This window comes from Giraffa tippelskirchi, chromosome 4, assembly GCF_054371585.1.
Source record: "Giraffa tippelskirchi isolate mGirTip1 chromosome 4, T2T-mGirTip1v1.2.pri, whole genome shotgun sequence".
In the NCBI taxonomy this organism is placed as follows: domain Eukaryota; kingdom Metazoa; phylum Chordata; class Mammalia; order Artiodactyla; family Giraffidae; genus Giraffa; species Giraffa tippelskirchi.
Window position 1 is genome coordinate 36,319,529 of NC_137278.1, and position 263,709 is coordinate 36,583,237.

Genomic DNA, 263,709 nt, shown 5'->3' on the forward strand with positions numbered 1-263,709 from the left:
ACCTGCTTGAGGAGCCCTGCATTATATGCCAAGGCTTCGCACCAGACCCCCTGGCTAATAACTCGGCTACTGCCTTGTACCAAAGACATGGCCCACATCATTGATACCCCTTTTCCAGTACCTGAGAACCTGCCTTGGTCTCTGCCTGGCGCCATGGTTATTCCAACTTCATTTTGTTGTTCAGTTGCTCAGTCGTGTCTGACTCTTTGAGACTCCATGGACTGCGGCATGCCAGGCTTCCCGGTCCATCACCAACTCTCGGAGCTTTCTCAAACTCATGTCCATCGAGTCAGTGATGCCATCCAATCATCTCATCCTGTTGCCCTCTTCTCCTCCTGCTTTCAATCTTTTCCAGCATCAGGATCTTTTTCAATGAGTCAGCTCTTCGCATCAGGTGGCCAAAGTGTTGGAGCTTCAGCTTCAGTATCGATCCTTCCAATGAATATTCAGGGTTGATTTCCTTTAGGATTGACTGGTTTGATCTCCTTGCAGTCCAAGGGACTCTCAAGATCCTTACTTATTCTTTTTTATTTGAGCTTAAGTTTATATGACATAAAATTCACCATTTCAAAGTGAGATGTTCCGCAGCATTGTTCATCCATGCATTCATAATGTTGTGCAACCACTACTCTGTTGTTCCAAAACATTTTCATCACTCCAGAAGAACAAAAACAAAACCCCGTACCCATGAAGCAGTTACATTTCATTTCCTTCTCCCCGCAGTCCCTGGAAACCACCAAATGTCTGTCTCTATGGATTTACTTATTCTTGATATTTCACATACATGGAATCACACAATATGGGACCTTCTGTTTCTGGCTTCTTTCACTTAACACAATATTTTCGAGGTTCATCCACATTGTAGCATGCATCAGTACTTCATTCCTTTTTATGTTGAAATAATATCCCATTGTATGTATACACCACAATTTGTTTATCCATTTGACAGTTGGCGAACATTTGTATTGTTTCCACTTTTGGCTATGGTGAATAGTGCTGCTATGAATATGCATATGCATGTATTTGTTTGAGTAGCTGTTTTCATTTCTTTTGGGTATATATTTAGGAGTAAAATGGCTGGTTCATGTGATTAAACTCTGTGCTTAACTTTCTCAGGAACCACCAACCTGTTTTTCAGGTGGCTGAACCATTTACATTTCCCATGTGTTATATAACACAGTGTACAAGTGGTCAGTTTCTCCACATCCTTGTCAACACTTGTTTTCCGGGTGTTTTTTCTTTGGTATTATTCTTCTTATTTTAGCCTGCCTAGTGGGTATTAAGTGGTATCTCATTGTGGTTTTGATTTGCATTTTTCTAATGACTAATGATGTTGAGTGTCTTTTCATGTGCTATTGGCCATTTGTGTTTCCTTTGGAGAAATGTCTACTTTATTCCTTCACCTATTTTTTAGTTAGGCTGTTTGTCCTTTTATTGTTGAGTTGTGAGAGTTCTTTATATATTCTGGATGTGTGTGAGCTAAGTCACTTCAGTCGTGTCTGACTCTTTGTGATCCCATGGACTGTAGTTTACCAGGCTCCTCTGTTCATGGGATTCTCCGGGCAAGAATACTGGAGTGAGTTGTCATGCCCTCCTCCAGGCGATCTTTCTGACCCATACTACACCCTTATTAGATATATGATTTTCAAATATTTTCTCCCATTCTATAGGCGATCTTTTCACTTGCTTGATAACGTCCTTTGATCCACAAAACTTTTTAATTCTGGTGAATTATTATTTATCTACTTTTTTCTTGTGTTGCCTGTGCTTTTGGAGTCACAGTCAAGAAATCACTGTCAAATCTAAGGTCATGAATATTTACCCCTGTGGCTCCTTTAAGAGTTTTATGGTTTCAGCTCTTATATTTAGGTCATCATTTCATTTTCAGTTACTTTTTGTATATTATGTGGGATAGGTATTCCTAACTGTTAACCCCGGCTCCCGAGCCCACTTCATCTTGGGATGCAGTCTGGGTCCCCTAGCCTGCTGGCAGCTTTCCTTGATGCCTGCCCTGCTACATGTTTCTTGCCCTGAATTATCTGTTGGTCTGGGACACTCCTTCAGCCTATGTCAGCTTCCATGACAAGCATTGCTTGTCTGGACTGTTACTTCTTGGATTGGATTCCATTAGATAGGACCTCCTCTCAGCCAACAGCTAGGTTTGTTCCTGCAGGCCATCCCTGTCATAGGTCTAACCCAGGCCCTCTCTCTTCCCTGAGACTGAGCTAACCTGAGATTGCATCATGCCACTCTAGCAGTTTTTTGCAACAAAGTCAAGTTCATCAATAAGGTGCAACTGCTAAGAGCATGGACTCTGGAACTGGAAATCAAATCCAAGCCCTGCCACTTACTACATGGGTGATTACAGAGAGTTATTTACCCTTTTGTGTGCCTCAGTTTCATCATCTGCAAAATGGCTGAAATTATTACATCTATCTCACCGGGCTGATGTGGCAGTTGAGTGAGTTAATACATAAGAAGTGTTAAAAAAAAAAAGTGCCCAGGAATGGACAAAGAAGATGTGGTACATATATACACAATGGAATATTACTCAGCCATAAAAAGGAACAAATTTGGGCCATTTGTGGAGATGTGGATGGACATAGAGACTGTCATACAGAGTGAAATAAGTCATAAAAAGCAAATATGGTATAGTAATGCATATTTGTGGAACCTAGAAAATGGTATAGATGATCTTATTTGCAAAGCAGAAACAGAGACAGTTGTAGAGAACACGGATACCAAGGGGGAAACAAAGGATGGGATGAATTGGGACATTGAGATTGACACATATATGCTATTGATAATATGTATAAAATAGATAGGGCTTCCCAGGTGGTGCTAGTGAACCCACCTGCCAGTGCTAGTAGAGGTAACAGACTTGGGCTCGATCCCTGGGTCAGGAAAATCCCCTGGAGGAGGACATGGCAACCACTCCAGTATTTTTGTCTGGAGAATTCCATGAACAGAGGATCCTGGCAGGCTATAGTCCGTAGGGTCGCAAAGAGTCAGATACAACTGAAGCGACTTAGCACACACACATGCATAAAATTGGTAACTAAGGAGAACCTACTGTATAACACAGAGAATGGTGGTGACCTAAATGGGAAGGAAACCTAAAAAAGAGGAGACATATGTATATATATAGCTGATTCACTTTGCTGTATAATAGAAACAACTCTGTAAAGCAACTATATGCCAATAAAAATTAATTTAAAAAAAGAGTGCCTGGTGCATGGTAAATCCTCCATGAGTGTCTGCTCTTCTTAAGAATGTCTGAAAAGACCACTGGTCACCAGGAAGGGTCTTACCACTGACCAGAACAACATTTTAGTTTGAATGAGCTCATCGTTTTCCTAGGTATAAGGTTAGGAGGGGTTACCTACCAGACCAAGGAGGACAATAAACCTACTCATGCCAAAGGCCAGGGAGAGCAACCGGAAACAAGGAGGGAAGGAAAAGAGAAGGAAGTGCAGGGCCCCAAATCAATCTTGCTGGCTGCAAAATTCTGTCGGTATCTCCAGGTTAGATAAAACCACAGCATATTCAATGCACGATACCTGTGATCAAATAAAAGCGGCGGGAACTGATTCTGCTGAGTTGTCCTAGGCTGTTCTATGTTTTTTTCTTCCTCCCTGATTTGTCTGCTATTGAGCTCTGGGGTAATCTTGTTACATCCGATGTAATCACCACAGGCAGGTTTGTGTCCCGGGGCCAGAGTCACGAAGTTCCCCCAGAGCCACCTGTAAAGAGCCTGGGAGGAGGCCCCCTCCCTGTGGCCACCCCTGTGGCCGTGTCCTTTGCAGAGTTTTGGATGATTCATCCTCAGGAGGGAGGTTAGCCACCAGATTTATTGACTGTCTGAACAGGCTATGTGCAGCGTGACCAAAATGAAAGGGAAAAAATGAGCGTTGTCTCAGCAAAATCTGCTGAATCAGAATTAACAAGAATATCTTGTAACTAATGATCAGAGATTAAAATGTACTCAGGAGCTGCGGTGTTTAAGTGAACAGCAGGGCTGCAGGGTGAGAATGTGCAGGATAATGGGACTTGGAATGGCTCCTGTTCTGCAGTGGGAGCCTGTTCACAAGCTAATCAAACTGGGGAGGGGGGCTGGTTCCCCAACAACCTGGGGTACCATCCCTGGACAAGATGGCCTTTTCCCCTCATCCCAGCTCTCTCCTTCTATCAAAGGGGCCTCCCCTTTCTAAATATGCCTCGGTTTACAGTCTATGGCCCATTGGATTCTCACGACAACCTCAAGGGACAGGTGAAATGGCATAATCTGACATCTTGCCATTGTACAGAGATGAATACTGAGGTGCAGAGAGGTTATGCCAGGAAGTGGCAGGGCCTGACATAGACTCAGGTTTTCAAATTACTGCAATTCCTGCACAAAGGCATCCTGGTAAACACATAAATAATCTCCTCTAGTTTAACTTTTCTGCAAATCTAGATTTTCATGGATTGTGCACTTATAGGGCCACGCATGCTGGCAAATATTGGTGTCTGAAGTGCAAAAGTGGGATTTTTTCCCATATTTTAAATGATAAAAATTGCTTTCATTAGAAAAAAAGTCAAATCTTTTCTTGCTTGCCTAACTCTCAAAGCACTTAGCAAGTTTCACAAAGTCATTCAGATCTGGGGCTGCATCGAACCATGAATGTTTTTAGTCTCCGGGTAAATGTCTCAGAAAGCTACAGGGAATGAAAAAGGGTGTAGAGTGAACCGGGCTTTCAGACAAATCTCAGGGCCACCAAATTACCAAGATCACCATTAGCCACAGTTCACCTACCAGAATAATGGACGCCCTCGAGGGAGGAGCCTGCCTGCAGGTCTACATGCTGGGGGGGTGGCGGGCAGGGGGAGACACAGTGTGACTTGATTTGAGTTTTATTTGCAAACGTGTCCCTGCGAAGACAGAGAGGAGGCTGCTGCTCCCAGAGGGGAGAGCTGCTTTCTTTAATTACAGGGAAGCAGCAGGAACAAACTGCAAGGAGAAAAGAAATCAGTCAGCAGACTGGGCTGCCAGTCTTCCTCTTAGCACTTGGTATTCTTGAGGTCTGGAAGAACAATTCTCCTCTGTGCCTCATTTCCTACATTTCTAAAATGGGGATGGGGTCTTCCCTGGTGATCCAGGGGCTAAGACTCCACGTTCCCAACGCAGAGGGGTCAGATGCGATCTCTGGTTGGGAAACTAAATCCCACTTGGGGCAACTAAGACCCAGCACAGCCCAGCCAAATAAATAAATAAATGAAAACATTAAAAATAAAAAAGTAAAATAGGGACAACCACACCTCCCTTGTAGGGTTGTCAAAAGTCTCAAGTAATATATATAAATGATACATACATATACACATACACACATATGCAGAGCTTATCATAGAGATTCATGGATAATATATATGATTATCAGCAGGAATAGTGGTAGTAGTAGTAGTACTTGTAATAGCAGGAGGGCATTTGACAAGAATTTCCTAGACTTGACTTCACCTTCCTCTATGAATATGCAGAAATATTCTTCCACTAAAGGTCCAGCTGAAATCCCATTTCAGTGTGGTACCTCCTTGAGATGCCAGCCTAAGGTCATCACTTCCTCTTCAGTGCTCTTCGTCTGCAGTGTTCTTTAGACCAAATGGCATAATACCCAGTAGCATCCTTTCTAGTTACAGGACCCAGAGCTCAGGCAGATCCAGGTGGGCCAGGGCAGAGTGAGCAAGATATCGGACTTGGGTGCACAGAGAGTGGTGGTGGATGGATGACAGGGAAGGGAGGAAATGAGTTCTGGAAACGGCAAATCAGCTCTCCTGAGTCCAGGAGGCCAGTGTGAGGATGGAGAACAGCCAGGTGGGAGGACCACAGCTGAGGGGGAATGCAGAGTTTAAGGTCTGGGGTTTAGGCCCTGGCCAGCCAGGGCAGTGGGTTGGTAGAGGTTGGAATGGGCAGGCAGTTTGACTTAGGGACATGAGGCCCAGGACCTCACAGCTCGAAATTCAGGCATTCCTTGCATAGGGCAAGGGTGTGCAGACCCCGTCAACTAGGAGGGCCCCAGAATCACTTTGGGGGTTTTCTCAAAATACAGATTTTCAGGTTCCAGAGCCGGGGAGATTCTGATGGAGTAAATCAGACACACTTTCGGAAGAGATGATGGGCCTTCTGCTCTGTGAGTGCGTGAGCTTACCCCGTGATGGCTAAATAAGCCCTCCTCACAGCAATGACCTTGAAACTCAAACGCTTGATGAAGGTTTACCAAGAGGCAGGAGGACTTCAAGGCATGTGGACCAGATGCTCAGAAAGTAGGCGTGATGAGCTTACAAATACTTAGTGAAGAAAATTTTAAAAAAAGAAGGGTTCCAAGAAACCAGGGTAAATTTACATAAAGAGAAAAAGGAAAACAGTCATTTCCTGAAGAAAGCTCTATGAGGAAATACCACCACCAGGATCCCAGGTTCTCTCTTCAGGACAGTACATCAGACATCCCCCTTCAAAAAGACCCATAAAGAATGACAATGTTTGTATGAGAGCACAGTATGAATCAGGAAGTACTGAATCGTATATCCTGTTGGTTGGATCCATTTCCAGGCATTATAATTTCCTCCATGTGAGAAGAGGAGTCTCAGGCTCTAAGCTAAGGCCTGGCCCCTCAGAGGCTGGGGATGAGGGCAGGACCACCGTGAGGACAATAGGGTCAAGGTGCATCGGTTAACCAAACATATTTATTTCTTTTCCTTCATAAACATGCTCTCTGAAATGTGGCAGCTCTATTCCCTTGCCTTACTTCCAGAAAGCCAAGCCTCGCATAAATCTCCCAGGTAGGAAACCAATAGACTATTTTCTAGAGAAACTATCAAGAGCCAAGAGCAAACACCTACTGATTTTGACAACTGGGAACCCCGCCCCCCAATGAAAAGGCCAAATCACCCTTGATTACCCTGTGGTTCAGCCCAGCAGGTGGCATGCCCTGGCCATAGATAGAATTACCAGGTGTTTTAGTCTTTCATTCTTAAAGATACTGTTACATCTATAGACCACTGGAAACTTGAAAATCCTCCAACCTGAATGACAAGGCAAATAAATCCAAAGAAAAATAGAGAATTCCATGTGGGGGTACAAAGGAGAAGGAGACCATCTAATAATCAAAGGGATAGTATAGAGAAATCTCTAGAAAAGTAGGATATAACAGTCTCCAAGCTGATGTTTGAAATTTTAGAAGATGATCCAAGGGCTTTCAAGGGTGAAACAAACTACAGACAATGGCTGCGTGGATGTCAGTGGATGCTCAGGAGCAGTGGGGGAAGCTGGGAGGCAAGGAGACACTTTGCCATGTGTCTCTCGCCTTTCCGAGTGTCTGATGAGAGAGGCCCCAGCTGCCCTCTGTTTTGGATGCACTACCTTTCCAAGCATATTTGAAGAGTGAACAGCTTTGGAAGATATAGTGTTTCTGTCCAGAGCAAAAGGGAGGCACACCCATTATAAAAGATTTGGATTCCCTAAGCTCAGGGCTCCTCTCTTGTAACACAACCATTGCCTGTGTATGCAGGTGTCTTTCGGTCCTCTTTGTGCCCTCTATGAGAACTGGGGTTAGGAGAATAGGTGCAAAAATTGCTGATATTCTGGCTTCTCCCACTGCTGTGAGTAATATGCTGTCCTGGTGAAACGGACAGCCAGCTGCTACCTTCCAATGAGTGTAAAACTTGACCCTTCACAGTTCTGGACAGTGATGCCTTCAAAATTCAGAAGGGAAATAACTTCCATCTTAGGTTTGCATACAAAACCAAAGTAAAAAACAATTGTGAAGTAGAATAAAGACTTTTTACAACTATAAAAGTATGCCTGTACAAATTCAAAACAAAAAAATACAATGCACCCATTCTTAGGAATGTACTCTATGATGCTGTCCAGTCAAAAAAAATAAAATGGAGAAAATTAAGAAATAAGAAGATATAGGACTTAGGAAAGAGGGGAACCAAAATTAAAGGCTGGAGAAAAAAGTTCCCAGCATGTCTGCTAAGCAGCATGCAATGAAATCAATGTTGGAACATTTGAACAGAGGGCTTCTAAGTGAAGACTCTTAAGGAAAACAAAGCAAAAGAAAACAAGGAAATGAGGATTTGTTTGAATTTATGGAAAGTATTATTATGACATATAGAAAAAATTGAGGAAAGGGTGAAATATTCACAGGAAACCAGGTAAATTGACAACAAATGAGGCAATTATTAATTCTAGGCAAACGAGAGTTTGTATGAGAAAGGAGTTTGGTTGCATTTCAGCATTTGGCTCAGTGTGTCAGGGCTGATTATTTATCTTTGCCAAAAATTATTTTATAAAATATGTCACAGGGATAAAAGGAGAGAAATGTGGGCAGCAGTGTGGAAAAATGAAATCCTTATCTACCATGGCCCAAAGTCAATAGATAATGTCTGAAACTGGTATTTCAAGAAGTAGCAGGATAATTTCAAATGACAGAGGTAAATGCCAGGGGGAAGCCATGGAAATGTGAGGGATGGGAGTGTGTGTAGAATGGGGGATTTCTGTATGTAAACATTACTTGAAGTATTACTTTGATAAAAATTAATTAACAAATATAAATTTGAGTTTTACAAAATGACATAGACAGCTGGCCCAGCCTTTCAGTGGGCTGGATCTTTTTTCAGCCAAACTAGTCATCACATCTTAGCTTTCCTCATCATGAACAAAAAAGACAATTTTTAAAATATGCTATATTTTGAACTCCTTAGTGACACTATATACAATATCATGTTGTGTCCAACTCTTTGCGACCCCATGAACTGTACAGCCCATGGAATTCTCCAGGGCAGAATACTGGGGTGGGTAACCTTTCCCTTCTCCAAGGGATCTTCCCAACCCAGGGATCGAACCCAGGTCTCCTGCATTGCAGGCAGATTCTTTACCAGCTGAGTCACAAGGGAAACCCATATACAATATCAGTTTCATGTTTTTCTTGATTAGATTTTTAAAGTCAGACTTTCTTGAAAAAAAAAAGGAAAGAGAACAGGGGCCTGGGATCTGGAGTTGAAAGAGGTGGGTCCAGCCTTGCCTGTCCACCCCCACCCTCCTTACTTGCTGTGTGTCCTTGGAGAAGGTACTGCACTGCTCTGAAACATAGTTTCCTGCTCTGCAAACAGAGGCAAACGCCACCTTCCTCACAAGGTGGTTACAGGCGTGCCTACGTAAGTGCTAAGTCACTTCAGTTGTGTCCAATCTGTGCGACCCTATGGACCATAGCCCCTCAGGCTACCCTGTCCATGGGGATTCTCCAGGCAAGAATACTGCAGTGGGTGGCCATGCTCTCCTCCAGGGGATCTTCCCGACCCAGGGATCGAACCTGCGTCTCATGTCTCCTGCACTGGCTGGTGGGTTCTTTACCACTAGCGCCACCTGGGAAGCCTGGTTACAGGTGGGGAAGGGCATTTCACTTCACCCTAGCCTCAGCAAACTCTGACTTCTTGCACAAAGTAGGCACCACTGAGTATTGATTTGATTTGAGCAAATTAAGAGTGATTTCTGAAGGCATTTAAAAATAGAAACAAATGGCTGCTATGATTTGGGGACAGGCCTGCCAAGAAGCTGGAGTTGGATTAGAAATGCTCTTTCAAAGTTCTTTTGTGCTCACTATGCTAGATTTTTCTTTCCTTCTGTCATGAGAATACACAATCCAAGGCAATGCAGTTGGGCTGTTGCGATTCGACTGGGTAGAGAAGAGGCACCAGTAATCGCACCTATTCCCCTAGAAGTGACTTTGTTTCATACTGGAGAATTCAGGTTCGGCCTCGCCAATTCCCAGCCGATGCTTCCACATGGGAGCTTCTGGTTCTAGAATCTGAACTATGTCCTGTGGTTGGAACACGACTGCTGGTGCCAACCTTGGCCTTCCTACACCCTTCGCAGGCATCACTTCACAGTCGGCCGTTACCCTGAAGCTGAGTCAGTCTGGATGTCCCAAAGCCACTTGCATGGGGGAGGGAGGTCAGTGGTCACCCCTCTGGGCTCTTGGCCCACTGCCCTGCCATTCTAGAAGGGCCAGTCCTGCTCAAGGTGGCTGAATGGTCCTCGAAGACCTTGGAGCTCCTCGAGGCAGTTCGGAGTGTTCCGAAGCCCCTGCTGAGTCTGTATTGTCAGTCCCCAGGGCCTCAGGGCAGAGGCCCCTGACTATCCCTCAGAGGTTTTCATCTGCCTCATGATCCAACTACAGCCTGTCGGTGCTGCTGATGTTGCAAGGGGCAGTTCTGGACAGAAACATGTCTATGATGCTGGCCTGGCTGGTGGGATATGGGACTAAACCAGGGAGCAGCTTCACCTGGAAGGTCTAGTTTGGTCCATGCAGGTGGTTCAATTCAACACGTACCCTGAGAGGAGCATCCAAACAAATGAGGCTGAGGGGCCAGGTACCCGTGCAGACCACGGAGTAAGTGCTGCATTAGCTGTGCCGCGGGTGCTGTTCCCACACCAGGGCCTGGAGACACAGAGCCTTCTATGGGGACAAAAGGTATCATGGGGATGCAGAGGGGATACCTAGTCTCCCCGAGTCCTTCCTGCTGAAGGGCCCAGAAAGCGGTTCCTAGGAGATGCCTCAGCCTTCCTTCCATCCCATGTTGTCTTCCAACTTCTCAATGAAGTTCATAAGGATAATGCCCCCCCTTCCATGACTGCTAGGGCTGAGCCAGGGGCTCCGAGACAGTGCGGAGATGCAAATTTGGATTCCTGGGTCTGTAATCCCACCTTCTCTTCCTCTAGTCCCATTGGCCTCACAACTCAGCCATCCCAGCCTCTGCCAAGCCTTCCCATCCCTTCCTCTGTGCTCCTTGCCTTCAAGGGATCTCTTACAGCCATGGTCACACTGAGTCGTACACCTTTCCTGACCCTCCCCCCTACTCTCTACCCCTGCATCCTCCACTCTCTCTGAAATAAAACTCTGTTCTGTCCTTCATTTGTTGTCCTTGAGGGCAAGGTCAGTGGCCAGCTCCTGGCATAGCACCTGTCTTATGACAGGTGTCCAGTAAATATTTATTGCTTAGTGATTATGAAAGTGAAAGTGGAGAGTGAAAACATTGGCTTAAAGTTCAACATTCAGAAAACTAAGATCATGGCATCCAGTCCCATCACTTCATGGCAAATAGATGGGGAAACAATGAAAATAGTGACAGACTTTATTTTGGGGGGTTCTAAAATCACTGCAGATGGTGACTGCAGCCATGATATTAAAAGATGTTTGCTCCTTGGAAGAAAAGCTATGACCAACCTAGACAGCATATTAAAAAGCAGAGACATTACTTTGCCAGCAAAGGTCCATATAGTCAAAGCTATGGTTTTTCCAGTAGTCATGTATGGATGTGAGAGTTGGACGGTGAAGAAAGCTGAGCGCCGAAGAATTGATGCTTTTGAACTGTGGTGTTGGAGAAGACTCTTGAGAGTCCCTTGGACTGCAAGGAGATCCAACCAGTCCATTCTAAAGGAGATCAGTCCTGGATGGTCATTGGAAGGACTGATGTTGAAGCTGCAGCTCCAATACTTTGGCCACCTGATGTGAAGAGCTGACTCATTGAAAAAAACTCTGATGTTGGGAAAGATTGAGGGCAGGAGGAGAAGGGGGACGACAGAGGATGAGATGGCTGGATAGCATCAGCCACTCGATGGACATGGGTTTGGGTAGACTCAGGGAGTTGGTGATGGCCAGGAAGGCCTGGCATGCTGCAGTTTATGGGGTTGCAAACAGTTGGACATGACTGAGCAATTGAACTGAACTGAACTGAGTGATTATCATTGCATTTGGGGGCTGAATCGCTGTGCTTTGAAGGCAGCATGGTCACTGAGAAGAGGCAGACAGCTCTGCCACATAACAGTTGGGCAACCTTGACTGGTTATTTCATTTCTGAGACTCAAGTTCCCCATATGTAAAATCGAAGGATAACCTACCTCATGGGATGCTGTCAGCATTCCACAAAACAGTGACTGCAGAGCCCAAACCATATAGTTGGCACATAACTATAGCTTCTTAGGGACTTCCCTGGTAGTCAGTAGCTAAGACTCTGTGCTCTCAATTCAGGGGCCCCAGGTTTGATCCTTGGTCGGAGAGCTAGATCCCACATGCCACAACAAAGATAAAAAATCCTGCATGCTGTAACTCAGACCTAGGGTAGTCAAATAAATAAATAAAAATAATTATAACTCCCTTAACACTAATTCCCTTCACCCACCCTATCTCACAGAGGATGACTGATGGATGCATGAATCCGAGGGTCAACGTGGCTCACCAGGTGTTAAAGATGTAGAACTACTTAGTTGAAAAAAAGTGAGCCCACTAGGGAGTTGTGCACGAGGGACTTCCGTGCATTTGTAGCCCGTTCTTTCTGATGAGGACAGGCATGTCTGCTATTCTGTCCCTCTAGTGAGAAGCAGCACAGTCCTGTGGTTGGAATCCCAAAACCCTGGAGTGTATTTCTTGGACTTGAATCTCACTTCCACTGCTTATTAACCTTCTTGGCTCTCAAGTCACTCTCTTGAAAGACGGAGATAGTAATAGCTGTTATTATATTATGTCACTACTATTATCAGGAGGATTAACTAAGTTAAATTCTTTAAAGCTCTTAGAACAATGCCAAGCACAGAGGAATCACTGTGTAAGCAGTTGCTATGCTACCAGTCTTCTTTTGTATCTGCAATGTTTTATAATTAAATAATTAAGCCTGGTTATCCAATACTCAATTAAACGTGGGCCCACGAAGGCACTTGCTCAGCAGGCAGAGCAGAATCCATCTGACATGAAGGCCTTTCTCCCGCCTTGCTCCATCTCCTCTTCCTTCTTCTCCTCCCCTCCCGCGTCCACTGCTAGAATCTCCCATAACTGTTGTCTGTTTTCCTCTCTGACTGATAGCGACATAGCTCAGGCCTCATCCTCTCCCTAGGCTACTTCTGGAATCTCCATTAGGCCCCTCTTCACAGAATCTCATCCCCAAACCATCTTAGCCCCAGCTCTGCCATCCGGCTTCCTCCTCTTCCACCCTGGCCAATGTCACTTCCTTGCTCCAGCACCTTCAGTAGCTCACAAGTACTTACTCAGTTAAGTTTAGCATCTTCTGCCTGGCATTGGAAGCCCCCTCTCTGGCCTTAACCGACGCCCCCCTCCCCCAGCTCTCTGCTCTCTTCCACGTCTTCTATACCAGCAGCTGACCTGCTCCATATTCTCTGAAAAAGGCCCATCCTTTCCTGCTTCTGCGCTTTGTTCAGGCTATTCTTACCACCCAGCACACGTCCCTGGGTCCACCATTTTGAAGTCTCAGGTATGTTTCAAGTTCATATCACGTGGGCTCTTTTCTTCCTTTGAACCTCATAGCTCTTTACTGGAACCTTTTTTCAGATGCGACATTCTGTCTGAATTGTTTTGGGCCCTTAGCATCCTACCCCCTTGCTCAGAACTGAGTGTCCCATGAAGCCCGTGTGGTGAGATAGATCAGACCCCACTCCTGGAGCAGGGGACCCCACCAGAAGGCAGGCAGAAGCCCGGGGGGCACTGAGCACTGGCAGCCACGCTGGACACAGTGTCCAACAGCGTCTGGGGTGACACTAAAACCAAAGGGCATGCCAGGGCCAGGCTGACAAGGGAACAGGGGCAGAGTTCAGGCATGAGAGCTGAACTCTTAGGTTAGAATGAAGATTCAAACAGAGGGTTGGAAGCCAAGCTGGAGACGTTCCTGGGTGTTGGGGGTGTGGCATGACCACACCGTGAGGGTGGAGGGGGCTTCAGGGGGTGTGGGACCAGGCTGGACTTCTTTGCCAGGTCTGACTCACATGCCTGTCTCCCGTCCTTGCCTGTGACACTACGGGCGCTGTGCAACCATGTGTGCACAAGCCATGGCACACATGGGGCCTAGCACATGGGTGACAAGTTGTCAGTGTGCATGCGTGAACAGTGAACACACAGGGTGAGGCAGCACCAGGAAAGGCAAATGGTGAACTGCAGGCAACGAAGGGCCAAGACCAGCGAGGGTGGGGGAAGCGGCGGGGGGACTGCCACTCCCTCACTGTCCTGGCTGCTCCTCTCGGCTTCCTCCCCTCCTGGCCCATCACCAATTCGGAACCAAAGAGCAAAGTTGTCAAAGGGTTCTCCTGACAACCCCATAGCGGGTCTCAGGCCCCCGTTTGACTTCTAAGTAACCTCTCGAGGAGTGAGGGTCAGCCCTCCCCACTCCCAGGCCCTGCTCTGGAAACTGGTTCTCACAATTAGGCCTATGACGACAACCGACACCTTTTGATATAACATGTGCCTGACACTGTGCTGAGAGCATCGCACGAGTCACTTCATTTAATCTCACAATAAACATGTACGATAGACACAACTATTAGGCCCATGTAGAGAGGAGAAAAATTGAATTCAGAGAAGTTAAGTCATTTGCCCCTAGTCACACAGCTGGGAACTGGAAGAACCAGGATCTGAACCCAAGTCTGTGGTACCAGCTACTGTGTTTTAGAGGAGCATGCTGGACGAAGAGAAAGGGGGGACCAGGCTCAAGGGAAGACTTTTTTCTTTATGTCAGGGTAGGAGAAACCAGGACACTATTCAGTGAATGGGGAGGGGGTGGCAGAGGTGAAGTCTTCATTGTAGGAGCGAGAAGAGAGGAGGGTCAAGGCACAAGGAGGGGTCGACAAAGACGAGGGGGAGGAGAAGCAAGGGGAGGCGGTGAGTCCTGGGGGAAAGAGGGGGACCTCAAACCCCTCCACTAGCTGAGGAGAAAGTTATGAAAATAACTGAAAAGTACAAGGCAGGGCAGGAACTTGGCTCTGGATGGATGGCATTCAGTCTCTTGGCTGCGGGGACAGGTACCGCCTCAAGCCCGGGACAGGTCTGCAGAATGGAATAAAAGGCCCAGCTGAGCCAGCTGCCTCCCCTACTCTTACACCTCAAGTGTGGTAAATGAGAACAGCTTTGGCAAGAGCTTGGTCTCTCCAGCGATGCCTGTTTAGCCCTTGGCTTTCAGCTCATAGGGGGAAGGGACCTAGTCTTTCCTCCATACTGGGGATGAATGAAGCCCCATTGGTGCTGCCACTTTCTCTTCCAGAGGGCAGGGAGGTGCAGGGCATGCCAATGCCTCAACACCTTGCCTGGCCATCACCAGCAGCAGCCCTTCACCCCAGCACTGTGGCTGGCCCAGGAGGGCTGCGCTCTTGGAGGCTGGAATTTCTCAGGCCACCGAGCGAGCCTTTTGCAAGGGTGCTCCGGGCTCCTCGCTGCGCTGGGCAGTGACTTATTGCAGCCTGTTATCTTCAGCAGCAGGTGGAACATCCTGGGCTGCACTCCTTCCTGTGAGCGAAGCCAGGTACTATCTACTGCCTCCAATGAATAAGGTAGCCAGCCCTTTCATAGCACAAAGGATGCAGCTCTCACCCAAGGTTTTTTTTTTTTTTCTTTCTCCTTTCTTTCTTCATTATGTTTGTAATTTTGTTTTATTATTTCCCATTGGAAAGCTGTGAAATGAAAATGATGCAATCTACTGCTGTGAAATAATGTCGTGCTCGAGTCCTTTTCCAATAAGCCCTGAGGTTTGCTCTGTGACGGCTTCATTAAATTAGTCGGCTCCATGGCAAATGGAAAAGCGCTCGGAGCTGGGGATTTTGCTAATCTGAGCTGGGCTGCCTGAGACCTTAGACCACCGGGGAGCTCAGGAGGTTGGCTGTGTGCTTGGGGGTGGAGGCTCCCACCCACTGAGGGAGACGTCCCAGAGGCCACCACGTGTGCGAGGCTGCCAGACCTCTCAAGCGACACTTCGCTGTGCTCCTCTGTGTGCCAGATGCTGCCCAGGGGCCATCACGTGCCAAGGGAACAGAGAGGTCAGGGCACTGTCTCCAGGAGCAATGTAGGGGGTGGGGAAAGGGAGGAGGCTTATCTCCCATGCAGGTAGACTAGGGTGGAGTGCAGGTAAAAGGTGAGCCTCTCCTTGAAGGCCAGCGGGACCCAGGTTACCAGATGCCAGGTGAATATACCTGAGATGCTTGCAGGGGAGACATGAGTGCACCCCGCTTACCCTCCCACCACCATCCCCCAGAGTTTATGAGAACAGAGTCTCTCATGCCAGGCTCCACTGCAGTATTAAAGATTTCCATTACTGATAGTTCTTTCCAGTTAAGACTTTCAGTATTAAACTCTGTCATTATGAAGTAAAATATGCACGATCCCTAAATCTATGTGTATTATAACAAGATTTCATTGTTATAAATTTGTCTTCTCAGTCCTCCGTTTCTGCCTTTGCTGTCTTTTGAAAACTCTAATGTCTGGTAGCTATAGCCAGGAGGTAATTAGGAAGTGGTACTAAAGAATCACTGGCTTATTCTTTCACTCACTCGCAGAAATTTATGGAGTGTCTACACTAAGATATGGTCCCAGAGCCAGTGGGAAAGACAGTGTTGACGGCTAATTACAGCACTCAGGAATTTTGGTCTGAGCTGACACAGGAAGCTCCCTGCCACAAACACATATAAATATTGGATAAAATACAATAAAACAATTTGAAATCACAGCTGCATTTGAGAGGAAGAAAGGAGAAATTCCAGATTCTGAAAATGAGTGGGAATTCAAAGTCAGCATGGTGAATGAGAGTTAAAAGGGAATTGAAGCCAGATATCTATTATAACCAGGGCTGTGGTTTCAACACCCAAGTGGAGGCGCATATGAAGCTTCATGAGCAGCTGGGGCCAGAGTTGAGACCCTACACTTAGGTGCGTGCTTTAGAAAGTAAAAGTGTTAGTCACTTAGTCATGTTTGACTCTTTACGACCCCATGGACTGTAGCCTGCCAGGCTCCTGGGTCCATGGGATTTCCCAGGCAAGAATGCTGGAGTGGGTTGCCATTTCCTTCTGCAAGGGATCTTCCCAACCCAGGGATCGAAGCCAGGTCTCCTGCATTGCAGGCAGATTCTTCACCATCCTGAGCCGCCAGGGAAGCTTCAGAAGAGCTAAATAAACCCCACCTACCTACCAGTTGGCAGAGAAGCAGGACAATTGAGGTAAAGAAAAGATAATCTGCAAAGGATCAAAATCCAAGCTTGTGCCAAACTCAGATGTGGGGTTCCACATCTTCAGTGGAAACCACAATAGGAAAAATCAGTGTACAAACTGGTTTGAATTCAATGGAAACCAACAGAGGCAAACTTGACCCTTCCCCGAGGCATACTTCCACAGCCCAGAGAAAATGACGCCCGCTGAGATGGGCTCACACAGAGAAGTCACATAGCACATAAGAAAAGAAGCTGCCAAGAGAGTGAGCCTCAGATTCAATATGGCACCCGGCTTGGCCACCTATGCTGACCCCAGAACTACTGAAAAACTCCCATTTCTGCCCATCTACTCAACACCATCATCCCTCCAACTCTAATCCAGGTACTAGAGAGTGCCTGAAGCCCCTGCTTCTCTCAAGTGCATAAATGTGTAAAATGTATGCATGAATTTCATTTAATTCACACACCACACCATTTACTTAGGAGCGCATATTGCTCACATCTGTCTGCATTAGCCAGATGTGATCCCTGGTGAGGGGTTTCTGCCACACCCAGTCACCTCCTCACCTGGCAGCGTAATGAGACTGCTCCAGAGTGGTGACTCTTCAATCTCAGTTTCAGGTCTCAATCTTCCAAGCCTGGAAAATGTGAAGAGTAGGGGTCTCTTTTGTTTTCATACACTTGTATCTTTAACAAATGTTCACTTACAACCACCAGGGGCCCACAAAGTGAACTCTCCAAGTTCCTGAAATCTGACATTCAAGCTCAATAATCAGGTTGACTGAGGCCTCTAACTCAGCACCCACCCAAAGGCCTGGCCTCGGGGCAAAGCTTGGCCACACATGCTCTGCTGTATAACTGCAGGATGCAGCCATCTCAGACTGGGGCAGGTTGCTGTCCTATTCGGGTTTCATCAGCTTTGTCTTGAATTGGTGGAGCTTTGGAACTGCTGCTATTCTTGCTTTTAAATCACAAATTACTCTTACTTTGGCTTCATCAGTATCAACTTAGTGAAGAGAGGCTGTTTGGATAACCCTACACAGTAACAGTGATATAGCTATTTATAAGCAGCTATTTGCATCAGTTTTTAAATTCTGCTTTCCACTAAGGAGGCCTTATGATGCACACCCTGCAGCTCAAATGTGAACCTTTGGTATTTCCATTAGCAGATTACTCCCCAGATCCTCTACAGAGTCTTTGTTATCATCCTGGAGACTTTCACTAGGAAGAGGAAGGTAACCCAGAGACTAAGCTTTTCTGCTACATCAAGCAGCTGAGATTTTAAAAAAATGTTTGCTCAGTTCAGTTCAGTCACTCAGTCGTGTCTTACTCTTTGTGACCCCATGGACTGCAGCACACCAGGCTTCCCTGTCCATCACCAATTCCTGGAGCTTACTCAAACTCATGTCCATTGAGTCAGTGATGCCATCCAACCATCTCATCCTCTGTCATCCCCGTCTCCTTCCACCTTCAATCTTTTCCAGCATCAGGATCTTTTCCAATGAGTCAGCTCTTCGCATCAGGTGGCCAAAGTATTGGAGCTGCAGCTCCAGCATCAGTCCTTTCAATGAATATTCAGGACTGATTTCCTTTAGGATGGACTGGTTGGATCTCTTTGCAGTTCAAGGGACTCTCAAGAGTCTTCTCCAACACCATAGTTCAAAAGCATCAATTCTTCAGTGCTCAGCTTTCTTTATAATCCAACTCTCATATCCATACATGACCACTGGAAAAACCATAGCTTTGACTAGATGGACCTTTGTCGGCAAAGTAATGTCTCTGCTTTTTAATATGCTGTCTAGGTTGGTCATAGCTTTTCTTCCAAGGAGCAAGCGTCTTTTAATTTCATGGCTGCAGTCACCATCTGCAGTGATTTTGGAGCCCCCAAAAATAAAGTCTGTCCCTGTTTCCATTGTTTCCCCATCTATTTGCTGTGAAGTGATGGGACCAGATGCCATGAACTTAGTTTACTGAATGTTGAGTTTTAAGCCGACTTTTTCACTCTCCTCTTTCACTTTCATCAAGAGGCTCTTTAGTTCTTCAGTTTCTGCCATAAGTGTGGTGTCATCTGCATATCTGAGGTTATTGATATTTCTCCCAGCAATCTTGATTCCAGCTTGTGCTTCATCCAGCCCAGCATTTCTCATGATGTACTATGCATAGAAGTTAAATAAGCAGGGTGACAATATACAGCCTTAATGTACTCCTTTCCCGATTTCAAACCAGTCTGTTGTTCCATGTCCAGTTCTAACTGTTGCTTCTTGACCTGCATACAGATTTCTCAGGAGGCAGGTCAGGTGGTCTGGTATTCCCACCTCTTGAAGAATTTTCCACAGGTTTTTGTGATCTACACAGTCAAAGGCTTTGGCATAGTCAATAAAGCAGATGTTTTTCTGGAACTCTCTTGCTTTTTTGATGATCCATTGGATGTTGGCAATCCTCTGGGATAGAGGGCTTCATTTCTGTTTCCCTATGTCCTTGGGTGTTTGAGAGAGACCTATGGTCACCTACACTGTGACTTTACAGGGCGAGTAAAAAAGTAATGGCACTTGATCTTGGACAAGAAATAATGTTTCCAATCACCATTTAGGAAGACATTCACAGAGAGCGTGATGTGTCTGGCCCAGTGCTGGAGCGGAAGCAAGGCACGAGTCAGTTTTCCTGCTGCCAGGGAAGTCCCAGATAGGCACAGATATGGAGGGGGACAAGGACTCAGACGAGGACAGCACCAGCTCCTTTAGCTATTCTAGTGTAGAATCTGCTCCCTTGACTTAAGGGAGAGGGCGCTGGTGAAACTATCTGTTCTTTCTTCTCTGCAAGCCTGGTTTAAACCCCACGGACTCGTAGCTTAAAGAGCCAATAGAACACCTTCTTCTATAAATGTCTTTACTGTGGCCTCATCTCCTTTCCACAGTGGGAAGTGACACAGCCCCATAAAAGAGCCAAACTGTAACTAAACATGGCAATAGGAGACAAAGCATAAACAAATCCAGTCACCAGTGGAGATGCTGGGTGTGTACTTTCAGCCCTTCACTTTCCACAGGAACAAATTTTATAATGAGGAGCTTGAAACAGCATTGCTGAAGGCTTTCTGGATGAAGGGGAGACAGACACCTGTTTAGCGTGTAAGATGGAAGATGGATTCTAAAACAGATCCCAGTGACCCCCACCTCCTGGCACCAGCTCTCTTGTGAAGTCCTCTCACCTTGAGTGTGGCTGGGCCGATGACTTGCTTCTCTCAAACAGAATGTGGCACAAGTGATGGAAAGTAACTTGTGAAATGAGGCTGGAAAGGGCGGTCACTTCCGTCTTGCCGGCACCCTTGCCTTCCTGGCTTGCTTGGCTCCGTTGCTGGGCTGGAAAGGCCTATATGGAAGGGAACTGAGGGCAGCTTTGGGCCAACAATGAGGAACCAACAACCACTGCAACCCCTTGATTGCAACCTTTGAAGTCAGCTTGAAGCAGAGGACCCAGTGAGACTGCGCCCCATAGAAACTGATCAGAGATGTGCTTTGCTTTAAGCTGCTAAGTTTTGGGGTCATTTTTACTTGGCGATAGACAGCTAAGACCATTACTAATTGGCATGCAGTGAACTTACCTTGGCTGAGAATGTACAGGCATATTCTGGGAACTTTGAAACAATATGGGTCTGTTCTTTTCTTAAACCCCTAGTTACTAAGAATGGACGACCACAGAACCAATTCCCAAACCACACTGGGGATTTGTTAGCAGAAGAAACCCCTGAACCAATAGCCACAGACTATAAAGTCATAAGGGCGGGCCCACAGAGATGCCTAGGGCAGTGATTCCAGCCAGGGAGGAGCCTGGATCCTGCCCTGGATCCACGGCAGCAGGGTCTCCACAGGCAGAGCCTGGGGTTCCTAAATAGATGCAGCATCCCTGGGTAAGAGAGACTATGCCTCCCCCGGGAGGAAACGCTGCAACCCCACTACTTGACGTCCTAGGAAATGAAGGATCAGAGAAGTTACATCTCTTTTCAAGGCTGCATAGCCTGTCGGTGGTGTAGGTCTCCATCTCCCTGTCCTCCTCTTCATCCACGAGTCCCCATCAGCCCCACGCCCCAATTCGAAGGAGAACTTAACCTAGCTCTGAGCTAACGTAAGTGGAAACAAAGGAAGAGACACACAGACAAAACGTCTAAGGTTCTTTTATTTGTTTTGAAAACAACCTCCACTCTTCATCTTTCACTGGAGTCCTGGCCTAGTGACAAGGAAGGCTGTTCTTCTCTGGCCTCTTTTGTAAGACAGGGGACAAACATCAACACTTTCCATCAGATCTCTGTCTCCAGACACCATTCCGGGGCACACCCGGCCAGGACTGGAACTTAACGGCATTGAGAACACGGGGATCTGTCTCCGAGTTCCTCTTGGCTTGCATCTTTGCCTGCATCCTCCCTGAGACAACCATTCGCATCCTGGGGGGCGGTGTGGGGGGGAGCTCTGCGTCCATCTCCCCATTCAGGGCTTCTGCTAAGCATACGGCCACGTGCCGCCTGGTTTCCAGTCTGCATCTCACCCAGGGAAGTGCCGCCCCATGGCCCCTGCTCCTTCCGAGCGCTTCGTCAAGAGCTCACCAGGTCCCAGTGCTGGCTCATGAGTGAGGACTCACATGGATTGACGACGACTTCCCTGCTAGTCTCAGTGCCGTCACCAAACATGTCTGTGTCCAGGCAGAGGTGGGACGCCATGTGCTCGATGCGGGAGCCAGTCTTGGTCCATTGCTGGAGAGACGGAGAGGGGAGAGGATTAAGCGGGATTCTCCGACTAAGGCCCTGGGTCCTAGCAACAGTATCAGGAGTTCCAGTGTAATCAGAAATGTTGACACCAGAGGGCTAGGGTCATTCAGAGACTTGACTTCATGGTCTCAAGGAGGAAGAAAGCTGCAACTAATTGCCTTACCAGGTATTGTTGCTGGCTTTTTTAAAAATCGGATTAGAAAAAGTAAAAGCAAAATCAATATGTTTGCTAAGAAAACTCATTAGAAGGCAATAACTTTCGAAGCACTAGGCCAGAAAATGTGAAGCAAGTTAGTCACAGAAGCAACTAAAGAAATGATCCACACTCGGGATCCGCACGGTCATGAAGAAGAGAGCGAGAGTGGCTAGGGGAAGGGGGGCAAGTGGTGAAGCAGGAGGGGTGGAAGAGCAGCTCCCTGTGCCTGAATCTCTGCTCCTCCAAAGAGCTTCAGCACACAAGGGCCCAAGCAGAGAGCGGGTCTTGTGTGGCTGCATCCCACACCTCACCACACACGACAAGGATAGAGGGGATGGACAGGTACGGGGGAACTACCGCTGACCAGGTGTCATGGATGGATGACTCAGTGAACTGCTTTAAACAGCAGCCCTGTATGATGTACATCACCAGCCTCATTGCACGGAGGAGGAAACTGAGGCTCAGAGAGGTCCACTAACCTGCCAAGGGTCATATAGCTAGTGAGCCATAAAAATGGGCATTCCCACCAAAAAAGACCCAGTTGGCAGGAAACTGGGTGAAGCCAACAACTTTGCCCCCACAGGCACATCATGCATCCAGAGTGCTATGAACTTTGTGGGACGTCTTGCCAGAGCCCAAGCAAGGCCCCTGAAGGCAGAGGTTCGAGTCTTGCTTATCCTAGTGGCCCTGCAGCTTCTGTCCCAGCATGCTCTGGGATCCTGGGTGGGCGTTTGAGGAAGACTGGGCAGTACAGGACACACGTGCAAGCAGAGGTCCGACGCGGTCAACAGGCTTTCACATGGCAGCTGATGGCTGCCTGGGCACCACAGATGGTACCAGAGTTCCCTTCCTCTTTCTTAGCCAGAAGGATGTCTTCTTTATCAACTCTCCCTCCTCACTAGCCTCTCTCTTTCCTGCATACAGACTCAGACCTCCACAGGAGGCTACCTCCCAGGGCGGACACACTGAGTACTTACCTGTCTTTTATCTCCATTCTTACAAAGGACAAGAACCACCGGGGCGCCAGGGAACAAGGTGATAACTGATAGGCACAGCTCCTCCTGCAGGATCTGCTGGGTGTAGGTGAAGGCCCAGATCTGGAGAGAAGAGGCCAGGCAGGGTCACCTCAGGGTGCTTGGAAGCCACCCTGCTGGGACACTACTGTGCCCACGTGTGACAATAAGCACAGCTTGGTATGAAGCACTGGGGTGGGGGTCCTAGGAGGACCCCATTGTCAACAGGTCACCTGGGAAAATGCCACTCAAGAGTCAGAGACTCTCAGGTCACACCTCCAGTGAAGTCCTTGCCCCCACGTCAATGAAGGGGACCAACCTGGGGCACGCAGGTCACCTCTGGGAGGCAAGGAACAATTCTGGGCTTGGGCAGGAGACTGAACAACACCCCAGCTAAGCATCACGGCCTCCAGTTTCTCTGTTTCGATGCGTGTCTCTTCCCCACACTTGACATTTAAAGCAGCCACCTGGCAGGTGACCAGGGATTCCCCCATCCCCTGCAGCTGTCTTTAGAACATCTCTTCTTTGAAAAGATGTCCAAATCGGTGCCCTGAGAACATGAGAGCTCTGACAACAGGCAGACAGAGGGACAAAGGGAACGAGGAGGTGTTCTGATGGAGGAGTGGAAGAAGAGCAGGATGGAAAGAAGGAAATCACAAGAAATAAAACTGTTCCAAGAGCGTGCACGCACACCAGTGCTCCAGGAGAACCCAGCGCTCGGCCCTGGGGCTCCTGCAGCTGGAGGATCTGAGGAACTGGAAGGATGAGCAAAGAGAAAGGGGCATTCAGTGAGGCTCATTATGAGAAATGAGTTCCAAGTGCCACAGACCAGAGAGCAAACAACAGCTGAAGCAGCCTGGGCCACTGCCCAGCTCTTAGATCAGGGGCAGGAATGCTGGCATAATAATTGTCAAACTCGACCCTTCAAGAAGTTTTTCCCCAGGTTGTAAAACAGGGATAGCATCTGTTCTTTGCCTTCATCATGGGATAGAGAAGATTTGTGAATTGGATGCCCCGAGGGGAGCTGCAGAGAGGATCCCAGTAAGCGCTGTACCCCTCCTCTTCCATGACACCTGCACTGTCCAGCTGACGCTCTGTTGCCATAGCAGGCCACCGGTGCCAGGAAAAGACCTAGACCAGAAAGTACTCCTGGGGAGTAGGATGGACATAGAGATGAACAAAGACTGGCTGTGAACTGAAAATTCCTGAAGCCTAGGATGGGTCCACGGGGGTTCTTCATACTCCTCCAACGAGTTCTACATCTATTCAAAACTGTTTTATAATAAAAACATTAGGAAATACATAATACTCCTCTGGCCTTGTGAACAGCACCATCTTATGCGTACCATTTGCCTTCCTCCAGGGTTAGGTGAAAGGGGAAGACACCCACATGCACGGAGGTGACACCAGAACCATGACGATACGGCTAACACCAGCTCACATTTCTTGAGCACTTACTGTGTACCAGGCACTGTTCTGGGAGCTTTACACACATTAACTTAATATGCGACTCCAATTAGATAGGTACTGTTATCATCCCCCTTTTATAGATGAGGAAGGTAAAGTCAGAGAGATCACCCTAAGTCAGTTACAGGAAGTGGCCCCTGCACCTACTCTCCCTAGCATCTCTGCTGTTGTTGCCGCTGCTGCTGGAATCATGTCTGGTTCCAAGGCTCTTTTATTCAACTTAATCTTTGGAGAAGATGCCTGTCTCTGAGAGTCCCTCCTCCAGGTTGTAAATATTAAAACTATAGATCAGTTCCTCCTTGACAAGAGACAGCTGGCAGCAGGTTCTTCCTCTTGGCCAGCTTCCAACAGCGGCCCCTGTGAGAAGGGAAACCGAGGTCACACCCCAGGTTGGGTGGGGGGGAGGGGGTGACCTGACATCGATGGGAACTGAGCAAGAATATGAGTGGAGGCCTCCTTTCTGCAGACCCCACAACAGACCAGGGAACCTACGTGGCTCTGGCCCCCAGCCTGGGCTGCCCACTTTTACTTCCCACCTTGCCTCTGTCCCCACCGTGAACTCACAGCCTGCACCTCCCCGCACGGTCACTCCCCTCTAAGGGGTCCCCTCGGGTCTGGGTGTGGGTGTGGGTACTAAGGACATAGTCCATCCTCTGCAATGGACCCAGGGAGAGAGATCCACGCGGGGCCTGAATCAGGCTCAGCGGTGAGTTCTAGGGTCCGAAACATTTGGGGAGAGTAATGAAGAAAGTGGACACAGGTCCTGGGTGTGAGCCCAGACAATCCCTTGGCCAGTGGAGAGGGGAGAGAAGGGCCAGTGTTTGTGGGCAGGGCTGCCCGGGGGCCATTGGCCTAGGCCCACAGTACAACTGGTCTCAATGTTAGACTCCCGCATTGTTTGGAAATGAGGCTAAACACACAGCGACATGGAAAAAAGATGAGGCTCATCGCTCTGTCCTATTACCCGATCACACAGCTTGCAGTGAACCATGATTTAGCATTTTAAAAATAAACCCTGTAATTATCTTATGATCACTATAATACACTGGCTTTGTGTTTTTTATGTTAAAAAAAGTTAATGGATTAAACATAAAACTTAACATATACCACAATTTCTGGAAACCCATTTTGGCATTTCTTTTTAAGTATCTTAGGGGCTTCAAAACCCAGAAATGCTGGGGATGGCAGGCGGGAGGGTGGGGAGAGGTGGTCCTTGTGCCCCGAGACACCCCCCACCCACAGATACCTTTAGGGGAGGAACACACATGGTACACTGAGGGGCTGGGGGCTGCGCCGACCACCTGCCAGGGAGGTCAGACAGGGATCGAAGCCCTCACATCACGTAGACTTTCCATTAGTTGGTGCTTTACTGGCATCAGAATAATCCAGTCTCACATTTCCCCAGAGGAGCGCAGAGGAGAGGAGAGAGGAGAGAGCTTAACGGGAAGCACGACACAGGAGCAGGCAGGGCAGGAAGTGAGAAGAGGGTTTCTGATTCCCATTCTGTGGCCTGCCTGGCTTCCCAGAATGGCCGGTGATGAATGGGCTTATTAAATGAATCTCAGAGGCAGAAATGAATTCAAGAAGGCAGCACTGGTGGCTCAGCCCGGCCTGGCCTTGATCGCCAAGCACTGACAGCTCTATCTGGGGGACTGGAGAAGTCCTAGCCCCCACCCCAGTGCACACAGACAGCCGTATCCATGGGAAGACCCCAGAGGCCATCCTGGAGGCAGTGTGGGCCGCCTTGCCCCGCTCCGGGACAGATGTTGAGGGGCTGAGGAGGACAGCATCTCCTCCTGGCCCTTGAACTGCTTTGCTCCTGCCCTGAAAGATGGGGACTGATGATGGGAAGGGTATGGTCCAGGCTGGACCACCTGCAGGCCTTCCATGCTCAGAGAAAGCCTCTGGAGCTGCCAGTGTGAGTGGAGATGGTAGTGCCTGTCAGTGGGGAGCAGACCTCTCTCTAGTAAATGCCCATCTGGCCACGGCACACAGCCTGGGGCTCACCATCCTGCATTGGATGGAGAAGCAAAGAGGAAAGAAGTTCTCAAGAGGAGATACTTGAAGAAGCAAAGTTCTGAAGGAAGCAGGCAGGAAGCTAAGTCAGGGGCTCAGCACAGGGTTTGACCCTAGAATGGTCCAGAGTTACCTCTAGCAGGTAAGAAGCAATATGTCTAGGGTAGTATTTCTCAGCTCAGGTGCTTTTGCCCCCAGCTACCTACCCAGGAAACATTAGGCAGTGCCTGAAGGCATTTTTTGACTACCATGACTAGGTTGGGGATATTACTGGCTAGTAGGTGGGCCCAGGGATGCTGTTAAATATTCTACGATGCACAGACAGTCCCTACAATGATGAATCATCTAATACCAATGCCAATAGTGCTGTGGTTGAGAAACCCTAGCCTAGTCTAAGAGCTTGGTCTCTGGAGGCAGGTGGCCCATGTCTGAACCCTGCTTTGGCAAGACTCTCATACGACCTGGGTAGCCTTGATGAATCTATCTAAGCCTTGCTTACACCATCTGTGAAATGGGGGTATGGACATGGTTCCTGCGATTGCTGTGCAGGTGAAATGAGAAGATGCACGTGGAACACCCAGCTACCCAGGGCCTGGCCCCTGGAGCAGAGTCCCCGTGAACAATATTTTCCTGACACATGGGAAGAGTAGTTGGGTGAGGACAGAGAAACATTCCCAAGTTGACAGAAGTTAGGGGGCTGTGTTTTTGTTTAGGCAGAAGTGCATCTCATTTTCTGCTGGTAGTAAGTTTCCATTTCAAAAATTCCCCCATGTGGGGAAGAATAAACAACGGAGAAGAAACAGAGGATGGGAGCCAGCCCTGCTGGCCGTCCTGTGATTAGGCAGCCACAATTAAGTCAATGCCAAGTGGTGCTCCTGTCCTAGATCTTTCACTTTCATTGTCTACGTGACCCTCACAGCCACTCTGGGAAGTAGGTACGATTTGATGGGAGGAAGACTGAGGTCAACGGTTGCTCTGGTCAACGCCAGGAGCAGAGCCCAGGGTTGACTGTGAGTGTGGGACCCCCTCGGTGAGATGGCATCCGAACCTAGCACACCCAGGGCCATGGGCTGGCCTTGAACCTCTTAGGCCACACCGGGCATCACACTGGTCCATCAGACATGCCCTGGAAGCCCACTTCAGACAAGATGTTGGGCATGAACGGGTGGATTCAAGTGAACATTCAGTTTAGCTGACCTCTTGATGCACCTGCATAGCTGCGGGATCCCCCGGATGCACTGATCAGCTGTGCTTGGGGGGCTTCACCACCCACAAGGACAGCTCAGCCATGCCCAGGTTGGGGCCCTCTGACCAGGGGAGGGTCTGGGACACACTCCCCTTCTTTAGTTGGGATCTTCACTAGACTCACTCTGGAGTCTTTGTTTCCAGTCCATCCTGTCCTTTCCTCCCACGCTGTGAGAATACACTCAGTACATACTGTGTGCATGTCCTGGAGTGACTGCCAGGGCAAGGATCCTAGCTTGCCTGTTTATTAACCCCCAAACCTGGATGAGCTACTTAACTCTGCACCTTAGTTTCCTCATCTGTGAAATGAAGGTAACAGCAACCCCTTACGTGGAGGGTGATGCGCAGACATGTCCAGACGGTGCTGACCACAGACCAAGAGTTCAGTTACCGCCTGTTGGTTGTGATGGTGCAGGATGCCAACAGGAGAGACGGCCCTGGAGGTCTCCCTTTGGAAAACTGCCTTTGCTTTACCTCCCAGGAGAGACATCTGAGAGGCAGTGGTGCTGAGATAGCTGAGGAGGAAGGGTGGTGCCAGGTGGGGAAGGTGACTGCTGGCAGCCTGTCCCATGTGTAGACTCATGGAGAGGTGCCAGTGTGAGTGTGGGTTTGGGGGGAAGGGCTTTGATCTTCATCTCAAGGCCACCCAGCTGCCTGCCTGAATCCTTCACAAGCCGGTAGCCTGAACTGTTGGGCTTCCAGGTAGGAGGGCACATTGAAAAGTTTTATGTTTTTCCCATTTCTTTAAATTGGGATATGGCTAGATTGGTACATCTGTCTTCTTTCTATCCTTCACAAATATTTTTCTAGAGAATCCAATAAAATTGACAGGAAACTTATTACCCAAGAGGCTCCTGGGGCTTCACATATTTACAAACTGATGGTGTATTTCTCTCACTTTCTACCCAAGGTACCAGGCTACCACCATCTTGAATACACACTCAGGTTAGCTATTTTGTTCCCAAGGTTGACAAACAAGCGAAGAAAGGAAGGTAAGGCAGGGTGAGGGATGGATGGGGTTGGGGGTAGAGCAGGGTGGCAAGCTAGTGTTGGAGCCAGAAAACAGCTATGGTCATATGGACTCCTCTCAACATCGTGGACACCCATGTGCCCGGGGACATGCCACCTGGGGAGTGAGGGGCCAGCTAGAAGCAGAGTTCAAGGCCCCAGACCCCCATGCTCTGCTCACAAGTCAAGGACCCCAGAACCCATCACCCAAATGACCAGAGCCTAATTCAGGACCTGCATGGATCTCTCTCCCTGGGTATATTCCAGAGGATAGACTGAGTCCCTAGTACCCACACCCAGGCCCTAAGGAGACTGTTTGGAGGGGAGTGACCACATGATGAAATGCAGGCTGGAAGTTCACAGTGGGGGCAGAGGTGAGATGGGAAGAAAAGGGGGCGGCCCAGGCTGGAAGGCAGAGCCATGTGTGTCCCCTGGCCTGGTGTGGAGTCTGCGGAGAGGGGGCCTCCGTTCACATTCTTGCTTAGTTCCCATCAAAGTCAGGTCTGCCCCCTCCCAGGTCCCTGACGTGGGGTGTGACCTTGGTTTCCTTCTCTTAGGGGCTGCCATTGGAAACAAGCCAAGAGAACCTCATGCCAGCTATCTCCTGTCAAGGAGGAGCTGATCTCTAGTTTTAATATTTACAACCTGGAGGAGGGGCCTCAGAGACGGACATCTTCTCCTGAGATTCAATAGATAAAAAGAGCCCTGGAACCAGTTATGACTTGAGTGGCGGCAGCAGCAACAGCAGATGTAGTGTGGCGGCCAGATTTTCAAATCCTGCCTTCCTCACTTCCTAGCGTCTGACCTAGGATCACCTCTCCAGACCTCAGTCTCATTATCCGTAAAAGGAGGATAATATCTACTTAATTGGGTTTTTATATCACTTCCTTGACATGGCCTCTGAGAGACAGAGAGGTGGGGGCAGGAGAGAAGGTGAGAGAGTCTGGGGCCTGAGGGGGCAATGTGACATCTCTGAACGGGCCAAGGGGTAGGAGAAGCCAGAGATGTGGGAAGGGAGAGGAGGAAAGGAGGGTGAGTGCATTAGCAGGGGGGGTCGGGAAACAGGAGGACAGATCAGGTAGTTTATGCAGGAGGGAGGAGCAGACACTGAAAGGAAGAGAAGGGTAACCTAAGTCAGTCCCACAAGGTTGTACATTCCATGCACACACGGGCTTGAACACGCACACACTCAGAAACACTTGCATGCACCCCCAGGCACACACCTGGGGGACCGGTCTGGCTGAAATAAGTATGTGGATTTCTCTCCATGGGTTCAACACCTTCAGAATACTTGGACAGGCACCCCACGCCTGCTGTTGGCTGTGGGCCCCGCTAGGAGAGAGCTGTGTCTAACCCGGCTTAGTCCCACCCTGTACCCCAGCATGCAGCCTGGTGCCCAGGGCACCACGCACACTCAGTAGGTGTCATCTGTTGATGAAAACTGAACATCTTCCTAACTCTTGTGTTCTTTCCATATCCCGAATTCGAACTGCTGCCACACACACCCAACTGTTCTCTCTGAAGCAGAGAGGAGTGACAGCTTGGCAAGATCTTCTAGAAAAGAACTCTTTGCTCACTTGAAGACTGTTTCCATGATAAGCCGTAGTTTCTAACAGTGACAGCTCTTTCCTCTCCCCTTTCTCACTCCACCAGAATGTCAGCAAGAAGAGGGACCCTTCCCTTCCAGTCAAATGAAGGCCTGGCAGCATCTTCCTTGGCCAGGTTATAGGGGTGGGGGGCTCCTTGCTGAGACCCAGAGAGCCTGTGGCTACCCGCTGCCAGTTTTTATGCAACCAAAGATAGTAAGTACCAGAAGAACCCTTACTCTGCTACAAATGGACAAGGCAAACTTCTGTTCCAGGGAAAGGGGGACAATGACATTCTGGCTGTTTGCAATCCCCCATGAGCAGGGCCCACCCACAGAATCGGAAGAGAGGGATGTGCATTATCTCCTCACACATTTTATAAAATGCCACCGACAAGTGGTATCATTCTCAGCCATGCTGCTACACTTCAGGCACAGTTGACACCTCTGTCTCCGTCCCCCTTTCCTGTCTGACTCAGGCAGCCCCCTCCCATGTCCTGCTGGAGCAGAGATGATTTTTTGAAAAATCTCAGCAATCTGGAGGCTGGGGGTGTGATGTCTCAAGTGCCAGGCTGAGGCCATGGGTTTTCGTGGCAGACACTGCAGAGCCATTGAAGGCTGCTTGGGGATGGGGAACTATGGTCTGGTGACCACAAGTTACTTGAGGCAGCAGCCATAATCTAACACGGCGGTTCCCAAGCAGAGTGGTCTTGTCCCCCAGGAGCCTTTGGTAAAGCCTGAAGACAGCTTTGATTGCCATGACTGGTGTGTGCGGGGGGGATGCTACTGACATCCAGTGCGCAGGGACCAGAGGAGCCGCTAGACAGCCTACAGCACACAGGATGGTCCCCACCACAGAGTGACCCAGCTCCAGCTGTCAATAGAGCCTGAAGGCTGCTGATCTGGCATGAAGAAGTGAATGCCTGGGCCAAGAACAGCTATTCTGAGGGGAGGAGGGCTGGGCCTTGCAGGAATGGGGGATGCGGAAGAAACAGGAGCCACGGGAGATGATGGACAGGACTGGAAACTCAGAGCCTGGGAAAGGTGACCACTCAGAGAGAATTAGTGGGATGGTGCAATGGCTGGGGAGCCTGATAGGCGCTTGGAGCCATCTGTTGGCTTGGGTTTCAGAGGGGTTTGTCACAGCTGTGGACTGGCTCGATCGCCCGGTGTTTGAGAGGGAGAGTCTGGGAGGGTCAGCTAAGTGTAAACCCGCCAGCCTTCATTCATCTCCTGGGCTCGCACAGCTCCTACTCCTGCAGATAAAACTCAACCTCTTCAGCTGGAAAAAGAGGCTGTGACGTGTCTCTTCCTTCCTCTCCAGCCTCACTTTCACAGCTCCCTCAGATTCCACCCGTCTGACCACGTCTTGAAAGGCACCCTGCCTCCCAGGCCCAGGGCGTAGTACATGCTGGACTTCCCCGCCTGCCCTTTCTCCCCTTCCTGACCCACATGTTTCTACTCATCTCCGAGGATACCACTCCTGCTCAGGTCCTCTGGGAAGACTTCCCAACTCTCATGCAGAGGTTGGACACCCTCACTCTGCACTTCTACAGCATCATGGACCAAACTCTCTACAGGGCAGAGATTAGATCACAGTGGCTGCTGACTTGTTCCTTTCTGCATTAGATCCCTCGAGGGGCCACCGACGCCTGCAATGTGGCCTTCTGTCTGTGCATCTCCACAGTCAGCAGAGAATGTACATGTTTGTTGAGTGAATAAATGAATGAGTGAATTCACGGATGGGTAAAGGCACTGAATTTGTGAATCAATAAAACAGAGGGGGTTACTAAAGCTGAAAGCATGAATAAAATTTCCAAGAAACCACTCACAGAGAAAAGAACAATGAACTGAGAACCTTGGTGAATATTCACCATAAGGGTATGAGAGCTGCAGAGAGGAGCCAGCAGTAAAAACAAGAGGTGGAAAGAACAGAAATGCAGGACAATCAGGATCATGCAGTGTCCCCAGAGCCAGGAGGGAAGTCACGAGATGGACAAGCTCTAATGCATCCAGCAGGCCAAGCGTTACAGAGGTTGAGACAGGCTGTGAATGTGCCGGTGACTTTTAAAAGGGTTCGATTCTCAGAGGGCAGAACACTGACCCACAGAGTGTTGATGAATCAGCTACACAAGGAAACCTTTCTGAGATGGGGCGACCGAGGTCCCTCCGGATCTGGGGGAAGCAGGAGAGAGCAGAGGTGGAGCCATAGGCCTGTGGCGGGCAAAAGAGCGATGATCAAGGGACCTGCCCAGAGACCAGAATGGTGGAGGATGGGGAAGGCCACCACCTCTGATGTGACTGCCTGGAAGACGGGGTTAGATCAGCAGGGAGACTCATTGAGCAAGCATTTCATCCTGAAGGCAGTGGCTTTTCAGGTTGCATCTCATACTTTTGAGGTGGCCCTGCTGCCCACCCTGCCTGATCCAGCCCACATTTACCACCAGCAGCTTGGACATCCTCGTTCAACTCCTGTTAATTTAATGGTTAACTCCTAGAGGTGCTAAGTTGCCTGGGAAGGCATCTTTAAGAGAAAGCCCATGCATTTGGAAACCTAGCGGAGTAAACCCAGTCCCAGAGTGAGGGGCACTGTGTTTCTCCTGTTCTGCTGTAGAGCTCCAGGTATAACTAGACACCTGGTTCATGCAAAAGCAGGAAGCAGAGGCCAAGCACATTCATATGTTCAAGTATCCCCAGCTGTTCAAGTAGTCCCAGGTTATTTTACCTGGGACTTGGCATCCTTGCCTTCGGTCTTGACACAGGGGCTTAACTTTAGGTTGGAGATCTCTTGGTCTTTCTGCTTCTGAGCCTCCAGGCACTTCTGCCTCTGTCGGATACTGCCCTTCTGGATGGAAGAGTCCTTGGGCACCCTAGAGGAAGGCCACAGAAGGGATGAGAATCCACAGTTCTTAGGATTAACAGTAACACCAGCTGTCGGAGAGGTTGGGCAGTGTCTGGAAAATGGCAGGGGCACATCGCCCTGGCTATGTTACAATGACTTGTACTACTCAGGGCCTGAGGATGGGAGAGGTGCCACTAGGAATGAGGTAGCAAGGAATGACTCAGGAGTCTGGAGCCTGGAATCAGTGAGTCCACGCCCTGAGGTCACACTCCAGAGTTCAAACCCCAGCAGCTGAGAAATACTGCTAGAAGCCAACCTCAATCCCTCATGCCACCAATGAATAAAATTCTCTCTCTGTTTTCTGGGATAAGCGGAGCCAACTGGTCTTTTCAGACCTCCACCTAGTTAAAAACCCTCATACAGATGGCCATGGGCAGTCCCTTCTCCAAACCAAGTTAGCAGAGGGTCTCTTTCTGCAGGCAGCAAAGGCTCAAAGCACAGGGCGGATACCTGAGTTCTGGGTAGACATTCTCCAGGTACCACTTGAAGCTCTGGCATTGCAGGTTCTTCCTCAGGTTCAGTCTGCTCTCAATGCTGGGGGCGGCAGAGGCGGGAAGACACGGAGACAAAACACAGCTGGTTGGAGACAGGTACCAGCCACACAGGTCCAGGGGCACCCACCCTCCAGGCTGGGAGGTGCCCCATGCAGCCCGTGCCCACTCTCTGCACCCACGAATCTTTGGAGGGTGCTGGAGAAATTAACTGAGGGAGATTTTGAGAGCCCCAGAGAGAGCTATGGAAACACTTGGCAATACCTCACAGTGGAGCGGTGATGACACCAAAGATTTGTGCTTTTACTTGGAAATAGAATTTGGGGGTGTTTTTACTTTTTATTAAAAACAAAGCTACAAACATTTGGCGTGTTGTTAATAATTCACTGCCAGGGCTCTCGGTCTACTTACTCACAAATCCCTCTTTGGATTCTGCTCTTAAAATACCACTCTTACTTCCCCCACCCGCTACCCCCATCCCAGCCAAGCCAGCCTCAAAGAATTCTTTTTTTTAGCTGGTTCTGGGCTTTGGCCATCACATATTTACTGAGTACCTAGTATGTGCCAGGCATTGTGCCCAAGAGGGCCCTGATGGTGAGCTTTCAAGCAAGAGAGACAGGTAATGAACCAGGTGCTCAGAGCCCAGGGTGGATGTGGGGTGGGTGTGCAGGGCCTGTGGGAGCACCTCAGGGGTGGCCCCTTGCTTGTCGGGTTGCTGGTGCTTGGGTGACATGGAAGCTGGAAGGAAAGTGAACATTGTCTAGACAAACCAGAAAGAACGTAAAGTGGGGGCCCCCGGTAGTGGCAGGGGAACAGCAAAGAGAGATCAGTGCACGTGAAGAGGGAAGGGGTCTATTGGCGGTAGCAGTGGTACATGTTAGAATGTGGCGGGGGGAGTGGGGAGAGGGGAGGTGAGTGTTAGGAGAGTTGAACGTGCAGTCATAAAGGTCCTGTGAAACACAAAGGAGGATCTTGGCCTTTATTTTCAGGGCAATGGGCTGCCACGGATGGGTTTGAAACAGAGTACAATGTGGCAGCATTATTACTTTATGAGCATCTACTAATGGTGCCAAAGAATTGATGTTTTCGAACTGTAGTGCTGAAAAAGACTCTTGAGAGTCCCTTGGACTGCAAGGAGACCAAACCAGCCAATCCTAAAGGAAATCAGCCCCGAATATTCATTGGAAGGACTGATGATAGAGCTGAAGCTCTAATACTTTGGGCACCTGATGTGAAGAAATGACTCACTGAAAACACCCTGGTGCTGGGAAAGACTGAGGGCAGGAGGAGAAGGAGACGACAGGATGAGATGGTTAGATGGTATCACCAACTCAACAGACATGAGTTTGAGTGAACTCGGGGAGACAGTGAAGAATAGGGAATCCGGGTGTGCTACAGTCCATGGGGTCTTAAAGAGTTGGACATGACTGAGCGACTGAACAACAATAGCAACTGAAGGTAAGTGAGTTTGGTGCTCAAAGCTGGGAGAGCAGTTAGGAGATCACTGTCGAAACCCGGTGCTGACCGTGCTTTCTGGCAGGGGAGTAGGGTGGGATGGGAGAGAAGGGACAGGTTTCATTCTCTCTACTCTTCCACCAGTACACCTGATTTCCACATACACCCTGTTCTTCCTGGGCAAGCACACAGAATCAGCCCTGCTTTCTCAAGCCTCGCCTCCTTCCACCCCAAAGACTGAACAGGGCGCCCTCATGATACTGGAACTTCTTATACAGCATTAACCGCATCTTCTCACCAGACACTAAGCAACATGAGGACAGGAATGGCATCATTTGAAAAAAGCTAAATGTTCAGTATTTGCAAGAATCCAGACGATCAGTGTATGAGTGAGGCAGGATCTCTGGGACCTGGTGACTGTTTCGGTGTGGGAGGACGGGGAGGGAGAAGTCAAGGCTGACACTCAAGATTTCTGGTTTGACAACAGGATGCATGGAAGAGCTAAGGTGGGGAATATGGGGAAAGGAGCAAGTTTAGGAGCAAACAGGAAGAGTTCAGTTAGAACTTGTTGAGTCAGAGGAGCCTGGGAGGCATCCAGGCAGAGATGTCCAGTTGGTATTCGGACATAAGGACTGGAGCTCAGGAGAGGTGCAGGATGTGTTTAATCGCTCAGTTGTGTCCAACTCTGCGACTTCATGGAATGTAGCCCACCAGGATCCTCTGTCCATGGGATTTTTTTAGGCAAGAATACTGGTTGGGTTGCCATTTCCTTCTCTAAGGGCTGGAGCTCAGAGGAGAGCTGCAGGAGAGGGATGGAAACGTGCTTATCGGCAGCACAGAGGTGGCTGATGGCAGGGAAAACCTGGAGTAAGAAAAGGGTTTATGACAGGTCCTCGGGGAAGACCAACATACAAGGGTGGGCAGAGGAACCTGAGCCTGCAGAGTGGGCAGAGAGGGTGCAGCTTGCATCTCAGGATGAGAGCCAAGACTTCAGTTCTAGAAACCAAGATCAGCGGGGTGCCTGAAGGGGTTTGGGTGGGAGAAGACTCGTATCAATGGAGTAATTGAGGAAGGTAAGGGTCCCAAGGGGCCATGGCTGGGCCAGGTGGGAGTGATTGTAGGGGATGGAGGCCATGGCCTCAGCTCACAGTCAGAAGAAGGGAAATGGGGAGCCACAGACAGCAATGTGGGCAGCTTTTTCATGAAGCTTGGCTCTGAAGGAGTAGAAGAATGGGTATAGGTGATGAGCAACGTTGGATTGAGGGAGAGTTCTTATAGTTTGTTTTCTTTCCTTCTCTCTTTTTTTAAAACATATGTACGATACAGAATAAATTTAAATACTAACGGGAACGATGCAATAGAGAAGAAAGTTGGGTGATCAGGGAGCGTGAAGGCACAGGGCGGGCCAAGTCCCCTGGAACAGGGGCTCCCACACTGTCTGCAGGTTAGAGTCACCTAGTTGGTTGGGGGGGGGGCGGGGGGTGCGTCTTTTACATTCTACAGCCCAGGACAAAGCCCAGGCTCAATCTACTCTCTGGGGCTAGAATAGAGGCAGCAGCAGTTTTTGAAGCTCCTCAGGTGACTGAGATGTGCAGAGAGTCTGGAAACTATCACCCTGGAATTCTCCTTGAGTTGAGGTCCTCAGACCAGCAGCACAGCACCAGCTGGGGCTCACACCTACCGAACCAACATCCACACTGTAACAAGATCCCCAGGAGACCTGAGTGCACATTAAAGTTTGAGAAGCTGAGAGGCAGGAGGAGATGAATCCAGGCAGTGGGAAATTGATCAGTGCTGATTTATGAATGAATGCAGGAGAGAAGAGTGCATCTGGGGAACAGGTAGAGGGCTGGCCTGCCACAGCGGGAGGCACCCCTTATCCTTCCAGATAAAAGAGACAGGAGGATAGTACAGGTACAAGGTGGTCGGGCTCAGGAAGCTGGTGCTGTCTATTTCATCTATAAAACAGAGGTGTCACGTGCTGTGAATGAAAGCAGGGCAGACTCTGCAGCTGGGGAAAATGGAAAAGGTACAAATGGAGATGGAGGGAGAATGCAGGCCAGGCAAGGGGGCAGGATTAAGAGGCCAGCTGAGGGCCTCCCTGAGCCGGATGGCCACAGAGGCTTAGCAGCACCGGCTGATACTTCCAGAGCTGTTCAGCAGCCTGCCCACAGGGAGGAAAAGGCACAAAGTCAGGTTCACCCAAGGTCAAGACGGAGGCCTGAGAGGGTGGGTAGATGCCCAACATGGCAAGAGATTTAAGGACAACATCTTTTAAGCACTCTGCTTAAGCAAGAAAGTGGAACCCAAGCTGGAGAGGGGAAGGTAGTGAAGAAAGGAGGGATGGACGGACATGGCCAATGAACCGGAAGTTAGCTGAGGACTCACAATAAACACTGTGGGAGGCTCTAAGGAGAATTGGGGACCAGCGTGGGTTTTCAGTTTCAGAAATGCAAACACTTTGGCAGGCTCGTGATTTAATCCACCTGCGAGTGATGGGCTCGATCGATAGAGTGTAGGCTGCAAACATGCCATCTGCTCCACAGCCTTAGCACGACTGAGGGACATCAGATGACAAAAGCCACCAGTTGTCCCCTCTCAAAAAAGATGAATATAACATCAATCAAGCTGCCATTTTTCTCTACTCAAATCAGCCCTGGGTTGGGGAATGCAACATCACAAAGTCGGGGCATCAGACAGGTGTGATTTGAGCTTCTCCTCCTACAATGGTGGGATCCATGGCAAGTACCTGAAGCTGTAGAAGCCTCAGGCTCCTCATCTGTAAAACTGGGGTAATTATACCCATTTCTCAGTTTGCAGAGGACTAATGAGGCATCTCATGAAATGTCATCTGGCCTTTAACTCCTCTCCCTGTCCTCTTCCACCCCCATGAAGCTGGAGCCCTGCTCTAGAAGAGATCTACACAGTACTGTTCCTCCTAAAAAGAGAAGGATTTAGGGTTCAGTAGCTGAGAAGGAGGAGGAGGGAACTCTAATCTAGAGGGAGCAGGGCTGCTTAGCCCAGCATCCCACCTTTCTGTAAAAAGCTGGAAACACCAGTCCATTGTACAGGGCATGGCTCTACCCACTGGCTCTACCCACTGATGGTCCAGGCTGCCAGGGTCTCCCACAGGCGTGGCCCAGGGCCCTGTACCCAGGACTAGGCAGGAGCAAGCAGGCACAGGAAATAACAGGCCAAGCTCCGGCCCTGGAGGGGCCTGGCGGCCTGGGAGACCCTCTTGCCTCAGGCCAGTGATCTGGGGCTCTGGGCTGTCTGCACAAACTAACCAGGGGCGACACTTACTTGCCAAAGGGCCTCTCCAGGGCGAATGGCCGGGAAGCATAATAATACTGCTTGTATTCATCCATCCACACTTCAGCTGTCCGCTTGGTATTCCTGGGGAGACAGGGGGTGTCAGGGACGGGCTGTCTGAGAGGACTCGGGACGTATCCAGGTAAAATACACACATGTGACAAGTGGGCAGGGTCACCCCCATGGGGGCCACCACGGTCCAGTAACTTTATTCTCCCCAGGGTGCTGAGCCCACCAATCTCCAAAGGGGCCTCTCCCCCAAGACACAGGATTTCAGTGGTCATGACATACCCTCTTTCCAAAAGGCACAGACCAGAGAAATTATACCAGAAATTGAACTTCCCACGGCTCTCAGAAAAAAGAGAAAAAAGCCAGGAGAATCTGGCGTGTCCCTTTGGTGCCAGTACAAGAGGGGAGAGTGTTGACCATCTCACTCTGGCCATCCGTGGGCTCCTGTTCTAGAACTCTCCCCATCAGCAAAGGGCGCAGCTCCAAGGGGGAAGCCAGTCACACACGAGATTTGCACAGGCCATGTGATTAGCTTGGCGCAGGTGTAAAGAATGAAGTAACCAAGCCATCTTGGTCAAATGTTTGCCAGGACTCTGAAGTTTTTTAAAAAACCATTAGCTATCTGCTGTGAGTCTGACCCCCAAAGGTCACAGAAAAAGAGACAGACATGGAGGATGTTGTCACTCAGTTGTCCGGGACACCAGGGTACCAGGAAGAGAAGACACGGGAAAACAATCAGAAGCCTGAGCAGCACGTCCCAAGGCCTGAGTGTGTGGACTCGGGGGTGTCACCAAGAGGGCATGGCCTGCCCTTCAAGCCCAGGGACCTGAAGGGGTTTTGCACATGCGGTCCAGCTCTTGGTGTACTGAAGACAGCTCCTTGCTGGCTCCCTCCACCGGCCTAACCATCAGCCCACTGGACACGGCCAAGACCACACTGCCCCAAGTTTCCCCTCAACTCCACTGGTGGCATCCAGGGCCCAGTCTCAAATGCAAGGAACTTTCTAGAGCCCAAGGCTCTGCCCCCCTCTCCCCAGCTGGCCCCCGCTCCACATCATAGCCCCTTGACTTTCACGCACCAGGCATCCCAGCTCACCTTTCCCTGTCAAGACCCCAAGCAGCCCTGCCTTTGTTCCAGTCCCTGCTAAGGGGGTTCTCATGACCCTAACCTGCCCAGCATGAGGTCAGCTTTCTCACTGGTCAAGCCTACAGCTCCCCTACACCTGTCCACACCCACACCTGTCCACATGTGTGAGTAACCAAGGATGAGAGAACCCAGAAGAAAACACAGCAGGGGAAGAAAAATACTCAAAGAGGTGTTCTGTTCCTCCCTCCCCAAGATGGACCAAATGAGAGAAAAAAAAAAGGGCAAAGGAGGAATAAATTGGGGATGAAGTTGTCAAGTGACAAGAGGATTAGAGAGAGGGGGAGAAGAAGCTGGAGGTACAGAATTATTTTTCAAGGAGAGGAAAAAGGTTGAAGGAGAAGAAATCATGAAAAGGAGACGGGTGTATGGAGAGAGCGAGGAAGCAAGAACAGGCAAGTGGGCATCGCTGGGTCACTGAGATCTGGGTCACTGAGATCTCACGATCTCCGTCCTGTCCCTGAGCAGGAAGTGATGAGCCCCAGGAAAGGAGCCCAGGGCCTCAGGAGCTATGGCAGCCTGGCCGTTTCTGTGCACCCGCAAGGCCCTGGAGCAGTCACCTGGGCTGTACCTACTTATGCCCCCCCATTTCCGAATCTTCCGCAAGGGCCTTTCCCCTGGTGACCCAGCCTGAAGGTGATCCCTGCAGATCCCTGCAGGGGATCTTCTAGAAGTCAGGGTCAAAAATGGCTGCCCTCCCCCTGCCCCAAACAACACAAAATACCCAGAGCCCTGAGCCCTGCGGGAGGGTGCTGCCTAGTGACTCGAAGCCTCTAAGGCCACAGGCAGGGCTTTGCCAAGCCTGGGAGAAGTCAAGGGTGGAGAACGGCCTCAAGGCCTCCAGCCTGGACCTGGATGGGCAGGCCTGACCTCTCTTGCCCAGGCTGTGGCCCAGCAAGCATAACACACAGCCCCTGTCCATTCGCGACACTCAGGCAGCCGAACCTACCAGAGAAGCCGGGACAGCCACAGCCCATCACCAGAAAAGCCCGTGGCCACTGTCACCCCCGGGAAACCCGAACCCCCACAACATATACTTACTTTATATACGTGTTGGCGTTGCCATCTGGGAAAATATACGGGTGCTTCTTCCGGAAGACATGGCCCACTCGGCTGCAGGGGACGATCTCCAGGCTGCCCCCACACATCCATACCCTGAAGGAGATTTCTGCAAGACAGTGACGGCCCCATCACTGCTCTGCCTCCTAGACTGAGCGGCACAGGACGGCAGCACTGAGACACCAGGTCCCAGGGCGAGGGGAGGGCTGCCAGCAGCCTGCCTAGGGCGCCGACTCCACAGCCAGACTGTGTGCTCCATGGGCCTGCTACCTCGGTTTCCCTGCCCACCACGAGGATGCTAATAACTCACACCTGGGAGGGTGGTTTGCCTTAACAAGGAAACTGGCAGACACAGGAGAACACATGGAGGGCTGTGCTAGCGCCTTTGGAACACGCTCAGGGGCCAGCAGGGTGGGGGGGCCTCTGTGTGATGCTTTGGCCTGGAACAGAGGAGCCCGGGGACTATGAGAGAGCTGCTTTTGAGCATATGGAAGGTTTCAGGGTGGAAGATGGATTAGACTAGCTCCTATGACCCTAGAAGGTCAGAACCAGGACCAAGGAGAAAGACTTTTCCATTAGAGACTATGGGAGAATTTTCTGCTGGTCAAGGTCCAGATAGAAGGGGTTGTCATGCAGTTAGTGCATTTCCCACTCTGACAGGCTGGCAAGCCATGTGGCCAGGATGGGACAAACAAGACCAGTTCCCAGGAGGCGCCTGGACAAGGTGTCAATGCCAAGAGGCCATTCTATCTCCTACAGGGCATCTGAATTATAGCCCAGAGAAGGAAGTCTGAGCCATAGCCAAGAGCTGCGAACAACCACAGAAAGTGCTGGAAGCCTCAAAGCTGTTGCTGGGGTGCTCGCCTGGGTAGGGATTTACACACAAACCCATTTTCCCCGGTTGGCTGCTGTAGCAGGGGCCTCAGGGAGGGGGGTGAGGTAGAGTCAGCAGAGGTGGGTGGGCTGAGACCATGCTGGCCGGTGCCCTTCTCCCTCGAAGCTGCTTCCCGCAGGCTTGGAGTGGTGGTCCTGCCCGAGAAGGAAGCGGTGCTATACCAGGGTGGTGGGGGAGGACCATTGTTTGGAACTGCTGAATGCTGTGAGGGTGTTTCATTACTGCCTTTAACTTTTCTACAGAGGGTGCACCCCTTTACTGACTACACCCAGTGCAGTTGCCCCCCTGCATCCGACTGGATGTGCCACCAGTGGGAAGAGCTAGTTGTGCATCTGGAATACCCGCCTGGGCCATGTTTCTATAGTCAAGCTGAATTTGCTTCAGGAAACACTCAGGCTGGTGGGCGACTACCCCCGGAAGCAGACTGGTGTCCACGAGCAGGGACCGAGGATGTGGGTATTCTACCTCTGCCCAGCACATCTGATGTGCCCCGCCCCTCTGCACCTTGGGCCCCACCTTCCTGGGTTTCCTTACCATGGGGTCGTCTCTCTCAGCCTCTGTCCCTCCCACATCCTGCTGTCTTTCTCCCTTCTTTTCCACCCTGCAAGCAAGTGCTTGGACACAAATTCTTCATCCTAATCCTCACTTGCTCTCTCACCCTCTCCCTGTCCCCTCCTGACTCCTGCCCTGTGTCCCTGGGAAAGTTGCAGGCCAAGCTTCCTCGATACCTGTCTCTACCTGCCCAGGTGCTCTCCCCAACAGGATAGAGCTCATTCCCAGCTTGCTCAGATTTCCCTCAGAGCAAGGGCAATGTGGACACTAGGGTGAGGAAGGGAATTCTCAAGATTGCTGCCAAACAATGGTGAGAACATATGGCGGGGAGAGATTGGAGGCTTTGGGGTCAGTGGCCCTGAGTCTGCAGTAACCCACTAGCCCCGTCCCTGGTGAAACCTACTTGACCTAGTTGAGGCTGGGCTTCTTCATCTGTCAAATGAAGATCATAAAAGTACACCACAGGATTGCTGTTGGCATCATTGAAGTGGAACTTTGAGAGAAAATGTGAAAACTCTTAAGTGTGATGGAAAGCTCAGTGACACAAAACACTCCTCTGAAGCCAGGCTCTTTAAGACATGGATGCCAATGACATCACCCCCCTGTGCCCACTTTCAACTTCCTAGACAGTTCACAGCTTCCTGCTTCTGCCACAGGGGGTGCTTGAAATCTGTGGACCTAACACTGGAGATTTTGACTCCCCACAAAAATCAATGATATATGGTAACCTGGTGTTTGGCTGGGGCACTGGTGGAATCGTGGGCCCCAACCTCGTGTTTGTGGGAGGCAATGAGTGAGCTTAGCTGATGGCCAACATCCAGCTCTCCACCTTGTAGTGATGCTCAGAGGGGCGGGAGGGCTGAGTGCAGGGAACTGTGATGGTATGTGTGTGAATTTAGTCCCCAGGGCTAAGATCTACTGGACTCCAGTCAACTGCTCTCCAGGATCTCAAAACAGGGTTCAGTCTAGCTCCCAGAAAGGAAAACCCTCACGACCCTCAAAAGTTGAGACGGAGGCCTTACTTACTGGATATAACCTGTGAATTTTGTGCAAGCTTTCTTACAAAAATATGCATATGTTTCTGTGGTCTCTTCCTTACATGCATTCAAATGAGACATATGTCCTTCCTCATTTGCAAAATGAATCCCTCCAACCTGTGCAGTCTCCACACCCCCAGCTCCCACTAAACCTGTTTCCCTGTGCTTCCTTCACCCACCATTTTGCTTTGCTCTGAATCTATTGCCATCCCCTTCTCCTCTGCCACCATCATGCAGAGATCCCCATCTCAGAAAGTACTGACCCCTTACCCTGGTCCTTCTCTACCTTCCGTCTAGGCTCCTGGCATTCTCCAGCCCAAGGCTCCGGGTCTGAGGACCTTGCTGTCCCTGCTTCCTCATCTGGCCCAACCTTCACTTGATGCTAAGGACTCATTCCCATTCTGCCAGCCCAGCTCTCCTCTGGCCTCCAGGACCAACTCCCATGGCTGCCTGTGGCTCTGTCCAGATGCACTGGATGCCTTCAGATGCAGTACATCTTCTACCCATCAGCTTCCTCTCATAGCCCCCTGCAGCCTGTCTCCTCTCCTCCACCTCTAAAACCATCGTCCCTGCTTGTTTTCCTGTGTCTGTGCTTGAAAACGTCTCAGTTCTGCAGACACAAGCCATGGGAGGAAAGGACCCCTTCATTTACTCCTGGGCTGGGCTTTGCTGGGTCCTCTCTCAGGCAGTAACTTATGAGTTGTCCCAACAAGCCCACTCGTGGTTGTGGATGTTATTTTTCAACGGAGAAGCAGTCCTGAAGGGACTGCAGGCGGCTAGCATTCAAAGCGCATCTCCCCAGGTCCAAAACTCCTGCCCCTGCCCTGATCCCACCTCCCTCAGTGTGAATACCCACCATCAGCCAATGCCGCTGCAGGCACAAAGATACTGCCTTCAGGGCACTCACAGACAAACAACAGAGGCCAATCTATAACCAACTGTCCCATTTCTACCTCATCTACTCCTTCATCCACTCCTGACAGCTGCCTGTCTCAGCTCTCCTTCTGGTTAACTGATGCCCCCAGAGCCTGCAGCATGAGATGCAGTAAGAGCGTCTCTGCTTTGGAGTCCAGACTGTCGTAACCAAGATGACCTGAGCAGCGTGCCTTGCTGTACTGTGGCCAGAGTCAAGGCAGTCTGAGTGAGGAAGTTTGAAGTGTTCAGAGCGGTGTAAGGATGTTTGGGTACCACAATGAGGAGAATTTAACACCTAGGACATCCCTCTAGTTATCCTACACCTATCTACACCACGACTGCAGGATAATGCTGCATGCATCCTCCCAGGACAGGGAGCCAGGCCCGGTGACTCACAGGTTTATGCTGAAGCCTCTGGGAAACCCTTGTGATCCCAAAGCCCCAGGCAGTGGGGGCCATAGACAGAGGCATAAAGCAGCGGGCTCTCCAGGTGCAGCCCTGATCCTCCACTTGTCAGCAGCTCCTGCAAAGTCATCACTTTCTCGTGTGAAGGAGCAAAAAGACAATGTAGGGAGTTTGGGGGAGGGGGTGGTTCTTGCTGAATCAGCACCTGCATAAACTCCCCGATGACAAATGTCATGCAGACCTAAATCCGCTCTGAATTCCAGGCAGGGAGATGTGTAATTATTCCATCCACACTGGGGGTGCTGTTACCTTATTTTCTTTAAACTTCAGATTAATATTTGGGAAGAAACTGCCCTCCTTGCCCTCTGTTCTCAGCTCTTCCGTTCTATCTCCACACCAACCGATCAGTAGCTTTACCAGTGCTCATAAAACCCCAACCCTTCGCCAGAACCAACGTCCACCTGACAAGCCGTGATAGTGGACAGGAGTTCAGGCGAGAGGAGACAGCTCCCTCCCCCAGAATCACACCAACTCCTCTGCCACTTCTCAGCCATACAGGTCAAGGCTGGAATTTCCTTTGATAGCTTGGTTTCTGGACAAAGGCAAAGGGAGCATTAGACCTGGCTCTACTTAAGGCAGTAAGCCTGTATTAAGTGGAACCACACGGTCTGTACACAGATATCTTTTATCTAACAGCATCAGCCACTTACCACTGGACAAGGTGAAATCTTGTGCGGACCAAGGATTGGAGTGCACAGTGATGGGCAGAAAGAGACAGTCGCTCATAAGTCCACAGAGACAAATGCAATGACAAAGATTTTCCTTTCAAAAAATCTTTACGTTCTTTGGGCCACTTGGCCAGAAACCTCTGTTTTTGTTTTTTAATGAGTCCACAGACTCAAGTAGAGGCAATCTTACTGAGCCACAAAGGACAGGCTTGAACCTGTGAGCAAAACTGTGCTTCACATCACTGGGGACAGTCAGGGCTACATCCAGGCTCTCGACTTCTGAGGTGTAAGCACAGGCTCACCACGGTCACCACGGGCAGCCCAGCGAATGTCATGGCACACACCCTTTACCTCTCCGCCATGCTTCTGGAAATGGGTGGTCTTAAGGGACCGCACCTGGGCCTGGGGCTTAGCAAGCCACCCCACCCGGGGGGAAAGATGACTTTCCATCAGACCTGGATGCTCTTCTCAGATGAGGCCACTTCTCTTCTCTTGAGCCCCTGAACCTGGAAAGGGTGAGGCTGAAGAGAAAGCGGGAGGGATCTGCTGTCGCTGCGGGTCTGACAGGGCGCTCCTCTGACAAGCCTGCTCACAAGCCAGCCCAGAGAGGTGGCGGGCGGCCCTGGGAGCTTAACGGTTTCCACTGCTGCCCTAACAAATTACCACACCAGCCTGGGGTCGGGGGTTGGTCGGGCCCTCTACCGAGGGTCTCCCAAGACCAAATCAGCAGGATTGGGCTCCTGTCTGGGGGCTCCAAGGCTCTCCAGTTCACTCAGCTTGTTTGCAGAACCCAGCTGCTCACAGTCGTGGGACTGAGGTCTTCTCTTCCTCGCTGGCTATAGATCAGGAGCCCCCTTCCTTCTTCCACACGGTCCCTTCCTCGTCACACCTGGACGATCCTTCCCAGGCTGTGAATCTCTCAACTGCTTCTGCTCCATCTCCTCTCTCTCCAGGCAAAGAAAGTTCTCTGTGTTAAACGGCCCACCTGGTTAGACTGGGCGTCACCAGATAATCCAGGCTGCTGTCCTAGCTTAGGATGCAGTAGCCATCTGCAAACTCAGTGAGGGAAAGTAACTTTTCCAGGGACACACAGCCAGGGACGACCACAGGATTCACACACAGACCTGTCTGACCCCACAGCCCATGTTGACACACACGTGACCCTCCAAGCCTGACACAGCCTAACGTCCCTGACTACATTCTGGGGATGGGGGAGGTGGTGGTGGCGGCTCCTCTCTGGGACCCACTTCATCTCTCTTTCTTCAGTACTGTCTGTTGTATCTGCTATGCTTTGGAAACCACCTGCCTCCATTTTAAATCCAGAAATCCCATATTCTCCCTTCATATATGTACCAAGGCCTCCACTTTGGAAATGTATACCTCTTCCCACCATGCACACACACACATATACACATATACACAGAGACACACACATACACACATGCATGTGCATACACACACACACATACACACACACACACACACACTTCTACTGAGCAATAGGTTCCTTTCATCTCTAAAGACCAAAAGCTAAAGTGAGTAGATGTATTAGATATTTTTCATGTATCCTGTGTTATGCAAATTGGAGTTGAAACATCCAATATTAATGCAAAACAACTTCTGGGGGAAAAAAAGGCTAAAAGCCACATTTCCCTAAAGCCTGCTTTTATGCTGAACTGCAGATGTAATTATCAACACTCTTCAGTTCCTCTTAGAAACGCTTTGTGGGAATAATGGCACCAGGGTTGAGCTGCTTGAGTGCATAGCAGGGTTTGCATTCAAGTGGCTGCTGAGGTCGCTCCCAAAAGATGAAAGTGAGATGGGCGGGTGAGGCAGCACGCCACTGAGGATGGTCCCAGTCACCCTGGCCAGAGCCTTGTCCAGTGAACTCATGGGCTTTTGTGCTATGAAATCTAATCAATGCAACAAAAGCAACCACATCTGGAACACACAGAAATTTCATGTCTTGGGAAAGAACAGATATCTCCTCCTGCTGTTATGCCCCACAAAAAGAGATATGTGGATCAAAGGAACAGAATTGAGAGCCCAGAAATAAACCCACACACCTATGGTCAATTAATCCTCAACAAAGGAGGCAAGAATATACAATGGAGAAAAGACAGTTTCTTCAGTAAGTGGTGTTGGGAAAGCTGGATAGCTGCATGCAGATCAATGAAGTTAGAACACATCATATACAAAAATAAACTCAAAATGGCTTAAGGACTTAAGTATAAGACATATCACCATAAAACTCCTAGAAGAGAACATAGGCAAAACATTCTCTGCTATAAATAGTATCAATGTTTTCTTAGGTTAGTCTCCCAAGGCAAAAGAAGTAAAAGCAAATATAAACAAATAGAACCTAAGCAAATTTATAAGCTTTTCCACAGCAAAGGAAATCACAAACAAAATGAAGACACAACCTGTGAACTGGGAGAAAATATTTGCAAACAATGTAACCAACAAGGGCTTAAATTCCAAACTATACAAAAAGCTCATATAACTTGATATATTAAAAAAAAACTCAATCAAAAAAGGGGAAGAAGACCTAAACAGACATTTCTCTAAAGAAGGCATACAGATGGCCAACAGGCACATGAAAAGATGCTCAATATCACTAATAATTAGAGAAATGCAAATCAAAACTACAATGAGGTACCACCTCACACTGGTCAGAAAAGTTATCATCAAAAAGTCTATAAATAATAAATGCTGAAGAAGGTGTGGGGAAAAGGAAACCTTCCTACACTGCTGGTAGGATTGTAAGTAGGTGCCACTACTATGGAGAACAGTATGGAGACTTCTTAAAAACTAATAATAGAGCAATCTGACTTCTGGACATATATCCAGAAAAGATGACAACTCTAAGTTGAAACGATCCATGCACTCCAATGTTCACAGTAGCACTATTCACAATATTCAAGACATGAAAACAAATTAAATGCCATCAATAGATAAATGGATAAAGAAGATGTGGTACATATATGTATATGTATCTATACATGTGTACAGATATGTATATATATATATATATATATATATATACACACACACACACACACATAATGGAATATTACTAAGCCATAAAAATAGAATGAAATAATGCCACTTGCAGCAGCATGAATGGATCTACCGATTAACATACTAAATAAAATGACAGACAGAGAAAGACAAATATCATATGATCACATATCATAGGTGTGGAATCTAAGAAAATTACACAAATGAACTTATTTACAAAATAGAAATTGATTCACAAACATACAAAACAAACTTATGGTTAACAAAGGGGAAAGTGGAGGGTGGGGGAAGGATAAATTAAGAATTTGAGATTAATATCTATACATGACCATATATGAAATAGATAGCCAACAAGGACCTACCATATAGCACAGGGAACTATATTCAATATCTTATAATAAGCTATAATGGAAAAGAATCTGAAAGAATATATAGGTATATGTATAACTGAACCACTTTGCTGTATACCTAAAACTAACACAGTATTGTAAATGAACTATACTTCAATTTTTCTTAAAAAAAAAAAAAAAAAGCATTGCTTCTTCTGGCATGTAAAATGCTATAAAAAAAAAATGCCCAGAAATGACTTTTAAAGTGCTAGGAGCTGGCTCTAACAAATGGAATGTTGGAATTGGAGAAAACAGTATTTCCTGTGATAGCTGTCTGCAGGGTTTTTTCTTTTTTTTGTAGTTTAAAACATTTTGTGATGATTATAAAATGTCTCTCCCACACCTCCCCTGAAGTCTCTCTCTACTTTCCTGTTCCAATCAGCACTTGTTAATGCCAGACCACTGGGAAGCCAACTAGAAGCGATCACCCTGGATGTGAGCAGATGTGTGTCAACATTGCTATAAAGAGATGGTATTGGTAGGCTGGGGCTTCCCAGGTGGCACTAGTAGTAAAGAATCTGCCTGCCAGTGCAGGAGACATAGGGGATGCGGGTTCGATCCCTGGGTTGGGAAGATCTCCTGGAGGAGGGCATGGCAATCCACTCCAGTATTCTTGCCTGGAGATTCCCATGGACAGAAGAGTCTGGTGGGCTACAGTCCATAGCGTCACACAGAGTCAGACATGGCTGAAGTGACTTAGCACAGACGCACTGGTAGGTTGGACCGGAATGTGACATCATTGAAAATAACATGCTGCCTGCATCTACACATGGCTGCCGTGGTAAGGAAGGATCACACGCATTTTGTGAGGGTCCACAGGGCAGAACAAGGCCCAACAGATGGAAGCTGGGCTTTGGTTTCACTTAGAAGATTTTCTAAGAATTCAACACAAACATTCTCAATGACAGAACTTGCCCGATTGTGAAGCAGCAAACACATCATCATCAATAGCATTCGAGCAGACACTGGATGACTGCTATCTATCAAGAGCTGTAGAAAGGATTCTATGAATGGGAAGAAAGGCTAGAGCATGCCACGAAGAATCATGAGAGGTACTGTGAACATCAGGACATCTGATGGGCTCTGTTCAGAGAGAGAGAGATCTCGTCCCCATTGAGAACACCAAGGGCATACCTGTCCAAGTTCTCCTGGGCTGGTGCAGGGAGATCCCACCTCAAACTCCACTCCAAAGACCCTCATGGGATCTCAGGACTGAGTCCCAGGCAGGATATTTGGTTTGTAGGAGCTGGGGTTTTCTGCTTTGTTTGCGGAGTTTCCAATCTGGCCCCCATATGGCAGGAGACGGATTTTTCTGATGGATTTCTCTACCCGGCCTGGTTTGGGAGAACAGATGCCGTTGGTCAAGCCAACAGCCATAAATTTCCGGGAAATAATTCTTGGTGACTGAAGAAGAAAGCCATAAAGCAGCCTGGAGGCAGGGACAGGAGAAAACAATGGCAGAGGACAATGCATGGCATTACCACTGAATGCCAGGACGAACCCCATGGATCATTCTCTTGGCTCGCACCACTGCCCGGGGGGTGACTGTGCCAAACACGGTCCCCGGTGTCCAGAGAGGGGGAAGGGGTCCTGACATCCCAGACTCTTCCTCTTCCTCTCCTCTGGTTTATTCATCAAATAGTTACTGAATCCTCCTTCAGGGAAGGCACCACACGGAGCTCGCCAAGAACAAACAGACCAAGTCCCTGCCTTGTACAGCTTACATACTGGTCATCTCTTAGGTCTCACCTGCTGGAGGGAAGGAATGGTAACTAACACGGACTGTGTCCATATGGTGCCTGGAGCTTTTACAGACTTACCTGCGTGGATTTCCACAACAACCCCCAAGCATCCGTTTGTTACACTTCTAACACATGAGGAAACTGAAGGGTCAGTCAGTGTCATCAGCAAGACAGAATGGGTCTCTGACTACTTTCCCCTGTATCTGTACATGGCAGCCCTATGCCACTGTGGCCACAACTGGCCATCTGTTTGCACAGTTCTAGAGCCTGGAACTCAGCCCTTCCATCCCCTTCACTTCGCATCACTTTGCAAGAAAAGGTAAGGGCAAATTGCCTCCAGAGCTTCTGTAGCAGTCACGCAGTTGTTCTTGTTGTTCAGTTGCTCAGTCCTGTCTGACTCTTTGCGACCTCATGGACCGCAGCACGTCAGGCTTCCCTGTCCTTCACTATCCCCTGGAGCTTGCTCAAACTCATGTCCATTGAGTAAGTGATGCCAACCATCTCATCCTCTGTTGCCCCCTTCTCTCACCCTCAATCTTTCCCAGCATCAGGGTCTTCTCCAATGTGTTGGCTCTTCACATCAGATGGCCAAAGTATTGGAGCTTCAGCTTCAGCATCAGTCCTTCCAATGACTATTCAGACCCTCCTCCTTAACCCAGGCTATTCCCCTAGAGCAGCCAACAGATGTGATCCAGAAGTTAGTGGCGGTGCTTTAGATCTTCCTCATACTTTTATCCCCAGTCTCCTTCCAACTCTAAATTTCCAAGTTCAGCACTCCTAGCTCAGGTCTGCCCCCAGCCCGCCCTCAGACTTGGCGCTCTTCCTTGGTCTTTCTGGCTTTTGCATCTCACCTTCTCCCTAAGGGTCCCCTGGGCATGTTTCCCTGGTCCTCAGCATCCACGTGGCCCCATGGAGAAACAATCTCCTTTCCTTCCCACTTCCAGCAGCCACTCCTCTGATGCCCCACATTGTGTTCCCCCAAAGGAGTGATCTGCTGCCCATTTCCCTGGCTCTCATCACAGGCCCAGGTGGTCCAAGGACACGGAGACCCCTGGCCAGGCCCCAAGACACAGAGCCAGCGACTCACCGAAGTTCTCCCCGCCCCAGATGTCCATGTCCATGTCGTATTTCCCCAGGTAGTCGAACCAGGATTTGTCCATTACAAAGAGCCCTCCAGCTATGATGGGAGTCCTGTGCAATTGGAAGGAAAAGAGAGAGGGTCAGTTAAGGGAGGGGGACCACTGTCATGTCCTTCTGCCCTTTCGGTCCTGACGTTGAGGCCATATTCTTCCCGTTTCTGCTCCTCTTCAGAAAGACCCACACATGGTCCACTTACCCCAAACAGGAACACGCTCTGGGACTTTTCCTATTGACTGTAAATCTACTGACCCTGCAGACAGGCTAATTCGCTCATCTGCACACCTCCTATGGGGGGTTTCTGAATTCGCTCAGAAGTCCAGCCTTCCCTGCCTCTCTCACAGGCCCGGCCCAGCAGGGCTCTCCTGGGAGCCCCACAACAGAGGGCAGGGACTGTGGGCCACTGACCGGGCACAGAAGAGGGGCTGGGGCAGCACTGTGAACAGCATATCTGGTTCTTGAGGCTGGTCTCTCTCCCCTCCCACCCCTTCCCCTCTCTGCTACAGATTGAATTATATGCCCTGAAAATGTGTTGGGGTCTTAACCCCCAGTGGGCTTCTCAGGTAGCGAAAGTGGTAAAGAACTCGCCTGCCAATGCAGGAGATGCAGGTTCAATCCCTGGGTCAGGAAGATCCCCCTGGACCCCTGGAGGAAGGCATGGCAACCCACTCCAGTATTCTTGCCTGGAGAATCCCATGGACAGAGGAACCTGGTGGGCTATACAGTCCATGGGGTCGCAAAGAGTCGGACACGACTGGAGCGACTTGGCATGGACGCAACCCCCAATACCTCAGAATGTGACCTTATTTGGAGAAAAGGTCTTCACAGAAGTGATAAAGCTAAAATGAGGTCATGGGGCTGGTCCCAATCCAATAGGCCTGGTGTCCTTATAAAAGGAGATACTCAGTCGCAGAGACAGACATGCACAGAAAGAAGATGAGGTGAGGAGACACAGAGAGAAAGTGGCCCTCTGCAAGCCCAGGATGGGGTCCGGCACGGCCCTCAGGAGGAAGTCACCCTGCTGACACCTCGAACTTGGACTTCCGGTCTCCAGAACTCAAGAGAGCACATTTCTATGGTTTAAGCCACGCAGCCTGTGGCGCTCTACTGCAGTAGCCTTCACCTTCATCCTCTCTCCTTGGGGGCTCCTCCCCACCTCCCCTCTCCTTGACTGCTGAGAGAGATTCCAAAGAAGCTACTTGGAAAGGAAAGGGCTGCAGAATCCAGTCAAACAATCCAATGAGCACAAGGATGGGTATCTGGGGTGGGAGTGGAGGGCGAGCCCCTGGGACTAGGCCCCTCATTCAGCAGGTCCAGACAGAGAAGGGAGCTTCATGTCAAACAGTCAATTGATACGGAGCAGTTCAGAAGCTCAGTCTCCCGATGCCATGACATCCTACTGTCCTCTGACAACTGGCTCAATCCTGGGAAACACTTGTCCTCTGATGAGCAGAGATATTCCCACAGGAAGAGAACCAGCCCTGAGAACCCCACCCTTGGGACAGGGAAGGGAAACCATAGGCACCCTGTCCTCGCCTCGGCCTACTGCTGCATCAGGTGACTCTGGGAGTGTGGCGAGTAACCGAGGCACTGCTGTGCTGCATGGCCCTCAGGATGATCAGAAGGTTCTGCTCTCTCTTGAGGAACAAGGGCAGTATCTGGTGTGCCACGTAGCTCCCATCTCCCTCTCAGCATCACTCCAGATTGTGAAGGCTGGAGGAGGGAGGAGGGGCCGGCTGGTCCATGCGACAGAGGTTCCACTGCAGGGTTCTCCCAATCTCCACTGTCTGTCTGTCACCACTCAGTTCTTCACAGCTCTTTAGGTCTCTATTTGACTTAAGTTAGTTCAGTGAAAGGGCTTCCCTGGTGGCTCAGATGGTAAAGAATCCGCCTGCAATGTGGATGACCCAGGTTCAATCCCTGGGTTGGAAAGATCCCCTGGAGAAGAGAATGACAACCCATCCAGTATTCTTGTCTGGAGAATTCCCTGGACAGAGAAGCCTAGCAGGCTACAGTCCACGGGGTGGCAAAGAGTCAGACATGACTAAGCAACTTATGCACACACAATTCAATGAGAATGATCAGACATTTACTCTATGCAGGCCCTGAGATGCAGAGGTGCCCCCAAGGAGCCCAGGGCATCTCTGCATTCCCCAGAAGGAGCAATTCTAGTTCCCTGGTCTTCTTGCCACATCCTCAAGCACTTGCTGGCCTCCTGAGGCTCCACCGGAGACAGGTAAGTTTTCGCTTGGAGGTTCCCAACAGGCCTGGGACACGCGTGCTCTCCAGTCTTAGGGATATCAAGGCCACACACATGATGCTGAGACTACTACATGGACGACCAAGCACTCAGATGGGCCCTAACCCCAGGCATCCATCTGGCCACTGTGCTATGGGTCACAGTGGGGGCTGGAGGTGAGAATGTAGATCAGGACAAAGCCATCTACAGCACCACACAAGCAGCCCAGAGCTGATGCCCCTGTGGTGTTCTCACACGGGACACAGCAGTCATGTGTGTGAACACGTAGCAGTGGCCATGCCTTGACAGCAGCCTCCACCCATAGCAATGGCTGACAACCCTCCTGGGCTGAATCCTGACATCCAGGACCTGGAGGCTAAGGAACTTTCTTTCCCCTTGTCAGAGGCTCAAATGGGACCATGTGGAACCCTCCAACATTTAGCAGGAAGTGTAAGTACATCAAGGCTTCCCAGGTGGAGCTAGTGGTAAAGAACCCACCTTAGGAGTTCATAAGAGACATAAGAAACACAGGTTTGATCCCTGGGTTGGGAAGATCCCCTGCAGGAGTGCATGGTAACCCACTCCAGTATTCTTGCCTGGGGAATCCCATAGACAGAGGAGTCTGGCAGGTTATGGTCCACAGTGTTGCAAAGAGTCTGACACGACTGAAGCAACTTAGCACACATGCACAAAAGTACATCATGGCCAATGTGAACGAGGCTGAGCCAGTCCTCAGCACAGGTCTCCACCAGCCCCATCCCTCCAGCAGAAATCTCCATGAGGACAGAAACCTCCTAAAATAAGGGCAAAGGTGGCGCTGGCCTGGCAAAAGGTCCTTTTGGTTTCTGGCCAATCTTTTGAGCCTCTCCTGTGGACTGCTTCCCTATAGCACATGACAGAGGGAAGGGCCAAGTGGTCATGAATCTTCCCACTCCTCCCTTGCCCTGACTCACCTAATGGGCTCAGTGGGGTCCAGGCGTCGAGCCTTCTGCTCTGGTGTGAGCTGCTCCCATTGGAAGTGGAGGCTCCAGTCAAACCCTGAAACACAGCATCCACGTGCTTGACTCAGCCTCCCTGATGTACCTGCAGAGCTTGCTCATTCTGGCTCATGAACATATCGAGTTTCCCAGGTGGTCCTGGGGTAAGAGGTCTCACCCAGGCTGGTTGGCAACAGAGCTGCCCGATTTCCCTTCCACTGCTTCTTCTCTTTCTCCAGCCCCTCCTGCCTCTCTGAGCCTTCTCTGCTAGGTGGACTTAGGGAAGAAGGGCAGAGGATACAGAGTGGGAGTTGAGAGACCCCAAGAGTGGTACCCAAGGGGGACATGATGGACAATTCCAGAGTATGGCCCTTGGCCATGAGTCTTGGGAGTGAGGGGTGTAAGCAGGAGGTCTGTGAGGGGTTGAATCACCCCCAATCGGTCTTAGGGAGTCAGCGCTCAGCCCTGGGCACAACTGTGGTGGGCCTCAAGGAGAGAGAAGCACCCAGTGCTGAGGTGTCAGAACAATGCAGGCCCCACAGGGCGGGGCAGGGGGGCCCTGCTTCCCTCCCATCCTCAGGCCCTGGGGTGACCTGCCCCCTCTCCGATCTTTCCATGCACAGTCCCCGTGGTCAGGGCCACCCTGCAGCTACTGACATTACAGGATGCAGGGCTGGAGGTTCCAGAAAAACCATTAGGAGACTTTTCCTCTCTCTCCCTTGGCAGCAATGACTAGGAGAAAAAAGTCCTTCTGGGCAAGGGCATCGGCCCCACTCACCCCCTCTGAGCTCCGTGGCTGACTCAATGTAGTTGAAAGTGTCCAGATGAATGATATCAATCACAGGGCACACCACCCGCGTGTAGTCCTGGAAAACGGAAGGCCCGCACTCAGATGGCGGCATCAGGGAGGCAGGCTTGGGATGGGGGGCAGGGAGTGTGGGGGGGAGGGCCGGAGACTGGTTTCAGGGCCTTGACCAAGCACTCCCCTCTCTGCATGTCAACATTTCTCATGTATAAAGTGGGCCATCAGACACTGTGACCTCTCCACAATGCTAAGAGCCTTTCCTTTACTGCTGGGTGCCTTCTCGTGGCCATCTAGGCATGGTGGGGACATGGGGAGGCTGGCTGGAGTGTGCTGCTCACTGAGGAAAGGGACATCAGGAAGAAGGGGGCCCAGGAAGTCCTTCAGTGTCACGGGGCTCTCAGGAGGCAGTGGATACAGTCAGCTGGGAAGGTGACCTCAACAGCTCCCCTTACAGTGGGAATTTCCCAGTACTTCAACTTCTATGGCACCCCACTCCAGTACTCTTGCCTGGAAAATCCCATGAACGGAGGAGCCTGGCGGGCTGCAGTCCATGGGGTCACTGAGTCGGGCACGACTGAGCGACTCCACTTTCACTTTTCACTTTCATGCCCTGGAGAAGGAAATGGCAACCCACTCCAGTACTCTTGCCTGGAGAATCCCAGGGACGGGGGAGCCTGGTGGGCTGCCGTCTATGGGGTCGCATAGAGTCGGACACGACTGACGCAACTTAGCAGCAGCAGCAGCAAACTTCTATGCCTACGGTTCATGGGCAAGTTGAGAAAAGCATCTCCAGAGATTCCTAACTTCACTTGTCACCTGTGATACTCGAATCTGTAACTTCAGCCCCAAACTTTTGCTCCTCACTTTCCAACTCAAGCAGATCCAGTAGACCACCCGCCCCTCCGGCAAGCAGATCCAGTAGACCACCCGCCCCTCCGGCAAGCAGATCCAGTAGACCACCCGCCCCTCCATGCGGATTCACCAAGCACTGCAGTGGTGCCCTCACCAGCCTCCCCGCACACGTTCCTTCCCTTGGTTCTCTACTTCTGTCAACATGTCCCCCTTACTCTTCAGCACTAACTTAAGAAGCCCCACCTCTGCCCATCAACTGGATCAACCCTGCTGACTGTAAGTCTAAAACCACTCTTCTGAATGGAACCTCTCTCTTATCCCCTCACCCCTGGAGTACAAGGCAATGGCAATGAACTCCTGGCCCTCCCCCTTCACACCCCTTTCCCTGTCATTCTACAGGTGGCTGATGCAGTTGACTTCCAAATCTCACTCTGCAGCTCAACAGCTAAAAACCTGAACTGCCTTGATATTAGGTTCAAACTCCTTAGCCCAGCATCCAAGACCATCAATAACAGGCCTGTATCTAGTTTCTGCTGGGTTTCCCAGGTAGCTCAGTGGTAAAGAATCCACCTGCCACACTGTAGGAGATGCTGGTTCAATCTCTGGGTCTGGAAGATCCCCTGGAGAAGGAAATGGCAATGCACTCCAGTATTCTTGCCTAGGAAATCCCTTGGACAGAGGAGCCTGGCGGGCTACAGTCCACCGGGTTACAAAAGAGTCAAACACAACTTAGCAACTAAACAATCTAGCTCATCACTTGCTCTTTCCCCCAGGCTACCCTGCTGATAAGCATCAAAGTCATCAAGGGGATAGTTTCAAAGTCTGCAAGACAAATCTATCGGTTCTCAGGAGCCATCAAGGCATTACATATATTTTTCCTTACTGCTGGCTGAACACTCCTATACTGATGTGGAGGAGGGGAAACTGGGCCCCAAGAGCAGGATGAATGAGAGTCCAGGAGCTGGGAAGAGCCAACAGGCCTGGACCAGCCAGGCAGGACCACTTTTCCAGTCCTCTGCCCCTCCCTGTCCTAGCAGCATGGGCAGGCACTTCTGTTTCTCTTGCAGCAATTTAATTTCCTGGTTCAATCTCTCCCCTAAATGAGGCTGTCTTCTTATTTTAAGCTCAGAATCACTGAGTACCTGCCTTGATGTTCACAGACTTAATCTGGCCTCAGTCTCCATACAGGACTCATTCTAACAGTGACAAGGTGTCTTTGAAGCCACTGGCTCCCGTGGAAGGAAATGCTCATTTTCAGTGCATCGCTTCCCCCTCTAGGATGTGCACAGATGCTTCCAGCACAGTTAATGCCATACCTAACTGGCTGCCACAGTGCTCTGCGGCCATTGCCATCATGTGTCCAGGTGTGTATACACACTGCGTGCACACACAGCCACCCCCACCCACACCACTATCTACACAAAGCACACCCCACTCCTGACTTGAAATCTGAAATGTTCTCAGAAGTTCAGAGACTGACTTTCTTCTGTGGGTCTGACAAAGTCCTCTTTTTGCCTTTGTCTGCTGAGTTTGGCCTCTGCAGCTTCACCGAATCCTTAGGTAGGTCCTTGTGCAGCAAAGGACTGACCTAAAGATATGCTTAGCCCTTGCCCAACCCCTGAGAGGTATCTTCTAAGCCCTTGACTTGTTCTGCTTATAAAAGTGTCTCTGTTTACCTGGGAGCCCTGGGCTATATTAGACTCTGCTGACAAGGAGATTTGCAGTGAGAGCCTTGGGCCATGTGGTACCAACTCAGTTTAACCACTGGAGGGGCATGGAGACTGTGGCAGTGATCAGTCATGTCTACATGGCTGACCTCCAATAAAAACCCTGGACACCAAGGCTGAGGTGGGCTTCTCTGTTTGGCAGTTCTCCATACATGTTGACACATGTCCTGGTGGCAGGAAGCAAGTGCTGCCCACACACCAGCTCTAGGATGATCATGCCTGGAACTCTCCCTATGCACCTTTTCCTGCTGCTGATTTTAATCCATATCCTTTTGCCATAATAACATAGAAACCATGTGTATCTAGTGAATTATTGAACATGAGGGTGGTCTTAGAAACCCCAAACTGAAATCTTGCTTGCTTGTTTTTTTAAACTTTCTCCTCAATATTTGGAAAGTGAAATGCAAAATAAAATGCTGGTTGCTTACCTTAGCCACAGACTTCCCCAGAAGCCACCCATGGGCACAGCCTCGAGGGCTACGACAGGCTCTTGGGTACTCTTCTATGAGTTCTGAGGGTTTCTGCATGCATGCATGCTAAGTCACTTCAGTCATGTCCAACTCTTTGTGACCCTATGAACTGTAACCTGTCAGGTTCCTCTGTCCACGGTGTTCTCCAGGCAAGAAGACTGGAGAATCTTCCCAACCCAGGGATCAAATTTGCATCTCTTACATCTCCTGCATTGGCAGGCAGGTTCTTTACCACTAGCACTACCTGAGAAGCTCTCTCGGAGCATTTCTATCCTTCTATTATTCCCATCACAACTTAGCTGTGGCAACTTCTTGGTTCAGACACAATGGAGGGCCAATTAGGCAGAGGGGGATGTTTGGGGCTAAGTGATGTGTGGAGCCAAGACCTTAAGAGGGGGCTGCAGGGGGTGTTAGACATGACCTCTTAAAGCCAGGACACAAGCTTCTTGAATGACCCTGGGGGTCTCATCTGCTCCATTTTTGCATTCCCCAGCAGCTCCTGCCCACCCCCCAGTCCAGAGCCTGCTGGGCAGCAGGTGTTCAGTTGGCACTGGGTGAAAGAGGGCAGCTATGAACTCCCTCTGAGGACACTGTCGGTGGCTGGAGACAGAGCAGGTGGGCCAATAATGGCTGAGCAACATGGCCTCGCCTTCTGTAGGCTCAGAGATGGATGTACTCTCCATAAAGATGCCCAGATCCCCGCAGGCTCCCGCCTGTGTGCCCAGGTGGCTGTATCTTCAAGGCTAGGTCCACAGGTAAGCTCCAGCAGCATCTGGTGGAATGCCTGACAGATCCACAACAAGGCCCTGCCCTCTCCCCCAACACAAATCCAAGCCCACCCCCCACCCCCACTGAGAGCCGATGGCCATCAATCACCCCTCCAGTTATGTCTCTTCTTTCTCCACCATAATTAAAACCATGTTGTGAATGGGCAGTCAAGAAACTTCCAGAGATGGCCGTTCACTCATTGCATCCACCAGCATTACTGGAGCACCAACTGTGGGTTAGGGACTGTGGTTGGCACAAAGATGATTAAGACCTTGCTGTCTGGGGAAGGTGGTGCGCAGGAGAGCAGAGGATGACAGTGTGGGGGTCTCTGTTAACCTGGAGGGAGGGACGGGGGAGCAGGAGCAGGGCCAGAGACCTGGGTTCCTATTCTGGTTCTGCCATGCAGAATACATCTGACCTTAAAGCAAAGCAGCATACTCTGAGGCGCTCTGCTTCTTCATCTATGAAGCAAAAACAATCTATAATTTGCAAAACTATCCTGCCTTCCTCACAGGGCTTTTGGAAGAAACAAGAGAGGAAAGCATGGGAAAGGGCTTTGAAGCTTATGTAAGCCATTATTTATATCAACTTGCCAAATGCTATTGGGATGGAAATTTCTTAAAATCTTTTTTTTCCTACTAAAGGAATATGTAGATAAGGAGAAGAGGGAAGAAGACTCTGTTTCAAGAAACCCAACAACGTGGTGCTTGCTTCAAGTATCATCAAGTAATTGAAGGGAAGGAAGGGAAATCAAGGAGATTTTCCATGTGGAAAACACCAGCTGAGGACAGCTTCTGACAGCTCAAGCCCAGCCTCTTCCTTCTCTCTATTTTCGAAAATCCCAAACTCCAATTACAGCTGAAAATTTCCACTTGCACTCACAAGATCAAATCATGTCTTCCTCTGAGATGAGACACATCCAAAGACATGGAAACAGAGGCTGACACACACCCACACTCCCCATCTGGAAAGGGATGTCTCAGCAGAACCGTTTCATCATCAAGAGTCGGGGTCTGTAGGGGCAGGGCGGGACCACAGTCAGGGTTTGTCTGAGCAATCCTCCACTATGAAAGCGTGAGGTCAGACAGTGATGGGGACCGGGAGCTTGGCCCTGGGAGCTGAGCTCACTCTGGGGGCTGTATGACTTCTACAGGAGGACTGCTGTACAGGTGAAGCTGGCCAGGGATGCATAAGAGTGCATTTTTCAAAGAGGGCTTCTGAGGTGGACTCAGAGCCACAGGGAAGGGAAGGGCCTCCAGGTTCATTAAGGCTGCCTGAGGATGGCATCCTGCAGGGAGGGACACATCAGCTTGGAGGTCCCTACAGATCCCACGCTGAATCACCACCAACCCAGGAATTCCACTCCTTGGTGTGTCCCCCAGAGAACTGAAAGCAGGTATTCAGGGGAAAACTTGCATATGAATGTTTGCAGCAGCATTATTCACAATAGTGAGAAGGCAGAAACAACCCAAATGTCAATTAGTAGATAAGTGGATAAATAAAATGCAATATACACTGTGCTGTGATATAATAAGAAATATATCTGGTCTTTGTTCCTCTTAAAACTCTTGGAAGTTCCTGACTAATTGGGGTGACAGGAGGGGCTTCCCTGGTGGCTCAGAAGCGAAAGAATCTGCCTGCAGGAGACCTGGATTTGATCCTTGGGTTGGGAGTATCCCCTGGAGAAGGGAATGGCAACCCTCTCAGTATTCTTGCCTGAGGAATTCCAGCAAGCTACAGAAATCCAGACAGAAGCTAGAGTCGGACATGACTGAACAGCTAACACTTTCACTTTCACTGGGGGTGACAGGAACATCTTTTCTTCTCCTAATGAGCCTCTTTCATTATATCTAAGTTTATACTAATGAGGTGAGTCTCTGAAGACGGGGGGGAGGGGGGGGCGGGGGGGGGCGGGGGCGCAGCTTCTGGAGGAATCAACCCTGTGATTAAAGGGCTGGAAACTTCAGCCCCACCCCCAGCCCTCTCACATTTCCTTCCCCATTGACCTCCCCTCTTTGCACCCCCAAGGAGAGGAGAGACAGAGCTCAACTACATAAAGGAATCTCCATAACAGCCCTAAACAACATGGTTTGAAGAGCTTCTGGATTGGGGAACTTAAGCAGGATGTGGATTCCTTTTACGTGGTCCATCCCCAGTTCTTCCTCAAAACCCTGCCCAAAACAAGTGTTCAATAAACAATTTACAGTCGGGAAGCAAGCACATTTTCCTCCTATTACAAGTGTATCACTTCCCACTGCATCTAGTTTCTTATTGTCATTCCAAACACTGAGCCCCTTACTCTAGGATCACCAGGGGGTGACTGGTGCCCTCTTTGGGTTTGCAATCTGTTAGAAGAGACAGAGAGCTAAACCCAGAAAAGGAAATTATGGGGCCAAGTGGACAATTCTTTCTGGGAGTGATCCTAGCTGGCCACGCAGTCAGGACAGGCTTCCTGGAGGAGATGAGGCCCTGGAGAGCAAGGGGCTGTGAAGAGGAAGGGAAGGGCATCCAGGGCCAGGAAGGGCTGGGAATGTCAGGGCGCAGTCAGCGAGAACAGCCTAACTTTGTAAGAGTATTAGACCCGGGAGGCTGGCTGCATTTACAGACAGAGCACAAGGGAGGGTGAGCTCGGAAGGGCCTCCAGCGCCTGGTGAGGCCCCTCAATAGACTGGTCTGCTCATAACCTACCATGTCTCCATCCAGACCTCTTCACCATCACACACGTATACGAGCCCTCCCAACTTTAGGGAAAGTGGCCACGGGATGGATTGTAACATCCAGGCTCATATGTGAGAACTCTCTACATCCAGCTAGGTATCGGATGAACAAAGTTGGAAAGGATTTCTTAGTATTCTGAGCAGTTCACGTGTCTCAATTCTTCCATTGCCTGATACTGTCATTTTGCAGGTAGGAGTCAAGGAGTCACCTCGAAGAGCGAGACGGAAATAACCACAGCACAAAGCACAAAGGAGATGCTGTTGAGGTGACACTGAAGGTCTCAGGGCTGGTGGTACCAGCTAGGGAATATCAGTCCAAGTTATAGCATTGTCCCTGAAGCCGTACCCTCATCTGTGAAATGGCTATGTTAAAAAATACGTGGCCTCCCACTTCACAGAGCAGCTGCAGAGTCAGTAACTCGGGGGGAAAATGAGCAGCATGAATGCCAGTCACAGACACTGGCATCTAAATATGCAGGGCCTTCTGTAGATAGGGGTGGAGGGTGGATAGATTTCGGGGGATATAAAATATTGATGGGAGAATTAAAAAAAATTTTTTTCACTTTCAAGAGGAATAAGAGACACAGAGAGAGGAAGCAGACAGAATTCTAGAATAACATAAGGGCAGACAGAGGCAAGGAATTCAGGTCTCTTGGCATCCAGCCCCCTGCATCTTGGTCTTCGGGCGAAAGTGACATGGCTAGAGGTACAACGGAGGCCTCAGGAACTGGGTAACGAGGCCCTGTTAATTCTTCTGCCTCCTTTTCACAAATGGCACTCATCAGGGCTCCCTTTCTGGAACCTTCTAACATCTGGGAAAAATTGATCCGTGCCGTTCTCTTGCCCAGGAAGCTGTGTGCGTCATGTCCCAGCTGTAGGTGCCCCACCTGCAGGCCTGCTGTAGGTGACACTGTGAGGCAAAGAAGGCGTCCTGGGCTTTGTTCCACCACTGTCTGCTGCGTGACCCCAGGCAGGCCGCTCTCCCTCAGTCTCTTCATCTGTAAAATGGGCACTGCAATCTGTCCCCCGCTCCATTTCCCAAGGGGTTGTGGGTACATATGAAGTGCCGAGCTGGAGAAAGTGGGGGACACAGAACACGCCTCACTCACCTCTTTGACCCTGTGCAGCAGGGGCTGGAGCCAGTCCCTGTTCACCTCACAGTGGCTGTCGAGGAAAGTCAGGGTGGTGCCCTGGGCGATGTCAGCACCCCGGATCCGGGACCGCACCAAACCTGCAGGAGGGACAGTTGGCCAAGGGAGTGCCCCCGTCGCTCTATCATCCAAGGAGACCACACGAACACATACCCAAACATGTCCCCACTCCCTGCCCCGGGCCCACTCAACAGCACAGACCTACCTTGCCGCTCATTATTGCGTAAGCACTTCACCTTGGGCAGTTTGATGAGCTGTTTGCAGTCCTCCGCTACAAAGACAAGAGGTCACGTGACTGAGCGCCCAGGGCTGGAGGTGAACCAGCAGAGTAGGTGAGGCACCCTGCCTCTCGTCCCCACCCCCAACCACACTGCCCTGTCCTGACTCCAGGGTGCTGTGGGCTTTGGAAGGTGCTGACTGACCATGCATAGAAGGCAATGGCACCCCACTCCAGTACTCTTGCCTGGAAAATCCTCTGGACAGAGGAGCCTGGTAGGCTGCAGTCCATGGGGTCGCTGAGTCGGACACGACTGAGCGACTTCACTTTCACTTTTCACTCTCATGCATTGGAGAAGGAAATGGCAACCCACTCCAGTGTTCTTGCCTGGAGAATCCCAGGAACGGTGGAGCCTGGTGGGCTGCCGTCTATGGGGTCGCACAGAGTCAGACACGACTGAAGCGACTTAGCAGCAGCAGCAGCAGCCACATACAGTATGGCTCAGTCTCTACAAAGTGGCTGTAAGGGGGCCTCTGGAGAAGGTAGTCACACATTGGCACTTGCGTACTTGCTAGAACACTACCAGATGGTCACCTGGGGACATTTCTCCTTTTCTATAGCTTATTTGAAGCATGAGGTAGGAGTCTTGTTCACTTTGGTAGGGTTTAGGGAAAAGATGCTGAGAGGCCAGAGAATGCATGAGACAAACTATGGAGTTTCCTTTCATCTCACGGACTCAATACAGGAGACCCTATTTATCAGGGTATCTCTCCAGTATATCCCATCACGCAGAGCTGGTTCAACTCTTCACATAGGGGAAATGTGTGGGGCTGAGCAAGAGACCCATCCTAGGCACTCAGCCTGGGTTGTCCTGGCTTGCCTGACTTCCCCAGCACTCTTTTGGCTCACCAATTCTTGGCTCTGAACTCCATTATAAGTTGTGGTTTTGCTTCACTGGTTTTACCAAACTTTAGCTTCTCTGCTTGGTCCTGGACTCTACAGAGTGACCACAAAGACTTACAGGGGCTTACTCAGAGCCAGGTACTGCTCTAAGCACTTAAATGTATCAACACATTTATATCCTTATATAAACCATATATAGGTTATTGTTATCTCCATTTTATAAGTAAGGAAACTGATGCGTGTAGAGGCTAATAAGTTGCCCAAGGAACATAGCTAGTAAGTGAGCCAGTGACGGGTCTAGAATTTGAAGCCAGGCAGTTGGCTCCAGAGGTGATGCTCTAACCACTGAAGCTGTTCTGCTTCTAAGTAAATTCAGCAGTGTTCCTAATCTCCAGCCTAAGTACCAGCTACCTCCCGACACAATGAGTGGCTGCCTGCCTCCAACTCCTTCCACACTGGGGAAGGGAGATCAGATCACCGAGTTTCAGAACTCAAGTCCGATCTGACCACCCTGAATCTGGTACACAACCCACTTGTGCATAAATCCCAACCTCCTAAGGCTATGTTAGGTGTGTGGGTTTCCAGCTCTCCTACAGTAGACCTTGGTGTGGTAGTGGCTCCTATGTCAAGCTTTCAGCATCAGGACTAGTGAGGAAAGACTCCACTCCCTTGGGACTCAGAGCTGTCCCCAGAGGCCATCACCTGCTTCCCCTGGTTCATCACTAAGAGGCGGTTCTGCCTGGATGTGGCTGACTGCCTGCAGCAGCACCCAGGCTGTGATGACAGCTCTTGGACAGGAATCAGCACCACCTGATTCCTACATACCTGAACACTACATACCTGAAGCGTAACAACACTTCTGCAATGATTGTACCTGTCAAACTGAACACACAGGTATCTGAAAACTCCCACGTGCTTTTCTCGGGGAAAGTGGACTTGGACTGTGAACTTGGGTGGGACCCAGGTTCTTGGGCAGGATAGCTAGGAGATGGGTAATGACCAGTGGTTGGAAAGTTGGAAGGCAGCTGCTCACTGTGTCACGACCAAATGATGGGATATCCCAAAGACAGAGACCTCTCTTCCCCAACAAGTCCTGCCATGGGAATGAGAGGAAGAGGGTAGGTGACCTTGGCTCATGCTGGTGGATTATCAGAGCACAGGAGTCGGGAATCTCTATTCATGGGTATTGCTTCAGGGCTTGGGTCTCTATGAAGGTGCAGGGTCTCTTCAAGTCCAGGCATGCATCAACAGGTTGGGGGCAGTGACACATATGCATACACATACCAACCCCGTTGCATGTGTGTATAAGTCACTTCAGTCGTGTCTGACTCTTTGCGATCGTATGAACTGTAGCCCACCAAGCTCCCCTGTCCATGGGATTCTCCAGGCAAGAATACTGGAGTGGATTGCCATGTCTTCCTCCAGGGGATCTTCCCAACCCAGGGATGGAACACGCATCTTTTATGTCTCCTGCAGTTGGCAGGCGGGTTCTTTATCACTAGCGCCACCTGGGAAGCCCACCAACCCCATTAAGAACCTACAATTCAGATCTAGTTAGGCCCTCAAAGACTCATAGCAGAGGACTTGAGACACTGTTTCCCAAATGTAAGGTTCATTTACTTCTTGACCCACAAGGACACTCAATGTCCTCCATACCTACTACAAACCCAGGCTTTCCTCCATCCCCAGGGAACTAGCAGGTTCACCTTTGCCCATGACACAGAGGCTGGGAACAGACACTTGTGTCCATAGTACAGGACAACAATGGTACTTACGGTCATTGCTGAAGTCATCCACTAATATGATTTCCTGGATGAGATTCATAGGGGTGCGGTTTAATATGCTGTGAGATGGAAAGAGGAAAGATCACTGTGACTTCTAGAGTCAAATCTACGTAGACGCCATTGTATCTGAAGAATAAAGACTCCAAGCAACCTAAAAACTTGTCCAGTCACATGCTCACCTTTGAGCCACTGGGATATAACTCTGAGTTGTCTTGGTGAATATCACCAGCACCCACCTAGCACCCAGAGCTCCAGAGCCACCCTCAACAACCCTCCCTCTCCCCGAAATCCTAAATCACACCAGCGACTAAGAATGTGCTGGTTCTCCTTGAAAATATTACTCAGATTACCTTCACCTCTTAGGCCTCCATTCTGGTTCAACCTCTTTTGCCTGGTTTTTTAAACGCATATATTTTTTTTTTAATTTATTGATTGATTTTTGGCTGTGCTGGGTCTCCTTTGCTGCAGGCAGGCATTCTCTAGTTGAGACGATCGGGGGCTCCTCTTTGTTGTGGTGCACAAGCTTCACATTATGGTGGCTTCTCTTGTGGAACATGAGCTCTAGAGTGCAGCAGGTTCAATAGTTGCAACACATGGGCTTAGTTGCTCAGTGGCATGTGGGATTCTCCTGGACCAGGGATTCGAACCCATGTCTCCTGCACGGGCAGTCAGATTCTTAACCACTGGACCACCAGGGAACAGACCACTGCCTGTTTATTTTGCAGTAGCCTGATCTGCTGCCAGGCCATCCTCCTGTGACCTCTAGAGTGAGCTGTCTGAAGCACAGATCTGATCTTCAATCGTGCAACTTCCCCTCACTAATGCAAATAGAGAAGTTGATAAAAAGGCTCCCCATGGTCTACACCCCAAACCCTCAGCATGCTCTTCAAGGCCTTTCCCAGTCTGGATCCAGCCCCCATTCCAGCCTCCTCACGCCCAGTGCCTTTGTCTGGAGACATCCTGCTTCTTACAACTGAGGCCCGTTCCCCTACTGGTGTCACAGCGTGAGATGCCCCTCGTCTGTCACAAGGACCCATTCAATTGTCACTTCCTCTCTAACAGCTTTCCAATCCACTTAGTGAGAATGAATTGCTTCCTCCTCCGGGATCCCTCAGCCGTTTGTATCTGAAGCTTCCTGCATCTCTCACGAAGGCCTGACTCTGAGGGCTGGTTTCCTGGCCCATCCAGATGGTCACCTCCCAGGGGCAGTGGCCTCGTCAAGCTACTCTCTGTATTGCCAGAGTGCAGCTGCACCTTAGCCCATGACCGTTCCCTCCAATGATGTTTAGCACACACCTACTATGTGCTAGGCACTGCGTACGTGATATGGTTCAAGGGAGACGTGAACCTGGCCCTCAGCAGCTGTGGTCTAGGAGCTACTTACTACAAGCTGTGTGAACTTGGCCAGGTTACTTTCCTGCTCTGTGCAGTAAAGTATTCCCGTTTGTAAAACGGGGATAATAAGAGTAGTACCATCATTCATAGGGCTGTAGGGAGAATTAAAGGGGAACGTTTCTAAAGCATTCAGCACAGCGTCTGCTGATAACAGTGATAAAAAGCTGTAACAGTTATTACTGTTTTCTGGATCAGCGGTGATTTTTTAACTGACTTCATCTCCCTTCCTGTGCTGGGAATCTGTTGCCTCCAGGCAAGACTAGGTTTCCGTGTTTATTCTGAGTCTCAGTCCTGACTGAGATGGCTGCACCCTGCTTCTCTAAACACACCAAGCCGTGTGGTTCCTCGGAAACACTCCTGGGCCATGCCACCTGCCACAGGACACCCAGAGCCCCACATGTACCGGGGAGGGGTTCAGATAGGCCTGGCAGAGGTGCTCACCGAGCCCTGTTTCTGGTGAGCTGCCCTTTCTAAGCAAGATGCAGAGACTTCCCAGGAGGAGAACTTCCCCTGGAGCTACCTTTATTTATGAAGCCTTAATTCTCACCATGGCAACTACAGTGAGGTGGAGAGAGGAACCCCAACCCCAGCCCCTGAGCCCACTGCTGTTGGGAGGTGAACACCCGGAGAGCAGGAGGTGGTGCGAGGGGAACCTTGCCACCACCATCCAAAAGCAAACACACCAAACTCAACAACCAGCCCTCCAATCAGAGGGTGAGGGGAGAGGGAGGCAGAGAAAGAAGGAAAACTTACTGGAAGAATACCCTCTAATGAGGTTTGATTACAGCTGTAGCTTCTCACGCGATCTGCGCACCCCCCTCCCCCCGAATCCCTGCCCGCTCTTTGAAATTCAAGAGTTCTCTTCTGTGAACATCAAAAGGTAAATCGCGTGCAGCTCTGCGCTGGTTGAACTGAGAGATGATTAGCGAATAAAAAATGTCCAGAGTGTAAAAAAGGGAAAAAAAAAAAGAATGAAATCGTCAGCAGTAAGTGCTAATTAGACTATTTCCTGGTAACACCTGGCTGGTTTTTGCTCCTCTAAACAGAGCAATTGGAGTGATGGGGGGATGCCAAAAAAGTGGCTCGGGGCTGGGAGGAACTGAGATGGGTAGGGGCTTTGGGTGCCTGAGGTGGCTGGAGAAGGAGAAAGGTCAAGTCTAGCCCCGGGGACCTGGCTTGGGTCCCCAGATGTTCCCCTGGGTCCTCTCTTCTGTACATCCTAACCTCATCCCTGCCACCCAGACCCTGGGGGCTTTCACCTCCCTCCCTCCTTTGGTCTCACCAGTTCTCTGCCAGGACACCTCACCAGCCCCTCTGCAGCCAAGCCAGCCCTCCCTTCCCTCCAGGGCCCGGTTTTTCCCTTGCTTCCACCCCACTGTGGCTGTTCTGTGCCCCTTCCTTTCACAGTCTCACAGGGGAGTGGGTGCTCGTCTCTCGGGCACATACCGGGCACGCTGGAGCCTGGAAATTATCCAGGAAATGAGTTTCCTATCCACAGCTCACTCTCTGCCAGAAGGTAGCTGTCCACAGGGTCTACACCTTCTGCCCACTGCACCCTAACGACAGCTCCCCAACTCCAGCCCCCCAAGAGGCAGCTGGTTACGGCAGCGTGGGAGGCCAGGAGGCCTCCACCATCTACGACTGTGCAATCCTGAGCGGGACGCCAGGCAGCTCCCAGCCTTCATTTCTATCTGTAATTACATTTTCCTTGTAAAGGCAGGCGATATTAATACTTGACCTACTTCACAGGCTTTTGTGTATATGAAATGAGGAAATGTATTTGAAATTGCTTTCTGAACTGCACGGGGCTCTATGCAAGCAGCGTTTATCAGACGCTCCATAAATGCCAGCTGAATGAAGACCTGAGGCTGGTTGACAGTTGAGTTTAGTTATTCTGGAGTCAGGCCGTCTTGGGTTCAAGTGCTGTGTCTGGGTTCAAGTGCTGTGTCTGTGTATCCGCCATTCACTAGCTGGAGACCTTCAAGAAGTATGGAACCACCAGCACAACCGTCTCAGCTGCAGGAAACAAGCTTAGCACCCTGCCTGGCGTGCAACAGCTGCTCTTGGAATCTGGGGCTTGATAATTGTGATGACACTGGCTCCCTGGTGGCTCAGATGGTAAAGAATCTGCCTGCAGTGCAGGAGATCCAAGTCCAATCCCTGGGTAAGGAAGAGCCCCTGGAGTAGGAAATAGCAACCCACCCCAGTATTCTTGTCTGGAGAATCCCATGGACAGAGGAGCCTGGTGGGCTACAGTTCGTGGGGTCACAAAGAGCCAGACACAACTGAGCGACCAAAACTTCACATTTAATTTCTGGGATCAACGTGTGATCCTGGAGCTAGCACAGCCTCCGTGTCACCTGGGGACTTGTCAGAAACGCAAATTCTTGGGCCCTACTCTAGATGTATTCAGTTGGAATATCTGGGGGTGGGGCCCAGGAAACTGTGTTTTGACAAGCCCTCCAGGGCATTCTGATGTCCTCTCAAGCTTGGGGGCCATGGCATTAGAACCCTGCTGTCTCCCTGGGCTGGAGGCACCTCAGGGCATGTGCTGTCGCCTGTCCAGGCGCACTCTGTGCCAGGCATTGTTCCAAGGCCTTTAACCTGAACTCCTTCACTCCTCGCCACAATCATCTGGGGCTGTTATTAACAGTATTCCTGTTGTGCAGAAAAGGAAACTGAGGCAGAGATGTGAAGAGGTACCCAGATGTCACACAGCTGGTAAGGACAGAGTGGGAATATCTGGTCCTAGCATCCAATTTCTTCACCACCTTAATCTGAGAGACTGCTCCTCTAAATCTAGATTATTATGAAAAGCCACAGCAAGGAGAATCAAGATATAAACTGGCCATGCTCCAGAGCCCCCATGAGAGGCAGGGGGCAGGAGGGTGCTCCAAAAGGAAAGAGGAGGCCCTAAGTCTCATACATACACAAGGACTTGTGGCAGCAGCAGTCAAGAGAAATCACTGTTCAGGGCTTTTCTCTGTCCTTAAGTGAGAAAAGTGCCCTAACTCATCAAGACTGTGACTCTCTCCCTCCCCCCATCGCCCACCCCACCGTGCCCCTGCCTGGCTCTGAGTGCCCCCATGTGCACCTTCCCAGCCCCCTCCCCTGGCTAATGCAGGAACTCGGGCAGGGATGGGCAGAGGGACCAAGGCCTGGCCAGGTGCTGGGTGGGAGGAACCAGAGCGCAACTCAGTCCTCCCCAGTTCCTCAAGCATCTTTCCCTTGCCAGAGCCTGGCAACAAAACCATCCAAATTCTAGAGAACCAAAGATGAAAAATGGGCTTCCCTGGTGGCTCAGATGGTAAAGAATCTGCCTGCAATGCGGGAGACCCAGGTTCGATCCCTGGGATTGGGAAGATCTCCTGGAGAAGGGACTGCATACCTACACCAGTGTTCTTGTCTGGAGAATTCCAGAGACAGAGGAACCTGGTGGGCTACAGTCCACGGGGTCACATGACTGAGCAACTCACTCACTCATACATGAAAAACACCTTAGAAAAGATCCTTCCATCAGTGACAAAAGTGAGACAGGAAGTGCTCTTCATTCAATTCCCTCCCAGTGGCTAGTGATTTATTTGTGCGACAGAACAGGGAATACAAGGGAATTACGGATTCCCAAGGCAAGTGACACCTGGCCGTGGAAGTTCCCAGAAGTAATCTTCCTCGCCTCCACCCCTAAAAGTCACTTCCACTCTGCCCACTGATGATGTTAAGCCCATCTGTTCACACCTGGCTCTTGGGCCCCTATTCTGCAGTTTTCATGGACCACAGGGTCTCAGCGGGGAGGCTGGCTCACAGTGAAGTTCCGGAGAGGCAGAAAAGAGGTCCTGGGCTCAGCCAGCAAGGCACCTAGCAGAGTGTGGTGTAGCGTCTGGCACTTCATGGGGCCTCCTGAAAAGTATGGTGTTGATGGGCCCCCTGTTCCCCCTCCAGAGTGCAGGACACCAGGGCCTCCGGGGAGGCCCTCCTTCAGGCTGGTGGACAGAGACACTGGGGCAGACCCCTACTGCCCCGGATTCCCCCCAGGAAGCCAGAAACCCGAGTCCTGGCTCTTGCACTTCCCAGCTCTGTGGCCTTGGCCTCCATTCACAATGTGCACCCTGACTTCACAGACCCTGATGGGGCTCCAAATGAAGTGAGAGAAGGAATGTGTTCTGTGGACCATAAAACTCAGCATTAATATTAATATTAGCATATTAATATTATTATCATAAAGTATATTATTACTATTATAAAGAGCTGGAGGAACAGCAGGAAGAGAAAGAGAAATACGTCTTAGAGCTGAAACGGATGAGTCTGGGGGCAGTATCTGAAATGTCCCCGAGAACATAAATACAGTGTAAGGAAACATGGGGGGTCGGGGTCCTCACATTATAACAGCCCCCAAATGTCCCAGGGTAATGTCTTTTTGTGGGAAATGTGCTAGAACTTGAAACATGAATGATATTTTTATCATCATCAATACCAATGTGGCTAACAACATGCCCAAGGTCACAGAGCTAGGAAATGGTAGGGTGGGGACTGGACACAGGTCTTCAGATCCCAGGTGTGGTGCCCCTTTAAAAGTGCTCCAGAGCCATACAGACCCAGGAATGGCTGCTCTAGGCCAGCACAGTTCTCAGTCTTTTACCTGAATTAATCAGAGCAGCTCTAAGCTGTAGGACTGATCCATATGCCAAAGGGAGGGTAGGTAAGACATGAAGAGGATACAGGCCTTCACCAACAGTTCACTGAGGATTATGTCTGGGAAAATGCATTAAGTACAAGAGTTGAGATGTGCAAAGAAGGAGCCCAGAAGAGGTCCCTGAGGGAGTGTGAGTGTGTGTGTGTGTGTGTTTATGTGTGTGTATGTATTGAGCGGGATGGAGGTGCATGGCCAGCCTGGAAGGCAGGGAGCCTCTCTCGGATGCTCTGGTGTCCTCAAGGAAACATCTGGCAGACATGCTCAGATGCGACCTTGCATGGCGGGGCAGGCTACGGTCTGGCACTGTGGAATTGCTTCCCTCTGCTCCCCATGGACCTGCTTTGCCTGCAAGGTTCAGAAACTCCATTCTCCCTTCAGCAGAAGAGACCCAGGTAAATCATCAATTGAACCACCGCTGAGCCCTATGCCCCCACACAACTGCACCAGCTCACATATCACAAAGGCAGTTTATTAATCTACGTCGAGACTCACGGTGACACCTGACAGTGACTTGGAACATTTTCTTGTCAAGAGCTGAAGCCTTGTTGGGAAATCAAATTCAAATCAGGCAGTGGCTTGTGGGGTGAATGCAGAAACCAGGGCAAATGGGACAAGCAGCTGGCAGGAGGAACCAGTCAGTCTGTGGCCAAGGATAGCTGGGCACGGGTAGCTGCTCCCAGAGATGTGGGAAGCGCCAGGTTGAAGACAGCACATTTGGGCTGTGCCCTCTTGAGTTTCCAAGAGACACCGTGACCCTGCATAGTGGACATGCATTATGAGTGGCAGGTGGCACTTCAGACACCACCCACCATCAGAGTCAGCCTATTCCCGACACCCTCCCAACATCTGGACCGCCCCGCCTGCCCACAGCCATGCCCGTATGGGAAGGAGAGGGGAAGGTGTGGCTTGGTGATGGAAATGGCAAGAGGTTTGGCTGTGCTTGATCATACTCTTGGCCCACATTTAATCTCACCTCCTTCTCTGTGGGATCAGCTGACCATGTGATGGGCTAGCAGATCAGGACAGGCTGTAAGGGGCTGTGTCCCAGGGACGTGGGGCAGTTTACCCCGAGGTCAGCCCCTTGTTCTGCTGGAAGTGTAAGTGGGGGCATCCCGGTCCCAACCCCTCCCTCAGAGAAGCTGAATGCCACCTCTGGGACTAGCCTTGCCCTGTCAGGCTGCTGAGAACTCTGAGGTCAGAGTGCAAGGGTTGAAACTCTGCCTCACTGTTGTCAGCTGAGCAACAGTGGGCCTTAATTTAGTATCTCCAAGTCTCAGTTTCCTCCGCTGTGAAGTGGGCACAGCAGTGGCCAGTCTCTGAGAGCATGAGCTCAGGCACGTCCATCCTCCAGGGGACTCAGTGACAGTGGTACCACCTAAGGGGCCAGTGATGCTGAGGACCTGAGTGAGGGGGGCTGGGCCAGATGATGCTAGAGGAAGGGCGGCCATGGGAGGGGCTCCAGAGGAGGAAGGGGTGCAGCATGGGGAAGCGGAGCTGACACAACCCAGGTCTTTTGAGAAGCGGAGGGCGCGGCTTTCCTGGCCAAGTCTCCAGGGCCCCGACTGTGTTCTAAGGGGAGTTCTGCTGAGGGCGGGCGCTGCATATTGAAAATCCACGCAGGCCACACACAGCGAGAAAACACCGATCAGAGCAAGGGCCTGGCCCTGACTGGGAGCCGAGGGTAGACAGAGAGGCCTGAGGGGGACTGGGGCTGGAATACAAGGTGATGGGCGAGAAAGCGGACATCAGCCATTCCCTTTGGGCTGATCTGACCTGCACCACGGTCCCTGGTGGGGGTGCGGGAGGCAATTGGAGGGGCAGGTGCTGGGATGGGCACACCTGGCAGACCAGAGTTCTAACCCCAGCTAAATGCTGGGGGTGGAGGATGTACTCAGCCTCTCGGGGCCCCAGCTCCCTCGTGGGCTGTGAAAATGTGAACTCCTGTCCTAGAGACAACCTGCGCAGTGGTTAAGGGCAAGTGCCCTAGGGTCAAGTCCTCTGTGACTCTCAGTGACCTTCCATAAGTAGCCTAATGCCTCGGCCTCTGTCTTTCCTCCTATATAACAGGATAAAAGCCACCCTCATAGGAGTGTGAGGAGTGACTACCCTAGTGGACGCACGTGGAGTGAGCTGAGCAGCGCCTGGTGGGTGCTTAGAAACCCTTGAACCAGTCCCCAAGGAGCAGGCACACCCTTACCGAGTGCCGGCCCGGAGGCTGACAGACAGGAAGGCGCTTACCTGCGGATGGTTCTGAGCAGAGTGGAGCGGGCCTCATTGTGGAAGGTGATGATGATGCTGGTGGGAGGGAGGTCTGCGCAGTACACCAGCAGGGTGCATCTGGAGAAGGAAAGATAGCAGGACAGGAAGGACTTTAGAGACAGAGCAGACATAAAGGGCTGGAACCGTGCGCATCACTGGAGTGGACAGATGCCTGGTGTCTGGTGGGGCTACCACAGCTGCACAGCACCATGTAAGACCCCAGAGCCTCACTTGGTCCTACTACATGGAAGCGAAGCTCTGAGAATGATTACAGCTGAATCTCCTACCAACCTCGGGGAACTTGGGCTTAGAGTTGAATTAAGTGGATATACAGGCCGTTTTGGGGCTTCCCTGGTGGCTCAGATGGTAAAGAATCCGCCTGCAATGCAGGAAATCCGGGTTCGATCCTTGAGTTGGGAAGATCCTCTGGAGAAGGGAATGGCTACCCACTCCAGTATTCTTGCCTGAAGAATTCCATGGACCGAGGAGCCTGGTGGACTATATTCAATGGGAATGCAAAGAGTCAGAGACGACTGAGCGACTAATACACAGACCCTAAAGAAGGCTGAGCACAGAAGAATTGATGCTTTCCAACTGTGGTGCTGGAGAAGACTCTTGAGAGTTCCCTTGGACAGCAAGGAGATCAAACCAGTCAATCCTAAAGGAAATCAATCCTGAATATTCACTGGAAGGACTGATGCTGAAGCTGAAGTTCCAATACTTTGGCCACCTGATGCAAACAGCTGACTCCGTGGAAAAGAATGGGGGGAAAGATTGAGAGCAGGAGGAGAAGCGGGTGACAGAGGATGAGATGGATGGATGGCCGAATCAATGGACATGGGTTTGAGCAAACTCCAGGAGATACTGAAGGACAGGGAAGTCTGGCATGCTGCAGCCCATGGGGTCACAAACAGTCAGACACGACTGAGCAACTGAACAACAACAACAAAAGAACATCAGTGTGGGACTTCCCGCATCCCTGAGGCATTGCACGGTGGTTCCCGGCAGCCGCACAAGCCCATGCTCAAACTTGGGCTCCGCAGCCTAGTCTGTGCCAATCTCGGCCTGCCAAGGTCTCACCATGTTCTGGGCAAGCAGCTCCAGCCCACCACACCGTGCTGATTCCCGACCTCCTGCTGCCCCAATACATACACCAAAATCTGGCATGTTTAAAGAGGCTGAGCCCTAAAACTCGGCATATGCAATAAACCCATGTCTTGAAAAGACATTCACTTCCCAGTGTCCAGGATCGTTTTGTATGACAATTACATCTAGGGTAATTTCAATTTAATACCTCACTGCAAGTGAAAATTGTACCCTGTAGCCTGAAAATTACTATAATAATGGAAATAAACCCACCTAGTGAGGCCGGTGCCACCAGGGGCAATCCCTGGGTAATGCCCCCTCCCTTTTCTCACTGTTTTAGGGATAGTAAATGAGGATGTAAATAAGAGATATTTGATGAGTCAAACATGTCCTCTGCCTATTTTTCAATTTCTTTCCAAGTGTGGGGCTTTTGGGGTCCAGAGACCCAAAGATGGACTTCAAGGGGACTGTGAGCCCTCTGAAATCATCTGCAAACTTGTATATGAATATGTGTTTGTTTTTTTCCTGGGAAGATGGTTCATAGCATTCAGTAGATTCTCAAAGAAGCCTGTGGACTGAAACACTTAACCTCAATCCTAGGCCAATGGGCCTGACACCCATTTGGCCTCCCTGATAATTCTGAACACTTTTTCCTGTAAGAGCAAACCCTGAACACAGAGGACCTGAGCAAGGCTGGACGGGCCCCTTTTCCTACCTTGGAGGCAACCAGCTGGGAGATAGGGTGTGGCCCCACAGGTGCTAGGGGAGCAGAGGGAGGGGGCCTCCGAATGGGGAGTAAAGAAGTCTTCATGGAGGAGGAGGTGCTGGGTCTCAGGGTGACTTAGGGATGGATGGAGAGATATGGGGTACAGCATCCCCGTCACAGCACAGTTTTTGGACCTGCATGCCCGATGCCCAGGGAAGTAGCTCACAGAATACTGGCCCCAGGGGTCTGGATACCACTGAGCAGCTGTGAGATGGTGGGTCAACCACTCACCTCTCCAGGCTGCTGTCTGCTCATCTGTAAAACAGGGCTTGGGCCCACAGCTCTCCTGCTCAAGTTTCTCCAAGCATCAGTAATAAGAAGCTTTGATTGTAGCTGACATTCAATAAGTGTGGTTGATTCGAACGAAATGCTGCAAAAACTATTCTGCAGCTGAGGCTCCACTGTGTGGCTGGACATCCACATTTATTAATACTTTTCTAAGACTCACCTGGAAAGTGGAGATAATTTTTAAGTTGTAGATTTTCCCCCCTAGATTGTGACAATGTTAGGTAATTAGCTCAACAAATAATAACTATCATGACGTTGAACATCACATTGAAGCCTGCAGTCTCCTCCTCCCATCAGGTGGAGCCAAATCTTACATGGGCTGGAAAGGCACCTTCGGTGAGTGGCTCTGCTCTGTCCCACAGTGGGTGAGGGGCACTGGGAGGCAAGAGGGGGAGAAGAGAGCAAAGAACGTGGTATCCATGTTAAAGAAAGAAACCTGGGCTGTGACACTGATGTGAATCCTAGACCTGCTGAAAACTGGCTATGTGCTCTTGGACATGTCTTTTCCCTTCTCTGACCTTCAATGTTATCACCCTTGAGACGAGGTGAAGACTGCAGAGCATGCAGGCAAGACACGTGGTGTTTCACAGCTGCTGAGTAAATGGTGGTGAGAATTATTACTGTTACGACTACACAGTGGCTGAACTGTCCCTCCAGGCTACGTTCAATGCTTATGGACTAGAACTGCAAACTCAAGAGTTCAGCCAAGGAAGGGGCTTGGAGACAATCCAGTCCAGCCTCCTAAACTGGGCTGAACTTGGTAGCGTAACAGGCCTCCGTGGGCACCTGTGCTGCTGTGCTCCCAGGCCTCAGCCCCCTCCAGCCTCCTGCGCCTGCAGGATAAAGGACAGAGGCTCTTCCTGGAGGCAAGACAGAAGCCCCATGAGTGCCTCCTGTGTGCACAGGCCCAGGGAAGGTGAGCTGTAGAAGGGAGGTGCCTCACAGCTCCTGGAACAGGGCAGTATCTTCCCCCCACCCCTGCTCACAGCTCAAGTGCCTGGACTCATCCTTTGTCTCCTCTGACCCTCACAACAGCCTCTGAGAACCTCTACTCCACAGAGGACAACTGAGGCTCAGGATCTTGCTCAAAGTCCCACGTCTGGTGAGTGGCCAAGATGGGCTGCGTCCAGGTTCCGTGACTTCTAACATGGTATCTGTCCCTAGCATCCCTCTGTGACCTCATCCAGATAAAGGCGCAGGAGCCCGAGGAGCTGATGCTGGACAGGGCCCCCCTTCCCAAGCCCTGTGCACAAGCCACCGGCCTGCCCTTCAAGGTCCAGCGGGGCTGCAGAATCACTTAGGGATGAGACCCAGGCACTGGCAGCAAGAAGGCCGAGGTGCCTGGAAAAGTCCTTAAAACTGGTTGCTGTGAGGAGAGTCAGACGGTATCTGGGCTTTCTGTGAGAGGATCTAAAAGATTAATCAAACAGCGAGATCTATTAGGGGCACCAGGGGAATGGAGACGGCTGCCAACACTGAGATCTGGCGCCGGCAGACGGACGAGAAAGCATGTTTATAATTTATTAAAGATTCAGGGGTTTTACTGGAGAGAAGAGCTGTGAGCAGAAAAGATTGGGGGTGGGGTGGAATCGGGAGGAAGGGCAGGACCACCACTGTGTGTGCAGACAGATGCCAGCCCGGAGCTGCTGTCCTGACTGCCACAGCAGCTCCTGAATAATGCACGCTCCTCTGAGCTGATTTTCCATGGGTATTTTTTTTTTTTAAGAGTCAACTGACTTCATTTCTGCACGTTCAGGTGAGTCTCACAGTGCATCCTAACCATCCATTTCTTGAGTGTTCACCATCAGTTATCCACCAAGGATGCTTCCAGAGAGGTGCTCTGAGATGCTAACCCCTGGCACGGGGTCAGAGCTTCTTCTTCCACCAGCCAATCACTGCTCTGCTGCCTACCCCGCCTCATCTCTGCACCTGAACAGGTGCCAAAGTGGGGATGTTAGAAACACACCAAGCGAGGATGGCTGTCAGTTATCCCAGAAATGTAATGCGTGCACACGCCTTTTATTTTATCACATAAGCTCATTAAACTGACAGTGGCCCGTAAACAGTGTGTTCTGATGATCTACATCCCCATTTTATCATCAGGCAGGAGGGCTCCTGCCGGGCCTGCCCACGGTATGCCTGCCTGGGCTACGACCGTGGTCCTCTGCCTGTTGGACACACGGTCTTCCCCTGCAGGATGCCACCCTTACAGAAGAAAAGAAGTGGTCATCAATTATAAACATTCAGGATTTTATTCTCGATTGTAAAAACAGGAGGGACTGATGTAGAGGCAGACTCAGTAACTCTGAAGCAGAGAGGACAGCGTAATTATTGTTACTAATATGTCCAGAACTGACAATCCTCTGTGTTCAGAAGGCAAAATCTTGAAGGGAGGCTCTAGTGTCCCAGAGGGGAGGCTGAGAGCAGTTAGAGAAAGGGGAAAGGTCACGCAAAGATGCAGCGTGACACAGTGGAAATCAAACAGGCCTGAGGTGGACACACTGGGCCAAGCCCTCATCACTTGGGAGCTGGAAAGCGACTGCTGTAATGAAATGATCCGCCTCAGGGCAGGTTTTTAAATGACCATTTAGTGATCCCTGCTCAGGCACTGTCCTGAGCACCTGCATATTTAATGCTCACAACAGCCCTACAAGGGTAGGGGTGGAGGGTGGAGAGGCACTGTATGGATTCGCTCAGGAGGAGACTGAGACGCAGAGAGATTAGGTAACTCACTGCAGCTAGTGAGCCCAGGCCTGCCGCACGTCCATGTCACCAAGCCACCATCTCTCTGTGCCACTGGCCGCCAGCTGTCCCTGCGGTGTACTCTGTGCTCTGCACACCACGTGGACCGCTGGGCTCACACGCCATCACCACCCCAAAGCGCACTTTCTACCGAGCTCTAGAACCCCATAGGGAGGGCCAGGTTGCCTGCCGTTTCTGGGTAGCCACAGGAAGACCGGGACACTGCCCACTGAGCCGCCACAGGAACATCCTAACAGAGGCTCCCTAACACCCAGATGGAGCCTGAAAAGGCAGGTGCAGGGTGACTTCAATGAGGCCCTGGGCGGCATGTGAACCTGTTTTTAAACAGAAAGCCATGGTTTGTCCCTCCAGTTTCTGAAGATCAGCACTCACTCCAGAGGCCAGATCAGGCATAGAAAACAACTGGGTTCTCATCTCCACATGGGCCACTTGCCTGAACTCTAAGGTCACAAAGGCCAAGGGAAGCAGGCATAAGATGGAAAGTGGGGGTGGGGCTAGTTTCCGGCAGAACACGGTCCCCAAGGGAGCAATGATCTAGATTCCCATGCAGCTGGTTGGGGCACAGCCTTCCCTTGCTCCCCACTTTCATCTCTGTCCCCCGTGTCCTCCACACGAGTCCAGAAGAGGCCCCACGGGGACCACATCTCCTCCCCATTCCCTTGCCTCCAACACTTCCCCAAAACTGATGCATGTGACAAAGCAAGGACAAAAGGGGAACAGCTTTTGGCCCAATGACTCTTCCAGAATGTCAGCTTCCTCTGCACTGGGACCAAGAATACCTACTCCATCCCCAGCTCAGTTTTATGCAGGAAAGTGCACTCTTAGCTAGGAGGAAAAGGAAGATGACCTAAAACTATGAAATGCCAAATCTGTGACTGGCCTCTAGGTTCAAACTTGACTCTTCCAAAGAGAAAAACACAAGCAGTCTAAAAAGTACGACAGCTGTAAAACCAGAAATTCCTTTTAATCTCATTTCATGGGCAACACTGATACACTGTAAGGCATGAAATTTTTATTTCATGTCAATTTCACTGGGATTTCACATGCAGATTAATTTGTTCATCCACATAAACATATACTGCTCTGACTTCTTGCCTCTGCAGCCACCCTCACTTAGTATTATAGAAATCCTGCATCTCATAAAAGACACTTAAGATAACAGTGAGATCTGCTATTCCCTGACCCTGCCATGTTTTGAATTGCTGAGTGCATAATTAAATTCTAGTGTCCTGGGAGGAGAAGGCAATGGCAACCCACTCCAGTACTCTTGCCTGGAAAATCCCATGGACAGAGGAGCCTGGTAGGCTGCAGTCCATGGGGTTGCTAAGAGTCGGATGCGACTGAGCGACTTCACTTTCACTTTTCACTTTCATGCATTGGAGAAAGAAATGGCAACCCACTCCAGTGTTCTTGCCTGGAGAATCCCAGGGACGGGGGAGCCTGGTGGGCTGCTGTCTATGGGGTTGCACAGAGTCAGACACGACTGAAGTGATGCAGCAGCAGCAGCAGCAGTGTCCTGGGAAGGAGGTAAATGGGCCAGGGCAGGAAGTGAGCTGCTTAGGAACTCGGCTGGGCTCTGGGCGGGGCAGCTGAAGGCCCCCAGCCCCTACCTCCTTGTGGACGGAAACTGGTGTCTTGCTTCTAAGGGACAGACTACAGTTAAAGTGATGGGATGTCACTTTTGTGATTAGGTCACAAAAGATGGTGACTTCCCTCTTTTGGGCTAGTATGCTTTGCTGAAGCATGCTGCCATAATGGGGAGCCTCACATGGCAAGGAACTGAGAGTGGACTTCTGGTCCATAGCTGTGATGGACCGAATTCTGCCAACAACCATGTCAGTGAACTTGGAACAGGGCCCCCCACCCAAAACGTGCCCCAAGATGTGTTTTGAGATACCTGCAGCCCCAGATGACACCTTGAACACTGCCTGTGAGAGACCCTAAAGGAAAGGACACACCTTGGCCATGCCTGAATTCCTGAGCCACAGAAATTCTGAGATGATAAGCATTATTATTATTTTTTTGGCTGCACTTTGCAGCATGTGGGATCTTAGTTTCCTGACCAGGGATCGAACCCACGTCCCCTACAGTGGAAGTGCAGAGTCTTAACCACTGGACCACCAGGGAAATCCCAATAAACATTATTTTAAGGCACTAAATTTTGTGGTAATTTGTTACATAGCAACAGACAATGAATACAGGTACCCTTAGCTCCTGAAAAACCAACTTCACCAGGGTTTCTCACTCCCTGAGGAGTCAAAGGTGAATCCCCTGGGGTACTTAGTGGAAGAGCTATGCAAAGGCATCACAATTCTCCCAGAATGGAACTCCAGAACCTCCACTGGACCCTTCATTCATGCTCTGCTGGCATCGAGATGTTGTTAGGTATGGGATTCCTAGGGCCCCAATATAGAGAGGGAAGTTCTTAAGCAGTACCTTTGGGGGTTGTTCCAATATTCATAGTTCAGCTCTTTTGTTGTTGTTCAGTCGCTCAGTCATGTCTGACTCTTTGCGACCCCATGCACTGAAGCACGTCAGGCTTCCCTGTCCTTTACCATCTCCTGGAACTTGCTCAAACTGATGTCTATTGAGTCAGTGATGCCATCTAACCATCTCATCCTCTGTCGTCCCCTTCTCCTTCTGCCTTCAATCTTTCCCAGCATCAGGGTCTTTTCTAATGAGTCGGTTCTTGGTATCAGTTGGCCAATGTATTGCAGCTTTAGCATCAGCCCTCCCAATGAATTTTCAGGATTGATTTTCTTTAGGATTGACTGGTTTGATCTCCTTGCAGACCAAAGGACTCTCAAGAGTCTTCTCCAGCACCACAATTCAAAAGCATCGATTCTTCAATGCTCAGCTTTCTTTGTGGTCCAACTCTCACATCCATACATGCTATTGGAAAAACCATAGCTTTGACTATACAGACCTTTGTCAGCAAAGTAATGTCTCTGCTTTTAAATACACTCTCTAGGTTTGCTTTTAAATACACTCTCATAGCTTTTCTTCCAAGGAGCAAGCATCTTTTAATTTCATGGCTGCAGTCTAATTTCAGCTCTTGAGGACTTCTTAATATGAATCACAATCCGTGGAAAAATTGTTGCAGTGTCTCTCTTCTCACTTCTCCCATGGATGGTGCATAACTAGTAAGCACCCTTACATGCACAGAGGAGAAGTTAATGCAGTTCCTACAATGATGTCAGAGGGCTTTAAGGCCTGATTCACTTGCAGAAGTTCAGTTAAGAAAGATTGACCTAGATGGCATCACAGACATCTCTCCATTCCATGAACACAAGGCCATTTGGCAGAGCACTTGTTCTCAGTGTGGGCCTATTTAGGCCAATAAAAACATTCCCTTGTACCAACCATCACCTTGTTCTTGGTTGAATCTATCTGTCAGGCCAGCTCAAGGTCTGTAGTTCACTTCCCACCCCTCAGAGGACCCTCTAGATTTCTTAGCCACCTACTTCCATTAGCATCAGGTTTATAAGAAAAACCTACGTCTTGACAATTCTAGAGCACTTCCACTATCATTATTAATTGCAGGCTGTAGATCAGAATGGTGATCTCCTAAGTCAATTCTGCATTTTCCTGGTGATGTACTATAAGAATGCCCCAAAGGGTCTTTGCTGACAAACTGGGAAGCTAACTGGGGCAGGGAGTCACCAGGATGTAAAGGACCACGTTGTCTGGAGGCCCCCAAAGGCTCAGTCTCTGCCTCTATTTTGCAGCCCAGAGTAGATGGAAGATCTTTCCCTCTTTGGCTCCATACAAACTTCTGGACCGCTGCCATACTGGATAGGAAAGGATCACAGAGCTCCTTTGGTGATCAGTTCCTACACTGTGAGCTGCCAGACTGTATTTCCAAGAGAAGTCTATGCATGCTCTGTGAATAAAGTCTATAAGAGTTGGGATTTCTCTGGTGGTCCAGTGGTTAAGAATCTGTCTTCCACGCAGAGGAGGCAGGTTCTATCCCTGGTCAGGGAACCAAGATCCCACATGTCTTTGGGCAACTAAGCCCACAAGCCACAGCTACTGAACCTGTGCACTCTGGAACTCACACTCCGCAAATAAAACCTGACACAACCAAATAAATAAATAAATATATTTTAGAAAGTCTAAAAGAGTCAGATAAGTTTGGCACATGAGAAATACTGGAAAACTATTAATTACTGTTTGGGTGAGTCATCCTTGCACACGGAGACTTCCGCTAGCCCCTGTTTACCAAGCTTTGACCTTGCCCTGTAATCCTTCACATATAATGGGGACTCCATATTTAAAGGATATACTGAACCACCTAACATCCTACCACACAGAATTTTGTAGGACACAGATTTTAAAAAACACTGCTTCCAGCTCCCCTTTTTTTTAAGATGTGTAAACTGAGGCCCAGAACAGTGAGTGAATTGACCCACCAAGGTCACGCTACTAGGTAGTGGCCAAGCTAAGATCTCCTAATTCTTGGCTATTGAACTTACTGTTTCCTTAAAGCACGTAGGCTTGGTTGGGGGTGGGGGCTGGGGGGTCGGAGTACTTTTAGATGCTTTACAGCAGCCCCAGTCCATACAGGGTTACTGGCCACTGCTTTCCAGTGTTTTTATCAGCCTCTCGACCCTCAAAACATTCCCACCAAACTCCCTATTATTTCTCTATGTCACTCAATCTACACTTGATCTTAGCCAAAAGGCCAAGAAGCGATCTATGTTGCTAAATCTAACAGAAACTTTTCAGTCTTTATCTTGCTTGTCAATTCTGTAGTAGTTAATATTGAAGGTCACACATATCATTAAATGTTTGGTTCTTTGCCCTTGGCTTTGGTGAAATCACCCTAGCATGGCTCTCCTCTTCCTAAGCTATTTCTTGGTTTGGTTTTCCTTTTCTTTCTCCCCTCTGAAATTCTGGTGTTCCCCTCCAAAATTCTCTCCTAAGCCATCCTCTTCTCAATCTTCCTTTTCTTTAGATTATTTTACTTGTTTCTAAACCTTCAATTGCCCATCTATTTGCTAATGATCCCAACTCTAACCTTAACCTGATGAACATCTTCTTTTGAATGTCCCCATGCGATGACCTTTTCAGCTGCCGTCTGCCTCTCTCACCTTGTCCAAGTCCACTGACACTTCCATGTTTCCCAACTCACCACCTACCATGTGCCCAAACCCAAGAGATATTCTCAAATCCTGCCTCCACCTCCCCGACATCCAATCTCACTAAACCTAGTCCTGTCAATCCTTCTTACTTATCTCTTGACCTGGTTGTTTCTCTCTATTCCCATCATGTCTTTGCTGGATTATTGTAGCCACTTCCTAGCTGACTTTATCCCTATCCAACTCTCCCGCATGCTGCAGCTAGAATGATCATTCCAAACTGTAAATCTTTAACATGTTTCAACACTGCCCAAGTGCTCACAAAATAAAGTTGAAGCTCCAAATCACCGCTTACCATCCTTGGTGACCTGACACCACCTCTGACTCCTCCCATCACATCCTCCAATTTTCAGCCACATTCTGCCTGACCTGCTCTTTCTCCCTCTGGATCTCTGCAGGTGCTGCCCTCCCTCCCATGTGTCTGGAATGCACTCTTCCCTATTCCTAGGCCTGGCTATTTTCTCCTCTTCTAATCCTGGCTTGGAAGGTACTTCCCCCGGAAGCCTTTCTTGACATTTAAGGCTTTTCTAATGTGCTCCCCTAGGACTCTGCACTCCCCCATCAGTGCAGTTTATGATCAGGCATTGGCAACTACTCTCTGTCTCCTCTACTGATTGTTAGCTGCAGCGAAACCCAGGGCTCGTTTGTAGTTCTAACTTCAGTACCTGGCATGGTGACTAAACACGGTAGACATATACAACAAGCGCCTGAATAATGAGTGGGTGGGTGAGTGGGGGAGGAAGCAGGTGAAGCTTTCATGGGGTCAAAGCCAGAGGAAAAAATGTCCCTTGCCAAGTGACAGGTGACACCAGCTCAAGAAAGTTGCAGAACTGCAAGCTGGGTGAGGTGCCAAGGTGAGTCATACAGGAGACCAAACAAGTCACCAAAACTGAGAATGGTACCATGTGGGGAAAACAGGGAGCCTCTGGCTCAGGCTGTCCAGGGAGACATCTGGGACAGTCATCTTGTGTCTGTGGAGGCTCTGAGGCATTCTCTGTTGCAGTGAAAATACTCAGCTGTGTTTAAAACACTGGGATGTTCCCCTTGTTCAATGAGTCCTGGGGATGAACAATGCTTCCTTATATGGGAGGGAAGAGACTGAATCCTCTCCAGTAGGGCTGCCAGACTATAGCTTGGATGCTCTCTTCTCCCAGACCTGCACTGCCCAATATGGTAGCCACCAGCCACATGTGGCTACTGAGCACTTGAGATAAATCAGAATGGAGATACACTGTAAGTGTGCAATACACACAAGATTTCCAACACTGATACAGAACATAAGGTATCTCATCAGTAATTTTTTTACATTGATTTTTTGTCAAAATGATACCCATGGATGGTGGTAGTGCTGGTGGTTTAGTTGCTAAGTCCTATCCGACTCTTTGCGACCTCATGGACTGTAGACCTTCAGGCTCCTCTGTCCATGGGATTTTCCAGGCAAGAACACTGGAGAGGGTTGCCATGTTCTTCTCCAGGTGATCAGGTTAAAATAATATATATTATTAAAACTAATTTCACTTAAAATTTTACTTTTTAAAATGTGACTATTAGAAAATTTTAAATTACCTACATGGCTTACATCTATTTCTACTAGAACACCATTGTCCTAGGTCATTACTAAAGCTTGTATATAATGCAAATTAAAATTTCAACATTAGTGTCAGACAATCGTTTCTAGATACTGGGTTCTTTCATGTGAGCAAAATAAAATTTTTAAAAATTATCAAGGCCATTATTAGGCTTGCACCATTTTCTTTTGCAGCAAAAATATATTTTAAAACTCTCATCATCTAGCATCATTGTTATTTCATCAAAGAAAGGGTTTTGAAATACCCAAAAGCCCACAACCTCAGAATAATTAAAAGCACTATAAATTATAAAATTAAGTTTTGAGAAAATCTCCCTCAGCATCTCTCCTTTCCCCAACTCTACAGATCAGATCTGCACAGATATATCAAATGGCATCTGAAAGTATAGTTCAAGCATTTGTCCCACTAAATAACAATGCACCTATGTCCACCCTCCACAGACAGTGTGGACACTAAACACAGGAGACACGACATCACCACACTTTGCTCTGGAACCAACATCCCCAGCTCTGTTCTTAGCGCTGCTGATATGAATGAGTTGGTATGGTTTTTCCAATCTCTAGCCCAAGTTTGGGCTTCCCTGGTAGCTCAGCTGGTAAAGAATCGGCCTGCAATGCAGGAAACCTCAGTTCAATTCTTGAGTCCAGAAGATCCCTTGGAGAAGGGATAGCCTACACACTCCAGTATTCTTGGGCTTCCCTGATAGTTCAGATGGTAAAGAATCCACCTGCAATGCAGGAGACCTGGGTTCAATCCCTGGGTCAGGAAGATTCCCTGGAGGAGGGCATGGTAACCCACTCCAGTATTCTTGCCTGGAGAATCCCCAAGGACAAAAGAGCCTGGTTGGCTACAGTCCATGGGGTTGCAAAGAGTGGGACATGACTAAACAACTGAGCAGCACAGCACAGCCCCAATTTATCTCCTCAGGCACTGCTGCCACCCAAGCAATCACGTGCTATCTGGGCTCAAGACACACACCTGACCTGCAGAATGCAGACACCTCTGGTCGCATTTAGACCTCCTAGAGATGACCACGGCTCCACTCTACACCACTGTGTTTTCCTAGGCAACTAATTTCGGTCTTTTGTTGAGCAGCCCCTTTGAAGAGAGTGGAATGCTGAGGTCTGGTGGAAACCACGGGGAAGTAGCAGCTCCTTTACTCCAAGAAGATCAGCTGTTCTCAGGAAGCTGCAAAGAGGCTTCTCTTGGGATGCTGCCAGGCCCCATGTCAGTTGGTACCAAGCATCACCCAGATGGTAACCGGGTGCCCGCGTGTGTGCGCAGGGGAGAATGTTCTCAAAAGATAAATGCAGAGTCTAGCCAGGACCCGGAAGTGTGGAGGTGGGCCAAAGCTTTATTTTTGAAATGTTTCCTGAAAAAGATTCCTCAGTGTCTGAGACTAGGGCTTCTCCAAGTCTTATTTTAGTCCTGCTTGAATCACAATACACAGTAGTAATAATAGATAACAGTGACAGAACCCTATATCTCAGGTACTCTTCCAAGAGCTTTAAATCTGCACAATCATTACCTAAGGAAAGTGCTCTGAGACCATCGTGGAGAAGACTGTGATGTCACAGTCAGTAAGCAGCCACATCTCGATGTCACACCAGATGGTCTGGCTTCCAACTCTGAGCTCTCATGCTCCACTAGAATGCCCCTTGATGGTCAGCCAGGTCACTCACTTGAAAACCTTTGGTTCATATTGACCTTTCTCACTGTCTTTGCTCTTGAAGTCTGCACGCTGGAAAGTACTGGAAAGATGGAAAATCACAAGTCTAGCTGTCCAGAAGGAAGAATGTCTCCCCTTGATTTTCTCTGAGCTATTTCCTGGTATTTCTCAGACTTTCCAGCTAAAGGATCAGAGAAGAGTCATTCCTTCCCTTTACCTAAGGGGGAAATGTTCCTCTAACTGAAGCAGCTGAGGTAAGATAGCCTAGTGACTCCAGGGATGTGGTCAGACCCAGCACACTGAGATCTGGAATGATGTGCTTGAAGGCCAAGCATCCAACATCTCTTATTATCCAAGGAACTCACTGCAGTGGCCTCATGGAAGGTCTGAACTGAGGAGGTTAAAAGCCAAGACTTCTCATGCCTGCCTGCACCCTTCTAGACGGTTGGTCCATCCCCAAGTTAGTCATGCACCAAATTCTACCTCCATCCCTTTATTCTCACTTCCATCTGCCCAAGCCTGGCCCACCCCCATGGTCTGTGGGACTGCAATGGCCTTCTGACTGTACCTCATCTCATTCCTTCCCCCCAACCTTCCACATTAATCTTACTAACATCCTGCTTCACATATCTAGGTCTCCCTACCTTTAGTAGTTACCTAAGCTAAACCTTGGCTGCATCCCAAAGCACCCACCACTGTGTTAGTCCTGCACCACAGTTCTCCCACCTGAGCCTTCTAGCCCTACTAACCTAGTCCCCTCCTCCTTGGTCATAACTGCACCATGATCTCCACATGCCTCCCCATCCAGCTGTCATCCTTTCTACAGCTGCCTCAGTATAACATTTGTGCAATGCTCAGCCTAGGTCAGTGCCTCCATTGCACTTTCACGGGCTCCCTGGCCCCCCTCCCACTTCTGCACAGCTGTGCCATCTTCTCCATGGGCAGTGGCCACGTTTCTACTGCTTGATGTTCCCACAGGCCAGGGAGTCAACTGACTGCAGTCACTTTCCTCCTCTCTAAACCACGGATCATAGCAAAGTTGTTGTGAGGCTTAACTGAAAGAACATATATAAGGTGCCTACCACGTGTCAGGGGAATAGTTTGATCAATAAATGTTGGCTGATTATGGTCCTGGATTTATGTGCTAACACAGAGAATTCTTTGTTGAGTGAAGGTGGTTTTAAATTTCCCATGATTTGATTTTCTCCCTCTGCTCTGAGGATTCATTCCCACGCCTGCACTTGCAAACCCTGATGTTTTCAGATCGTTTGAGAATGAATCCAGTGGGGTGTTCTTTGAATCCATCAGTCATCAGTTGAGACTGATGAAGCATCTGAGTGCCAGGTACTCTGTGGGGCTCTGGAGGGGGGTGCAAAGATAAGCCAGCATGCCTGCCCAGGTCGTTCAAGGAGGGGAGAGGGAGAGCTTGAAACTGGGGTAACAGGTGCTGCTCAGGGGTGAGCACAGGAGTGGGAGGTGCTGCCCTACCTAGCCTGAGGGGGCATAATGTCTCCCTGGAGTGGGGACCCCATCCACCCGGGTTCCTGAAAGGTGAGAGAGCATTCTGAGCAGAGAGGGCTGTGAAGATGAGAAGGTGAGAAGGCATGAACCTCTGTGCACAGTCAAGCAGCTGCAAGCCTGGGCCTGGCTGGGGTGGGCATGGCTTCAGGGGCGGGGTGAGCTGGCAGCAGGGCAGGGTTTTGAATGAAGCTTGATGCATCCACCTTTGGGACGCTGTCCGTGGAGGAGGCATGGAGGGTGGACAGGTGTGGGACCACAGCCCAGTGGGATGGCAGCTGGGGGCTGCTGCTGTCACCCAGGTAGAGGGGGCAGCAGTGAGCAGGGAGCAAAGTCAGAAGCCAAGAGCTATCCAGGAGGCAGACTCAACAAAGCAAGGGTGGACGAGGAGGGGAGACACCAAAGGATTTGGCTTGAGTCACAGGGTGGGCAGTGGGCTTGCCCTGAGATGGAGACATGAGAGCAGACCGGGTACTTGATGTCTTGAGAGGCAGGCTCAGCAAGGCTTGCGGCAAGGAAAAAAGGGAAGTGTCTACATAACGAATCAAGGAGGGACAGGGAGAAGAGGGAAAACCAGAGAACAGAGGTAATGATGCCTGATGGGGCTGGCTTCAGGGTCACTGAGAAGGTGAGGTGAGCGCAGGAGGTGAGAGCTGTTGGATATAATCCGCTTCAGTCCAACGTAAAGTGGCTCCTCTTACTGCATCCAGGACACCCAGGACTCCTCTGCTGACTGTGCCCCTCGCCAGCCCAGATGGAAGCCCGGCTGCTACATGATTCCACAGGTCCCCCAGCAGAGCCCTTCTTCCATCACATCGCACATTCCTCAGTGAGTTTTCCTGGCACCCTGGGGCCCGGGGCTCATGTCACTTCATCCCACCGTCTGTCACCAGGACCACACGGGTGGCCTCCTTCCCACGGCTTCTCCCACCCACAGCTGTCATCTCCTCTCTGCTCTTTTCAGCTCTTGTCAAACACATTTTGTACTTCCTGGCCCCCAGCCCTGAAATCACTCCCTCTGCTGGCCTTGGCATCTATCCCTAGGATCTGAAAAGTGCAAATTTTACCAGACGTGGCATTGTGATTGCCTCATGGCTTGTTTCACGTTCTCATTTTCAAAGTAAGTCTGACATTCAGGCAAGTGAAGCATTGGGTGCTGAGAGCCAAGGCTGAGGCAGGACACTCTCTGCACAACTTCCCTGCCCCTGTCCCCTCTACCCCTGCCAACGTAGCTCTCGTAGCTCTCGGAGAACACCGTGGGGGGCAGGTGCCAAGCCAGGACCTCTCCAAACTTAACCATGTTGCCCCTTTCTCCTGGTTTCAATCACCCTCTCTACACCCACCTCCTGGGCCTGCTTTTACCCACAGCTGCGAAGCAGTGAAAAGACCCCAGGGTCTGAGTGCCAATGCTGGTCGTGTGACCACAGCTAACAGTCACAGCATGCTTACGAGGGGTTAAAGACCAGGCTCTGGATTTGATATGGATGGATTTGCTTATCCCCACAGCAACCCTGGGTACCATTATTATTCCCATGTTAAAGATGAGCAAACTGAGGCTTAGGAGTTGAGTAACTCACATCAGGATCAGCTGGTAAGTGGCAAAGATGCTCTCTCTCCAAGCTCACATGGTGAGGAAACCTACCTGCCACTTAGCCAACCAGTAGCCTTGCCTGGGCCTCTGTTTCATCCACTGAGAAGTGACAATGGCCCCTTCACCCAGAGGGTGCTGAGGACATCAAGGGCAGGAGATGTGAGAGGGCTTAGGAAAGTCTCCTATAAATATAAGATGTGATTATCCTTATCTGAGGGACTCACCACAAGGTTCAGCCTTTCACTTAGAAATTGCGGCAGGTGTCCTGAGATCCCCTGGGCCTCATTGAGCCAGTCCTGCCAGCCTTGTTTCTCTCTGCATTAGGGGCATCACGCCACAAGTGTTCTTCAAAGTGTTAGTGGGTAATGGTAACTGAACATGCCAGCATCCTGGGTCTTACAGGGAAAGAAGCCACATGGTCCAACTTCCTATACTTAGACTGAAAAACATGTCAACTCCAGGGGCAAACAGTTTTGTTGTCATTGTGTTTAAGAGATCCTGAGATGTTCAGATAAGTGCAAAGACGGTGTTAAACCAGCTTACGTTTGGATCTTCAGATGGGAGGGAGTCTGGTCACATCCACTAGGGGGAAGGCACGAGAGGGAGGAGGAGGCCGTGCAAGGAAATGGCCATGGCAGCAAATAAAAAGGATGTTTCTACGGGTTCTGTGGGACCCTTGCCTCCTGTGTGTGAGAAGTAGGATTAATCCAGGGCCTTGAGGAGCAAGGAGGTGCTGCTGAGTCAGTGGGCACCCTGCATCTGGAAATTGCCTCCAACCTGAGCCACTTTCTAAGTCACACTTCTGGCATGTACTGGCAGAGTATCTTCCACCAGCAGCAGAGCTAGAAGTAACTTTATTCACAATCTCTGAGCTACTTCTCACTTCGTGTGTGTGTGTGTGTGTGTGTGTGTGTGTGTGTGTGTTTGCACTCAGTTGTTCAGTCGTGTCCAACTCTTTGCAACCCCATGGACTATAGCCCGCCAGGCTCCTATGTCCATGGGATTTCTCAGGCAAGAATACTGAAGTGGGTTGCCATTTCCTTCTCCAGGGGATCTTCTTGATCCAGGGATCAAACCCATGTCTCCTGCATCAACAGGCAGATTCATACTGCATCACCTCGGAAGTTCTCTTACTTCTTACAGGTGAAGAAACAGATACCCAGAGAGCTGAGGAGTTGGGAAGTAACTTAAATGAAACTCAGCTCTTCTCATGCTCAGGCCAGCTGTTTCCCCCATTTTATCACGCTGCCCAGATTCAGGACAAAATGCTAGAAACTAATCAGAAGAGGAGCAGATTACTGAGGACGGACTAAGAGCCAGGCTTCGTGTTTGGTTCCTGGGCAAAGAGCATAGCAAGATGAATAGGGGAGGGGCAAGACCCTTGATCAAGTATGTAAGTAGCTAATATGCTTAGGAAAAGGTACTCCACTTCACTGACTAGCAGGGAAAGGCAGACTTAAACCACAATGATATACCACTGCTGAGGCTCTAGGAAGGCTAACATGAAAGAGACAGATGATAGCAAACGAGTAGCAACAAAGCTGTGGAGCCGCTGGAATTCTTGCATTGCCGGTGGGGTGGAAATGGTATGACCACTTCCTTAGATGTTTGACAATATCTAGAAAAGCTGCCAGGGACACACCCTACAGAAACCTATATGCCTGTTCGCCAGGAGATAAATACAAGGTTACTCTAAATAAGCATTAACAGTAGACTAGATATACAAATTGTAACACGTTCCTCCAAAGGAATACTATACAGCAATGAGAATGAACAAACTGTCTTGCAAAATGTGACTGGAATCGACACATCTCTCCCACCTCACCTCCGAGTAAACTCCTGGGTCTAAGACCCAACACCTTACCCTGAGGATGTCAGAGCCTCAGAGCCAAGATCCCACACTGCACTCCACCTTCTTGGACAGGCTCCCAATTCAGACTGAGCTTGGTTCCCCCACCAGCAGGGAATATTGTGCTGCCCAGGGATGTGTTGCCTAGGGCATCTCTCAGGGTTGCTACGATGATAAGGTAAGGCCAGTGTGAAAGTGAAAGCGGTCCAATGTTTACTGAATTAACTGTAAGGGAAATTTGTCTGAAACTCACAGAGCAGGATGGGGGGCGGGGGAGAAGAGCTTGCAGGGGCAGCAGGCGAGACATGGGACCAGAGTGGAAGGAATCCTGCCCCAGAGGCGCCTGCTGTCTCAGCCTCTGTAGTCTTTCTTCCCCCGGAACCTGGCGAGAACCCCTTCCCGGCCCTGTAGGTGGTCCTCAGGGAAGCAGACACAGTTCTCTTGCTGAGATTCCAGGCTGTTGGGAAACTCCTCCCACTATTCCCTTCAAAGCTCTTCAAAACTCTGAAGTGCTCTGGAGTGAAGCGCTCTCAGAACTACTGTCATCAGGCTCACAAACTCCTGTGCTGAAAAATGGCGCACAGGAGCAACCAGAATGCAGCTGATGGGCGAGCCTGTTTGCAAAGCTAAGTGTCTGTGATGGGTTTCCCCTCCCCCCCCCCCACATTGATGTGGAATCACCAACTCTGTGCTGAGCTAGTGGAATCGCCTTGACTCTGAGGGAATATGAACATTTTTTATGCTTAGCCATTCCAACCATAAAGATTTTTATCCTATTACCGCTAAGTGACGAGTATAAGGAGAGAAATGATGATCATCTTCGACAACCATTCCAACTGAGTAAATGTAAGGAGGGAGAAATGCAATCCTAGACGGGGCCACAGCCCCTTCATTTCCCAGGATGGAAAAGAGCAAAGGAAAAATGTCTTCCCGGTGAGATGTATCGAAGTGTGGAATTTTCCCTCCAGGCAAGTGATGGGCATCCCACTGTTCGAACCATTTAGCACCGCACTGGACAGAGCCCAGGAGGATATGCCGAGGGGAACACTCAGACCCAACCTGGCCAAGGGGAGGTGAACTAACGAGGCTTCCCAGCTCTCACCAACACCCCCACCCCACCAGCCCATAGCTTATGGCCATATCCACCCTGCCACCTGCTCCCCTGCAATCAAAGCAACCCCATAATAAGCACTGTCAGGCAACAGCAAAAATATACATGTGCTTTATCAAAATATTCCCCCCTTCTCAAGGGGTGTGCCTTCACTTAATGGCTTCCTGTCTGCCAGACATTTTAAGTGCTACTTGGATGATGGCAAATCCAGCTGTTGTCACCAGAATGTGCTGACAGGTGGGGGCAGCAGGCCTGGGAAACGGGGGCTATTTGCTGGACCAGTTAATGCTTTATAAATAGCGGAACTCCCCTGGGAAATCTTCTCATACTCACCCCAGCTACACACTGTCTCTTCCTCATGTTGAAACAGTTATTTATGGCACTCCACCCCCACCCCACCCCCAACACAGGCAGCCACATCTATTCATCCTTGTGACCACTAGAAATTAAGGCTCTCATCCACATTAACAGAACTATGGGCCTTAGGGGAAAATTCAGATGCTCTGATGAAGCGCCCGTGTAGTCTTCACATGAGACCAAGGCGGGTGGGAGAGCAGAGTGTATGTATGTATTTATAGCTGAAAAAGAGAAGGTCAACCATGGAAGAACAAACCCATCACAATTGTGCAGCACTCAGGGAGTGAGAAAGCTTCAAGGTTACCTAGTCCAAGCATAGATGAGAAGACAAACCTAAGACAGGGACAGGGATGGGTGGAAGGCCATTGCTGGTCACCTTGCTCAACTCCTCTCACTGGGCTTGAATCGGGGATGGAGAGATGGAGCAGTAGCAAAGACATGACTGAAGACCCAAGACAGCGGCTTTCTGTCTCAAGATTGTGAAAATGTCAAGTGTTACATAAGGAGTGGGGTAGGCAGGGAAAGGTTGATGACCTCATAGGGTGAATGAATAGATTCACTGGAAACTGTAGTCACTCCTTTCTAAACTATCCTCACCACCTACCCCATGGACCCTAAGACTCCCATAAACCCTGGAATGGGGAGTTCAAAACCTGCCCCAGTCTTATCTCTTACTCTTCAACTCAGTCATTCCAGGCTACAGGTAAACCCCACTGCCTCCCACAAAATACCATGGACTCCATGGGAAAAAGGACCAAGAGAAAGATGGTGATTCTGTTCAGTTTCACACAGAGGATCAAGCCCCCCGCCCCTCCGAGGCTTCTAGCACATGATGCCCCAATATGACTAGTTTGTCAGGGGTTCCATGCCCCCAGTGCACTGGCTGTTCAACCAGCAGAGCGGGCTGTTGGTGAAACCCTCACAGCCTTCCTCCTGTCTCCCCTCCTCACTCCACCTGTGCACCTGTGGATTCCTAAGCCATGCCCCCCCAGCGCCCGCCCTCTCCGCAGCACCTGCTGTAATGCTCAGCTAATAGTTCTGGGTCTCAGAACTGGGGCTTATGGGCTTATGTCCTAATGCATCCTATAACTCACAATGCAATTACTGTGGTAGGGAAATTGGAAGTAAATTTAATAAGCTCAGCCCTCTCCCACATGCCGTTTCTTCACTCTTCTCTTTTCAGTAATGAGAATTCTTTAAGGGAAAAGGCCTTTTCCCCTTTAACGGAGGCTATTCTCCTAATTCCTTATCTGAAGCCCATGAGGATGGGAGGATATGGAGGAGGGGACTCCCTCTAGCTCCTTTTGTCCTGTTTACTCATAAGGCAGATGGGAAGAGAGCAGTCAGTTGTCTTTCCAGGCTTAGTCTCCCTTTCATCTGCTCAGCTAACATTTACTCAATTCCTATCACACATCACAGATTTCTCCCCCTAGAGGGCAACTGGTGTCATAACTAGTTGAACCTTAGCTGCAAGGCATGATGGGAAAAGGGACAGGTTCAACTGTGTCTATGGAGTCAGGTCCCCAAGGTGGGCCAGGAGCTACAGTAGGAGCTTCTTGGTAAAGGTGATGCCCGTTGCCAACAGGATGGCAGCATATTGACCCTTGTGGTTGAAGAAACTGAGACGAGGGGGCAGGAAGGAACTAGAGAAGCCAGAGATCCCAAAGGAACTGAGACAGAGCCTGCCTCCTGGACAGAGGCAGAGGGCTGCAGTGTGTAGGCAGGTAGGCACCTTTATTCCAAGGCCTACTGTCTACTCAAACACAGGGCCTCTAAGCTGGACCCACCCACCAACCATGGACTTTATCTGATCCACAAAAGGAAGCCGCAGCACCAGCTGATGCTCTGTGGTTTGCAAATTTGAGCAGGCATCAGAATCACTGGTGGTGTGTGTTGAGACACAGGTCACCAGGCCCCGCCCCAGAGCACCTCACACAGTAGTTCTGGGGGGGAAGCTTAGAATCTGCAGTTCTAACTGGTGATGCCGATGCTGGTCTCCTGGTCTGGGAAACCACACTTTGAGAACTATCGTTCTAAGCCTTTGCTATTTGATGTGAGCCCTGGACCATCCATCAGCAGAACCTGGGCGTTTGACAGGAATGCAGATTCTCAGGCCCCACCACAGACCTGCTGAATCAGTGTGACAAGAACCTCAGATGATTTAAGTTCAAGAAACACTTACCTGCGCTGGTGGTTCTCAATCCTGGCTGCTCGATAGAATCACTTGGGGAGCTCAGAAAAGAGAGAAAGAGACACTTCAGCTGGTTGGAGGCTGGCACCAGCATTTTTTTAACAGTTCCCCAAGTAATTCTTCGGAGATGCCTGGATGGAGAACCGCTGGGACTCCCACTCATGACTAACACTCCACACACATTTTTCCAGCACTGAACTTACCCCTCATAACTGTGGGGAGGGGTCGGGAGGAAGTACCTGAAAAGGCGAGTGTCTGGGACCACCCGGTTGCTGGCGATCCGCTCGCTCTCTCGCTGGTTGAAAGCATACAGCTTATAGGGATCATCGCCGACACGCCACTTCTTGGCATTCAGATACCGCCGCTCATCAAACTGGTCCCATAAGTCATCCCAGTCACCATCCGAAATCTATGGGACATGAAGGGGAAGTCGGTGAGGATGGCTCCGGGCCCTCTCAGCTCCCTCTGTCTGTCAGTGCCCAGAGACCAAGCATGTGCCAGCAAGGTTCAGTGCAAAGATGGGGGCAGACCTATGACATTAATAAAACCATCAGCAGTAATAATAAACGATGATGACGACAATGGCAGCTACCATTTAATGAGTGCTGTACTCATATACCAGGCACTGGGTTAGGACCTATACACACTTATCTCATGTAATTCTCATAATTTTAGGAAGTGGATGTTGCTCATATCCCCACTACACGGACAAGGAAGCCGTCTCAACAGCCCAAGCACCTTGCTCAAGATACCACAATTAGGAAGCAACAGGGCTGGGACTTGGATTCTAGAATACTAACCCTAGAGGCCACCTCTCTGGGGTAATTTGAGACACGTGATGGAAAGTGCCGGCACAATGGCTGACACATAGTAGGTACACAATGACTGCCAGTCCCTGCTCTGCTGAAGGAGTGCAGCAATGGAAAGCAAGCAATCCATCTATAATGGGGGTGCTACCTGCTGGACAGACACCTTGTGTGTTCCTTCCTTCCTCCAACCCAGGAATCTACGGTTATTTTTAAGAAGCCTCCAAGGGGGAGAAAGTAACAACCCTCATCATATGAGGAGACAGCACTTTAGAGTGTGTAAAGCGATTTCTGCATTCATCATCTCAATTCATTCTCACCAAGACCCTCTGCAGAGTAGGGAAGACAAAGTTTCAGAAAGGTTACTGGCTTGTCTGAGGTCCCCAGGTGGATGGTGGCAGAGCCCAAGCAGAGCTCTGTCTCTTGGACCCTCCAGTGCAGAGAAGGCAAGGGGATTCACACAGGGAGAGGCCGGTTCCTGCCCAGACCAGGGGCTGCCACCTCTGCCCTGCCCACTCAGCTCTGCAGCCAGCAGATTCCTCACAGCCAGTATGGGGTGTGGGCTTCAGGGCCTCGGCAAGCTGGGTGCTTCCCTTGATAGTCACTGCCCAGTGGATGCTAGCACTGCCCCCGCGAGGGGAGAGGCAGTCTCTATCAGCAAAGCTCAGACCTTTTAGGTTCATCAAAGCCAAAAGAACACTGCATCTGGAAAAACCTATTGACCAGGCTCTGACCTGGACCATGAGGGCTGGAGCCCTGGGGCTGGCATCGTCACCAAGAATGAGATGTTCATTCATGTGTTACTGACCCTTGGCCCTGTGCGAGTATCTGAAGCTGCCTGGGTACTACCCATCCCATCACTACCAGGATGCCCTTCTGTCCTCCAGGCACCTAACAGGAGAGCCCAGGGCAGGCACCGCAGACAGCAAGGCAGGCGCTCAGCCCACACCTGGCAGGTAAGGGGGGCCACTCGTGCCCACGTGCACATTCATCTCAGGCACCCCTCCAGCTTATCAGGTAATTGATCTCTCCCTTTCACACTCTCTCTCTCTGTTATCTTCTTTTGAAACAGCATTCTCCTGCTAATAGCACAAAATGAAGCATTGGAAACCAGTGATTTTTATCCAATAATTGATTTTATTAATGTCCTGTGATATTGCTGCTACATAGGGATACTGGGGGTGGGGGTTGAAACCCCAGCCTGGGCTGTGCCATGCCATAGCCTGACAGCTGTCACCTGTGCTTGGAACATGACCTCAGGGCTACCCTGACATCCCACTCTTGCAGGAAGGGCCATGTAGCTGGCTCATGCCCAACTGAATTTACTGCAAATCTCGAAATAATTTGTGAGCCCCTACAGTGCAGTGTGCCAGGGAGGAGGGGATGCAGAGACAGCAGTCCCCTGCCCTCCAGCAGGTTGCAACGTTGCATGAAGATGTCTATAACAGAGAAGGGACAGGAATAGGAAGAGCCTCCCAGAAGAAACATCAAATGAGTTAGGGCTTGAAGGATGAGCTGAGATTTTGCTTTGCTGAAGGGGAGATGGGAAGGGAAGTGTATGAAGTGAAAATCCAGATAAGAGACACGACGGCTTAGAGCCATCAGGGAATGGCTAGCTTAGGATTGGGGAAGCCAGAGCTGGGACTGCAAAGAGAGCATGAGTGAAAGAACATTCTAGAACGTAGACGGTCCTATATGAAGCAGGTCAGGGGAAAGTGGCTACATGTGTAGGAGGGAGGGAAGAGAGCTCCGCAAGGAGACCAGCTGGAAGGTGACCTTAGTCCTTGAGCCTGGTGTGAAGGGAAGCCTGCTGGGGTCCAGGTGGATGGTTCTACCCATTGGCTGGAGAAGCCGGTGGTGGGGCAGGCCCTGTGGGGAGGCACGGGGGCTGGAGAGATGACACTCGACCTGCAGAGACAGCACTCGACCAACCTTGGCTTCATCCCCACCCCCACTCTCTACTCACACCAGACCAGGCTCAAGGCCAAGAGGGCACAAGGCCAGGGGTGTTGCTCAGCCTGGCAATCGCCACCCTAGGGCAGCTAAGCACCCTTGGCATCCTTGCAGATGGCGCCATGAGAACTTAGTTGGCTTCCAGAAATCCTAGAACCAGAGCAGCAGCCAGGCTGGCAAGAGAAACTGTCTGAACAGTCAATCAAGGTGTCCTTGCAGGGGACCAAGGGGACCACTCCTTCAGATGGTCACGGGCGTGAAGCGGGTTCACACTTCCCTGCACTGGATCCACTGTGGGGATCTCCCTGTACTGGGAGTTTGGTATTCCTATAATGAAGTCTGGATGCATTAAGTAATGGTGAGGCTGTGTTTAAGACAATGCTACCAGTTGAGTAGCAATTTCTGTTTTACAAAGTACCTTGCAGGTGCATGGCAGAATCCCCCATGTGGATGAGGAGAGGTCGGCTTAGAGAGGTAAGGTGGCTCGTCCATGCTTGACAGCTGGTAAGTGAAGACCCCCATCAGAGTCTCCCCAGAGCATCCCAGCACCATGGACAGAACAAAGGTTGTCCTCTCTGCTGAGGGTGAGTGAGCAGAGAAAGACCCCCTCTGAGGAGTGGGGTGGAGGACATGCCCAGAGGAAGGACCCCAGCCCCTCTTGCCCTACTTGTCCCTGGAATATAGTGACCACAGTCCTCCAAGGACTTCTGAAGGGGCAGTGACTTCACAGGCCTGTTTTGGAGCTCATTTCCAAGCTCTTCAATCCACGAGTGGCACATTTGGTGTCTAAGGGCCCAGAGCATGTACATTGTACCCATGCATTGGGCTCCTTGCTTCCTGGGCTCATGTGAATGCCCAGAAAGCTTCCAAATGGGCATTTTCACCTTAACAAGCCTTCCTAGCCCAGGAAGTAGAATGCTGCTTCTCCAAACAAGAACACAGGAGCCCCCAGAGGGCCCACCCCAGAACTGCACCCACTCCCACGTGGCTCCCCCCAAGCTGCCCTCACTCGACTTTCTGACCAAATTTATTCAATCTAGAGTGGGCGCGTTTCCAAAGAGGGGTATAAAGGCCCAAACAGAAACAAAGATCATCTTTTAAGCAGAAAATTTCTGACTAAGCCAGCCAACCCCCTGGCCAAGACCAGTGCTTAAATAACTTGGCACGAAAATCAAAAGCTCAAAAGCACATCTGTTAAGCTGCTTCATGTCTTTCCTCCCACCAGGCTTCTGTGAGAAATCTGGAACCCCTTCCTGCCACCCTTCCCTGGCCTATTTTCTCTCGCTCTGTTTTCCAGCTGATTATCTGGCTCAGGAATCACGGGGGTAGCCTTCCCTTCTGTTAGGTTCTGAGGCTGCCTCTATGTTCCACAAATGGTTTTGTCTCCCTCCCTTCTTTCTCCAGCTTGGCACTGCTAGTTTTCTCCTATTGCTCTAATTCTCTTCTTCAAATGAGAAAATCTCTAGCCCTTGCTAAGGCTTCCATCTTACTCTGAACCGCGCCTGATCCTCAAGGAACATCTCAGAGTCACCCTGTAACAGCTAACACCTTGGGAGGCACCCACCACGTGTCCTAAACATTTACATTTAATCCTCACAATGACGTGCGCATTGCTTTAGTCCTGTCCGACTCTGCGACCCTATGGACTATAGCCCGCCAGGCTCCTCTGTCCATGGGATTGTCCAGGCAAGAATACTGGAGTGGGTTGCCATGCCCTCCTCCAGGGATATTCCTGACCCAGCGATTGAATCCATGTCTCTTAAGTCTCCTGCACTGGCAGGCAGGTTCTTTACCACTAACACTACCTGGGAAGTCCACAATCCTTACTATAATGGCTATCAATAGGACTGTCCCCATCTTGTAACTGGGGAAACTGAGGCACAGAGAGATTGAGTAACTTACCCAATGTCACACAGATAGGAAGTGTTAGAGCCAGGATTTGAACCCCGGGGTAGCCTAGCTTCAGCTCCATGTGTTCAACCATCAGGTGACTGCCTGGCTTCATCTTCACTGCCATTTTCTTGGGTCTTCAAAGACTGTCTATGTGTTTTCCCACCATTTTTCTAGGTCCAGTTCTTTCTTTTCTTAGATATCTTCCTCCATGCAAAGATGTCTGTACCCCCCTTTTCACATCCCCCCACCTGCTCTTCACTCCTCCTTCTGGGCAGCTGTTCTCCTCCCAACAGTGGTCTTGATCCTGACAGCCCAGGGCAAGAAAAGGCAGAGCTCTGCAGGCAGATTCTTGCAGGAAGATGGGAATGTGATAAGAGTAGCACAGAGAAGGTCATCATTGAAAAAAAAAGATAGAACAGATCATTTAAAGACAGTATAGGGACTCCCCTGGTGGTCCAGTGGTTAGGGGTTCATTTTCCAGTCAAGGGGTGTGGGTTGGTCCCTGGTCCAGAACCTAAGATCCCATATGCCTCATGGCCAAAAATCCAAACCATAAAACAGAAGCAAAAGTGTAACAAATTCAATAAAGGCTTTAAAAATGGTCCACATCAAAAAAAAAAAAAAATCTTAAAAAAAAAAGACGATATAATTCATCTATCCAACAAAAGTGTGAAACTCCAGTGTAACATTCCGCTGGATCCAATGCATATCCCTCCAGTTAGGAACACAGAGGCCCCAAGATGCCCACTCCAAGCTTCAAAGGACTATATATAACTTCTAGAAGTTTTCTTCTAATTTTGAACCAGAATTTGTCTCCTTGTAATATCTCCCTTTGGGAGCTGGCTTTTATCCCCAGGGAGATTTGATGCAAATCTGACCTTCCTTTCTCAATATCTTCCTTGAGATATTTAATGACAACTATTGTGTCCTCCAGGTCTTCCAGCCCCCCATTACATGACTTGTATCTCAGAAAAAATGACCCAGAGGAGTGCAAAGATCTACCAAAGGATCAAGAGAACGCAACTAAGTGAAGTCAGGTGGGATTCATCAAGGAATTCAAATACCCTGGAAAGCCTTCCATACGTGTGGAACAAGGAGAGAGGCATTGCTCACGACAGAGTCTAACTTTCATATGCAGATGGAAGCTGCTCTGTGAAAGTGCTGTTACTCTGATAATGCCCGCTACTTACTGGGCACATAAAACTACATATCCCAGCTCCCCTGTCAGAACCCTAGAGGGAGGGGTCCCCCAAATGATGTCTAACCCTTACAAGCCCAATATTCAACAGAAAATTGTATCCCCAGTCTCCCAGTGAGGAAACAGGCATGGGGAGGATGAATAAGTTGCCCAAGTTCACACAACTGAGAAGTGTGTCTCAAAACCCACAGACCCAGTTTCTCGGCCAGCCATGCAGTCTGGAGTTCCCGTACCTCCCTGTAGCCAGGCTACCTCCAGAACCGCAGCCTCTGCTTCCCAGCACCACCCCAGGCACTGCCCCTGTCTTCCACCCACTGGAGCCATCTGCTTCCAGCACCATGGCAGACCAGATGCCAGGACTTCCATGCTAAACTACAGCCACATCTTGCATAAGTAAAAACAAATGTGGTTTTTTAATGCTTTGCTGGGCTTTCTAGAAGGAAAATTTTCACCATGAGATGAGGGATGCGGCCAGGGATAATATAGGGTGGTGAAGCCAGAGGTGGGATAGATAATAGTAAGTAAAGATAACATGTGAGGATGCCCCACGGGTAATGGCCATTGAGAAAGTAAAGCCCACCTCCTAAAAGATGGAGACACTGAACATGAGTCTTCCATAATTAAAGCTAAGTCGTCCAGTCATGTCTGATTCTGTGATCCCATGGACTGGACTACTCTGTCTGTGGAATTTTAGGCAAGAATACTGGGCGGGTTGCCATTTCCTCTTCTAGGGGATTGTCCTGACCCAGGGATCAAACCCGCATCTCCTGTGTCTCCTGCATTGTGGGCAGATTCTCTACCTGCTGAGCCATCAGGGAAGCCCAGTTAAGGACAAGAACAGGGACTAAATGGTCCCAGATCTGCCGTGAGCTGGCTTGCAGCAAAGGCAAACATAAACCTTATCTGGAGGAAAGCAGTTCCAAGGCAGGCCCCCAGGATTCCCACGTAGCTCACTAAAAGATGAATTCACAATAAAAAATGATCAGACACACAAGGGAACAAGTCGCTATAAAGGAGAGTCAGTGGAAACTATAAAGAACATATTCTGATCCTCCAAGAAATTCAGACACAGAAATTACAGTTACAGAATAAAGCATATGCACCTTGAAATGTGGAATGAAAAACTAGCAAAAAACAAAAGTTCTTTGAAAAAGAATCAAACAGACTTTCTAGAAACAAAATATATATATATATATATATATATATTAATGATTGAAAGTCAAAAAAATGCTTATAATCTTCATAGCATTTTCACAAGAATATCTCATTTATATTATCCCTACTTAGTCAGCAGGCAAGTTAGGTTGTTCCCATTTTGCAGATTGGAAAACTGAGGCTCACAATAACAAAAGAACTTTCTTGAGACCACATAGATAGAGAGCTCACAACTGAGACTCTAACCCAAGACTTCTGATCTCAAAACCGGTATTCCTTCCCCATCACCAGATGTGTCCCTCATTCACGGGGCCACTTTGCTCCCCCTGCTAGGCAGTCACAAGAACACAGGAGAATCTGCCCATCTCTGTACTATTCTACTGTCAACCCATCTAGGGAGTGACCTTATTTTTCCAGAGGGCCAGTCAAGAGAGGATAGCATGATCTCACATCAGACCAACACTGCTAGGTAGCAAGGGTGGTCTGTGAGAGGAGTGACTGCCAGTAACAGACTCCCTACAGTGTGCAGGATCAGCTCAAACAAAGAGGGAGGGACAAGCCAGCCCTTCGTTCACCCCACCTGGGTTCACGACACAGGGAAGAGCTGCAAAATCCTACCCCCTCATCTGGGGACAGCACATCAATTATGGATTATTAGATAAGATCTCCATTTTAATATTTCCACCATGTATTATCACCTCTCCCTCTCACTGGAATTCTGTCTGGGGAGTTATTTAACTGATGTGCAGAAATCTAAATTTAATTTATTATGATCTAACTCACTTTAGAAGCCAAATTACCCTGCACTGGAGAAGGATCAAGTCAATATCCCACTTGGCTTTCTATTTATCTTCTGCACGGTTTTCTCTTCTCTTTAGAATTCATTTTATCTCGGATGCTGGTAATAAATTTAAATTTTCCTCAGAATTAGGCAATTGCTCCTTCAATGTTGTAGTTTAATGGTTAGTATTAATTATATGAAAGTCACTCTTAGAGAATTTGGTAGATGGAATGGACATATAACAGAGGAGGAGAGGGCAATTTCTCAGATCAAATGAGGTAGCAGATCATTCAGTAGGGTGAGTTTACTTTTCTATTCTACCTCCTTCTGTCTCTTCTCCCCACTTTCTTTCTCATCCCCACTCCCTCAAGAGCCAGGTGCCAAGGAATGGGGTCTGATGTGGCTTTTCTGAGCTTGCTGGGAGGTCTGATGGCCTGGCCCCACATCAAGACCCCTTTCTATTGCTAGATTCAGTCTTGTTTGGTCTCTGACCAGAGACACCATCGCCTAGATCTCTCCTCCCCACCACTGCCCCAAAATACACATTCACCACATCACAGCTTTGGGAGGTGCTATGAGCCTTCTGGAAGAAGACAAGTTCTGATAATTATTATAATTGCCTGAAAACTCCAACTGTGAAACATAATGTGATTAACAGAATGGACAGAAGCCCAACTTTTGTTTCTGGAATAGGAAGAAAAAAAAAAAGAATCTCATGCAATTTGAGCCTTATATGGAGATTAATTTGCTTGCTAATTAGCATGAGAGGGAGGTGCCAAGGAAGTATAAATCAGCGTGACTGGGCAAGAAGGTCTGGTCCCACTGCACGTGCCAGGGTGGGTGAGCTCTAATGCTACGTGTCTGCTTCCTACCCCACGCCTTGTACATCTACCACCAAAGACCAAACCCAGAGCTCCTTTATGGAGATGGGCATCTCAGGTCACTTGCTGTTTGCTTGAAGAACACCTCCCATTTGCTGATGGGCAGGAAGACAGAGAGAGAGAGCCGGTCTTAACCGCAGCATTGATTCCTGCATCTTCTTTGAGTTCAAAGGTGGAACAGTAAACAGACACGGGAACACAAGAAGCCTCGGTCCCTTCCAGCTCTGGAACCCAGGGAGCAAGAGATCAAGTGCAGAGGTATCCAAGTAACCACCCAGGGCTCGGGAGGAAGAGGATTTGGTGGACTGCATGGTGGCATAAAGAGGGTGGTTGTGCCCCATCACCAGGAAGCTGGCACTGGAGGACAGCAGCCACAAAGAGACGGAACCAGTGTTCACGAGGGACCAAGGAGAGGGCCTACACCTGGGAGAGGGAACCGGAAGTAGGCTCAGGAAGGGAGGCCCCCAGCGGAACAGAACCCGACACTGAAACTCATTGTCTCTGGAGTGGACAGCTGAGCCATCTTGGGATCTCAAAAGACTGAGGTCTGACCGGTGACTGACACTGCAGCCATGTCCCAGGGCACGGATGCGAGGGAAGAGGCAGCCACTTCTCCTAGGGTGGCCCAACAGCGTGGCCATAGCAGGACAAAGATGGAGCCTCACGGTCACTGCTGCTGCTAGGTCGCTTCAGTTGTGTCTGACTCTGTGCGACCCCATGCAGCCCACCAGGCTCCTCCGTCCATGGGATTCTCCAGGCAAGAGCACTGGAGTGGGGCGCCACTGCAGGAAAAAAATCAAAATGCTAAAAACAAGATGTGGATTTCCCAGTGACAGAAGAGGTCTCCCTCTTCTCCTGTACGGGGCCGGGAAATATCTTGAGGCAGCATCAGAAGTCTCATTAGACTCAAGGAGTAGCTTCGGAAGCAGCAGTTTTCAAGGGGCCGGACTGAACCACAGTGGGTGGCAGAGGTCACATGTGAACATGCCTTCAGGGACACAGGAAACAGAAATGTGAGCAAAGACTTTCCAGGAGTCACACAACACCTGCCTAGTAATGCTGCCTTAAATCTCCCCTTTGGGTGAAACAGGGCTTCCCTGGTGGCTCAGACGGTAGAATCTATCTGTAATGAGGGAGACCCAAGTTCGATCCCTGAGTCAGGAAGATCCCCTGGAGAAGGAAATGGCAACCCACTCCAATATTCTTGCTTGGAAAATCCCATGGATGGAGGAGCCATCCTCCATTGTTGGTGACAATATATGCCCATGGGTTGCGTTTGCAGGCTACCAAATTGTGACCCAGGGACAATCATGGAATAAAAGGAAGGGGATAAAGAAAGATAAAGGAGGGAAGAATGAAATAAAGGGAAATGTGCTCACTCTACATGTTAGGCTTTTGTGACGTCTCTCTCCTGCAAGGGGTCCCTTGTACATTTTAACCAAATTTCGCCCAGACAGAAATGCAGCAGAGAGTTCTGAGGTGTGGGAAGGTGAAGGTGGGCAAAGAAAGGGATGCACAGCACCAGAGAAGATCCTGCAATTCCCCTTGATGGTCCCCTAGATGTCATAAGAGAACAGGACTCTGGTGAGCTGGCCCTGAGCCTGGCTCTGCTAGCATGCCCCTTCAACCTCTTGTGGTCGGTTTCTCCCTCCACCCCAGGGGCAAGATGAACCTTTACCCCACACGATTTTACAGGTCTGAGTTAAGTCTCAGAAATAAGACAGGAAAAATTGCTGGGCAAAACATAAGGCGAAAGTAACCCATTATTATTGTCAGCATTGCTGTGGTTACTATTATTCCTTTTGGGGACAGAATGCTAATGAGGAGAAAATTTACGATTTTACAATTTACACTCAGCTAATTTACGTTCAGCTTCTTCCTTCCCTGTGGCAGAAATGGGATCTCTGACTGCACCTCCTTCCTGTCTGCTTGTGATGAAAGAGACAGGTTGCTGATGTTGCCTGGTGCTTGGGAGGGCTCATCCACCCAAAAGCCCCATCTCAGATATGGGTGTGAACACAGAGCCATGCAAACGACACAGCCAGGAAACTACTTTTCATCAGGTCATCGCCAGCTTGGAAGGCTAGAAATCTAGCTTTGCGAGGCCTCTGTGCAAACTCCCTTTACTACGTGGCTGGAGGTGGGACCTGAGGCAGGCACAGAAGCCATGCTGGGCGATTCTGGGTGGAGATCCCGGGATCTTAGAGGTGAGGTCAGAAATCAGAACCTGCTTGAGATGCCGAGGCTCCCATCAGGCCAAGGAGCCTGGGCGTCAGGGCTCCCTGCTCGACCGCTGGTCCCTCTCCCTCTCTGATGCAGCAGCCCTGGAGGTTCTCCCTGGTGCCTCCTGGGACTTGGCTTCCAAGAGCTGGAATCGCCAGTCCTCCAGTCACCCTCACAAGGAGTGTGTTCACCAGGGTTTGCAGCTTCCCCAAATTTCCCTCCGGGTTCTTCTCAGGCCAAGGTGACCTTGGGGGAGCCAAGATGGAGAAGGCTGTGGGAAGCCAGGGAAAGGGACCAACTTGAAGAAATGAACAATTCGCACACCAGACAGAGCAGCTCAGAACAGCAGCCACAGCTAACAGTTGTGTAGCATTTACCGTGTCAGGCTCTGTCCTAAAAATGTCACTCACTGAGTACTCAGAGCAAACCTGAAGCAGGTGATACTACCAACCTATTTTAACTGAAGGTGAAACTGAGGTTCGAGGAACTAAAGGGACTCAGTCAAGGTGACTTAAACCAGGGCAGGTAGGCTCTGTCGTGTCCTTTACCAGGACCTACAATGGCAATGGGTCGTTCGTGGAATGAGGCTTTGAAACCCAGCTCTGTCTAGAGAAGGATGGAGGAAGAACAGGGGAGGAGGCGCCCACCAGAAGCCTGTCATACACTTTCGACCAAGGCTGTCCTACAAACACCTCCCCTAATGAACAGGTCAAAAGGTGCTAAACTGGATTTTCTGGCTAGAAAGTTTCAGAGTTGCGTCCCTTAAGCCCTGTCATTCATTCCCCAAAGGTGACATTAGCAAGAACTCTCTAGCGCTTGGCGGAGAAGAATTTGTTCCTCTCTCTTCTCTGCCTCCGAGGTGCTGGCTAGATCTCCCCAGATACCGTGTGCAGGCAGGACCCAGAGCTTAGCGCATTTTCTATCCGCTCTGTAAATAAGGTGACACCCAGATACCCTCCAGCTCTCTCAAAACTAGGTCAGCTGCTGAATATGTAGGTATGGGGTTGGAGTGAATAACTTTGAAAGGACTTTTATCTCCCAGGACTCCATGGGGGCTGCTGGCTGACTTTCAATGAAAGAGGCTCTTTTATGTCAAAAGCAGACCCAGATTACCGGACGTCATGGCCACTGAACCGGGTGGGGGCAGGATGCCCGCCTCCGCCAAGGGCAAATTTAGTGCTGCAGGCGACGCAGGGAGTGATAATGGCGGTGGGTTGAAAAACTGGGAGAAATCCTTACAAGCCTGACCTAAATACTGACCATCTTTACGGCCTGGCAGGAATCTCGTCTATTATGATATCTTACATGAACTATAAACAAGGGGTTTATAAAGCACTTGCTTATGTAAATAAGACCCACAGGGGCATTTCTCTCACCCCAGGAAGCACCAATAATCACTCTCTCAATGACATGCTTGTCACTGACCATTCTTGTCCATTCATTAAAGCACCTGTGGCACGATCCTTTCTGCAGGTTAATCCTGACCCGAGAGGGATGTCAAGTGCCACAGTGACATTTAAAACATCTTCTATCCTCACGTGACATATTTTAGATTCCACATATAAGTGATGTCATATGTTATGTCTTTCTCTTTCTGATTGACTTCACTCAGTAGGATAATCTCTAGTTGCATCCATGTTGCTGCAAGTGGCATGATTGCATTCCTTTTTTGTGGCTGAGTAGTGTTCCATTGTATATATGTACCACATCTTCTTTATCAATTCCTCTATCAGTGGACATTTAGGTTGTTTCCATGTGTTGGCTATTGTAAACAGTGCTGCCATGAACACTGGGGTGCACGTATCTTTTGGAATTATAGTTGTGACACAAATGAATCTTATCAAGGAAACAGAAACAGACTAACAGACACAAAAAACAGACTGGGGTTGCCAAGGGGGATGGGGTTGGGGGAGGGATGGAGTGGGAGGTTAGGGTTAGCATATATAAGCTTTTATAGATAGAACGGATAAACAAGGTCCTTCTGTACAGCACAGAGAACTATATTCAATATCACATGATAAACTATAAAGGAAAAGAATATATATATTTTAAAAGCATAGGTATACCTATGCATAACTGAATCACTTTGCTGCACAGCAGTAATTAACACAACACTATAAATCAACTATACTTCAATAAAAATAAAACACCTCCTATCCTCTAACTCAAATTTTTAAACCCAGAGTGGTCTGTTCTTCAGAATAAAGCTTACTGTGACTTTAACTACAAATGGGACTCTCTGGGAATCCAGATTTGCAATTCAGATACATCAGGAAGAGATTAATCACTTGGCCAGAGCTGCTTCGGTTTATGTTTTACTGCGTAAGAGCACTCACTACAAGATTCCTTTAGGTAATCCATTTCCTTGGTGCATGAAAACTAGACTCCAGTGACAAAAGTCAGTATCTCAACTTCTCCAGAGCACTATTCTGGGAATGAGGTAAAAACCATCAAAGCCCTATTGCCCTGTGCCTCTCCACTCCCTTGCATTCTCAGCTTGGACTCACTCTGGCCCAAGGCCCTGGGCAGGACGCTTTCCTCCTACATGCCTTTCGCTAAGTCTCATTCAATCTCTTCCCAAAAGGAAGGCATCAAAGCCAATGGCACAAATCTGACTCTCATGTCTTTCAACACCATCCTCTTTCTTCAGTTTTCCAGGGACCAGATTCTCTCCACAGTGGCTCAGCAGTAAAGAATCCGCCTGCAATGCAGGAGCCACAGGAGACACGAGTTCAATCCCTGGGTCAGGAAGATCCGCTGGGGGAGGGCATGGCAACCCACTCCAGTATTCTTGCCTGGAGACTCCCATGGACAAAGCAGCCTGGCGGTCTACAGCCCATGGGGTCACAAAGAGTCCGACATGACTGAAGCGACTTAGCACAGCACACAGATCCTCTCATTGGGTTCTTCCATCATCAGGATCTTACATGGTGGGGGAGGGGGGCGGGGTTGGTGGGGAAGGTGAGGGAGTGGGGTTGGGTGTTGGGATCCTCTTATCTTACTTGCTAAGCGGCTCAACGCCAGGTACCCCTTGGCCTGCCATCTTTGGATCCATCGAAGAGCCTCTCCAAGCACATTAAACATTAAGGCTTACCAGGCAGCAGACACGACTGTACCTTCTGGTCTGCCTCCGAAAGTGAGGCTGGGGAAAGCGGCAGCTGAGTCGGGGTGGCAGGAGAGCGGGGTATGTAGAGAAAGTAGGTCATTAGTGGTAAAGACTACAATTTTCAAGTAGTTGTTAATGCTTTGTTTATATGGATTTCTCCAAATGTGACATTTTAATGGCATCATAATTGTGTGATTACAGTGCAGTTGACACTGCTCAGGGAGGAAAGGCAACCAGGACTCCGGCAACCTGCTGGGGGAGACGGCTCCCTGCGCCCGCAGCCAGGGGGACTGTCTCGGTCCTGCTCAGGCCAGGATGCCTGATGAGCATGGCAAGTGGCTCCCTGGAGGGTCCTCTGCTGGACAGGAGCCATCAGTATCTAGGAGACTTGCACTCAGCGTCACCCTTGGACAAAATCGATGCCCAGGGATGCAGGAGAGGAGACGAGGGGAGTTACGCCTCACCCCAGGGACGACCCACCTCACTGCCCTTGTCATTCACTTCTTCATTCATTTAGTCATTATTTCTTGGGCTCTTACTGTCCTCTGAGGGAAAAGGCAATAGATATTCAGACATATAAAAACCAATCAAGACAGAGAGAGGGGTAAGGAAAAGAAGCCCATGTCAATCGGGTACCCACTGGGTGCCCACCATGGAGCCAGAATTTGGCTCCTTCCTCTTCCTTGAATCCTAGCTGCATCTGCCCCAACCAAAGGCATCCCCTTCTGGTGCTATTATCTCTTGGCTCCCAGGAGCCGTTTCTCTTGGGCTTTTCCTCATCCTCTGCCCTCTTCCCCATCTTCTTTGTTCCTTCTCCTTATCCCTGGTTTCTAAACATTGGAACTGCCTGTGGATTTAATCCTGCTCCCCCCCTCCCACCTTCATTATATGCCCCGCACAGGTGACTTCTTCCATTCCTATGTCTTCCAAGCCTTCTACAGATGGATAATTCTCACTACATCTTTCCAGCTCAGATCTCTTCTGAGCTCACATCTAGATTAAACAGATGCCTCCTTGCCATGCCCACTCGGTGTATCACAAGCGTCTCACCCTGAGTTTAGGTCCCATATGGAACTCCTGCTTTTCCCATCACAACCGGCGCCTCCTCCAGTCTGTCCCCACTGAGGAAAGGGCACCACCATCTGTAAAACTGCTCAGCCAGGAATCTGAGTCACCCTCCACACCCCTCTCTCAACATCATCTTTACTCTGATCACTTGTTCCCCCTCCCCAACACAGAGCTCACCCATCACCACGTCCTATGGATCCTACCTTCACCATCCTTCCCCTCACCATCTCCATCAGTGCCCACCACCACTGACTCCTCTGTGAAATACTGACTGCAATAGGCCCTAACTCCGTATTCTACTTCCAGCTCTGACAATTCATTCTTCGGAGTCACCTTCGTAAAATGACACCCGATCCTCTCTCTCCCATTCTGGCTCAAAATCCCTCCAGGGGCTCCAGCTACACTCGGAACACCATCTGCACTCTGTACCATGGCTCTCCAAGCTGTTCCTGATCTGGCCCTGCAAATTCTTCAGCCTCACCCACTTCTCCCTTCCCCTCTTTATTATGCTCCAATCACACTGGCCTGTCTTCAGCTTGTAAAACAAGTCAAGCTCTTCCCCATCTGAATTCTGGCTCTCCCAGATTCATCTGTTGAAGTCTCCAATACCTCAGAGTGTAACTATGTTTGGAGACAAACCTAGACAGCATATTAAAAAGCAGAGACATTACTTTACTGACAAAGGTCTGTCTAGTCAAAGCTATGGTTTTTCCAGTAGTCATGTATGGATGTGAGAATTGGACCATAAAGAAGGTTGAGCACTGAAGAATTGATGCTTTCAAACTGTGGTGCTGGAGAAGACTTTTGAGAGTCCCTTGGACAGCAAGGAGATCAAACTGGTCCATCCTAAAGGAAATCAATCCTGAATATTCACTGGAAGGACTGATGCTGAATCTGAAGCTCCAATATTTTGGCCACCTGATGCAAAGAGTGACTCATTGAAAAAGACCCTTATGCTGGGAAAGATTGAAGGCAAAAGCAGAAGAGGGGAGCAGAAGATGAGATGGTTAGATAGCATCACCGACTCAATAGACATGAATTTGAGGAAACTCCAGGAGATGGTGAAGGACAGGGAAGCCTGGCATGCTGCAGTCCATGGGGTTGCAAAGGGTCAGACAAGACTGAGCAACTGAACACACACACAGGGCCTTTAGAGGTAATTATGGTTAAATGAGGTTATTTGGGTGTGCTCTGTTCCATGTGACTGCATTTGGAGATAGGTCCTTCAAAGAGATGATTAGGTTATAAGAGGCCATCAGAATGGAGCCCTAATCCCATATGACTTGTGCCTGTATAAAAAGAGGTAGAGGGAATCCTTGGTGGTCCAATGGTTAAGCATCTGCCTTGCAGCGCAGGGGACACTGGTTTGATCACTGGTCCAGAAAGATCACACATGCTATGGAGCAATTGAGCCTGTGAGCCGCAGCTACTGAAGCCTGTGTGCCCTGGAGCCTGTGCTCCATATCAAGGGAAGCCACGGCAATGAGAAGCCTGTGCACCATCACAAAGAGAACCCGTCCCCAGCTGCAACTAGAGAAAGCCCATGTGCAACAATGAAGACCCACCACAGCCAAAAAATTAAATAAAAAATAAATCTTAAAAAAAAAAAAAAGAGGTAAAGATACCAGGTAAATCTGCCTTCCTACAGAGAGAAAAGACCACAATGAAAAGGCAGCCATCTACAAGCCAAGGAGAGAGGCCTCAGGAAAAGACAGCATTGTCAACCCCTTGATCTTAGAACTCAGGCCTCCAGAAGTCTGAGAAAACAAACTTCTGCAATTTAAGCCTCCCAGTCTTATGCAGTCTGCCTCCCAATTTGTTATGGCAGTTCTTGCAAAAAATACATCATCTCAGACCTCCATATCTGCCATGTTCTCTGCCTGGGATATTCTTCATCTGATCAATTCCTCTTCATCCATCGGCTCTCAAACCAAGTGTGATATTTTTAAAGAGGGCTTCTATGAATCTTGAGGTTGAAAAAAAGTCCCTCCTATACTCTCCTAGAACCTTATACATCTCTTTCATAGAACTCAGAAGTCATAGCCTATATTTGGCAAAATTGCCTCATTATAATATATACCTCACGCCTGCCTCTCCGACTTGGGCACACCCTTCTTGAGAGCAGGAACTGTTTCTGTTTTGCTCACCACTGTTGGCACAGTGCATGGTACATGATGCACATGTGTGTTCAGTCCTGTCTGCCTCTGTGACCCCATGGACTGTAGCCCACCAAGCTCCTCTGTCCATGGAATGTTCCAGGCAAGAATACTGGAGTGGGTTGCCATTTCTTCTTCCAGGGGGTCTTCCCGACCCAGGGATTGAACCCACAGCTCTTGCATCTCCTGCATTGGCAGGCAGATTCTTTACCACTGCGCCACCTGGGAAGTCCGATACATGGTAGGTTCTCCAATATTTGTTGAATAAATGACTCAATGGATGTTGATTATCTCATTTAATCCTCTTAAAATCCTCAAGATTTAGATATTACTATTCCCATGTCACACACAAGCAGAGCTAGGAGAGAAGTAAATATGCCCAAGGGCAGTCATCAAGGAAGAAGCAGGACTGAGAGCTGAACCAAAATCATTTACCTACGAAGAACTTGCAGTGGTTCTGTCTTCCCAGAGACAGAAAGACCAGCAAGTGCTGGGCCCATCAGAAAACGCTGCACAGAGCAGGAAGCCCTGGTTTGGGCCCAGAGAGAAAGAGCAGACTGAGACAGGAGTCCAAAGAGAGGGGAGTTGGGGATGGGTAGAATGGATGCCCCAAAGAGTTGAGTGTGCTATCTCTGTCCTCCAGGTACTGTCTCTGACCTTGGGCAAGCAACTAACTTTTCCCTCTCCACTGGGAGAGCCTTGGCTCCCTATTCTGCAAAATCATGATTCTGTTTTGTGAATAAATAGGCTAAGTAAAGCACTGGGTACTGCTCTGTGCACACATGAGCACTCAGTAAATGGAAGCTACAACTTCATTTGTTAGTAAAGTGAAGACAACGTGGTGACCTGTGGGGCAGGAAGTGATTGACCAGAGAGGCATTGAGAACTCCCAGAAGGAGCCAGGAGATCTGACGTTTAGATCTGCCTTGGCCACTCCCTTGCCTCCTTATGTAAACTGCTTCTACTCGTTGGGTCTCTGGTGAGTTTTCCTCACCTGTCAAGTGTAGGAGTTAGATAGAGCAGGCATTCCTAACTATTCTGAGGATAGACAGCCCCCTTTTCAATGTGATGGAAGCCCTTTTCCCCAGAGAAATGTCTTTGCAGACAGATACAAACTTCTGCTTATAGTATCAAGGACTCAGGGCCACCCTGGAGCCCCAGGAGGCTGCTGGCTCTCAAGACTGGTACAGAGGTGTGAGTACCTCCCTGAAGACATGAGCTCACATGGGCAGACCTGCGTGGCAGAGAAGGAATCAATGATTTTCTCCTCCCCCCACCAACCCTGCTAAGTTACCCTTCAGGCGGCCAAAGCCGGTTCCCCAGCTCTGCCCGCCTCTGCCCATCCATGCTGAGCACAGTAATGAGACCTGCTGTGCAGAGGGACCCCGTAATTGGTCCCTGCTCTGTTTGTGCTGGGAAAACACAACAACCTTGAGATCTGTTATCCAGATGTGTAGCCCCTGGCCCTGGCTGCCATCTGGACGGCTCTAGAAACCATTTCCAGAAGTCCGTGAGGGAACAGCAGTGGGAGGAGAAGCTGGGCATTCTTCAGCTTCCTCAGAAGCTGAGGGTGTGTGCAGTTGGGGCAGGGATAAGGAAGGGGAGGGGTTGTCAGCCTGTTTCAGAAACCACTCTACTGCATGGTCCCCCAGCTCCGAGTACAAAAGATATTCCCCTGGCCTCTCTGCTACAGTTCATGGGGTCACAAAGAGTCAGACACGACTTAGCAACTAAACAACAACATGGCCTCTTTGCAGAGCTGACCAACAGATATGCTTTGGAGATGTGTGTTTAATTTTCACACTACTGCCGGAGTGATTTTTCTAAAATATAGTTGGATCCTACTGACAGAATGGGGCTTCCCAGGTGGCGATAGTGGTAGAGAACCTACCTGCCAATGCAGGAGATATAAGAGATATGGATTCACTCTCTGGGTGGGGAAGATCCCCTGGAGGAGGACATGGCAACCCACTCCAGTATTCTTGCCTGGAGAGTCCTGTGAAGAGAGGAGCCTGGCAGGCTACAGTCCACAGGGTCGCAAAGAGTCAAACACGAATGAAGCAACTTAGCACACACACATCGACAGAATAAAAGCCAAGTTCCTTATTGTGGCCTGCAAGTCCCTCAGGCCTCACCTGGCTTAATTCCAGTCCCGACAAAACCGGTATCCTTACATCAAACTGCCACCATCAGCACGGAAAGTCAGTTGAGAAAATCTGGTCCCTGCCATCTGAAAGTGTCTTGTGATGATAATTACCTGTTTATTGGGCCTTCTTCTCCCACACTGAGTTTGTCTTAGAGGAAGGAGCAAGGGTTTTCTCCTTGCTCCAGCAAGGGTTTTCTCTGACTCCCGGCATCTGGGAGAGAGGCTGGGGGTCATGATGAAGACCACTACCAGTCTCAGGCCAGTTCTCCATCTCTACCTTTGTCCCCACCAAGTCTCTAAGTCAGAAAAAAAGTGGAACACAGAACCCTAGCCCTCAAACTACGCCTAGTGGAGAAAATGAAGAGGCTCAGACATGCTGGAAAAGGGGTCAAGATTTGAGTTGCCCTAAAGCAGGGTCACGGAGAAGGCAATGGCAACCCACTCCAGTACTCTTGCCTGGAGAATCCCAGGGACAGGGAAGCCTGGTGGGCTGCTGTCTATGGGGTCGCACAGAGTCTGACATGACTGAAGCAACTTAGCAGCAGCAGCAGCAAATCAGGGTCAGTAGGAAAAAAGCAAATTGGAAACATACTGCATGGCAATGATGTAAATGTAAGTGGGGGGGGGCAGAGGAACAAAAACAAACAGAGAAATGGAGCACAGCATGAGAGAAAAATGAAAACCCCCACCACACATACACATAAACCAAAAATCCTAATCTGAAAGAAAACATACCCTAAGGAAGAGAAAGATATTACCCAAACACGCTTCGTGTTAGAGAACAACTTAAGATCACGAATTTAATAAAACAAGAGCTAGAAGATCAGATGATAAAACAATGAGACAAAATGAAGGATTGTAATATCGACAACCACCAAATGCTTTTGCAGAACCAATAGATAAATGTGGAAATTCCAAGAGGCAGACAAAGCAGAAGATCTAATTGCCGACACCAACTAAAGGGTTCCATTCCCATCTGCCACCCAGCAGCAGTGGGTCCTTTGAGTGAGTCACAGAGCACCTGGGAGGAGCGCTCAAGTTACTGAAGCAACTAGAAGAGAGAAAATAAATCACGCTGAAACAGCTAAGGTGACCCAACATCAGAAAATCAGCAAACCTGAACCCGGGGGGAACACACAAAAAGGTATTCATTCTTGTTTTTTTTTTTTAAGCCCCTGATAAGAATAAAGAACGGAATGTGGACAACCAACGAGTACGCCATGTTCCACAAAAAACTGATGCGGAACAACTGCCCCAGAGATGCTTCCTGGTTTCGGTATTGAGCATGGTCGATGGAGGCAGAAATCATCAAGCACCCAGGCAGAACTAAGTCATCTTCTCATCTACAAAAGGGAAAGCACTTGCTGACCTCAAACCTCCCCAGAGCAACATTCATCGTCAGATGACAGTGAAGGAATAGACACAAAGGCTGACTCCAGGTGTGACCCGAGAGCATCTTCACCTGTTCAAGCACGGAAGGCAAGAGACTGACATTCCCACCATCCAGGACCTCAGGGATCACAGCACCTCCGACCCCATTTTGCACAATCTACTAAATCAGGGTTCCCCAATCCTGGACTGGTAATGGCCTTGGGCTGTTGGGAGCTGGGCTGCACTGCAGGAGGTGAGCGGCAGGAAAAACCTAAGCCATCCTCCCTCACCACCACCACCCCCCAACCCAGGTCCATAGAAAGATTGTCTTCCATAAAAACGGCCCCTGGTGCCCAAAAGGCTGGGGACCACTGTACTAAATGATAACACCCAGCCAATGGAGAGATAGTTCAGAGTGAAAAGCCCAGGAATGGTGCATAAGAACCAGGAGCACATTGAATCTATTTAACAATGAAATTAAAAAGAAACAGCTATGGGAATGGTCATATTAAACTGTGAAAATGTTACAGACTCTGACAATCTGAAAATAATAATAATGTGGATAATGGCTTTAGGCTTCTATCTCTGTAAGTGATCATAAAAACTGCTAATAAGGAACAAAAACAGATCTACATTTTCTCAAGACCTGGGCTCTGATGCCAGTTCAAACACCCACTATCTGTGCAGTTTGGAGGAAGCTGCTTAATCTACTTGAGCCTCAGTTCCTTCACCTGCCAAATGGGGACACTCATGCCTATATCACAGAATTTAAGGATTCAGTGAAAATGCATATAAAAAGCAGTGACTTGCACATAATAACTGTTCCCTAAGAGGTGAAGGAGACCAAAGATGAGGTCAAAACTGGGAATGAAGGTGAGCACCCCCACCCCAACCCAGTCCTCAAGAGGCAAGAGGAGGAACCACCACTCTTGGTCTGGATACTGGCGGGAGACTCTGGGTTTTCTGTCTGGTGCTCCAAGACACAGCAGAGAGAAGCCTTCCCCACAGCCAGACGTGGGGCCCCTAGTTTACAGCCAGGCAGAGACAGCAGTCCCCTTTCTCAGGACTGAGGAAGAGAAGCCAGGACAGGAAGCCAGACTCCCCCACAGGTGAGGAGCAGGGTAAGAGGTGAAGAGGTTCCGGGTTGCCAGTCAGCAGGTACCTCCTCCTGATCTCTGCAGGATCAGCCCCAAGGGAAGGGGCACCCTGGGGAATAGATAGCATGGAGGTCAGGAAGCCCAGTTCTAGACCCAGCTGTGGCATTCACTTATTCCTCTCCACACCTCTCTGTGTCTTTCCTCACCCGTGAAGGATGAGGGTGGGAATCGGTGATCTCGACGTTCTCAGGTTTACTGTAAGTGTAGTCTGCAGAGTTCTGAGCGGACTGCAAGCCCCACAGGGAGTCTTTGTGGCCACAATTGATTCAACAAGCAAACCAAAGGGAGGGGGAAAGGCCAGGAAACACGGGGACTGAAGCATAAATGAGCAGGGGAGGGGATGAGGAAAGGAAGCAGAAAAGGCTAATAATGTTCCTGTGACAGAACCAACCAGACTAACAGTCAGAAAGGGGTGTCAGCTGGCTGCCTGCAGGGAGGACGGGAGGCACTGCCTTCAACCTGCACAGAGCCCCCTAAATTCCACTCCTGATCAGAGAACTGCTGAAAGAAGTCAACTCCACCTTATTAAAAGAATCCAGGAAATGGCATAAAAACTGCATCCTTCTATCCTAAAACTAGAGTCAAATCAGGATATTTGACTCTCTCTCTCTCTATATATATATATATACACTGAAAGTATATCCCTTTAAGATTTTTATTAATTACAAAAGGGGAAAATGATTAATTTCACAATGGAGAAAATGGGCAGGTACCACCTTAGCCAAGGGGACAAGGTTAACACCACCCTAATAAGACATATCGACAGCAGGTACCCCTGAGATGATGTGCCAACAGTGGCCTCTGTAGCATCCTCGCCCAAAGCACAGAACCTCAATCCAGTCAGGAGAAAACATCAGACAAACTCAATTGAGACATTCTACAAAATTACTGACTGGTACCCTTCAAAGCTGTCACGGGCACTGGAGACAGAGTAAGAGAGAAACTGTCACAGACTGGAGGAGACCAAGGAGAGAGAACAATCAGAGGCAAAGTAGGATCCGGAATCTGATCCCAGAAGAGACAAAGAACATTGGTGGAAGAACTTGGGAAGCTTTTAAACTGCAGCCTAGTTTATACTAGGTCTGTAGCTTGTTTAACTGTATTATACGAGTGTTAATTCCCTGGTTTTGATAATTATACTATGGTTATATAAGATGCTAATATTAGGAGAAGCTGAGTGAAAGGTATTGGAGGATTCTTTTACTATTTTGCAACTTTTCTATAAATCTAAAATCATTTCAAAATAAAAAGTTGTTTTTTAAAAAGGCTTCATCTGTTCAAATTCACAGGCCACTGAACTCTCTAAAATTAATAGTCCTCCTACCTCGTTACTTAAATCCACTCTACTAATGCCAGACACTCCTGCCCCTGCCATGCCCAGAGTGTGTGTGTGTGAAATGCAGGCCTTGGTCTGGCAGCCTGGAAAGCAGTGAAGCATGACCACGATGTACATAGTCCCAAATTCAAAGAATGTAGGGTGTGGGTTCAAAGCCCAGCCTGGACACTTACTTGCTGAAATACTACCCAATCTCTTTGTGCCCCAGTTTCCTCACTGTTAAAATGAGATAAGAACAGCAGGTCCATAGAGAGGATCCCAGGTGCCTTTAGATGCATTAGTGTCCCACCCTGAGCCTCTTCCTGGGCTCAGGATGCTCGTCCCTCAGCTGGTTCTTGGTTGCTGATAGCCTAATGACTCAAAGCTGTCTCCTTCTCCATATAATTCACCCCACTGAGCAGGAGTCCTGCAGGGTCCTTTTCTGGGAGGAACCCAGAAGTCAGTGACCGACTGGCACAGGGCACCCCAGGCCAGTCCTCTTGCATGAAAGCGGGACCAACTCTGAAGCAACTCCTAATCCAGAGCTCCCTGTGGGACCAGGCCAAAGTGAGGTTTCCGAGGAGTACATCCCTGCCCTGTCCTGCTTCCCAGAGATCCCTCCCCCGGGAAGCCCATCCCAAGTACATCACTTTCACAAGAGCCCCTGTCTCAGGCTCTGCTTCCAGGGTCAGACTCTAAGGAGATGGGTAACATACTGGCTAAATAGCAATAGGACCCCAACACTGACTGCAGATGGAAGAAACTGTGTTATTTCTAACATCTGTGTGGTGGACCAGATAGGATACAGGTGAAAAGGTATGTCCCAGCAGGTGGAATCAGGTGGCTGCAGGGGAATTAGGTGGAGAAAAAAAGTTATTCCTCTTTCAACAAGGTAACCATAGCCAGGTTTTTGAGGACTATAAATTTCGGGGTCTAATTGTTACTGATACCTTGTGACCCAAAGTGCCATCACAGTCCCTCTGCTGGACTAGGGGCAGAGAGGGGTCAGCTAAGAAATGGAGGCCTGGCCCAATCCACAGGCCTACCTGGTGGTCGTTTCTCTGGTTCTTCAATATAAAACTGGAAAGGACATATGTACAATAGATAGCAGAAATACCACATTGCTTCTCTGACCTATAGTATAAGAGCCACTGTGATAGGAAGGGACAAGTGGAAGACCCCAAAATCCTGTTTCCCCTGGGGAATAAGCACTACTCACAAAGCTTTAAAAATGACAAGGCAGTGATGCTTATCAAGGCTTATTTAAATCACCATCTTACCCTGGCCAAGGCAAAAACCAGATGGATTATGGCAGATGATAATAAACAACCACAGATCTAACCAAATGGTGGGCACAAGAGAAGTAGCTATGCCAGATGTGGTATCTTCACTGGAACAGACTGACACAGCCTTGGGTCACGGCTACTGACCTGGTGATGCTTTTATTCACACCCTTCAAGAAGGACTTCCCTGGTGGCTCAGATGGGAAAGCATCTGCCTAAAATGTGGGAGACCTGGGTTCTATCCCTGGGTCGGGAGGATCCCCTGGAGAAGGAAATGGTAACCCACTCCAGTACTCTTGCCTGGAAAATCCCATGGACCGAGGAGCCTGGTAGGCTACAGTCCATGGGGTCACAAAGAGTCTAGTACATGACTGAGCAACTTCACTTTCACTTTTCAAGAAGGAAGACCAGTTTATTTTCATATGGAAAGGACAACAACCATACATTCACAGGCTAGCTCCAGGGCTATGTTAATTCTCTGTCACAATATCATCCAAAGGACCCCAGACTATCCGGACATACCTCAGAACATCACATTGGTCCATTACACTGATGGCATCATGTTAATCAAGCTAGACGAGGAGAATTAGCAAGGATCTTGGAAGTCTTGGTGAGACACATGTGCTGCACAATGTGGGAGATACACCCTACGAAGATGTAAGGCCTTGATCAATGGCTAAGGTTCTAGGGATCCCAGGACCTGGGGACTGTCAGGACATCCCCTCCAAAGTGAAAGATACAGGCTCACACTTTGCATCTTCCCACTGAAACAGAAGCACAGCACTTGCTAGGTGTCTACAGGTTTGCAATCAGCGTATTCCATACTTGGGAATACTGTTCCTGCACATTTATTGGGTAACTTCAAAGTTTGCTGGTTTTAAAAAAGACCCAGAACAAAAACGGGCTCCACAGAAGATCAAAGCTACATGTCAAGCAGTTCTGACACACAGGGCATATAACCTGGAAGAGCCCATGGTACTAGAGGTATCCTGGTAGAGAAAAACACTGCATTAGCTTCTGGAAGGAACCAAAAGGGGAGTTGCAACATAGAACCGTAGGACTTTGTAGCAATGTTACATACACCATTGAGGCATGGAGCTATATGCTGCTGCTGCTGCTGCTGCTGCTGCTAAGTCGCTTCAGTCATGTCCGACTCTGTGCGACCCCATAGACGGCAGCCCACCAGGCTCCACCGTCTCTGGGATTCTCCAGGCAAGAACACTGGAGTGGGTTGCCATTTCCTTCTCCAATGCATGAAAGTGAAAAGTGAAAGTGAAGTCGCTCAGTCGTCCAACTCTCAGCGACCCCATGGACTGCAGCCTACCAGGCTCCCCCGTCCGTGGGATTTTCCAGGCAAGAGTAGTGGAGTGGGGTGCCATTGCCCAGGAGACAATTCTGGGCTCTAGTAGAAACAGAATATCAAAACACACACACACACACACCCCTAACCCTGAGACAAGCATAGAAAAATCTAACCATGAGACATGAAGCAACCACAGAGCCCAAACTACTCACAGTGAACTGGAGAGTGTGGGACCTAGCAAGTGATAAAGTTGAGTAGGCCTTGGGGAGGGAGGTGGGTGGGGGGTCCAGGAAGGGGAACACATGTAAACCCATGGCTGATTCATGTCAATGTATGGCAAAAACTATTACAATATTGTAAAGTAATTAGCCCCCAACTAAAATAAATAAATTTATAAAAAAAAAAAAAAAAAGTTGAGTAGGCCCTAGAGAAGCCATCACAAAATGGAGCTGGAACACCCAGAACTAGGCTAAAGCACATCCAGAAAGAAGACTGCACAAACAAGTGGTCTAGACTCCTCCTCCTTGTCATCACTTACAATGACTCCACCCACATTGCTCACTCAGCTCACCAATCTGGCCTCATGGGGAAAGGGTTGGAGTTTCCCACAGATAAAAGGGAAAGTTTGAGTTTTGTTCACAGGTTAGTTGGATCCATAGATGGATGCAAACCACAAACAGATTGTGGTTGCATTAGCCACACCCTGATGTGGCCTTGGAATGGTGCCAAGGGAAATCCTCCCAGTGGGTAAAGCTTCAGACGAGGCGCCCAGTCCTGCACCTTGTGGGGAGTGGCCCAAGGAAAGGACATCCATGGCCTGATGAGCAGTGGTGAATGGCTGAGCTCGTTGGTCAAGGGCCTGGAAGGAGCAAGATTACAAGACTGGAGACAAGGAGGTCTGGGGTAGAAGCACGTGATGGCCTTATGGATGCTGGCATGTGTGAGGAACTCTCACATGCTCATGCCTACCAAGAACATCCATGGCAGAACATCCATGGCAGAACAGGCAGTGGCCGCGACAGCTCCTCAGAAGCCAGCCAGCCTCTGTCCTCAGCCACCCTAGTGCATTCCCAACTGGCTCAGGAATGAAGCAGTAGTTATGGGGGCAAAGATAGAGGGTCTCTGTGGGTTTAGCAGCTTGGGCTCTCTCTCACCAAGTCTGAGCCAGCCACGGCCAGAGCCACATGGTCAACCTGCTGACAACGGGGGCCCAACACTGAGCCCAGTATAGCACCATCCATTTGCTGCTGGAGACCAACCAGCCACCGGGTGCAAGCTAATTATAGTTGATCCTTAAACAATGTGTGTTTGAACTTCAGAGGTCCATTCATACATGGGTATTTTTCAATAGTAAATAAAACAGTACTACATGATCTGTGGGTGGGATCTTGGGATGCAGAGGAACTATGGATATGGAGGGCTAACCATAAGTTATATTTGGATTATCCCATGTTGTTCAAGGGTGTACACTGCACCCTTCCACAATGGAAAAGGCAGCCAGAGATTCATCCTTCCCGGATGAACACACATTCCAGGTATATGCTTGAATCTCCTGTCCACAGAGCCTCGACTAGTACCACTGCTGAGGCTCACAGAAAGTCTGACCTACCAGCAGAGGATTCCCCACAATGATATCATCCTATACCAAGGGACTTGCTTTATGTCAAAGGGGAAAAACAATGCATACACGACTATAGATCCACTGATCCTAAAACATACTATGCCATCTAAAAGTCACGAGCCTATGAGAGCATAGCTGAGGCACCAGCATGGACTTGGTGCCCTGAGAGGACAGAACGCCAGTCCTCAGGGTGCTGCTGGGCACCTATGGCCAGAATACAGCTATATAGCCAACACTTAGAATTCACGGATGGATCTGGGAACCGAGGAGTAGGAGTGGGCCCATATGTGCATCACTCTGTACAGTTATGGCCAAGCACTTGTGTGCCAATGAATGCTTCCACCCTTCAGTCCCACCTAAGGAGACAGAGCTCCTTATACTTAAAGCTATGGCTGCCACCCCTTCAGGTTTCATTCCTCTTATCAAGAGACCAGCAGGCACAGAAAGCTGTTAAATAATCTGACCAGAAGGGTCACTGAGGTAAGGTGAGGGGATGGAGCTGCTACATAGCAGGGGAGGGGAGGAATAGGCTTGGCACGCAGGTTGACTCCCTGGAGCATCTCCTGGCATCCAGGTGCTCAGCCATAACTGTACAGAGTACAACCACTGACTGACAGGGTCCTAACAACACAAACATGCCTGTTTCTATTACATCTTTGCTTAGTCGCTCAGTCGTGTCCAACCCTTTGCAACCTCATGGCTATAGCCTACCAGGCTCCTCTGTCTATGGAATTTTCCAGGCAAGAATACTGGAGTGGGTAACCATTCCCTTCTCCAGGGGGTCTTCCCAACCCAGGGATCGAACCCAGGTCTCCCGCTTTGCAGGCAGATTCTTTCCCATCTCAACCACCAAGGAAGCCCGTTACATCTTTAATAACATTCGAGCTTACTGTAAGTTTTATATATATATATATGTATATACACATACACACACATATATGGGGCTTCCCAGGTGGCACTAGTAGTAAAGAACCTGCCTGCCAATGAAGGAGACATAAGAGACAGATTCCATTCCTGGGTCGGGAAGATCCCCTGGAGGAGGGCACAGCAACCCATTCCAGTATTCTTGCCTGGAGAATCTCATGGACAGAGGAGCCTGGCGGGCTACAGTCCTTAGGGTTGCAAAGAGTCAGAGATGACTGAAGCAACTTGGCACACACACATATACATACATATATATATACTGTCCATTTTTATGACTACCTAAATTTCCTCCTAAAAAAACACAAGATTTTTAACTTTTACCTACAGGGGATCCAGGTTCTTAGACAGACTGATGCAGCAAAAGGTCTAAAGACTGGAATCATCTGCCTCAGGTACTGAGTCAGATATGAGTGAGAGGAGAGTAAAGCCCATAACCTTTTCACGGTGCCCAGTTTTCACGGGGACCATTCTGCAGGGAGAGGGAGCCAGCTAGCCTCTGCCCCATGGCCTTGCAGTCCACAGAGCCCACTGGGGGAAAACCCAGAAAGCCCAGCAGCCCCTCTCACCTAGGAACATGGCAGCCCTGCTGCACCGGTGATGGAACGGTTGAGAGAGAGGGCACTTGATGAAATTAAAAGGCAACCAATTTAAAAGAGATTAAGCAGGGAAAGGGGGATTTAATGATCAGCTTTTGCCACTGTGAACTAACTGAACCCACTGGCACGGAGACTAATGGTTTAATATGTTGTTAAACAAGGGTGAGACGTGTGTGAGTAATAAGGGCGTCTGTAGTTATAGCGACAAGGGTGAAATTACCCTCCCGCAGGCCCTGGACCCTGGGAGCGGCTCCCTGCTTGTGTTCTGACTCAGGTCAGGACCAACAATTCAGCGGCCTCCCAGCTCCGGGAGAAGCAATTTTCCTAAGAAAGGGGCCTGGGGATGTGTGAAAGGGAGAAACTCTCGAAGAGCAGCAGGGCGGGCCAGCACTCTGGGGCTTCACTCCAGCAGGGCAGCAAGGCCTCCGGGCCGGTCTGGATGATGGAAGGAGGTCACCCATCTCAGACACCCGGTGGCATCAGCTTTGAAGGGCTTTGGAGGAATAATCGCCGCTTATCATTCATTTCTGCTGAACAGTCTAGAGGAGTGGACTATTTTCCTTCTTCCCTTTTTTTTTTTTTTTTAAGGTATTGCAGACAAATGATCTCCAATATTGGGCTTCCCTTGTGGTATTGGGAAGGTATTGGGCTTCCCTTGTGGCTCAGCTGGTAAAGAATCAGCCTGCAATACGGGAGACCTGGGTTCGATCCCTGGGTTGGGAAGATCCCCTGGAGAAGGGAAAGGCTACCCACTCCAGTATTCTGGCCTGGAGAATTCCATGGACTGTATAGTCCATGGGGTCACAAAGAGTTGGACATGACTCAGCGACTTTCACTTTCACTTTTCACTTTCATTGGAGACAAATGATATTTGGAACAGTGAAGACTTTCGGGAAGGAACAGAGTGAGAAGTAAGGAAATGTGTGCAGGTTCTTGGGGATGTGAGAGCATGAGGTCAGGGGTGGTGATGATAAAACACACAATTTCACTCAGCGTGTCACCCTCAGGCCTGCATGGCCTTTCACTGTGGCCTCCAGGCTCATGGTTGTGTGGTGGACCCCCTCGGCCGTCTGCCTGGGCCTGGCCTGGCAGGGCAGATGGATTCTAAACAACTGGTCATTAAATGGGTGAATGAGCAGTGACCCTGGGCCCCACAAATAATCATGTGACAGGACTGGTGATGGATGAGCTAGGCGTCTGCAGGCACGACATTTAGTGCTTTCTCGGACATCATCTTATATCATCCTCAGAATGATGCCATCAGGTAGGAAAGATTAAGTCACGTCCCGGAGGCCACAAGCTGGTAGAGGGCAGTCAGACATTCTAAATCACCATCCCATCTGCCTCCAGGGTGGGAGGGATGGAAGCCCCAAGGACAGGACCTTCTCAGAAAGGGTGGCGGCTGCCATGCCTCCACTGGGCCCTCCAACTAAAACTCTCTTGTTGTTGTTGTTCAGTCTGCTACGTCGTGTCTGACTCTTTTCGACCCCATGGACTGTAGCACTCCAGGCTCCTCTGTCCTCCACGATCTCCCGGCTAGTGGAGTTTGCTCAAATTCATGTTCACTGAGTCAGTGATGCTATCTAACCATCTCACCCTCTGCCATCTCCTTCTCCTTTCTCCAATCTTTCCCAGCATCAGGGTAAGGTAATATGCACCTGTTGGCATCAGGTGAACAAAGTATTGGAGCTTCAGCTTCAGCATCAGTCCTTCCAATGACTATTTAGGATTGATTTTCTTTAGGATTGACTAATTGATCTCCTTGTAGTCCAGGGGACTTTCAACAGTCTTCTTCAGCAGCACAATTCAAAAGCATCAATTCTTCAGCGCTCAACTTTCTTTATAGTCCAACTCTCACATCCACATATGACCAGTGGAAAAAACATAGCTTTGACTAGACAGACCTTTGTCGGCAAAGTAATGTCTCTGCTTTTTAATAGGCTGTCTAGGTTTGTCATAGCATTCTTTCCTAGGAGCAAGCATCTTTTAATTTCTCAGCTGCAGAAACTCTAGGTCAACACGAATCAGTGCAGACTTAATTTAGAATCAGACAGGTTGAGAATTTGTTGACATCAGAGCTTACTTTGAGTGGGTGTTGCTTTAATTTTCATTTGTAAAGAACTCTTTCTTCTGGAATTATAGAGCCCAGTGTTTGACACCTGATGTGTCACTTAGGAAGGGCCCAGGGTCACTTGTCCATTCACCCATTTAATGACCACTCATTGAGAATCTGTCTGTGCCCTGCTGGGCCTGGGCTAGGCAGCAGGCCACACACACACAAACACACCATCTGAGTCAGGAGACAGTAGGCCGCACAAAAGGTCGTGAAGGTTATGACAGGCCCGGCCTGGCAGATGCAAGCATTTCTCCTCGTTATTAACCAGCTTTGTCCCTTCCCAGAGGCCAGCACTTGGTCCCTGTGTGACCTCAAAAGTCCAAGCTTGGAGCCTCCATTAGCCCTTCTGTAAGATGGAAATTATGATACCGGAGCTACCTAAGTCACAGGGTTACTGTGGGAATAAAGTAAAAAGGTACATATTAAAGTGCCTTGACAACCTAAGAGCTCTCTACAAGGGTAAGAGAGTATTATCGTGCCAGATTCTAAGCTTAGAATTGTACTAGAATACAAGCGAGAGGTCCTCAAACTGTCTACCCTACAAACAGCATCCCTGCTGGACGGTGCTGATTGATCAGGGACTGGGAAACAAACAAGCTAGACAGACATGTTTCATTGCTATAACACGCAAAGCAGTGCAGGATCATTATGCGGGACGTGAACACAGATCCATGCTATAGATGTTACATTTTAATTGTGTTCATTAAAGGGGGATTGAACTAAAGACAACTACAGTGAAAGCTGGTTTTTGTAAAAACAGTTTCATAAAAAAAAAAAAAAAATGGCTGCAGTTGTTAGTACCTTCATGTGGGTCAGTGACACCCAGAAAACAGAGAGGCTTAGAGAGAAGCAGGGGACCTCCTGCATCCCTTGCCCTCCCCAACATCAAATATTGTCAGAGATCCACCCCTGGGCAGCATATAGAATTCCCACCTTTGTCTGGAGTTCAAGGTGGCCTTGGGGGTCATGCAAAGATGGTCTATTTTACAGACCTCCAAGGGACCCAACACCCTCAGAAAGCTACTTAACTCTCTTCTCCTCAACAGTCATGCTGGATCTAGGAATGGTCCTCCCAGACCCACTTCTCCTGCCGCTTGTTGGGGGGATGTTGCTGCTATGAACAACTTACCTTCTGTCTTTTCCTAACCTGCCTCTTGGCTCCCAAGCATCATACAGCCTACATGATGAGGACAAGGTAGCCCCCACCTGCCGACCCAGAATTCATCTAGCTCATCCCCCCTCTGGGTGAGCCAGCCTCGGCCACTCAGAAGAGAACATGGTGTGGGACAGAGACAGGCTTTTCCAGTAGCCTGCATGATTCTGAAAAGCCAATTACATGCTTATTACTCCTCTCCAGGAACAAAACCCTCGTCCCACGTGGCCGGCCCCCTTCCCCAGCACATGCTCGCTTATCTCAGCCACGCGGTCCCTCCTGCCAGCCACTGCTGTCAGAAATGTAGAGCTGGGCTCTTAATCACCTGCCAATGGGCCTAGAGGGAAGGCAGGAGTGGAAATGCCCATACTGGAGCTAAGAGAGATGCACACGGGAGCTGGAAAAGCCAGCAGGCGCTGCAGGCATGGGCCCATTTGTAGACAAGGAAGGAATCCCGCAAGGGCCTTGTGAAGCTGGGGTCACATAAGGGTGTGAAGGGAGGAGACATTTTGGAGGAGGTCTGGGTTCCTCTCTCTCTGCCCTTTGGACCAAATCCAGCCGCCACCTCCACTGATAAAGTTTTATGGAAACCCAGTCACACCCACTCATTTATACCCTGTGCTGCCTTCTCACTACAGCAGCAGAGCTGAGGCCATATGGCCTGCAAAGCTTAAAATATCTATTATCTGGGCCTTTATAGGAAACGTTGTCCGACCCCTCGTGTGGTAGAAAGAGCACTGGCCTGGATCCTGGGAACCAGGAGACTGGAGGTTAACATATGCTCTGTCCTGTTCTGGCTGAGTGCCCTGCATAGGTTTCTTCACTTCTCTATGGATCAGTTTTTCTCGTCTATAGAATAGGGATGTAACATCCACTTTAAAGGGCATTGTCCTAATTCGTAAAAAGGGGATAATCTGTGTGCACAGTAAAGCCTGGAAGGCAGACGCATCAATAGAAGAGATGAACCTTTCTTCCCCTGTGGCTCTGAAATATACCTTTGCAGACTATTCTCTGTGGGCTAGAATATTTTCAGAGACCCTGACTGTGTTTTGTGAATATGTGTATGGATGGATGAGAGGTGTGGGTCAGAAAGGAGAGGAAGGGAAGGGAGAAAGGAGAGCTGTTCTTTGACATCCACTTGATTTTCTCAGGAGAAATGTGGATGAGCACTCTAATCAAAGCCCTTTTCCTCGTTTAATGTGGACACTGGCACACTCAAAATATGGCCACATAGCCCCCAGGGGGTCTCCTTGGAGGCAGATGCTGGGATGTGGGGTCCATCATAACACCTGGCTTTGGTCAGCCTCCCCTTCGGCTGAGTCTATGGATCATGACCCCAGTCTCACCCCTGTAGTCCTGCTCTCAAGTTCTGCAATATGACCATTCGTCATCACCACCCTACCCTTCTCAAAGTCAGAATACCATCCCACACGGGGTTTCCAGTTGCCTTGTTAACACTTCCGCTAAACAGTGTTTTCACACCGAGCAAATGTATCTTTAGGAGCTAAGGAGATGCCTCAGGGGCCCCAAGACAGGTGGGCTGCAATGCATCCTCAAGGCAATGCCTCTTAAGGGAGGAAGGAGGTGCGAGGGTGATCTGATGAGGATCTTTAGGGGTCCTAAGGCAAGAAGAAATCGTGACTCCTCCCATATATAATTCTAAATAAACACAACATGCCACAGTAAAGCTTACAAGTATATTGGAATGAACAGTAGCTTTGTGGCTCTTCCAATACCAAAATGCTGAAGTTGATGGGAGCTGAATTCCCTCCCTCACTCCCCACTCACGGTGGTCCTGCTATGCTGTTGCCCTCAGCATGAACTTCATCTGTTTAGTGAAGTCAGCACTGATGATAAAAGTGCTTGGAAATCCCAGGAAGAGAGCACAGATGGCCAAGAGGGACCATTTCCGGGACAGGTCTTGTGGGAATGCTATTTGCCTGCCCTCTTGCCTCCTCAAGGAGTTCCTTCCTGTAATTGCATCCTCTCAGTCTTACATCCGGAGAAGGCAATGGCAACCCACTCCAGTACTCCTGCCTGGAAAATCCCATGGACGAAGGAGCCTGGTAGGCTGCAGTCCATGGGGTTGCTAAGAGTCGGACACGGCTGAGTGACTTCACTTTCACTTTTCCCTTTCATGCACTGGAGAAGGAAATGGCAACCCACTCCAGTGTTCTTGCCTGGAGAATCCCAGGGATGGGGGAGCCTGGTGGGATGCCGTCTATGGGGTCGCACAGAGTCGGACATGACTGAAGTGACTTAGCAGCAGCAGCAGTCTTACATCATCACAGTTTCTCTCTCCCCTGGATCAGCTCACTAGCACACACACCTAGTAACATATTTGCCATTTTAAAAACACTTCCTTGACCCCTAGATCGCTCTCCAGCAATAATCCCCTTGTATGAAGAAAGATCCCATATTTACGGTCTCCTTCCCTTTTCTCTTGAGCCCCAACTCATCAGGCTCTCAGCCCTACTCTCTACTGAAATGGCCCTTATGGAGGTCAGCTATGATTTATGAGTGGCCCATGTGGAGGTCATCCTTCCACAGAGGTTAAATCCTATAGAAAAGTCCTAATTCTCAGCATGCTTCATTCAACAGCATCACTGCACAGCAGCTCCAGCCCTCCCACTGGGGTGCCTTCCTCCTTCACCTCTGCGACCCCACTCTCTCCAGGTTCCCTCCCACCTCTCTGCCCACCCCTTCTCAGCCTCTCCCTCCCAGCTAAGCACTGAAGTGCCCAGTCATCCTCTCTTCTGCATCCACACACACTCCCCGCACGATCTCATCAAGTCCCAGGATTTCAATACAGAAATGACTCCTGTGTGTATATCTTTACCTCCAACCTCTCTCCCTCTTAATTTCCAACTGCTTACTCAGCATCTCCACTCTAAGGTCTAAAATATATCCTGAACATATGTCCCCAGCCCAAGACCTGATTTCCTCTCCAAACCTTCTCCTCTAAGCCTTCCCCATCTCAGTATGAGGTAAATCCATCCTCCTCGTTTCTCCAGCCTTAAATGTATGTCTCACTCTTGACTCCCCTCACTGTCAGGAAACTTGAAGTACATCTCAGGTGACCTCTCAGCACCCCCACCACTATCGCCAGAGCCCGAGCCAAAGTCACCCCTCATCTGAACTCTTAACTGGCCTCCCTGTTTCTCCCCTTTCTCTCTTGAGGTTATTCTCCACACATAAGTCATCAGTAGTTATCCTTTGAACATGTAAGTCAAGTCATGACACACTTCTTCGCCAAACCATCTCCTGGCTGAACAGCTCTCTCAGGAACAAAAACCTTACAGTGGCTCAAAGACCCCACACATTCTCATCTCCTGCTCCTCCTCCTCAGTCACCCCATTCCAATCATACTGGGGTCCTGGTTATTCCTCCACCACCCCTGCCAAGCACCCACCACAGGGCCTTTGCATGTGCTATTACTTCCACCTGAAAGTCTTTCCCTGAGATAGCTGCATGTCTCACCTCCTCCTGCTTACATCTCACCTTACCTTTCCAGAGGACTTCTCTGGGCTACCCTTCCCCTTATTCTGTTCTATTTCTCTTCATGGCATTCATTAGCCCCATGGAGATTTTCATACATCTATTTGCCTTCTCTCTCCTCTCACTAGCATATAACCCCCATGAGGACAGGAACTCCATTGGGTATCCTTAACACCCAGTCCAAGGCTTAGCATATAATCCTACTCAACAAATATTTGCCGAATAAGTGTCAGGTCCCAAAGTATGGATTTTATTTGGAGAAGCAATGGGGAGCCACTGAAAACTTTGGAGGAGCAATTCCACACAGCTGGCTCCAGGACAGCCTTCCCGGCAGTGATGGTGAGCTGTTGGAACAGGAGAGAAACAGCCCACAACTGGAGGTAAGAACATCTGACAGGTGTCTCTGCTACACCACAGACTCTTCAGCAGGCCAGTCACTTCATCCCCATTTGGGTCAATTTTTTTTTTCTGTGATAACAATGAAACTAACATTGATCTGAGTATTTATATTGGGTTAAACACTTCAAGTGGCTCACCTAACTTAATCCTTCTTATAACACCAAGATGTAGGTATTACTATTGTACCTACTTCAGAGATGGAGAAACTGAGACAAAAAGATTTATGGTACTGTGAGGAAGTTGACAAGCCTGGATCCCAATGCAGGAGGTCTGATTCCAGAACCAATGAGCTGGATCTCACGATCGGCAAGCCACCCTCCCACCACCAATAGTCTCTGATATGGAGAGGTGGGGAAGGAGAGCACGAGACAGCTACAGAGGCTACCTCAGCCGTCCTGACGTGAGAGGCTAAACAGGACCAACGAGAGAAGATGAGTCAGGACTGGATGTGAGACGGGCAGTACCAAATGACAGTCCCACAGCAGTGGGAAAACCACCACAGGCTTGTGGGCCCACTGGATGTGGGTGGAGAGAAGAGGAGGCCAGAAACGAGGTCAGCTCTGAGAGCTCTAACCTGGGTGGGGAGGAGGGTGCAGGGACCTGGGACAGGAGAAGACCTGGCGATGAGCCAGGGAAAGTATTCATCACGCTTCTCCAGAGAAACAGATCCAACCGGAGAGAGGGAGAGATGTTAAGCAATTGGCTCCAGCAAGAGTGGATGCTCAAGTCCAAAGCCTGGAAAGTCCCCCAGGCTTTCTATGATAGTGCCTAGAGGAGAATTCCTTCTTCTTCAGGAAACCTCACTTGAAGTTTTCAAATGATTGGATGTGGCCCACCCACACTCCAAAGGGTCACCGGCTTGACTCCAAGTCTACTGATTTAAATGCTTATCATACATCTATAATACCTTCACAGCAATATCTAGACCGGTTGCTTCCAAACAACTGGGGCCCATAGCCTTGCCCAGCTGACACCTGGCATTTAACCATGGCAGTGGGCTCGTCCTCAGATGTGCCAAGGGTACAGAGCCGGCCGGAGACCAAGGGCACCTCCAGGAGGTCATTTCTCTCCAGTGAGGGGCTGGGCCACTGGCTTTTCTCCAGGTTTGCAAAGGTCAGAGTGTCCATCTTGATTCCCTCTCTCCTCTTCTTAGTTCACCAGGTCCCTGAGGCCTTGTAGAAGCTTCTTCCTTTCCACTATTATGGCTGCTGTTATTATCCTTCTTAATCTTGGCACGAGGATGCCCTGGCTGGCTTCCAAGAAGGAAAATTACTTCTGTCTCTCTTACACTCTCCTGTTGCTTTTAATTGGATGCAGAATATCTTGTCTTCTCTCCCCAGACAGATGCTGGAGTGTGGACTGTAATGGTGTAAGAGGCCGCCCTGCCTTGGCTCAGAGATGAATGAGGCCGAGGATGGGGTGACTCAGGGTTATCCTGGCCATTCCATGGAGACGTTTGCTTCTAAGAAGATTCCTAATGCCCTTGTGTCTATGGCTACTCAGAAGGGGGGCTAGGCAAGGATCACAAAGGGTTCCAGTCCTGCCTTGGTCACTAATGTGTCAGATGACGGTGGACCAGCCTTTCCCAATCTCTGGCCTTGAGTTTCCACCTGTGGTACGTGCTAAGTTGCTTCAGTTGTGTCCGACTCTGTGTGACCCTATGGACTGTAGCCCACCAGGCTCCTCTGTCCATGGGATTCTCCAGGCAGGAATACTGGAGTGGGTTACCATGCCCTCTTCCCAACCCAAGGATTGAACCCGCATCTTTTATGTCTCCTTCATTGGCAGGAGGGTTTTTTAATACTAGCACCACCTGTTTCCACGCAGACCTGGCTTATTTCTAAGCTGTCTTATGGCTGGACTATTCCACCATGCCACTGTGACCAGTAATTTCTATCATGCTCATGTATAGACAGGGGACTGGCCTGAGTCAGGGTGTGTGAACATGTGCAAAAGGACTCACGGGCACACCTGGGAACCAAATCCAGGACCTTCACCTCCAAGTTCAGAGCCCCTTCTTCTCCAGCCATCCCAAAACTGCCCACCTGCTGAGTGCAACTCCAGGTAAGGAATACACGACACACTGCGGCCAGTTCACCCACACAACACACACACCTGCAAGCACAGCAAAGGCTAACATCTTATGAATGAAACTCTCCCTTTCTGCTTGTGCTGCTTTCTCATTCAATCCTCCATGCATTTAAAAAAAATACAGTTCAGGGATGCATCAAAATCCATGTTAAACAAACTCTCTGGGCCACCTCCCACTAAACAGGACACCCACATGCTCTCACCAAGAGCTAGAGACAAGCTCTGCTCTCAGCATTCTCCTACACTGAGGTATCACAGGGCCCAGTCAAGAGAGCAAACCTGAAAACTTGGTGGTCCTAGGCCAGTGCACAGGGAGTCTAGACAAAAGGGGTCCTGGGTGAGATCAGCCGACCTTAGCCGACTTAAGGAAGAAACCTGGTACGTGGATAACAGTGGCTTAACAGTGTGTCCCCAGCCGTCCTTTCGGGACTGGTATAGAGTATCTATTGCCCATTACCTGTGTGTCTCTTTCTCACCACAACTTCATGTGTCCACGCTTTGTGGTTAAAATAGGAACCAAAATGAAATTCACACCCACCATCGCATACCTGTGTACACTGCACACCTCCATAAATAATAGTGTTTGCCTCTAGAAGGCTTTAGGCAACAAATGCTTCCTGGGGGATGTGACACGCTAAGAGGGTTATGGTGTGCGTGTATGCATGTGCACGTGGGTGTGTGGGTATACATGGGCGCAGGGTGTTACATGATGACACCCTTCTCAGATAACAGAGGTTTGCTGAGTCCATCACTCAAATGTATGCAGTGAGGCATGGAACCCCTATGAACGTGCCTATGAGCCAGATCCTCTTCTTCAGTTTATTCTCCTCATTCTCACTGTTACCTGCATAAACTTTTTCTCATCTTCCTCCTGCTCCCCACTGCAGAAGTCTGACCTCCTCACCCACGAGACTGCCCAGGGAGACAGGCATGAGGGTGCCTGGCCTCTATAAGGAGCCTTCATGACCAGCACTTAGCTGCCACAGGCTCCCCCACACTACAGCCACTTCCTTCTCCAAGATGATGGTCCTCTACCCCCAGGACAGGACGGGCTGAAACTGTCATTCAGCAAAGGTCTCGGTCCTCCTCTGCATCTCAGCTGGAGCCAGAGCGGGTCTGGCTCCAGGGCCCAACATGACAGAGCCCCTCACGCAGCCCTGCTGGAGGGTGATTTGAACACCCCAGGGCTGCAGGACCGCTGCCCACAGCCAGGCTCGGTGACTGGGCCTCTACTGTCTGTCCTTCTCCCCCGCGTCTCCCACACATAATAGGCTGTGTCAGAAATACTGCTCCTGTATTATAAATATGCAAAGCTTGGGAGGCAGCAGGCGATGGGGATAAAACACTAGGGATTATTTACGAGTCTCTGGCTCGAATGCTGGGGCTTTATTTGCTTAATGAATGGCCGGGGCCAGCCATCAGCCCATGGATTTATTTGTCACTGGGAGCAGAAGACACTAGGATGTGGAGATGTAAAAATGACAAATTCCCCTACTCTGCCAAGGTGGTATTTCATTGCCACGATGTCTAGCGGGGAAAGGAAGGTGAGGAGCGGGAAAGGACAACTCACATGCTAAGTAGCAGCGGGTGGAGAGGAGCTTACAGTTGAGGGATCGGCTGTGTTAGGAAAAAAAAACAAAACTGAAAGCACTGCTTTTCAGAAGGCAAGCGGGGGGCCAGGATTGAGGGCGTCTGTAGCAGGTCTCACGTGTTCCTACAACCCTCAGCTCCCCTGGGCACTCCCTGTGCACCCACACATCAAATTGCCCCCACCCAAGAAAACTCTTAACGTGCATGAAGCGAAGAATATTGGCCCAGAAGAGCGGAGGCCCAGCTCTGAGTTTCTCTTCAGCAACTCAAGAGTGGTGTGACCTTGAGCAAGTCACTTCAACTCTCTGGATCTGTTTTCTCATTTGCAAAATGAAGTGTTGGATAAGCTCTGTGACTCTCACACAAAGAACCAAAATCATGAACAGCCAGGCTGCCTGTTCACACATATTCTGCCCCATGCTCCCCACCACATCCACTGTCAGAGGTGCCTCTGCCGCATCTATCACCTCCAGTGCCTCCACCACCATCATCCCCAAATGCCTCCTCATGGCCACCAGCATCCAATCACCCAGTCCTCCAGTAGCACCTGTGTCCCCTGGCAGTGAAGCCATCCATTCGGGCAAAGACTGGTCTTTGTCTCCTTGAGTCTCTCTCCACTTCATTCATTTGGAAACACAAAGTGAAAGAGAAAGTCGCTCAGTCGTGTCCGACTCTTTGCAACCCCATGGACTGTAGCCCACCAGGCTCCTCTATCCATGGAATTCTCAAGGCAAGAATACTGGAGTGGATAGTGGTTCTCTTCTCCCAGGATCTTCCCAATCCAGGGATCGAACCCAGGTCTCCTACACTGCAGGCAGATTCTTTACCATCTGAGCCACCAGGGATGCCCAAGAATACTAGAGTGGGTAGGTAGCCTATCCCTTCTCCAGCTGATCTTCCCGACCCGGGAATCAAACCGGGGTCTCCTGCATTGCAGGCGGACTCCTTACCAGCTGAGCTACCAGGGAACAGAACCCCTGACTTTCAGATGGCCACACCCACCCAGCTAACGACTGTATTTCCCAGCCTGCCTTGCAGCTAGATGGAACCACCTAATGAATAGAAGTTGAGTGGATATTACGTGTATAACGTACAGATCACAATCTTTATAAAGGAAATGGGCTGTCCCTGCTCCTCTCCTTCCCTCTTCCCCTGCACTGATGCATGGATGGGATGGTGGTGGCCAGTCTCAGCCGTGGGGACAAGGACGACACACTAAGATGTGGAGAAGCAACACAACAGCTGGACTCTCTGTGTGAGCTGACACTGTGGATCAGGGCCCACTCTGGACCACCTGTGGACTGTTCAGAGAGAGAAGAAGCAGCGTCTATCTTGATGGAACCACTATCATTTTTGTTGTCTTTATTACAGCAGCTCAGCCCATATCCTAATAGATACACTTACTGTCCTTCCCAGAAGAGAGTCCTTCTCTGCTTGGGGCAGCCACAGCCCACCTGCTCTCTGACAAGCACTCTATAAGGGCACATCACACAGACTGTAACAAGTGCGTCTTCCAAACAGTGAGCAGCTGGAGCACATGGCTGTGTCCTCTTCATTCTCAAACCGTCCCAGCTTGTTGGCACACCTCTCGAAATCACAATGCATCCAAACATGGTCGTATGTAGTAAAAGGAAGTCTTCACATGCCCTGCCTGAGCCTTGAAAAGAGCTGCCACCCTTCGAATCTCATAAGGAAATAGGGCTTTGGGTGCAGGATCTTGGCTATATATCCTGACTTGTAAGAAGGGGCGGAGGCTCCCTTCCTCTCCCCACCGGAGAAGGAGCAGCGCAGGGGTAGGACACACCCTGGGTAACATGTTCTGACTCCAGTAAGTGTCCTCCGGTTGGGACCTGCTGTCCCTGGCATTGCCCAGCTGTGCCCTGCCCCCTCCACCTCCTGAGAGGAACTCCTTGGAGCTGCCATACTATCTGCCAGAGAACGTCCTGCCTTTAGAAGGGGTCTTCTTCGTCCTTCAGGAAGGCCATGCTGAAGCCATGATGGGGTTGGAGAGGGATGGATGCCCAGGGCCAGACTCATGAATACAAAGAAACTCTTCAGGTCTATGATGCTGAGATCAGCTCCCTAAAGTAGGTGACTAGTCAAGGGCTCAGGCCCAAAGCCCTTCTCAGAAAGTCTTCTGCACCCACAGTCCCTGGGGAACTTGTGGGGCTGGCTGGTTGGGGGTTCACCCACTCGAGATACCTCCAGCCACTGACACTCTAGAACTTTCATTCCTACCTGAGCCCAGGTTGGGGAAGAGGAAGTCAGGGTGTGGGGACCAGGTAGGAAGACCACCGTGCAGGGCTCCAGGATGTCTTGAACAGCAACCAAAGGGGAGGTAATTTTCATTTCCAGGCTTCAAGAAATAGACAATGCCAGCAGTTCAGGGTAGCTGAGTTTGACTTTTGCTGCTTTTACTTTTCTGGTGCCTTCTGAGGTCCAGCATATTAAGAAGCATCCTGAGATAGAAGGGGAGCTTGGGGGAGAATGGAGACATATCCATGTGTAGCTGAGTCTCTTCACTGTTCACTTGAAATGATCACAACATTGTTAATCAGCTATACCCCAATACAAAATAGGGCTTCCCTGGTGGCTCAGATGATTAAGAACCTACCTGCAATGCAGGAGACCTGGGTTCGATCCCTGGGTTAGGAAGATCCCCTGGAGAATGGTATGGCAACCCATTCCAGTATTCTTGCCTGGAGAATTCCACAGACAGAAGAGGCTGACAGGCTACACAGTCCACGGGGTCCCAAAGAGTTGGACAGGACTGAGCAACTACACTTCCACTTCACTTTCAATACAAAATAAAAAGTGAAAAATAAAAAAAAACCATCCTGATACACAGGAATAAACAGTTTCTTCATCCTGGGAGATGACCCAATTTTGAAAAATATTTTAAATCTATCTAACATATATCAAATAATTTTCACTATCTACTTATTTCATGTCTACTTATCTTTGCACCTGATGTGAAGAGCCAACTCACTGGAAAAGACTCTGATGCTGGGAAAAACTGAGGGCAGGAGGAGAAGAGAATGACAGAGAATGAGATGGTTGGATGGCATCACTGACTCAAGCGACAAGAGTTTGAGCAAGCTCTAGCAGATGGTGAAGGACAGGGAAGCCTGGCGTGCTGCAGTCCATGGGGTCACAAAGAGTTGGACACAACTGAGTGACTGAACTGAACTGAACTGAACTTGAATTGTCATCTCCAGTGAGCAAATAAGTAGAATAAATAAGTTAAAAAGTAAATAAGTAGATTGTTGTTGTTCAGTCGCTCAGTCGTGTCCGACTCTTTGAGACCCCGTGGACTGCAGCATGCCAGCCTTCCCTGTCCTTCACCATCTGCTGGAGCTTGCTCAAATTCATGTCCATTGAGTCAGTGATGCCATCCAACCATCTCATTCTCTGTCCTCCCCGTCTCCTCCCGCCTTCAATCTTTCCCAGCATAAGGGTCTTTTCAAATGAGTCAGTTCTTTGTATCAGGTGAACAAAGTATTGGAGCTTCAGCTTCAGCATCAGTCCTTCCAATGAATATTCAGGACTGATTTCCTTTAGGATGGACTGGTTGGATCTCCTTGCTGTCCAAGGGACTCTCAAGAGTCTTCTCCAACACCACAGTTCAAAAGCATCGATTCTTCAGCGCTCAGTTTTCTTTATAGTCCAACTCTCACGTCCATACATGACCACTGGAAAAACCATAGCCTTGACTAGACGGACCTTTGTTGGCAAAGTAATGTCTCTGCTTTTTTTTTTCAAAAAGCAGAGACAGTTCAAGTTCCTCCCGTATAGAAACAAAGAGATGCAAAATTATTAAAAAAAAAAAAAAAAGCATCCTAGCACTGTGAAATTACAGCAGCAGCCCAGAGGTCCATGGAAGCACACTCACAACTTGCTTCTGTGATCTTCCAGCCAGGGGAGCTGTTGAGAATGTTCCTCTCCACGTCCCCACCTCCACCCTCCAACTTCTTCCCGCTCAGGAAGCCCCTGCTCAGCACAGGCCAGCAGCACCACTGAGCCATTAAGGTCAGATCAACCTCCCACTGATCTGCCGAGAAGAGCAGAAGATGAGTCCCGCACTCCAGAGCCAGGAAGCTCTGCCTCGGGCAGCACTTTGCTTCACGCTGGAAAAACAGCTGGGCTCTGCCGGGCTCTGGGAGAGACGGAGCCAGGAAAGGCTGCCTCCCACACCCTAAGGGCATCACTGAATCGGTCAGCTCCCAGAGGGGCCCTGAGCTGGGAGGGACGTGGAGTCACAGCCAGCCCAAGTTTAGCTCTATACTGTGATCAGCAAGCAGTTGGCTTGGGGAATGGACTGGCAGCAGGGGAGGAGACAGATGGCAGTCAAGGCATCAAGTTACCAAAATGAGCACTGCTGACCTGTGGTGAGGGTGGGTGGGTGGGTAGGGGGCTGCTTCTCCAGGTGCTCAGGCAGGCACTGAAACTCGGCTTTAGGGTATCTCTGATTTGTGAGAGTTTCCCTCCTGCTCCTGTGGATGGGGGTCCCCACCCCTATGTGATGTGTGGCATACCTCCTACTTGCAAACCCGCATGTACCTGTCCTCGCTGGTGGCTCCCTCAAGACCCTGACACTTCACACAGTAGAACCACAGCAGAGTTTCTATTTCAAAATAAAGAGCGATGACACCTCAATGCAAGACTCTGAGACTGTCCCAATTCTCTCATCCAAAGCCAGTCATTTAAACGAACACTCTCTCCCGTGACCTATCTTTCCTTACCCTTGATGCTCCAGCTAAAATCAGATAAGGCTGCCTTTGCTTCCATCACTTTCCACAGAAACCCCTGTGTGTAGTTCAGATACCCCATCATCCCCAAACCTGTTACCTTCTCCCTCTCCCAACTCAGAGCTGAGGCTCTGGGAAACCCTGTCCCCAAGTGAGTTCCCACTTCCTTTCCACCCTGGCCTGCCTCTGCCCCTAAGGAGATCCATCTCCCTGCTGGCAGAGTCCTTGCCCACCCCACCGCCACCCCACTTCTCTCTCCACTCCTCTCCCTGAGATAGGCAATAGGCAAGTAAGGCGCAAACATTGGTTCTGACACCAACTTCTCTCCAGAATTCCTCTTACATTTCCAACCATTAGCTCAGCCACTTGGATGGTCTCACTATTGAAAACGCACATCAGAAACAGAACTCATGATAACCGCAAACAAATCCTCATACTGGTCAAGAGTTTGAACGTTCACAAGTGGCTGTTACACCTCTTTTATGCCCATTATTCCATTTCAATCACATAAAAAATCCTAGAATGTAGGCCAGGCAAGCACTGCTAGTCTTGTTTCATAGATGAGGGACCTGGAGGCTCAGAAGAATTGCCTAAAATCAAATAGCAAGTCCATGATGGAGCCAAGACTGAACTCAGTCTTGCTCGTTTCTTTACTTCTCAAAGCAAAGATCCAGACAGCCATCAAATCCTATGAAGTCTTCCTTCTGTACGAATCCGTTTTATAGTAAATCTGTCCTTCCACTGCCATAGCTTGACCCTGGACTTCTGTCCCTGCTGCCTGGACGACTGCAGTAGTCTCTAGCTTCACTTTACTGATTTCATTCCTTGGCCTTTAAAATGCACTGAACACTCCAAATAATGAACACTGACTCCAGATAATCCTTTAGAATACTTATCTCATTTTTGTTACTCTTCCAGGAAAAAAGTTTCCAGGACTTCTCCCAGCCCACACTTCAAAACAGGGTGCTTAGTCCAGCACCAGGACCTTCCACAAAATGGTACCCATCCTTGGCAGCCCTGCCTGGAGTGTTCCCCTGAGCCTCCTAAGTCTGGGTACTCCAGCCACTGACTTGAGATCTTTCTCTAGTCTTTTGATTGCTTGTCTATTCTCTATTTGACTTATTTCTTCTTTAATCCTTATTAATTTCCTTCTATCTCTTTGATCTGCTTTTTTCTAATTTCTCAAGGTGGAAGTGTAGCTTATTGATTTGAGATCTTTCTTCTTTTTAAATATAGTCATTTACAGCCATCAATTTCCCTCTAAGCACACTGATTTATCAGCATTCCATAGGTTTTGGTATGTTGTGTTTTCATTTTCACACTTCTCCAAGTATTTTCTAATTTCTCTGTGATTTCTTCTCTAATTCATTGGTTATTTAGAAGTATGTAGCTTAAATTTCCACATATTTGCTCATTTTCCAAATTTCCTTCCATAATTTCTTTCCAATTTGACTCCACCATGGATGGGGAAATATTTTGCATGATTTCAATCTTTTTAAATTTATTGAGTTGTCGCATGGCCTGATACATGGTTTACCCTGGAGAATGTTCCACGTGCCCTTGAGAAGAATGTCTATTCTGTTACTGTTGGGTGAAGTGTTCTATAGATATCTGTTAAGTCTAGTTCATTTCTAGTGCCCAAGCCATTTTTTCCTTGTTGGCCATCTGCTGAGTTTTCAGTTCTGTTAATTCATATATTTTGGGGTTCTGCTGTTAAGTGATTATGCTTATATTTATTATGTCTCCCTGATCAATTGACCCTTTTATCATTATAAAATGTTCTTGGTCTCCAATAAAAATTTGAAATCAAACTTTTCTATTTCTATTATGTCTGATATTAGTATAGCTGCATTTGGTTACTGTTTGCCTGTTATAGCTTTAACTCTCCTTTTACTTCTAAATGATGTGTCTTTGAATAAAAAATATATCTCTTGTAGACAGGATCATGTTTTTTTAAAAATCCATTTTGCCAATCTCTGCCTTTTGATTAAAGTGTTGAGTCTATTTAAATAAAATGTAATTAGTGATAAGGTAGGATTTATGTCTGCCATTTTGCTATTTGTTTTCTATATGGATGTCTCTTTTTCCTTTATTTCTCATTATTGCCTTTTTTATGTTATATGGATGCTTTCTGGTGTATCATTTTATTACCCACTGTTTCTTATTATTTTTTTGAACTATTTTTTTAATGAGTTCCCTGGAAATTACAATTAACATCTTAATTTATAACACTCTAGTTTGGATTAATACCAATTTATTTTCAATAGTATATAAAAACTTTGCTCCAATATAGCTCCATTCTTTCCCCCTACTTCATGCTATTACTGCCAAACAAATCACATCTTTATGCATCATAAGCCTATCAACACAGCTTTATAATTATTGCTTTGTATAGCTGTCTTTTAAATCAGATAGGAAAATAAAAGGATAACAAATAATAAATACATTTACACTATAAAGTAACTTTTCCTACTGCTCTTTATTTCTTTGCATGGATTCGAGTTACATCTCGTGCTTTTTTATTTTAGCCTGAAAGACTCTCCTTAGTATTTCTTGTACAGCAGGTCTTCTAATGACAAATTCTCTGTTTTGTTTATCTGAGAATGTCTTAATTTCTCCCTTACTTATGAAGGACAGTTTTTAATGAATATAAAATGCTTGGTTGACAATCCTTCTCTTTCAGCATTTTGAATATTCCAAACCACTGACTTCTGGCCTCCAAGCTTTCTGATGAGAAGTCAGCTGTAAATCTTATTGACATCCCTTGTACATAACACATCTCTCCTGCTGCTTAAAAATTCTCTCTCTGTCTTTGACTTTCTATGGTTTGTGATGTACCTAAGTGTGGATTTCGTTGACTTACTCTACTTATAATTCATTGAGCTTCTTGGATGTGTTGATGAATGTATTTCATAAATTTGAGAAGCTTTTGTATATTATTTCTTCAAATATTCTTCATGTCACTTTCTCTTCTCTTCTTCTGGGACCCCATTGCCCATATGCTGGTATGCTTTATGGCATCCCACAAGTCTCTTATATTTTGTCTATTCTTCTTCATTCTTTTTTCATTCTGTTCCTCAGACTGGATAATCTCAATTGACTTATTTTTAAGTTCACTGATTCTTTCTTCTGCCAACTCAAATATACTGCTGAATTTCCCCAGTGAACTTTTCATTTTAGTTGTTATACTTCTGAGCTCCAGAATGGCTATTTGGTTCATATATATACATACACACACACACACACACACACATATATAGTGATTATGTATCACTATATATATCCCTTTACTGGTATTCTCTATTTAATGAAACAATGTTCCTATACTTTCATTTAATTCTCCTATGTTTCTTAAATCCATGATAGATCCTCAGACCTATTTCATTAGACCTGTCAAGTATGAGGTGGAAAAAGATCCACCTTGGAGGAACTCTTTTCTCATTTATCTCCACATTATTTCTGAAACCCTGGAGGGTAATTTAAAAGATGATGCTACAGATATGAAATAAAGGGAAAAAAACAAGCATATGAATTCACAATGATTTCATCAGCACCTGTTCAAAGCCAGGCATCATGAGAGACACTGGTGATTCAATGATGAAGGTAAGAGTCCCAGCTCTGATGCTCAAGGAGATTTCAGCAGGAGGAAAAACTGGCCAAGAGCCATCAATAACCAAAGGTAATATCAGGAGCAGAACATGCCTGTGCAGATGGGACATACATTTGGGTTTACTTAGGTCATGATCTTTAGTAGGTCATGATCTTTATTTCCATCTTTGTTCCACTTAGACTGTGGTGCGGTGATGATATCAGTAATATCTGGCCATACTTAGACATGTGAATGGAAGATAAAGGTAGCAAAAGAAAGAGCCAACACTGGTGCTCAATGCTCCCATGTGTAGGGCCCTGGGCACACTTACACTCACAGGTGGTTAACAACAGGCACAAGTGACAGTAACAGGACCCGCATGGGAGGTCTCAGAAGGCTTAGCTTAGTCCCCTCTAAAAAGCTTCACAAGAGAAATTTAGTTTAGAACCAAGTAATAGAAAAATCTTTGCCTCTCTTGAGAAACTGATTGTTTCTCCCTTTCTGATAACAGAGCTATGATTCTTTCTTTCTGATAACAAAGTTATGAAGCCACATCTCCCTTTTCACTTGAACAACAGAAAGTTAAGAGTCAAATGTGAAGCTTAACTATAGCAATTAGAGCTACTGGGACTTTGAGTTCTTTTTCTGGTCCAAATTTGTTATTTCTGTTTCTATATTGTTACAAAGCTATAACATGTGTGCTGAGCATAAGTCAGTTTATTGATATGTATGACAGAAAAGTCACTCTGGTTATCGATTTTAGGAAGGTAATACTGAAATAGGCTAAAAAGAACAAGAGGTATTTTTCCTCTCTCATGTGGAGGAATTTTTGAGAATGTCCCCTGGAGTGATGGAGCCTGGTTTCTGGAGAAATCTTGAGTGGTAGAGGCTAGGGTTCTTCTCCTTGTAGTGCTGGGGGACCATGGGAGATCTCAGAAGTACCTGATGCTTCCAGCCTGAGCCCTCCAGCTTTGGTAACACAGAAGCAGAGGAGCCACTGGCCTGCAGATCATGTGAGCTAGGATGTAACCGGTATGGACCCCAAACAAAAAGGTCCTTCCTCACCTCCTCGGAACTAGTGAGAACCCTGAGGCTTTTATACAATCCTCAAAGGGAGGATGGGAGCGAGGCCTCTCAAAAGACAGATTGAATTTCCTGCCAGCTCAGCAGGTGGAAGCTTGGCACTGATTAAATTTGATTTAGAGAAATAAAGAAATGTGACATTTCTTGCACCCTACTGTTGTGGCCTGAAATTTGTACTTTCCACATGGGATATAAATAAATGAATGAATGAATAAACAAACCAGAGGCCACAGTGCCTGGGATGAATTGTCAATTTGCTGTATTTCTACCATTAGGGCTGTACAACCTCGAAATACAAGGGCTAATGGAAAATTCAGCACTTAGCATAATAAACACCATTTATGGGGACTGTCCCTCATAGCTCAGTTGGTAAAGAATCTGCCTGCAATGCAGGAGACCTGGGTTCGATTTCTGGGTCGGGAAGATCCCCTAGAGAAGGAAATGGCAACGCACTCCAGCATTCTTGCCTGGAGAATCCCACTGACAGAGGAGCCTGGCAGGCTACAGTCCATGGGGTTGCAAGCGTTGGACACAACTTAGTGACTAAAGAGAGAGAGAGAGAGAGATGGGGACTGTAGGCTTCCCTGGTGGCTCAGTGGTAAAGAACCTGCCTGTCAATGCAAGAGACACAGGTTTGATCCCTAGGTCAGGAAGATCCTCTGGAGAAAGGAATGGCTACCCACTCCGGTATTCTTGCCTGGGAAATCCCATGAACAGATGAACTGAGGGGCTATAGGCCATGGGGTCACAAAGAACTGGACACAACTTAGTAACTGAGCATGCATGCAATGGGGATTGTACAGAAAGGATGGACGTAAAAAACCAAAGGCAGTTACAGACTTTACAAAACTTATAATTTAATGGGAGCAGCACATGTCAACAGTAAAACATGAATAAGAAAAAGGAAAAGGACAGCTGTACAGTTGTATAGCACATCTTTATTAAGCACTCACTTCACATAAGACATGAAAGAGAAAGGTGAGGATGAAGACAGCTCCCAGCAGGCAGCAAGCATACAGGTTGGTGAGGAAGATTAGGAGAAGTAGAGTAAGGACACACTAGGAGGATACTGGCTACGAAAATAATTTGCATAAAGTGTTGTGGAAAGAGAGATCATTTCTGTCTGAAGAACAGACTTCTTCCAGTAGGAAAGGGCACTTGGGAGGTCTCTGAAAATGGAAAGGATCTGAGCAGAATAAGGCAGGCCAAGGGGCACTCCAGGCCAGGGGTGATGAAGGTGCATGCAGGCTGGTAAAGGTAGGGGTTTGAATGACACTCTCAGGTATTTAGTTGCAAGCTAGAGGCAAGCTGATGGGGAGATTACAGATCTTTGAACAGAGAAGGGTCATGATAAGAATGATGCTTTTGGCAGTTTGTTCACATAGCTGAATGGGAAATGATGCATTAGAGAACAAGCTAGAATTGTTACAAGGAGAAGAGTTAAGAAGTCCATGTACCTGAACTATAACAGAGGCAGAGGGTCAAGGAAAGAATGCAGGAGGTGCAAGGGAGTTCACAGGTGTGAAGTGACAAGCCAGGGGTGCGAGGGACACACAGAAGGATAAGACATCAAGAGATGACTCTGAGGTTTCAGACCTGAGCGAAGCAGGGAGTACAGAGGGACAAGGGTTGAGAAAGAAAATGATGAGCTCAGGTGAGAATGCACTGAGTCTGAGGTCCCAGTGGGCCCTGGAACGAGATGCTTAGCAGGTGCCTCACGTACGGAGACATATCATATAAGTGTGCACTCAGTATTATACGTCTTCAACCTGATCTTTCAAAACTGATAAATTACTGGAGAGACATAGTTATCCAACAAAAAGATTCTTCACCTTACAAAAGCATTAATAATAGAGCACTTTAAGTATTTCATTCCCCTGGTGAACGTAAGACAGGCTTTAATATTTTTTTTAAAGGTAACTTACACCTCTCTTTTTAAAAAACTCTCCTGTTAAGTAAAACATATCTCTGTATGAATATGGAGTGAACTGGGAGACTTCAGCCAGGAAAAATTAATCAAGGTAGATGTCATAAAGGAGGGGATGAATCTTAAAGAGGGTACTGAACAGGCAGCATCTGAATTGGTGAAGAAAAAAGATTGAGGGTTCAAAACAGAAGAGGGGACTGTCATCTCACCGGGATGGGTGGTCTTCCACATTCTCCCCACTCCTCTTCCTTCCCAGGAAGGGAACCAGTGCAGTGGGTGGGGGAGGGGGACCCAGCTCCACCCACAGCCCTTCCATCACCTGGATGGCAATTTCATCCTCCATCTGCCAAGGGGAAAACCTTGGGTTCCCCAGTATCCAGTCCATCACGAAGCCCTCCTGGCCCTCCCTCTGAAACACACCCAGTATCTGACTCTTCTCTCCACCTCTACTGTGTCTACCATCTTGAACCAAGCCACCAGCATCTTGGGCCTGGATCATTCAATAGTCTCCTAAAAGGTCTCAGGCTTCCCCAGTGGGTCAGTGGACAGCTTGCATTCTTGCCCTCTTAATGTCTGTTTTCAATACAACAGTCAGTTCTCTTTAAAAAACAAGACAGATCATGTCATTCCTTTCTTTGAAACTCTTTGAAGTCTCTCTTCATTGCTCAGTCGTGTCCAACTCTTTGTGACCCCACAGACTGTAGCCTGCCAGGCTCCTCTGTCCATGGGGATTCTCCAGGCAAGAATACTGGAGTGGGTTGCCATGCCCTCCTCCAGGGGATCTTCCCAGGGGATTGAACCCAGGTCTCCCGCATTGCAGGCAGAGTCTCTACCATCTGAGCCACCAGGTAAGCCCCCAACATCTCTCTATTTCCTTCCAAATCTAAGCCAAACTCCTATTTACAGCTTACAAGACTCCACTTGATATGGCTCTGGTTATCTCATCTCCTACACCTCCTGGTACATTCATCCAGTCCACTCCTCTCTGCCAACCCCTGGCTTTGAATACTCCAATCACATTCTTACCTTACAGCCTTTGCTTTAGTTCTTTTCTCAGCCAGAAACACATTTCTCCAGAGAGCAATAGACGGAATCCCTCACCTCCTTCAAGCCTTTGCTCAAATCTCACTCACTCTCACCCGATGAAATGCTGTAACCTATTGCCAGCTTCCACCTCAATATTTCCAAGCCCCCTTCTTATTCTATTTCTTTCTTTAAAAAAAAAAAAAAAAAAACCTCACATTTGTTGAATACCTAGTACTGAACAGGCACTGGGAAAAGTGCTTATGCATTTTTGGGGGGGTGCTGTGTGGCATATGGGATCTTAGTTCCTCGATCAAGGCTCGAACCTGCACCCCCTGCATGAGAAGCACAGCATCCCAACCACTGGACTGCCAGGGAAATCCCTCTTCTGTTTCTTTTTTGTATAGCATGAATTCCTTCTGACATACAATATACTTTCCTTATTAACTATGTTTATTATTTATTGGCTGTCTTCCTCTGCTAAAACAGAAGTTCCATTAGCATTCTTTGTCCATTCTGTACCTAGCCCACTGCAGTTGTTCAGTAAACAACAGAAGAATAAGTCAATGAATAAAAGTGTAAAGAAAATGAAAAAACAGTGTAATCAAACAAGAAGGGGAAAAACCACAACTTGACAACTCCAGCCAAAAACGCTGCAGTTGGACACAAAGCTAAAGACCCAGTTTGTATGGGCCACATTCTGGATCTAGGGCTTTGGACAAGGTTTTAAAACTCTCAGGGATCCTCAACCTTACCAGAAGGGATGGACCAGGTGATTATTTTTTAGTGTTTTTCCAAAATTAATGTATTCAACAAATATATACTGAGGGCCACCTCATGCTGGGTCTTGTGCATATGAAGATTAATACAACATCACACCACACTGGTCCCTCCCCACAGTCCAGAGAGATCAACATGCAAACAATAATAATGCAATACAATATTGACATCTATACAAGGTGCCTTGGAATCACAGGTCCAACAGTGGTGAAACCAGTATGGGAATGGACAGGGGTAAAGGATGACCAGGAAAAGGGCAAGCCAGGCTACTGGGTACCTTCCTGCATCTCAGAAATCAGTACCAGAAGGACCCACCATCTGGGAACACTGTCGAGTTTCCTGACTGCCCACTTCATGTACTGGACTCTATAATAGCATAGCAAAGGACCAACAACTTTTTACAAGGTCCTTAGGTTTAGATGGTAAAGAATCTGCCTGCAATGCAGGAAACCCAGGTTCAATCCCTGGATTGGGAAGATCCCCTGGAGAAGGGCATGGCAACTGACCTTAGTATTCTTGTCTGGAGAATCCCATGGACAGAGGAGCCTGGTGGGCTACAGTCCATGAGGCTGCAAAGAGGCAGACAGTACTGAGTGACTATCACTTTTACTTCAGTTTAATCATTCAAAAATCAATTTTTTTCAATAATTGTTTCTTCATGTTCCATTAGTAAGACTTTTAAGGACAGGCATTGTTGTAAAAAGAAGGCCTTTTGTCCTGACACATCAGAGTTCCCAAAAACATTTGGAAGGACTCAGCAATAGAATAATGCACTGCTTATTTCATCCAGCAGTGGTTTGCACAGTCAACACACTGCCCTCTTAAAATAAATACATTGCATAGAGTTTCCTTTCCTCTGAAATCTCAAGGTTTGCATTTAAATCAAGTATTATTTTCCTCTTGTGCTATCCCAATTGTTATCATTTACTGACACTACCCCCACCTTCATCAGAACATTGCTTTAAGTATCCTTCTGTGCATAGAATATAAAACAGAGTAAGATAAACAGATGTGTGGTCTGTGTACTCTAGAAAGCTGTACTTCAATGTTCCGTATTAACAGTGCACAAACCAGAAAGGAGTCTTCTAGAAATTACATACTAGTGACATTCTCTCCTTGGAACGTTTGGGTAGTCAGAAGTATGGGGCGTCAGAGCTACCAAAGGCATTGGGAACCCAAGTCAGTATGCTCACAGGAAGTCACCACCCAGAAAACCTTCAGAAAAGGCCTCAAGGGCTTCCCTGGTGGCTCAGTGGTAAAGAATCCACCTGCCAGTCCAAGAGAGATGAGTACAATCTCTGATCCGGGAAGATTGCACATGCCAAGGGACAACTAAGCCCATGCACCACAACTACTGATCCTGTGCTCTGGAGCCCAGGAGCCACAACTACCGAAGCCTGTGTACCCTAGAGCCCATGCTCCTCGACAAGAGAAGCCACTGTAATGAGAAGCCCTTGCACCGCAACTAGAGAGTAACCCCTGCTCACTGCAACGAGAGAAAAGCCTGCGCAACAACAAAGACCCAGCACAGCCAAAACTAATAAATAACTTAATTAATTTAAAAAATTTCAATTTATTTTAAAAAAAGAAATAAAGGGCTTCAAGATGGGAGGAGAGAAGGCAGATGTCAGAGCTATTGGTATGTCAGCAAGAGAAGAATGACCAGTTTGCTGCAGGAGAGGGTTAGGTACAAGGTGCAGACAAGGATAGACCTACTGAAATATCTGAGCAGCACCCATGATCTGGCACATTCAGGAAGATGAGAACACTGGCCCAAATCTTAAACTTTGAGGCACTAGCCATGAGGGGACAATTTCTAGGTCCCAGCATCTGGGGACCACTGAGGTTTAAAAACAACCAAGGCATCACACTGGGCTCAGACCTGCCAATGAGGAAACACTAATCACCAAACTCCACACACCTATTATTCAGGTACATTCACAGTCATTTCAACCAAGGATGAAAGTTTTTTCCACTTTTTTTCTTCAACAAAAGATAAGGGTGGATCCAGAAGGAGCTTCTATGATCCTTCTTCCATTTTGATAAGAAGCTTATAACTGGCCATTTCTCCCTGGTCTTTCTGGTTAACAGGAAGCTCAAAGTAAAATACAAACTTTCAGAAGGAACCACATGAGGCCTCTGGGGTCATCCTTGTCTGCTCTTAAGTTCTGACTCTTCTTTACCACCATCTCTTATCCTGTATTATCACTGTTACTACTGCAGATGGCCCTCCAATCCTTTGTGCAACAAAGCAGAAAAAAATAACAATAACACAACAACCATCATACTGGACTTTTACTTAGCAAGTTATGGGCACTCAGTAGGCTAAGCTTTTCATGGATTGTCTCATTTAATCCACATAGGATTCTAACAATGTAGGTGTTGTTATTATCCACATTTTGCACACACACACACACACACACACATGAGAGTAGGAAAAATAGAAATAACATGTCTAAGCACCAGAGGTGAGATGGCTTTCTTGCCCTGGGTTCAAGGTAGTTCTCACGAGGAGAGGTGCAGCTGTTTCACCCCATCCCATCACTTCAATGGCAAATAGATGGGGAAACAATGGAAACAGGGACAGACATTATTTTCTTGGGCTCCAAAATCACTGCGAACAGTGACTGCAGCCATGAAATTAAAAGACGCTTGCTCCTTGGAAAAAAAGCTATGACAAACCTAGACAGCGTATTAAAAAGTAGAGATGTCACTTTGCCAACAAAGGTCTGTCTAGTCAAAGCTATGGTTTTTCCAGTAGTCATGTATGAATGTGAGAGTTGGACCATAAAGAAAGCTGAGCACCGAAGAACTGATGCTTTTGAACTGTGGTGTTGGAAAAGACTCTTGAGAGTCCCTTGGACTGCACGGAGATCAAACCAGTCAATCCTAAAGGAAATCAGTCTTGAATATTCATTGGAAGGACTGATGCTGAAACTGAAGCTCCAATACTTTGGCCACCTGATGCAAAGAACTGACTCATTGGAAAAGACCCTGATGCTGGGAAAGATTGAAGGCAGGAGAAGGTGACAGCAGAGGATGAGATGGTTGGATGGCATCACTGACTCAATGGACATGAGTTTGAGCAAGCTTTGAGAGGTGGTGAAGGACAGGGAAGCCTGGTGTGCTGAAGTCCATGGGGTCACCAAGAGTCGGACACAACTGAGCGACTAAACTGAACTTAACTGAACTGAAGCACCAGAGACCAGGTCTGAGTCTAAGCAGGTTGACTTTGGAGCTCATCTCTTAGAGTCTCTATACATACACACACACACACACACACACACACACACACACACACACACACACGTAAACATATGGGGTTTCCCAGATGGTGCTAGTGGAGATGCAGGAGATCTGGGTTCGATCCCTGGGTCAGGAAGACCCCCTGGAGTAGGAAATGGCACCTTACTCCAGTATTCTTGCCTGGAAAATTCCATGGGCAGAGGAGCCTGGCAGGCTACAGTCCACAGGGCTGCAAAGAGTTGGACACGACTGAGCAACTGAGCACAGCACAACACATTTTATATATATTAGTCCAGGCATAAAATACTTTGCAGGGCATTGTTTGCAATGCTACTATGTCATAGCTGATGGACATGGTATGGATATCTATGACAGCTACCTGACTTTTGAATAACACTTGACAGTAAAGGTGAACTGCTGGCCTGCAAAGCCAAATTTAGGTCCCATCTATGAGCTATTCAGAGCCCATAGTATCAACTTTGTCTAACTGAATCCAGTTCTGTTGCCCAGTTCCCTGTAGCTCCCGCCATTCCTCACTGCCCAGCTCACTCATTTAGTCCCATATAGCAAGTTCACGGACTTGCTTCAGGAATTTCAAGATAGTCTCCCATCTCTCAACTCCTGTGGTCTTTGAAATGTTTCTATAGAGGAGGCAAGACAGAAATCAAAACCCCCCTTTTGCCAATGGAGAAACTAAGGGTCAGGGAGGCTGAGCCCTCACCTGGGTATAGATGCTAGGAAGTGATGAGGCTGGAAATAGACTCCATCCAGACCTCCTGCTTCCTTTTGAGGGGCTAAGTCTCCCAGGATAGACTGTCCTCCCCAGTGGAACCCCACAGCGCAGAGGGAGCACAGCACCAGCCACCAGCCGGGCTGGTGCACTCCTCCAGGAGAGCACGGAGCAGAGTCCATCTGGCAGGAGGCTGAGAACGGGCCTCACGTAGCTGAGGAGCAGCGAGGAGACCCCCCAGCAGCCCTGCCTCCCCCACCACTGGCAAAAGCCCGTCATCCTCCTTATGTTGTTCCCTACCTCATCCCTTCACTATGAGACAGGGTGTCTCCGGGGCCCAGGCTCCATTCATAACTAATCCCTCAGCTCTGAACAGCTTCAGAATGAGGTCTTCCCAAGGACTCTATACTCTGAAGTCTAACAGGCACTGCAGTAACATTTCCTCCCTCTGTATAACTAAAATCAAATTGGAGGAAGGCCCCAGGGTGTTTCCCAGTCTCTTTCCCACATCCAAATCTATGATAGCCTGGGCTACTGACCTTGAAGGGAGTCTTTCTAGGAGGGTGGGCTTGAGCAAGGTTTCCCAAATTTGGCGGCAGGCAGGTCAGGACCACCCAGGAGATCTTTGTCAAAATGCAGGCCATACCCCGGACACACTAAAACACAAACTTGGCAAGAAGGCCCTGGACTCTGCATGTCAACCTTCTGCAGAACTCCCTCCCTAAGAGGAAAAAGCTGGGGTGCAGTCTTCTCAGCAGCCAGGACCAGAAGGAGGACCCACCCGGCTTTGTCTCCAGGCTCATTTTCAGTGCCAATGTCTAACCTATTTGGGGGAGCGCTGGCTCGCAGCCAAGTGCAAGCCCCTTGGGCCTCCAGCTTATGGTCCATAATAGGCGGATTTAGAACATTTTAATCCAAAGCTGCTAGCATGTGGGATGACTCCAAATGCCGGAGAGCCAGCTCCCAGCTCTCTGGGAGAAATGGCCCAGATGCAAGCACCATGAACCCAGTGGCAGTGGGCCCAGACGGGGTGATGTTCAGAGTCAGGGATAACCTCATCACCCCCGAAGAGGGCTCCTGGGTGTATGTGCTGCCCAGCCCAGGCCGGGGTGCGGGGGCACATAGCAAGAAACCTGTACTCATCTTTCTTCCTGCTTTCTGTTAAGAACTACAGGCTTGATGAGTTGCTGGCTCAATGGCTTTTGGCTAAGGGGTATAGGAATGCCCAAATGTACCTTGGACCAGCCACTTCTTCCCCTGGAGACTCTGATGAGGGAGAATGGCAGAGGGAGGAGAGGCCTTGACTTCATTAGCTAATTAGCTGACAGCCCTCGTGGAAGCTGGACTGCAAGGTCTGGACTGGGAGCTCCAGCCTGGAGAGGATCTTACCCCACCTTCATCCAGTTTCCAAACTCAACACTTGCCAGCCTCTGAAGGCTAAAGCAATGAATGGCCAGGTTCTTAGCAGCAAATGTGAAAGAGAGGGAGACGGAGTGCTAGAGATGACCAGGCCTGGGGACAGCCTCCCCACCCTGACACCTGTCTCACCTGCCTCCCCCTATCGCTCCCCCATGCTGAGCCCTTAACGTGAGCCACAGTCTCACCCTCTCTCCCTCGAGGTACCGAGAGCTCTGTGCTGACTCCTTCACTTTATGCCACTGCTATCACTCTCTTGCAGGCTTCCCTGGTGGCTCAGGGGTAAAGAATCCGCCTGCCAAGGCAGCAGATGCAGGTTTGATCCCTGGGTCGGGAAGATCCCCTGGAGAAGGAAATAGCAACCCACTCCAGTATTCTTGCCTAGAAAACTTCATGGACAGAGGAGCCTGGTGGGCTACAGTCCATGGGGTTGCAAAAGAGCTGGATACGACTTAGCAACTAAACAACAACAGTATCACTCTCTTGACCTTGGGCCAGGTCAGCTCTCTCCCCCAGGCCCCAGACAAGCCCTCGGTCCCTGTGATGAGGACAGAACACCCCCACAACCAGGATTCATGGCCTTCCCCCTGACCTGCTCATTCCCACCAGGACCCCTTCACTGGACTGATGCTCCCTCCAGCCCACAGACCCCTTTTCCTTCCTTTGCCTCCCTTCCCCTCACCCTGCCCATCCAGTCTTCCCACACGAATGAGGAGGGCGCACCTGGGCCATGACAAGTCTCTCCTGCTATCCTCGAACACCCTGCAGGTTCCTGCAATATGTATTTCATGCAGCTACTTCTCTGCACTGTAACCGACCCATTCCCTGGCTTGCTTGTTTGCTGTACTTGGGGTGCAGCCATCCGTCTGTCCACTTCAGTGCCATCTGTCGTGGGTCCCCACTTCTTAGGGTCTCAGCTTGCTCTCAGGTATCACATGCAAACGTGCACTGGTGAAATGCTCAAAGCGGGAATGATTGTCACTCAAGACAACTGAGAAAGAGGACCCAGGATCCTCGTAAATCCCCAAAGTCCAGTCGGAGGCTCCTGAGTGCTCCAAGCCAGAGCCACGCTGCTCAAAGGTCCCACAGGGACAGTGGGCCGGTGCCGGAACGAGGTGCCAAGGAACCAGCAGGTCACTGACACCCTCAGTCATGGGGGACCCAGAACTGGGTGTGAACATGGCAGGGGTCAGGAGGACAAATGGGGGTATAAGAGGGGTGTGTGATGGGGTACCAGCTAAGTAAAGGAAGCAGAAGCCACGAGGCAGAGCAGGGTGGCCCAGGAGGCCAGCGCTCTCCTTAGCATGACAAGCCAGCAGGGGATGAAACTATAAACCTGAGGATCTGTAAGATCCGTTTCTCCTTCATTTGCGATTCCGCTCAGACCGCCTTCACTGATTCCCTTGTGACTTCACATTAAACTTTACTATAAGGCACAGCTTGTAAACAGTATCAAAACAATTTACTGCAGCCTTTATGTGGCCTGGTTTAAATAATAAATATTTTTATTTCACTAGTCTGTGAAATGAAACTCCTGGGGAGACAAGTATGGAAAAACAGAGGTGGGACAGGAGGTGGGGGTGGGGGGCAGGAGCAGGAAATAAGGAGGCTTTGGGCAATGAGGTACTCCCAGACCTGGCCGGGAGGAGAGGCCCTTTCCACTCTGTCTCTGGGCTGCGTGTTGAGCGCTGTCCTTCTCGTTCCAGACAAGAAAGCCAGGTCCACTGGAAAGGAGCCGTGTTGATGGGACAGCTCACCGGGGTCCCAGTAGGGCTCAGACACAACAGGCTTGGGATGACACCCCTAAGAGTCCAGGCTGGGAGAGTCGGGCTGGGGAGGAAGAGACCAAGGGGAGAACTTTGGAGGAATGAGGTTTGGGGCAGGGGAGAATTGAGCAGGAACCTGGCAAGGTCCCTAGTCTGAGTCTGAGGCTGCAGGGACCCTGGCTCCTAGGTCCTGAGGCAATCAGAGCCCTGCCCCAAGACACAGCAGAAGCCAGTCACTTCTGGGTTGCTCAAGCGGCAGGCCAGCGCTAAGGCTTCTTAAAGTAAAAATCATTCAAGCCCCCAGGTCTCTCGCTAAACCTGAAGCATCAGCAACCAGCCAGCTTCTTACTGTCTTTAACGAATGCCTTTCTATTTCCTGCAGAGTAAACAACTTGATTCCATTAGATGTTGTAAAATATTTACCAAGTGGCCAGGGTGGCTTCCTTCCTCCCAGCGTGAACGAGGGAAGAAAGCTCCAGGTTAGGCCTCTGCACAAAGATCAACAGACATGGCCACGAGCTCCGGTCAGTGACCGTTCGAGACGCGCATCTGCTAGGGGAGCAGGGGTGACCTGGAAAAGGTGTGGTGAGAAGAAGCAAGATGCCCAACGACCCAACCCGCATGGAAAGTGGAGGAGCGCTGAGCACAGTGGGGCTCCTGGACTGGCTCCTGAACAGGAGAACTAGTGACGCCCACACAAAGCCCAGAGTTAATGCGCCCATGCTGGTTTCTTCATGCTGACAAAAGCTCCATGTGATGTAAGAGGATAATATTCGTGGGGAACTGGGTGAAGGTACGCAGGAATGCTGTCCTATCTCTGCAACTTTTCTATGAATTGAAAATTATTCTAAACTAAAAGTTTAATTAAAAAAAAAAAATAGTGAAGGTGCTACCTTCCTGGAGGTGAGGGTCCTCCATCATGGGTGGTGGGTGTGGTTTGGGAGCAGCCCAAGTGAAGGGGCCTTCCCTATGTGCGACCTCACCCCAGCTCCCAGTGACACCCCTCTGTGAGTCTGGAGATGGTGACGCCCCATCACTGGTGCTCCCCAACTTCATCGTTCCCTCACTGAAATAAAAGAGCTCATATTGATCTCCTTAAGAGAACGCCTTTCCCTGTACTCAAAAGGGACAGGAAGTGGCGAACATTTCAGAAATAGCTTAGTGGACATCCCGCTCACCTCTCGTTTTCAACTCAAAAATAACAGCCCATCACTCAGCTACCCATAGCCACGTGCGCCTGGGCTGACGGAACTGCCCTGGGGAGGAGAACAAACATACTGGCTGCCAAGGAGATACCCTCACTGGGGCATCGGTTAGCATGGCACAGAGCGGAACCAGCCACTGGGGCGGGCTGCTTTCCTTCTCTCAGCGTCAAGGAAGCCAGTAACCTCCATGGAGCTGCCGGGAGTCGCAGGTCAGGGTGATGATGCCCCCAGCACCCCACACGGCACACAGTCTCCCGCGAGCCCAGCCCTCCCCACCCCACGTAGTTGGGTAGATGACATCCTTGAGGTCACATCCTAGGTGTCACTGGAGGACACACTCAAGGACAAACGGCAGAGTGGGACATTGGGCATTTTCACTTTGGACAGTTTTTCAGGAAGGGGAACAAGGAGCAGCAGCCTGGGGCCCACCGGGACATCCTCCTCCGCTCGGCCCAGACACCCTTTCCCTCGGCTGCAGCCCAGCCATTCGGGCTGCTTTCGTCAGGCTGGCGGCTGACCCAGGGGCACATGCACTCAGGAGCTGGAGGAAAGGCATGGGCTCTGGCAGCCTCGACAGTCAAGGATAGGCCAGGCAGCTGATGTGCCAGAAATCGGCGGTTTCTTTGGCAGCATCTGTCTTTTGCCTTCGAATCAGGGTTGCCAGATTGAGCAAATAAAAATACAGGATGCTCAATTAAATGTAAGTTTCAATTCAACTACAAATACACTTTGTGTGATATCTTGGGTACACTTATAACGAAAAAATTATTTGTTTCTCTGCAATTCAAATATAACTGGGCATCCTGTATCTTATCTGACAGCCCTACTTTCAACACAGGAGAGCCGGGGCCGGTGGCGGGGTGGGGAGGGGAGTGACAGTGTCAGGCCCTGCTGGTCCCCAGCCTCCATCCCAGCCTCCACGCCTCTCATCCCATTTCCTCACAGCTGGGCCCACCCCTCAGCTGAGACAGAAAGGGTTTAAGCAGCTCCAGACACAGCAAAGCACAGCTCCAGACACAGCAAAGCACAGCCCCAGTGCTCCCAACAGACTCTCCCTTGGTCCCAGGCCTTAGTCTTGTGATCCGCTTCTTAAGCCTGTGCTGAGGTCCTGTTCGGCCCCTCTTTGAGGCCTGGTTAAGTGAAAGTCTCTCAGTCGTGTCCAACTCTTTGCGACCCCACAGACTATACAGTCTATGGAATTCTCCAGGCCAGAATACTGGAGTAGGTAGCCTTTCCCTTCTCCAGGGGATCTTCCTAACCCAGAGATCGAACCCAGGTCTCCCACATTGCAGGCGGATTCTTTACCAGCTGAGCCACAAGGGAGGCCCAAGAACACTGGAGTGGGTAGCCTGTCCCTTCTCCAGCGGATCTTCCTGACCCAGGAATCGAACCGGGGTCTCCTGCATTGCAGGCAGATTCTTTACCAACTGAGCTATCATGGGGACCTGCCTAAAACACAGGCCCTTTGCCTGACCTTGGGTCGAGGGCCTAAAGCACACTGTGTGGAAGGCCACTTCCTCTTGGGTACCCCATCCTCTCTGACTGAAGACAGCTACAGCCCCCAAACCCTATGCTGCCTGCAGGTGTACACTCCCCCACTTTACCTGCAGCAGGGCGAGCTCCCCACGCAAGGTGAGGGGAACTCTTCTCAGCCTGTTTTCCCCATCTGCCCTGTCCTACCCTCCGGCCCATCTCAGGCTTTGATGGCTGTGGATCAGATCTTAACCAGGTGTGGTGCCAAGCAGGACTGCCTTTGACAATAAGACCCACAAAAATGTCCCCAGAATCACGAAACCCGAACATCTTGTCGCATCCCCTGAGGCCCCTGCTACACTTGCAGCCTGAAGCCCAGGTCTGTCCTCTGCTCCCATTCCCAGCCTTCCCTATAGACGCGGCTGCTTCCAAGCAGCTCAAAAGGCTGATCAGATTGGCTTCTTAGCTATTCTGACACCCATGCTTTCTTAACAAGGGGCATTAATATTTCACTAAAGACCTTTCATTTGCCTGCAGTCTTCAGACCACACTCTTCAAGGGACTAGCAAATCAGTTCCTTGAAGAAGGCTGGGAAGACCCTTCCTGACTCCACTTACCAGTTCCCACCCATCTTTGAGCCTCTGTCACTACTTGGCAAGAATGTCCCACCACAAAGCCTGAGCAGAGTGAAAATCAACATTGTGCCTGCCTCCCTCCCTCCATCCTTCCTCCCTTCCTTCCCCCACCCGCTGAATTTACTGCAGGCCTCCCCTGAGTTAGGCACAGCATCAGGCTCTGTGGCTACAGGGAAGAGCAAGACAGGGTCCCCATCTTCAAAGGGGTCACAGATTATTTAGGGAGGGAGACAAGGAGGCAGACATTGCTCAGAAATACGACAAATGCTTCGAGCCCCTGGGGTGAGCTGTCTACTTTATGGCTGTTCGGATTTTTTGGGAAAAAAAATGCTTGGCAATAAGACTGAAGTCACATATACACATGTGTAGACTTACTAGGCCACTCTGTCAATGTGGCAAAAGGTAACCTTGGCATGGCTGGCTCCTTCTTGTCCTTCTTGTCTCACCTTAAATGTCTTCTCCCTCAGAGACCGCCCCCAATGGCCTGATCTAAAGCGGCCCCATCACTCTCCCTCCCAGCCTCCTGTCCTGTCATTATGATGGCATTTCTCAGGGCCTGGCCTCTCCTTCTCTGTTCACCAGTCCTCCTGCATTCTTGCCTATCTCCTTTGAAGCTACACCCTCAGCACCCAGCAAGTACTGCCTCCAATGAAGTGTAGTGCACAAACAAAGAACAAATGAACAGAAAGAACAACCACCCAGAAGTTTCCAACCTCCAGGACTCCTGTGAGTTAATTTCCTATATTCCAAAGCCTAACAGGCTTTATCTGTTTGCTTACCCTTGATAAAGCCCCACAAGAGAAATAAGATGTCACATTTTTTTGCCTTTGACTACAAGGATCTCAACTTGGTTAGTATTACTGGCTCCCTTGCTAATCAGACAGTCTAATTAGTGAATATATTTTGACTATTAAAAGCGGGAAAACAAAAGCATTATAACATCAAAGCTGTTTATTAAGTGAAAAACATCTTTCAAGACAAGAAACCTCAGAGTAAGATTAAAAAGTATGAAAAGGTTCTTGCAGTGGAGGAGAGACTAGGAATAGCTGTCCATTTTCTGGATGGCAAGACTGAGGCCCAAGCCTTATTGAGAGCAAGAAACCTGGGCCAGGGGTCTGCCCACTAAACCATCAGAGCAAAAGAGGCTGAGACTTGGCCATGAAAATAATGCACATAAAAGAAATCCCGTTCTAGAAAAGAGAGTAATTTACATGAAAGCTGAAATTATTTGCAGCACAGATACTATGAATCTTCAGGCTTGCTGTTGTCAAGCGGATCATCCATATAACACTGGCAATCCTCAGAAGGGCTAATGAAAATTTGGAAAGTATGCATCCATTAGCAAGGTGCCAGTAAACTGTTTTCATTTTCCCTAATATTTTAAAAAGCCTAAATGACATGGGCACTAACTCCTCGGAAGCTGACCTTTGAACAGCTCTTTAAATGCTGGGATTAAAGGTGCTGGATAAACCACTGCCTTGTCATTTCACTTGATCCACTGACTGGCCATTGCAATGCAAAACTTTTAGAGTAGAAAGAGAACAGCCCAGGTCAGCTGAGATTCCAGCTGTTGGAGCCAAAGGGCCCATTAGACCATCACCTGCTCTCTGACTCTGACATGCCCCGACACCCAAATGTCTGTTTCACCCACCTGCGGTGCACTGGGTGCTGTGAGTGGCCTCCTGTTATAATGACAAGCTTTGAGTAGGCTCACTGCAAAGGGCAGAGACTCCCTACTGGCCAGTCCCTGGCTACAGTGGCCTAAAGGACTTGAAGGTCTCTACTTGAAGGACGGTACAATGGATCTGTTTCTTCTGTGCCTTCCAGAGCAGAGGAGACGAGCCCCTGTTAGTGCAGTCACTGGTTACCTTATTTCTCTTATGAAAAGTGGTCCAGCCAGAGAGGAGCTGGAGCCACAGCTGAACCTGATAAGAAGACCTCGAGTCACGCTGGACAAGAGCCAGACAGACCAGCACAATTTGAGAAGCCACGAATCTCTTCCCATGCACACTTCCCTCCAACTGGAATGGAACTTGGTTTAGAAGATAGATGTGTTCTTGAAGACCCAGTTAAAACTTGAACTTTAGGTCAAATTAAAAGCCCCAGGGCACAGCCAATCAAAGCAACAGTTCTGGGTCTCAAATATCAGCGTGCCCTCAAACCACACAAAAACCCCATGAAATGTAGATTCCCAGGTTCTGCTCTCCACATTCTGATACAGGAGGTCTGGAGTGGAAATCTACATTTTAATAAGCTTCCCAAGTGATCCTGCGGAAAGCAGGGGATGAACAGACCACACACTGAGGAAACACTTGAGTTGAAGGTGATGAGCTGGTTTACCCTTGTCTACTCAGTAGGTTAAGGCTTATCCATTCCCACTTTCCCTCCTCGGGACACTTGTCTCAGAAGTGTGATCCTGAGAAAAGATCGCTGTTTGCATCAGTAAATCCAGAGGCAGAAAGAGCCAGAACCATCCCAGAACACTCCTGATTCTTGACCCAGGGCTCTCAACCTCGGGACCTGGGGAGCCCCTGGCCAGGTCTTATGACCTAAACCTTCTAAGCATCACCACAATCCAGTTGCAAAACCTATTGCTGCAACAACTTATGTAGGGTCCAGACCATCCAGAGGTTGTGAGCCTTTGGCTGCGGCTACGTGCTGTGGGGAAGCCCTTCTCAGAAAAAGGCTTATACATGCACAAAATTAAATGCATAGTGTTACAGAGGAAACATTCTATTCAAATATGGTTTTTCAACAAATCTTTAGTTGATATAGCATATACGTGTTTCTTTATTAATGCATTCAACAAAATCTAGCAGTGGTTTAAGAACTACTATAATTTCAAGGCAGTAACAAGATGGAAAAGGGCTTCCCAGGTGGCTCAGATGGTAAAGAATCCGCCTGCAATGCAGGAGACCTGGGTTCAATCCCTGGGATGGAAAGAGCACCTGAAGAAGGGAATAGCAACGCACTCCAGTATTCTTGCCTGGAGAATTCCATGGAGACTGGTGGGCTATATATCCATGGAGTTGCAAAGAGTCGGACATGACTGAGCAACTAACCTTTCAACAAGAAGGAAAAAAAGTTCAAAAGAGCTGTAGCAGCTGCATTGCGTTAAGTGTAAAGCTAGGGCCAAGTTAAGAAACCCCGGTCAGGCAATGGGGCACCAGGTCTGGCTCCAGGAGCAAAGGACAGGTAACAGCCCTCTTACAAATGTCAGGAAGGACAGTCGCCAGGAGCTTCACTTTTGTGTCATCGCATGACAACTACAGGCTACCTGAGAGCACATGTAACACTTAGCTGAGCTTAGTGACATGGTAACGAGGCCCAATTTTGATGCCTGAGAATCAGGTTGGCACCCTGTTATTCTCCATCTGCCCTCAGGTATATTCTCTGACCATTCCCACCCTGCTCTGCACCCTAGGAGCTGACCCCTGCAGACTCATCCTCTACCTGGGCACCAAGGTAGCCCCCTGCTACAGTAACACCACCCCTCTCCTACCCTCCAGCCCTAGGGAGTAATTGCTTCCTGCTGGTGCTGGTCCCTGGGGGGGTTCTCTGTCCCCTGCTGGCTTCCTTACCCCTGCCTACAGCTCTTTACAATGAAATAGTACTCAGTCATAAAAAAGAACAAATTTGGGTCAGTTGAACTGAGATGGTTGAACCTAGAGCCTGTAACACAGAGTGAATTAAGTCAGAAACAGAAAACAAATATCATATAGCAACACATACATATGGAATTTAGAAAGATGGTACTGATGAACCTATTTGGAGGGAAGGAATAAGAGCCACAGATGTAGAGAAGAGAATGGACTTGTGGACCTAGCAGGGGAAGAAGAGTGTAGGACAAATTGAGAAAGTAGCACTGAATCATATACACTACCATATGTAAAACAGATAGCTAGTAGGAAGTCCCTACATAGCACAGAGAGCTCAGCCTGGTGCTCTGTGGTGACCCAGAGGGGTGGGGTTGGGGAGGGGGGTAGGAGGGAGGATCAAGAGGGAGGGGATATATGTATACCTATAGCTGATTCACGTTGTTGTATGGCAGAAACCAACACAACATTGTAAAGCAATTATCCTCCAATTAAAAATTAAAAAAAATTTTTTAAGCCTCTTCACTAAGATCCCCTGAGCCACACTGTGTGTGCCAGCTGATACAACCCTGCCCTGCTACATGACCTTAAACAAAGCACCCAGCCAATCTGAGCCTCTAAATCCATGGAAGGGAAATTGCAGCACCCACTCCCAAATGGGGGTCTGTGCTGATGAAGCAGGACAGTGTGTACAGAGGGTTTAGCAGAGTGCTGGCCTGGGAAGCTCCCGGCAAGTCATCTTCATATTAGAGTCAGCCAGGTGCTCCAAGGAGAGGTGACCCTGCTGCTTGTTCTAGGTAAACAGACCTAGTGGATCTCTAGTCCATAATGGCCAGAAGTACTCTGGGAGAGGTCTCTTGGAGACACACAGGGCTCAGAGGCCTATTGCTCCTCAGAGCACTCAGCAACTAGGAGACCATTCCCCATGGGAGGAGGAGTTCAAGCTGGGAGCTGGGGAGCCATCTGGCTTAGGGGGTGACACCCCCTAGATTTCCTCTTCATTTTCCCTCTTCTTTCCCAGTTCAGTAATACATCCCCACACCTGACAGGTGCACGGAGCTTTCAGAGATGATGCCCATTTGATCTTCACAATATTATAAAGTGGGCCTTACTACCTACATATTTGGGAGTTGAGACAAAGTTCAGGGATACGGAAGACTTGTCCAGCATCACACATCCTCCTGAGGACCAAAACCTGGACTTGTTCTTAAAACTTCTAACCAATGTCTCAATTGCTTTCCCAGCAGAAAGAGCTCAGATAGTAGATATAAATGACTCAACAAAACCCCCACCCTTCAGTAGGTCTTTGGGCTGGAAAGACAGCCTCTTGCACTGAGAAATATAAATGCATCAAAGAGACACGGCTGTCTATCTACTAGTCATTGAGTGTTTATGGTTTGATTGTGTAATTTAGTGAAAATAATGTCAGGGGAAAGCAGAGAGATAAAAGAAGCATCTTGGTGGTGAGACGGTTTAGTCGCTCAGTCGTGTCCAACTCTTTGCGATCTCATGGACTGTAGCCCACTAGGCTCCTCTGTCCATGGAATTCTCCAGGCAAGAATACTGGAGTAAGTTGCCATTCCCTTCTCCAGGGGATCTTCCTGACCTAGGGATCGAACCTGGGTCTCCTGCATTGCAGGCAGTCTCTTTACCGACTGAGCCACCAGGGAAGTCCTCAAAAGAAGTATCTTATGTTTAAGTAAAAGTTGGAGAGTTGAAAGTCCTAATCTTTTTTTTTTATTTCCCAAGGGACAATATTTTCTTAACCTAAGTTTTAAGAGCGAGTGAGCCTGCCTGGAGTCTCTGCCTTCTTCCTCGTCCGTCCAGCCTTAAGGAGAAAACAGTGGTAGTTTTCTTGGGTTAAAAGCAGACGTTGCAGCCCACTTCTTCTCTGAATAGAAACAATCCAGTGTTTTCTGTACCTCTCCTAAAATGTGACTTGGCCTGAATAAATATTACCAGAAATTCAATTTAATGTATGATGTATGGGAGATGCCAAATTATATTCCACCTCCTCACCCCCACCCCCGGCTTTCAACAGGAATTCCCAACACTCCTTGAACACTTAGCAAGGACACCACCCCCAGCCCTCTCCCCTCCCCAGTGCTTGAGATGTTTCATGGTCATTAATCCCTACAGCATACCCGAGAGGGTGAGAGGTGTTATTAGCTGTACTTCACAGATGAGGAGAGCAGAGGCACAGAGAAGCTAAATGGCTCCACCAAGAGTGATGAGGTTTTAGCCTTGCAGCCGGGACTGGAAGCAGGGAAGGCCCAGGTCAGGGGTTTTTCTATCAAGCTGGGGAGATGCTGTTATGATCATGCAGTTGTTCCAGCAGCCCCTCTCCGCCCAGCATCAATCAGTCCCTCAAGCCTCTGCTTTGCCAACAATCCACACGAAATCTGCAGACACACCTGCCTCCCACCCAGGGCCTCCTACTGAACTTGGACAGGACCAGTGCTAAAGAGGCCCCACATCTGCCAGGGAGAAAGCCCTTCAGTGGAGGGAAAGAGCTAATTACACACTCCGGAGCTTAACAGGGGAAAGCAAATCCATTCTGAATAAATTGAATCCACCTTCACAGAGCATGAGGAATCTGTTCATAAAACATTTGCTAACCATTAACTACAGTCTGGCTATTAAACGCTGTTCATAGCAGCACCTCAGAGGGGTGCCTCCCCAGTCTCGATGCACCTTTAACAGGCCCACGGCTGTCAGCGTGGTTCCTGGGGTCCAGCTACACATCCTACGGCCGGCGTTGGGTGATGCATCTAAGCTAAAGAGCTCTCCCAGTGAGTCTCGGCATTGGGGCCCAATGGGGTCACCGCTCTCCAAGGGAAGCTGGTGTGGCCCAAGAGACACTCAGTTCTGCAGAACCAGCTGACTCTTCCCAGAGTCTGACTGCACCCCACCTCCCCAGGCAAGACTCCCACGGGGAAGCCCAGGACATGGCGGGTCCCAGGACAGATCTGCCATGAACAGGCTGCAGGAATCACAGATTTCTTCCCAGTAGGCTTTTAAGAGCAGACAGGTCTTCTCCTGGCTCTTTGTCCTGCATTTCTTCTCATCTTCCTTTCCATTTCCTTCTTAAGTGTTGGTGTTTCTCTTCCCAGCTTTCAAGTGACCTCCCCCCCCACCGCCAGTGGCCATCCACACTCAGGCAGTCAGCCATCACCCAAATGCCAAACTCCACCAGGGCTCTCTCCTGAGCTGCAGACTCCCAACCAGGGGTCCCGCTTGGACATCCCATCAACCCTGCAAACCCAGCCTGGTTCCAGCCTTATCTCCACCTCCCAAGCCCAACGTGCTCTTTCTCCACCCAGCTCCAAACTCAGCTGCAAGTTCTTTCCTCCATTCAGTTTCTCAACCCAGACATTTGGTCTCTGCCTTAAATTCTCTTCCTCAACCCTCACAAACGGGTTTATTATTTCTACTTCCAAAGATGTCCAGCATCTGCCTCCTTCCTCGCTCCCATTCCAAATAAAATCATCCCATCCCAGTCTGGACTTCCATCATCTCTCCTTAGGACAACTGAGTGCCTCTTGCTCCTCACTCCAATTCGCTTCCTCGAAAATGTCATCAGGGTGGTTTCCCCAAAACTAAGGAATGACCATAAATTTCCCCTTTTGGAAACAAACTCTTCAAACTTTCCCCCTTGGCACCCAAACCCTCTGGCCAGTCTCACCTCCAAAGACCCTCCCCACTTACCCCAGAGTACTGTGCGACCTTGAGAGCACCAGCATCGTGATACATGAAGGGTTTGCTCACGCTATTTCCCCTGCCTGGACTGTTCTTTCCTTTATCGCTCATACTTTCAGCCCAGTTTCCTGGCCCTTTCAGAATAAAGTCTTAAAACTGACTCTAAACCTGCTTCTTTTCTGAGTATTCATCACTACATCTTATAAACCTGCCCCCACGTACCTACTGTCCCCACCCACACTGAACAGTCCTTGAAGACAAGATCTAAGTTTAAGTTCATTCCTAGTCCTAACATTTTGTACAGTGCCTGAACCAAACGGTTTCAATAAAATCTTGAAAACGAACTGAATTCCTCCCCAGTAGTACTCGAGAATACTCTTGCCTGGAAGCAAAAGATTTGAAAAGACAGGAGGGGACTTCCAAGATGAGAATTTCATTCTCATTTCAACCCTATTGGGCAGAGTCCTCTTTCACAGATGGCAAGAGAGGAAAACGGCAAGTTTCCTAGTCAGGTCCACCAGAACACGGAACGGATGTCACATCTACACTGGTGCAGAGTGGCTCTCTCCTCCGAAGAACCTGCTGCAAATCCTTGATTCCAGTGGCAACAGAGATTGAGACTCCAGTGGGCACAAATGTTTTTGTGCTCCTACTGTGTGCAAGGGTACAAATCAAATGGAAGGTAGTGTCTGCCCACACGGCTTTCAGGCTCCATGGAGAGTCTAGGCACAACCAAGAGAGTAGGATAATACAAGTTAATTTCTAGATTATCTGAGCTAGAGACAACCTTCGGGGCCATCTCCTCCAGTGCTTTCCCCTACCGCCCTCAGAGACCCGGATTCTACAGAAGCATGGAGAGGAAACTGGGGCTGTAGAGTCTGTCCCAAACCCCGGTCCCCTAAAACCAAAGCTACACTTTAATCTGGTTCATATCTGTGACATGGCAGACATCAATCCGACGAAAAGGATTCACCAAGGGTAACATGTGAAAGTTAACATATTCTAATTCCCTAGATCATTCAATTAGCTTATAGAGTAGCCAAGACTGTATGTTTGCATGTCAGAATACATGGCTCAGGGGAAACTGATTTCTATTGGACTGGCAGATTTCAGATCATCCAACTGGATCTTGTCAGACACCTCTACCCCTTCAGATCTGAAGCCAAGAGGGTACTTACGTCTCCTTCCCCACCCAGCATGGGTCCTCTGCCTTAGCAGCGCTTTCCCACCAAGGCTCTGGCTCACGAAGTGAGCATCTCTGTCTTAAGGAAAGAGCTGTGCTCCTTGTGCTGGGTATCCCTCAGACCCAGGCATCCGGGTCCCCCGCTGGCCCTGCCAGGCCCAGGCTGCAGTAGTCGGAGCTCTTAGGTTCAGCTCCACCACCCAATGCTGCTTCTCAGAAATGGCTCTGCTCTGAATAAACGCGGTGGGGAAGGCAAGCAGGACCAGGAAAGAAGGACTAAGGATATTTTTGAAAACTACACAGCCAGCTCCTCTCCGGGGAATAACTTTTCCTTGGTCTGTATTGAACTCCAGAACAAACAGAGAGGAGAAGGGAGAGAGCAGTGAAAAACTGTTAGCACGGTTAAAGAGATTCATCTCCTCCTTCATTCCCGGCAGATTAAGCGCTCACAGTCAGGCTGGCCGTGAGATGAAAAGTGGGGGCGGTGGAGGAGCAGCTAGAAGCAAGCCCCAAACCGAATTCTTCCTTTCCAGATCAGCCCTGAAGACCCTCTCTGGGCTCCCACTGAGTTAGAAATCTATGCATCCATCTACATACTTTATCACTCACCCTTTTATTATTTTAACTATTATATGGATGCCTGAAGGGCAGAGACAATGCCTGATTTTTGTTTGCTTTCTATGTTTTTGTTACTTTATATTGGAGCATAGTTGCTTAATTTTTTCTATACCGCAAAGTGAATCAGCTATATGTATATATGTGTGTGTGTGTGTGTGTGTGTGTGTGTGTGTGTATCCCCCCTTTTGTGGATTTCCTTCTCATTGAGGTCACCACAGAGCACTGAGTAGAATTCCCTGTGCTATACAGTAGGTTGTCATTAGTTATACATAGTTATACATATATCTATTTTATACATAGTAGTGTATATATGTCAATCTCCCAACTCACCCCACCCTCCCTTCCCCTCTTGGTATGATCAGTTTGTTCTGTACATTGGTGTCTCTATTTCTGCTTTGTCAATAAGTTCATCTGTTTTACACTTCTGTCTTTAAGCCTCCCCCTTCCTCTCCCCTCCCTCCACGAAAGGCTGAGATGACCCGGGAAGAGCATTGCTATGAGTTAGTCCAGAAGGTTGTGGGAACTTAGGCAAGTCCACTGACTCTCTGGCTCCATTTTCTGCACAGGAAAAGTGGAGAATAATTTTCAAGAGTGGTTAGAATTAAGGCCAAGTCTAGTTCAATGTCTGATAAATCTCAGTGGACAAGATTGGCAGGGTGCTGGGTGGGGTCAGCCAGCATCCAACCAGTAAGAGGCCAGGAGGAAGGCCTGGGATGGCCCAATTCTGCCAGGCACCTTTCAGACCCATCAACTTGGTAATGGCCCCTCCTGAGTCTCAGATTTCTAGGTTCCACTCACCATCATCAAATTTAAAAAATGATGTGTGAGTCAAAGCATTGTGAAAGGACTCACATTCAAATTGCATGGGGACCTTCTGCTCTGAGAAAGACCACAATCAGCCATTCCACATGTCCTCTCCAGGTGCCCAGAAAATCCTGGGTGTCCAGCAAATTTGCCCTGGGTGCCCAGGGGGAGCAGGACAGCAGGGCAGAGGGAGGAGGTGGGCCTGGTCTGGGTTCTAGCTTTGACACATTCATGCCAAACAGCCCCACCAACTGCCCCAAAAGGTAGGAGACTGCGATGCCCGGGTTGTATGCCTTCAGCTCAGGATTCAAACCCCTGCCCAGCCTCTCCCCCTAGCTGTGTGACTCAGAGCAAGTGGCTCAACTTCTCTGAGCCTCCTGTTCCTCAGCTTGCTCCCAGGGCTGCTATGTGAGAGAGATGAGATCCTAGGTAAGATGCCTCCCTCAGAGCAGGACATCACATGGCAGATGCCCCCTTCCTGGGACCCCGATTCTCCCCTTCCCAACAACCCGAAGGTTCCACTCTGTGTACCCACTGTAAGATGCTTCTCACCAACAGACTCCTCAGCTGTACCATTCTTAGGCCACCCCAGGGGCCAGAGCATCACTGTCAGAAGCAGAGGGAAGCATTTATAACACCCTCCCCTGCTGTGAAGCATTTAAGAGCCTGTCAAAAGCTAGAGGAGTGAGGATGAGGCTGGGGCAGTGGCCCAGTTACTCACGGACTCTGACCAGGACTCTCAGTGGCTGCCAGGGGGTGGAGCTAGGGGAGAGGGCATCCAGCCACCTGGTAAGGGTCTCGCTTTGCTGGTGCAAGACAAATAAGGGGCTTTTTTATGTCCTCGAGCTGAGCAAGCAGGGAGGGAACTGTGCAGGGAAGGCTTTAATTAGAGCTCTTCCCCTCAGAAATGCTGACACGGGCTGGACAGGAACTACCTCTCGGCCAAAACATCCTCATCTTAAAGATCCCGCCCTAAAGATAAAATCGGCTGCAGATACTGGTTTCTGCGCTGAGCAGAAAGGCCAAGAAGGGGGAGACTGCGAGGGGCACTGACTGCAGGCCCACCTCACCCACGTGTGAGGATGCTCAGGACACCAACCCAATCCCCTCCAGCAAGGGGCGCCCAGGTCCAGCAACACCAGTGATGCGGCTGGATGGTGCCCACTTCTGGCTCAGCCAAGGACTTCTTTCTGCCCCCAGCAGCCACGGCATCATCCTTCCCTCAGGGACTACTTGATCCACTCAGACTCCCTCCCTCCGGTTCTGGGTGAGCAGACACACCCTGTCCTCACCCAGCAGCTAGACCTCCCTGGCCATCAGTTCTCAGTTCAGTCGCTCAGTTGTGTCAGACTCTTTGTGACCCTACTGACTGCAGCACGCCAGGCTTCCCTGTCCATCACCAGCTCCTGGAGCTTGCTCAAACTCATGTCCATCGAGTCAGTGATGCCATCCAACCATCTCATCCTCTGTCATCCCCTTCTCCTCCTGCCTTCAATCTTTCCCAGCATCAGGGTCTTTTCCAATGAGTCAGTTCTTTGCACCAGGTGGCCAAAATATTGGAGCTTCAGCTTCACCACCAATGAATATCAGCTTCAGCATTCAGTGAATATTTAGGACTGATCTCCTTTAGGATGGACTGGTTGGATCTCCTTGCAGTCCAAGGGACTCTCAAGAGTCTTCTCCAACACTACAGTTCAAAAGCATCAATTCTTCGGTGCTTAAGCTTTCTTTATGGTCCAACTCTCACATCCATACATGACTACTTGTGGACGAGGGCAAGGTAAGGTAGCAGGAAGATCCCCTCCAGCCCGGATGATCCAAACGAAGATGAGGAAGAGCACTGGGGGCCCAGCCTCGCATCCGGATAGGGAGTCCAGAGACCAGAGCAGCAGCCTGCTCTCCGAGCCAAGGACAGGGCAGAGGCCCACCAGCTGGTGAGCACAGAGACGCAGAATCACTGAGGCCTGGGCTGTCTCCACCACATCCTGAGGACTTAACAGAATACCGAGCTTCTCCCCGAGAGTCCTGCGATAGGCAGACACACTTGCTCAGGAAAGTGGGGCATATGCAGGTGAGTGGATCTATTGTGAAACTGGGCAGGATCCCTGGCTCAGCCCCTAGGGGCACTAAGACTGAGGTTGCCTCCCATGCCACAGTTTACCCAGCATCAAAGGTAGGGGAGCCTGTCCTATTGCAAAGGGAGGACACAGGCACAGATACCAGTTGTGCAATAAAAATGACCCTCTGTTACAGATGCCACACTCTGCTTCCTCTCTCATCAGCTCACTGAATTTTCATCTACATTTTAGAAAGTGGGTGTGACTCACTCCACTTTTTAGATAAGGACCGGGGCTCAGAGGTGCTCAGTGACCAGCTCAATGCCCCCCTATGGCTGAGCCACCTCCAGGCAGTCTGGACACACTCAGCAGTACTGTTCCCATGAGTCACAATCCGGGGAAGATGCGGGCAGAAAGGCCGGGGCCATGGTGCCTCGTCCCTGAGTCTCCTCTGCCTTCCTGCAGGTGTGGATTCTCCCCATTTGGACAGCAACAAACTTCAGGAGCCTCCACTCCCCATCCCACCCCCAGCTCTACTCAGAAAGGGGATCCAAGTCACTCCCCAAACTGGAGCCTCTGGTCACGACTGTGGGGCCCGGCCCTGCAGACACCTGGGTTCTGGCTGATTTTGGAGAATAAAGGGCTACATCCCAAGAAAGGCCCCTAACTAACAGGATACTCACTTTAAGCTATCCCCCTTCTCCTCCCAACCCCAGAGGATCCAAACCAGACTCTGAGTCACCCTGAGAGTAGCACACGGCCACTCACCACTGGTCCCTGGCAGCCCAGGACAGCAGTGGAGCCCTTGGGTGTTTAAGAGGATGCTGGGTTATTCACAATACAATGGAAACAACCCAAGTGCCCACCGACTGAGGAACGGGTGAATAAAATGAGATACATCTATACAAGGGAATATTATTTCCCAATTAAAAAAATGCAGTGTATTTATGCTACCATGTGGATGAACCTTGAAAACAAGTTAAGTGAAAGAAACCAGTCCCAAAGGACCATACATTGTATGAACTCATTTGTAATCACTGTTCAGAACAGGCAAATCCATACAGACAGAAAGTAGACTAGTGGGCAGCAGGAACTGGAGGGGTGGGGGTGGGGGGATGAAGATGCTCTAAGAGTACGATGATGGTTGTACGGACAGTGACGGCTGTATGCCCTGTGGATACACTAAAAAACTGAACGCATCCTTTCCATGAGTGGGCTTTATGGTATATAAACTATATCTCAATAAAGCTATTAAAAAAATAAGAAGATGCTGGGCCATGCCCTTTATCTTCCTTTCTGGAGAGGGATAGGGAGAAAATCAGTATCTCAGAAACAGCATTAAACATCTTCACGATTATTTACCCCCGGGCCACATCAGGAAGGCCAGAGGGTCTGTTTTCATTGGAGTGTATTTGTCTATGGACAGGTTTGATGCTGGCACCTGCCCTACAATCATCACGCTTATCACTGCCTGCATCCTGGTTCCATCCTAAGCACTCTGCTTGTATCCCCTCATTTATCCTTCACGATCACCCTGTAAAGGAAATGCTTTTATTATCCGCACTGGACAAATGAGGAAATGGACTCCTGAGAGGTTAAATGTGCTGTCTTGCCCGAGGACAGGCAGACCCTGAGTGTGAACCGGGCGGTGCCTCTCCGAAGCCCTTCCTCTTCCCCCTGAGCCTGGGAGAGCTCGCTGCAGGAGCTGACCCCCCACAGTAAAAACCAAACTCGCGATAGGAAGATGTCTTTTTCTTCCCGAGAGGCCTCAGGCAACAATGAGATGGATCTCCTTTTAAATGACTGTCCACTGTTGTGTGTGATAGCTCCTTGGTTTTATCTAATCCTCCTCAGCTCACGTTACTGCTGTCATTTGTCTCCCCCATCGCGATGGGCTGATGAACAGCCTTGCTCAGTGAGAAGCCGGCACTGTGACAGGGAGGAGAGAGATCCATCAACACTGGCCCAGACCCGGTGAAGGAACAGAGAACAGCTTAATCACTCAGCCCACAGCCAAGCCACACTCTCCTCCATCCACCTACTCCTCTCCCCAGAGTTCCACAAAGCATCCTCCAAGAGTCTCTGGGAGGCAAAAGACAAACCACCTGAGCAGAGTCCCAGGATGTTCAACGCAATTGTGCATTCAAGCCTGCTTCCCGTGTTCTCACCCACTTGCCAAGTACCAGTTGGAAATCCAGCCAGTGTTTGTCTACCATCCCAAAAGGAGCCCGGAAACAAACCTAGGATGTCAGTTTGAGGGCTGTAAAGAGGTCCTAACATCCTTCTAAACACAAAAGGATTGTAGAAATCTTGCCCAGGAGGTCCTGTCCTCAGACACAGAGGTGTTTCTGTCCCCCTGTTGGGGTCCTGACTCATAGGCTGTCTACTTCCACCTGCCATTTCACGCTGAACTTACACAAGCTTGCAGTTAGGCTCCACAAGCCCTGTGATTCATCCATTTTCTACCAGCCCGAAAACTGCTCAGCAGCAATTTATCAGTGCGCCCAAGGGGAGGCGGCTGACAGCCATGAGCCGGTGCAGCCGAAACAAGCAATGCTGTGAACCACACTTCTAATTTTAATTTGAAATCCTATATCCTGGAGCTTGAATTTTTTCAGGTGCATCCAAATTCCAGTGTGTAGCAAATGCCCAAACCACTGAGTGGGTGGAACAATCCAAGATCCTTTGCCCAATTGCAAAACTGCAGATTTGGAAGTGTGGGGTCAATGTTTGCAGAACAGAGGGAGGCGGGCCTACTTGGGCTTGGGTACATGCTTGCAGGAGCAGTAAGGGCCGTCTTTACTGGCAGAGAGATGCCAGGGCCTTCCTTGATCCTGGAGAAAAGCAGAACCAGGGTGAACCAAGGATGCTTATCATGAACCTGAGTCCTCCTCGGACTTGTGCTTCCGCAGTTGTTTCTTGAACAATGTCCAAAGGACAGCAGAGCATAATGGAGAGCCAGAGGCTTCAAGGACAGTCACTTGGATCTAAAACCAAAGGTGGACGGAGCAGCTTCATTCAGAAACTGGTGAAAAGTGACATCTTCTTCCTCACCGCAGCCGTTCCAGGTTCTTTCATTGCCCAGCCACACAGAGTCAGGGCCCAGGAGCTTCTGACTCTGAGTGTCCCTACTGGCCTGGCCTGTCTTACAGAATTGCTGGGCTCACCTGGTCCCAGGAACTTGCCCCACAGCTTCTGAGCTGCTCCCAGGCCCTCCTCACCCGGCCTGGTGTGTCTGGGCCTCCCTTGCTCGCACCTCTATCCTTCTCTCAGTTCTGGTGTCTCTCCCATCCTTCAGACCCCTTGGTGGGCTTCTAGGCTCTGAGGCAGGACTGGCTTCATAACTGGTAGATCCCAGTGCAAACAAAAGTGCAGCTTGTTCTGCTCCTTGTTCAAAAATCATTAAGAATTTCAAGAGCAGACTTGAAGCCAAGCACAGAGATGTGTGTGCCTGCGTGAGCCGCAGGCCCAGGAAGCCGGCCATGCTCTGGGAGCTGCCCTGAATCAGACATCTGGACTGGAGGTGCTGCGCACCCCTAGAAGAGGAGCTGTCACCCTGGGACAGTGTGGACGAGGGGGCACAGAGTCCATTATGTGTGAGAGAAGAGGGAATCGGGACGGGCAGAAAGGGAGGTGACAGAGACACATGGAAGAAGAGGCGAGCCTGGGGAAAGAGAAGAACTTCAGGCTGGGAGGACGGAATGGAGGGCAAGATCACCATGTGCTGGGTGGACGGGGGGTGGGGGGTGCCTAGGGGGGCCCCGGTTCGGGGGTGCTCACTCCCCTCCCCTGCTCTAGTTTGCCTGGACAGTTCTGCCTTCCTTGGCTTCCCCCTTAGTGGACCCACAGACCCACGGACTCCTGCAGCTGAAGGAGACCTGGCAGACATCCTGTCCCACGACAGATGATGTCCCTACAGTAGGACTCCTCACAGTGTGTGGGGACCAGCAGACTTCCCCTCCCCTTGCAGATGGAGCCAGAGGGTGAGGGAAGTCATTCACACTAGGACCCCAGGCAGAAGTGTGCCGGATGGGGTGGCCTGGCCACCAGACTCCAACCCTGTGCTCCTGTGCCCTGCTCTGGCTTTGCTGTCTGTATATCTTAAGCCCTACTTTCTCAACATGTGATGATAAATTCTTGTGCACTTAAACATCTGAGTGCTGGATACATGGAAGAAGATGTGAGTAAGGAAAATACCCAGGTTCAGAGGAAACAACCAGGAATCAAAGAGGCCAGGCAATCTCTGCTGGGAAAATCACCTCTTCTTGGTGATGGGAGTTAGCGGTCATTTGGGAATAGCAACTTAAGGGCTCTAACTGGAGTCCAACAGCCTGGACCCAACATTCAGCAGCTCTAGGATCTCGGACAAAAGATGTAACCATTCTATGCAGAGCATGACTCAGAATAGGGCTTCCACCATCCCCATGCCTCTTTCACACGCAAATCTGGCTCAAATATCCTTGAGCCTCCCCCCTGCCTCCATCCAGAAGTGGCTCCAAAAAGGCCTCTTGACTGATCTGCAAACAATTGGAAACAATCTCGTGGTGGTAGAGACACAGGTTGGAAAAGTGTTTCTTGACTGGTACAGGATGCATGTCACAGCTGGTTCTCGCAGTGCTTCCCAGAAATAGAGAAGAACATCAGAGAGAGAGGTCTGTCTGGACTGCACCCAAGCCCGAGAGTGACAGCATGTTTACAAGAGCTATTAGGGGCTGCTGCTCCTCATATGCTTATGGGGTGATTTACTCCACCAGGGCTGGCAGGCTGCTCCTTTGCCTTTCACTGTTGAATTGATTATTGAATCACAAATATCCCACTTGCATAACATGAATGAACTTCAAGGCAAGCAGGAAGTACAAAGCCCACGGTAGGAGGACCTCTCCCCAACACTGGGCTCTGAGACTCTGGCGGGTTCTACACATGCGTTCATGAATCTGGGAGAGAACCCTTTCTAAAGCACCTCACAACTCCGACAGCCATGTGAACTCACCTGTCTGTCAATCTGGCCAGAAACTGTCTTCTCACAAGCATACCCAGGTCACCCACGGACCAGAAACCACAATATAGAAGGAACAGCTGGGAGAAGCGGAGGAAAGACTGAGAAGTAGGCGGCAGGGACATGATGCTGCCCATGTGTATTTAGAGGGCTGTGCTGCTCAGGGTTCCCATTTATTGAGCATCCACTATGGTCAGGCATCATGCAATGCAATCCTTCCAATAAGCCTTCCAGGTTACTCAGTCTTCTATACGAGCAGATGGAGACTTGAAGAAGTTCAGTGACTGGCCCAGGAGAAGTTGAGGGTGCAAACCCATGGCCGGCCCACAGCTCATTTAGAACCAACTCTGCTTCCCTTGTAGCTCAGACGGCAAAGAATCCTACAAGGCAGGAGACCTGGGTTCAATCCCTGGGTCGGGAGGATCCCCTGGAGAAGGGAATGGCAACCCAATACAGTATTCTTGCCTAGAGAATTCCATGGGCAGACCATGGGGTCACAAGAGTCGGATATGACTGAGCAACTAACACTGCTCCTATGAACACTCTGTCTCCACGTCTCCCCATACCCGATATCCTCTGATGACTCCCTCTGAGCAATGAGGGAGGGGCTCAAAGAGCAGTAACAGTGGGAGGGGAGGGTCTCAGAGAGATGACCACTTAGAATGAGGGCACTACCTCTCTGTATGATAAGCACTGTTGAAGCACTGATGCAAATACAAAAGAAGTACTAGATTGTGTGTGTGTATGCCTGTGTGGATATATACACACAGATTTACACATACGCATATAGAGAGTGGCCTCAAGAAACTCATAACACATTTGAGAAAATAGGAAACAATGAATAATACAATAACACTGTCTAACTGATTTAGACAGTAAGAACCACATGTAGGATAACTATATGATTTGTCATCCACACTGGAACGCTCTCAAGAATGAAAGGAGACACTGCTAATAATTGCACTGGGAAAAAGATATAAATGGAACTGGCCAAGGTGAACCAGGATGTAAGGTCACCTCAGGTAGCTAGATGGTCATAAACCCCAGCCAGACATACACAGAGTGCACTTTCTAGTGTCTATACAAGTGCTGAGCTCTGCACAGTACCACCCCATCACATCCTTGTCCCTGTGACAACAGCACTGAATCCTCTGTTATTATTTATATTATTATAGTAACAATCCTTTTAATAAATGCAGGTTTGCTGATTAGATATGCCTGACACTGTGCTAAGCCATTAGACATCAGCTTGTTTGATTCTCACGATAAGAGAGGGGCATTATTTAGACCCATTTTACAGATAGTAAAACAGGGAACAAAGAGTTTTGGTTAAGTGACATGTCCAGTGGCCACAACAGTGAATACTCTAGCACTGCCTGAATATAAAGGGCATTGTCTTAATTACAAACTGTAGGTTCTGACCTGTATTCCTCAAGGAGGTTATGAAATCCAATACACACACCCATCTTTCACCACCCACAGCTCAGCTCCTGCCATTTCAGGCAGTTTTCGTCTCTCCATTATAACATCTGTTTCCCTACTTAACATCTGTCCTTGCTTTCCCTTCAGTTATCTCAGGAAATAATACTTTTTCCTTCTCTCTAAATATCACTTTCTTCATTTCCATTCCTGTTACAAATCTCCAAAGATGCTCACTAATCTTGTTTGATAAGCCTGAGTTCCTTCGTGAAGGCAAAAGAAAGCCTAAGTTGTAAAATAAAATTTAAAATAATAAACAGTTATATCATCCAATAATGACGCTGAAAGTGCCCAGAAGTTCCCTTGTACAATTCCCAGAAATCTCTATTTACCTCTTCATCTGTCTAATTAAACCTACTTTTCCCTGAGTACCAGCAAAATACACACATTTCTCACTCAGTTTCATCACCTTCGGGTTTCATCCCCTGCTGAGGTGGGCAGCCACAGCACTGCCTATTTTCCACTGCACATGCATTGCATTTCAGTGCGGGTCTACACTGAAAGGCTATAGTGGACGGGGCGAGGAATCTAAGATTCATCATGTTGTGTCCACGGGGAAATGTGTACCAGGTCACAGATGGAGTTGTTCAGTACCACCCTGGGGACAAGAGCAACCAGGGGAGGCCACAAGGCTCAAGTTGGGAGCTAAGGACATTGCTATGTCATGCCGGAGAAGGCAATGGCACCCCACTCCAGTACTCTTGCCTGGAAAATCCCATGGACGGAGAAGCCTGGTGGGCTGCAGTCCATGGGGTCGCTAAGAGTCAGACATGACTGAGCGACTTCACTTTCACTTTTCCCTTTCATGCACTGGAGAAGGAAATGGCACCCCAATCCAGTACTCTTGCCTGGAAAATCCCATGGACGGAGGAGCCTGGTGGGCTGCCGTCTATGGGGTCGCACAGAGTCGGACACTACTGAAGTGACTTAGCAGCAGCAGCACGTCATGCCGGAAGTGACAACACAGGAGCAAAAGTGCAGAAATACAGGCAATCTTAGGAAAAGACTGGCTCCAGCAGAAACTGTGCTGGGTCTGAAATGAGTAGGCTGGAAAAAAGGGCACAACCAATTATGTTCATTAGTCAGTAGGGACAACCGTCAAAAGTATCAGGCTCTGCTATGGCAGAGAAAGTTCAGGCTTGTTAAGGAGGAGAAAACTTGAATGGTAATGATCCTGCTCAACAACTTTCACGTTTTAGCCAGGCTTTGAAGATGGTAATTAGGTTTGATAACATTAGATACATAAGTTCACCAGGTTTGCCCCTCCATTCCTGTCTTAATCAGCCCTTCTCTTATTAAAGGAACACAGATTGATAAGAAAACCCTATTGTTTTAAAGGTTACCAGAAAATTGCATCCAGAGTTAAAGCCAACTAAATGACTTTAGAAGAAAGGGTCGAGATTGGAATTTCTCATCAAAGCAATCCTGGGAGGATTTGGCCTACTAAAGGTTTCTCTTTCCACTCCCTGGACCTAGGTCAAATCAGCCCACTTACCCTGCTGACGTGAGCTGTCTTGGGGCCAGCCTTGCTGCAGTGCCACGACTAGGGAGCCCCCAAGCCCTCGTTCCCGCCCACTCAGGACAGTGTTCACTCATGGTAAAGATTCAGAAGCTGGGCAGCCTGGTGAGGCCACCAAGATGAGCAACAGAGAAGAGACAGGTAAGTGAGGGCAAGGCACGGGACAAGATACAGGCCTGGGAGAAAGCGGGTGCCAGAGAGCAGGGCAAAGCAGGGTTAGTGCATAGATCAGAGGAACACAGGGCCGCAGACTCAGGCACTTCAGGTCCATTGGAGCAGGAAGCTGCGTGGGCAGGTCTGCCACTGTGCACGCCCATCCCAGGCCCTTGGAGGGAGAGCAAGGGAGCTACACAGGGGGGCCAGGGTTGGATTCAGAGATGAGGGGCTCAGACCTCAGCTGCAGACCATTTTTAATTCATGAAAACATCAAGAAACAAGAAACAGAAAGGCAGGCTCTGATATTTGGCTCAAGTGACCACATCTTTGGGAAATCAGCTTGTCTGAACCAAGAGCCACAGCTCAGGTGCCACATGCAGACGGAAGATGACGGTCAGGAAGAGCTGCTCCTGCAATGAGACAGTCACACGTGCTCGTGTTTGTGCTTAGAAATAGCATGGGAAACCAAATAAAATATATTACCCCAAATAATAGGGAGCATAGGATTGCCAGGCAAAATAAAGGAGCCCAGTTAAGTTTTAGTATAAGTAAAACTTTATATTGCCCATGCAATATCTGGGACACCCTTACACTAAAAAAGTATTCATTGTTTATCTGAACTCCACATTTAACTGGGCAGCCCCTATTTTCACTTGCTAAATCTGGCATCCAGAAAACCATGTAATATCCATTCTATACCTAGACTCGAAGTGCACTTCTGTGAAAGTCCAGCAAAGGACAGCTATAAATAAACAAAAGTTAGATGTTTGTATATGGAAATTAGTTTTTAAAAACCATTACTTTCCAGAAGAGGGAGACTAAGAGAAGAAATTACTCAAACCCAAGCATGAATTATTACAGGAAACACTGTGCTAGGAGACTCAGAGGACATAGTTTCTGGTCCCAGGCTTGTGACCTAAGCAAGTCACATATAATAATTTTTACATTAAAGAACTAGTTTGAGGATGGACTTGGAAATGTGTATTTTCTTTCCAATCCTAAAATGTTATGATTCAATTCAATTAGAACTATATGAACAGGGTGAAACAAATGTATTTATGTTCCAAGTCCTAGAAAAACAAAACTAGAGGGCATCCGTTTCAGCTTAAACAAAACTAAAGGGCACCCATTTCAGCTTAAAAGATGGAGGTTCTTTCTTTGCTGGTCTCTTCTTTCTTTTTTAATGTATCCATCATCTCATATAGTTACTTTGGGGGGAAGGGTAAGAACAATTAAGTTTACCCTCTTAGTAAATTCCAAGTATACAATCCAATTAACTAGAGTCATCATGCTGTATATTAGATCTCCAGAATTTCTTCATCCTTCATAATTAAAACTTTGTACCCTTTGACCAACATCTCCCCATTCCCACCCCCACTGTAACCATCATTCTATTCTCTGCTCCTATGAGTGTAACTGTTTTAGATTCCGCATATAAATGAGATCATGCAGTGTTGCTCTTTCTGTGTCTGGCTTATTTCACTTAGCATAATGTCCTCCAGGTTCATCCACGTTCTCACAGATGATAGGATTTCCAACTTTCTTATGGCTGAATAACGTTCCGTTGCATATATAAGCCACATTTTCTTTATCCATTCATCTACTGGTAGACACTTGATTTCCCAGCAGGCACAGAATTTATGTGGTCCTGTCCTAAGAGACAATGTCATGAATTGAGGACAGAAATAGGATCAGAAAAGATGAACCCAAGTAAGTTACCTGGACCCCTACTACTGTATGGGGGTCCATCCCAAAACCCTCCCAGGCTAATAAAAGGAAAGAGAATAGCCCTTCCATGAACAGCCCTATTAAGACTGTATCCAATTCCAAAGGTTATGTCTTAAAAGGTTTTGTTGTTGTGAAAATACTTTCTGAAAATAAAATCCACTGATCCTCATGAAGACAATTTGTTTCAGACAGGGTAAAGCTCAATTAATCATGAAAGATGCTGACAAAGCTTCATGAAGGTTGTACCAAAGGCTGGCAGAAGTCAAGCACTGGATTCTCAACAACGATTAGGAAAAATATCGTTTGTGTGATCACAGCTATTTCTTCCCTACAGGTTCAAGTTCAGTTCAGTCGCTCAGTCATGTCTGACTCTTTATGATCCCATGGACTGCAGCACACCAGGCTTCCCTGTCCATCACCAACTCCCAGAGCTTGCTGTAACTCATGTCTATCAAGTCAGTGATGCCATCCAACCATTTCTCCCTGTGTCATCCCCTTCCCCTCCTGCCTTCAAATCTTTCCCAGCATCAGGGTCTTTTCCAATGAGTCAATTCTTCAAATCAGGTGGCCAAAATACTGGAGCTTCAGCTTCAGCATCAGTCCTTCCAACGAATATTCAGGACTGATTTCCTTTAGGATTGACAGGTTCAAGGGTGTCTCCCGAAGCAGACAAATTCAGTCTAAATTGTAAAATCACTTGGAAACTACAAAAGTAGAAAATCTTATCCTTTCTTTCCTAATATGCATGTAAGCAGAAAGGAAAGGTAAAGACTGAGTTAACTCCAACTATAAAAAAGTGTTTTGGGGTTGCATCTGCCCAAAACAGCCTAATTTCATCTCAGCAAAGACACATTTTTACATTTACAGAAAAAAATAGTTAAACATTCAAAAGTGCACATGCTTATTTTGTTGGGAAAATTATACACATTTGTTTGATTAGCTTTGGTAAATAAAATAACCAAGTCATCACTCAAGACTCAGACGTGGCTGCAAAATTGATTCAATGAAATGTCAAAATAAATCACAGCTTAAAAATGCATGGTATGTAACTTCTAAAAATGAAAACCACATCTATCTCTGTCAGAGTTGTGAAGGCTATGCATTAAAATTATATCAAAAACGAATGCATTTTTGAAGGGAAAATATTGATTTAATCGACTCTTCCTGACTAGTGATTCAAATCATGATTTGAATCAATTTGATTTTAATCGAGCCCACCCTTTCCAAAAGTCACTTATACATGCCTTTGGAGTGCATGATGTTATTTCCAGTGGTCTATTTGTCTCTCTAGTTATAGGATGTTCAGAGTGATATGAAAAGGGCTGTGCTCCCCACGCCTTGCCAACACAGCAACAGCACAGCCTTCTGCAAGCCCAGACCGGTTGCAGATAATTCCAGGAAGGTCAACCAAGCACCAACGATAATTACTAAGTGACGAGCTGGCAGCCACGTGGGATCCAAGTGCAGGTATAAAGGCCAAGCCTCAGCAGTAGAAGTTCAAGTGAGACAATTCAGGCTCTTGTTCAGTTCCAGGATGGAAGTCAGGAACAAGGCTGACTTCGGTCCTGGGGGACTGCAGTACTCAGCGGATGTCAGCCATAGAAGGGGCTGAGAGCCAGAGACCAGGACAAGGCAGGATTTTAGGGGGAACCAGAGGATTACAGAAGCCCCTGCAGGAGGCTGACCTGCTGCTAAGAACATGAATTAGGGGTTCGGGGAAAGAGGGTCATGCAGAAACTGACCAGATAAATTAACTGTCACCTCTGTCTCAGCTTCCTGAAGGGTAGTATTGACTTTCTAAAGATTCAGAATGTGTGGCACAGGTCAACTTGGTACATGGGAAGTGCTCAATGTTAGTTATTGCTGATGAGGAGGCGGACGAAATAGTCCCTGCTAGCGTAACCAGCTGTCCAGTTTGCTCAGGACTGATCATTTGCCAAGATGTGGTTCACCCAGTACTAAAACAGGAAAACCAGGATGGCTGGTCCTTCTCTCCCTTCAAACTGATCACAGAGCCTGGGGTAGAGCAGAAGCTGCAGGTGGGCTCAAGTGCCTTCAGCTGTGGCCATCAGAGGCCAGCAGGGTCAGGGAGCCAGGTACCGAATCTTCCTGGGGGGAAAATTCAGTTTTCTTATTTGCGGATCATGGTCTGGCCTTTCCCATCACAGCACCTGGTGAAGTGAACGTGGTGAATCAATGATCGTTAACGAGCTGCCCAGTCTAATCATTTCCTCCCGTCGGTTCCAGTTAAAGAAAACAGAACAAGAGGACAGGAGGGGATGGTAGGAAGCCGGGTCTGGCTGCTCCTGGGATCATCGAGTTTCAGCTGGTCTCCCCACCCTTCACTGGGTACCTACAGAGCTTCACTCACTGCAGAAACCTGGTGGGTGGTGGGCACTCAGCCTCACGCATGGCATCCGAATAAGTGAAGTGACAGGCCCGGGGTTCTGATCTGCTGCCTCCTGGGACATGTCTCTGCAGAGAGGCCTAGGCTCTCAGCTGGAATTACTATCAGGGAGCCCTGGTTCAGTGGGCAGGCCCTGGTCTCCTGGGTCAAGGGTCAAGGCCTAAGGCCTTCCCTGTAATCCATCACCAGACCCTAAATGCAACCCAACAAGAGGGCAGTTACACAACCTCAGAGGCTTCCCTGGTGGCTCAAATGGTAAAGAATCTACCTGCAATGCAGGAGACGTGGCTTCAATCCCTGGGTCAGGAAGATGCCCTGGAGAACGGAATGGCTACCCACTCTAGTATTCTTGCCTAGAGAATTCCATGGACAGAAGAGCCTGGTGGGCTGCAGTCCATGGGGTGGCAAAGAGTCAGACATGACTCAGTAACAGGGTTCCTACTCCCTGTCCTGCCACTGGCAAATCCAACAACAGGGGAAACAAGGAGGGCTTGGAGGACGCTTAGTGAGAGGTTGTTGATGGGAGAAGCAGCCAGGGACCCCTCGGTTCCCTGAGGTTTTAGGGATGGGCTTAGGAACACGACTCCTAGAGGCTGCTGCTATATAGTCAATTCGGAGAAAGCACACTTGACTGACAGAACTGCATGTTTGGTGCTGTACTCTGCCATGTCCGACTCTTTGTGATCCCATGGGCCGTAGCCTGCCAGGCTCCTCTGTCCATAGAATTCTCCAGGTAAGAATACTGGAGTGGGTTCCATTTAATTCTCTAGGAGATCTTCCTGACCCAGGGATCGAACCCACATCTCTTGCGTCTCCAGCATTGGCAGACAGGTTGTTTACCATTGTGCCACCTGGGAAGCCTGAACAGCATGTTTCAGTTCAGTTCAGTCGCTCAGTCGTGTCCGACTCTTTGCGACCCCATGAATTGCAGCACGCCAGGCCTCCCTGTCCAACACCAACTCCCGGAGTCTACCCAAACCCATGTCCATCGAGTCAGTGATGCTATCCAACCATCTCATCCTCTGTCGTCCCCTTCTCCTCCTGCCCCCAATCCTACCCAGCATTAGGGTCTTTTCCAGTGAGTCAACTCTTCGCATGAGGTGGCCAAAGTATTGGAGTTTCAGCTTTAACATCAGTCCTTCCAATGAACACTCAGGATTGATCTCTTTTAGGATGGACTGATTGGATCTCCTTGCAGTCCAAGGGACTCTCAAGAGTCTTCTCCAACACCACAGTTCAAAAGCATCAATTCTGCGGTGCTCAGCTTTCTTCACCGTCCAACTCTCACATCCATACATGACCACTGGAAAAACCATAGCCTTGACTAGACGGACTTTTGTTGGCAAAGTAATGTCTCTCCTTTTAAATATGCTATCTAGGTTCACCATAACCTTCCTTCCAAGGAGTAAGCGTCTTTTAATTTCATGGCTGCAATCACCATCTGCAATGATTTTGGAGCCCGCAAAAATAAAGTCTGACACTGTTTCCACTGTTTCCCCATCTATTTCCCATGAAGTGATGGGACCAGATGCCATGATCTTAGTTTTCTGAAAGTTGAGCTTTAAGCCAACTTTTTCACTCTCCTCTTTCACTTTCATCAAGAGGCTCTTTAGTTCTTCTTCACTTTCTGCCATAAGGTTGGTGTCATCTGCATATCTGAGGTTATTGATATTTCTCCCAGCAATCTTGATTCCAGCTTGTGTTTCTTCAAGCCCAGCGTTTCTCATGATGTACTCTGCATATAAGTTAAATAAGCAGGGTGACAATATACAGCCTTGACGTACTCCTTTTCCTATTTGGAACCAGTCCGTTGTTCCATGTGGCCGGGGGCTGCAGCCGAGAGGAGCTAGTCCAGGCCGGGGGCCGGGGGCGGCGGCTGAAAGGAACTGCATGTTTATCACCCTCCAAATTCAGCCTGAGCTAACACACGCCAGACAGGCACTGGGAGCAGCCACCGCACAAGGCTATTTTGCAAATTTTATCCTCATTGAATTCTCAGCATAAGACTCCAAAATAAGCATTACTATGTCTTTTTTTTTTTTGGATGAGGAAGCAATCTCAGCGAGGTGGAATTCGAGTCTAAGAGAAGTGAGCTGTTCATGCAACGAAGCTACTGAGGAGTTGGAGGTGCTGGCTGAAGCAAAGGCAGTTGATTGTAGAACCTTAAAGATGTGGGTGGGGATGGGGGTTAGGAACATGCTCCCAGGTGATGGTGGCTGATGCGAGAACCCAGGGACCTGGGGCCGGAGGAAGAGTCTTCCCTGGGTCAGCCATCCCATGTGGTGCTTGAAGCCCCGTGGTTGATGTATCCAGCTCCTCTATGTTTATTAAGCTCTTTGATGCCCTGACCTGATGCTCAGCTTGACTATGTCCTGGGGGGTGGGATGGGCAGGGAGGTCCTCCTTGGAAACACTGCTGCGGTGCCTATTGAAAGAGAAGCATGGCTTCATACACCCCACAGGTTAGGACTGGAATCATGGCTCTGCTCCTTGGTAACTAGGCAGCCTTCAGCAAGTCACTTAACCTCCCTGAACCTCAGTCCCTTCATCTATAACCTGGCTCACCCATAGCTGGTGTGACCGTTAAAAAATAGCACATGTGACATGCTTAGCACTGCATGTGGTACAGGGTAGCCCTCCATACATAGAGAAGATTATTTTGAGCAACATTTGCTAACCCACCTGGGTGCCAGGCCATTAAGCCAAACAGAATCGATGGGCGTCCCCCCATTAACAGCTTTTAACCATGCCAGACTGACCTGAATAGCTAGGAGCCTGACTTGAAGCCTCTGTTCCTCACTCCTGGTCTTGCAGTCTTCCCAAAAGGCAAACCAGGATCCGGACAACAAGAAGGGCTTCCAGAGAGAGAGACAGGAGCCAGTGCTCAGACATAAACTTCAGAGTGTCTAAAAGATGCTTCCAAGCATAGCTGCCGAGTCTGCCTCTGCAGTCCCGTGCCTGAGCACTGGTGTCTCCACCGGGAAAACCCAAGCCGCACCCTGACTTCCGCCACCTCCATCACACTTTCTCCATCTCCCTGTCATCTTTCCCCCACCACCTTCTAATGAGATCATTAGAAGTCACTCCATTTCCTTTCTGTGCATCGCTGTGACCCCTCAGCTTTCTTGTGCCTTCTCGTTGCTTCTCTCATTGAAATGCTCAGTTCCTGCCCGTGAGTGACACTTGCTCTGTCATGTCCCACCCTGGCCACCAGGCCTTCACTATGTTCCAAGACCTCTGGACACATCACACCATTCCAGGCTAAAGTGTGATTTCTAGGCACATAGAGTTGTCACCTCTTCAACCCTTTCACCTGCTACTACCCTCCAAGTCATTGCCTTTTAGTCTCATACATCAGCTCAGGCCCACGGGCCTGCCAGCCCTGCAGAAGCAGATCCCTCCAGAGCATCTGCTCACAGGATGCTCTTAATCAGCAGGCTACATGGCTCCCCAGGCCCCTGACCTTTACTTTCCATCCCCCTCCAGGCCTTCCTACTGTTGCAGGATGTGACCTTGAAAAAGTAACTTCAATACTCTGGAGCTGGGTTTACAGCTCTAAGGACAGAGTTCTATGAATTACATTAGAAGGTAAGATAAAAACACCCTGTGAATGTAGTAATACCTTCAAATGAATTTGTACCTTATTCATTACAACACCACCGTTTGAAAAACAGTAGTACATAGATGAGTGAGGTCTATTATTACTGGCACACTGTGGCTTCCTGGACCCAGGGTAATAATTCCACAGTCCCCCAGGGGTCCACAGCCTGTAGGTTGGCAAACAGTGGACTAGATAATCTCCGAGGGCCTTTCAAGGTCATTAATTCAATAAATACTTACTGAGCGCCTGCCAGGAAGTGTACGTTCTAGTTAGAGTGACAGAAAAAAATCCAAGAGAACAAATGAGTTCGAAAGAATGACTAATTATGGTAACTGGTAGGAAACACAGGACATAAAGAATGAGCAGTGTGAGGGGAGTGGCCTCCTTTAGAGAGAACAGTTAAGGAAGTCTTCTTGGGGGTAGTAACACTGGACCGTATGGTCTGGACAATGGCAAGACACCAGCCAGGGAAAGGGGTGGGATGCGGAGAAGGAGGGCAGAAGGTTTTCCAGGAAGAAGAAACAGCCTTCCAAAGGGCTGTTTAAGATCTTTATGGCTGCAGATGGGGACATTAAAGGGGCACATAGAGAAAAACAATTCCATTTGGATATACTGACTTCAAGGGTTGTGCATGTCATCCCAACAGCACCATCAAGACAGCTGGATAGAGAGGAGGCGAACACTCAATCCCTGAGCCAGACGCCCACCTCCAGGAGTCATCAGCACAGAGACAGCACCTCAAACTCTGTGAACAGTGATGGAGTTTAGAGAAAGAAGACAAGAGTGGCTTCAGATCAATCCTGAGAAACACCACCACTAAGCTGGTGGAGAGGGGAAGAGGGAGATGAGGAGGGGCCGTCGTAGAGGGAGAGTAAAACCAGGACCCGGCGGAGCCATGAAATCCCAAAGAGAAAGGAATCCTGGAAGGAGAGAGCAGCTTCCTGGGTGGATTGCTGCTGAGCGATGGAGAAAGTAAGATGAGGATGGAAACACATCATTGGCTTTACCAATGTGGACGGTATTGGTGAAACAGAGCAAAGGCACTAAAGATGAAAGAACATGGTGGATTATCATTCATCAAGCACTCACTCCCTCTCCTACCACCCACAGGAGAGGAGTGTGTTTCCCACCCCACTAATGTTGGGCTTGGACATCTGACATGATCTGGCCAATGAGATGTGCAGTTATGCCCTGAACAAGGGCTTGAAATGCGCTTGCCTAATTGGGCCACTCTCTGTGGCTCCTGCCTTTCTCAACAAGAAGAAGAACACACCCTGCGTAGCCTCTGGATGAAGGAGGATGAATGACATGTGGAACAGACTAGGACACAACCCACAACTTGAAACCCAGCTTAGATCTGTGGACTCCTAGCCAATACAAAGGCCAACAAGCAAAAAACAAACACTTATCATATGAATGCCTGAGACACTGTGTTTATTTGTTATGTAGCATGATTACGGATATGACTGACTGATACAAGGGAAAGCATGTGTTCAAATATCTTTTTTTTTTAAGATAGGTGATACTAGAGTGTGTTTGTATACTAATGGGAAAATGATCTACTGACATGAAAGAGGATTTTGCTGCCTGGGAGATGTGAGATAGCTTTGGAAGGGCATTATCCATGAAAGAGCAAGAAGGAGGGAGGCCCTGAGGACAAGCAGAGGCATTGGCCTAAGGTAAGTGGAGGGTGATATAGCCTCTATTATAATAACAGGGAAAAAGATGGGTACAGACTTCAGAAGATTTAAAAGTCTGGTTGAGGGACGATAAGGAGCTCAGGTTGGATGGACTCAAACTTCTCAAGGAATAAAGATGCAAAGTCATTTGTAGGACATGTCCTTGGTGGTCGTGAGGGGGGCCTTTTTGCCTGCTATATGCCTTCCCTTAAAAGTCTAATTTTCTTGACTGATTTAGATTCTAATAAGCCCTGCTCTCTCCTTGAAACCTTTTCCTAACTACCCTAGATTACCACGACACTTCATTTGTCCTACAGCATCTGTAATCTCAACCCCTGTCCAATACTGATTAGCCTTCTCATTGTTTCCTGCAGGACTAACGCCTCCCCTTCGCTCTGCTGGACCTGATAAGGCACATGGGCCATGCTGCCTGCTTACCAATGATATAGTGATGGTCATGCTGAGGAAGCTTAATAATTACATGTTAACTGGCTTAAGAAGAAAAAGTGTTTGTCTGTCACTGTTTCATCTTCTAGAATAGCTGACTTGGACCAAAACAAATCAGGCAAGACTAGCTGTTAAAGAGTTAGCCACTAGAACTATTGTTTCTGGAAACATACACATTTTCTGGTTTGGGGTTATTTTATTTCTCACTTCTTATGCCAACTTCCCTGAAGCCTGATCCGTCTTTTTTTTATTTTTTTGGACTGCTTCAAAAATTCCTTCATCAATCCTGCCTCGGACGTACTGACATCTTCCCTGGGAAAGCAGAAGGGTTATTTTCCAGATGTGCTTTAATGCCATTGCTTAGAGGGCTTTCTGTTTTATTTTTAATGAAACAAAAGGCAGCAGATCTGACAGGTGATGCTCAGGAGCCTGTATTTCATACAAGGGGTCCCAGAAATAACAAGCAGCCGGCCTGCTGCCTGCATCCCAGCTATGCAGATCTTATTTATACCTGGGAGAGATCAGAGGGAGCTAGCTCTCGAGGGCCTTCCTAGCCTGAGCTAGGGTGGCAGAGTGTGCCTTGAAGTCTCGGTTCAAGGAACCTGACAGTTTCACAAGGTCCTTCAACACCCACCAGTTATGTGTGAAGGAAACAGGACCGGTCCAGAGAACACCCCAGGCTGCAGGGCTACCACAGCAAACTTGTAAAGTTGGGGAGGCCGCTCACCTTCCATCCCCTAGAGGGGTTCTATCTACCCTCCCAAGTTCCCCTCATTTCCAGATACCAGAATCATCAAGCCAACCCACCTTCCCTTCTCTACTGGAGCAAAGCAACCCTCAAGAAGGCTTCCCAGATGGCTCTAGTAGTGAAGAATCCACCTGCAGTGCAGGAGACAGAAGAGATGTGGGCTTGAGCCCTGGATCAGGAAGATCCTCTGGAGGAGGAAATGGCAACCCACTCCAGTATTCTTGCCTGGAGAATTCCATGAACAGAGGAGCTTGGAGGGTTACAATTCATGGGGTCGCAGAGTCAGACATGACTGAAGCGACTTAGCATGAACACATGCATGTCCCTCAAGAAGCCCTCCAGTCTATGGCTGGGCTGGATGAAGGTCCCCTCTCCTGAGCCTCCAGAAGCACCCTACTCTTACCTTCTAGCCAAACAACAACAATGACATTAGGTACCTAAAGATCTAAGATACCTGAGCCTGAGTATTTAAGGCTCTACGCTCTCTGGGTCTGGGGCTGTGTCTTACCCACCTGTATTTCCTTCTCTAGCAGTGTGCTAGGCACAGGTGGGTGCTAATAAATGTTTTCCTATAGCCTAACAGTGGAGGCAACAGAGAATTCAACCTGCCTGGACTAAGCCTCAGCTCTGCCTGAACCATGGAGCCCGAGGCAGTCACTTCATCTTTAAGGGACTTCCTCCTCTACTGTGAAGCTAGATATTTTAATATACACCTCACAGGTTCCGTGAGGATAGAATTAAATAATGTGTGTTCATGAACTGGCAAGCGTTTTACAAGGTAAGTCATTAATAGGGATTCATACTAAAGTTGTAAAGATTGGATTCCCTCACCCCCAAATATTTTCACTTTTGAACACACCCTCTGACCTCCCTTGCCTTTTGCATGGAGGGCAATGTTTCCATCTTCATCAATGGTGGTATTTCAAGCATGGATGAAATACCATGAATTGTATGTTTTTTGACTGAAGGAGATCCTCAGATCTTAAATACAGACATAGACCAGAAGTCAGCAAACTATGGCCCACTGCCCAAATCTGACCCACCACCTATTTTTGTATGAAAGATGAGCTAAGAACAGTTTTTACATTTTTAAACAGTTGGAAAAACAAGTCAAAAGAAGAGTATTTTGTGATACACGAAAGTTATATGAAATTCAAATTAGTGTCCATAAATAAAGATTTATTGAAACACAGCCATGCTCTCTTGTTTACATATTATCTGCGGCTGCCTTCAAGCTACACCAGCAGAGCCGAGTAGCTGCAACAGAGACCATATGGCCTGTAAAGCCAAATTATTTACTGACTGGTTCTTCAATGGAAAAGTCTGCCAACTTCGGATATAGACTTCTTTCCACTTACCCCAAGGCTACTCCAGAAAAAGATCTAGAATGAGTCTCAATTTGACTCTGAGAATTCTACTTTAATAGGGGTATGGGCAAAATGGATCACATTCAGTTAGTCAACCGGGAATGTCCTGGGACTCAGACACATGTCACAGGAAGCATGGCTAGAGACATAATTAAAGGGGCAGCTTCAATTATCCAAAGCGCTAGTAGGAAGAAGGAAGATAAGGATCTTTCTCCGTGGCTGTAAGAAGTAAGTGAAAGACTGAAGACCCATTTCAGCTCAACCTAAAGAAGCATCCTGGCTATCTGCACTGCCTCAAGCAATGAGTTCCCCATCACTACATATTCTCCAAGCAGTGAATATACAATGTTGTGAATATAAAATGTAGTGATCAGTGACCAGCATCTGTTCATCTTTTAGAAGACTACTCATCTTACAAAGGCTTCCTTAACTACACCACAAGCATCCACAGGGTAGAATATTCCCAGAGGCCATGTATGTACAACAGAGAAGGCCATGCCACTTCTAGAAGCAGTACCTGGGAACTCTGGGCTGCACATCCTGAGCAGGGACCACAGACATGGTATGTTGATTGCCACACACCAGGCCTCTGTCTCTCCTCTTTAGGAGGAAGATAATGCGAATCCATCATACCACACTGCTGCAAAGAATAATGAATAGCAGTGTTAACAAATGACAAGTGCTACATTTCTTATGATTATCTATCATGTATACATCACTTTATTTCTGTAGCATCCAGCAGGTGTTGAATGCAAATGGACTGAAAAACCCTTTTGCAGACTTGCAGTCTCTTATAAAGAAAAACAGCCAGGAGCATAACAGTAAGGCTGCCAGGTTATTCCAAGACGTACACTGAGCATGACTTGAGAAGTCCCTCCCAAGCATGTTGATGAGCTGGAAGCCCACTGAATTCAGGTCATTCACATTTGTTTATGGTGCAATAAGATCTGCCCCGGCTGCAAGCTTTAACCTGGTCCCTTTGGAGACCAAAGCTATTTGCGAAAGTGGCCGTGGGCAACATGTGGCCAGAAGCATTTGATCACTCTCTTTGTTCTAGCAATAGGATGTCCTTGAGCTTCCCTTGATTCATTTTTATTGCGCATGCCAGACTTTACCACTCCCCAGGTATCTCTCAGCTTCTTCTCTGCTCTCTCCATTTTGCTTATGGAGAATGGAGGTTTATGGTTAAGTAATTTTCCCGTAGAACACGAGGCTGGTCTTAAGACTGGAAGGCACAGGCTGCCTCTGGTCCAGCAATGATGTCCCCACAGAGACACTGTAGGCAATGTGCTGGTGAGGGGCAAAGACTGGAGTAGAGGCAAGCGGGCACTGGTTCCATTGCTGCCCCAATAACATGGGGCCCCATGTGGGTCATTTCTCCTCTCTGCCCTTAGTAGCTCATCTGTCCAAGCAGTGGATTGGACCAGAAGTCGGGTTAGAGGCACGGGGGAGGAGTATCAAGATCAAAATGAGAAAGAGGGTCGGATACTGATACAAAAGAACCACCAGGCAAACGTCAAGTCTCACGTGGAATCAATGAGCATATTCTGGCTGAGTCACTGAGAGTACAAATTATGTGCTGAGCTAAAGAGGGATGAACAGCAGGACAGTCATGGATGGGGAGGGAGGTGGGGGGGTGGTTCAGGAGGGAGGGGACATGTATGCCTATGGCCAAGTCATGTTGACATATGGCAAAAACCATCACAATAATGTAAAGTATTTATCCTCCAATTTAAATAAATAAATTTTTTTAAAACTCAAGTAAAAAGTATTTGAAAATAAGTTTAATTATATTATTATAAATCAAGCTGTCATAAAACGTTTGAATAAACCAATTAAACTGCAAAAGAAAAAAGAACAATCATGGAAACAACTGGGAGTGGAAAAAGAAAGGTGACAAAACCAGAAATGACTGCATCTTGGCAGACATCTGTCACTGCAGTAGCTTAATGTCATCAACACAAAACAAGGTAGGGTAACCACTCGGATTCCACCCAGAACTCAGTGTCCCTGTTCCAGGTGTACTAACAAAGATGCCTCAGCTTGGACAACAGAACAACCGAAAGCTGAGTATCTGCCACAGCACAGGCCCTGCATTAAGCTACTCCTTTCCTGTGTGTGTGCTCAGTGGCTTCAGTCGTGTCCAACTCTTTGTGACCCCATGGGCTGCAGCTCACCAGGCTCCTCTGTCCGTGGGGATTCTCCAGGCAAGAATACTGGAATGGGTTGTCATGCCCTCCTCCAGGGGATCTTCCCGACGCAGGGACTGAACCCGTATATCCTATCTCTCCTGCATTGGCAGGCGGGTTCTTTACCACTAGCGCCACCTGGGAAGCCCACTCCTTTCCTACCTAGGCTAACTGAACACAGGGTAAAACATCCTAAAAAAAAAAAGAAAAAAGTGCATATGCCAAAGTCCCCACTTCCACTTATACAAAAATGGTTTCTGCCTCAACTTTCTACGTTTTACCTTTCACCAAGATGTTCTTTGGTCCTGAGAAGGTCAACCTGCCAGCTCATCAGGACAAGCAATGATTACATCAAGTCACTGAAAAATTTTACAACTTTTGACCCTCCATAGAGGGAATGCAAGCTAGCTAAAAAGAGAGGAAAATTTATTTCTAAGACTAGCTATTTAATATATCCTAATCTTTCCCAGGCTATCTCCCATAGTAGTTACGGAATATTTTCAGCATGGCAACTCCTTTATCTAAAACAAGTTCCCAAAGTAGCTGACACTTATGACCTAGAAAAAGTCCCTCTTCCTTTCTGTGCCTAGTTAAATGTGAGGGATGGGACCTGTATTCCTTCTCTATGGCTGCCACAACAAATTGCCACAAATTAGTGGCTTAAAACAATGTTAAATTTATTCTCCTGCAGTTCTCCAGGTTAGAAAGCTAACACAAGTCAGTGAGCTAAAATCAAGGTGTCTGCAATGGTGTGGCCCCTCCAGAGGCCCTAGGGGAGAATGGGTTCCCTTCTCTTCTCCAGCTTACAGAGACAACCTGTATTTCTTGATTCTGTCTTCTATCTCAGTGGTCCTCAACCTTTTTGACACCAGGGACCAATTTTGTAGAAGACAATTTTTCCACAGACTGGGGGTGGGGTGAGGAGTGGTTTCAGGATGATTCAAGGGCATTACATTTACTGCATACTTTCTTTCTAACCTAATGCCACTGCTGATCTTACAGGAAGTACTGGTCTGCGGCCTGGAGGTTGGGGACCCCTGCCAAAGCCAGGCACAGTGGATTAGTCCTTCTCAAAACATCAGTCTGACCTCTCCGGGCTGCTTCTTCCTCTTTAAGGACTCTTGTGTTGATATTTACATTGGACTCACCTAGATAACCCAGGATAACCTCCTCATTTTAAGGTCAACTGATCAGCAATTCAACTCCCCTTTGTAACCTAATATACATATTAGTATGTAACCTAACATATTCACAGCTTCTAGGAATCAAGACATCTTTGGATTTCAGTCCTCTGTCTGGCTGTGTCCCACTGAAAGTTTCTTCCTAAAACCATACTCCTCTTTTTTTGCTGTTAGACTCCACACCATCAAGTTAGTCCTGGGTCTAGATCACGGAGAAGCAGCGGGATCCTCCAGCTGGGGAAGCACTGGGGAGAGTCCCACTGTGCAGTGTGAGTGTCCAGTGGTGTGCGACGTGCTTATCACCATTATGGAAGCTTCTCCCCATCTTCTTGAGTCAAATCCAACAGAAGGGAAAACATGAACATTAAGCCATTTTTTAGGGCACAAGGAAGGAGAAGAGAACTAAAGATTACCTGAAAGTCTTTGAGGTACGGTGGACATTTGTTACATTTTGGTGGACATTTGTTATATTCTGGCCTCATGCTAAAATTTATTACATTTTGGCATCTTCGTGACATTGTATAGGAGACAGGGATCAAGACCATCCCCACCGAAAAGAAATGCAAAAAAGCAAAATGGCTGTCTGAGGAGGTCTTACAAATAGCTGGGAAAAGAAGAGAAGCGAAAAGCAAAGGAGAAAAGGAAAGATATTCCCATTTGAATGCAGAGTTCCAAAGAATAGCAAGGAGAGATAACAAAGCCTACCTCAGCGATCAATGCAAAGAAATAGAGGAAAACAACAGAATGGGAAAGACTAGAGATCTCTTCAAGAAAATTAGAGATACCAAGGGAACATTTCATGCAAAGATGGGCTCAATAAAGGACAGAAATGAAATGGTATGGACCTAACAGAAGCAGAAGATATTAAGAAGAGGTGGCAAGAATACACAGAAGAACTGTACAAAAATGATCTTCATGACCCAGATAATCACAATGGTGTGATCACTCACCTAGAGCCAGACATCCTGGAATGTGAAGTCAAGTGGGCCTTAGAAAGCATCACTACGAACAAAGCTAGTGGAGGTGATGGAATTCCAGTTGAGCTATTTCAAATCCTCAAAGATGATGCTGTGAAAGTGCTGCACTCATTACGCCAGCAAATCTGGAAAACTCAGCAGTGGCTACAGGACTGGAAAAGGTCAGTTTTCATTCCAATCCCAACGAAAGGCAATGCCAAAGAATGCTCAAACTACCACACAATTGCACTCATCTCACACGCTAGTAAAGTAATGCTCAAAATTCTCCAAGCCAGGCTTCAGCAATACATGAACTGTGAACTTCTAGATGTTCAAGCTGGTTTTAGAAAAGACAGAGGAACCAGAGATTAAATTGCCAACATCCACTGGATCATCGATAAAGCAAGACAGTTCCAGAAAAACATCTATTTCTGCTTTATTGACTACGCCAAAGCCTTTGACTGTGTGGATCACAATAAACTGTGGAAAATTCTAAAAGAGAAGGGAATACCAGACCATCTGACCTGCCTCTTGAGAAACCTGTATGCAGGTCAGGAAGCAACAGTTAGAACTGGACTTGGAAGAACAGACTGGTTTCAAATAGGAAAAGGAGTACGTCAAGGCTGTATATTGTCACCCTGCTTATTTAACTTATATGCAGAGTACATCATGAGAAACGCTGGGCTGGAAAAAGCACAAGCTGGAATCAAGATTGCCGGGTGAAATATCAATAACCTCAGATATGTAGATGATACCACCCTTATGGCAGAAAGTGAAGAAGAACTAAAAAGCCTCTTGATGAAAGTGAGAGAGGAGAGTAAAAAAGTTGGCTTAAGGCTCAACATTCAGAAAACTAAGATCATGGCATCTGGTCCCATCACTTCATGGCAAATAGATGGGGAAACAGTAAAAACAATGTCAGACTTTATTTTGGGGGGCTCCAAAATCACTGCAGATGGTGATTGCAGCCATGCAATTAAAAGACGCTTACTCCTTGGAAAGAAAGTTATGACCAACCTAGATAGCATATTAAAAAGCAGAGATACTACTTTGTCAACAAAGGTCCGTCTAGTCAAGGTTATGGTTTTTCCAGTGGTCATGTATGGATGTGAGAGTTGGACTGTGAAGAAAGCTGAGCACCGAAGAATTGATGCTTTTGAACTGTGGTGCTGGAGAAGACTCTTGAGAGTCCCTTGGACTGCAAGGAGATCCAACCAGTCCATCCTAAAGGAGATCAGTACTGGTTGTCTGATGTTGAAGCTGAAACTCCAATATTTTGGCCACCTCATGCGAAGAGTTGACTCATTGGAAAAGACGCTCATGATGGGAAGGATTGGGGGCAGGAGGAGAAGGGGACGACAGGGGATGAGATGGCTGGATGGCATCACCGACTCGATGGACATGAGTTTGGGTAAACTCCGGGAGTTGGTGATGGACAGGGAGGCCTGGCGTGCTGCGATTCATGGGGTCACAAAGAGTTGGACACGACTGAGCAACTGAACTGTCACCTCTCAATGTCTTTTGGGGACAATTCCTCTCTGCACACTTAGACCACGTGTTTGCTCCATCCTCCATCCTGTACTCCAAAAACAGAGAACTAACTCCTCCCATGAGTAATTATTGAGCACCTAGGATGTGTTCTTGGCATTAGAGGTACAGGAGTAGACAAGCCAGATGAGGACTCTTCAGTCACAGAACTAAAAAATAAACAAATGAACAACAACAACAAAAATCCAGCAAGATCTTTTTGAGAGTGTTATGGGCTATGAGAACATAAAATAGGGTTTTTGTTACAGAGAGAGACCAAGGGTATTATCTGGACTTTGAGGTTACCTTCGCTTAATTCTTCTGTTTCCTGTTGTCCACATGCAAGTGTCCTAACACAAGGGGGATTCATCCTCCAGTACTAGGCCTCCTTCATTCTGTCCACAGAGACACAATATACTGACTTGGCCAAGACCTTTGTGATCATGGGGAAGGGGGAGATAGGAAAGAACCCAAAACTGGCAGGTTCCAGCTCAGAACCTCAAGGCTTGTGTTCTAGCTCAGCACTGACTAGCTGAGTACCTTCCACGATGACCGGTGAATTCAATGATCCATTCTATGCCTGCCATTTTACATCGTAGGCTGTCTTATGGTCAAGACTGTTTAGACTTATGTTAGAGCTGGGAACTGAGTAATCCCAAGCTGGTATTAGTCATCATTGTACATCTCTATTAAAAAAGCTGCAAAACAAGCATCTAACACTTGATCCACATCCATACCAAACTGTCAAGGGAGATGCAAACCGCACACTCAGCAAATGCACTGCATTCTGCAAACAAACACTCCAGTGCCTCATAAAAGTCAGCGATTCGAGATGATGCTGACGTTACCTGAAAAATCACAGTGGACTCAGAGACACTCTGCCTCTGTCTTCACGACTTATTAAGGGGGGAAATGTTTAGGCAAATTACATCTTGTTGGAGTAGAAGCTGACGTAACTGTTCTGTAGGTAGGGGATAAGAGGATGTGCATTTTGTGATGTAAATATATCAGTGAATATGTCATAATCCTATTAGTATAATAATCCCTTTAAAAATGAATGCATTTACATGTTGGGGAAAAGAAGGCACACAATGAAAAGTTTCCCTCCACCCCTGTCCACCCTTAGTTCACATCAGCACCCCTAAATGCAAACCATTGTTAGTCTGTTACATATCCTCCCAGAATTTTCCATGCATATAGAAGCAAATATAAATATATATCAAGTTATATCAGATTTTTCTTCTACAGCTTCTGGGTTTAAATCTTGGTTAGAAAAGCCTTCTCTGTGTTTTCTTTCGACATCTTTATAGTTTTGTTTTTACATTTAAATCTTATTTTTGTTTTGAATTTTATCCTGGCATATCTATGGTGTTCCAATTTTATTCTTCTCCCATAGGAATCTCTTTAAACTTTTAAACTTTTCCTCCAGTGACTTGATATGCTACCTTTATCAAATACTGAATAATCACATGTATTTGAGTCTATTTCTAAACTATCTATTCTGTTTACCTATTTGTGCATGTGCCTACAACACTGTATCAATGAATGTGCAAGTGTGCAGTGCGTGCTCAGCTGTATCCAACTCTTTGAGACTTGCCAGGCTGTAGCCTGCCAGGCTCCTCGGTCCATGGGATTTTCCAGGCAAGAATACTGGAGTGGGTTGCCATTTCCTCTTTTAGGGGATATTCCTGACCCAGGTATCGAAACTGCATCTCCTGAGTCTCCTGCATTGGCAGGCAGATTCTTTACGACTGAGCCACCAGGGAAGTCCCTCAATAAATGAGGCATTATGATAAATCCTAATATCTGGTAGAGCCAGTCTTCCCACATTGTTTTTCTTTTTCAGAATTTTCCTGACTATTCTTATTCATTTTTTATTTGAACTTTAAAATAAACTCACCTATTTTTTAGAAAAAGGGATCTACTGGTATTTTTATTTAGATTGTATTAAATTTATAAGGAGAATGACATCTACTGTTTTTCCATCAGTGAACATGAGCTATCTCTCCATACCGTATATATCTTCTTGCTAAGTTTTATTACCATTTTATGTTTTTTGTTGTTATTATAACTGAGGGCTTTTCCAATGTACATTCTATTTGACGCCTGTATATATGCAAGGTATTGATTTCTGTTTACCAATTTTTGTACGTTGCCATTTCGTGGGATTCTTTTATCATCTGAAATAGTTTTACAGTGATTTCTTGCATGTTCTCCAGTCACGCAGCCACAGTATCTCACATAGTAACTATTGCCTCCTCCCCATTTCTCTCTTCTAATTGTTTTCTCTTATCTAGTTGCACAGGAAGGTATCACCAGCTCAGTGATGAATAACAGTACTAATAGTATAGACCCTTGTTCTTTTCTTTAGTAAGAATTCCTGTAGCATTTCCCCATTAAGAATGAGGCTGGCTTTTAGTCTGAAATAGATGTATTTTTAGCATGTCAAGAAAGTACCCAGATGTTCCTGTTTTCTTATATTCTTTTTTTTAATAAAACATGATGACTGAACTTTCTCAAAGGCCTTTCAACATCTATGAAGATAACCATATCATTTTTTTATTGGAGTATAATGCTTTACAAAGTTGTGTTAGTTTCTGCTGTACAAAGTGAATCAGCTATATGTATACATATCATCCCTCCCTCTTCAGCCTCCCTGCCACCACCCCCATCCCATCTAGGTCATCACAGAGCACAGAGCTGAGCTCCCTAAGGTATACAGCAGCTTCCTACCAGTTATCTATTTTACACATGGTAATGTATATATGTCTGTCAACGCTACTCTCTCAAGATAACCATATCATTTTTCTGCTAATGTTCACTCGTGTAAAACTATATCTGCATCCTAAGATTAAAACTCTCTTCATTATGATTTATTAGTCTTCAACTGTATTGCTGAAATTGTTTTGCCATTTTTCCCAGGATTTTTGAATTGATATCATAAGTGGGATTAGTCTTTGGCTTTCTATTTGTGCCTTCTTTGTCAGATTTTGGTAACTATTTATCTTGCTTGCTTATGCTCTGGGATGTACCGGAATTGCCTGTTTCTTCAAGGTTTGATCAAATTTCCTCTGTAAAACCATCTGCATTGTTTTTTTCTTTGGGGTAGAGTATCCCCATTTGAAAAATAACTTTTGTTTGTTTTTTGTGTTCTGCCTTAGACATTTTGGATTCTTTTCTGAGGTCAGTTTAGTGAATTTCATTTTCTTGAAAAATAATCCAGTGCATTCAGACTTTCAGATACATCTACATAAATCTGAGCAAAGTAGCATTTGTGGTTCCTTTAACGTCCTTTTTTTGTCATTATTTCCCACATATCATTTCTTATTTGATATCTCTGCACTTGCTCCCACAAACTAGCAATTTATCTATTTCATGGTTTTTTTCCCCAAAACCAGGTTTGAAATTTATTCCAACTGCTCTGTTTTCTAACTGCTTAATTTTTACTTTTATCTGCTTCTTCCTTCTGCTTTCCCTCTGCTAAAATCTTTTTATTCTGTTATAACTCCTTGACTTAGATGACTTAATTCATGTGTTTTCATTCTTTTGTGTAAACATTTAAAGTCATCATTGTCCCTCTGAGTACTGCTTTAGCTTTATCACATCTGTCCTGATTTTTAGTGTTTATATCAGTTGCTGTTTTCCAGAAAATCTGAAATTTCAGTTTCTATTTTCCTCTTTGAGCCATACATTGAAGGGGTCTTTTTGTTCTGATTTGATTTTACTTTTAATGGAATAGCCTTTTGATTTTCTGAATTAGTATCATTTTCTAGCTTAATGCTGCTTAATCAGAGTATACTGTTTGCATTTTTTCTTTAATTTGGGGTATTTATTGAGGTTATCTTTGCCTGCTAATATATGGTCAATATCTGTAAATGTTTCATGGGTCCTTGAAAGGTGCATTCTCTTCACTTAATCTCCTGGGTTTGCTATTTATCAATCAGATCTGCTTTATTACTTATGTGAATTAGGTCTTCAATATTGATTTTTATTCTTGTCCAGCTATCTGGAGACTAAAACATGCAAATTAAAGTGATCTGTTACTAGTATGCTTTGGTCTATTTCTCCTTGCATCTCCTGAAATTTTTTTTTATCAATATTGCTGGGGTTTTTTTTCATTGTGAAATACACAATTTAGCATAATGAAATTCCTTTATTTCATTTAATGCATTTTAACTTGGGCTTCCCTGATGGCTCAGGCGGTAAAGAATCTGCCTGCAATGCAGGAGACCCTGGTTCGATTCCTGGGTGGGGAAGATCCCCTGGAGAAGAGATAGGTTACCCACTCCAGTATTCTTGGGCTTCCCTGGTGGCTCAGATGGTAAAGAATCCGCCTGCAATGTGGGAGACCTGGGTATGATCCCTGGGTTGGGAAGATCCCCAGAGGAGGGAATGGCAACCCCTTCCAGTATCTTGCCTGGAGAATTCCATGGACAGAGGAGCCTGGCAGGCTACAGTCCACTGGGTCACAAAGAGTCAGACACAACTGAGCAACTAAGCACAGCACACACTACTTTTTCTGATGCAAGCCTGTGATTATTACTTTAGTTTTATGCTTACTTTTTATTAACCACTTTGAGCATTTTCCTGGTGCTCCTTTATGCATTCTTCCTGTAGTTTCAGCCTTTCTATATCACTTTCCTTAGAGGGGTCGCTCTAAACAACATAGAATTGGGTTGCGATTTGTAATCCTATCTGAAAATCTTTTTTTAAATGTGAGTTAAATTCATTTATATTTAGCAATATGACAAATAGGTTTGTTCCTCATTCTCATTTTATATCATGTTTCTTGGCTTCTTGGCATTATTTTTAGTCTTTCTGTGACTGTTTATCCTGCAGGATTCTTCTGGGAAGGTTCGTGTTTTTATTCTAGTGGTTACATTTCATAACAACAACATTATATTATAATCTTAATCTATGTCTTTAGATGTGATTTATGAGTCCTATAGTATAAGCAAAGATAAAATTGGTGTATTTCCTCCTTTCCCCTTCACTTCCCTTTCCACAGAGGCAGAATAGCAAAGACATGGTTGGGGTGGGAAGAGAAAAAGACACACATTCCTGGATGCCAGTTATAAAAATTCACTGAGATTTAACACAGTGGCAGCTGCACACAGGGAGGGAGATGACAGACACACTACAGAGCCCCTTGGGCACCATTTACTCTGGCTAGGCTGTGTTTCTCTTCCATCACCTGATTTCAGTCAATAATATTATCTTTCATAATGTTTACCATTTATTGTTAAATATAATTAAGCTTATATTATTTCATTTGTCAGCTCTAAATGTTATTCTTTGACTCCCTGCTAGTATTGATCCCCCTTCCCCTTCCAGTATTTGTTGGCTGTATTATTTCTGCATCATCAGGGCACAGAACATTTACATTCTCCTCCGTTGCTCTAATCCTTGTATTTGTCTTAGTTTTAGTATAGATTGACAGCTGGAACTACTCGGTGTTCACCCTCCGTCTTCTCTTTGTTGGCTGAAGTTCATCCTCTACTAGTTTGCTCAGGAAGCGCTCATGGGAACAATATTCCCTGAGTTATCACATGCTCAAAACTGTCTTTATACATAAAAGACAGCTAGGATGGATGTAAATTTTGGCTCATATCCTTTTCCCTTGCTTATCTTGTTGACGTTTCACTGACTTCCAGGCATTTAATGCTTCTGCAGAGGAAACTGGGGCCAACCTGCTATTTTTCTCCTCCTAAGTGACTTGATTTCTTTGCCCAGATTCTCCATGAATTCCTTTTTCCTATCTTTTTTCCCTTGTCTTTCTTTCCTTTCTACCTTTCTTTCTTTTATTTCTTCCTTTCTTCTCTCCTTCCTTCTTTGCAACTGTCTTTTTCATCGTCCTTTTGCTAATTTTGAAGTAATCTCAAACCTTGGGCATTCCTGGTGGCTCAGACAGTAAAGAATCTGCCTGCAATGCAGGAGACCCAGGTTCCATCCCTGGGTCAGGAAGATCCCCTGGAGATGGGAATGGCTGCCCACTCCAGTATTCTTGCCTGGAGAATTCCATGGACAGAGGAGTCTGGCAGGCTTTAGTCGTCCATGGGATCATAAAGACACAACTGAGTGACACAGACACTTTCACTTTTCACTTTTTCAAACATTAAAAAAAAAAAAAAAGCTACAAGAACAATACAAACTCTTAGACCCTCTCCACAAAAATTAGCTAAATGAGAACATTTTACTGTACTTTTCCCATCTGTGGAGAGATATTTTTCTTTTGACATGGTGTCTATCACCTCTAAATACATGTATGCATCCCAAAGATAAGGACCCTTCTCCTAAGTATAACCACCATACAAACCCTTCCAGTCAAAAATTCAACACTGATATGATACAGCCTGACCCACAGGCCCAATCAAATTTCTACAGCTGTCCTAACAAAGCCTCCTTTCCCTTCCCATTCTAGGAGTCTATCCACCAACATGTATTCCACTTAGTTGTCAAGTCTTATCAGTTTCCTCCAATCTGGAACAATCCCTCTGGAAAAATTCTTTGTTTCTCAAGTCCTTCAAAGCTTCAGTTTCAGGCCTTTCATTCTGAAGGGCGACGGTACATTCAATGCTTCCCCATGACCAAAGACTATGCATTCTTGGCAGGAATACAAGAGAAATGATGCCGTGTTCTCAGCGCATCACATCCAGGGTGCCCTAGGTCAACCCACTCCACCACTAGTAATGCTAACTTTGATTATCTGGCCTAGGCAGCATCTGCCAGATTTTGCCACTGACAATTTACCATGTTTCCATTGTATTTGATTACAACTTGGGGGGAAGCTATTTCAGTTTGCCAGAAACACTGAGTCTTATGAAATCTCCATCCACAAGACTTAGCATCCATTGACAACTCCTGCCTGTTTAAACCATCATTACAATAGCTGTCAAGTGATGAATATCTATTTCCATCATTCCTTCTATGTTTCTCAGCTGGCATTCTGCTATAAGGAAAACTTTCCCCCTCCCCCCCAACTTATCTCTTTATCTATAATTGACTGATTCATCCATCCATCCATCCATTCATTCATTTATAACATGGATTCCTATTCTCTACAATAGGTTGTAATCTGATATTCATTATTTACTTTGATGCTCATACTGTCCTCAATTTGGCCCGTAGATACTCCAAACTGGTTTCTGTGTCCTTCTGACATGTTATGATCTTTTCCAGGCTTTCTGCAAAACAATATTTCAGGTTCGTTTTACACTTTCTCTGCCTCATCCTTTAAATCAGTCATTTCTCTGAGGAGCTCCAGTAATTCCTAGTGGAGGATAGTACTTAGAGACCAGGATCTGAGTATTCAGTGTGCAGTCACTGCTGCTGCAGTTCAACTGCCTCCAGACCATCTCAGCAGAATGAGTTAGGAAATACATGTATGTATGTACACACATATATACACATACACATGGATACTTCTAATTCCACCCCAGCACCCCAGATTCTTTCTAGCCCTCCCTCATTACTTGTCTATAAATCTTCTCACAAACAGTGAAAAACATGGGTCCAGTTATCCTCTGTATATATTTACTTGCTCAATAAATAAATTCATTTGCCCCATAACTAATCTCCCAATCATCTGGCCAGCTTCTGTGCCTGCCAGCTCCACACCTACTCTCTACTCTGCTGTAAAGGGGAGGAGAGGACATGGAAGAAGAGGGGGAGGAGAGAAAGAAGGAAAGAAGGGAATGATCTCCTTTCTTTAATGCCTATAACTTTCTAAGGCTATATCTTGGTGTTAACTTTTCTGGGTAATTTTCCCCCAAAAGCCCAAATTTGTGTTCTTTCAACATTTAGATATTAAATCTTCTTATATATCATGAAAGCTTTCTTAATCTATATTTTAAATATTTATTCTATTCAATTGCTTGCATTTTCCTTCAGGAACTTAAATGATGCTTCTGTTGGATTTCCACTACATGTTGTCTCCATTTACCATTTTTTTTCAAATCTTTATGAGCACTTCCCTTATTTCAATTGCATTATTCACTGTCCTCATTTCTATTATCTGTGTTCTGCACTGAATTTTCTAGTGTCTATTTTCCCTTGAGGTCCTTCCAACTTTATCTTCATTTCTGAGATAGATTTGCCTTTTTTCTCCTATTTCCTCCTTGAGTTCTGACAGCTCGTGTTTCACCACCTCTTGCCATCTTGTCATCCTTTCCAGAATTCTTGTTTCTGCTTTGTAGTTTCTTTTTCATAAAATGATTGCTTCATTGGGTTCTTTAAATTCATGGTGAAATATTTCATTGCAATTTTTTCATCTCCTCCTTACATTTACCTGGGAATGTTCCTTATTTGGGGTACTTTTTATGGCTACTGTTACTGTTTTTTCACCGTAAAATCTTTGCTTCTATTCTACCAATACTCTCAATTTCTCATTTCTCTTTTATTACTTACTATTGTATGAGTGGACTTTCTTGGACCAGCTTTTTTGCAGGAAGTTCTTGAGGGACATACGGAAGAACCAGGGTAACCCTTCACTATTATTTAAAACAAACAAACAAACAGCTCTTTGTGGGAAGGGGTAATGACTGGATGACTGGGAAGAGATACAAGGAGATTTCTCGGGTGCTTAAAATGCCCTAGATCATGAACTGGGAGATGGTTACACAAGTGTACACATATATAAAATTTCGTCAAACTAAAAAATAGTTATATGCTTTACTGCATGTATGTTAGACCTCAAGAAAAATGTAGGTAAGAAGGAATGGAGGAAGGAAGAGAGGGAGGAAGAAATGACATTTTTCTGCTGCAACAGATAGTACTTTCTGCAAATAGGTCTTTCTGTAGGATCCTTTGTATCAACCCACCTCCTCTGCTTTTCTAAAGCAAAACAGAGGACCAAGAGGCACCTTCCTTCAGTTTGGCTCATGCCAGTCCCTGCCCAATATTTGCAAATAAGGGATACAGCTGGGGCTCTTCAGGATGCCCTTGCACCTCCAGGACACATATCTTGCTGACACTCTCTGCCATCTGCTGCCCTGAGGCCCTCCCACTGCTCTTCTAAACCTCTTCATATCCACCAGTGGCCTCTCCCGAACTCAGCTGCCTGGGTAGCCCTTGCACATATTTCAGATTTCACAGACTGTACCTATTCTCTAATTCCACCTGAAATGACACTTTGCATTTTTAAATTACTCTCCCTGCTGCTTTTGTAGAATATCCAAGAACGAGGAACCAAAAGAGGGTGTCTTACACAAACAACCATATGCTGGAAGTTTCACTTGCCTGTTCTACTGGGTCACCACAATGTCTCAAACCTGTCACCCCATGAGCCTCAGTCTCCCCGTCAGCAGAATGGGCAGAAGAAACAGCTGTCCTTGTCCCAGTTCCTTCTAAAGATGATGAAAGCAGAGTATGGGAGGTGCAAATGTGAGGCGAGTCTCCCTGCGGCTAGGAAGGGTGCTTTCCATGGTGCTGATCATCTTACCTCCCGTTCTACTTCCCCTTCAGCACCAGCTCTTCTGTAGACCACCATCCAGGCAATAGCTGGTTCTTTAGGACTAGACTCCAGACTCTCACCACCTCCCCAACACCACCCACACTCACACCCACAGACATAGCAGGTTCTTCAAAATACCAATTTGCTGGCTGCCCTGTCTCATCTCCCTGGCTAGCTGCAAAAGGAGCAGTAGGAATGTGCCACTACTTGGCACCATCCTCCTGACTGTGAGCAAACACGGGCTCCCTCAGCCAGGTGGTGTGATTCAGGAAATACCAAACTCATGACCCCATGTGAACCCCAAAGTTTCAGCTACAGATGAGCAATGTCAAATCACCAAGGCCCCAGGACTCTGCCGTCACCGTATCAGTCACAAACATCACCCTTAGTAATAGAAGTGGCAGATGGGAACATAAATTCTTTAAAAGCAATTCGCTTGCCAAGGACTAGGGGACGTATGAATGAAGTGTGAACAGTAAATTTTTTCAAGTTGGGAGGCTGGACACATTACCCGCTCAGCTATATAAACAGGCTCTAGAAGACCCGACCCAGTTTTCCGTCAGGCTGAAAACCTTCCTGACTGATTTCAAGGCAGATATAAAGGTTTGTTCTCTCTTCTTTCTGCTACCACTTCAAGGAAGGCTCAGAACTACAAGAGTGAAACGCAAGCAAGGCAACATGGGGAGGAACACTGGGCATGCCATTTCTCCAAAAGAAGGAGGATAAAAACAATCCTTTGATAAAATAATCCTTTGAAATCATATGCTCTCGTTCAGAAGGTTCTGTGGAATAGGAAGAGTTTCCTTAGAGAATGAGAACTATGTAAGTGTTCATTGTCTACATGCTCCATGATGGTTTCCATGGCTGGAGGGTGCAGCGGGTCCAATATCCCCCTCAGCTCCTCCCACCTCCCCCCTGAGCTCTACATTGGATGAAGGCCAACGCACCCAGCTTGAAACAGGCAGCATGCAAAGAGCTTGGAGTCAGTGCCAAGAGGCCAGGTTCCAGGTAAGTTCCACCACTAACTAGTGAGTACTCGTGCTGTGCTTAGCTGCTCAGTCATGTCTGACTCTTTGTGACCCCACTGACTGTAGCCCGCCAGGCTCCTCTGTCCATGGGGATTCTCCAGGCAAGAATATTGGAGTGGATTGCCACGCCCTCCTTCAGGGGACCTTCCCAACCCAGGGACCGAACCAAGGTCTCCCACATTGCAGGTGGATTCTTTACCAGCTGAGCCACCAGGGAAGCCCAAGAACACTGGAGTGAGTAGCCTATCCCTTCTCCAGGGGATCTTCCCGACCCAGGAATCAAATCCAGGTCTCCTGCATTGCAGGTGGATTCTTTACCAGCTGAGCTACCAGGGAAACCCCGAGTACTCTTGAGAGGGTACCATCTCCCTAGTCCCAGCATCTTCAGATGTAAGATGAGCAAGTGGGTCTGATAAACCCAAAGGCTCCCTGCTTCAACATGTGAGAATTCCAGTTTACCCCCCTGAGCCTGTCTGTTATGTCATTTCCAGCTCTGATCCCCCTAACCCCACACTGCAAGGGAAGGCCTTATGCTTTCTGAACCAGCTATGACTTCTCCCAGGCCTGGAATGCAGCTGTTGCTGTGGCAAAATGCAGTCATTACTTCAAAACCAACAGCGATGGCAAATGGCAGAGAAAATAAAATTCAGCAAATTCTTACTGCAAAACCAAACCCACAGATGAAAGAGTGGAGGAAGTGACTGCCTAAGTAGCATTTCTCTAAATTGCCCACCTTTTGCTTCTCCACGAGAAACAGACAACAGAAGAAAACCACCCATGGAGTCGGAAAACACATCACCCCTTGTTCTCAGATGAATTCGGGCAGCTAATAGCGCCAATACTTTTAGAAAACTGAAGACAAGGAATCTCAGGCTTAAAAGGAGCCTGTCAGAATGTGAAATGATGCCCTTTCTCCCTCCTTGAAAGTGTAAACTGGTTTGGCTCGAATTATGTCCAATTAGGGCACAGTGAAAATGAAATACACATAAGTACATGTACACAGAGATGCTCGCACCCCGGCCTGGCCCCTCCGTCCTCTGGCAGTGTGGACAGATTGGAATGGACTCGATGCGGTACAATCATTAAACATCTCTCCAGCTTATTTGTGTGCAGTGTGTCTCAATAATGTGTTATGAGGTGTGTTTGTAATTGGCTACTGCTGATAGCGGTCCTTGAGAGGGAAATGGAGTGTGTCTAAATGCAGACAAAGCTACTTAGCGCGCCAGGACAAGATGGGACGCTCCTCACAAGGTCCAAATGGGATACTCAGGGTTTCTTCCACCCATAGCTGGGGAGAGAGAAGAAGGAATAATCTGTCTCAATTTTCTCAGCTCCAGAAACAATATTTATAAAATAGAAGGTGATTTCAGAGCTCATTTATTTTCCTGGTTCACAGTCCCCACTCTCTGCTGACATCATTTTCTAACCAATTTTATTTCCAACAATTGTAGGAACAGCCTCAATTCTACTTGAAATCGTTAAAAACAAATCCATTCTTTCCTTGTCTTTGAGCCCCATCTCTTTAAAAAAAAAAAAAAAAGGTTTAATTTCTGCACTGCCTGTCTTTGAAACAATAATCCAGGTGTCTGAATTGCCAGACTCAATCCTTCTTTCTCCCCTTCTTACTTCCTCAATCTCTTTATTCACTATAAATACAAAGAAGCACACAAATACCTCCTCCTGGCCCCCATTTCCAGATACTCCAATCATTGGCTCATCAAGTCATAGGCTGTCTACCTGCACTGACCCCAAAGGACACGTCTTCCACATACTGGGCATCTTGGAAATTAAACAGGCCAAGGATTTAAAAAGTCACACAAAGAAAGAACCCTGCTTCTTACCCAGAAGGCAGTCTTTAATGAGCAAAACAAAAGCAGAACAGCAGATATCAAGCCTGGTGCTGGCTTCCATGAAAACTGTGGCCATATGCTGGCAGAGGGGACCGTTAGCACTGTCTCCCCTGGACTGAGTGCTGGGGAAGAAGTGACAGCACACGGGCTAGATGCTGGCCATCCCTTGCTGTGTCTTTGCTCTGACCCCCCAGTAGAATGGCCACAGGAAGGAAGACATGCTTTGTCCTGAGAAGAGCCATGTTAGCCCTGACAACCATCACACTTTTTTCTTAAGTGCTCAGAAAACCATCTGCTTGAAAATCTGGGGGGATTAATGTCAAGCTGATTGGTCTTTTTCTCTGAATGGGAAAACTGACTCACGTCAACTCTCCCATAGGCACTGATTCACGAGGGGAAAAAAAATCTCCAAGTCAGATTTTCAAAGATGTGACTCAACCTGACTCACGTGGGTTAAAGGAACTTGAAATGTAACTCCAAACCCCTGAATGACTTGGAGTCAAGGACTTTAGTCCTCCCTGGTGTATGCAGGCCATTTGTAAGATACAGCTAGACAAACCATCCCCTCTCCCAGCAGAGCAAGAGAACTGAAACCCGTGGGTGCTCCAAAGTCTCAAAGGAACAAGCCAGGGTGAGGTAGAAAACACAGACCCCCTGCTTCCTTTCTGAAGCCCCAGGGAACCGTCTAAGCTGCAGATGTGGAAATGCTATCACTGAGCTGCCCAGAAGGCAGATCCCAGGACTCTGCAGAAGCTACCCCCAAGGACATGCGGGCCTCCAAAGGCAGCCACCCTGCAAGACTTTACAAGTTTCCAGGGATAAGGACCAGGGCTAAACTTTTATTCCCACAAGGCTGAGTTCCTCCCTGGACACACAGCAGATGTTCATCTAAATGTTTGTAGAATTTAATCTGTTCACTAAATCGATGGCAGGAAAGCCCCTCTCTGCTGGCTTCCAGGCTGGTTTGACTGGGACAGCTTTCCTGTCCACCCCCTGTATGGCTTTCATCCAGGACTTCAAACCACAGCCCATCAAACCGAAAATAAACTGTCATAGACTACCCAAAGCTCACCCCTAAACCTAGCCCTCTGGAGAGTCCTGAAGTGTACGTTGAGAGCTTCTGTTTCTTTTTAAAATGAGGTGAGTTGAGGCAGGTAAGTTGATATTTGCTTAAGACTTTTTTCAAAGGTCCTTACCGGCTTTTGTCACTTTTTTCTATGCAAGAGGGAGTTTCAATTTGATTTTCTCTTCCTTTGACTACATCTGTTTTGCTTCTTCTATATTATTCGCTTTTTATTTTTAAACTAGGCCACCAGAAGCGCCATTAGCAACAGGACAGTCCCCCACACAGCTGTTGCCTCTACCAGCGAAGCTGGGCATCTTCTCTCTTTACAGCTCTGTATGTTTTCTTCATCTTTTCTTCTTTGTATGCCTCCTTGTTCCACAGAGGACCTGAGCTACTATTTTCAGCCAATTCTGTAAAAGGTTGTCCTTGGGGAGACCGCCAGTGATCACACTCCTGCCCATTCAGCAGAAGGTCCTTGAAACATTCCTCACAGAGGGCCGGCACAGGGCACAGGGCAACCAACGTACCGCAGTTGCTTTCTTATTCCAAGCACCGTTTGAGTAAATTCTGGGCAAAAACCTATGCTTTTCAACCACACTATCACATGGAAGTTGGGCCTCCTGCCCAGCATATAAATCATGCTGGGCATTTATTGACCTGTGACCTTGAACTAGTCACTTCACTTCTCATTCCTGCTCTTCACATAAACTGGGGAAACACTGCTTAACACAGATCATTGGATGAAGAGTAAACCAGATGTGTGGGAGGGCACTAGGCACAATTTTTTGTATGGAACCAATGTTTAACAAATTCTGAAAAACACAAGGATCTCTTGAATTCTTTGTAAGGTAGGCTTTGTGACAGGTCATGGTCTTCAAGGGAAAATGGCCAACATTCACGACCCTAGGTCATATCCCAGTTCTCCAAACTGAAAAGGACATCTGATAACATTTTGACCAAAGAATTTTCCAGTGACCCAGGGGTCCACTTGGCATCCTATCCATTCTATGGAACAAGATCCCATGTCATTCTCATTATCTACAACACCAATGAGGCTGGCCCTGACCTTCTACTTCCTGCCAGCCCCAATTTCTCCTCTTTGATCCTCAGGCTACACCAAGTCCTCCTTCCTCTGGTTTGAGAATCCCACCTCCATGTGCTTCTGGAATTCTTACTTTGTGGTGGACTAAATGACCCCATAAGGAAGTAATTTTGGTCTAGATAAATTCAGCCAATCCAGCAATCCAATGGTATTATCATATGCAGCTACTATAAAATCACAGTAACATTTTCCAATGCATAGAAATTCTTTCAAAACTAAAGTAAAACCCCCTCTCCTTGAAGGTGTGAGTGTGTCTGTGGGGGGGGAGGTGTTCAATCTTGTCCAACTCTCTGTGACCCTATGGACTGTAGGCACCTCTGTCCATGGAATTTTCCAGGCAAGAATACTGGAGCACGGTTGCCATTTTCTCTTTGAGGGGATCTTTCCAACCCAGGGATCGAACCTGAGTCTCTTTCATTGGCAAGCAAATTTTTTACCACTGAGCCACCAGGGAATCCCCTCCTTGAAGATGGCAAGATATAAAAGTCCAGGCAAAGACTCTGTCTTCTCATCTTCCTCCTAGAACTCAATTGCTTCACGAAGAGACCTAAATTTCAAAACAATGTGCTGGAAAGTTTCTGAAAACTCACTGCTGAAAATTCAGGAGTTGACGAAGCAATTTTAGACAATGGTCTTAAACGTGCCCCTGCTGACAGTTGGAGTTGTCTCTCTCAATGCCAATCCGACTGACTGCAGGCTGCTGTTGTGAGCCTGGCAGCTGCTGAGGCCAGCACACAGGTGTGGTCTGGAGTCTATGATGAGAGAGACCTCAGGTCCTGCAGAGCTGGATGGAGAAAGTGATGCAGGGTTGAAAGAGAGCCTGGAGAGCAGCAGAAGAGAGGCCAGAGTGAGCTCGGAGCTCCCAAAATCCTGTGGGCAGTCTAGCCCAGAGCGGGATGGACCCCAGGAGCAAGGTAGCTCAGTCGGTGCGAGTGTTCAGAGAGGACCTCCTGCTCTGTGGCCCAGAGGAAGGGCTGGAAGCTGAACAGTCCTGCTAAGTCCTCTCTAGCCTGGAGACAGAGCAGCTCAGGGGTTCCTTCTGGTGTCTCAGGGAACTGACTACCTGCCAGGTGGAACCACTCCAAAGCACAGGAGCCAAGACTGTAATCCCATCACCGCTCTCTGCTGCTCTCACCTGAAGGCAGTGACTCATCCAACAGACAAGGGAAAAGAGTTGCCCACAGAGGGGACCAGAAGCCAGAGAGATGAATGAGCGGAGCACAGAAGGGGAAGGCTGCTGATGAAACAGAGCTGCTGGAGAAGGCAAGCGGAAGTCGCTCAGTTGTGTCCGACTCTTTGCAACCCCATGGACTGTCCATGGAGTTCTCCAGGCAAGAATACTGGAGTTGGTAGCTGTTCCCTTCAGGGGATCTTCCCAACCCAGGGATCAAACCCAGGCCTCCCGCACTGCAGGCAAATTCTTTACCAGCTGAGCCACCAGGGAAGCCCAAAGAACAACACAGACAAAAACAACAGCACTTACTGATGTTCCATTATAGCATCAAAAAGAGAAGACTTTTTAGAACAAACAATCATGATTTTCAAAGTAAAAATCTCATCAGATGAATCAGTAAAGGAATGGTTATGGTACCAACTGGAATTGGTGGTTCAGAAGATCAAATAGAAAAAATAGAAAATAAATAAGAGCAAAAATACAAAGAAATAATAATTAGAGAAAAGAAAAATTTGGATAGCAGATCTACTCTGAAGACCTACTTTGTGAATAAGGGTAATACCAGAAGGAGAAAAAGGAACAAATAAAAGAATCAGTTCAGTTCAGTTGTTCAGTCATGTCCGACTCTTTGCAACCCCATGAACCGCAGCACACCAGGCCTCCCTGTCCATCACCAACTCCCGAAGTCTACCCAAACTCATGTCCATCAAGTCTGCGATGCCATCCAGCCATCTCATCCTCTGTGGTCCCCTCTCCTCCTGCCCCCAATCCTTCCCAGCATCAGGCTCTTTTCCAATGAGTCAACTCTTCACATGAGGGGGCCAAAATATTGGAGTTTCAGCTTCAACATCAGTCCTTCCAATGAACACTCAGGACTGATCTCCTTTAGGATGGACTGGTTGGATCTCCCTGCAGTCCAAGAGACTCTCAAGAGTCTTCTCCAATACCATAGTTCAAAAGCATCAATTCTTCGGCGCTCAGCTTTCATTACAGTCCAACTCTCACATCCATACACGACCACTGGAAAAACCATAGCCTTGACTAGACGGACCTTTGTTGACAAAGTAATGTCTCTGCTTTTAAATATGCTATCTAGGTTGGTCATAACTTTCTTTCCAAGGAGTAAGCATCTTTTAATTTCATGGCTGCAACCACCATCTGCAGTGATTTTGGAGCCCAGAAAAATAAAGTCAGCCACTGTTTCTACTGTTTCCCCATCTATTTCCCATGAAGTGATGGGACCGGATGCCATGATCTTAGTTTTTTGAATGTTGAGCTTTAAGCCAACTTTTCACTCTCCTCTCTCACTTTCATCAAGAGGCTTTTTAGTTCTTCGTCACTTTCTGCCATAAGGGTGGTGTCATCTTCATATCTGAGGTTATTGATATTTCTCCTGGCAGTCTTGATTCCAGCTTGTGCTTCTTCCAGCCCAGCGTTTCTCATGATGTACTCTGCATATAAGTTAAATAAGCAGGGTGACAATATATAATAAAAGAATAGACAAAAATTAAACAAATGAAAGAAGGTTTCCCTTGATGTCTGCAAATGGAACTGAGCTTCTTGCAGGAGTCTTGGGAAAGGACTTAGCCCAAGGTACGTTACTAAGTTCTGAAGGTAAGGAGGAAATCTCACAGGCTGCCAGACAGAAAGAATAAGTAACCTACAAAGGAAATTTAATTAGCTATTAAGTACCTGCTATGTGCAAAATAGGAACCTAGAAGACAGTGGGAAACCATCCACAGACGGCCAGACAGCTAAGCCAGAGGTTATCCCACCTGTCTGACTGGTAGAATATATGTGGGTATGCAAACATTCATAGAAAATGTAACCGACATACACCATCTCAGGAAGATACTCAGGTCAAAATATGAATGAATTCAAACAGAAATCTCAAGATGAAAGATGAAGAGAAAACAGTGGTGAGTGATGAACTGTGTAATTTGCACAGTTGACTCTAAACAGATAATATAAAGCAACAAAAGTGACAAGAATACTTGAAAAAGAAAGGCAATGGCACCCCACTCCAGTACTCTTGCCTGGAAAATCCCACAGATGGAGGATTTTCCATCCAGGGGGTCACTAAGAGTCGGACACGACTGAGCGACTTCACTTTCATTTTTCACCTTCATGCATTGGAGAAGGAAATGGCAACCCACTCCAGTGTTCTTGCCTGGAGAATCCCAGGGATGGGGGAGCCTGGTGGGCTGCCGTCTATGGGGTCGCACAGAGTCAGACACGACTGAAGTGACTTAGCAGCAGCAGCAAAGAGAAAATTGACATTTAGTTCTAGAAATGTTAAATTATCTTAGCAAAACCTAGAAATTAGTGGGGGTGGGGAGGGGGTGAGTAAAAATCTTGTAAAGGTCTCCATTTAAGTGTAAGACAGAGTCAAGAAGTAAAAGTACTCTTAAAAGGCCTGATGTATTAGATTGACAATAAATGAGTGAAACATTTTTGTGGGGAAAATTCGTCTGTATCTTGTTTTTATAGAAGTACCTATTTGAATGTCTTGAAAAAGAAGGTAAGTCAGTGTTGATGGTAAAGTAAGATGTCCAGATTTAAAAAGGAAACAGAAATTGAAATAACAGTTGGCTAAAACAGTGACAATAATAAAAAGGAGAAAGAAAAATAAGAAGTAAATATTCAATATATCAATTATTTCACTAATTATGATATGTTGAATATTCCTATTAAGATACTAACATTTTCAGATTGGATTGAAAAATGAAAATAGGTATTCAAGGGAATCAAGGGCTACCACTTAAGAAGTTAACAGCTTCAGAGCTGAGTTTTTATGTATCCATTAAAGGACAGATATGTCAAAGTTATTTAAATTATTATGTTAACTATTTAACACTTAAAAAGACACAAATCTCCTTAATCAACTTTATGGAAGCAGTATACTCTTAAATTTAAAACCTGATAGAGTACCAAAAAAACTGTAAATCAATCTAATTCATGCACATAGCTGTTAAACTTCCAAATAAATGGCAACAAATAAAATCCAGTAGCATAAATAAAATAAGCTATAACTATGGAGGGTTTATTCCAGGAAAGCAAGGATTGTTCAAAAATAAGGAAGTCAAAATAATTCACTGCATCAATAAAACAGAAAAATTATATGAGTCAATCAAAATATAATTAAAAATCCAAAAATATTTCTAATAAAATCCTGAAGTAATGCAGGAAAGGAAAGGAAACTAATACAGTATGATAAAAATATTTCATAAATGTGAAGTAGTAAATAATAAAATACTATAGCCATGTGCATCAAAATCAAGAGTCTTATATTGCCTTGGTATTTCATTTTGAATGTCTTCATGAACATGACAAAACAAAATAATGAAATAAGATCAATATTCAAAAAGAAGAGATAAATTTAATTCATTTTGATAATGATATGATTTTATGCCTAGAAAATCTAATGGGACTAATTAACATGTAACCTCTAGGTTTACTAAGAAAATTCTAGTAAAAAGTATGATATTGGTAAAATAAGATAAATAGATCAATAGAGCAGAGCGGAGTTCCTAGAGTTAAAATTCAATGTTTAGTGGAGAAAATGATGACATTTAATTAATGATACTGACACAAATAACTATCCATTTGGAAGAAAATGGAGTTAAACCTACCTCAAACTAGAAATAAAAATAAAATCCAGATGCACTTAAGATTCAAAAGTTTTTTTTTGAAATTCATATAGAAGAGGAAATTTAGGATGTTCTATATACAACTTAGTAGTTAAGAAGATCTTTTTAATAAAAAGATAAGACAGAACACTCATTAACTACTTTTAAAGACATGTTTAACTATCTAAAAACAGGCAAAAAATTATATGGTAATATATACTATAAGCAAAGTCAAAAGTTTAACAATTAACTAGAAACAAATCTGCACTACATATGACTGATAAAGAGCTATCTGTAACTTACAAAGAATTCATTATTGACAACAAAAGATAAACAGCTCAGTGGAAAATGGGCAGAGGATATGAAAAAACACTTTACAGAATAACAGATCCTTAAGAGCAAAAAACATGTGAGAATGTACTCAACCTCTCTAGCAGTCAGAGGAATATAAAATTACAATAGGATTCAATTTTATACCCAAAACGGGCAAAATGAAAATGACAATATTCATGCTAAAGGGGCTACCGGGGAAAGAATACTCACTTTGCTAGTGGAAATGTGAATTATTACACTGTTTTTAAAAGCAATCTTAATATATATATTAATATAAAAATAATGACCTGAGGATTTCTAAGATACATGGTAATGAAGAATAAGATACAAAGAAGTATGTATAATATGATCACTCTCTTTCTCTCCTTCTTAATAATGATCAAAATAGATAAGTAAATGTTTATATATGTTTACATACTGACTGGAAGGTGCACACAGAAAAATATGGAAGTTTACACATCCAGGTTATTAGTTTGCTTATTTTAAAGTGGAGGGGAGAGATGAGTGGAGAGTGTTAGGGAGAAGATAAGCCTAAATCAATCAATCAATCAATCAATTAATAGACAGCAATGAGAAATATGTGGGCTTCCCTGGTGGCTCAGATGGTAAAGAATTCACCTGCAACACAGGAGACCTGGGTTCAATCCCTGGGTGCGGAAGATCCCCCGGAGAATGAAATGGCAACCCACTCCAGTACTCTTGCCTGGAGAATCCCAAGGACAAAGGAGCCTGGCAGGCTACAGTCCATGGGGTCATAAAGAGTCGGACATGACTGAGTGACAAACACTTTCACAATGAGAAATACAACATAGATGATACCCATTTATGTAAATCACCCACTTTGATGTTCCAAAATTTTTTCAATCAACATCTTGCTTTTGAACTGTGCTGTTGGAGAAGACTCTTGAGAGGCCCTTGGACTGCAAGGAGATCAAACCAGTCTATACAAAGGAAATCAGTCCTGAATATTCATTGGAAGGACTGATGCTGAAGCTTAAACTCCAATGCTTTGGCCACCTGATGAGAAGAACTGACTCATTAGAAAAGACCCTGATGCTAGTAAAGATTGAAGGCAGGAGGAGAAGAGGACAACAGAGGATGAGATGGTTGGATGGCATTACCGACTTGATGGACATGAGTTTGCGCAAACTCTGAGAGTTGATGATGGACAGGGAATCCTGGCATGCTGCAGTCCATGGGGTCACAAAGAGTCAGACACGACTGAGTGACTGAACTGAACTGATCTTTCTTTTAACAAAACAGGATCCTACTACAGACAAAAGTTTGAATCCTTTTTTTTAAACTTGGTACATTATAAGTATGTTTCCATGTCCACTGTGTTAGGTCCTCCCCTAGTCTATTTTCCCAAGAAGATAATTTGGAGAGAGATACAGTGGATTAGCCATACATTTCAGCAAATGCCAGCAGGGCATCAGCCTTTGGGTTACCTGGTATATATAAGAAGAAAGAAATCTCCCTGGCCTTGATCCCAATCCATCTTCCTGGTAACACCAGCCAGGATGTCTTCACTCCTTGATCCACCAATGAATACACACAGACTCAGGTCTTCTGAACTCAGAAGACTTCACTATTCTAGGTAACTTTTGGCCATGGCCCTGCCAAGACCTCATTCAAGACGGAAAAGATGACTTCTCCATGAGGCATTTCTCTAAGAGCGGCTACATGAACTAAAGATGAAAATAGGTAGTCAAGAAAAACCAGAATCAGCCTTGATGAGAAATACAGAACACAGCAGCTCTCATTTAGGCCAGGGAGTAAGAGAAAGGGAATGCCATGTTCAAGTTTCACGGAATTCCCCTTTAAGAGCAATTAACGTACTCCAAGCAGTTAAAAATTCTTAAACTAAAAACATTTCTTGAACAAAGTCCCCAGTGAGTAGACCTTAACATTCCCAACTGAAGAGATCCATTTGCTTTCATACACATTCACATCTGAGAACAAAAATAAGCAAATGGCTTTCTTTTCAGACTCTTCCGCCATCTGGGCTGCTCCTAGTTTGCATGAACCTCTAGCCACTGTTGCTGAGTCCCACTAACTTATGAAGAACTTCTCCACTCCTGCCACCCACACAATCACCCTTCTCTAAATTCCTTCAGAATTTCTTCTTGTTCTGCAGGAAGACATCCTAGATTTGCCACTGTGGTGCACCGGTCATGTCCCCCAACTGCACCCTAATACACTACAGTGGTAGAACAATGCACCAGGATACTGATTTGTAGTCGTCCTCACTGCATTCCACCCACTCACTCTCACCCCAGCCCTGTACCAGCCCCCAGCCTCAGCATATAGCCCAGACAGGACACTCCCTCCCAGGGAAGTGGTACATAAAAGCTTAGGTATGTTGAAAGAATGAGTAGCCTGGAAGGTGATGGAAAAAGAGAATTCCTCCAGCTTGGCAAGATAACAAAGGTAGCCAGTCTGAAAGCAGTGGGTTCCCCAGGGACAGCAGGGTCCAAGATGAATGGCTGTGTGGTGCCCCTAGGGAGGCTGGGCCCTGGGCTCCAGGCTCTCAGCATCACAAGGAACCCACCAGCCCGACAGCATTAAAATGATGATGTTACAGACATGACCATGATGCTAAAAGGGTCCAGGCTCTTCCCATGTCACCAGGCAATGAGGAAGCCTTCTCGATCTTTGTGAACCTGTGAGTAGATGTGGAATCCCCACTTCAACCCAGGGGAGCTCAGAATCAGGCTGAATTCAATAAATAGGGAAATATGGCACCGACTCCAGACTCCAATCCGTGAAGTATGATTCACACTAGCTTTTTGTGAGCAAGAGTGTTGTCATCTGATACAGGGCTTCTCAGAGGCTAATCGCCCAGACACCACCTGAGCATCTTGTTAAGATGCAGATTTTCAATCAGTAGCTGTGGAGTGGCCCGAGAAACCGCATTTCTAACAAACTACCACCAAAACACACTTCGAGAAGCAAAGGTCTAAGGCAAGGGTTAGCAAACGTTTCCTAAAAAGACAGTAAAAATTTCAGCTTCATAGGCCACCTAGTCTCCATCTCATCTGTCATCTCCGCCACCCACAGGAGGGTGAGAGCAGCCACAGACAATACATAATTGAGGGTGATGGTTCCCATAAGATTATATTTATGGACATTGAAATTTGAATTTCAGATAATGTTCATGCGTCACAAAATATTTTTCTTTCTAGTTTTTTTCCAACCACTAAAAAATATTTTTTAAAAAAACATTCTTAGCCCACAGACTAAGCAGAGGAGGAGGTGGGGTCTGAATTTGGCCCATGGGCCAACCCTGTCCAAAATAGTATAAAAGCCACAATAGGCATCCTTGACTAAATTAAAGTGGGTTGCTCAGTTAGCCTATTTTTCTATCCCGAGGCTGGTTTTCCTTTCCCATTATCCTTCCACTAGTGCTGTGCTTTTCAAAGAGCAGACACTTTGGGGACAAGTGGGTCCTGGAAAATGGACTTCTTCAAAACTCACTGAACTGACTTTAAAAGGCCGCCCCAAATCCTTCTTCTTCTAATAAGAGGCCCTGCAGAATAACAGGTTTCTGTTTTAGTGAAAGAGCTTTAAGGAGGAGATTAAACTTCAACCACAGTTTTCTGAACTAACAGCAGACTGACGTGATCAGGGGAAGAAATTCAACCTTGCAGAACAACTGCTAGTAAATTCAAAAGCAATTGTCTCAAACTTCTATCCAGCAAACCCATGTAAAGATTCTCTCCATTTCCCTCGGCCTTACATCCCATTTTAACTCAAAAGACAGAAAAGACTTCCAGCCATCTTGCAGCCCCTTTCCACCATTAAACAGCCATCCCAGGGCCACAGTTCTAATCTTTCCAAGAATAAAGCAGCACACCTTAAAGTCCAAGAAGGAGACAGGGCTCTAGAGACAGAAATAGCCAGGCACCAGCTGGGGGCCACAGGGCCGCACTCTGCTATTCTCTGAGAATTCACGTGGGGCAAGGCAGGCAGAGCCAGACTCGGTCATCTCCCGCACCCTGCACAGCACGTCACACCCAGCACCGCCCATATAGGTTTGCTGGATGAACAGAGGAGCTTGACCCTGTGGCCTGGTGCAGGGGAACTGGCCCCCTCTGTCTCCCCCTGTTTGACAAGCCTCTCTCCCCATGCTGAATGAGTGCTCAAAGGGAGATACTCCTTCAAGGAGATCACTGTCTTTCTCACTTGCTGACTCCCTCACTGTCACCCCAGCATCAACCAGACCCATCTTGGCTCCAACACTTACAAGCTTTGTAGACTTAGGCAAGTTCCACTGGATGCTATAAAACCTCAAGTTCTTTTGGGCAAACATACTCAGTGGATAAGTAATAACAAGGGGAGAAGTAATTATCTGGTTTAGTAAGAATTAAAGGAAGCACATGGGTCACTAGAGAATCTGCATATGCCAAAAATTCCTTGGGGAGTCAAAGCCACACTCTCACCCAAAGGAATGTAAAAAAGAAAAAAAAAAACAAACAAAAAAACCTCAAGTTCTTCGGTATAAAACCTCAAGTTCTTCATTGGTAAAATAAGAGTAATCAATACATCATCCAGAGATAATATTCAAAAGAGAACATCTGAACAATCTGTATGGCTCAGACACTGTTTAATCAGAAAGGTGCCAGTCTCAGACACCAAGTATGACTGTACTGGCAAGTACCAGCTAAATCTCACCTGCCAGTCTTGTGGTAGGCCTTGGGAAGAAGGAATACTTAACACAGATAGAGCAACTCGCATTTCTCCTGATAGACAGGTGTTCGCCCTTTTCCCCAAGGAAGCTTCTCCCTCCTAGCTTATAACGGTGGTCACGAACAAGTTCCACCACTAGCACTTCCTGCAGGACTCCTGACAGTCACTTTCACCATTTATTGAGGGCATGGCCAGAGCTGCGCTCTGACTCCTACCATAGCCATCTGCTCCCTGCAGACATCCCAGGAGGCTCCCGAGGGCTCTTCCCACACGGTCCTACCCACAGAACACAGAGCCGCCCTGGGCGGAAGATAGCGAGAATCTCATTCTTCTGGGAATGCATTGTCAACCTACTTCTAGGAAGATGGGGAGGGTGGGAGCAGACACTCAAAGCACCCAAATGCCCATCCCATCTCCTCAGATCGGAAAGACAAGGCCCAAACCTCAAAGTGCCAAAAAAAAGCAACTGGGTCACTTCTTTGGCAATTAACTCCAGCACATATTTGACAGGGAAAAACGTACAACCCCTTGTGAAAAGACAGTGTGAAAGTGAAAGTCGCTCAGTCGTGTCTGACTCTTTGCAACCCCGTGGACTGTAGCCCACCAGGCTCTGTGTCCATGGAATTCTCCGGGCAAGAATACTGGAGTGCCTAGCCATTCCTTTCTCCAGGGATCTCCCACATTGCAGGCGGATTCTTTATCACCTGAGCCACCAGGGAAGCCCATACATCGCCTTGCCCCTTATAAAGACTTTGTGCCCATTGGGAAAGACCTGGATCCTGCTCTGGAATAACCCTGACTTCTCCCCTGAAAACACCTAGCACGTCTCACATAGGGTCTGACATGTGACACTCAGTTTGTCAGCATTCTCAGCCCCTTTTGAGACTGGAAGGAAACAAGAAAACCACTTGGTTACAACTCAACAGACAACTATGCTTAATATGACTGGGGAAAATGGGAAGTCTTGGCACAGAAAGGGAAGAAAGGAAATTGCACATTATAAAAAGGAATATATATTTAAAAGTAGGAAATATCATAAATGTGGCTTATTCATGATTAATAGCAGGTATTTGTTTTTGGTGCTAATAATCTAATTAGTAGTCAATCCAGAGAATCCTTTATTATCAGCTGATCCATAATTACTGCTCCATGCTGAGTATTTTCCTGGCATATGATAGCTTTCAACTCCTCAGTACAAACAACCAAATAATTGGTGCTATTATGCTGGATACAGGACTATTCCTCTCCGAGGGGTGCTGTGGGGGAGAGGTTGTTTTCCATTCACGACAGCCTTTGCATTTTCAGCATCTGTTGATTAAGTCCACGCCATCTCCTCTTTAATCAGTCTGGAGGCATACGGAAAGCTCCTTCACACTCTCAAGAATGTGACAGCTTGAAGACTTCCTTTTGTAAAGTTTAACCCTGGGACCAGAAACATCTCCAGTCCTCTATAGGTCGGACATGTTCACAAGGGGTATCAAACAAAGCTGAAAGCACAATATATTTCTCTTGGAAAGTGTTGTAAAGCTTCTCCTTGCCTATTGTTTTAAAATGACTTGTCCTGGAAGAGATAGCTTCTGATATAAACTATTTCATTCAACAGCTTCTGGTCTCAATAAGATGTGTGTAATTCTAGGAAGCAGAACAAAGGCCAGCTATAATGACAGGTTGCTAAGGGGAAAATATATTCAGCATCTCTTTTAGGAGACCAGATTCGGTGTGACTGTGAAGGGAGAGAAAGAAGCCTGGGCTGAGCATGGTGAAGTGGGAAGAGGTGAGTTCCGCAGTCAGACAGATCTGGGTTGGAATCCACTTCCTCCACTGGTAAGTTGCATGACCTTAGGAAAGTCACTTAACTTCCCTAAGCCTTGATGTTGCTCACCTGAAGAACAAAGCTACCGATGCCTACTGTATAGGGCTGTTAGGAGAACAGATGTCTGACACAGGAAGCACCTGGCACTCACAGGAGCTCGGGTTCTTAGTTCTCTGCATTTTTGCTGAATGTTGGGGGGCGGGGAAAGCTGGTTTTCTACAAGCCAGTAGCTTATGCCATATAATTCCATTCACTGTAAGTAGGGCTTCCCTGGTGGTTCAGTGGTATAGAATCCACCTCCCAACGCAGGAGACATGGGTTCGATCCCTGGGTCAGGAAGATCCTGACCCCCCCAGTATTCTTGCCTGGGAAATCCCATGGACAGAGGAGCCTGGTGGGCTGCTAGGCTGTCCATGGGGTCACAAAGAGTCGGACAGGACTGAGCAACTAACCAACAACAAATGTAACTAAGCCTCCACATCTTAACCATAAAAAGGTAGATTTCAGCCCAGATTCACTATGAAGCAGCTCTAACAGCCAAATTCCTACTGGCAGTTCCCACTGCCTGGGTCTCCTTTAGGATTCCCCTCCCTTATCCATCTTCCTTTGATTCAGCAACTAAAGGGTTAACTCTTCCAGCTATGGTATTTTGGGTGGCTGGTATCTGTACCACACTAGCTGTGAAACATCTCCCTGTATGTAAAAGGGAGTAGGAATTGGGAAATTGGGAAGATCTATCAAAACCTTTCTCCATTCAGAAACAGAAGCCAGTGGCTATAAGAAGAATGAAAACTTCTGCATTCTGACCTCAAAGGAGGTGCTAATACCCGGAATCAGAAGCCATCCACTCAGTTCATCCTTTTCTTTTCGAAGGCCTTATTGAGGTGGCATATGCAAACAGAAAAGAGCAAGCATTCAGTGAATTTCCACAAAGCGAACATACTCAAGTTACAAGCACCCAGATCAAGAAACTAACAGGGTACTAATTCCCCAGATGTGCCCTCCCCTCTCCCCCGCCCCACAGTTTCCCTCTGGTCAACTGAGGCCAATCAAGGGTCACCATGAAGCTGACTTCACACACCGCAGATTAGTTTGGCCTGTTCTTGCACTTTAAGTAGAATTCCACAGCCAATTCCTCAGTCGGGAAGATCCACTGGGGAAGGGATAGGCTACCCACTCCAGTATTCTTGGGCTTCCCTGGTGGCTCAGCTGGTAAAGAATCTTCCTGCAATGCAGGAGACCTGGGTTTAATCCCTGGGTTGGGAAGATCCCCTGGAGAAGGGAAAGGCTACCCACTCCAGTATTTTGGCCTGGAGAATTCCATGGACTGTACAGTCCATGGGGTTGCAAACAGTCGGACACAACTGAGCACTTTCACTTTCTTTCCACAGCCTGAGGACCAAATCAGGCCTGCCACCTGTCTTAGGACACCCTTCAAACTAAGAATGGCTTTTGCATTTTTAAATCTTTGACAATCACGCTAAAAGAGATATAATATTTCATAAGATGGGAAAACTACACGAAACTCAAATTTCAGGGTCCATAAATAAAGTTTTACTGGAACACAGCCATGCTCGTTTCATTTACATAATGTCTTTCACTCCACAATATCAGAGTCAACAGAAACCATATGATCTAAGACAAAAAAAAAAACGATTCTGAGTACATCCCCAACATATGAACCTTCAAATTGCAAACTTTCAAAGATACAAACGTGTCATGCCATCAATGTCAGGCATGAGTGAAATGGCAGCTTGGCCTCTGTCTCCTATTGCTGACGGTCCTTCAGCTTTACCTTCTCCCACCTCCTCTCCCTCCTCCAGCCAGTAAATCTTCTTGCCTGTTCGCTCGATGCCAGCCCCTGTATGCCAGTTGTTGTACTGTACTACTGTGCTTTTCAAGGTACTGTACTATAAGATTCTCTGTCTCTTTGGTTGCTAAGTTGTGTCCGACTCCTTCAACCCCAGAGGACCCCTGCCAGGCTCCTCTGTCCATAGGATTCTCCAGGCAAGAATAGTGGAGTGGGCTGTCATTCCCTTCTCCAATTAAAAATGTTTTATTTTTTGTTGTTTATGTATTATTTGTGTGAAAACTATTATAAACCTATTATAGTACAATACTATATAGCTGATTATGTTAGTTGGGTACCTAGGCCAACTTTGTTGGACTTAGTGATCAAACTGGACTTACGAATGTGCTCTCAGAATGGAACTTGTTTGTATATAGGGGACTTACTGTATCTGACCCTTTACAGAAAAAAAGTGCTGACTTTAATTGGAATGCAAGGTGTTCATTGAAATACGAATGCATTTCTTTGGGGTTTATGGCTAGGAGTGACATTGCAGGGTCATAGCAATATTAACATATTGTATGTATGTTCAGCTTTAGAAGACACTGCTCCCAAAATACACACTCAGTTTTAACAGAAAAGCTAAAACCTGAAGCAAAAGCCAAAATCTCAAGTGTTAAGAGAGGCAGGGAGAATTACAGAGAGTTTATCTAATCCAGAATTAAACAAACGATTAGAAAACCATCAGGACTTTTGAGCAGACAGGGAAAATATCAGAGTTCTCTAGGTTTACGTTTCCTTTCATTCTTACCCCAAGCATATCCTTAAAAAATATTGTCCCCATTAATGTTGCCATGCTCTGCAGAAATGCACAAAAGTGGAAAACTTATGTTTCTGCCCAGGATCCCGCAATACAGACTATGACATTCAGGCCACATCACAAAAGCACTACCATGAGCTCTCTAGTAGCTCACCAGAACTGCAGACAAAAATATCAGGAAGATATCAGCCACCTCCTGATTTTATGCTGTCATAACTTTAAGCATATACATGGGCAGCAACTCCGTTACTCACACCCAACCCCCAAAGCAGCCACCAAAAGGCTGAAGAGCACGATGCAGGCAGGGCGCCCTCTATCTTTGAGCCTCGGGGCTCTCTCAGGCACCTTCCAAAGTCACTTCCCGGGAGTCACTCCCCCATTTACCTGCCTCGCATTTCAAATAGGATGTGCGTCTTAGGTTCTTTCAAATGACATTTTTCCTCTTAGAGGGGAATTGCATCTGACTGTTTAAGAACCACATTCATCACGAAACGGATACAGATCAACAGTTTCAGTCTTAATTGCAGGATCCCATTGACTTCTGAGTTGAGCAGTCTCTTGAATGACAGCAGAGCTTCATTTCCTGCTGTCAAACCTTGCCAACCCTGGGCAGGGGTTTGGGGTGGGGTCACTAATACAAAGACAGAGCCAGTGCCGACAACAGGACTGAAGGGGCACGAAAGCCTCTCTCCACTTCTCCCAGGACCACGAGTCTGCCAGTCCAGCCCAGCATCTTCCCCAAATCACCTGTAGCATGTTTCTGCTGGGTCTGAGACTGAGTTAAATTAAACTTGGCCTGTCCTGGAAGAAAACAAAGTCCTGGTGGCCCTTCAGAGCAAGGTTGTACAGTTCCCTTAACCTCACCCACCATTCCCCTTTACGTGCAGAAAAGCAACGCTGGTGTTTTATCAGAGGTATAGAGATCATTTCTCAGCAAGAGCATGAGCTTTTTGTCCAGATGAAAATATACACAAAGCACTGCTACTGCTACTGCTAAGTCGCTTCAGTCGTGTCCGACTCTGCGTGACCCCATAGACGGCAGCCCAACAGGCTCCCCCGTCCCTGGGATTCTCCAGGCAAGAACACTGGAGTGGGTTGCCATTTCCTTCTCCAATGCATGAAAGTGAAAAGTGAAAGTGAAGTCGCTCAGTCGTCTCCGACTCCTAGCGACCCCATGGACTGCAGCCCACCAGGCTCCTCCATCCATGGGGTTTTCCAGGCAAGAGTACTGGAGTGGAGTGCCATTGCCTTCTCCGACACAAAGCACATACACATATAAAAGAGCTGCCACTTCCCCTGGAAAAGGAAGCTAGCCAGACATTGAGCATAGCCATGATAGAAACAGCACAGGCTTTACAATCAGAAGAGTGAGTTCAAGGCCACGTAACGGTTGGGCGAGCTTGCCTGTCTCCTCCCTATTGTAACCTCAGTTTTCATCCTACTTCAGAGAACAAGGGTAAGAATAACACCCACCACACACGGTTGCAGGAAGAATCAAAGGAGGCATTTGTGAATAAAAATGCTCTGTAAACTGTGTAACATCACACAAAGAGGCGGAGGGAGAAAGCTCTCTCTTATCCGCCAGTTTCTGATTCACCTTTAATCATTCAGGTCTTTGAGAAGTCCCTCTGCAGGTGAAGACCACCAGCCCACCACAATCAGGACCTGTCAATTCAGCACTCAGCTGGCAGCTATCAACTGCGCTTCTATTAACAGCCAATTAGCTGGGTGGCTTAATTAATCCATGGACCACGTGGTCTGATCTCCCAGAGATCCTAGAAAACAATGAGCCTGAAACAGGAGTGCCAGCTAATTTCTCAATGACCATCAAGGAGTTTGGCCTCCACTATGCCTACACATCGCAGCTGCGAGTGATGGGAGCATAAATATTGATCGGCTCAGTCTCTGTGGCTGGGGGGGAAATTAACGATTAGCGTGCTCTCAGAGGAACAACAGGAGCTACATAAATCCTCAGCCTGGGCCATTAGAGGAAAAAAATCCTAATTTCCAAACCTTAGTGAGGACTGAGGAAAGGGACTGATTGCCTCTTGGGAAAGAGCATGTCAAGATGGGGCGGTCCTACCCACCCTGGAGATGTTCCTCATGCTCTCCTGGCCATGAATGAGATGCAAATTGGGTTCAAACAACGTGATTATTAGAAAGAGGCAGCTGGGTGGTGGCTCTCTTCGGCTGGGCACTCAGATCCAGCGGCAGGAACAAGTGTCTGTGCTGCTCGCCCCTGCATTTCCTTGAAAGATCTCTGTAGTGCTCACAGTTAAGAAGACAAGTGATATGAAGAGAATTTAATTATTTTTTTTTTAAGTGCCTAATCTCCTCTCTGGGAAACGGTAGGCAGAAGAGACTCCGTACTTGAAATCGGCATTGTCCGGAGGCAGTGGTCCGCTGGCCCCTTAATTCCAGCCAAGAGGGCTTGTGCTGATAAAGGGCGTCTGAGCAGAATGGCTCAGGATGGCCAGAGCAGCCACGTTCCTCCTTCAGAAAGAACTGCCTTTGTGTCCAGATCAGCAGCTAGGCAAGCCGCTCCTGACCTTGGTCGGAGCCTGCAGGGCTCCCAGGCCTCCAGACTTCTTTCTGGGACTCCTGACCAAGTGCCCTGTGCCTCTCTGCTCCAGGGCCCTCTTGCTTCCCAGAAAATGTGAGTAAGAGAAGGAGGAAGAATGTGATAAAGGGAGGAGGGAAATGATGGAAAGGAAAGCAGGAGGAAAGAGGACTCCCTGGGAGGCATATACGTTCCTCTCACTGTAGCCATATCTTCCTTCATCTTGCCATCAGCTTCCTAGCGTCCATTAGGTCCTGTGATGGCGGCAGCTACTACCGAATGCAAAGGCTGCTGCCCTAGAAGGTCATCTCAGGCCATTTATCCTCAAATACCAAAATACCAGAGCCAGCAAATTTCAGGAGCTTCTGCAGAATTCCCCAGGGTGCCAGTGTACACGTGTGTGTGGATGCACGTGTTTTTCACTGTCCCAAAGGGGTTCTTTCTTAATCAGCTCAACATCTCAGGACTCAGAAACTGATTTAGTGTTTGGTTAATCTAGCATTTCTGGTAAAATAATTAAAAGATAAGTAATAGACTCAGAGTATCCCATGGTATAATTATTTAAAGCCATGAGGTTTCACTTCAGAGTTATTCACAAGTAATGCAAAATGACTCAGACTGCTGGCAAGGCAAGTGAGAGATGGATAGGTGGGGCTGTAGCATGCTGCTCCCATTTCACAGACGAGGAGGCTGAGCCCAGAAAAGACTACCTGAGTGATCCCTGGCACCACCAATGGCAGAAAGAGACACCTGGGCTGCCAGGTGTATTCGAAAAACCAGGAGGCAAACCCACACTTGATTATGACATGATGGGAGCTGCCATGAGAGGGCTGGGGTCTCCATCTTTCGACCCGGGGGCACAGTTTGAGTCTCTGAGGTCCAGACAAGGAGGAAGGCCAACTATCCAGCTCCGGGCCACTGCGGGCAAATGGGAAGAGGCAGCAGCCAGCTGTAGAGACTCACTTCCCCAAACAGATGGCTGATCTATAACATTGACCTCAAGTGGAATGTGCAAAAGTCATAGCGGGGTTCACAGAGGCCCCCAGAGAGGGGAGCTGGGGGTTTGTCCCTACTTTCTAATTCAGATTCCTTTTCTGAAAAATACATCAAGGACTTCGAAATGCTCTGGAAGAATGACATAACTGTAAACGTTAGAAACTAAACAGAGGCACAGAAACACATTTCTTCAACTTCAAAATTTGTTCCTGGGTGCCTGATAATGCATAAGACTATTTTGGAAATTTGGGATGGCAGAGGTGAGGGAAAGGATGCAGGCAGAGGAAGCAGACGAGATGGCATGTGAACCTGGCCCTGTAAAGATCCTGGGCCTTAGGCATCAGCCAAGGGCAATCTCATTCTGTCCCTGTTGAGCTAATAAATGACCTCTTATGAGTGGAGATTAGCAGTTTTAAATGATACAAACAGATGAGCAACCTTGGAAAAGGGTAGTCTCTAGACAGGCTGGGGAAGCTTGTGACAGGGACATTAATTTCTCTTTCCTTTCTGGTTTTGTCCCTGTGTCTTCTCTGATTGCAGCAAGTATCATTCTGGGCCTCCGGGAAATCTTGAGACAGGGATTCCTGGTCTTTGTTTCCAAAAGCACCAGGCAACTTAGGAGAACAAGGGTTTAGGGACAGAGAGAAAGAGAGAGGTCCCCAGATTGACTCAAAGAGATTCCATTAAAATAGATCTGTGGGTCCCTGGGATACGGCCTGGGGGAGAAAACCAGCTGGAACAAGGGTACAACCCCAGGCAGGCCAAAAATGACCCAGGGAAGAGAAATTCCCACCAGCATGATGGGGCTGATCAAGGCAAGAGAGGAGTACAGGGGAGCTCAGGGTTTGGTTTTTGGGGGGTCTTTTTAGGGGGGCCAGTGGTTTGTTTTGTTTTGTTTTAAGCTTGTTAATATCTAGAAAGCAAGGCATGCTATTTCTTGAATACCTGGAGTTTCAACCTGCTAGTCTCATATTTCCCAGCTTCTCACGGTAGCCACATCTGGGCCATGAAGGCAGCATCATCCCTGCCACCTTCTCCAGGAATTGCCTTAGATGGGAAACCAGCACAGTGCCCAGCATGGGCACCAGCACACACAGGCACGAATGTTCATGAAGTATGGAGGTTCATCTGAAAACGGGCTGTTTCTGGTCGTGCCAGAGATGAAATTCCCTGAACAGAATCTAAAATATGCCCACGGAGCTTCAGCGGATTATTAGGGCCTCTCTCTAAAATTGATTAATTTTTTTTTTTTTAGTGGAAGAAATTATCTAATAAATGGGGAATACAATAACAGTGCCATATACATAAGGCTTGTGCAGTATGCAAATATTACAGAAAACAAGCTCCTTTCTGACAGTGTTTGCAGTATTTCTAGCACAGCACAAATACATTTACATGGGCCCGAGGCACTTGATTCAAAACCTTTACATTTCCAATACCTTCCTCCAAAACTACCCTCAGGCCTCAAATTCTTCTTTTACTAAGCCCTAAGCCCCTGGCCTAAATTTAGTTTCTTGAAAATAAGAGACAAATTTGCTGTTTTTCTTAAAAAAAATTTCTGTCAGTTATTGTATAATTCTCCAAATGGCCAACAAACGATAGAGGAGAGAAGAAATAGAAACATTCTTCTTTCTTTTTTTTTTTTTTTTTAGTGGTACAGTACTTATTGCTAAAATCCTGTTTAAATTACAGCATCAAGCTTGTTACATGATTTTCAATTAGGAATTAGAGCTTTGCTGAATTTGGGGGTGGGGATCCCCATAAAAATCAAATCAACACTGAAAAGTCAAACTTAAAGAAATCTTTATTTGAGCTATTAATAGAACCAGCCCTTCTTGAAACTAAGAAAAAAATCCAATTAATTTTCTTAAACCAAGAGTGCAGCCTGGCTTCTCCATATCACTTGGATTGTGATGGGGCATAGGTTTTATTTTATCATCAGTCCCACTTTGGAGATCCCACTGTCAGGTGAGTGAGGATATTTCCTAACATTGAGGAAGAGAGTCAGGGCCTAGTCCCCAGCAAAGGCAACTGGTTGCATGGAATGGACAAGCTGGGAAGTCCCCAGCCAAGGAGTCCTGGCTACAGCCCTCTCCTGTCCAATCCCTCCACCATTTCAACTTCTCTCAATATTTCAGTGGGAAGGGAGCCCACTACTCTTGCTTTGGAAAATAAACTGACCCCTCTACCACACTGGGAAGAGCCCTAGGCAGAGTCCCCATGGCTTCGGACACATCCAAGGGAAGAGCTCTCCCCAGGACTGCGCAGAAGCATTGTCTAGAGAAACCTGGGATACTGAGCTCACCCAAAACCCACATTTTTGCCCTACAATAGACAAATGTCCCTGGATAATTCTTACTATTGAGGAAACAATCTCTGCCCTGGCAAATGATTCCTAGACCAAGGGTGCTGCAACCACCCAATGACGCTGCAGCGTCCCATTGGACCCGTCCCAGCAGGGTTCACTCTGTCCAGCCAGAAGTGCTTCCTTAGCCCCAGATGGCCTCCTCCATGGGTAGGGCAGGATTCCCTCTGAGATGGTTTCCCCACAGATTGCATCAACCTCCCTGGAGCTCTACAAAGACCAGCACCTAGGGATGAGTCATGAAGTGCTTGGAAAGTAGGTGGGCACTGTGCAGCTGTAAACATCCCTGACCTCACCCCATCATCCCCTAGCAAAGACCCAGGCATCCAGGTGGCTTGGTGGCAAGGAAGGAGCACAGTGTGTGGGTAGTTGCCAGGATGATCCAATTCCATTCTTGTGCTGATGCTGCCACTTAATAATAGCCCTGCTATCTTGGGCCAATTGTTTAACCTCATTACTCAATCTCATGTGCATTAAAGTATGATCTGCCTTATTGTTTGTGGTCATTGTGAAGCTTAAATGAGCTAATACATGTGAAATGGAGTTTGTGAATTTGTAAAACCCAATGCAAATGCTAGCTATTGTTATTTCACATGAATGCACATGCTCATACAAGCTTGGACCACCAGGAACTCAAGAAGAATGAAATTATTCAGCCATATTTACACGGGGCCCACTGAACCACAAAAAAACCCCATAGACTTGGTATTCTTCATCTAGCTTCCAAAACCATCCATCAATAGGTTACTTCAGATTCACATGGGGCCCTTGTGAAAAAAAAAAGAAAAAAATACTGATTCTACCAAAACCCACAGAATCATAATCTCTGCAGTAAATATAAAAACGTGTATATTAAACGACCTCTCTTAGGTGGTTCTGACATGGAGTCATGTTTGGAATCCTCCTGCACTCCTTGGGACCCGACATGCAAATTTCCTGACAGATCAGTGATGGGAACAACTGTTGTGGCACTGAGAAGGACCTCTCTTTGTCTCTCTATCCCTCCCCTCAGATACATACGCACCAAGATACAGAGCGGTGCTCATCCACCAGACACAAAATACACCCACGAATATACAACATATATACGTAGACACACAAAGTCGTAATACAGGTGAAAGAGAGAAAGAAGAAATAGACTAACAAGAAAGGGTGACCAACAATAAGAAGTATCAAGATTGTTAAAGTCTAAAAAATTCACGGTTTTATAAAGGAGACAGAAAATGGGGGGAAAGAAGATGTTAAGACAAAGAGCAAGTGGTCAAAACTAGGAGACCTCTGTTCCATGACTGCACAGCACTATATCTGACATTAGACCACTGCCCCCACCCCATCCCACTACTCATTTGTTTGCAATTCTGCCTCAACCAGGAAGTTGTGAGAGCCACCCCCAGATGGCAGAGGCAGAGTGTGCTCCTCATAGCAATGCCCAAACCCAGCACAGAACCTGGCCTGTGGCTGCACTGGATAAATGTGTGCTCAACGCACGGCGGGATGAGAAGAAGCAAGTAAGGAAGAACGACAAAGTGCACAAAGGAAGAAACAGATCTCTGGTCCCAGCTCCCTGGAGTAAACCAGAATAAGCAAGCTTAAGGTAATGAAGTTCAACGCAAAACAGAGAGTTCATGTCCCCGCAGGCATCATTAACTGCATCACAAGGAGCAGAACCAGCCTGGGAAAAAGAGGAAAAGCTCCCCAGATCTACGGGCGGGTCCGAAGTGAGAGAGAAAATCGATCCAGTGTGATGAAGGCTGTTGGAAGGCATCCATCTGACCTTGTCACTCCCCTGCTTAGTGCAGCCTCAAGGCCCCCTGGAACCCTTAAGGTCCTACCCAACAGGACTCTTACACATTCCCCCCAACCTCATCCCCGCCATCAGCCACATGCTTTGACTCTCGAATTGTGCCAAACTCACCAAGCATGCTGTGTCATTCCTCTCGGCCTGTTTGGTGCAATTAACCTCTACCTGGAATGCCCTCCCTACCTAGTGCCAAACCTACTGTTCTTCCTTCTCTACTCAGTTCCCTGTGCCCTCCTCCTCCATTAAGTTCCCAGGCCCCCAGGACACCTAGTGCACACTGTATGGTCCAGGTCCATTCCTGAGCAAATCCCCTGCCCACAGAGAATAGGTTCTGCATCTCTGTACCCACAGCAGCTAGCACATTGCCTGGCACACAGCAGATCATCAATAAATGCTTGGGGAATTCAATCGAGCATTGGCAAGATTTCAGAATGTAAGTGCCCAAAGACAGTTAAAAGGCAATCTCAGAGGCAACTTGATATAGTGGAAAGATCCTTAATATCAGAGGTCTGAGTTCAAATCAGTAGCATCCTAAGGCAAGACTGAATCAGTTTCCTAATCTATGGAATAAGGAGAATCCCACCCAACTCCTACAACTATTTATGAAGCACCCACATGTACCTGGCACCTAGTTGGCCCTCTGCACTGTACTTACTCCCCTCTCTCCCTCTCTCCCCATTATTTTCAGTCTCCTGCTTGGGACCATAAGCTTCTCTAAGGGCTCTTTCACAGTTACTGGACGACCTCTCTGGACCCTGTTCATAAATGTTGCCTGGCTGGTCAGGAAACCCCCGAGGCCCCCTTCTGTATCCCACAGCCAGGTCTGTGGAAGAAGAGACCGAGGAATGGGGGCTCTGAGTAAAGGTAAGACTGAGCCTTTAGGGAGAGCCCAGCGGCTCCGCTCAGATGAACCGCCTGGGCAGGAGTTGGAAAAGCCACTTAGACTCTCATTTTCCCAACTCCCCACCAATACTAAGGCGTCTGTTTTTACAGGCTCTTTAGTGATGTTCAGGGCACATTCATTTCAACTTCCAATGCAGCTGAAGAGATCGAGAACAATTATAAAGCAAGGGTTGCGACACTCTGGGTGGGCCCGGGCGGCAGCCGCCCGGGGGCTTGCAGGGCGCTCGCCCGCGCCGCACACGCGCGCGCGGAGCACTCCCGGGCCTCCGGCCTCCCCTGCTCCGGCCTGGCAACTGCGGGAAGGAAGGAGGTCAGCGCGGCCGCCAGACTTCTCTCGGGCGCCAAGCGCCGGCCGGCCCTGCCACCCGACCCCCGCACCAGCTACTGTCTCGCAGCGTCCACGGACCACCAACCCCCGGGCGGCTCGACCGCTGCGCCCCCGCCGCCCGGGACCCAGGCAAGCTGTACCCAAGTTAAGAGCCCCGCTCCGCAAGCCAGCGCGCGCCCGCCACCCACACCCACTCCCACTTCCACACAGCGCGGGGCCAGGGATGCCCCTGAGCTTTTGTAAAATCCAGAAATATCACGCTGTAGCTGCATCCGGCGCCCGGTTACCTGCTCGCAGCACCGAGACCCCCGCCCTGGCTTCCCGGGAGCCCGCAAACCCCGCGCGCGAGCTGCGCGCCCTCCTGCCAACCACTGCCCCGCGCCTGGCGCGCAACCAAACCCCGTACCTTGGGGGTCTGCACTTCGGGTCCGGTCGGCACCTCCAACTTCTTCTTGGTTACCCAGAAGAACAGCAGCACGGTGATCCAGAGCACCCCGAAGATCGGCAGCACCAGGCGGCGACTCAGGCGCCGCATGGTCCCGCTTGCTTTCTCCTCTGGGCGTCACTGCGCCCCCGGGGGCACCCCCTGGCGGTCAGGGTCGGCGGGGCAGGTGTCCTGGAGAGTGCCCAGCTCCCGCGAGCGCTAGCCCCGGGATCAGGAGCTGGGGAGGACCGGCTGGAGCCTGCCAGGCGCCCCGCCCGCTCGGGAGAGCAGCGAGCAGAAGGGGGACCACGCGGTGCCCCGAGGCGCGGCAGGCGATGGCCGAGGGGCCGCCAAGCTGGACGACCGCTCCAGCCGGAGAAGCTCGGTGGCCGCCGAGATGCTCCCCGCACCGCCGCCGCCGCCGAGAGGGAAACTGACTCGAGCTGCGGGGAGGGAGGAATCCGAGGCTGTGCCCGGCACCCCGCGAGGAGCTCGAGGGGGGAGTGGAGGGAGGGAGAGATGGCGGAGGGAGGACCGACAGACAGACCTACTCCGAGGGGGAATCCGGGCGGGAGCGAGCTGGGCTCTGAGAGCGGGCGCTACCGCCGCCCCCCCACCGAGACGCCGCCGCGTGCTGTTCTGGGGCCGCCCGCGCCGAGCCCCGCGCGCAGCTCGGGGGCCATCCTGGGGTCAGGCGGGGCGGGGCGGGGCGGGAACGGTGCGTCCGCGAGACCCGCCGCCCCCAGCTGCACGCGGGGACCCGAAGGCCGGCGGGTGCCGGGAGGAGCGGTGGCCCGGAGGACTTTCCCGCTCGCCGCGGGGGTCTGCACGTGGCGCTCGCAGCCTGGTCCCGCTCTCTGTGCGCCCTAGGGGAGCTGGCGCTGGGACCTTAGGACGCTGGCGGGCCTGCTGCCTAACCCGGGGGTCACGCTCCTGGCCGTTCAGGGCCAAGGCCGAGTTCAGCCAACTCCCCAGGGTGTTTCTCTGCCTGCCTGCAGGTGCCTGGCAACTTTTTCTGCTTAATGGAACGCTGAGTTGGTCTAAATTTAACTTTAAAGAAATCCTTTTAAAAAATTAAGGTGCAATTACCTCCCTTAAGAGTTTTCTCTCCCTGAGGATCAGGGCTCTGTGTTTGCAGAAAGAGGGTGGGGGTGCGGTCCAAAGTTGGGTCAACCACATGGTTGACCCAAGTCAACACTGCAAAGTGACTTGGGGGGAGGGGGCTAGTGGGTGCAGAGGGCTATCTTTCAAAAGCCCCTTCCCCCAAATGCCTTTTGGAAGTTCATCCTCCTTCCTCTTGAACATCAAAACTACTTGGGTCCAGAGGCAGAGCACAGTCTGAACTGGATTCCCACGTGGGCCTCAGCTAGACTGGAATGATAGTGGTAACACTGGATGAGAGGTTCCTGGCCCCAGTCAGCCATAATAGCTGTGTGAATCTTGGAGACCTCAGGAGGCTTAGATTCCTCATCTGTAAAATGGGGGCTGTTTACAAGTGAATGAATAGTTGTGAAAGCTAAGTGCAAGGTGCTGGTGTTACTTAATCATCTGATCCCTGAAAGAGGGGAAGAAGGACACTTTGCTCTCCCTGGGGAACAGTGCCATCTTATGTGTGGAGCCTGACTTGGAAGAATGCTTATCTCATCACGTTGTTGGTGAGGTGAAAGTGATGCGTCTACTACTGTAGCCATCATCCTCTTTGCTTCTCCCTACAGGGCCCAGCATAGGAGGCAGGGCAGGTGTAAAGCAGGGCTCCAGAATTCAGTCTCCAGGAAGATGAAGCTAGCAAAAAGTAGAGTCAAAAATGGAGGCATCTGCCCCTGTATTTGGTACATTGTCTTTCAGTCACAGGACAGTCTTTCCTCCTATCCCAAACGTTTTCTTGGCTAGGCTATAGATAAGAAGTTTTGGGTGGGAACAAAGAGAGAAAATAAAACAGCCCAGAAAAGCTGAGCACTCTTGCCAGCCCATCTCAAGATTCAGCTGAGCTCTCAGACCATCACAGAACTATTTGCCTTTATTAGAACTCTGTACTCTGAAAGGCTGGGGTAGGCTCCCCAGCCACTGCTTTGGCTGGGCAGAGGTCCAGGTAGATCACAGTCTGGGAAGGCTGGGGGCATCAGCAAGAGAACCCCTCTCTGCAGTATCATGAGCTTCCTGGATCCCTTCCAATAGCCTTGCCCTGGACCTGCGGTCTGGGGCCTGCAAAGTGTTCTGCGGCAGGCTCTGCAGGGGACCCCCAGGCAAGTCGCTGAGATGCTGTCAGCTCCAGGCAGGAGCCGCAGCTCCGTAGTCCATTGCTCAGCGCTTTGTGGTGCTGCTTCTGAGTAACAGATGGCAAACAGTACACAACACCACCGCCAAGCTTTAGAGATGGTTGCAGCAGCACACACCGCCTGCTGCTGAGGATGTAAGGTGCTTCATGCTGTCTGGCATCTGGGGAAACTGAGTCCCTGGGTTTCCCATGGCAGCTCCATCCGGGGCCTGTGATGCCTGGGAGCTCGGGTATCAACTTTCAAGGTGCTTCTTGATTACTACTTTGTCCTCCTTTCAAGTGGAGGAGATTCCCTGGGCCTATGAACGCTGTCAAGGGAATCCAGTTTTGCCAAGTGTCATTACCTGATCCAGCCAAAAGCCATGTTAGTTTGGGTTATCAAGCCAGTCACTGTCATTAGGGTTGAAATTGATTTCGGATGGGACTTCAAACATCTGGAAGCCAGGTGAGTCTCCATGCAGGGCCCAGCCCTTTAAGTCTCTCCCAGCCTATGCAGGGATTGCCCCGAATATTTAAAACTTTAATAACCAGCTTAAGTAATGCAGAGTGCAGTTGATCCCAGTGGGGGATTAGCTATCATTGGTGATTAATCCAAGTGACTTTTTTCTCATCACAGTCTATATGGGGAAGAAAAGCTCCTAGCAAAAGATTTAACATGACAGGAAAATAAGAAAAATAAGTACATTCTGAATTAGGACTATCCTATTGCTCTTTAATGGTTCTACCCTCAGGTCTTGATAGTCTGGAACAAATTCTTCATTTCCCAGGGTCTGTTTCCCATACCTAAGGTCTTGCCCTCTCAAAGGCCTTCCAGCTCACACCTATGGGGTGGTAACCTTCCTCATTCCTGAATTGAAACTCTTTTTTTTTTTTGCCACTCGTATCAATTGGCAAGTTCTCTCCTAGCAGCCGAAGACATTAGAAACCGAATTGGGTATTGGAGCAGATGTGAGTCGTCCGTGTTCGTATAAAAACTATGGAATAAAACCCATTATGGCCCGGGAAAGCTATGTGAAGCAGCATATGGAGCCGATGTAAGCTGGGAAGAGGAGGAAGCTGTGAAGGCCAGGGCATATGCTCCCCAGCGCCTTTGGCTGTGGGTTTTCACACTTTGCTTCTGGTTGCCTTTAGCTGTCCTGTCACTCTCACTCAGCTCACTGCAGAGGCTGCAGCCTTTTGTTCCTTTTGGATCCGATTGCCTGCGTCCCTCCTCTCTGCCCACTGCATGACTTCAGTGAGAGTGTGTGTGTGAGCGTGTGCCTTCCATCTGCATGCTTATTAGACCTGCCACCACCAGTGAGATGCCCTCTGTGCCCAGCCTAATGAGACTGCACCTACAGAGGCCCGGCAGCTTCCTGGTGAGAGCTTTACCCCTTCTGGGCTGCAGGGAAATGTAACCAAGAACAGGGCAGATTGGAGCACAGCGATGAGCTGAGGCACAGGCATGCCGGCCCATCACTGACAGAAGTCTCCAGCAGGAAAAGGTACAGCAGTAAGAATTCAGAGGTGTCTGTCTTTATCCCACAGTCGTACAAACACAAGTCTTTGGGCCTGTTTTTGCATCCTGCTTTGTTCAAGCTCTCTACCTGTAAATAATACATCAGCTCCCTTTTTCTCTGTGTTCCTCTTCTTTTTCCTTGCCACTATAGATTCTGTCAAACTGTATGTCCCGAGTCTCCTGCAAGTCCTTTTTATAAAGTGAGCGATAGGATAGCTTAGGCTGTGTAGTAAACGAGAAGGAGCTGCTACCAACCCTCTTACTTCCTCTCTCTGCCATGTTGGTGCATCTTTGTCAAAAGAATAAAGCCAACCAGCTTTTCCTCTTATCTTCGCTGAGTAGATGGGTGGCTTTATCTGAGGGATCTGAGCCTCACCTTTCTGGATCTTTCTCTATCCATTAAACACCTCCTTTCACCACCCTACTCCCCTCAACCCCTCCTTCCCTTTTTTTCCCCTTCTGTTCCACTGTATAATTTGCCTCCTGGAAAGGGATTTATATCTTTGCATTTCAAAAGCCTGCTCCTTTCTTTCATTATTTGAAATGCCCCCAAACTTTCTTTGTTCCTCACCCAAATGCCAAGTATAAAACTCACTGTTGCTGCAATGATATGCCTTTGCTGATTGTGAAAGTGGTGTGATCTTCAGAGCTGGTGTCCCGCAGGGACCTGAGCCAGGGACCACCCCTCCCTCCATGGAAAAGGTAAAGTTCGAGCAGCATGAATGGATGACCCAATTAGCTTAAAGAAAAGTAGAGGGAAATTCTTTAACCTGAATTACCTAGCAGGGTCTCTGAAAGAGGGGAACAGGAGCAGGAAAAGAAATGGAGAGATCTAAACAGATTTCATTCATTCCCCAGGACCCAAATTTCAGAGAACCACATCTGATAGTCACGTGCATCATCTCTGAGAGTCAAAGACAGTCTTGTTGTTGTTTAGTTGCTAAGTTGTGTCCGACTCTTTGCGACCCCATGGACTGCAGCACATCAGGCTTCCCTGTCCTTCACTATCTCCCTGAGCTTGCTCAAACTCATCTCCATTGAGTCAGTGATGCCATCTTAAGTTTAAAGCATCAGTGAAAGGTAGAAGCAGTCAGGAGAGTTTAATTCCTGGAAGAAATGGAAACAGAATGAGTCCTCTCCAATCTGGCAGGAATTTCAACAATGAGAGGAGCCACACATTCCCCAGGGGTGGAAATGGGGCAAATCTGGCTCCCAAGACAACCTGCTGCAGCCAATGGCAGCTTTTTGTAATCAAGTCATTAGGGGGTGTTGCACATGCCCCAGTTTGTTTAGGGGAGTATTTTCCTGGCATAATTATTAATAGTGTCCCCTTTCACTTTTAAGAAATTCCTGTTTTAGTCAGTAAATTAGATGGCCACTCTAATGGACAGGAGGATTCCACTGATGTTGCTAAAAGAGGATTGATCATTTTAGGTGACAAAAGGGTCTTTGCTGTTCAGATTCTTTTGTGTATGTGCTGAGTTTGGGGTAGCCTCAGTGTTCCTGTGGGGCACTATTCTGAGTGAATGATATTCAAAACATTTGTTCAAAGGAGAGAGACAATGTGGACATACTGAGCTGGGTTTAAATGGGAAATCATTGTGCTACCAATATCAGTCAATGGGTGTCTGATCCTGTCCACCCAACTGAAGGCACTTCATCCACCTAGAAACTCACATCTCAGGAAGCAGCCTGGCATGGATGTCTCTTCCAAGGACAAGAGATTCCTGACACTGGACTCTAATTATTCCCCCAACTCTCTCTTCCTCTACCCATGTGCCTCTGTGGGCCATGAATGAGTGAAGTGAGATGAGGTCGGGGGCAGCATAAACACAGTGAAAACAATGGGACTGACATTCAGCTTGTTGGAGACACAGTGGAAAGTGGTGGGGTCCATTTAGGACTGACAAGAAAGGAATCCTAATTGATCATTGCCCATGAAGATGAAGCAGTACCAGAATTTTCCAACATCTCAACAGAAACACAAGTCTAACTTCAGGATATATCTTGGATTTTAACTGTTGTAAACTAATTCAATTCCCACCATTCCTCCAAAATAAACATTAGGTAGGCTAAACTAAACAGCTCTGCAGACTGGATCCAGGCTGCTGCTTGCCAGTTTACAACCCGTACTTCAGGCACAAATGTTTCAGTAAGCACTGAGATTTCCTGTGTACCATCAATCCACTAACTTAGAACAGACACACCCAGTGAAGACAAAGGAGAAATAGCGGAACAAACGATGTTAGAACCAGAAGGGGTCCTGGAGACCATCTACTTCAATGCTTCTTATTTTGTAATTGAGGAAAGTGGAGTTTAGAGAAGCTACCTGATCTATTTCCAGCAAGACAAGTTCTTCAGTAGAGCTTGCATTATAATGCATCTACCCCAAACCCCTAATTCTCCCAAGTGACACCCCTCATTAGTTTCAACAGACCAAGTGAAACAGGGAGCTGAGATGTTTGGGGGACTAATAAGCCCAGAAGTTTCAAGTAATCAGCCAAGCAATCAACAAAGATATTGTGGGCACAGATTCTGGTCAATTTGCTGTAAGGAATACCAATAAATACCAGCCTGTTCCCATCTCCTCAAGAAAGTATAAGCTGGTGATTAGGATGCAGGCTTGAGTGCTGGAAGATCTAGTCCATCCTCTCAGTTTCCACTCAGTTTCCACTGAGTTCCCACTGAATAATGATAGGAATTCCAGGTAGAGGTGCTTCAGTCTGCCTGAGAATGAGCTAACATTGCAACAGGAAGATCATTTTTGTAGCCATACTCTGCACCTGTCTTCAGATACCCTTGCTAAGTGTTGTACAAATATTAATTAAACATAGATTATTTGAAAAGTGCTTTTAACATTTGAACTCAACAGGGCTGCCTCAGAGGATGATATTAAAACTAACCCCCTGTTGGCAGAATGCTGTTTATAAAAAAAATAATAACTCTTTCCTTTTTGCAGTTTTCCCCAACATAGACAATTTATTTTGCCCATCCTCTGGCTAGTTCACCTTTTGTGTCATCATTTTCATGAGACAAGTGAAAATAATATTTCCCTTGTGCTCCTTAGAGCCAAATCCCTTTTTTTTTCTGGCTTGATCCAAAGAAGGTGGGTTTGAGCAGTAATAGAAAGACACCTGATGTACAGTCCAAGCACAAATCCTCAGGGAGAAATAATGCATCTCTTGGGGGAAAAAAAAATAGCTTATACTTATGAAGTAGGAGATTTTCAATTTATAATGGTTTTCTATTTCCTTCAATTGCCAGGGTAACTGCATAACAGAAAGGTTAGGCTTTCCATATATAAGGCAGACCTGCCTCTTGGATCTGGAAGGTAGATTCAAAAGTGATGAGTGATAAGCATCCCTCTGCCTCCCCCTGGACCACTGTCCCAGGGATTTTGATGCAATGCAGATCAAAGGGTTGAAATCCATTACCCAGAGAGATGGCAAAGTTCCTTTCAGTGATTTCTTCCCCCATCACTGCTCTCAGGCCTGAATTCCAAATTGATTTCCTTAATAACTATTAAAGATCTTTTTAATTAAACCAGGCATCCTCTTCCTTGGCAAACTTTTCTCGATGACATCTCTGGTTAATTAAAGGTTTAAGCTGCAAAGACGTATTACATAAGAACACAGGAAGCTGCTTTGTGGCATGCCTGTGAAAGACCCTGCTGGTTCCTGCTGCAGAAACCAGGGCTTCGGGGAGGCTCCTGGCTTCTTTGAGGGTGGTGTAAGACGTCCCAGGAAGTGTTCATAAGAAAGTTAGTTGGGTGAGGGGGGAGTGCTCGTTTTTTTTGGTTTCCCAAGGTTCAGTTTCTCCTTTTAGGCTTGCCATGTAAGTGTCCATCAAATGTTTTACATTAAAAGCATGGTTCATTTGGATCATAATTCACTGATACTAATAAGATTTTTTTTACCTTTTCATCCAAAATTCTTGAGGTAGGAATATACTTGGTAATCAGAACAACAAATAAAGCCTCTTTTCTCCCACCAACAAAATGCAGCCACCTCTACAATAGATTGTATCAGGTTCTCATAAGAAGGGGAATAAATTGTATGTGTTTACAATAGTAAATTGCTCTGATCCATTCACCTTCTTCGTCCTGTTCCTTTTTTATTTTTCACTTTTTCCCACCAGGACCCTTATTTGAAAAATGATAGAATAGAGTGAGATGTGCAGGATATCATTAAGGAACACAACTTTGCTTCCTGAAAAATTAAATAGCTCTTCAGTTTGGAATCAAACCCATGACCTTGGCTTTAAGATCATCGTAGTCTAAAATATGGCTCTCAAATATAGATGTATCAGAATTACCTCTGATGGCTGTTAAATCAGATGCCCGTGTCTCATCCTAAGCCTGCTGAAATTCTCTGGGTGATGTTCCTCAGCACCTTGGTTTGGGAACCACTGTTCTAATCAATACCTTCAAGCTGAGTCAGTGTCACCTCTAGGTCTGCCTGGAAATGTTAAAGATGGTTTGTCATTCCAATGCTTTGGTCTTATAGATGACTCAGACGGGAGAAACAAAGCCCTGGGAAACAGAACCTCACCAGGATTGCTGAGGAAAAGTGATTCCAATTCTGACAAGACACCAAGCAGGGAATTAAAAAGATTTTTCCACTCACACATTGTCGTTGGTCAGTGGCTTACAGCTCCACATCAATGGGCTCAAACCATTAGAGAAAATCAGGATCACCTGGAAAACTTATTTTACTAGTCATTTTATTAAAAATACTCTCAAACATATAGGAAGTTAGACTAAGAGTCTACTCAACAGCCAGGCACAGAACACACATACCACCAAGACTCAAATATTAACATTTGACCATATGTGTGTATACACACACAAGCCTGCATCTATAATTGCTGAACCATTAAAAAGTAAATTACAGACATGATATGTAACACCTAAACAATAACTCAGCAACACTTTGTCACACAGTCCTCCAAATTAATGACATCCTGGCCATAACCACATTATGATCACACGTAACTGAATTAAAATTGTGGCACTGGAGAAGACTCTTGAGAGTCCCTTGGATGTCAAGGAGATCAAACTAGTCAGTCCTAAAGGAAATCAACCCTGACTATTCATTGGAAGGACTGATGCTGAAGCTCCAATACTTTGGCCACCTGATGTGAAGGGCAAACTCTTTGGAAAAGACCCTGATGCTGGAAAAGATTGGAGGCAGGAGGAGCAGGGGGCGACAGAGGATGAGATGGTTGGATGGTATCACCAACTCAATGGACATGAATTTGAGCAAACTCTGGGAGATAGTGCAAGACAGGGAAGCCTGGTGTGCTGCAGTTCATGGGCTCATGAAGAGTCCGTGACTTAGGGACTGAACAACAACAACTGAATTAAAAATAATTTCCTAAGATCATACAACACTCAGTTCATAACCATGTTTCTAGGAAACTTAAAAACACAAAGCAAAACTGAAAAGCAAACCTTTCTGATCAGATTCCAAAAAAATTTATTCAGGTAGGTGATGATTTTTGATTGAATGATGAAGAGGCTTGTCTTGCCAATAACCGAAATGCAGTTTACTTTTTGTGCTTGAAAATTGCTTGGTGATTTGCAAGGCACTTAGTCATTATTTCTTGATGTTCTTAGCAGTGGTTCTTATCTAAGGTAGATAGGAGTGACGAGGCAACTGGGACCAAGAATTGTCATGACGTGCCCAGGTCCTGCAGGTGGATCTCAGTGACAGCTTGGACTCTGACTCTGGGGTAGCAGACACAGCACTGACCTGAGAGCCTGGAATTGGGAATCCTGGTTCGCCCACTGCTTCTAACCCTGCCTGTGGAACTTGGAGCGTTAGGCCAAACTTTCCCGGCCTTCAGCGTCTTCACCTGTAAAGTGAGGCACTAAGTTAATGGTCTCTAAGATTCTTTCTACCTCAATCTCTCTTTGATTCAGTGCCCTTCTGGCCCCTCCTCCTAAACCTTTGTCTCATCTCCATTTGGTTCTGCACCAAATGTGAAAATGGGTAAATTGAGTCACAGAGAAATACTCTCATTAATAAAACGTTGATGAGATGTACTTGACAAAAGTCTTCCTGCTTGCCATGGCCAAGTAGGTCCAGGCCCTTTAAACTAAAGGAGGGTATGAACCAATATCACAAAACTCCTTCAGTAAGTCAGGCGGGACAGAGGATGTGTGAGGAAGATTCTTCTTCTGTCTGAGCCGGGAAGGCAGCCCCCTGGAAAGAAGCCATCGGGCTGAGATGCTGAACAGTTGCCTCTGATGCTGACTGCCTTAAAGCAGCATGTGTTAGAGAAGAGAGTGAATCTCTATACAGGAGCAGGGGCCCACACATCCTCTTCCTCACTCTTGAAAAGAAAACTGCAAAAACCTAAGAGAACATTCCTGGCAGAGTCCACAGCCTCTAAACAGAAAGAGTAGGTTCGGCTAGAGACCCCCCCATTTCATTAACAAGTGACCCTAGCTTCCCCACCCTTTCCTGTATAACGAGGGCTCCATGCTGCCTTAACCCCCTTCCTGGTTCTCCCACATCCCCTGGAACCGGTTCACAGCAGACCTGTGGTCTGACAGGTGAGGACCAGAGCTATTTAAAATTCTTCACTTGGAGGAGACTTTAATTTTATATGTATCATGTGAATTTTTTACAACCAGAACATATTCATGCATTGCTTATGTAATTAAAAATAAATAATTAAAATCTTTGACGGCTGATGGGTTTTTCTCTTTCGCCTCTCAAAGACAAAGCAATCCCCAGGGTGCAGCAAATTGCTCTGAGGTTTTCATGGGTGGGGTGTGTGTGTGTGTGTGTGTGTGTGTGAGAGATGAAAGGGGAGAAGGTGGTATAGGCTCACATTTACAGGAACTGAATAGAAATGATCCAGTAGTGCTCACACAACAACTATAAACATATTTAAGCACTTATATACAGACCATGGGTACATTAAGGGGCAAGATGAAAACTAAGGCTACATCACCACAGTGGAAGCTGGACCGGTGATGGGAGGTGGGAGAGAAAGATGTAAAGAACCAACTCCTCTAATTCGGTCTGTTTCTCCCCCAACCTCTCTCCTCCTTTTGGCCCTCAGTGCTGCCAGACCTGTCCAGTTGGGAGGCATGTCCTCATAATGTCACTCACAACATCTCCCACCATGGCTCTGAGCAGGAATCCTTTTTCCTCATGAGGAAATTAATCACCACCAGCAACCTGTCCTGGCCCCCTCACCTCTGAAGCTGCCCTCTCCACCGTGGGAGTCTGATCTGGTCCCACCCGCCTCGAGCATTCTGGCCACTAGCCCCAGATGTTGAATTGCCATCGGTTTGCGATGACTTCTATACTTAAGCTTTACAGTTTGTGTGTATATGTTAATAGTTGGTATGAATACAGCAACTCTTTGTTTTTTAAAGAAAGCAGTCTGTCCCTGTCCTTTAGGGAAGGAGCTCACCAGCGGTCAGGGTGACTGCTCTGAGATCGCAGCATCCTGCCATCTCACAGAGGGGAGGTAGTATTGAGAGCTTCTCTCCTGAAGGAGTCACACACTCTCGAGTGAGCACACTCTTGTCTGATGGAAAGTCAGACGGGAAATGACCTCCATGCTCAGCTGGCTGATGTCCTGCTTCTACTCGCCTGTCCTCAGAGGGTCTCTGGTGATCTGGTTTTAATGACACACCGCATCTCCTGAAATCACCTGAGGTGTACAGCATCTCTCAAAAACATGGGACTGGAAAGGACATGTTTTAAACCTCAAGGCTGAATAAAAGGCCTTCAGAACAACAAATGCAAAGAGGAGGCAGACAGGCCAGCCTACACCTGGCATGACATGACATTAAGCCAGTCTGACTTAGTGGCTAAGCACACAGGCACCAGAGTCAGAGTCCTGGGTTCTAATTCTACCTCTGCCATCAGCTGCAGACTTTTGTCAAGCCATTGAATCCTTCTGTCCCCCAATGTCCCCAGGTCGGGGTTGGCCAGACAGACCTCTGGTTGTAGTCTAGGATTTGCTGCTTCTTAATTGTGTAATGTGGGCGTGTTATGGAGCCTTTCTGAGCACCTGTGTTATCATCTGAAAAAAATGGCATTACGAAGAGCTCCTTGCAGTGTTGTTGTCAGGATTTAGAGACAACAGATCCAAAGCACCTGATGCAGAAGGCAATCAATACACTAGTCATCCATCATCACCACTCACCACCATGTGATGATGGCTCGACAAGCTATCACCCTGAAGGCAAGGACTGTGTTTTTTGACCTTGCCACCCCTCCCCCACCACTTAGTGACATGATGAAAATACTCAATACTCTATTCGTTTGATGAATTTTTAAAAGCCAACATCTCCTTCCATTGTATTGACAGAAAGAAGGACTCTGGAAAGAGATGCCAACTCCCTGGTGGTACCAGACATGGTATGTTGGCAGCTCTGGAGGGTACGTGACTCTGTTTGGCTGCTTACATCTGAACTCCTCTCTATTTAGGGGGAATTCCCTCCCTGATAAGGAACTGAAACAGCCTCTCTCAAAAGAGTTGAAGAATACCAGCACTTCCTTTCCTAGCCTCTCTTGCAGCTAAAACCCAGATTTATGCTCTCCCGATCAGACCACTTGGCCAAATTTTTACATGAGAGCTGATGAGGCAAAAGAGAAAGAAAAAAGGGGTGTGGGAATCATGACAGCTGAAATGTTGAATTTCTGGCACAGAAGAGGTCTGGTACTCACAGTAACAGCAGAAGCTGAGTACCTGCACAAAAATGGCAGTGGTGCAAATCTGGTATCTGGTTGTCTGCAGACCAGAGCAACTGGAGGCAAACCTCTCAAAGCTTAGCCCTGGTTCTCTGTGAGCTTCCCAAATTCCTTTTAATATTCTGTTTCTATCCGTCCGAGTAATCTTCCGGAGTTTGCAACCCAGAATTTGACTGATCCGGCAACATGCTTAATCTCTGGAGTTGCTTCCCCATCTTTACAATAAGGTTAATTCCTTAGGGATAGAAAAAGATGGCATATATTCAGTGCCTGGCATCAGAGAACTCAAGAAATACTATTTCCCTGAAACACAAGTCCAACAGCAGTCAGAGCCTCGAGCTACAGTGTTCATTATGTTCCTTTTTGACACTGGGGTATTTGTGGTATCTTGGGGATCCACAGAGTTCTAGAGAGATCCCATCTAGTTGGTTGATTCTCTAGCTAGAGTGAGAGCAAAAGGCCAGGAATGAACTGTACCCCAGGTTTACATGTAGAATCACTCAGAGCCATCCAGAGTGATGGGACCAAACTCCAAGACAGGACCAGCTATTGCCCTCAGTTCAAAGAAATCACAACTAATATCTCTAAGTTCCCTGGAATCCTCCAGATGAAACGGGTGGATCCTGGCATGAATAAATATCCTTTTGATGCTTTCAAGATTTTAATTTCTTCCATTTTCAAAATTTGCTAAAACTGGGATAAGAAACAGTTGCATTTATTATCTCTTATACTCACAGACTGGTTTCTGCCCCTTTGTTAAGGCGCCTGCACCTCAAGGGAATCGGCACCAGGTGGAGATAGAGAGCCACGTATTCTGACTAAGGCGCCTTGACAGAAATTCTAGGGTGACTTGTAACTGCTTTAGACTCACCTTGTGGATTTGTAGATGACTGAAATCCGATAACTGCAAGAAAATGAAAGCCACTCAAACTGGCTTAAGCAAAAAGGGGTAATTCACTAGATATACTGCAGGGGATCTCACAGAACCCAAGGACAGTAAGGACAGTCAGATCTCGAAAGAATCCCTCTCTCCTTTTCTCTGTGACCAGAGGAAACCTTGTCCCTAATCCTCCCAGCCACCCCCTTCACTCTTTCCTCCTAGGTTGCTACCTTTATTGTTCCCTTGTTTCACCTTTCCTGTCCTCTTTATCTAAAATAGCAGCCTTTCAATTCCATCTATCTCTATGGTCCTAGTGACTTTCTTTTTCTTCATGGTGTTTACTACTGTTGGCACATACAGTATATGTTTATGTTTCCCTTTTGCCCCACTAGAATGTAGACTCTCTGAGTAAATGGACTGTGTTTTAGTTATTGTTGCATCACCTGTGTCCCTTAAGGAGGGTATAGTGCATAGAAGTGACTCAGTGAATAGCTCTGAATGAGTGAAGAATGGATGGGTGGGTGAATGAATGAATGAGTGAATAATCCTTGCCTCCCCTGCTATCTGAGAGTTGTTCTCTGTGTTTGGGTGCTTGTGAAGACATGGCTGCCTAGCACAGGTGTCCGTGTCCTGCCCTCCCCATTCAGGCTCCTGACTAGCAACTAATTCAGTTTTTTAGTGCAATTCTTGAAGATAGGATCTGATAGGCTGTGCTCAACCTACAAATGAGTTCCTTAGGAGTCCACCCTAATTCCAAAGACCTTTGGTTGCATAATGGGGTTCAGGGCACCAAAAGGCAGCCAGGACTATGGGCAGAAATTTGTATCCCTATGTCAAAAACCATTATGGGCATGTGCTAAGTCATGTCCGACTCTTTGTGACCCCATGGACTGTAGCCTGCCAGGCTCCTCTGTCCATGGGATTCTCCAGGCAAGAATACTGGAGTGGGTTGCCATGCCCTCCTCCCAGGGGATCTTCCTGACCCAGGGATCAAACCCCCATCTCTTATGTCTCCTGCGTTGCAGGCGGGTTCTTTACCACTAGCACCACCTGGGAAGCCCATTATGGGCACAGTCTTTTGTTTAAGTGTGTGTGTGTGCACGCGCAGTCTTTTGTTTAAGTGTGTGTGTGTGTGTTTTCACAAAAACCAGTGAGTGATTGTCCCAAATAATCCACGAGGAACTTGAACAGTCACTCCTTGTTTTTTGTGATAACATACATACACACAAAATTAAACAAAATCCACATGCACATGTCTTTCTTCATGAATTCCCAACTGTTTCTACAAAAGCGCTTCTAAGTGATCTTCTCAGGAGCCCTGATTGGAAGGCTAACCTTTGCATGAAACCTGGACCCCAACTCAATCCCGAAGCAATTAAGCTTTTCCCTTGATAGACCCTTCATGCTGTGGTTTCCTTCTGTCCTAAGAAACCCTCAACCATTTTTCTGCTGGCCATCCCCTTGACTATGAGCTGAACTCTTTTCGTCTATAACTCCCCACAACATCAGTTCTCTCTGTGTCTGGTCCCAGTTGGCCTTAAACTGAGACAAAGCCTCTACTGTGACACTCCTTGTTTCTCTCTCTCCCACCCCTCACAGAGGAAGAAAACACCCTAACCAGCTTCCTCTTCTCTAGAAGCTAGAATAGGGCACGATCACTGCAATGTTAATTAACTAACAGACTCTTGGTCTGGTTGCCCTGGCAATGCTCGCCGAAGTATCAGAACCCTTCCAGAACAGCATGTCTAGCGGGCAATTAACAGTTTTATTCACACATATAAGCCAAGTGCAAGAGCACCTGGTACAGAGACGGGCACCCAGGAACTTTCCATAAGCACCTACTGATTAGGCGACAGTGCCTTGGCCAACGAGGACAGTGCAGGGTCTGCTGACTCGAACATCTGAAGGCGTTTAGAGCTGGTGGCTGAGAGACCATCCAAGGAGACTAGCAGCCAGTGTGATTTTACAAGAGCATCAGCATGGTGCTACCACCTTAGAAATAACCTAGAAGAATAGGAGAAATTCTGTATAAGCCCTTTGCCAGGCCAGGCTGCCCTTGGACTGAAAGAGGGAAGAGCTAGGTCAATTCCTTCTGTGCCTGTCAATTCCACAACCATCTCCCAAGGCAGCAGAAAAGACTTTCCACATTGAACCTCAGTCTCAGCAGTTCCCCCATAGCAGGCTATGAGCCCAAGTTGTGCTGGGTCAGATGTCCGGTCAGGAAAGTCTCCCTCACCCAACTGTGAGTAACAGAGAATGTTGACTTTACACATAAACACAAGAACTGGCTTTCAGCTTAGCTATAGACAAGCATGATATTTCCAGCCTGCTTCTTCTGAAGCTGTGTTTGTGGCTCCCATTTTTAAGAAAGGTGAGTGCACCTAGGTTCATCTCAAATTCAAACGGTTTGCTCCATGACATGCCCAATTGCTTCTCACATTTCTTTTGAAGATAAAGAATGAGTGAGACCCACTCAAGCTAGCCTACTTAAAGGAGAGTTTATTGCAAAGATATAGAACTCACAGTCACCTGGCTCAGTCAAAGCAGCAGCTAATGTCATAAATACAAGCAAGATGATGGAGCTGGGACTAAGCCAACTGTGGTTCAGATGGGAAAAGGGGGTGGATTTGAAAACCACTGAGAGCATGCAGTTTGCTGAGAGAGACAATGAATATACATAACCTGTGTGAGTTAAATTATTTTACATGATATGCAGAAATTGGTTGAAGAGAAGGGCAATGTCAACTCTAACCAGAGAAGGAGCCATCGAGAACATGGCTCAAAACTGGGGCTTATTGAAAGGTGGATAGATGTAGACCTGCAGGAATGGAGGAGAATGGGGACTCGAATGTTGCCTAGGAATATGTTTCAGGCTTGAGGATGAGTTACCACACTAGTGTACTTTATACATGGCCTTCTGATTGTCCAGTGAGGAGTAAAACTTGAAAAAATTAATCAGGTAATATGGAAAGTGCATGGAGGTGCTCATTTAACTTTGGCCAGTGTGTGTTGGGTATCTCTTCTGTGACAGGCACTGTGATTAACCACAAATTGACAGCACACAGGCACTGCCCTGAAGATGCTTAAGGTACAAGCTCACCATCTTTACAGCCCAAGGAACAGTCTCTAAAAGTAAAGTCTGAAGAACACCTGAGTCAGTGTCACCTGGTCAGCTTTGGGAATCCAAACACAGATCCCCAGGCTTCTCCTGGGACAAACCAAATCAACTCTCTGAATTAGAACCCCAGAATCCTTCTTTAAAGCAAATCCACCAGAGACTGTGTATGCATCTCAAGCACAAGAATGGAGTGAGGGAGCAGAGGTGACAAGAAGTATTTTATAAGTGACTGTACACCAGGCGTGACAAGCATTTTACATAGCAATTCATGTAATCCTCCCAGTGACACTATCATGTTTATATTACTACCTCCATTTTATAGATGAAGGAACCAAGATGGAGAGAGGTTAAATGTTTTACCTAATGATAAAACTTGTATGTTATAAAATAGAGGTTCCCCAGGTAAAATCTCCTCTTTCACAAAAGAAAATCTTTTAGGTTCAGTATAACAGTTAAAAAATTGAAGCAGACCACCATGTTTTAGCTCACCCACAGAATGCCATCAGTCCATTTGATGAAGATGCCAGATGAAGATTTACAGATGATTTTCCCAACAGAGACCAGCAGGCATAGTTCCTATGGGCAGCTCCAGGACAGGGGAAATAGTCAGGGAGAAAAGGAATAGAAGGAAAAAGGGAGAATCAGGAAAGAAGAAAATCGACTAGCAAATTGAAAAACTGAGTCAGGTAAATCTGAAGATCACCACGAAAGGGCCACTGGAGGACTTCATGTGCTATCACTTGGTAAAGTTATTGGTTGGCAGATAAAACTGCCTCCCTAGCACTGAGACTCAGTGAGAATTCACTGGCCCAGATGTACAGACCCACAGAGTCACTTCTAATAGGGAGAGAAAGCGAGCAAAACTATCAACACCCTTTCTTTCCCCTCTACTGCCATTTCAATATAACTTCCTGGGTCAGGCACTCCCTGATCCTTCCTTGATTGCAGACCATACCCACCAAAGCAAACACAAACCCAGAGAACCAAATCTGCAATGAAGCCACTGAGAGTTATAAGGAGAGAATTGCCAGGTAGAATGAGCAGGCTTGAGACTGCAGTAGACAACAGCGGAGGTTTAATTTCATCGTGCAGGGGAAGACTGGCAAGCATGTCCCAACCGGCACAGATTATTGCAGTGGAGGTGAAATATTTCATAGGATATTTTCAGACAGAGATGCATGCAGAGGAAACTGTTCCAAATATATATATTTTAAAATATCTTTGCAATAACAAGCTAGGTAGGAGCATGTGGGTAATTGATACATATGCATGAGAGCATAATTAAGAACTATAAGACCTGGAAGATTTTCAAGCTCTATGGCAATTATAAACTATGAAAAAATACCCTTCCTTGGGGTGTAAGGCTATTATTCAAGCATCTCACCTCATTATCATCACTGAAACTTACATAGCACTGCACAGAAATGGAATAAACAAGGGGTGAGTTGTCATAAACTAATAATGACTCCTGGCTTCGTGTTTTTCTGAGAGTCTTCCCACACAAGATCTTATTGGATCCCTACATGTATTAGTTTTCTATTGCTGCTGTAACAAATTACTACACATAGAGAGGCTTAAAATAACCTTTTTTTCTCTTAAAGCTCTGAAAGTCAGAAATTCAAAATGAGTCTTGCAGGGCTTGGTCAAAGTGTCAGAGGGGTTAGGGAGGGTTTTCCTTATGAAGGCTCTGGGAGAATCTGTTTCTTCCCACTTCCAATTTGTAGTCCTTGGTCTGTGGCCCCTCCTTGCACCTTCAAGGCCAGTCACATAACATCTCCGGGTCTCTCTCTGCTTCTGTGACCAGAGAGAAGTGGGAAGAAACAGACCAGCATAGTGAGAAAACATCACCTCTGCCTGGAAGCATTTCCTGATCCTGGACTATGGATCCCCCCTGGACCTACATGACCCCTTGCACTGTCCCCTTACCAGAACACCATGCTGACTTCTCTTTAACCAGACTGTGAATGATGGAGAATAAGACTGGGTCTGTTCATCTCTGAATACCTAACCTGGCACAGCTCTTGGCATGAAGTAGATGCTCAATAAACACTCCTAGGACAAATATACAAATAAGTAATGTATGGCATTTGGATCCTTCTCTGTCTCAGGACCTGCAAACTCAGACCACAGGCCCACAAAGGCAGATCCCCGCAGCCCTTCCAGATAGATACACAGGCTCCCACAGCAGCTGGAGGCCTCCGCCGAATGGAGAAGGTGGTGGGAAAGCTGATTTGCCCATAAGTAAATAACTGTTGTAATTATGGAACATTATTCTCAACAGACCAGCAGACAGAAACCAATTTGCATAACAGACGCAGTTATTCATGGAAATGTTTGCGATTTATCTACCAAAGCAGATGAAGACCCTAAAATGAATGTGTATATGCCAGCACCAGGAAGCCAAATGCTCACTTCATCCTCTTCTCAGAAAGGTACCCACACACTGCCAACAGGTCCCATTAGGCATCTTCAGATCCCTTTACATTAGGGAGCTCTGGAGAAAGTGCAGATCTAAGAGGGATAGGAGGAAGGATGCAGAAATGTACAACGCCCAGCATTTTCCTTTATGCCAAGAGGTGAGTGCTACCAGTGAACTGATGGGCACCTTACACGACTCTGGTGTGTTCTGGAAATCTATCTCCAGAGCGCATCTTGGAAAGAAACAGGGAACAAGTGAAATCTGGCAAAGCAAAGTTAGTCGGTTCTGAATAACATCAGAACTTTGCATACATCAGAATCATTTTAGTGATTTTTTGTGTGTGTGAAAACTTGGACTTTCACGTCTTGGCCCCAGAATTTCAGATTTAAGTGGTGAATGAAGATGTCTCGCTGCATTCCCTGAGAATCAGCTATTCTGAAGATCAGCCAACAGAGAATCATCTATAAGCTGGGAGAACATGCCATGCCCTGAAAGTGCCACATGTTTAAATGAAGACGATGATCTATGGGCCCCTGAAAGCTGTGCAATTAAAAGCCGCAGGCAATCTGATATAAGGTCGCACTGGTCAGACACACTGAGGAGGTAACCAGGTCCTCTGAAAATGAAAGTGAAAGTTGCCCAGTCATGTCCAGCTCTTTGAGACCCCATGGACTATAGCCTGCCAGGCTTCTCTGTCCATGGAATTTTCCAGGCAAGAATACTGGAGCGGGTTGTCATTTCCTTCTCCACAGCATGTCAATTACCCAAATGCCAGAGTCCGCTTGTCTAAACCAAGTAAACAATCAAGAACCTCAGTTCTGAAGCAAAACTGAGCTCCTTTGAAGACCACTTCCCATATGAATGGGAGTGAATAGCGAGAGCTCTTACAAACCATTAGGAAACCAAGCTGCAGGGGACAAATAGAAACTCCCCAAATGGAACTTCAAAAATGTGGGGGTCTGAGGGAGAAATTCACACTTGAAGATAAAGACCTGGGGTTGACATTTAAGGTATTGGTTTCTTCTAAAACAATTAACTTCTAAATGCCTATTAACATTTAATTGCTTGCCTTATAAAAAAAAAAAAGAATTATTTTTGAAGAGTGGAAAAGCTTTCTGTTTCAAAATCCCAAACTCTTAACTCAAAGGTTGGCCTTGGTTAAGGCCCCTGCACACTTTCTATTGTTTTTGGCTTAAAGGATATTTATGTAAGCTCCCACGGGCTGCCAGCAACATTAAAGGCAGCAGTTATTAGTGAACTAAATCAACACACATGGTGCTTTAAGGGTAGGACAGATCACAGAGAATCTCTTTGATCAAAACTAATGGGAATCTACACTCCTGATGGGGATTAACTGTCTAAAAGGAAATCTTTCCTGGAGTAAGTCGGGCTGGGGCAGTGACTGAGAGTTTGCCCTGGTGAATTACAGGCCCTCCCCACACGCTCAGGGAAGCAGCCACTCAAAAACACAGTCAACGTATAATGATCTGTAAACTTAGCGTGGCCTGCGACAGATGCTCCATGTGTTCAGATGGAGATGATGTCATACAAGCGCCAGCAGATGGATGGAAGTAGCTGACAGCTGATGGGGGCGCAGCGGGAAGGCAGAGCCCGCTGCGGTTGTAGAGCGCCGTCCAGGGGGACGATGGGAGTGCGCATCTGGCAGCACAAATATTTAATCACTCGGAAGGCCTGTGCAGCAGTGGCCCAGGCTCGTCTCACTCCCTGGGCTTTCAGTCTGTTTAGCCATTTAATGATCTGTTTGCTTTTCCAGGTTCCCAGAGGTGGTGCTTCTTGGAGGGTGGACATGAGCATCTAGTCACCCTAAAGGAGCCTCCTCCGGGTGGCTGTGTTTCCAGGATGCATTACAAGGACATGAGCAGGCACTGGGGACCAAGTTGTCCAGAGACTGGTCACTTCCGGGTGACCTGGGGTTTCTGACCAGCTGCATCTTGAGCTGTGAAAGTCACTACCGTACAGCCCCTCAGAGGCCCAGACAGGAGCCGGTTTCTTCTCTTCCTCAACCTCCCACTGCCTCTTAATAAAGAGACTTCCAATCATGGCTCACACAGTAAAGAATCTTCCTGCAATGCAGGAGACACGGGTTGGATCTCGAGTTTAGGAAGATTCTCCTGGAAAAGGAAATGGCCACCCACTCCAGTATTCTTGCCTGGAGAATTCCATGGACAGAGGAGGCTGGCGGGCTACACTCCATGGGGTCGCAGAGTCGGACACGACGACTGATGCTACTTGGCACACACAGAGGGCTGGTCTTGTGTAGTGTGAGTCAGAGGGGTTGGCGGTGGGGTAGGGACCTTGCTTGTTCACTGAATGCCCCATTTGCTCCTGAAACCAAACGCCTTCTGGCTGAGGGAGCAACACTGAGGAGTGAGGGGCAGCTTGAAGTCGCCTCCTCTTACTCCTCCTCCTCTACCTCCTGCAGGAAACCCCTGAGGAGGGATGGCTGGGCAGGGCACAGGTTCTGGGGAGGCTGCTGCTCACCCTTACTTGTCCCAGAGCCACGCTGTCCCTGTCACACCCTCAGCGTGGCCTTTGTCTGTGTGTCTGATGACATGATGTGGGACGGGGCAGCCTCCTCGCGGCTTTCCCTCCAGAATGGCTTGATCTGCAGCTGCCAGGGTGGGGTTGACAGCAACTTGTCTGGAAAGGCACCAACCTGGGGTCAGGCCCTTCTGGGATTCTAAGAAACCTGAGGAGAAGGCCCAGAAAGAGTTGAGTCATGGGGACCTGCCACTTCCTGCTGACCTTGAGCAGGTCACTTACAATCTCTGAACTCCTCCCATTTCTACTCTTGCCAACCTGTCCTCTGCTAAGCTGCTAGAACAATCTCTCCAAATCACCCTGTATCCTCTACACCACTTGTCATTATAACACTTGTCCCTCTTCTGATAAATCCACTTTCTAATCCTCCGTCCTTTCCCATGCTATTCCTTTGACCCAGCTCAACCTCTGTCCCTGGATCTGACTTTGAGCAAAGTACCACATCCTCCAGGAACTCTTCCAAGACTCCCTGAGTGAACCTGAGCTCCCCAGGTATGTTCTCACCCCCTACACTGAGCCACTTTCTAGTATTTTCCTCCAAGCAGATTGCAGCTCCTTAAGGACAGGAGCTAAATTTTTATCTTCATATGTTAGGATCTAGGCCAGCACCTGTATGTCTATTTAAAAAAAAAATCTAAGTAAGGAAATAAAATCAAGTAGAGTAAGTAAGGGGCTTCCCTGGTGACTCAGATGGTGAAGAATCCACCTGCAATGCGAGAGACCTGGGTTCGGTCCCTGGGTTGAGAAGATCCCCAGGAGGCAACCCACTCCAGTATTATTGCCTGGAGAATAGAATGGACAGAGGAGCCTGGCAGGCTACAGTCCATAGTGCAGCACAGAGATGGACACAACTGAAGCAACTCAGCAGCAGCAGCAGCACAGTAAGTACAATAAAATAAAGAACTACCTGCCTTGTTTGTACTTGGGGTTATTGAATAAACATCAGCTGTTATAAGTGCATGGTCAGGCATCATTTTACTAATGAGGAAACTGAGGCCCACAGTTTAGGTGACTCATGTACATATCTCACAGCGAGTACATGACCAAGGCGAGACATTGACACAGTTTTCTTTGCTCTCTGACACATAGCCTCTTCAGGATGACTTTCAGAAGAGTCTGCGGGAAGGCATTGGTGAGAAAGTTGGGACACTGGTCAGGCCAGCGAGGAGAGCAGGAAATTTGGTCAGGTGGTTGCTGAAGTCACTTGACTTTCTGTCCTTTTAGGACAAGGGGAGAGGGTGGCAGGATCCCTGGGATGCTGTCCACAGTGTGGTCTTGGGCATCATTCAGCACTCTGCATGGGAGCTGACCCACCTGACCGGGGGTGTGGGGGAGTCCGGAGGAACCCCTCCACCCACCACGCATGCAGACACAGCACCCACATCTCAGCAGCTGGGCTAGAGAGTTGGAAGCACGCAGTCCTCCCACCCCCAGCGCCCAGTCCCCGCTTCTGGCCCCAAGTGTCGTGGGGGGATTACCTTGCTGCAAGGATAGCGTCCAACTCCACTGCCAACAAATCACCAAGCTGAAGGGCTCACAGACCAAAGCAAGAGCCGCAGCTCACGTGGGTGACTGGATCAATTTAAAACACAGTGAACGCAAGGTAGGGAGAGACACTTAGGATATTGTGAAAGGACCACACCACCAAATCCTGGGTGTCCCGTCCGTCTGCCACATCAGCCCTTCCTGCTGCTGGTGTGGTCACAAGCACCAGAGCTGAGGCTTTGAGTAAAAGACAGACGGTTCTGGGCCCAGCCACACAGGTGCTCTATCAGCAAGCCTCGGGCAGGGACTGTGGGGCACAGCTGCAGATCACCAATTTAGTCAGCTGAAAGCCGAGGTGCTTATCTGCATTTCTAGGGGTTAGAATGGGACCAGATGGGCGTCACCAATGGGCAGCTGATTGAAGACTGAGTGCCTCATGGGTCTCGTGCATGTTTGGCGTATCCTGAATATTTGATGCTTCACGTGTCTCATGTATATTTAGTGAGAATCATGAATATTCAGAGCGCACTCTTCTCCATCCCTTCCTATCTACGTTCACGCTGTGGTTCACTCTCTTTATCTACTTCTAATTTGTCTTTCAAGCCATTTGCTTCTATACTAATTTTTATCTATCCTCCTTATTTGTTTGGTTCCCTTATTTTCTAGAGTAGAATCAAATATTCTCAAATAATCCAGCAAACACACATGACTCCAGGTCTATGCACTAGAATAGTAGCCTCCACTTTACAATTTGCAATTCTCTCTTACACTCACAATCTTACTTAATCTTTGCCACCATCCTGGGAGGCAGGAGTCACCATCCCAAATCAGAAGATGACCACACTGATTCTCAGAGAGGTCAAATACTTTCCTAAGGCTACCCAACCTCACCTCCAGTTGGTGGCAGAGGGGACGTAAGCTCACACCATCTGGCTTCTGGTCAGGCATGTTGCCCTTTTTACTAGCCCACTCCTGACTCATTCTTACTCCCTTAAGGACCCCAACTTTCACAGCAGAACTTGCAGGATTCAGAATTCCTTGCAGCTCCTGAGCCTTCAGCCCCTCATAGCCTGATCTGAAGAAACCATCGATTCTGGGAGCCTGGCTGTCAGACACACACACATGCATCCAGGCAGCAATGAGCAGCCCTGAGCAAGTCTCACAGGCCCCTTCCTAGGTATCACCCACAGACCAAACTGCATACACACAACCTCCAGAGTTCCCAGGAGGGCTCCCTGTAGCTCCCTCCTCCAGACGCCCTGCCCCCACCCAGAGGCAGGGGTCCTGAGAACATCACGCCCCTCCCAGCATGAAAGTCCTGGACAAGGCCTTCTAACAATCTCTGACTCCTCTGATTCCCGGCCAAAGACCAGGAAAGAATGTTCTATGTGAGTCAACCATCCAAGCTGTACCCAGAGAACCCTGGACAATCAAAATGGGAGCCAGCCCTGCTGTGGGGCCTGAACTGGTCCACTTCTCCACATGTGTGTGAAACGGAGGTTGAGAGAGCAGAGGGGCCGGCCCAGGGCCACAGGCTGGTCTGCCTGCTCTGCCTGAGCAAGGCTGCTGTGGCCGCTGCGTGGCCTTGGCTGGGCTGCCTCTCCTGTTACTGCTCATGAGCAATTTGGCCATTAACTGGGTGAGTGGAGAGTCAAGCTTGATGACACTCCCTCTTGGGGGTGACTTGATGTGAGGTCAATGGGAAGTCAAAACAAAGACTGTTGTAGCCACGCGTTCTGGGAAACAAACAAACTCAGAAGGACAATACAGGTAGTGGAGTGCAGTTTATTACACTGGCGGGCCCAAGGCAGAGTCTCCTCTTAGCCAAGGACACCAACCAGTTTGTGTGAAAACCTTATATACCCTAAGTGTACGTGCGCAAACCCACCTCCCCAAATTCCATGAAACTAGTCTGGACAAGGTAAAAGAGCGATACCATCAAGGTTAACCCATGATTCATGTGTCATAAGCCTAGACAGTTAAACAGTGGACATTTATCAATAGGCCTGTGATCATATCCTGATAAACAGAATGGAATTTATGACTTTGTTCTGTTACAGAGATGATTAGCATATTCCTTAGGCAATGGAGAGTCCTAAAGTACAAGTGCTAAGGCTGTTTTATCTGGGGGGGGTCTGGTTGTCCATTGGTATGCCATTTCTATAGACACCGGGCACAAATTCAGAGTCCATTGGGAAGGTGACCGTGCATGGTCACAGCCTGGCCTAAGATGGAGTCCAGCTCTGTCTGTTTCCTCCTTCAAGACACAGATCATTTTGAGCCTTTCATTCGGCCAAAAGGAAAATGAATCTGGGAAACATTCCTTGTATGAAAGCCCTGAAAGCCATGTTTTCCAAGCAGAACTGAAGCTTGGGTTTCAGGCATCAGAGCCCTGAGGCCTCTGGTTTGCCTTGGTTCAGAAACCACTTGGCTTCACGCCTGGGGGAATCCTGGGGCCACTGCAGAATGGAGACGGCCCCTCCTGTGGGTCCACAGTAAACCATAGCAGAGGCCTGGCTTTGTGCTAAGCAGCTTACCATCATAACCACACGTGACACATGATCCACACCATCCTGTGAACCACAGAAACATTGGCGACTCGCCAAAGGTAACTTATACTAGTAAATGGTGGAGCCAGACTCAGGCAAGGCTTTTTTTTTTTTTTCAAGCCCAGCCTGTGCTCTTGGCAAATTTATCTCCAGCCAGAGGGAGATTTAGAAGTCACACAGTCCAGCCTCCTCCAACTGCACACATAACTTTTGTAAATTGTTGAATTGAGAAGTTAGGAAATGCATCTAAGGCCCCATGGAGAGCTTTCCAGGAGAACAAAAAACACCCAGACTCCCCACCTAGGTGAGCCTTGCTCCTTCCACCTCCCCTCCCTGCCTGTGTTGGGCTGTACAACTGCTGGCCTCATATACTTCTGCCAGCAAGGGGAGCTGTCAAGGCCTAGGATGGAAATGACTCAACAACCATGACCAGCCTCCTCCCACTGCCCACAGAGTTGCCACTGCCACACTGAAAGCAAAAGTCTCTGGAACTTTCCCCAACTGGTTAATACCACTAAATTCTGAATGTGTAAGAGAAAATGATGCCTGAGTCCCTGGAATGTCAAGATGTGGAAAATGTTTTCAGATAGAGCTTGATAACACTTTTCACAGGTGGTCCGAATTGTCCCCTTGGTCAGGAAACGGCGCTCAGCATCAGCGAGCAACTAAACCTTATACAACATCTGAGGGACCTTTCAGAGGAAAGTCATTTGTCCCTAGGCAACCTTTATGTACTAATATTTTCAGCTAGAAACTTGAATAGATGCTGGCTTTTTAAATGACAGGATTCACCTGAATTGTTTCAAAAATCATCCATTCAATAAAAACCAAATGTGAGTTAGGCACTAAGGCAGGCGCTGGGGTCCAAGGATGAGAGAACTGAATGCATTATCAGACATGCATTTGAAACAAGGGTTTAGAAGCACAGCCTGCTTCCCCCCCTCTCCCCCCCAGAAATGAATAAGCTGTTTAAAATGAAGTACGGTGCAACAATTAGAACCTAAGCAGAAAAAGGAGACAAGAAAAAGGGAGTGAACCCACGTGGGGCTGAAAGTGGCTTTTTGAGCTGAGTCAGGTATCAGGACTCTAGATTAGCCAGGGTTTCCCAGGCTTAGGGGCTGAAGATGTTAGTGGCAGTCCAGCTCCCAGGAAGGAGCCCTAGCATGGGAACAGGGCGCCATCTAGTGTCTATACAGCCTCAGTACATGCCACAGATGGCTGAGCCCCGCCACCGCTGTCCCCACCCCCATCTGAGAAATCAGGTTGAGCTCACATCTTTTTTTTTAACATTTTATTTTGTATTGAGATGTAGACAATTAACAATGTTGTTATAGTTTCAGGTGAACAGCGAAGGAGCCCAGCCATACGTGTGTGTGTGTGTGTGTGTGTGTGTGTGTGTTTGTGTGTGAGCGTGTGTTCAGTTGCTCAGTCATGTCTGATTCTTTGTGACGCCAAGGACTGTAGCCCCTGCCAGTCTCCTCTATCCATGGGATTTTTTCCAGGCAAAAATACTGGAGTGAGTTGCCATTTCCTCCTCCAGGGGATTTTCCTGACCCAGGGATCAAACCTGCGTCTCCTGCATGGGCAGGTGAATTCTTTAACCCTGAGCCACCTGGGACCAGCCATACATATACGTGTATCCATTCTCCCCCAAACTCCCCTCTCATCTAGGCTGCCACATAGCATTGAGCAGAGTTCCATGTGCTGAAGGTCCTTATTGGTTATCCGTTTTAAATACAGCAGTGTGTAAATTTCCATTCCAAACTGCCCACCTATCCCTTCCCCTTCATGCTTCCCCTCGGCAACCATAAGTCCATTCCCTAAATCTGTGAGCTTATATTTTTCAAGTGCTGGAACAACTGCTGATCAGCCTGGTCTCCAGAAATTGCCTGGTCTGTGGTCCAGAAAACCCCTCACTGACAACCTGGGGCTCTGATGAGTAAACCTTCTCCTGCTTCTGAAGTTCAAGGGGAGCAGAAGGCAGCACCTGCGTCTGTTATTGAGAGGAGCTTTCATTACAAGATAGCCCCTTTCTCAGAGGTGCCTGGAGTTGGATCCCTGGCATTGGAGACTGGGCTGGACCTCCTGGGACCACACTTCAAGGAAGGAGTAACACATCCAGGAGCCTCGGGTTTGATCTCTGGGTTGAGAAGTTCCCCTGGAGAAGGTAATGACAACCCACTCCAGTATTATTGCCTGGAGAATTCCATGAACAGAGGAGCCTGGCGGGCTACAAACAGCCCATGGGATTGTAAAGAGTTGGACACAACTGAGCGACTAACAGTCAAAATCATAATCACAATCAACACATTCAGAGAGGAGATGTAGAGGAAGAGGAAAGTAAAAATGGAGTGTGAAACCTTGGGCGTTTCAGAAGAGTGGTG

At 47.8% G+C, this 263,709-nt stretch overlaps 1 protein-coding gene and 1 long non-coding RNA gene across 4 annotated transcripts; both read right to left on the bottom strand.

Annotated features, from left to right (window-relative positions):
• Positions 1–21,160: 21,160 nt before the first annotated feature.
• GALNT14 (polypeptide N-acetylgalactosaminyltransferase 14) lies at positions 21,161–235,962 on the bottom strand. 3 transcript variants are annotated; one of them, XM_081587435.1, is made up of 15 exons: positions 235,802–235,962; positions 96,598–96,767; positions 74,419–74,517; positions 66,087–66,154; positions 63,397–63,462; positions 63,150–63,271; positions 55,480–55,567; positions 54,678–54,762; positions 51,436–51,539; positions 40,647–40,773; positions 38,445–38,537; positions 33,646–33,729; positions 33,019–33,163; positions 22,937–23,056; positions 21,161–21,748 (listed from the first exon to the last, which is right to left on the bottom strand). In XM_081587435.1, exons 1-15 carry the CDS (start codon positions 235,928–235,930, stop codon positions 21,590–21,592), a joined length of 1,659 nt encoding a protein of 552 aa, XP_081443561.1. In that variant the 5' UTR covers positions 235,931–235,962; the 3' UTR covers positions 21,161–21,589. The 3 variants fall into 3 exon arrangements, with proteins under 3 accessions (XP_081443561.1, XP_081443562.1, XP_081443563.1); XM_081587436.1 differs by lacking the exon at positions 74,419–74,517; XM_081587437.1 differs by lacking the exons at positions 33,019–33,163; positions 33,646–33,729.
• A 9,083-nt stretch (positions 235,963–245,045) lies between these two features.
• LOC145544885 (uncharacterized) lies at positions 245,046–249,587 on the bottom strand. Its single transcript, XR_014081687.1, has 3 exons — positions 249,184–249,587; positions 248,289–248,547; positions 245,046–245,448 (listed from the first exon to the last, which is right to left on the bottom strand). It is a non-coding gene; the product is annotated as an uncharacterized LOC145544885 (long non-coding RNA).
• Positions 249,588–263,709: the final 14,122 nt, after the last annotated feature.

Coding starts and splice junctions, on each gene's coding strand:
- GALNT14 (XM_081587435.1), bottom strand. CDS start 235,930: ATGCGGCGCCTGAGTCGCCGCCTGGTGCTGCCGATCTTCGGGGTGCTC. Junction 74,518..96,597: donor CCAGACACTCGCCTTTTCAG/GTACTTCCTCCC, acceptor TTCCTTCTCCAG/ATGCACCCTGCTGGTGTACT. Junction 63,272..63,396: donor ACGCAATAATGAGCGGCAAG/GTAGGTCTGTGC, acceptor TCCCTCCTGCAG/GTTTGGTGCGGTCCCGGATC.